Consider the following 288,358-nt stretch of genomic DNA (forward strand, 5'->3'; position numbering starts at 1 on the left):
AAGGATATGGAGACTTATTAGTGTTACTAGTCTTGTTTTTTGCTAGTTTGATTTTGTACTAACTACCTGTGTAGTATTCATTCAATTATGAACAAAAGATCAGAGGATGAAATAAATGTCCTGGGCAAACGACTCATAGTATTACCATGATAGCATTATTGACTATTATAACTCGTGTTTTTTCCTCAAGAATTCATATAATTTAACATTCATCTATTCATTCAGCAGATATTTTGGAATGCCACTCTGTAACAGGCACTGAATTATGTCCTGGGAATATAATGATGAACAATACAGGCACTGTCTTTGTCTATGTAGAGTATACCTTCTAGCACAATGAAACATATGATTACATAAGTAATTGGATATTTCCAATGGGAGGTTCAACAAAGGAGATCTATAAGGTGGTAGGATAATTAAACTAGAATGGGAACTCAACAAAGACTCTCACCATACATGACATTTAAAAGTAACAGTAAAGGATGAGCAGGATTAAACTAGGAGAAAGGGGTGGAGAAGGATAAAGGTGCACTTCAGGCACATGTAAGGGAATGTGGGAAAGTCTTAAAACAGGAAGAAGTACAGGCTTTTAGAAGAAATGAAGAGTTAATATGGCTGGAGTTTACAGAGTGAAGGGGAAGAGATATGGGATGAAACTGGACAGTTAAGCAGGGTCTTTTAGATCATGTTTAAGATTTTTGGAAAGTATATTAGGAGCAATGGGAAGTTACAAAGGGTTTAAGGGTAGCAAAGGACATGATCAGATTTTAATTTTAAGACATTTACTCCACTTGGAGTGTGGAGAGTGGACTGGAGACAAGCAAGCATGAATGAGAGGTCCAGCTAGGACCTACTGTAGTAGTCCTTCAAAGATACTATGGGGCCGTCTAAATTGAGAGAAGCAGGATGTATTTACAATTCTTTTTCAGTCAAATCTGGCATGAGTTGCTGAGTGAAAGCAAGTGATTTATTAAGGACTACTCGGGTTTTTTTTTTTAAACTTCAGTGAGTACAGAGTGTTACCATTTCTAAGGCAGAGAGCACTGGATAAAGAGAAAGATTGGGAATGGGATTGAAATGTTCAAGAGTTCAATATTGAATATTCATAGAAGAGTTGTTGAGTAAGGGGCTAGATAGTTGATTCTGGAGCTCAATAGAAAGGCCCCAGGGATAGAGACCACTTAAATTACTGGTTGTAAACAAAAGACTAGTCATCTCACAGTTAAGTAAACTACTTTTTTATTATTATTATTATTTTTATTTAGCTTTTAATGTTTTACAGACTGCATTTTGATTCATTGTACACAAATGGGGTACATCATTTCGTTTCTATGGTTGTACATGATGTAGATTCATACCATTCGTGTAATCATACATGTACTTAGGGTATTGATGTCTGTCTCCTTCCATCATTTTTCATACCCCCTCCCTCTCATTTCCTTCTACATATTCTAAAGTTCCCCCATTATTCTCTCATTCCCCACCCCCACCCCCATTATATATCATTCTCCACTTATCAGGGAAATCATTTGACCTTTGGTTTTCTGGGCTTGGCTTATTTCACTTAGCATGATATTCTTCAATTACATTCATTTATTTGCAAATGCCATAATATTATTCTACTTCATGGCAGAGTAGTATTCCATTGTGTATATATATCAGAGTTTCTTTATCCATTCATCTGTTGAAGGGCATCTAGGTTGGTTGCACAATCTAGCTATTGTGAACTGAGCTGCTACAAAAAAATAGGAAAAGAACAATTAAAGCTGTCACTGTTTGCTGATGATATGATCCTATATTTAGAAGATCCAAAAAACTCCACTAGAAAAATTCTAGAACTAATAAATGAATTCAGCAAAGTAGCAGGATATAAAATCAATACATGTAAATCCAATGCATTTCTATTCATAAGTGATGAATACTCTGAAAGAGAAATTAGGAAAACCACTCCATTCACAGTAGCCTCAAAAAAAAAATTTGGGAATTAATCTAACAAAAGAGGTGAAAGACCTCTACAGTGAAAACTACAGAACATTAAAGAAAGAAATCGAAGAAAACCTTCAAAAATGGAAAGATCTTCCATGTTCTTGGATAGGCAGAATTATCATTGTCAAAATGGCCATACTACCAAAAGTGCTATACAGATTCAATGCAATTCCAATTAAAATCCAAATGACATTCCTCATAGAAATAGAGAAAGCAATCATGAACTTCATCTGGAAGAACAAGAGACCTCGAATAGCCCAAACAATCCTGAGTAGAAAAACTGAAACAGGAGGTATCACAATACCAGACATTAAACTATACTACAGAGCAATATTAACAAAAACAGCATGGTATTGGCACCAAAAGAGACAGGCAGACCAATGGTACAGAATAGAAGACACAGAGACAAAGCCACATAAATACAGTCACCTCATACTAGACAAAGGAGAGAAAAACATACAACGGAGAAAAGATAGTCTGTTCAACAAATGGTGCTGGCAAAACTGGAAATCCATTTGCAGTAAATTGAAATTGAGTAAACTTCTGAATACAAAATAAATATTCAGGAAATGTTATTATTTCAACTCAGGAAAACATGAAGTACAAAATTAGTGTCACCGTGATTTAATAGGGTGGTCATGTTTTTGGTTTTCTATTATCTTATTGTACTGTGCTTATCCAAATAAAGTATTTCAGTTCTCAAAAATAGAAGTTCTTAGAATAATAGAAAATAATTCAGTTGTTTTGTTTCATATCTTTCTTACTGACAGTATCAACTCCTATTTTCCTCTAAGAAAGTATATTTAAAAAAAGTATTTTGGACTTTTTCCCCATGCAGAAGGTTTAAATTTTTTTAATGTGATAATTGTTTATATGCCCAGTGAGGGTGTGAATGAGTCATATAACTTTGGAGAAAGGATATCTAAATTTGGGTTGGTAATATTATCTTTCTGAGGAGTGAACTTTCTAGCATTGGGGAAAAATGGTTTTCAAATTTGGGGCAGGCCATAATGGAAAGTTAGCTCCACAGAATAATTATTTATTTATTTTATTTTATTCCACTAGATGCAAACTTCATGAAGACAGGAGTTTAACTCTATTGTTGTTCATTGTTATAGTCCCAACTTCTAAACTAGTGCTTTGTACAAATTAGGTGCTTAATGAATATTTGAGGTATAAATTATAATGAGTTCTATGTTCATTGTGTAATTGTTAGAAAAATTTATGTAAATTAGAAGGTTAGATACCCATATTGAAAAGGATGTGTATGGTACATATCACATATACATGCATTTATATACATAAATCTCCAAAGTAAGATACTTTCATTTGTCATGTTTTTAACCATCCATTTGTGGCATCTCACTTTTTCTCCTGGTACTAGGGATCTAACTCAGAGCCTCACACATGCAAGGCAAGCACTCTACCATTGACTTACAGTCCCAGTCATGGTTTCTCAGTGTTAGAGATGATTTTGGGAATTTTTCTGTATTTACTCTAGGAAATGCATTAATTTTCCTTTCCATTGGTATATCAAGAGTCTCACAGATAAGATGTTTCATATCTGATGATACTCAAACTTTCTTTTCATTCCAAGGCAGATAGCACAGTGATTTACTGAACAATACATTATACTCCTCTGGGTAATCTATTTTTTTCATGAAATATTCATCAGATGACCATATTGCAAGAGAATTAACACAACAGGATAATCTATAAAGGAAATTAATAAACTTCTACAATATTGCTAATGATTCTGGGAAAATGTGACAGAAATGCAGCCAAAGAAACCCACAGAAAAATATATTTTAAAGGGTTTTCATGGAACATTTCAAAATTAACAAATGTTTGGAGCATCTAAAAATACAAGACAATTGTGTTGAGCAGGTGTAAAGGAGAAGATGGCTAAGTCCATGTTCTCATTGGGTTTATCATTTGTTATGATAGCTAAGTTCAGTTCAGCCAACATTATTTAAATTCCTAGTACAAATACAGGGGATTATACTTTAAAATGTCACAGGTCAGGGTTTGTGAATTTGTATATATGGGGATGTGTATACCTCATAGGAATCTAAATGAAAATAATTTCAGCTTAATATGGTAGGTTATGAAAAATAGTAGCACATGTAAGGAAACTGGGCCCAGTATAGGGTGGAAATGAACGGAGGAGGAGCCAGAAGCTGTGTCAAACTTTAAAAAAAAATTATCCCACAAATTTTGTTGTTCTCCAATAATCTTCTTTGCTTTTTAAAAATTTTATTATTTTTAACTGACAAAAATTGAACGTATTTATGGGGCATGTTGTGATCTTTTGAGATTGTATACATTGTGTTACGCTCAATCAGGTTAAATATATCTCCTTCATCATCTTAAGGAGAGAGGTTCTCAGCTATTCTATGCTAAAGGAACAGTCGTTTGAACTTGATCACAAAGACCTGCAAGTAAACAATGTGACTTGGGGGTACTACTAACAGCTCAGAGAACAGGTGATGTAGGGGAAGGTCCCACTACTGAAAATTCTTGTGGGCTTATTTTGAAAGTTGTCTAAAATAATTTCAGAAGTAATCACCCTCACTTCAATGCACCCTCCCACGATTTTTTTTTTTTTTTTTTTTTTTTGCTTTGGGGTTTGTCAGATAGGAAAGGAATTTAAACAATGGTGAGTAGAAGTGACAGAACTTGAGAATACTCAAGAAAGCCATCTTAGCTGCTTGGTATAGAAAACCTAAAGCCTCTCATCAAATACAATCCTTTTAAGATAAAGGTAATTTTACCTTTATCGTTTTTGCAGTAGTTTAGTGGGAAAATCTTGCATGGACTTGTCTTATTTGGGCGGAAAATCAGATTCTATTAAATGCTTAACAAACATCTACTATGCTTTCACATGTCTTTCCTCCACTCTTGTATAGCAAGACTAATTTTGCAAATATATATTGCTAGAGCACCTGCTTGTATTAACTAGAACACATGGGCACCTTTAGAGTTCCATCCTGGCTAAACTAGGGCAAGGTGTTTTGTGGATTTTCATTGGAGAGACAAAGATGAAAAAGACACTGACTGTAGTTAGAAAGTTATTGATGTGAAAAACAATAACTCAGGGGCCCGAATGAAAAGTACGGACACGCTGGGGAAGTATTTTGGGTTGGAATGTAAATCTCCTTTGTTAACAGAGTATGTTAACAAAGCATGTTCAACCCGCCATCCGTGTCTCCTAATGATTCTTGTTGTTATCTTTGTCGAGAAGTACCCAAATATTCCCACACTCATCCTAGTCAGTCAGTAAAAATTCTACACTTATAACTCAAACCTTCATGTTAAATGAGCTACTGCACTCAGCCTGGAAAATGAATGGAGCTTTTAACATTCGCGTAAACACTTCAAATAGAATGCTGTAGTTGTCTACATGGAGCCTACAACCAAGAACTACAATACCCAGAAGGCACTACTTTCCCTTCCGCCTCCTACCGAGGGAATACCTAACTTGATCTCATTTCCACAAGCAATAGTCACATGACACGTTTCCTGTCAAGATGGCGGATAATCTCCCTTCGGAGTTTGATGTGATCGTAATAGGGACGGGTATGTGTGGCCATGGTACTCCCCAGGCAAAGTGTACGAAGTCTGTCTTGTTTCTACCTTCTCTGTCAGTGACAGGGGTTGGCGAGAAATGCCGGGGGTCGCGCATGAGAGGGAGGACGAAAAGGAAGTGAGGTAGTCTGGAGTCAGCGCGGGACTTGGAAGCTCCAGGGAGGGGCTTGGATCCGCGGTGTTTAACGCCATTTGAGTAGGGGTCGATCTGGTCGATGCCGATTGCTGAGGTTGGTTGCTGTGGTGATTCCTGTTCATTTCTTTAGAGGGAGGTGGATTTGCAGTTTCATGAGAACAGACGGTCGGGATTTTATCAATGGAGATGCCTCATGCATGACATGGTTCCTTCCTTGTCGATTTCAAGGTGATAGTCCTCATCATTTTGTCTCGCCATTTCATAAGACGTTTTCATAAATTCGTATGATCCTGTGGTACAGAGCAGCTCAAATACAACTTAATCTGCAGTTTTACAAGAACGATGATCAGTTGTGACCTGTGTGCATATTTACTAAGGGAAAGAAAACGGATTCTTTTCTATTTTTGTTGAGAAGCCTAGAGAATTGTATTTTGTTTAAGTAGCCATTATTCGTGCTTTATGATGCTGGAAGAAAGCATCTTGCTTTCCTCTACTCAACTATCCACCAACAACTAAAATGTGCTGAGAACAAGCTCCAGAGTTGTGTGACCTTATTTTCCCCTTATTTTTCCATCATTTGTTCTCCATGTTTTGGGTGGAGCCAATATCCCACCCCCCCCCCCCAATTTCTAGTTGACAAATTAAACAGACAACATGTAGCAGAAGACATTTTTCACAATTAGTGTTTTTTTCTTAATAGCATAAGGGATACATTTTGATGGGATGAAATTGTTGGGTGGGGTTTTCTACTGTAAGTATAATGTGGTAGGCCTGAATGTGGAGAAACTCTGGTGGATGGAAATCTGTCCATTGTGTTAGTGAATTCAATTTGTTCTCCAAAACAGTAAGAGTAGCCATGTTTCCAGGATCAGAGTAAAAATCATAGCCAGATGTTTTCAAATGCTTAATATTTCCTAATAACTGGACTAAACAGATTACAAGTCAGATGTAATCCTCACAAGAGTCTTACTAGAATAAGTATTCTCTACATTTTGCAGAGTGAGAAAAAAAGGGGCTTGGAAATACAACTTGATCACACAGCTGGTAAATTTTCAAAGGCCCTTTCTTTCCTATAAAGAGAAGCAGTTGTTCTGACTCTCAGAGTTTACCTATATTAGTAGAAATAATTGGGAAATCTTGGTTCTAGATCTTGCTTGTCCATTAGCTATGTGAATTGGAAGGGCCAGACACTTAATTTCTCAGAGCTGTGGCTTCCTCCTTTTGCAAGTAGGGAGGACACATTAGGTAGCTTTTAAGGTGTTGCCCAACCAGTAATTCTCTTATGCTACTTGTACCTGGGTAACTGTTCTCAGAACAGCAAGGACATGTTTATTTCCAGCCAAAAAATAATTACATGGCTCCAGATCACCTGGCTGTATCTGCTATAAGGAAATGTTGGATAAGGGCTGGAAAGATCCAATAGATTATTCATTTTTTTCTTTCCAGTCTGCCATAAAACTAAAAACAACATCTATTCTACAGTAGTTCTTTTAAAAACTGTACTTGAGCTCTATATTCTTGCTTTTTGTTACCTAGAAACATGGGTGTTTTTTAAATTTCAAATCAAGATAATTTTTTCTTACTTGCTGCAAATTCTGATTGCTGCATGCTAATTTGTATTGTTAAATGCTGTTAATTCTTCTGACAAATTTTTGCCTTCTGGTACAGTTAAAAATATGGAACGTGCCTATCCTTTTGGAGTCAGTTCTGGTAGAGAGAGGAAGATACTATGAGCGATCCAGAAAACTGCATCAGGAGGCTTCTTTTGTATTTGGAAAAAAAGATTTATTTTGGCTCGTTCTACTGAGTATAATATTAATTCTCAGTGTACAAGAACAACTTAAGGGAAACTAACCTTAAAAGTTAAGTTTTTCATATCACCCAGTAATGACTCATATCTGTTTTTTTCCCAAGTATATTGCTTAAATTTATGATATAGGGCAGGCATGGTGGTGCATTCCTGTATTCCAAGAAGCTCCAGAGGCTGAGGCAAGAGGATCAAAAGTTCAGAGTCAGCCTCAGCAATTTAATGAGGCCAAGCAACTTAGGGAGACCCTGCCTCAAAATAAAAAAGGACTGTGGATATGACTCAGTGGGAGAGTGCCCCTGGGTTCAATCCCTGATGCATCCCCAACCCCTGAAAAGAAAAACCTATGGTACAAAACTTTGTTTTTAGGTACATCAAAAGAGAAATACTGGATAAAAGTCATTTCCCAAGTAAAATGATTTCAATAATTCCTATCATTACTTTTAATGGGAATTATTTGTAGTACATTTAGACTGTTTCTTTTCTAAAATAGTTTCCTAAAGTAACCTTGTTGCTTTTTGTTTGCTTTATTAAATGTACTATTAGTGGAAATCATAGGAAAGTAGTGTATTGTTATTTCAGTTCTATTAACAAAGGGAGATATACCATACATGTATCAGAAACATGAAGAAATAGGCTATGAGATAATTTTTCTATTTAAACTTCTTCTTAAAATACTGTCAAGAGAAAATTCCTTCAAGTAGAATTATCTGAGGATATTTTTTAAAATCCCTTTAACCTTGACTAATTTGTATTCTTATTTTCTTTAAGACAAGGTGAAAGTTTTCCTTAAGATCACATTTTTAAGAGATCATGGGAAAAATCAAATGTTATGTGTACTTTCTTAGTTAAGCCCATTTCCTTCTAATCAGAAAATACAGAAAATATCTCTGGAGTATCCAAAGACAGAAGAATAAGATAAATTATCTGAACTGTGATAAAATAGAAAAAATAGAATAAAGAAGGAGATTAAAAATAGTCATTGTAATATAACATCTCATTGGAGGTGATTTATCTGTATAATCTAGGAGAGAGCCCATTTAATCTAGCAGAGAGCAAAACTGAAGAGTAGTCAGGATCTAAGTTATAAGAGCTATGTGATAATATTGACATGCTTCATATATAGGGAAATCCTTCAGGTCTTAGAACTTATTCCTATTTTAGAAATACTTCTAGTATGCTCAGCATATTAGAACTATCCTCTTTGAAGATATAGTGTTATCAATTTCTGCAAAAACTGTTTTGGGGGTATTATTAGATGTGTAAGTGACAGTTGTTATCTGTATAGAAAAGGGAAGATGTAGACATACGAAATAGCACAATGGTTTTTCCCCATTTAGTGTAGCAACAAGCACTCATTGTTTAGGGTGTTCAACCCATATTTATTGACGCCTTGCCCTTGTGAAGTTTACCTATTGATTTTTCTTAGAAGCTTTTTAGACTTCTAGACAGTCACATCCCCGATTCTTAAGACAACATGGGCTTTTCATTTTATCATTCCTTTCTGAAGACCTTACAGAGGTTTAGTCTGCATCACTTTCTTTTCTTTCTTTTTTTTTTTTTTTGTGGTGGTGGGATTTGAACCCAAGCCTTGTGTATGCAAGGCAAGCACTCTACCAACTGAGTTATATCCCTAGCCCTGCTTCACTTTTTTTTTTTAAAGTATACCACATTATCTTACAGAGTTTTTCCTCTAAGATGGTGTGTGGAGTGAGCTGGCTTATCATTGTCTTGCAGAATATAAAAATATAGGTACGTTTAAAGAACCTTATTGCTGAAGGTTATGGAAAAAGGCATAACAAAAATAACAGACATAAGGGAAATTACAATGGAAACTGTGCCCCTGAATCCTGATTTTCATGCAAGTTAGTGTTCAGAATAGTACAATAATAGATGTGGCAGCCTGGCATGTGATAATCACATGACCTTCCTATCCTATGACTTCGTGCTGTATGATTTGGGGAAATTGCATAACCTTGGGCATCTGTTTGCTCATCTGTAAAATGAGAAATTTGAGTTACATTGTATGTGCTTATTCATAACCCTGTGTCCTTGAGAAAAGCTAAATTCTGTTCTGTATAGACCTTTTAAGAAGTCAAGTCAGGGGGTTGGGGAGATAGCTCAGTTGGTAGAGTGCTTGCCTTGCAAGTATAAGGTCCTGAGTTCAATCCCCAGCGCTGAAAAAAAAAAAAAAAAAAAAAAAGTCAGTGTTTAATATACCTGAGAAATTTTTCCATCAAAAACCGTTTTCTCGATATGATAAGCTGTTTTCTCAGGAGAGTTCATGTATGTAATGCAGTTCCATTCCTTGATGTTTTTCAATTGAAATGTTAAACTAGTTAACCTTGACTGGCAGCTCATTCATTGACCATTAGGTGTCCCCCAAAATCTCATATGTGAGATATTAGGGGTGAAATGATTGGTTATGAGAGCCTTAACCCAACCAGTGAATTAATCCCCTGATAGGAATTCAATGGTTGGTTTCTGAGAGCAGGTAGGGTGTTGCTGGAGTAGATGGGCATTGGGGGAGTGCCTTTGGAATATGTATTTTGTATCTGACAAGTGGAGTCTCTTTCTCTTTGCTTCCTGATATGACTTCTTGAGCCACTTCCCTCCACTACACTCTTCCACCATGATGTCCTGTTTCACTCAAGCCTGGAGGAATGGAGCCAGGTGTCTGTGGACTGAGACCTCTGAAACTGTGAGACCCCAAATAAACTTTTCCTCCTCTAAATTTGTTCTCGTCAGATATTTTAGTTAGAGAAGTGAAAAAGCTAAGACAACCATAATTGTTTTAATGGTATTTGAGTAGCTTTATTTCTCTAAACCTTGGGAAGTAGTAATGTTGTACTAAGTGCTTTGAAAACTGATATTTGCCAAATATCAATTTGTGCCAGACTTAACATATGTGATTTCCCATATTTATATCTCATTTAATCCTCTCTCAGGATGCCTGTATGTGGTTCTAACATCCCATGATGTATATGCTCTTCCTCATATATTTCCAAATATCTGTATCCCTGTTGTCTAGAGCAGGGTTTTGTTTTTTAAATTCTAAGATCCCACCTACTTGTTGGTCATGAAATGGATTACAGCTTCAAAAAAGGCATGTAATATCAGCATACTTATAATAAGGATGATTTTTTAATTCATATACAGTTTTTTTTGTAGGGCACTAGGGCAAAAACTTCAAAGACTATAGAATATCAGAATAACAGATGGTATGAGGGAGAATAGTATATCAGAAGTCATTTAGTTTTACAAATGTTATGCCATACATTTTACTTGCTTTGGCATGCATATAATCTCATGAGCAGTAGTATAATGTAGCAACTTACAGTGTGGCTCTGGAATCATACAAACTAAGTTTGAATCCTAGCTATGTCTCCTGTACCATTTTAGACATGTACCTCTTTCAGCTTTATCTTATTTTTCAATACAATACATTTTATGGAGCAGTGTTAAGGATTGAATGAAATAATTCATATAAAATGCTTAGTGCTCAGAAAATGTAGTTGATTTTTATTGCCCCTTAAGCCATACTGAGGTGCTTTTAGTACTATTACTATTGCCTGGATGCTTTTCAGGAAGGACTTATTATTTCCATGGACAGTAGTGAAAGTATTCAAGTGTCTGATTCATCTTCTTCGTCTTCCCATTGGCTGCTTGGTGGAAAAGAACTTTCTGTATTCATTATCACTATTTCAATCAGATTTCTTACCTGGTATTTCATAGATTTTCTTTCCTTCCTTTTTTACTCATCTCCTTGCATTACTTATTTTTTTATTTAAATTTTTTACTTATCATTTGCTTTGAACAGACTTAGTGTTCATTTTATTTGGGGCATAGTATGAAACACTTCCTTTTTGGTGTAAGAAATGTTGAAGGAGCTAAAGAAAGCCTATAGATTTTGCTGTTCTGAAAAATGCTTAGCATTTCTCCAGGCATTTATTGATGGAAGAGTATATCTTTTCTGCTCTCAATACCTCGAAAAGTAAAGGGAGTTATCTAACTCTGGAGAAGACTCTCTCAGTACAGATTACACTTCTCTGTGAATCATAAATTCGAGGCAGTTCTTTAGAGAGAGCCACATCTGTTACCAGTTCCCTCAGCAGCATCATTTTCATCTCCCATGCCTCTTGTCATTTTCTCATTTTCTCCTGTGTTCTCATGATGTTTTGGATAACTCAGGCTGCAGCAATTAAAATCAAATGTGGCTGCTCACCCTCAGATTCTCATGTTTTACATAAAATCCCAATGCACAGAAACAATTATAATTCCATATAATTGACCTGTTACTCATGCTAAATCATCTGTTACTCCATTTTAGTGTGAAGACCTTGAACTGAAAAGTTAGCCTTTGCCTGTTATATATGCAAATGGATTTAAATGTAAAGTAGACTAAAAATCACTCAGTGCCCAGTTTATGATATATTGTGTAGAGAGATGGGAGATAATTTGGAAACATTTAGTTGTGACCAAGAAGTTAGAGATACTTATTGAAAGGTTGATTTATGGTCTTTTTGCTTTTCTAATAATTTCTTTAAAGGGAAATGTAAAAAGAAGACAATAACTCATCACAGATGTTGATTAATCAGAGCATGATTATGGAGGTTAGCATATTATCATACTGAGGCTGTCAAAAAAAGTTTTCAAATAGAAGTGACCAAGGGATCATGGCCAGTGTAATGCTTAATGTGTTTCATCTTGTATTAGGTTTTACCAAGAGCTTTAAGTTGAAAATGTTGTACTACTGACTTATTTGGGTTTTATCACGTTTAGAAAGGTACTAGCATACTTACTTATTTTCTTAATAATGTTCTCATATACTTTGCATTGTCCCTTTTGAGTCTCACAGTAATTCTGTTGGTGGTTAATGCTATATCATCTCCTTGTTACAAATGTGGAGTCTGAGGCCTAGCTAAATTTGGCCTGTATCAAGACAGTTAAGACTTAAGTTGCTTTGACTAAAGCTGAGATATTAGATTGAGCTTGTTGGATTCTTCCAACTGAAAAAAAAAAAATAACACTATCAAGATCAGAATAGTTTCCCCTAGGTTTGTGGTTGCTCATTTCGTTTTGGAGTGTTAAGATTGTTGTAATTAAAATCATGACAGAACAATAGCCTCATGTCAACCCTTTTTTGAAAACATTTTAACATCTGTGTCAGCTTTCAAATCTTTTAATGAAAATGAACAGAATTCCCAGGTTGTGTTTAACCCTTAAAACGGGAAAAAAAATCAGCCACTAAATCAATGAAAATACATGGGATCAGAGACTACATTAACATTTTAAGATATAATTTGTAAGAATTCTTCATTGATTCCAAGGTATATAATCTCCCGCTGAAATACTTTGTGAACATGCTAGGGTTTGCCTTTTTTTTTGTTTGTTTTGGAGATCTGCACTTGCAAATTCAGTTTTTAAGGTCAAGTATGGAATTCATTGTTCAGTTTTTAAAGAAGTTTCTTTTTCTTTGTACTGGGAATTGAAGCCTGGGCCACTATACCGCTGAACTACATCCCCAGCCCTTTATGTTTGGTTTTTTGAGACAGGGTCTCATTAAGTTGTTTAGAGCGTCTCAGAATTGCTGAGGCTACCTCTAACCTGTGGTCCTGCCTCAGCCTGTTGAGTTGCTGAGATTACAGGCATGTTCCTGCACACCTTGCTGGAAGTTTTTTACTTTTTCTTTTTTTTTTTTAATTCGATCTGTTTGGGATCAAATCCAGCCCTTGCACATACTATGCGAGCACTGTACCACAGAGCAAGATCCCCAGCCCTGACTTTCTTTTATTGTTCTTTGGTTCTTACAGTTTCTAATAGCTGTTAGTATTTATAATGGGTACATATGTTTTAATTGACAGCACATATATGGTAATATCTGTTTTCCTCCAACAGCCCTGTCCTTAAAAAAATTAAAGAGTAATAACTGACACTTATATGCATCAACTTTCAGACCTTTTCTTTATGTTTGTGTACTTTTTTAAATAAAAATATATGTTATTGTAGAGTCTATTTTTAAACCTGTTTTTTTCTTCACAGTATGTCATGAACATCATTCCAGATCAACCAAATGTTCTTCCGCAGTGCTCATTTAAGAAACTTTTCATTTGGAGCCAGGCATGGCTTGTAATCTGAGTTGGGGCACACTCGTAATCTTAGTGGCTCAGGAGTCTGAGGCAGGAGGATCACAAGTTCAAAGCCAGCCTCAGCAATTTTAGTGTCTCAAAATAAAAATATAAAAAAGTCTCAGCATGTGGCTCAGTGGTTGAGTGCCCCTAAGCTCAATCCTTGATACTTACCCTCCCAAAACAAAAAGTAAAAGAGCCTTTCCATTTGGAAATAATGGTCAACTCACATACATTTGTAAAAAATAATGTAGAAAGACCCTATATAATGTTTCTCTCCAATGGTAAGATTTTTGTGTAACTGTGTCACAACAAGGAAATTCTTGTACACTGATCTTATTAAGATTTTACCAGTTTTACATGTGCTCCTGTATGTATTTGGTTCTTTGTGTTTTTATCAAATGTGTAGATTTAATGTAATTATCACCACAGTCCAGATACAGAATGCAAAAGGATCTTTCTTTAAAAATTATTTTTTTAGTTGTAGATGGACAAAATAACTGCATTTTTTTTATTTATTTATTTATTTATTTATTTATTTATTTATTTATTTATTTATTTATTTATTTAATGTGGTGCTGAGGATTGAACCCAGTGCCTCACACATGCTGGGCAAGTGCTCTACTACTGAGCCACAAACCCAGCCTGCAAAATGATCTTTAATGGTACACTTTTGTACCTATGGACTTCTTCCTCCTTAGTTTATCCCTAATCCTTGACAAATTCTTATCCGTTTTTCTTCTGTGGAATTATGCCATTTCAAAAATCTTACTAATACCATCTAAAATAGTTGCTTATTAAATAATCTTTTTATGGATATAATGTCATTTATTTGAATAGTCAACTTTTGTTGGAAATTTAAGCTTTGCATTTTATCACTTGTACAAACTACTGATGTATCTATTGTTTTGTACATATTCTTTCCTTAGGAAACGTATCAGTAGTCACAATTTTTGGATTGAGGTTTTGAAGGTGGTTCAGTAATGCTTCTGATTTATATTGATGAGTTGCCTTAAAAGTTCCTCAATCTATTATCTCACTAGCTGAGTACTAGAATGCTTGTTTCCATAGTCTTTCAATATTGGGTATGATTGTTGTATTTTTAATTTTGTCATCTTGATAGACAAACAATGTTATTTTCTTGTTTGAATTTAATTTTAATGTAATAAGTGAGGCTGAATATTTAATGTGTGTCTTGGTTACCTATCATTCCTTTTTAAATTGCTTTAACCCATATTCCATTCGATCATTAATTTTTTCCTATCAATGTATAATACTTTGTTACACACTAAAGACTTCAGTTCTTTGTTATATGTAGTTTCCTTTGTTGATGTTTTGTAGTTTTTTAAAAAGATTTTACCTCCTTGGTTAAATTTATTCTGAGGATTTGTTGTTGTTGTAAATGGAATTTTTTCCCTAATTTGTTTTCCAGATAGTTCACTGTTAGCATAATGAAATATTGCTGATTTTTTTGTCTTGATTTTGTGTCTTGTAACTTTGCTGAATTCCTTTATTATTTCCAACAGATTTTTGGTGGAGGCCTAAAGGTTTTGTTATATATAAGAGCATATGGTCTTCACACAAGGGCAGTTTGTCTTCTTCCTTTCCAATTTTGATGCCTTTATTTTTTTTCCCTTGAGCATTTGCTCTGGCTGACACTTCCAATAATATATTAAATAAAAGTGTTGAAAGTGGACATAGTTATCTTTTCCAAATATTAGTGGAATAGCTTTCCATTTTTCCCTGTTCAGTATTCTACTATGATTTTGTCATATATCACTTTTATTGTTTTGAGGTACATTCCTTCTATAACTAATTTGTTGAGCTTTTATCATGAAGGGATGTTATGTTTTTTCTGCATATATTGAAATGATCATATGATTTTTGTGCTTTATTCTTTTAATTTGGCATATTGCATTTATTGATTTTTGTATATTGAACCATGCTTGTTTTTCTAGAATAAATCCTACTTGATTGTGGTAAATGTTCTTTTTAATGTGCTGTTGAATTTGGTTTCTAGTATATTTTTGCAGACTTTTGAATATCTGTACATCAAGTATATTCAATTGTTGAATTGTAGTTTTCTCTTTTGTTTTTGTCCTTATTGTCAAATATATATATATGCATATATATATAAAATCAAATTTTCTTTCTGATTCTATGATACTTTCTAGTATGAAAACTTGTAATTTTTATATTGTTAAGTGTATTAAAGATTTTTAAATGGTTTCTGCATTTGGAGATATGCATGGAAAGCCTTTCCCTCCAAGATGGAGGTAAAGTATATATTATAACTTATTTTCTTTTTTCAATATTTCTTTTTTTCTTTTTTCCCCCTGTACTGGGAATCATATCCAGAGCCTCACACATGCTCAGTATTTCAATTTTTAGATTTAAACATTAATTCTTCTGATTCATTTTATTGTAGAGTATGAGTTTTTTCCCCATAAAACATTAGCAAACTTGGGGTTGGGGTTGTAGCTCAGTGGTAGAATACACGCCTAGCTTGTGTGAGGCACTGGATTCGATTCTCAGCACCACATGAAAATAAAATAAAAATAAAGGTCCATCAACAACTAAAAAAATTTAGCAAACAGTTCCAGCATCATTAAGCTAATAATCTATTCTTATGCCACCAAATTGAAATAGCTACCTTATTTTGTCCTATATGATCCACGTTTGGACTTTCTCTTAGTCACTAATCTAGGTGTCTCTTTCAGTGTTGTGTGTATTAAAGTGGGAAGTATGAAGAAGGAAGAGTAGAGTAGGTCATCAGATCTGTTGGGAAATGGTAAGTTTCCCTCTTTGAAGCTACAGAAATTTTAAAAAAGGAAACATCTGAATGTGTAAAACATTATAGCATCTACTCTAAAAATAGCAAACTAAAAGTAAAATGAGGTCAGAGTGAAATTATCTGAAGTTTATAACAAAGGACTAATAACACATATGAAGTGTACTTTCAAAATTTCTGTGGAAACATTTAGATATGTATATCTGTAGATCACACTGTTATCATACAGTATTCTAGGCTTGCAAACCTTCAGCTTCACTAGGTTATGCTGGTTTACCAAAGTTTATGTATTTGTTTGCCTGTTATTTCTCAGTTTTTTAAGCTTCTCTCACAGGAAATATATATTGTCAGGAACATACACATTTCTGCTAAAATAAGAGAATACCATGCATGCAACTATGCAAGTTATTCAGTTGATAATCCTTGTCTTATGGTCCATTCCAGTACAATTTTTTCTCATCTATCACAGAGACCATGTTTAATTTTCTTCAGCACCACCCTCATACCCTTTTTAAATGGTATATGTAATGGAGTTCAATTCAGCATTTTGCATTGCTTCTTAATTATTGTCCTGTAAAATGTTTTAGTCTAAGGTTGTCCATCCTTTCTTTTAAACGTGATAAATGTTTAAGTATAGCAGGTCAGTGGCCTTACAGAGTGTCCTGTATTTGGTACTTGGATGCTGCCTTCCTTGTAGTATCATTTACCTTATTCCTCTGTCTTGTGTTTTCCCTCTAAACTGGAAGTTATATCTAAAGGTTAACATTTTTGATTAGACTGTATCTCAGGGGGTATGAATATCATGTTGGAGCATACCAGAAGAAATATAATATCTTGTTGATCCACCATGAGTGTTGTTAAGATTGACCCTAGAATGGAATGGTGATGGTCTAGTACTTCTATGGTATGAATGTCTCCCCCCCCAGTATTGAAAATAATCTGTAAATTGTAAATTTGTTACTGTACAAATGTTCAATTTGATGCCAGGGATTCATATAATTATTTTAACATTAATTGCTAACCCTTGTATGAGTATTTTTTTTAACTTTTGAAGTACATCTTTATTAAGGTGAATAAAAATCTTATTTGGAAAAGCTAAAAGGTAAAACCACAGCATGTGGTTCCTTTTCAATATAAGTAAATATATAAACACCCTGTTGAAATGCAGACCCCTGCCAGGTGGACAGTTTTGCTTTTCTTAGGAGTTTAGCTAGAATCTTCATTGATGTACTTCATAAGATAGGTTCCCATTGAAGTTAGACTTTCTTGTTCGTTTTTATTTTATTGATATTTAAGGTTTTGAAAACATGAAAATGTACTTCTAAAATATGTTCTTTAAAATTTAATAAGAAGGCTGAGTAGGTTCAGATGTGGGTATTTTAACTCATGAGTATAAACTTTTTAAAAAATTTGTTCTATTTAGTTATACATGGCAGCAGAATGCATTTTGATTCATTGTACACAAATGGAGTACAACTTTCAGTTTCCGTGGTTGTACAGGATGTAGAATCACACCATTTGTGCAATCATACATGTATAAAGGGTGATGATGTCCATCTCATTCCACCATCTTTTCCACTCCCCTGCCTCCTCCCCTCTCTTCATTCCCTGTGCCCAATCGAAAGTTCCTCCAATCTTTCCTTACTCCCTTGCCCTCCATTATATATCAGCATCCACTTATCAGAGAAAAGAGAGAAAAGATTGGGCCTTTGGTTTATTGGGATTGACTTATTTTACTTAGCATGATAGTACCCTATTCCATCCATTTACTGGCAAATGCCAGAAAGTCATTATTCTTTATGGCTGAGTAACATTCCATTCCTTATCCATTCATGTGTCGAAGGGCCCCTAGGTTGGCTCCATAGCTAAGCTATTGTGAATTGTGCTGCTATAAATATTGATATGACTGTGTCAGTGTAATATGCTTATTTTAAATCCTTTGGATATATATACTGAGGAGTGGGATAACTGGGTCAAATGGTTGTTCCATTTCTGGTTTTTTGTTTTAATATTTTTTTGCCACAATACCTTTATTTTATTTGTTTATTTTTATATGATGCTGAGGCTCGAACATACTGCTTCATTACATGCTAGGTATGTACTCTACCATTGAGCTACAACCCAGCCCCCATATCTAGTTTTTTGAGAAATCTCCATACTACTTTCCAGAGTGATTCTTATTATGGAAAATTTCAAACATAAAAAAATATAGTAAGATAATCTCCCATGCACCAGTCTTGTATTTTCAGCATTTATCAGTTTTATAGCTACTCTTCTGTATATTCTTTACCTTCTCTCTCATTTCCCACCCTGGATTATTTTGAAGAATTCCAGTTATCATTCTATCTGTAAATATTTCAACATCTATCTGGAAGATAAAGTCTCTCTCTGTTTTAAGCATAATCACAGTACCTCCATCACCTGCCCTTCATTCATGTCCAGTTTTTTATTGTTTCTTTGCTCTTTTGGAGTCTGTAGCTTAGTTTTCATTACTGAATTCATTTTACAAAAGCAATTTCTTAACCCATTTCATTCTTTTTCAAATGGCTGGTCTCTAATCACCTCACTTTTGAGCTTTTCTAATTGTGATTTATGATGTTCTGTCAGAGCTGCTGCCATTTTCTTAATTTCTTTTAGTTCATATTACCACAATTACATTAAAAGTTTTCATCCAATTTGTGAGGATATCTTTCTGACATTCTTTCATTGTCTGTGGAATGTTATCTTTCTCTGTATTCCCTTTTCTCTTATAGTACCTTGAATGGAATTTGAGCAAAATCTTTTTGTGTTGCTTTTTTTTTTAAGTGAAATGAGCTTTCCCTATGTTTTTTTTTTTTTTTTTTTTTTTTTTTTTTTGGTACTGGAAATTGAACTCAGGGGCACTTGACCACCGGGCCACATCCCCAGCCTTATTTTGTATTTTACTTAGAGACAGGGCCTCACTGAGTTGCTTAGTGCCTTGCTTTTGCTGAGGCTGGCTTTGAAATCACCATCCTCCTGCCTCAGCCTCCCTAGCTGCTGGGATTACAGGTATTTGCCACCAGGCCTGGCTCATGCAGTCTTTTAACATTTCAGTGAGTACCTGATAACAATTTTGGAGATTTTCTGGCTCTCAAGGCTATCAAAAATTTGTCTTCATTTCCTTTTGCTCGCTTTGTGATACAATGTGGGCCTTATAGTTATTGGTGGTTTGTATTTTGGGGTTCATTATGATATTTTATCACCTAGTTGTGTTATAGATGTTGTCCCTAGGTGTGTGGATTTGGTATTCTGGTTGCACTGTTTGCTTTTCAAAAGTGTTTTTCATGTATATCCAGACTACACTAATAAAAAATATAAGTACATACCAGAAATTAGAGGGAAGATGACTGGCGGAGATAGGAGGGGAGGAAAAGGCAAAGGACTGGGGACTAAATTAGAACAAACTGTATTCCATGCTTTTATGATTGTGTTAGAATGAACCCTATCATCATGTATAACTAAAAAGAACCAATAAAAATAATCGAAAGTGTTTTCATTTGTGTATTATACATAATAGTGGAGTTCATATTGATATATTCATAAATGCATATAACATACTTTTCTCCATTTCTATCCCCAGCACTTTCTCTTTCCCTCCTTTCCTTTTTTCCTGTGATCCCCTTCCTCTACTCTGTTCAACTTCCTTCTATTTATTTATTTATTTATTTATTTTTAATTGATAGGTTATAGTTATATGTAACAGTGGGATGCATTGTGTTATATTCATATGTGCATATAGCATAATTTGGTAACTTCATCCCCCAGTTCTTCCCCTTCCTCTCCCTTCCTCCTTCTCCCTTGGCCCCCTGCCTTTATTCTACTGATCTCCCTTCTATTTTCCAGGTTCTTTATTAATTCCTTTTTTTCTCTCTACCTTCCACATATGAGAGAATGAGGGACCTTGGGGGAGATTCAGCAACTCTTTATTCCTAGAATCCTGATTTTATTTTTTAGTTCATGTCATTTGCCCAAAAATAGAGGTCAATTTGTTGTTGATGCAATATTAATATTCACCTTTCAGAACCTATAATAATCTTTTGGGTTACTTATGCCAAGTCCCTCATTTTATCTTATAAGTAGATCTATAAGAAGCTGAATTCCAGAGAGGATAAGTATTATGATTTGTATATGAGGCATCCCCCAAAAGCTCCTATGTTAATGCAGGAGTATTTGGAAGTAAAATGATTAGGTTGTGAGAGTTGGAACTGAAATCAGTCCATCTTAATTGAATGGACTCAGTGGTAACTGCACACAGGTGTGGTGTAGCTGGAGGAGATGAGTCACTGGGAGTATGCCCTGAAAGGGTTTGTCTTGCCCGTAGTCCCTTCCGCCTATCCCGTTTCCTGGCTGCCATGATGGAGTAGCACTCCTCCACCACATACTCCTGCCATGTTGTTGTACTTTACCTTGGGCCCAAATAAATGGACTTGGCCGGCTGACCTTTGACTGAACTAGTAGAACCTTGAGCTACAATAAATTTTCCCTCCTCTAAGTTATTCTTGTCACCTATTTTGGTCAGAGCAGCACAAATCTGACTAACACAGTATGTTACTTTCCTGATGTCATAGCTATTTAGTGTAAACCTGGAAACGAGAAACCAGTCCTTCTGACTTAGTACTTAGAATACTGAAACAATATTCTTCTTATTCCTAAGAGCTTATGTTATATTGAAATTTTAAAAAGTAACAAATTCTACATTAATATTAATATTTATTGGTAGTACATTTTTCTAAAACTAAAAATTTCATCAATTTGAAAGTTACTACATTTATTAATATGTTTGATATTTTGTGAGGTGTCAAAGTGAATTGAAATGATTGTTAATTTAAAAACAATGCTTTTCTTTATTCTTGGTGGTTCCCAAGTTTACTTTCCTGGTAATTTTCTTTTTCTTTTTAATAAGGCAGCTACTAAGATGTAGATTTAAGATATAAGCTTTGAATTTAAAATTCAGGATGGGAATCAGCAAAACTATTGAACCTGACTTGAAACTCATTTTTTGCCTTATTTTGTGATGTCATATTTTTTCAGTGTTCTTCAACATGACTGAAGTATGCAGTATTATATTTGCAATTGCTCTCTAGTCATTTCTGTCTCTAATGTTGTTTATATTTTGTTTACAATAGTGCAGAGGATCTTTACCTAGGTTTCAGTAGTAAAATAAAGGACGTGGTTCACTAAAAGCTTTTTGTATTCACAAGTTTTTCCTTACTGGTAATTCTGAGGTATTTTCCCCTAAGAAAGCGAAGTTATTCTTTATAAAAGCAGTCACAGTAAATTTTCTAGTTCTATGTAATTTTCTTTCCATTCGGTTCTTCACTAGTTATAAATAACACATGAAATGACTTTCAAGGTAGAAAGCAAGAATCCATTTTGAAATGTTCTATAAAATAAAGAGTGATTTATGGTTTCATATGATTTGGGCTGAAAGCACTTGGGCTTTGCCAGGTCATCAAAGTCCTGTCAGGGGAATCTATTATTTATTGTTGGATGTAATGGGAGTGGTGTAAGTACTTTATTTTATGTTTATCTTATGTAATGTAGTGTTAGGAAAAGTCAATTCCAAATACTAATACAATTTTAATAGTATATCATGGAGAATTAATCTGAATATTATAGCTGCAAATGATGAGGTACAACATTAAGGATGTGGATTAAAGGGAAATTTTGAAAAATGACTGGACAACGTTCTTATTCCTAGAAAATTTTTTAGGTAAGATTCTTGACAGTGTTAATTTCATTTCTTTTTGGCCTTGATTTTAGCCTAGTCCTTTATTTGATATTGAAATATCTTTAATTTATCTAGATATGTTTTAGAAAATGGCAGAAAATTAAGACCACACATGATGGTGTATGGTCATTCAACATTCCATAAACTTCAAATATGTATATTTTGCTAGCTGCCAACTTTAAAATAGAACCTCATCTGAGCAGGATGTGATAAAACAAATCTCAATTTCCTCCAATGCAATTCTTATGAAATGCTTTTTTCATATCTTATATTTACCTGTGCTTAATAAAATGACTTACCCAAGTCATTGGTATTATATCAGAATTATGTGTGTTTTCTTTGATCCTGTTGCAAGACCAAGTTCTTTGGTACAGCTTTGCCAATGTACTTAATAATACAAAATATTTAAATGATAACATGTTTGATTATTTTGGACAGTGTATGTTAGAGCTTTAAAAGAATAAGTTGTTAGATTTTTGAAGATAAGTAAATGATAAGCAAGTGATAACCTTTTTTCTTCTTCAAATAATTACTCTTCCTGAAGGAGTAGGAGGAAGAGGAAAGAGACTCAACATTTATTAAATTTTAGCAACATGCCAAGATGTACTGTGTAAGGGATTTCGTGTAATTTTGGACCTATTCCTCCCATTTTACAGTTGAAAACATTGCACTTGTATATTTGTACTCTCATATTTTATGGAGTGTTTCCAGTGGAATGCTGTGATTTCACTCTGATCTGAGTTATTTGTTTATACTCATGTTTGACCTTTCTTTGTGGGAGAGACTGTATAATTCATTATAAGCCTATGTATGTTCTATATAAGTTCCTCACAAGAACTTTGTGTGAATTTGAGTAGTGATTCAGCCATTGTTTACTTTTTAAGCATTAAAAGTTGTTTTATTTTTAAATCAGTCAGGGGTTTAAGTGCTATTTAAGCTTACAAATATTTAAATAAAACATGCAGTCACTTACTTATTTTACTAAATTAATGATACAACCAAAGGTTTGTGTTACTTTTCCCTAAATAAAAATTTATTTTAAACTTAAAGCTCCAATTTTGTGCACGTTATTCTCCATACTGTGAATAGGGTTTTGTTTTTCCCCTGATATATTGATTTGACTATGCCATTCTGGTTAAAATCCTTTTCAAGACGGTCATGTGCTTAGAGGATCAAGTGACTTCAGCCACTTTAAAAAAATTTTAAAAATATTTTAATGTAGTAAGAACATTTAACATGATCTCTACACTCTTAAAATTTTAAATGTATAGTATACCGTTAACTATAAGTACAATGTTGTACAACATATCACTAGAACTTATACCTCTTGGATAACTGTAACTTTTTATACTCATTTATTAACAGCTCCCCATTTCCTTCTCTCATGGCAACTCCCATTCTATTCTTTGATTCTATAAGTTTGCTGTTTTAGATACCTCATATAGGTAGACTCAAGCATTATTTGTCCTTCTTTGACTCACTTTATATTTGCTGTAGTAATGTTCTCAATAACTAAGAAGTAAGAATGATGCAAATGTTCAACATTGGAAGAATTGATAAAGTGAACGTGATGTAGCCATATAATGGAATAATACTCATTAATTAAAAAATACAGAAGCTCCAACACAGATGACCCTTGAAAACATTGTGCTAGGTGAAACAGACCAGTCCAACCACTCTTCTTCTTTTATTTTTTTTAAGCATCACCTTTCGGTTCTTCCTTCCTTTACTCTTTGCCAAGAATTCTGCTTTGCACTTACCTTTTTCCTTCTACACCCTTCAATTTAGGTGGTTACAGATCCTGAAAGATCCAGCTAGCATCTGTTCTTTGGAGCTTTCCTTCGCTCCCCTCTACAGTGGGAATGTTTCCTTCCATTGTGTTTCTGTAACAGTTTGAAATAGACGCAATATTTTAATCTCTTAAATTATTGGTCTTCAGACTCAGAGCTTTTCCAGGTTAGGAATTAAAGTTTTTTTTTTTCCTTCACCACCTATGAGTCTGCTGTAGCCTTCCTGTCCTCTCCCTTTCCCCAATTTTCTTTTTTTCCTTTTCTTTAGCAAGTAGCTGAAGAGAATCTACTGCATGCCTTCTTCCTGTGTTCAAGTAACTTTGTTTATTGAATGGGTGGGAAGATATATGAGAATTTGGCTAGAAAGACCTTGCTATCTGTATTCTTAGTTCTTATTTTAATTATTCTTATCATGGAGATAATATACCCTTGCCATTTAACATTGGGACTGTTTATTGATTTGACAAACTTGTGGGAATGTCTAGATGGAAGTACTATAGAAAAAAAGCAAATGATAATTGTTTTGGTTTTATATAATCTGGACTCAGATTGTATTCAGAATTGAAATCCATGTTTGGCATTGCCTCATCAGCAGAGACTTGACCTGACAGTGTTGATTATAGGCATGAATATAATCACATACATATCTGCCTACCCAAAGTCATAGGTATTTTGGGCCAAATAGAGAAGAGTAATGTAATATTATTGTCTGACACTGGAGCTGGCATCTCATGAAAATGTGTATGTTTGGAGTAATGTTAGATGAAAGTAGCACTTCCAAATATTTTCTGAAAAATAAGAGTAGATGGTATTCATTTTGCAACTACCATTGCCAACAACTAAACAGTGCTATAAGGGATACTCCCATTGATGAAGAAACAGTGACTCAGAGAAGTCAAGTGACTTGTCCAAGGTTGCATAGCATGTTGATTAACAAATCTAAGATTCAAAGCAAGGTCTGTCAGATTGAGACCAGGCCCATTTTATTGTGTTGCCAGTACTGCCCTTATATACTTAGTCTCAAACTTCTTTCCAAGTCTGAGATAGTAAATGAACATGGTTTTTGAATTGGCAATACTGAATTAGTTGGTATTTGGCAACATGTCCAAACCGATTTCCTCACATGGCTATTACTTCCTGCCTCAAATGATTATGAGAAATATATGAGCTGTTATACACTAAAATGTGATGTGAAGAGTAAAACCCTATAATGTTAAGTAGATATGTTAATGCGATTATTGCATGTAAAAATATTGATCTTTAACTTGCTAATTCTTCCGAAGTATTTTTCTGCTTTTGTCCCTTTAACTAAACCATGTATTGCTTTTTAAAGGTTCATAGTGATTACATTTCATTAACAAGGAAAGTTATTTCTTTAAGCGGAATAAAAAGTTCAGATAACTTAACATGAACTATATTAGTTTTAGCTGATTAAACTTTCTCTCTCTCATTTATTTCTGCTCAGAATTCTCAGTTTTTAATAAAAATTATATCCAAAGTTACTGTTGGAACTTTATGATGGTTTTTTCTGATAATTTATATTTAATGGTCATATTCAGTACATTTGGTCAGAACTCCTTTTTTTGAACTAAATATTATATGCCCACAAAGTGTTCAACACTGGGAAACTAGTTCTGGAAGATAGATTGACCTTTTGTTTAATGTGGTTTCTAAATAGAGATTGTGGCAATTCCTTCCATGTGCCTGTTACTTTTTACATAAAGAAGATAGCCTTTCTCTTTTCCTAAAATCCTTGACCCTTAGTATGTAGTTTATACTCAAGCCAAAAGAATGATGGTGTCTTTTCTACTACCTAAAATTGCAAGAGAGGATGCATCATGGTAGTGGTAGCTCTATAGAGTTGCACTAAACTTTAAAAACATGCTGTATTTGTATGACTGATATAAAGGATTTAATAGCCTCTATTAAATCCAGATCTTATGATAAAAAGTTATGGAAGGGTCTTGTAGCATAGAACATTAACTATCTAATGTAGTAGAAAATCTGAATTTCTTTTATTAGAAAAGCATTAACTTTGGTAGTTTTAAAATTTTTTGTTCATACTGGTAGTACTAATATATATTTCATTGTATGTTAATTAGCTTTATGGCATGAGTACATTTGACTCCAGAACAGTAATGCTTTCTTTTCAAACTGATGTCCTGGCCAAACAGGAAAATAATACATATTTTAAGTGGCCTCTTTAAAAACCAGCATATTTCTGTAACTAAAACTTGTGGGCCATACTGCATCAAAAGCATTGTGGCTTTGGATTTAGATCTAAGTTCAGATTTCAACTCTAGAGTCTTTTATTTTTAAGTTGTAACAAAGTTAACATATTTGAATCCCAGGTTCTTTTTCCTTTCTAGACTGCATCAGATTCTTATCTTTCAGTGCAGTTGTATCAGATTAATTAGTGTGTTGACATGGTTTCTAAATAACAAAGCTCTATATGAGCAGTATGCTTCTAGTTGCTCATGATAATTTTCAGATAAAAAGAATTTAAGTTCTTCTTTTTATAGAATATTTCTTCCACATAATAATTTCATTATTAATCGTATCTGTTTAAGAAATATCTAGCAGTGTAATTGATACAGATTTTACAATTTCAAGTGTAAGGATGGGCCTCTTGTTAAGCTGTTCTGTATAATGATAGCATGAATTGAACGTTTTATGTAAAATATATATATATATTTCTACATTCTAAATGATATAGGTATGTGTTTTTATAGGTTTGCCTGAATCCATCATTGCGGCTGCATGTTCAAGGAGTGGCCAGAGGGTTCTGCATGTTGATTCGTAAGTTTTATCAATGGTAGCATTTAATACTTCCTAAATTTCTCTATACAAGATTGAAATTCAGTAAGACACACACACTTATATATGCCTGTAGATGTGTGTGTATGTCTTTATGTAATGTGTGAATTTCTTAAAAGTTAGAAAATGGGTCAGAATTAGTTAATTTTTACCAATAATATGTAAAATATAAAGCACATATTAATATAATATTAATATATATTAAGTGTATATTATGTCTTTAACTTTTAATATAAATTTAATGTAAAATTTAGCATGATTATATTCTTTAAAAGAGGGATCTTTTGTTTTTGAGAGCAAGCCTAATATATCATTTTATTTTCTTTAAATGTGATTTTGTTTTTTAAATAATAAATAATTCTCCAAGAGGCTTGTAAACCCCACATCTGTCCTTTTTCATATATGTGTGTGTGTGTGTGTGTGTGTGTGTGTGTGTGTGTGTGTGTGCGCGCGCGCGCACGCGCGCGCATGGGTGCATACAACCCGTATATTTATTATTTTTTTTCTTGGTACCAGGGATTGAACCCGAGGGTATTTAAACACTGAACTACATCCCCAGCCCTTTTTCTTTTTTACATTTTGAGACAGGGTCTTGCTAATTTGCTTAGGGCCTCATTAAATTACTGAGGCTTGCTTTGAACTCAAAATCCTCTTGTCTCAGTCTCCTTATCTGCTGGGATTACAGGTGTACGCCACCACATGTGGCTGTGTACACTTGTGTTTATGCTTCATAATTGATTGCTCTAGAGTTTGGCCAAGAGATTTGAGTATGTAGTTTTCTTCATCAAAATTTAAACTTAGAGAAATCTTAACCAGGAAAAAAATGTCTAAGCTGAGTGTCATGGCACACAATTCTGAAGTCTTAGTATTTCAGAAGGCTGAGGCAAGAGGATTGTAGTTTGAAGCCAGTGTCAGCAATGCCGGTAGGCCTTAAGCAACTTAGCAAGACCCTGTCTCAAAATTTAAGGGAAAAGGGTTGGTGGTGTAACTCAGTGATTAAATGCCCCTGGATTCAATCCTCAGTTAAAAAGAAAAAGAAAAAATGTTCCGAATTATGTTTTCCTTTAAATGTGATGATAAAAAGGATATTAATGAAAAATTGAGGTTTAAGATAAAGCATTGTTTAAATCTCTGTATTCATACATTCCCCCACAGCAAACCCCTAATCTTCTACTTTTCTACATTGATTGTTTTGACTGTGTATCTTGACACTTTAATTATTCATTGACTAGCAATAGAACAGAAAGAAATTGAAGTATATATTTCTCTTGGATATTAATTGCATTATTTTCCAGAATTCCAGAAAACAGAGTATCAATAGATTTGTATACTGACTTCCCATATATTATCCCATTGTAAAATATCTAGAAATCCAAAAGGGAGCATTAGTTAATTTACATTTAACCCATTCTAAATTTATTTTGAAAGCATAGTAACATCTTGGTTATTGGGTGGAATTTCTAAATTGCATTCACTTTTCTTCTTCGTTTTTTTTAAATTCAGTTTTCATATGATGCCTGCTTTGAAATTCTCTTCTCATTATTGTATGCACAACTGATTGTGTTAACCTTTCATTTGAGTCTTTTTAAAATTATTATGAATTCACATACCAAAATATCTGCCATCTTAAAAGCTCAGGTACAGGATCAGTATGCTTTAAATTAACATACACACACACACGCACACACACACACACACACACACACATGCACACGAATGTGTGTATATACACACATACATACACACATATATACACAAATCTATTGATGAGAACCTTAGTTATTTTAAAATTCAAAACAAAATGGTTCCTGTTAATTTCTTGAAGATAAGAGAGGTAGTAAAAGTTATTAATTGTTGAGCTCATTATATGCCAGTTACTGTATTAATTTCTTTACATATGTAATTTAATTGCCATCATCATCAAGTGAAAGTAGATGGTATTATCCAAATTTAAAAAGTGGGAAATATGAGGCAAGAATAGGTGAAGTAATTTGTTGAATTTTACCAAGAAAGTATCTGTTTAACTTTAGTTTTAAATTTATTTTGTTTTCTTTTTTCAAAACCCGAAGTTTTCTCTGAATGAAAAATATTTTGGAAAACACATTGGGTTTATTCATATTCTAAAAATAGAGTTTGATTTGGGGTATAAGAAACTAGATCTTTTACTGTGAGAAACAGTGACTCAATTAAAAAAGCTCCATACTGTGGTTGGCTTAAAACCTTAGAACTTAATAAAAATAAAATTTCAAACTGACAAAACTCTTTTTTTCTTCTCTTATAAATCCTCAAGTTTGTTGATTTTTAGGAGTTTAGATACATGTAAATACGATTCTCCTAGATCTTTTATTTAACATTTTAAAACTTAAATTACATTTATTTTAACTGATACATAAAACACAAAAATTATACACTTCTGTGGGATACCATGTGATCATGTGTTTTGGGGTGCTAGAGATGGAATCCAGGGCCTCACACACGTGACAGGTGATCTTCCACTGAGCTCTACACCTAGCCCTCCATCTGATGTTTTGATACATGTGTACATTGATTAATATTTTAATCAGGTTAAACATATCTGTCTTCTCAAACATTCATCATTTCTTTATGTTAAAAACACTATTCCTTTCTTCTAGCTTTTTGAATTATACCATATTTACTATTATAATAATTAATAAAGCATAATTACTATTTTCTGTTACCACATCAGAATTTTTTAGCTGCCATTTAAGTATCCTGTGGTCAACTTCTCTTCCTTCCATCGACTCTCCCAGGTCTCAGAGCTATCATTTTATTCTGCACTTCATTTTTTTTTTTTAATTCCACATGAAGGAGATCATATAGTAGTTTTCTTTCTGTGTCTGGCTTATTTCACTTAACATAATTGATCTTCACTTCCATCCATGTTGTTGCAAATGGGGATTTCATTATGTTTCTTGCCAAAAAATACTTTATTGTTTCTGTGTATCACATTTTATTCATCCATTCATTAGTTGACCACAGTTAGGTTGTTTTCATTTCTTAGCTGCAATGAACATGGAAGTGCAGCTATCCCTTTGACATCCTGATTTCCATTGGATATACACTCTGTAGTAGGAGTGCTAGATCACATGGTAGTTCTATTTTCAAAAATTTGAGGAATCTCTATAGTTTTCCATTATTTCTTTACCCGTTTACATTCACACTAAGAACGTACAGGATTCTTTTTTCTTTACATCCTTGTCAGCATTCATTTATCTTTAATCTTTTTGAAAAAAGCCATTCTTACTAGAGTGAAGGGATACCTCAATATGGTTTCAATTTTTATTTTTCCTGAGCATTGGTGATTTTAAACTTATTTTTTCATATACCTGTTGGCCATTTATGTCTTCTTTTGAGACATGTGTATTTAGGTCAATTGCCCATTCTTAATCGGTTTATTTTTATTTATTTTTTGCTAGTGAGCTTTAGGAGTTCCATATATATTATAGATATTAACCCCTTTTCATATGTATTGTTTGCAGTTATTTTCTCCTATCCAGTAGAGTTGCTTTGCACTCTGTTGATTGTCTTCTTTGCTGTGCAGAAACCTTTCATTTGTTCTAATCCATTTCATCTATATTTGCTTTTGTTTCCCGTGCTTTTAGAGTCTTACCCAGAAAATTATTGCATATTCTAATGTCCTAAATGATTTCCCCTATATTTTCTTCTAGTAGTTTCATAGTTTTAGATATTACATGTAAGTATTTAAACCATTTTAGTTGATTTTTGTAACTAGTGGGACATAGGGGGTCTATGATTCTCTTAGAACAAAGTTTAGATTGAGTTGCCCAAATGGGCACCATTATTTGAGGTTAATGGTTGCTTTCTACATTATTGATATCTCCTGATCTGAATTTTTCCTCAGCTCCAGGTCCATACATCCTGCTGTCTTACATCTTCATCTAGCTATTCCACTGTACCTTAAACTTACCATGGTTAATACTGATTTTATGTTTCTCATAAATAATGCACAGTATCCACCAAAAGAGCATTCTGTTCCTAATCTTTTGGATGGCAATATTATCTACCAGACACTTGGAAACTTCTGTTGATTTTCTCTTCTTTACCCTCCACATTTATTCAGCCACCAGGTTCTATAGATGATGATGATGATGATGATGATGATGATGATAGCTAACATTTATTGAGCTATCCCAGGCACTGTGCTCTATAGTTTGAAAACAAAATTTCACTGGCCTCCCTTAAATTTAGTATCTTTCTACCATATGCACTTCTCTTCTTCTCTGTCACTTCCTTAGTTCAGTCCCTCCCTTGTCATTTCTCCACTAGCTAAGCTTAAAACCTCCTAATATCCAGCCCTCCACTGTCATTTACCATGTTGTAGCCAGTCATATATTTCTGCTGTATGTAATCTATCAGTGTCTCTCTGCTGTTTTAGTGATTTTTCCAACATAAAAGTCTTATATGGAAATATAAGAAACTGAAATAGATGAAAGCAGAGCTACTGTAGTTGAGATGAGTTTGTCTGGGTCAGTTTAGACATAACTGGCCTAAAGGAGAAAGTCTAAATTTTTGGTATGTCATACCATACCCTCTATGATCTGGCAAGAGCCCTTTCTCCCTTCAACTGTACACACCAGTGATTCTGAAATTTGCAATAACCAAACATGTCATAGTCCTTTCCATGTTCCTGCTTTCTATCTGAGGTTCATGTAAGCTTCTCTCTGCCTGGATTGCTCTTCTCTACTTCTTAGCCTGGCTAACTTCTATTTTTTTTTTTTTTACCATTCAGCTAACATGCCACCTCCTTAGGGAAGTCCTCCTTCCTTAAAGGGCCCTTGATATGTGTCACAGATACGTATGGGTTTTCATAACATTATATGAGTATGATAGCACTTATCACATTCTTAATCATTCACTTCCCTTTCTCCTGGAGCCTAAATGCTTCTAAATCATAGAATTTACTCATTTTTGTATCTTCAGCACTTAGCTTTGTTGCTGGTATATAATTAGATACTTGACGAATGGATGGATAAATGTTAGTATGTATAATTGTATGTGTAAATTTTTTTCTGGTAATGGTAAGTTTGGTTATGAATAACTTTTATCAATTACACAGAAATTTTGGACAATTGGCTGTTGTTAAGAGATATAATTCATGGATAAAATTTAGAGGATACAGTTAGTAATCTTGGACTTTATTCTTATCTGGCTTTTATATTATCTCTAGTCATGTGTTTTTATTGAGTATTTACTTTGTCCAAGGACTTGTGCTAAATGTTAAGGATGCAGAGGTGAATTCTATTACTCAAAAGACTGTGAGTCTTGTAAGGGAAATGAACAAGTATACAGACAATGATGTGTGCTGTGTAAATTATATATGTGTGTACCTGTGCATGTATATGTATATATTATATATATTATATATGTGTGTGTGCATGTGTGTGTATGTGTACATAATATAGCTATGGAGGACACCTGGCTCATGGAGAGGGCTTCCCATTAGAGTCAGTACCATAGCTAAGTCTAGACAGACAAGTTGCATAGGATGAAATGGTTTGGATTGGAGCTGGGAAGGGTATTTTACACAAGTGGAGCAACAAGTGCAAAAATTTAGATAAAAGAGAACATGGTTTGTTTGGAAGAGTATAGGTAGTTGATTATGAATGGCACAGAGACTATATGACTAAGTGGATGGGCTGGGAGTGAATTATAAAGATGAGGCTGCAAAGTGTGCAAGTCAAGGAATTACTTAATCTTATAGCCATTAGGGAACTATTGAATGGCCTTAAGCATAGAAATGAAATCATCAGATGTATGTTTTCAGACTACACAGTGGAGAGTGGGTTAGAGAAGTTGAGGCAGAGATTAGCTAGGTGGCTGTTTGCAGTGATATAGTTGAGACATAATTACCTGAACTAAGATGGATAAAAGGTAAAAATATTTGAGTTTATATCAAGAATTTTGGTAGTCAATCATATATAGTAGGTGAGGAAATGGGAAAAATTAAGATGGGGCATTTTGGTGGATGGTGATGTCACCAAATTGCCAATTCATTTACTAATGTTAAGAATTTAGGCTTAGGGATCAAGCTGGGGAAGGTAAGGTAAATGTGTTCAAAATTGGAAGTGTTGAGTTTGAAGTGCCAATACCATATATAAGTGAGGAGATTCTGTCAGATATGTTAGGAACCTGAGTCAGAGATCTAGAGCTGGAGATAAGATATTTGGGCACTACCTGTAAACAGGTAGTAGTTTGGACCAAAGAAGTAAATATAATCACCCTGAATATGTATGTAATGTAACACAAAACAGATAAGAATAGAAACCTGGCAAGGGCAACTTTTAAGGCATGGGCAAATGAAGAGAGCCTATCAAAGAAGATTGAGAGGAAACACTCAGAGATTTAGAAGGAAAGCAGGAGAGTGGGAAATTTTATAAAGCTGGTAAATTTACTCCTGGAAAGCCTTAATATCTATATATAATGTAGAAGAGGAGTTCTGATGTTATATTGTGGTCTGGTCATTCTCAGGATCTTAGGTTGATATGATCTCCATTATCTGATCAATAAATATTGCTGGAAAGTCACCTTAATTATAGGTTTCTGAAAATACCATATCTGTCTTCGCTTATCTATTAGTTGCCTGGACTAATTAATAGTGTACAAAGTAATTTTCATAGGTGAGTGAGTTTTTGGTAATTTTAAGATTTACCGATTTTCCAGAAATTTTTGATTGATGGACCTGGAAGAAGAACTAACCTGGGGAGTTACAGTCCTAGAAAGATATTTTTGGATTAAAATTATGTTTCCTTGTCCTTCTTTTTATTTCCTTTCTACCTATCTTTTATTTCTTCTACCTCAAAATTAGAATTTGACTGGAGCTGCATTGTGAAAAATTTGTTTACTAAGGTAGGAAGTATGGACATTTATTATTATTGTTTGCATCTTTAGGGATTGAGCCCAGTATCTCATGCATGCTGTGCAAGTGCTTTATTAAGAATTATCTTTAATGTCTTTGTCTTTCCCTCAAACCCCTATTTAGTCCTTCAGCATATCCTGTCAGCTCAACTTCTAAGACAACCCAAATCTAACTAGTTTATGCCTTCTTTACTCTTCCTTCCAGTTCATTCCTCCATCATTTACCATTGGGCTACTCAAATAATCTCCTTATTGTCCTGTTTCCACTATGGCCCCCAGTAATTGACCTTTCCCTGCTTCCTAAGTTCATCATATATGACTGTCTTCTTTGTTCACTGTACTCTACTATACTTATCATTATATATGGTTGTTTATTATTTATAATATTGTTTGTGCCTTTTGGTTTTTTTTTTTGTCCTTTGTCTTTCTTGCCAGAGATTTGTAATTTTATTAGTCTTATCAGAGAACCGGGTTTTGCTTTGTTAACTCCGTCAGTAGTGTTTTGGTTTTCTGTCTAATTTATCTTTATTATTTCCTTCCATATACTTTCTTTGGCTTTGAATCACTCTTGTTCTTTTTCTAACTTCTTGAATTAAATTCTTAACACTTGATTTTTAAGCATTTTTTTTTCATTTTTTGTAATCATTTACAACCATATGGAACCCTCTCAGGACCCTCACAATAACTATCTTCCATAAATTCTAAGTATTTTCTGATAACCATCAGAACTTGGAGTTTTTGCTATGATTTTTTTAAGAAGTATGTTTTTAAGTTCTCAAAATCTTTTTTCAAATCTTTATTGAGATTTTAATTCCAACAAACATGACAAAATGTACAAATGATACAAAATAGAGAAAGTAAATAGTTCTAATGTGCCTTCTTTCTTCCAATCTGTACCCTACGCTCTTTACCCCCAGTCCACCTTAGAGAAGCATTAACTATACTTTTTATATATTCCATAATATACTATTCAGATATGTAAGTTGCAGAAAAATGTGTAAGTATTTATAATGTGTGCATTAGATTCAATGTAGGACAATTTATAAGATATGGAACAGTTTAACCCCAAGGATCCCTTATTTTGCCTTTTTATAACCACATCTACCTCCTTTGTTGTGCCCATATCATTGTTTCTGATTCTGGTGAACACTACTAATCTGTTCATAATTGATGTAATTTTATCATTTCAAGTGTGGAACTGTACATTATGTAAACTTTTGGCATTGTTTTTTTTTTTCACGCAATATATGATTACTTGGAGATTCATCCAGGTTGTTGCATGTATCGTTAGTTGTGTTGGTTTTTACTGCTGAGTAATATTCCATATCACTTACATAGCGTACTTTTGTTTAAACATTCAGCTATTGAAGAGCATCTGAGCTGATTTCAGTTTTTGTCTATTACAAATAAAATTGTTGTATGAATGTTCATATATAGGTTGTATGTGTGTGTGTGTGTGTGTGTGTGTGTGTGTGTGTGTGTGTGTGAGTGAATGTAAGTTTTTATTACTCTGGGATAAATTCCCAGGAGTCCAATGACTGAGTCAAACAGTTATGAGTGTGTTTAGCTTTTTAGGAAATTGCCAAATTATTTCCCACCATGCTTACACCATTTGTATTTGCACTAGTATTATATGAGAGATCCAGTTTCTCTGCATAGAATTTAGGTATTGCCAGTATTTTTTCTGATAATTTTTTACAGGTGTGCAGTGATCTCTCATTTCAGTTTTAATTTGCATTTTGTTAGTGACTATTGATGTAGGTCATTTTTTCATGTGCTTATTTGCCATCTGTATATCCTCTTCCATAAAATGTATTCATGTTTTTCACCCATTTTCTAATTGGATTATTTTACTGTTGAAGTTTTATTTTAGAGTTCTTTATATATTCTAACCAAATATATTTAACTTTATATTTTTGGTAAATGATTTCTAATTTAATTACATTATTGTCACAGAATGAGCTCTGCATGATATTAACTGTTTGGTATTTTTGGAAATTACTTAATGGTTTGGAGCAATATGGTCCCCTGTGTCTTAGTAAGAAAGTTTTTTTCCTCTAATTCTTGGATATGGTGTTCTATATGTTTGTTTAGTTGATCAATCTTGTAATTTTATTATACAAAACTAATGTTATTTAATTGATCTCTTAATCATAGAGGGGTTAATTAAAATCTCTTTTATCCTGATTATTGAATTCTTATTTTCTTTCCATTTCTAATTTTTGCTTCATATATTCTGAGTGTTTATTACTAAGGACATATAAGTTTGGAATTGTAATATCCTTGTGTGGTTACACTTTTTCCCCAATAATGCTTTTTTGCTTTAAAGATGATTTTTCAAGACATTAACACAATATTAGGTTTCCTTGTTTTCTCCCTGATAACCTTTCTGCCCTTTTATTTCTAGTCTTTCTATATTTTCATTTTATAGGTCTACCTCTTGGAAAGAGCATATATGTGACCATTATTTTTCCCCATGGTGCTAGGGATCAAACCCAGGGCTTCATGAATGCTAGACAAGTGCTCTACCACTGAGCTATACATCCAAACCTGAATTTTTTTATTTTAATTCTATCTGGCAATTTGTTTTTAACTGAATTTAATTGTTTGTATTTATTGCTATTCACCGATATTTGTATATATTTCACCCCTCTTATTTTCTGCTTTATCTTTAGCCTCTTTGCATTGCTTTTCTTCCCTTTCCTTTTGGCCTTTTTTCTTCTTTGTTTTTTTTTTTTTTTTTTTTGAATATACAGAAGAATGCTTATACCCTTTTTTCTCCCTGCACATAGATTTGGAGTTAGTATATGAAATTTCTATCCTAGATTAGAAAGTCCTTAATATTTTCACTTATATTTTCAAAGTAAACTCCTAAGCTAATTATTCTCTCTTTACAAGCAATACAAATATCACACCTCTATCACACTTATTGTTGTCTGTTATTTTATTGACACTTTGATTTCAAACCCCTTTGGTCATTGTTGTTTTATTTTTTATCCGTTAATGCTTATTTAGATCTGCCTTCATGTTAACCAGTTTCTTTGCTTGCTCTTCATTTTGTGGCTATCACCTGCTTCTTGAAGTTCTTTCTACCAGAGCTCATTAGTGAAAAACTCTGTTGATGCTTTTATTTTACTGTCAGTCTCAACTTATAATTTAGTAGGTTCTGTTATTACACATTAATAGTGATTTTCTCTCAGTACATTGTCCTCTGGCTTCTTTTGTGGCTTTTAATAAGTTGCTATTAGTCTAATGCTATTCTGTTACAGGGAATTCTCTTTTCTTTGTGATTGTTTTAACATTTTTCTGTTTGCATTTGTAGGTATGCAGTCTCATTCTTGTCTAACTGTGGACTTTGTTTCCATTTATCTTGCTCTGGAATTGTTTGGCTTCTTGATAACAGATATTTATACCTATTGTCATGAAAATTTCCAGATTTCTTCAAACATTACCCCTCATTCTTCCTTTTGGAAATTCTCTTACATATGTATGGAATCTTTTTCTTCCTCTTCTTTTTCTTCTTTTGCTGGCTACTTTGAGTGTGTTTTTTTCTTGGTGCAAGGCAAATAATCGTGAGTGTTACAAACTTTGCATGATACTTGCGTAGTAAAATATGAGCTCTTTCAACTTCTTTGGTGTTTGCTGGTTTGATATGGAAAAAAATTCTCTATGTTTGCTGTAGACTGCCTGGTTTACAGGGTGGGATGGAGAGGGCCTAGGACTTCTAGAAGCCTGAGAATGGTGATAACCACTCAGGTCAAGATGGGGCCTGGCTTTTTCTGTGGTGGGCTGGCAGCCTGGTCACCCATTGTTGTGATAGTGTTTCAAATGGAGGCCTGGGGTCCAGGTATCCATGTGCTCTGGGGATTTGAACACTGTGGATATGAGGGAAAAGTGGATTTCCCCAGAAAGAAATTTGCCTACCAGTGTTCCTGGTGGGCCTTTTGGAGACTCAGCTGGTAGAGACAGCTTGCCCATAGGACTTGACACTTATGTAGGAGTTACTGGAAGTAAAAAAAAAAAAAAACAAAAAAAACAAAAAAAAAAACAGGTGAACTTGTACTTGTGTGTCCATGATTGAGCTCCTGGAGGGGGTAGCTGCTATGATCTTGCCTGCAGCTTGTGGAAACCTTTGTGGCAATGGGTGATGGGGTGCAACAAGCCCATTTACAGAGATCAAAGTACTGGGGCCACTTTGTGACCTAGATATGTGTGCAGGCTCATTCTCCTCTTAACACCTCTTTCTCATTTCTTGTCATTTTTCTTTTGATACTGCATTCTGTGAAATGTCTTCAACTTTATCTTCTAGTTTTATGGTTGCAAACTCTAGTCTACAGGCAAACGACTTGTTTTTATAAATTAAGTCTTATTGTACCATGGCCATGCTTGTGACATATACATAAAACACATATTTACATACTCACCATGGCTGCTTTCATACTATGAAGGCCAAGTTAAGTAGCTGCAATAGTGTGTGGCCTGCAAAGGCCAAAATACTCACTAGCTCTTTAGAAAAAAGTTTGCAGACCTCCTTTCAAGTTCATTAATTCTCTTCAGAGGTGTTTGATTTTCTATTTAATCTAGCTTTCTAGATTAATCTAGCTTTCTAGATTAATCTAGTTTTTACTTCAATGACTTTCACTTGGAGAAGTTCCGTTTGTCCTGATTTTAAAAGCTGTCATGTTCTTTCCCTGTGCTTCATTAATTTTTTAAAAGCAAACAATTATGTGAAGTTGTTGAAGGCTTTAATACTGTTTGTTATTGTCTTTCCTGTTTCAGGGTCATTATTTTTCCTTCTTTTTAACACCTGAAATGTTTAATTTTGGATTTTCTAAGGTGAGATGTTATCTGTAGGGATCCTTTGTTTCTGGTGAATGTTTTTGCATTTCCTTTTGCCCTGTCACCTAGTGCTATTACTGGTGATATTGGTTTCCTGTCACTGACATAACCAAGTATCACAAATATAGTATTTTAAAACATTTATTCTTTTACAGTTCTTATAGGTTATAAGTATGAAGTGAGTCTTATGGGGCTGGAGTGAAAATGAAAGTAATACTGTATTACTTTTGGAGGTTCCTGGAGAAAATGTTTCCTTATATCTGTGTCCCTACCCTCCACCCCCGCCTCTGCTTCTAGAGGACTTTTGCAGCCCCTTCCTCCACCTTCAAAATACATCACATCAACCTCTGCTTCAGTCATCCCATCTCTGCCTTCTGCCTTTGACTTGCCTTCCTTTTAGAAGGAACTTTGTGATTACACTGGGTTGGGCATGGATAATCCAGGATAATTTTTGCATCTCAGGATTCTTAATCTCATTAGCAAAGTCACTTTGCCACCTAAAATAACACATTACAGTTTCTGGGGATTAGAACTTGAACATCTTTGGTGAGCTATTGTTCTGTGAACTACATTAGCCAAAGCAATTTTTATGTTAATTTCCAGACTTGGGTGTTCCTGGTTTATGGAAACGCTATGTTCACCTGTGGTACAAAATTGCAGTTACACATTCTCAGAAAAAAAAAATTCTCCTTTTGCCTACAGTCATGCTTCAGCAATATCCCCATTATGCATTCTCTTTGAACATACAATATTCTCTTATGTCTTTATGCCTTTTTTCATGCTGATCTCTGTTCCATGTGAATAATTTTTACTATTTCTGGACACACTGCTTCTTAATGGAGCCTTCCTTGATAATCCAAGTAATATCAGTTTTTCTATTTGTAATTTCAGGTATTATGTACAGTTTGTAATATAATATTTTTCACATTGTATTAGTGTTTATTAGATCTGCATGGGCCATGATTTATTCATTTGTATATATATCACCATTGCCGAAGAGTACATGGAATATAACAGTTTCTTGATAAACATTTGATAATAAATAAAGTTTAATAATATTTGTATGTGCCAAGCCACTACACTCTTGATGGGAATTTACAGTTGCCTAACATGCTCAATGTAGCCTTGATCCCATGTTGATAATATGTAAGTTTATAAATTCATGGTAGCTTAGAAGGGAGTCATCTGTTGATGAGAACGTGGATGTGTCCCAGGTCAAGCAAACAAATAATGATAGGATTGGGGCCAACACTGAGGACTTCTTATTCCTTTCCAGCATTCTTTGAAATAAACGACACTAACTTTTCTGTCAACCATGATTAGTGTTACTCTAATTTTAGACATAGAATAAAATCAGTACCTTCTATTTTTGGTTATTCCTTAATAAATTTCTGCTGTTACATGGGTTAGATACCTGTTTCTCAAATTGTATTGGTGTTCTGACACTTGGCAGAGTGGTGGTGGTTGATTTTGAAGGTATAGGATAAATACTGGGACATATTAGCACTGGTGTATAAATTTTATTATGTTAAAACATGAAGACTATCTTTGAAGTAATGTTAGACTCTTGGAAAAGTTGCAAAGTCAATAGTTTCCTATATATACTTCATTGAGCATCCCCTAATGTTAATATTTAAGTGAGTACTATAGTTTGATTGAAAGCATTCCCTAGTGTCTCATTTGTTAAAGGTTTGGCCACTAGCCTGTAGTGCTATTGGGAGGTGGTACAACATTAGGAGGGGGTGTCTAGTGGAAGGAAATTATGTCATTGGGGGCATGCCCTTGAAGGGCAGATTGGAAACTCAACCCTTTCTACCCTCTCTTTGTTTCCTGACCAACATAAGGTAAGTAGATTTGCTGCACCATGTACTCCCCACTGTAATGTTCTGCCATACCATAGGCCCAAAGTGACTGTGACTGTGGACTGAAACATCTGAATCTCTGAGCCATAGTAAATGTTTCAAGTTGTTCATCTTAGGTATTCTATGACAGTGATGGAAAACTGACTAACTTTGATCCATAGAAAATTATTAAAACTCAGAAATTTATTTATTTTTTATTTATTTATTAATTTTTATTTTATTTTTTTATTGTAAACAAATGGGATACATGTTGTTTCACTGTTTGTACATGGAGTAAAGGCACTCCATTTGTGTAATCATAAATTTACATAGGGCAATGTTGTTTGATTCATTCTGTTATTTTTTCCCTTCCCCTCACCCCTCCCACCCCTCTTTTCCCTCTATACAGTCCTTCCTTCCTCCATTCTTGCCCCCCTCCCTAACCCTAACTTAAACCCTAACACTAACCCCTCCACTCCCCCCATTATGTGTCATCATCCACTTATTAGCGATATCATTCGTCCTTTGGTTTTTTGAGATTGGCTTATCTCACTTAGCATGCTATTCTCCAATTTCATCCATTTGCCTGCAAATGCCATAATTTTATCATTCTTTATGGCCGAGTAATATTCCATTGTGTGTGTGTGTGTATATATATATACAATTCAGTCCAATATGCTTTTGAAATGCTCCATTTTTATTTGAGTACTTTCTTTGTGACCCCACAAGCACCTTGGGCTCATCTTGTATTTTCCTTCCTCTAGGTCTAGAGTCAGCCATTTATCTAGGAGTCCTACCTCTATGCATTTAAAAACCAAGATCTGAGCACTACATGAGCTCATTTCATCTGGGCTGTTATTACTTCTAGGCTCTCAGGGCTGATTAGTATATATATATTAGATATATATATATATATATATATATATATATATATATCTCACAGTTTCTTTATCCATTCATCAATTGAAGGACATCTAGGTTGGTTCCACAATCTGGCTATTGTGAATTGAGCAGCTGTGAACATTGATGTGGCTGTATCTCTGTAGTATGCTGATTTTAAGTCCTTTGGGTATAGGCCAAGGAGTGGGATAGCTGGGTCAAATGGTGGTTCCATTCCAAGTTTTCAGAGGAATCTCCACACTGCTTTCCAGAATGGCTGCACTAATTTGCAACCCCACCAGCAATGTATGAGTGTACCTTTTTCCCCACATCCTTGCCAACACCTATTGTTGCTTGTGTTCTTGATAATACCCTTTCTAATTGGGGTGAGATGGAATCTTAGGATAGTTCTGATTTGCATTTCTCTTATTACTAGAGATGTGGAACATTTTTTGATATGTTTGTTGATTGCTTGTAGATCTTCTTCTGTGAAGTGTCTGTTCAATTTATATTGGTGAAATACTATTAATTAAACTGTGGACCTTGTTTTAATTCCACCAGTTTTTCCAAAAGTGTTATATTTTATTCCAGGATCCAGTCCAGGATTCCATATTACCTTTACGTGTTAACAATCTTAAATTATCTCCCCCATGATACATTGTGTTCTTTGCCTAATGGTGATTTTCTCTTTTCCTTTACCTGTCTTCATATATTTGTTGTAATTCTTCTGTAAATAAAAGCTGTCTGTTCCCTCCTATTTTTTTATTTATTCAATCATTTACATCAGTATGGGCTCATGGATATTTATTTGTTCTCTGGGTTATAATCCAATATTACCATTGAATATTTGGTTGATCATATTGTCCAGCTTTGGCCACTGTGAGTTCCTGCCAATTCAGTCCAATATGCTTTTGAAATGCTCCATTTTTATTTGAGTACTTTCTTTGTGACCCCACAAGCACCTTGGGCTCATCTTGTATTTTCCTTCCTCTAGGTCTAGAGTCAGCCATTTATCTAGGAGTCCTACCTCTATGCATTTAAAAACCAAGATCTGAGCACTGCATGAGCTCATTTCATCTGGGCTGTTATTACTTCTAGGCTCTCAGGGCTGATTAGTATATTTATGTATATTGATCTGTTGACACATATACATCTATATTTCTGTGTCTGTATGTATACGTGTGTGTGTTTTAAAAACCATATATCCATGCTGTTACTTTAAATTTTATACATTTAAAATATTATTTAAAAATGAGCATATAATCAAATAAGTTCCAAAATTTACCCATTTTAAGATGACCCTTGAAAATTCAACAATATTTTGTGTTTATGTAGGACTACTGTAAACTGTTTCCTGGTTTTTCCTAATCTCTTAAAGCATGAGAGCAGCTTTGAAGGAAATGCTGAGAAGTCTTGTATTAGTATATACTTTATTTGCTCCAAGATGCTTGGCACATAGTAGATGCTCAGTAAATAGTCTTTGGATATATGACTCAGTATGGAAGTATAAGAATGTGGAGGGGCCAGGAATTTACATGGATCTATGATCATGGTCAGAATTTGTAAATTTAGCTATCTTGTCAGGTGTATATCATTTACCATATTGGACATTAGATAAAGGCTGTGCATAAGTACTCATAAATGCCATTTGGTGATAGTGTAGGGCTTAGAGCTTACTTTTAGTTTCTTGAAAGTTTAGGTGATAAAGTCTCTAGAACACATGTGGTTTGCTTTTCAATTTTAAGATTTTTTATATGTTTCAGATTTTTCCAGTCATGGAGAATGAACACTACTATTTTCTTGAATGTCTTAAACTCTAAATTCTGTAACATGCGACAGTTAAGATGATATTCTAGGTAGCCAAACTATGGTCCATGGGCCAGATACCTGTTTTTATGAGTACATTGGAACACATATAAGGCTCTTCATTTTTGCATCATCTGTGCCTGTTTTTGGTATATAATGACATCATTGTGTTGTTGCATGAGAGACTGTGCTACCTACAAAACCTAAACTATTTACTGTCTGATGCTTTACAGGAAATGTATGCTAATTTCTGCTCTAGAGAATAATTTTTACATATATATATATATGTATACACACACACATCTTTAACTCTGTACAATAGTTGTCTTGTGTAAGATAGCAAAGGGTAGGTCACAGAATTAAATAATGATTTATATTTAAAATGTATTAAAATTCTGATTAAGTTTTCTATATTGCTAAGTAATATATGCCAAATCATGAAAGTAAAAATAAAAAGGCATACTGTTATCAATTTTTATAAATGCAGAGATGTTATGATCATTAATTCTGGCATTTTCTTGTGCCATAAAATATTAAGATTGAAAGAATGAGGGGATTTAATAAAAAGATGCAAAACACAGTATCTTGAAGAACAGTTACTAAAAATATTTTGTGATTCAAACAAGCTCAAGACTTTAGAGCTAAACAGGGAATAGCTCTGTTCCTTAAGCACTCAAATTCCTTCGATTTTGGCTCTATAGCATTTCCTAGGGTTTGCTTTGCACAGTCTAAACTGGGTCACAGGTTAGCCTAGGTTCCAACTTACAAGGAGGAGATAAATGTGTGGACATACATTTGTTCTTTTAAGACCTGATCCCGGAGTGAAATATTTCATTTCCTCTTATATTCCCTGTGGCGGGCAAGACCTGGGGCCCAGAGTTACGCTACATGCATCCAAGATGGCGACTAGCAGAGAGCCAAAGGGCGTGCTGAATGCGCCTTAAGAAAAACAGGAAGCGTTTACCATTGGCTGTATGATAATTAGTTCAGTCGCCTAGCACGTGGACAGATATATCTTACATTTATGCTTGAGCAAGTGATCACTTGACCTTTAATAGGATTTATTTAATAGGACATATCTGGTTACAATTGCTTATGCCTGAGACTGCTTATATATTGAGGGTGTTATCCGAATAAAGGGGAAGCTGCTTCATGAACTTCTGAAGTGTATGTGTCCTTTGTCCCACTGGTCAGCGGCAAGTAGCACTTCCCTAGACAAAACTTTATTTATTACATAATAGTTGTATAGAGGGATAAAACAAATCCCTATCTTGTGGCCTTCCTGTGGGAGGAGGAAAGAAAGAGAGATTTTACTAGACAGGTAGTAGACTTGGCATTCTCTAGGTCCATACCATTTTTTGCAAAAGATGTACTTTTCGTAAACAACATTTTAACACATAAAAAATAGGATTTTTCTTTTTTTATTAATTTTTTTATTGTGAATAAATGGAGTACAACTTGTTTCTCTGTATATGAAGTAGAGGCATACCATTTGTGTAATCATACATTTACATAGGGTAATGGTGTTTGATTCATTCTGTTATTTTTATTCCTAACCCCCACCCCTCCCACCCCTCTTTTTCCTCTATACAGTCCCTCCTTCCTCCCTTCTTGCCTCCCTCCAACCCCCCATTATGTGTCATGATCCGCTTACCCCCCATTATGTGTCCTTATCCGCTTATCAGCGAGCTCATTCGTCCTTTGGTTTTTTTAGTTTGGCTTATCTCACTTAGCATGATATTCTCCAGTTTCATCCATTTACCTGCAAATGCCATAATTTTATTATTCTTTATGGCTGAGTAATATTCCATTGTCTATATATACCATAGTTTCTTTATCCATTCATCAATTGAAGGGCATCTAGGTTGGTTCCACAGTCTGACTATTGTGAATTGAGTAGCTATGAACATTGATGTGGCTGTGTCACTGTACTATGCTGATTTTAAGTCCTGTGGGTATAGGCCAAGTAGTGGGATAGCTGTGTCAAATGGTGGTTCCATTCCAAGTTTTCTAAGGAATCTCCACACTGCTTTCCAGAGTGGCTGCACTAATTTGCAACCCCACCAGCAATGTATGAGTGTACCTTTTTCCCCACATCCTCACCAACACCTATTGTTGCTTGTATTCTTGATAATCGCCATTCTAATTGTGGTGAGATGGAGTCTTAGGATAGTTCTGATTTGCATTTCTCTTATTAATAGAGATGTTGAACATTTTTTCGTGTATCTGTTGATTGCTTGTTAATCTTCTTTTGTGAATTGTCTGTTCCTTTCCTTAGCCCATTTGTTGATTGGGTTATTTGTATTCTTGGTGTAGAGTATTTTGAGTTCCTTGTATATTCTGGAAATTAGTGCTCTATCTGAAGTATGAGTGGCAAAGATTTTCTCCCACTCTGTGAGCTCTCTTCACATTGCTGATAGTTTCCTTTGCTGAGAGAAAGCTTTTTAGTTTGAATCTATCCCAGTGGTTGATTCTTGCTTTTATTTCTTGTGCTATGGGAGTCCTGTTAAGGAAGTCTGATCCTAAGCCAACATGTTGAATATTTGTACCTACTTTTTCTTCTATAAGATGAAGGGTCTCTGGTCTGATTCCAAGGTCCTTGATCCATTTTGAGTTGAGTTTTGTGCATGGTGAGAGATAGGGGTTTAGTTTCATTCTGTTGCATATGGATTTCCAGTTTTCCTAGCACCATTTGTTGAAGAAGCTATCTTTTCTCCATTGCATGTTTTTGGCATCTTTGTCTAGCTAAGCAATCCTTAGTAGAAAGAGTGAAGCAGGGGGTATTGCAATACCAGAACTTCAACTATACTACGAAGCAATGGTAACAAAAACAGCATGGTACTGGCACCAAAATAGACAGGTAGATCAATGGTACAGAATAGAGGACACAGACACAAACCCTAAGAAGTACAGTTTTCTCATACTAGACAAAGGATTTTTCAATTAATTATAATGGACTCTGTAGTATTTTTTATGTTGCAAATGCTGTGATTCATTTAACATGTTCTCTATTGTTGTGTATCAAGCTATTTTGAATTTTTCTAGTATTAAAAATTGGGAACATCTGTGCATATGGTTTCTACTCATAAATTTGTAATATTTTGAAAGAAGGCATTGTTCTAAATTTTTATCATGTTTGTAAAATAGTTATATGATCTTTTTTCTTTTACTCTAAACAAGTGTCATATAGTCAGTTTGACATTTTGGGCTGGTACCAAAAACTCTATTACCTCAGTAAAATTCAATATGATGGTTATGAATTAAGTGAAATATATGTTTTTTACCGGAAGATTTATTTAGGTAGCCAGTAGAATAGTAGTCTGAACTGACAAAATGTAATTTCATTTTGATGAACTGCTGAGTAGTATTGTTTTTCTTAATTTGAATAAAGTGTTTTGTATTTTATTTATTCAATTATTATTATTATTTTGGGGGGACTGGGAGTTGACACCAGGGCCACTCTACACTGAGCTACACCCCTAGCCCTTTATTTATTTTTATTTTGAGACAGGGTCTAATTAAGTTGCAGAGAGAACCTTGAATTTGCTATTCTCCTGTCTCTCCCTCCTGAGTTGCTGGGCAACTGTGCTCAGTTTGATAATATTTTTTAATTTGTAAAACTGAATATTAAACAAGACAAAAGCTATAACAGCAAGCAGAAATGCACTCTGACTTTTTTGTGTGTATTACATTTATGACTTCCTGAGGATCAACTTAGTACTTTTAGTCTTCTGCCATGGTTGGCATTTTATTTCATTCAAGTGATGGTGGTTGATGGTTCTGAAGTGGCCCGTTGTAACATATTAATTATAGCTTATATTGATTTATAAACTGTCCAAGTGTCATTACCAACAATAGCCAATCTTATTCAAAATAGTCACTTAATTGTTATATTGCCATAAATTTCTGCAGATTTTAAACTAGACTTCTGCCAAATTGAGATTGAAAGAGCTCTATTTTTATGTGTGAAGTCTCAAAATTGTAAAATCTGGTTCTTTTCAGAGAGCTACATTTACTGTAGGTATTAATGAGCTGTTGACATGTGAAAGTTCAAGAATAGATGTTAAGATTTAGAGGAGCAATTTGCAATTCAAAATATAGAGATTGGCATTTACTTTAAACTCAAAGTTGCTAAAGGGAGATGGAAAAAGACCTGAATTTATACTTGAACAAAATCTACCTCTACCAATAATTGTTAATGTACATTGCCTGGCCAGGTTTTTTTTCTGGTCATATATATTATTGGTTAGTTTTATTTTGTTTTCTGTCATTCTTTTACCGTATAGCATGTTAGAGAAAAAAGAAAGTAAATCAGTTGAAAACAATGATGTTACCTCCATGAATTTATTTAAATTCAGTTTTTCGTAGAGTCTTAGAGTGTGCTCAGTATTTGGAATCTTTTTGGTTTTAATTATACTGGGGATTGAACTCAGGGGTGCCTTCCCACTGAACTACATTCCCTACCCCTTGTATTTTTCTCTAGGGTAGGGTAAAATGAGTAGTAGTGGTAGGTGGGAGAGCTTTTGTGCTCCCTGTTTCTCCATCATTAAGTTGACATTGTATTAACTTCCCATTTTTTCAATCTCATTTTTTATTATATTCTGGAACTAAGACAAGAGACCCTAAAATTTGTCTGGAATTGTAACCTTTCAAGAAATTATTTCATATTGACATTCTAATTATAAATTAGAAACTAGTTTTAAAACTAAATGATGTGGTTTGCTTGTTGCTGGGTATCCATAGGTTAACAACTAAACAGACTCTGACCCTTGTCCTCATGGTGGGCCTTGAACCCTAATCCTGGTTATAGATATTAAAGATGCTTAAATTTAAATTGTAAATTGTATTATGAAGAAAAAAGGGAGTACCATAAGAGAATAAAAGGAGTGTCATTTAGAGTTGGTGGTAGGAGTGGAGTGAGTGGGAGTGGTCATAATAATTCCTATTTACTTCTCACCTTGGATATGAGAGTCTATAAAACTCTTTGAGAGCTAGCATCATTTCCTCCCTTAATCCTTTTATAGAAAATCAATTGATTTCTTGATATAGGCAGATTTTTGTGGCTTAATAAACCTTTAACTCATTGAATCGCCTCAGAAATAACATATGCAATTGTACATCAAATTAATTTTAAGGTATTTTCTGCTCTGTAAATTAACTGTACATATGTAGAATGAAGTGAAAATTTTATTTCTGATGTCCTGATTATGTAACCAAAGAACAGAAATACTCTGTCCAATGATTATTAGCTCTTACACAAAGAAACCAGTATTGATTTAAGTTATTCCCACTGTGAAGTTTCTTTTTAGTGACTTTTAGTTTGTGGAAATTGAGGTTTTCTTGTTTGGTTTTTATAAGGCAAAAATGAAGGAACATTCTTTTTCCTCTTCTATCACAATATTCACATGTGTATGTAACTTAGATAGCTCAGAAATACTTTTAAAGCATTTTAAAGATTGAAGACTACCATAAAGGGATTGGGAAATAAAGAAAATCTCATGTAGAAGAAAATTATTTTGTATGGTGTTATTTTCCCATTTTGAAACTGGATTTCATAATGTCTGTCAAACTATTTTGTGAATGAAGTGGATTTTCAATAGTTTATATTAATCTAATGTTCAAGATGTTATATATATTTTAGAAGCAATGTGATGTAATAATAGCTACCATTAGCTATTTTCTTGGTTCTGTGCTACATACTTTATAAATGGTAAGCTGTTGAATTTCTACACTAAAAATTATAATTTCCCACCTTCGGCAGATGAGGAAGCAAACTCAGATAATTAAAATAACTTGTCCAATGTCATAACTATTAAGGGAAAGAGGTTTTTTAAAACTGAGATTCTTTTTTTTTTTTTTTTTAACAAAGCTTCTGCTCTTTTCACTAAGATAATCTGTAGTGTTCGGAAAAAGTCAGTTATTGGGTTTGATGGTCAAGAGACTTGGTACAAGTCAGAACTCTGTTATTGATTACTTAAAGTGACTAATGTTGTTTTCCTTGACTGTAAAATGAACATAGTATACAACCTACTAAGTACCTGTCTCCTGTGAGGGACCAGCAAGGTTTTACAACAAAATGTGGAAGGTTCATCAAAAACTTTTTTTATGGAATAATAAGGAACATGTCCAGCTTTCAATTTGGAGAATGGAGCAAGGAAAAATACTTGGAAACAATTATGAATTTGTATGTTCTCCAAAGAGAAATGTCATTTTATCTTTTGTACATGAAAATTTGTAGGGTAGGAGCTTCATTTGCAAATGACCTTTCTTGCATAAGCAGGATTTTTCCCCTGTAGAGCCCAAACAGGAGCTAGATTGATTGAGATAATAACTCTTTGCAGAAATTATGAATTATCACCTTTTCTGTAGATATTACTAACTTAAAAAATTTTTTTTGTGTTACTGGCCATTGAATCCAGGGGTTTTCTACCAATGAGCTATATCTATAACTCTTTTTAAAAATGTTTGTATTAGTACGTTATAGTTACATATAATTTTGGGATTCATTTTAACCTAATCATAGATGCATGAAATATAATTTGTTCCACTTCAGTGCTTACTACTTTCTCTTTCCCTCCCCTTCTCCCTCTCCTATTGCTCCTCCTGTACTTTACTGATTTTCTTTCTATTTATGCTTTTTAAAATTGGTTCTTTATAGATTCACATAAAGGTGAAGTTCACTGTGGTATATTTGTGTATGTACACAGCATAATTTGGTCAATTTCATTTCTGCAGTTCCTTCCTTTTCCTAGCCCTTTTTTATTTCTTATGTTGAGATAGGGTCTTGCTAAGTTGCCCATGTTTGCTTTGAATTTGTGATTTTCCTGTTGTAGCCTCCTTTGTCACTGGAGTTTCAGTCCTCAGCCATCAGGCCTGGCTAAATATTCTTAATTTTGACTTGCTTTATTCAATGTGTTTGAATCCTCCTTTCACATAAACCAGAAAACTGCAAGTAAAGATATTTGAATGTTCATATGCATTTTTCCTTTTCCATCTTCTTCTTCTTGAACTGTTTAAAAGGATCATCCTCTTTTGAAAACAAAGAGAATGTTTTTCTTAATTTTTCTTGTTCCTTATTTTTGTTTTGTTGATTTTCTTTTACTTTGAAATGATGAATATCTCTACAGCTTCTTGTGAGTTTGTGGAATATTAATGAGCATCATAGCTGAAAGCAGAGTGATCCACAGCAGTAAAGCTTTAAACTTTTTCTTGTTGATCTAATTTCTCTTTTTCCCTCCTAAATGAAAATGACTTTAGTTTGCCTTTCCCTTACAAGGAAGGGTTAATTGGTGGAGCCTTGAAGACTCTGAAGTAAATAATCAGGGAGAGGAAATCAGTGGTACTCAATCCTTTAATCTGTCAGCTCTGTGCTCTGAGCTGTGTTCCTATTGTTGTCTGTTTCTCTTCTTTCTTCCTAGGGTTGTCAGTGAACCTAACAATGCATGGCTGGCACTGGACTGTATTAATTGCCAGCAAAAGTGCACTGGAGACACCTGTGAGTATGTTCTCCTGTGCCCACACTTTGCAAGGAGAAAAGTTAGTGATGATGATGCTGATAACTTAACATGTACTGTAAGTGCTTTTGTATTTTACAGATGTGGAAATTGAGGTTTTAAAGAGTAACGACTCTAAGGTGATTGACTGAGGTCATGCAGCGCATAAGAGGCACAGCTGCTATTTGAACCCAGCTCTGTCAGGTTCCAAAGCCTTGACTAATAGCAGTGCACTAGTGGGAATAATTCCCTCAGTTAGCATTTATTAATTATCATTCATTAAGGATTTAAAGATGACCAAATTACTGTCCTTACCCTTAAGCTGCTCTTGGTTTAGTCAGAGGAAGCATTCATACAATCCAATGACTAGATATTGTGACAGAACTCTTGTAAATGTATGTGCAAAGCTATGGAACCACAGTTCTTTAGGTTACACATTAGAGAATTGATGGCTTCACAGAGAAGGTTTTCCTGGACTTAAGGATTCTGACTGGTTTGTCTAGTTTATTCATTAGTTTTGTGATGAAATAACATTTGGGGCATAGGCAGTGTCACTAATAAAAACAGATAACACAAATTATTCACTCAGGCATTGTAGAGTGTATGGTTGTGACTGATGCATGGTAGTGAAGGTAAGTGTCTAGAATAAGGCTGAAGGGTTGTGTTGGAACTAATTTTGCAGGTTTTTATGATGATGCTAAGGATGTTGAACTTGATTCCAGAATTTTTTTTTGGTACTGAGAATTGAATACAATGACATCAAAGTAAGCTATGTTGCCAGCTCCTTTATTTTTTCATTTTGAGATAGATTCTTGCTAAGTTTCTGAGGCTGGCCTCAAATTTGCAGTCCTCCTGCCCCAGCCTCCTGAGTCACTGGGATTACAGGTATGTGCCCTAGTGCCTGGCTGATTCTAGAAGTATTAATGAGTGATTAGATACCTTTAAGCCAGGTAATGGCATATTGTGTTCTGAGTTAGTGTGGAAGTTGAAGGGGTAAAACTTAATGGTAGGAAAACCTTTGGTAAATGTAATGTAGTAGACAAAATACTAGATAGTATCTGAAATATGGCAACATTAGTAGGGATGGCAGGATGGGAGAAGTTTGAGAATTTAACTGTAATTATACTTGAAGAAAAAATGAGGGAGTTCATTTTTTTCATAGGTAGCTATAAGCATAGTGTTGCCATTTTGGAGACCAAGAGAAAGACCAGGTTGGGGTTTGTGGACAGGTAATAATATTGTCCTTTGGCTATGTAGAAATTGAATTGTTTCTGGAACATATAGTGAAGGGAGATGTCTAATAAACTGATGACTCTCATCTGCATTTTCAGCCTACTAGATCTTGATCTGAATCTGGAGCTAACCGGAAGGGTCCAGATCAGAGATACCAGTTAGTGAGTCACCAGCAAAGAAGTGAAAATTAAATCAGTGTAAATAGATCATAAAGAGAAACAAGAATCAAGGGCAGCTTTTCTGTATTACTACTCATCTGCCTGCCTTGGTTGTCTTAAATGAATTTGAATGAGTGGATTTGTGTGGAATTACTGACAAATCCAAACAAAGGAACATCTCTTTCCAGGCCTAATGAGTGGAAATATAGCTTGGTATTTCTCACCAGTGAACTGGTCTAATTGCCAACTCAAATTCCTATAGCTTCTATTAAAGCCAGGTAACATTTTAAAACAACATGTTATACATGATAAATATGTACAGTTTTTATTGTCTAATAAAAATGCCCACCAAGAGCCTGGTCATTGTCTTTGACGTTAGAAATTACATCTATATTCTCTATCATGGAGACACACCTTCCTTTGTTTTGGAGTGAGGGGATAGTAAAAGGAGCTTAGTTTTCTTTTGTATCAGGTATGTGGAGCTTTTACTAAATGAAAATTTATGTAGGGCCAAGTCTGAAAATTTTTGTAACCTGTCCTATTTGTCACCAGGAAGTAGTGGCTATTCATGACTCATGGTATTGCAACAAAATTTAAATGGAATAGAGCCTTTTTAAATGTGCACAGTATATACTACTGAAAAACAGCCAGCAAACCAATATTAGTAGATATGCCTGACTTCTGTTTTCTCATTCTACCATATGCATAAAGATATTTTACACATTGAATGTGAGACATGCAGTAATATTGGTTGTATTCTAGGTTCTAGACATGAATAGCCCTCCCAGCTAAGACATTGCAGTGCACATAGTCATGAAATTATTATCCCATTATACAAATGAATTGGGTCAGCAAATCAAAACTTAAACTTTATATAAATATGTAGTATTTATAAACAGATTCTACTGCCTTTACTTACAATAATTTAGATTCAAGGGTTTGTGTATGTTTATAATTTAATATTCTAACCATATGGGGTATAGTATATAATGTTATATTGTAGGAAGAGTATAGACTTTGGAGACTGATATGCCCTGAGCTTTTTACCATTTCCTATCTGAGTGAATTAGACATGATACTCAACTTCAGTTTTTTTTCCCTTCTTGTGTAATGGGGATAATTATAGCACCTGTCTTTGAGGATCTGCATGAAGCCTAAGTTAAATAGTGAATGTAAAATGCAAAACTCAGTGTGTGCATGTGTGTGTATATATATAATTCTCTATGTATAAATATATTTCTACATATATTTATAGAGAGAAATATATCTAGATATTCATATATTTATATGTATATATATATATTTATATATAGAAATGTATTTAGTATATATTTTATATATGTGTACATTTAGTATATATATATTTATTTTTCCTTCCCCTTTACATGAATTAAGCCAACATTTCACAAAATATGTTCCATTAAGAGCTAATGCTTCAAAATAGTTTTTCAAAAAAAAGTGCTCATTTGTCCACTGAATTTTTGAAATGGTACATACTGCTGTATTCCCTCTTGAAGAGCTACAACAAATATTACTGTATTTAACGGTGCTGAGAAGAAGCCAAGTCACAAATAAACCATTTTTTTGTTATTTAACTTAGGGTTTCCCTAATCTATTTTGTCATTGTGCTTTATTTTATTTTTATTCTTTGAACACAATAACAGTCCCTGTTATTGATGGGGAATGCATTTTGAAAAAGGGGTATTTAGTTTATCGGGGCCAGGTTCTATTCAACATCTGAGTGTTTGACTTCATTGAACCACAGCTACTATTATCTTGTGTCTATGTGGGCAAGTCTCAGTGTCCTCACTTATAAAATTGCATTCTTTCTATTTACCCCACCTAATTTCTGGAAAAATCCATGAGAAAATATTTTTGCAAACAACTTCAAAGATTAAAAATATCATTAGTGGAATGTGGTCTTTGCTTCTACTCTAGCTAAAGGAATTGTAGGAGCAGTGAATGTAAAATATGGCCATCTAGATAATGAGCTGTGCTGCTTCCCTTTCTCAGTGAGCAAGCTTGGACCCCATTGACTACTTGCCTGAAAACATTTTCAATTCTTGAGTTTCTTAATAATTAAAATGATTCCCAGATGAATGTGCCTGAATGTCAATAACTCCACCTTTTGTCAATGTTCTTAGACTTGCTTACAGAAATCATTTTGCAACCCAGTATTTAATTTTAGAATCATTTAACTGTGCCTGCTGCTGAATATTTAGTAATGAATTGAAATTATGATATACAATGAAAATAATATTGTTAAGGTTTAATTAATAGGCTCTAGTTAATATATTTAATGTTCAACCTTCTCATACAGTTCAAATTTTTACGCCTACCTGTGGTATATTTCTTTTCTGGTAGGAAACATTAAGCACAGTGATTTTGCTTTAAGAATAAACACTATGTAAAGGATGAGAAATATCTTTAATAACTCTTTCACTACAGTATTTTCTGTTGTTTTATTGATTGGTGTTAATGGAGACAGTTGGGTAACACATTTCCTTATTGTGCCCAGAAAAACTTGGTGGTACTATGAGTAAGTTATGGGAAGGAAAACTTAGAAAGATTAAAATTCTGTTTTCTACAGTTATAAGATCAACATTTCACATAATGGAGAACTGTACCTTAGTATTATAATTATTAAGTCTGTATTTAAAATATAACTACTACATTCATGATTTTTACTATTTTAACTGAAAATTTTAGGTCACTTTCCCATTCTAAAACATTAGGGGGCTTTAGATGTTAGTTTCGTATTTGCTATTTAAATACTGTGAATTCTTGTTTTCTAGTTCTACAATGAGACAGTAGTTTTGAGGAAGTCTTTTTCATCCTTTATCAAAAGTACTTATTCCTTTACTTGATATACAGAGGCAGTTGTGACACAGAATTGGCAGAAAACATGCCAAATATTTTTTCTTATTTTTTCTCATTCAGGAAGTTCTCATTTTGTCCTTAAAATAAATCATATCTTTGAGATTTGAAAAACAAAACCAACAACCTATCCTTATTTTTCTTTACAGATGTAGTTTTAAAGACAGTAGAAATAATATTTTATAAATTGAATTTAAATGTCAGAGTTCAAAAGTCATATCTTTATAGATAAAATTGAGAAAAATATTTCGTGGGCTTTAATTTTTATTATTTCTGTTATAGTATTGCTCCAGAGAGCATATTAAAATGTCATATTGATTTTTCCTTTTTCTTTTCATCATATTGATTTTGATATGTCAAGTCTTTGTCTTTGTCTTGAAGGGATGTTTTAAACCATATTTAGAACTATACAAATATTAAAATGAATTTCGTCAAAATCTGTGCTGGTGTCATAGTGAGTTTACTAATAATTGTGTTACCATTTTTGTCAGAAAGACCACAGTAATGAAAACCATGTTTCACCTTTTATATACATAATTGGATGAGATCACCAGATGCTGATGTTAAGAGCACATCAATAGGAAAAGTTGAAAATGGGAGCTGCATGGAAAAATACCAGAACCAATTAGCTTTGTCAAAAACCATATGACCGAGCATAGGAGAGAAAAATAGATTTTGACCATGAACTGACCTCAGGTAACTTAATCATGGAAAGAAACAGCAAGATGGCCCTTCTTAGAGTTTTATTAGGCTTTTGATAATAAGTGAAAATACCTTGGATACATCATATTCAGTGCTTGAAAACTCATATTAACTTACTTTTGTTTTTCTAATATTTCATGCTAATTTTCAAACAGAAAAGTTGAAAAATTCTATTATGAACACCTGTGTATCTACTACCTAGGTTGTACAATTAACACTTTGGTGTATTTGCTTCACTACATAATTATCCCTGTATTCATTCTGTTATCCATCCAGCTCTCCATCTTATTATTTTATGCATTTCAAAGTAAGTGGTACACACCAATAATTTTAGTTCTGAATACTTCAACATATATATCAACAATAGTTCAATATTTGTTTATGGTTTTTTTAGGTTAAATTTAGATAGTGTACCATTTAATAAGTTTGACAATTACATATACTTAAAAACCTTATTAATTCAGTTAATTAATTAAAATCTTAACTAGATAAAGAATATTACTGTCATTCTGCAAAGTTTCTTTCTGCCTCTTCATACTCTAGTCCTGCCCTCATTCCCACACTTAGAGGTTACCATTCTCATGATATTTTCATCATAGATTAATTAATTTAACTTGTTCTGGAACTTCATATAAATGGAAACATACAGTTATTCTCTTTTGGCCAAGGCTTTCTCAACAATTTTGATATTCATCTGTTATTGTCTATATAAGTAGTTTATTTCTTTATGTTGGTGAATAGTAACTATCCTATAAATATATGCTGCAGGTTGTTTATCCATTCTGCTGATAGATACTTGGATTATTATTACCATGGGCTATTAAAGAATAGAGCTGTTGTGAAAAGACTTCTGTTAAGTATTTTTGTGCACATATACTTTTGTGTAATCCTAGGAATAGAATTACTGATCATTACTGATCATAGGATAGATGTATGTTAGTTTTGTAAGAAACTGCCAGGTATTTTCTTCAAGTGTTTATACCATTTTATCCTTCCACCAAAAAAAAAAAAAAAAAACCCAAGAATCCATCCTGAGCATCCCACCAATGCCCAATATTATGAATCTTGTTCTGGTGGATGTGTACTGGATCTTATTATATGTGCCACCCTCCCTTTTCTTGGGAGAGTGGATATTTTTGTGTTGCCCAAGCTGGCCTTGAATTCCTGAGCTTAAGTAATCCTCTTTCCTCAGTAGCTGAGAGTAGCTGGGACTATAAGTGTGTGCTACTGCACCTGGCTCTCATTATGTTCATTTTAATGTGTACATACCTAAAGATACTGAGCAATTTTTCATATACTCAGTAATCATTTTCTTTGTGAAATGTTTGTTCAAACCCTTTGCCCATTTTTAAGTTAATATATCATTAAATTTACAACAGTCTTGAAACTTGCACCCATTAGATAAAAAGTGAAACATATGACCTTATAGGTAGTTCAAGGGAAGTCTAAATATATTTCAACAAGAAATAAAATGGTAGTGGACCTAGGATCTTTTGTGATTTTGTTGAATGTTACATTTGGAGGATAGAAAGAGGTAGCAGAAATGTATTCTTCTCAGGTAAGGGAGAAAAGAGTGTGAATTGGTATGGGAAGACATTGCTAACATTACTCTCTTCCTTTCTCTTCCCCGTGCTTGCCATTTCCCACCTTCTCCTTCCAACAGGCTCTCTGATTCAGGGTCAACTTATAGGTTTCCTCACTCCAATATTTTAGCAAGGTTTGGTCATTTAGAATTGTTTGTATAGTTGAAATCCTATCTAAATTAAAGCCTATTGGAGATTCTGGGTAAGGTATGAATTTACATACCTGTGAGAACCATATGATATGACTAAAGTGATGATCTATATTAATAGAATTTCTTTCACAAGTATTTGATTTAACCCTCTGTTAGAACAAAGCAGTGATTATTTGTTAAAATATTCTTCAGGCCCATGTTAACAGTTGATCAAGGAGAATATATCGGAATTTTGAGATAACATTCAGTAGCCTTGTGGAGGATTAATTTTGTATATAATATTACTGGTTTAATTTTTTAATAGTTTAAATTTCAATACAGCTTTTATAGATTTTTATTTTATTAGAGAAAGATACAGAGGATCAAATATGTAATTGGAAACAAGGGCAAGAATCCCTCCCACCCAGAACTGGCATGCTTATTGTAGGTTGGATTTAGTGTACTTTGTAGTTCATCATACAGAGTGACTAAATGTGAATAGCTTTGCAAGGACTGCAAGACCATTCATTATTCAATGCAGAATTAGAGGTGTGGTTGCTAAAAATCTCTACTTACATTCATTGTGTACAAAATTTACCTGATCTTAGGAGACCTCTGTGTTCTCTAAACCAGTGATCCTTTCATAGGAGTTTGGCCTAAAGAATAATAACTCACCCAGATCTCTGTGGAAATTTTGTTTCTGTTTAATTTGTCACACATCTTGGTGTGAATAACTGTGTTTCAGGATCTACTTTTATTTTATCTAAAGTAACTACTTTAACCAGGATTGATGGTACTTGCTTGTAATCCCAGCAACTCTGGAGGCTAAGGCAGAAGGATCTAAAGTTTGAGGACAGTCTCAGCAACTTAGTAAGATCCTGTCTCAAAATAAAAAAAGGGCTAGGGATATAGCTCAGTGGTAAAGTGCTCCTGGGTTCCATCCCTAGTACTACCCCCCCCCCCAAAAAAGGGAAGAAAATAATAAAGTAACCACTTCATCTGCTTTATACCTTTCCTCTCTCATTTTATCTCTCTCATTTCTCTCTCTCTCTGTTTGGTATAGGAGATAGGGTTGTTGGTGGTGGCAGAGAGATAATTGCTCACAGAAAACTTAGCAGTTTTTCTGTGGCTTTCTTGGAAATCTATCCAGGTTTCCTTCCTAGCCATTTGTTAAGCTGGGAGTCATATACATATATCTTACCTGCTTAATTTCCATGTCACAGTGTTTAAGTGATCAGGGAAGAAAACTCTATGGAGGTCAAATATATATATTTATTTCTTATATAATAGGAAGTTTCTTTTGGTATCGGAGTGCTCCAAATTTATTTCAGCCTATTACTTCTTCTTATTGCAACATCCTGATACGAATGCTTTTGATTTCTTGAGGCAGCAATATTAAAAAACGAATTAAGTTTAAGGATCAGGAAGTTTGGTTGATGAAGATCAGTGACTTGATTTTTGACCCCCTTCTTTACTTTTCTTATTGCTACAGAAGAAGCTACTATGGAGGAAACTGGGCCAGTTTCAGTTTTTCAGGGCTGTTGTCCTGGCTAAAGGAATATCAGGTAAAATTCTTATTTGATCTTTTTTTTATTTGCTAGACTATATTTTGTGCCACATCCAGCCCTAGATGTCATCTGTAATATATAATTGATTCTTTATTATTATTTACTTATTTGTCAAGTATATGCTGACATTTTCCCAAGTACCCTGTATACAAATATTGGGAAAAATCAGATAAATTTCATAAAATTTCTTCACTAAATACAATTAGGAATTGTTGAAAATCTTGAAGGACCACTTTTAATCCTTAGTAGTTTACATGCTTTTATAATATAATATATTCTGAATATAAAATACTAAGGGATTAGGTATTGTAAAGCTTTTAGTTATATTGTGCTGAGCATCTTTCAGAAGTACTTTACATACAATCAAAATTGAAAGTACTAGTGGGCAGTCTTCAAAGATCTGAAAGTAAATAGAGTAAGGAAGTCATTCTGACCCTGGTGTTTTGATAGCTAAACATAAAACAAGCAGACAAAAAACCCAGTACTATTAACAAGTAATTCGAACAGCGTATGTTTGATTCTCAGCAGGTAGGTTACTTGTTCTAATTCTTAAGCAATATCAAAACAACCATTTCCAAATGAGTACCAAAATGTTACATACTCTGATAGAAACTATGTACCAAAGCTAGTTTTTGGTAGTATAACTTTTACATGGTGTTTTCTTCTCCTTCCTTTGAATTTGGCACAGTTTTTTGGAGTAATTTCAATGATTCTGAAGTGATGATATCCTTGGAGTTTCAATGTGATGAAAGGGAATGAATTTGGAAAAGATATACATTTTTTTCAGAAAACTACAGGTTCCAATTTCTCAATTTAATTAAAACTTCTCGTGTTTTGTTTAGGAAAACAATGACATTGTGATTGATAGTTCACTGTGGCAAGAGCAGATCCTTGAAAATGAAGAAGCCATTGTACTCATCAGGAAGGACAAAACTATTCAACATGTGGAAGTTTTTTGTTATGCCAGGTATGGGAAATATTTATTTCAAATAACTAAGTATAATGACTTATATTTCAAACTTTTTCATATAAAGCCAACAATAAAGTTTTAGATGACATTGGTTGCTACAGGTCAAGTTCATGTGTTGGTTTTGCCTGTTCTTAAGTGTAATTGTTAGTTTTCTCTATTTAGATACTAATACCATCTTTCTGTATTGGATTAAAATTTACTAAACTCTTTTAAATATATTCCTCCTTGGATCTTTACAGCAGTATAGTAGTCTTGCAGTAGAGTAAGGCAGATAGTATTAGTTTCATTTTAAAAGAGAATCCTCAAAGGAACTTAGTGATTAGGTAACTTGCCAACAGGTCATATGGCTTGGCAAATGGCAGAGCCACACATCTAAACTAGAAGAGTTGATAGAGCGTAAGATCAAACTGCTCCATTGTTTGTCCAACTAAACCATTCTTCTAGGATAATATTTTGTATAGCAAAGTTGGAAGATTATAATTTTGAATTAGTTAAATTGAGTGGTCATAGCATTTGGATACATATTTTTGTAAATTACAGTAAAACAGAATTATAAATGTTCTAAGTGTCTCCCTTCAAGTGAAAGATTCATTGTTTTAAAACAGTTAGAATAGATTCTTTTTTCTTTTCTTTTTCTTTTAGTACTGGGGATTGAACCCAGTGGGGCTTTACCACTGACCTACATCCCCAGCCCTTTTTACTTACTTTATTTTTATTTTGAGACAGGATCTTACTAAGTTACATAGGGCCTTGCTAAGTTGCTGAGGCTGCTCTCAAACTTGTAATCCTCCTGCCTCAGCCTTCTGAGTCCCTGGCCTTACATTGTGTACCACCCAGCTTATTTTTTCAAATGATATGTGGTCAACAAGTTGAAAGGTTTAGAGCATCAGCTGTCAGGCACTTTAATAGTAATTTAAATTTATAATCCATTTCACCAGAGATTTTTCAGGATATGCATTGTCATGTTGCTCATTCTTTTTATGCCAGAGTAGTATTTGAGCCTGTGAAACGTTTGGGAGCTGGTGCTTAATTTTTTTAACCTATTTTCATGTCTTTCAGGTAATTAGACATTTCCTCAAATACACAGTTAGCATTCTATGATTTTCTGCAAAAGATCTTCCTTTGGAATATCAGATACAGATTATAATTACATAAGCTTAAATGTCATTTAGTATTAAAAGGTACAGCTTATGGACTTTGTTCAAAACCAGTATAGGAAGATTTATAGTGGAAGGTGATTTCAATAGAAAGATTATATACTTATAAGAACCAGGAGTAAATATTTGGTAATTTTATTGTGTGATATTGTATGCCCATGAATATTACTTGACTATTACTTAGAATCACACTATAGCCATCTGAAAGGTACTTTTACATACTTCAAGGACTTTGATTTCTCTACTCTTCCTGACAGTTGAGGTTAATAGTTTTTAATGACTGAAAAGTTACATTTTGAGCACAGAGGAAATCATCTCATTTTCTGTTCCTGATACGTTCAATTTTATTTTCAGAACTTCTCAAAGTGAGAAATAGATTAGGGGTGAAGAATTTGTTATAACATAGCCAGTAGTACTCTGTTTTGTGCTCCTCTGATTACTAATTAAAGTACAGAGCAAGACAAAACATGAATGATGTTCCATGTCTTCATTCACTTGGAGCAGGAAGAGCCTTGAGACAGCCAGGGCAGTGGAGGACTATACAGAAAATCCAGTTGTATTTAGATAAGTGCTAATGACATGAGCAAATAGGAATTAAAGTGCCTCATTCAGCCCCAAACTTCTAGGCGAAAGGGGCTAGGGCCAAAACAACTGTCAGAAAGATTTATTTTATATGAGAAGTTATCATCTCTGAACCATTGACTTATATCTAAACCTTTATTTAATATATATTTCTGACAACCTTGTTTTCTCTTTTTTTCCTCTACTGTAGTAATTTAAATTTTCTAATAGGAGAAAGACTGTCTGCTAGAGGCAAGCACACTGAGACCAGGGATATAGTCCTGTCTTTTGCATTCAACTTGTTATGTGATACTGAGCAAGAAATTCTTCTACTTTGGGTCTAAACCAGGAAGGATTTGGAAAAAGTGATCTCAAAAATATCTTTGAACTCGTAACATGCTGCTGTTTCAGGTGATAGGTGATAGACTAACATAAGAGAAGATGACATCATCAATCTGAGAGCAGACTTTGAGCCATTTTGTATAAGGATAAATGGATTTTCGTACCAGAAGATCCCTTAAAGGCCATCACTATATTATAACGCAATATAACAATCCATGATCATAATTCTATCCCAGTGTCTTCAGGCAAAGGTTAAAGAGGATATTCTCAGTCTGCCACTTGTAAAAGCATGCAAATTTGAAGTATTTTTTAGAAAGAGTATTAAAAATGGTTAGAAAAAAAATTATCTTTTTATGGGACATACTATAGTTATCTAGAAAATTTTCTTATTTCCCCTTTAGCAAGTATCAATAAGTAGTAGATCTTTGACATTTTTGAGGGACACATCATAAAATCTTTATGAATACCATTTTGTAAACAGTGAAAAGTATTGCACAAATTCCTGTTTTTGTTGCTCTTTTACACATCTGTTATATTGATGTTCATCAATATGTAATGAACAGGGTTTGTGTGTATTTAGTTCTGCACTATTTTGTCACCTGTAGTCATGTAGCCACCACCACAGCCACTACAGAATAGAATTGGTTCCATTACCAAAAGGATTCTTCCTATTGCTTTTTTTTAAGCATACCTCATCTTTTCCTCCTTACTGCCCCCACCAAATCCCTAACCCATGATATTCACTAATCTGTTTTCTAAATCTATAATCTTGTCATTTTGAGAATATTATATAAATGTAACTGAATGGTATATAACCTTTTGGCATTGGCTTTGTTTACTCAGCATAACACTCCAGAGATTCATCCAGATTATTGTGTACATAAATCATTTGTTCAGTTTTTTTTTTTTGTGGAGTCGTATTCCATGGTATGGAGTTATGGATATAAGTTGTTTAATGATTCACCCATTAAAAAATATCTGGGGTGTTTGCAAGTTTTGACTGTTAAAAAAAAGAACTGCAATACAATTTCATATACAGGAATTTTCTCTCACATAAATGTTTCCTTGAGTTCAAAGTTTTCATTTCTCTGTTACAAATATCCAACTGTACAATTGCTGGGTCATATGATAATTGCATGTTTAGTTTTAAAACAATGTTGCCAAACTTTTTCAGAAGAATTGTAACATTTTATGTTCCCATGAGAAATGTATGAATAATCCAGTTTCTCCACATCTTTGCCTAAATTTATTGTTGTTTCTTTCTTATTTTAACCATTCTGATTGATGTGCAGAGATACCTGTTTGTGGTTTTAATATGCATTTCTCTTATGACTAATTTTGAATAGTTTTTCTTATGCTATTTGCCATTGTTTCTTTTTGTGAAATGTCTATTCATATATTTTGTTTTTTTAAAAATTGGACTTGTTTTTTGCTTTTGTGTTCAAAGTTCTTTACTCTAGATATGTATCCTTTTGTCAGATATATTTAACACCCCTGCCCCAGTCTGCAGCTCGTCTTTTTATGCTCTTCAAATAGTATAGATTGCAGAGCAAATATTTTTAATTTCGAAGGGGTCCAACTTACAGGTTGTTTTTTGTGAATTATGCTTTTTTGTGTAAAGTCTGTAAATCTAGAAGGTTTTCCCTATTTATAAAAAAAAGGTTTATATTTTTATATTGTATATTTAAATCCATGATTCCCTTCAAGTTAATTTTGTACAATGTGTCAAGTTTAGGTTGAGGTTTTTTCCCCTCCTAACCTAAGGACATTCAATTGCTTCATCTGTATTTGTTGAATGACTGTACTTCAACCATTGAATTATTTTTACCTGTCAAAAATTAGACTACTTGAATGCATGTATTTCTGGGATCTGTATGTCTTCCCCTACTAATATCACACTGTCATCATTACTGCAGCTATGTAATAGACCTTAATACTGGATAGAGTGATTTCTCCCAATTTATTTTTCTTTGAAAAAGATTGTTTGAACTACAGTTTATGCCTTTCCATATTAATGTTTTGACAATGTCTTAAAAATCATTGTTAGAAATTTGGTAGAAATTGCATTAAATGCACAGATCACATTAAGGAGAATTGATATCTTTATTATTGTGAGTCTTCCATTCCGTGAACAGCGGTATTCATTTTGTAAAATATATTTTTAGTTGTAAGTGGACACGATACCTTTATTTTTTTTTTTAATGTGGTGCTGAGGATCAAACCCAGTGCCTTGCACATGCTAACCGAGCGCTCTACTACTGAGCTACAACCCTAGTCCCTGGTGGCCATTTTTTTTTCTTCCAACAAAACATTCTAATTTTCAGCCTACCTATCTTGGACATGCTTTGGTAATTGTATACTTAAGTATTTAATTTTCTTTGGAACAATCGTAAATAGTATTAACATTTTAATTTTGGTTTTTACCTGATCATTGTTGTTAGTATCTAGAAATGCAGTTGATCTTCATACGTTGATCTAGAATGTATCCTCAGATTTTGCTGAATGTACTTATTAGAGAATTATTTTGTTTTTTTTTCCCCAAGCATCTGTTTTCTGTTGAGAGTCATGTATTTTCTATCTATAACCACATATTACAGGTTAATTTTTTTTCTACTTAATACTCAAGCTCACTCAATGAGCTTTTCTTTTTTCCCCAGAAGGCAGTTATTTTCAGTTCTTGGGGACTTTGTAATTATTCACTAATGATGGCCAATCTTTCAGGTCTCTCATTTGCTTAGTATATTTTTTCAATGTTCCTTTATAGGAAAAAAACCCAAATCAGAAAGACTTATTGTCTCAAGCATTTCAGATAAGGGATATTCAACTTATAGAGAGAAGTCAAACTTGAATTCTTATTGTACTATAAATATGGAATATTACTTTAAATATTTTTTAAAATTTCCAAAATGTTATCTAAAGGCAAATTTATAATGATAAAAAGGCTGAAATACTGTGACTTTTCTTTGCTGTCTGGATCAGATGATTTAGACTATTTCTAGAATTGGTGTTCATTAAACCCAAATCTATGGTTTGATTCACATATAGGCCACTTAGTTATTTAACATCAAGGAAGAATACAGTGTATGTTTCTTGGCCATAAACAATATTGTAGTCATACTAGAAGCCCCTCTAGTTTTATATTTGATTGCATGGAGGACAGGGCAAGAATGCAAATGAACTAGTGCAAACCCATTCCTACTGGTTTTGGAAAATACCTCAAAGTATAAGTCAATAAAATTGTATATTCATGTACGTATATGACATAAAAATTTTAATTGCTTTTGGTATTTTCAAAAAATATTTTGAAATGTTCAGGTCATTGGTTTTAGTCATAATTTGAACATTAAATTCAATGGTTTGGGTTATTGCACAATTGATCTAAGCACTAAATTGTAAATTGTGATTATTATCATAGGTTAAGTTGAAGTACCATAAATCCTGACTATCCACATTGTGTTTTCAGAATTGTATTTTCCTGAGCGCTGCTTCAAATAAGTAGACTTAATTTCTAGTTTGAACCCGTAAATAGTTTTCTGATATGAAAATTGGTTTTCACTGACATGACCTCACCTTTTTTTTGGCAGTACTGGGAATTGAACCCAGGGGTACTCTACCACTGAGATACTGCCAAAACACTCTTTATATTTTGAGACAGAGTTCTGATTAGGTGCTCAGGGTAGGATTGAACTTGCAATCCTCCTGCATTGGCCTACTGAGTGGTTGGAAATATAGGTGTGCTCCCCTGGGCCTGGCTGAAATGATCTTTTGTGATTACATGATTGACTTATGAAATTGAAGTGAAAAAGTGTCAGCACTTATTATATATTATCTTTATAGCAACTGTTGTAACCTAGCACTTTACATATTTTATTACATTTAATTTCATTCTGTGCAGTAGTCATGTACATGAATTATTGGTATATCTTACTGGTAAATAAACTGAATTGCTGGGATAACCAGCAATAGCAGAACCAGGATTTGAACCCATACTTATCTAACTCAAAAGGCTGTCTTGTTTCCACAGGATCATGTTAGTATTAATTAATTTATTTTTTTGATACTGGGCATTGAACCCAGGTTTCTCTACCACTGAGTTATATTCCCAGCTCTTGTTATTTTGAGTCAGACTCTTGTTAAGTTGCCCTGACTGGCCTTGCCTTGAATTTGGCCATCCTCCTGCCTCAGGCTCAAGAGTAGCTGAGATTAAAGGCCTGTACCAATATATCCAGGTGTGTGTGTGTGTGTGTGTGTGTGTGTGTGTGTGTGTGTGTTTAATTTGAGATAGGGTTTGCTATGTTGCCCAGGCTGGCCTCAAACTTGTCAGCTCAAGTGATCTTTCCACCTCAGCTTCCCTCCCACCTCAGCCTTCGGAGCAGCTGGGACTATAGCCATACCACCACACCCGTTGAATATAACACGTTGTATTTTAGTCAGCAGACGAACACACGATTACACATTGAAGGAGCCATCCCACCAAGTGAATAAAGTTGTTTCCTTTTTGAATATGAGCTCCTAAGAAAATGTACTCACTTCTTTCATTTGCTAGAATGGTATATGGCATTATAAAGCCATATACCATATCTGTAATGGGAAAGTAAAATGCTTAACTCCTTCTCTTAGGTTTCCATTCTGGATTACAAGGTGCTTGCCACAATTCCAGTTTCTCACACACAGAAATCTTTAACCATGAAAGGAAGGGAGATTTTTTTCCTAATTCATGCATGCTTCATTTTATTATACTAGAAAATTTTTACCAAGAGTTTCCCAGCAGACTCTGTTAACTTGTCAGCTAAAACTGGATTAGGCTTACTCCTAAATCTTATCACTAGTGGAGGCTTGTAAAGTTATCATAATTGGATTCGATCCTGCATGTTTCATCTAGGACTGTACCTTCTGCCTTATATTGGAACAAAATTGGAGCTCTCATAGCAAGGAGAAAGGGGGTAATAGTTATTGAGTAGGCTACTATTGTAGCTACTGTATAACACCTGATGATATTTTGTTCTTGGAGAAATGTACCAAAAGGTTGATATTTTCAACTACATTCTTTTTTAAAATATTACTTTAGTTGTAGATGGACACAATACCTTTATTTTATTTATTTACTTGTATGTGGTACTGAGGATGAAACCTAGTGCCTTACACATACCAGGCAAGTACTCTACCACTGAGCTACAACCCCAGACCATCAACTGTATTCTTATTTTTAAGTAGGGAACACATAGTGGTATATGTATACCAATATATGATATTTCAGCAATCTAAGATAGATGTTTCTTTCTAGAACAATATTTTTTGTGTAGTCTGGTTTTGTAATTCTTATGAGTAACCATTAACCATTTATTTTAGCAATCAACAGCTGGGTAATAGTATAACATATACTGTGCAAATAAAAAAAAATGAATGGCCTTAGGACAAAGTGCATACATCAGAGCAAAAGAATACAATTTCTGTAACAAGCTACATTGGGGAAAATGTTGCAAATTGCTAAAAAAATAAATAGCAACTGTTCTGAATAAATTAACCAGCTTGTTGGTAGTCTTTCATTTGACTCATCTAAAAGGGTGACTTACAAGGTATTAATAAGACATTTTCACTTGGAGATGTTTCTTTGTTAGTACCATTAATTGATTAGAAGTACTAGATAATATCTGATTTTATATCTGAATTCACAGTTATATATAGATTTTGGAAATTTATTAAAAAATTATTTGACACAAATGGTATTCAGCAATTGTAGTTAGGAAAATTATCTCAAAAATATCATTGTACTGCATTTTATAAATGGCCTCTGGAATTCAAATTAGCATTATAAATGACATTTAATTTGTGAAATCTAGTTTGTTAGTGAAAAATATTATAAGAGCTTGTTGAGAGCAGTGACAGAGAATGGGAGAGTAATTACTGAGATCAGGGGTCTCTGATGCCCTCCTGGCTGTGGCATGCCTGGTTCCTTGGAAGGTTTCTGTCCAAGGGCACAGAATGCCTAGCCACTGTAGCAATGCCCTGCATGAGGAGGCTCTGTGCAAGAGCCCTATCAGTTCTAACCTTGATCTCAGGCACACAGCTCCTGGGAAGAAAGGAATTCTTACGCTAGACAATCACAATATTTCATCAGCTCCACTTCTCTGGTTCCTGCCCACCTTATAGCAACTTTTAACAGTGGACTTTTTTGAGAGCTACACAAAGCTACTAACATTGCACTTTGCAACTATGGATTGCAACTATGGAAAAGCTACATAGGATGTCCCAGTTACTGTAATTTTTCTGAATACAAATAATGGTTGCATAATCATTAACCTGATAATGAGACATATATAAATAAAGATTGCTGGCACAACTCTTTAGATCTGCATCTCCATCAGAGAGCAGAGCTCCACCTGATCCCAGCTTAATCTTCAAGAATTATGTCTGTGAATCTTTATTTACCAAACCCCCTTCACCCCTCACCGAACCTGAGAGTTTGGTCGTACTGGTCACAACAAGACCTAATGATACAGATTGTTTTATCTTTTAAGATCATTATAATATTCTAGAACTAAAGGGTTCTTTTAAGGCTTACAGTCCACTAACTTCATTTTATAATTGGCAAATGTGTTTTTATGGTTTTCAAATATATTTGAATTACTAAAATTGAAGTATTTTATTATGAAGTTTTCTTTGAAGGTGAAATGTTTTTTTGAGAAAACGTTTTTTACTACAATTTTAGGTTTTAAATTTAGAAGACATTCCTTTTGATGAACAGAATTTTGCTTAGTGCAGAATTGTGTGTGCTTTTAAGAGATTTTGGTGTCTTTATAACTTCTTGGTAGATACTGATCTCAGTCTTGGCAGAACTCCAAAAATACTGTTGGTTGTTTTTAATCAAAGGTGAGGACTATATTGCATTTCTAATGCTTGTGTTTTTTGCAGTGCTAAGAATTTTACCAAATTATAATGTTGAGATGAGTAAAACGTAAAATTTGGTGAATGTAAAATATTCTGAAAGAATATCTTTGTTTACACTTGCACCTTTAATTATTTCGACTTTGTCTTTCAGATTGTCTAGCACTGGTTAATGAATTTAATTTACTCTGTAAAACCCTGTTTCATGTAATGTAATAGAGCCACTGACTATGCTCAATTTCCATGGTGTCATCATAGTGGTCTGTAATAAGGGAACTTGCCATATTCTGCCTTATCTTTAAAGTGTGATTAATTATCCTGTCATTTCTTAGTTTAATCTTTAAATGTGGAACTTTTGCTGAAAGTTGTCTCCTTAGATCCCTCATGGAACCACTTAAGTTTTATTGGTTTTCAAAGTACTAAAAGTGAATACAGAGCATGAACTATTTTGTAGAAAATACACAAATCACATTTCATATAATCACTCTTGATTTTTAAAATTGTTAATGGCAATGGTGCTCTTGTATGTTTATTTGGTCAAAGAACTTCCATCATGTGATCACAGAAAACCTAAGTACACATGTTTTGTGTTTGAACTGAGGGAGTTTAACAATATCCTAAATCTTATTAGTATCTTATATTTGAATAACCATTCAGAGTTTATAAAATATTTTACATGTGAGATGGCTTATTTATCTCCCAGCTCTAATGAAAGCTAAGGAAGATGGACCCATTTTTTTATGTGGGGAATCTGACAGTTGACTTGTGTTTTATCTTCTAAATATAATGTATCTAGGACTAGAACTTGGGTTCTTCACTATAGATTTGAAAAGTATTGCTCTAAAAGTGATTTCAGTTAATTTTTAATTAGAGTTCATTAAAATTGCTAGATTGTGACAATAAGTTTATTTCTTGACATTTGAGTGTTATTTTATTCCTTCACTCTTCCCCTTTTGTTGTACTGTTTATTGTGTTAGTTTTAATACGGCACTAGAATTTTAAGTGCACACAGACTTTTGAATTTATAATAGTTTTATATTGGTCTAATTTTTGTGCTTTCTACAAATATGTTTGCTTCACATTTTTAGAAATGTATTTTCCATGCACAGCCTAGTTTTTCATCAAGCCTTTATTAGATAATGATATCAATAGCGCAGTAGGTAGTGTACAGAGCACCCAAGAAAAGTTTTCATAGTGTCCTCACACCAGAATTTAAAATCTAAGTCAGAAGAGAAAGCATGTACAGGGCTGGTATCCTTTATTTGAGATGCTTGGACCAGAAGTGTTTCCGATTTTTCTTTTTAATTTTGGAGTATTTGTATGGACTTTATAGAATGTTCTTAATCTGCACACCTGAAATCCAACATACTCCAAAATTCAAAGCCTTTTGAGCACTGACATGATGCTCAGAAAGTTTTGTACTTTGGAACACTTAAGAGTTTGGATTTTCAGATTAGAGATATTCAACCTGCGTTGGATAACCGAAGGACTAGTAAACAGGAATCGAGAAATAAATGCAAAAACTGCATGTATGTATTATGGGTACATGGAGTAATAGATTGATGAATGTGGTTGCATTAAGGAAGACTTCTTAAATCTGAGATTTAAACTCTTTTTTAGAATCAATAAATCGTTAAAGTATGTTTGACAATGGGGGATTTGTTAAATTATGGAATGGGAATAATAGCCCACAAGATTGGAGTTGACAAATTGGGTGTTAGAAATGCCACATTAGAAAATAATAGAGATAAAAACAGAAAAATAGTAAAGAAGGGAATTTGTTTTAGAGACAGAAAGAAGCTATTTGGGAGGTGGAGTTTACATTTGATGGAAGGGCTGCAGTTAGTCCTTGAGCAGTTAATTAGCAGATGTTTACTTGCCAAGACCCATCAAATAATAAGGCATTGGGGTAGATAATTGAGTAGTAAGGCAGCTTAATGAAAAGAGTGTTATTTGTGGAGGAGTTCCTGATGCAACCAGACTTCATTGGGAACCTGTTGTAGCCATCAAGACGATGATGGACTGAGAATATTAACTTTAGTAATAACTTTGGAAATGGAAATTCTAATAGTGTAATAGACATTACTGCTGAAACAGTATATGACAGGAAAGAATACAGAAAGGTCCTTTTAGATTTTGCATTGTGATAAGCCAACTTAAACTTTCCATGATGGACTTTTTCCCCATTTTACTCTCTTATCAATTCATCAGATCAAGAATTTCTCAGTAATGACCATATTTGATGATTACCACTATTGAGCATTTAATATATACCAGCACTGTGCTAAGTTCTTTGCATCCCCTATCTTATTTAATCTTCAGAACAACCTTGAAGGTATGTGGTATTATCCCCATGTTATAAATAAATAGTTTAGAGATAATAAATCACTAATTACACAGTTATAACTTGCCATAGGACCAGGGTTCAAACTCAAAATCATTAATTCTGAAGACTATGCTGTGTTGATTTGCTTTTAAAATACAATTCTTATATCTGCCTTAAATTCTCAAAAATTTGTGTCATGGCCTTCTTCACCCTGAAATTGTTATGTGTGTTTCAAGATTCTTAATTCTGCTTCGTATTGTATTGAAAATTTAACTAATGAATGTATAATGTCTGGCTCATTTATGTCCAAATACACACTGAACTCTATAATAAAAGAGTAAAAGATACCATGAGAAGTTCAAGTATCATAATAATGAGGCTGGTTAGAATTATCAAAAGCATGATACTGATTATTTTTATAATTTCTTATCAGTCAGGATTTGCATGAATATGTTGAAGAAGCTGGTGCACTGCAGAAAAATCATGCTTCTGTTACACCTGTGAACTCCTCAGAAGCTGCAGATTCTGCCTGCCTGCCTACAGAAGATGAGCCATTAAACACTGAGAACTGTGAAATGCCCGAAGAGCAAACTCCAAGCAGTGATCCTGAGAGTGCCCTAGAAGTGAATGATGCTGAAGAGACAGGGGAGAAAGAAAACCATAGTGATTGTAAAACTTCAGAAGAAAAACCAAATGAAAATGTGCCTACAGCAGAGGACACTGCAGAACAGCCAAAGAAAAATCGGATCACTTACTCACAGATTGTTAAAGAAGGCAGGAGATTTAATATTGACTTAGTATCAAAGGTATGTACCATTTACCCATTTTCTTATAGAACAAACTAGCATCTAAATGGTTAAAAATAGCATATGGGCCCATACATCTACTTTGCCTAATTTTAGTCTCTGAGATGTACATCATTTGTTTTATAAAAAGACTAGCCAAAAGTTTATAATTCAGGTAAACTACTCTTTAACTACAGGTTAGAAACATACTAAAATGCTCACATAAAGATACTTTAATGTGTTTTTAATTTTTACTTAAATAATACTTTTGTACTTGAAGAATGGCTTTGTACTAGGACACATAATTTATCCTGATATTCTCCTAATGCACGAACAGTATGAATCTATGAAGAATTCTAATGAAACTGCTTACAAACTTATGTTCTTACAGTTTACATCAACTTTTTTAGCTTTTATATATACTGTATTATTTTAACATCTTTGTGACAGTGAATATTCTGAATAAATCAATGCATTTTTGAAAGTCATGTGCAGGAACAAGGGATTTGGAGGATAATTTAATAGTGATAGTGACAGGGAAGCTGGGAAGAATGCTTTTGTCTTTAGTTGTGTTTCCATCCATAATTCTTTTTTTTTTTTCAGTTTATTTTTCATTCAATTTCATTTATTGGCTTTGATTTTTTTTACTAGTGCCTTATAGTTACACATAATAGCAGGGTACATCTTGACAGTTTCATAAATATGTATGACATAGTTTTCTCCATTTCATTCTCCAGTACTTCCTCTTTCCATTTTTAATTCTTAACGTTATTTCAGTGTGATTTCAGGAAAGGTCCCTCTATCATGGTAGGGTTCAATGTTCTATTGGGTTCATAGTAAGAAAGACTATTTTAGTTTAGTGTAAAATAATAGAAAACCAATAGGATAAAGGATCATGACCTTAAAGGGTTTGGGGAAAGTAGTGAAAAAACGGCAACCAAATCCTGTAAGTTGAGAGTACACAATGAAATATTGAAAAGAAATAGAAAGGGTAGTAAATTACATCAAATTACCTCAAAACTAGACTTTTTCAATTTATTTTGCTTTCTCTGGGTTCCAAGTGATAGGGAAGAGGGAAGGAACAACACATGGCCCTCACAGTTTACTGATATAAACATATATTCTCATACTCCTGTTACTTTTGAAATTGATGCTTAGAAATGTGTACATGTATTTACTGTTTTTTCTTTCTATCACAAAGCACTCTGTGTCTGATTCTGTCACAGTCTGTGTTGGCTACTACCTACTTCATATTTCTGTATCATGTATTCCACCTTCTCCATCAACTTTGACCCTGCCATGCACATAGACTAACATTCTTTTCCTGTTACCTTGGTTGTTTATCTCTGGATGGAAAATTCATCCTACCTCACTAAAATCTTCCTGTTTTTATGAATAATATTCTTGAAATCAGTTAAAAAAGAAAACAAAAACTAAGGTAGTCTAAGAAAATGTTGGCCTTGTTCTGAAAATTGCACTTTGAATTACTTCTTGAAATTTCGATTATCTTACTAAAGAAACAATGATATGAAAGTGGTCAAGAATCAAGACTAAAGCCAGGCGCTGTGTTGTATGTTTGCAGTTCTAGCTACTCAGGAAACTGATACAGGAGGATCCCTTGAACTCAGTCATTGAAAAATCATACTGGGCAACATAGCAAGATCCTGTCTTAAAAAGAAAAATGACTCTATCTCTTATGTTAGCTGAAATACAGTATGTATCTTGCAAAGGAAAATGGGAGAAGATTGTGCTGTTTCAAATGTAAGGATTTTTGTAGAGAATAATTTGAATGAGAAAATAAATGTTAGTTATAGGAATAAGTTTACCTAGAAACTGAGACAACTGAGGAGACACTGAGGAGATTTCTGAGTGTTTTCACTGGTTTGAGTGGTTAGTAATACTACTTCTCTGGATAATGAAAGACAAATGTATCCAGAGTCATTAGACTAAGCAGTTGTACTTTGCCTTGCATAGTTTTCATGTTTTTTTTTTAATTTTTCATAGTTGTGTATGGATAGAATACCTTTGTTTATTTTTATGTGGTACTAAGGATTGAACACATTGCCTTACACATTCTAGGCATGAAACCTGTCATTGAGCTCCAGCTCCAGCCCTTTTCATGGGATTTTCATATAAAAATAATTAGTAATCATTTCTTGTACTTATTCTATGAAAGTAGAAGTATCTAGAGAACATGTAAGCATAACAATACAGGAAGATTATAGACATTTTTTAAAATGATAGTCATTTACAAGCATTTATTCAGTGCCCACTGAATTGAAAATCAAAATCCATGTTATTGGGGCAGTGAAACACTCCTTGGAAATTTAATCTGTTCTAATAATTGCAGTTGTTACTACCAAGTTTAGAATAACTGCTTTATATCTACCTTTATCCTATCTCTTTCTTAAAGTCATTTGATAATTGCAAAATACTTGATGTTTCTATGCATATCTCAAAATCATCATGGTATTATTAAGAAATACAGTTGACTTTATTGTTTATAAAACATACCTAACTATATAATTATTTAAAAGTCATCTCAGGGTAAGTTAATTAATTTAAATACATACAGTTTTATACTGTTCAAACTATTAGAGAAATCAAAAATTGAATTCTTATGACTCATTTCTGAGTAAGTCCATAACTAATTATAGAGACAACATGCCAAGTACAGCAGAAATAATATTCAAGGTACTTCCCGTTTTCATTAAGTGTTCTTTAGTCTCTCATGACTGTGAAATTGCTGTGGTAGATGACTTAAAAAATCATGAAAAAGAGATTATGTTAAAATATGATACACATTTGTTGATTATCAGTTTCAGAAACAAAAGTCTATTCCAATTTTAATTGAAATTCATTTTCATTCTTCAATGGTATCTTAAATGCCTTCCTTTTAAAGCTGGCATTAAATAGTAAGCTTTAGCCAGACACAGGAGTACATGCCTGTACCAATCCCAGGGACTCAGGAGGCCGAGGCAAGCTGATCACAAGTTCAGCAACTTATAGAGGCCCTAAGCAAATCAGATCCTGTCTCAAACTAAAAAATAAAAAGGGATGGAGAGAGATTGAGATGTGGCACAGTGTTCAAGAGCCCCTGCGTTCAATCCCTGGTGGAAAAATTAAAAAAGCTTTATTAGATCTTATTTTTTATCTTATTTAATTTTATTTTTTGATTCATTGTACACAAATGGGGTACAACTTTTCATTTTTCTGGTTGTACACAATGTAGAATCACAACATTTTTGTTATCATACATGTACATAGGGTACTGATGTTTGTCTCATTCCATTATCTTCCTTCCCCTCGCCACTTCCCCACCCCTTATTTCCCTCTATACAATCCAGTGTTCCTGAATTATTCTCTTATCCTCTCCCATTATGTATCATCATTCACTTATCAGAGAAAACATTCGGCCTTTGGTTTTTTGGGATTGATTTATTTCACTTAATATGATGTTTTCCAACTCCATCTGTGAACCTGAAAATGCCATAATTTTATTATTCTTTATGACTGAGTAATATTCCATTGTGTATGTATACCACAATTTCTTTTTCCATTCATCTATTGAAGGGCATCTAGATTGGTTCCACAATCTAGCTATTGTGAATTGAGCTGTTACAAACATTGATGTGGCTATGTCACTGTGCTATGCTGATTTTAAGTCCTTTGGGTATAGGCCTAGAAATGGGGATAGCTGGGTCAAATGGTGGTTCCATTCCAAGTTTTCTAAGGAATCTGCATACTGCTTACCCGAGTGGCTGCATCAATTTGCAATCCCACCAGCAATGTATGAGTTTACCCATTTCCCTACATCCTTGTCAACACCTATGTTGCTTCTATTCTTGATAATCGCCATTCTAATTGGGGTGAGATGAAATCTTAGGGTAGTTTGGATTTTCATTTCTCTTATTACTAGAGATATTGAACATTTTTTTCGTGTATCTGTTGATTGCTTATATATCTTCTTCTGTAAAGTGTCTGCTCATTTCCTTAGACCATTTATTGATTGGGTTGTTTGTATTTTTGGTGTTTTTTGATTTCTTCGTAAATTCTGGAGATTAATGCTCTATCTGAAGTGTTTGTGGTAATGAATTTTTTTTCTCCCACTCTGTAGGCTCTCTCTTCACATTGTTCTTTGCTTCCTTTGCTGAGAAAAAGCTTTTCAGTTTGCATTCATCCCATTTATTAATTCCTGCTTTTATTTCTTGTGCTTTGGGAGTCTTGTTGAGGAAGTCTAGTCCTAAACGAACATGAAGAAGATTTGGGTCTACTTTTTCTTCTATTTGGTGCAGGGTCTCTGGTCTCATTCCTAGGTTCTTGATTCATTTTGAGTTGAGTTTTATGCAGGGTGAGCGATAGGGGTGTAATTTCATTTTGCTGTGTATGGATTTCCACTTTTCCCAGCACTATTTGTTAGAGGCTATCTTTTCTCCAATGTATGTTTTTGGCACTTTTGTCTCGTATGAGATAACTGTATTTATGTGGGTTTGTCTCTGTGTCTTCTATTTTGAACCATTGGTCTACATGACTATTTTGGTGCCAATACCATGCTGTTTCATTACTACTGTTGCTCTGTAGTATAATATAAGGTCTAGTGTTGTGATACCTCCTGCTTAACTCTTCTTGCTAAGGATTGCCTTGGCTATCATGGATCTCTCATTTTTCCAGATGAATTTCATGATTGCTTTTTCTATTTCTATGAAGAATGGCATTGGTATTTAAATAGGACTTGCTTTTTATAGTATGGCCATTTTGACAATATTAATTCTGCCTATCGAAGAGTATGGGAGATTTTTCCAGTTTCTAAGATCTTTAATTTCTTTCTTTAGAGTTCTGTAGTTTTCATTATAGAGGTCTTATTAAATGAAAGCACATGTCTATGTTTTATATATTAATATTTTAATATTTGTGACTGTATTATGGCTATTGAATATTTGAATCTCTAATGTTTTTAAACAAATACTATTTTTCAAGTACCCATTTATTATTATACAATTAATATATCTAAAAATAACCAATAATCATTTTTTTAGTTAGCTTTAAACAGTTTTTTTATTTATTTTAATTAAAAATCATAAATTTACATAGGGCAATATTGTTTGATTCATTCTGTTATTTTTTCCCTTCCCTCCCCCCCCTCCCACCCCTCTTTTCCCTCTATACAATCCTTCCTTCATCCATTCTTACCACCCTCCTTATCCCTAACCCTAACCCTAACCCTAACGCCAACCCCTCCTACTCCCCCTTATATGTCCTCATCTGCTTATCAGCGAGATCATTTGTCCTTTAGTTTTTTGAGATTGGCTTATCTCACTTAGCATGATATCCTTCAATTTCATCCATTTGTCTGCAAATGCCATAATTTTATCATTCTTCATGGCAGAGTAATATTCCATTGTATATATATGCCACGGTTTCTTTATCCATTCATCAACTGAAGGGCATCTAGGTTGGTTGCACAATCTGACTATGGTGAATTGAGCAGCTATGAACACTGATGTGGCTGTATCTCTTTAGTATGCTGATTTTAAGTCCTTTGGGTATAGGCCAAGGACTGGGATAGCTGGATCAGATGGTGGTTCCATTCCAAGCTTTCTGAGGAATCTCCATACTGCTTTCCAGAGTGGCTGCACTAATTTGCAACCCGACCAGCAATGTATGAGTGTACCTTTTCCCCCACATCCTCGCCAATACCTGTTGTTGCTTGTGTTCTTGATAATCGCCATTCTAATTGAGGTGAGATGAAATCTTAGTGTAGTTTTGATTTGCATTTCTCTTATTACTAGAGATGTTGAACATTTTTTCATGTATCTGTTGATTGCTTGTATATCTTCTTCTGTGAAGTATCTGTTCATTTCCTTAGCCCACTTGTTGATTGGATTATTTGTATTCTTGGTGTGGAGATTTTTGAGTTCTTTATAGATTCTGGAAATTAGCACTCTATCTGAAGTATGAGTGGCAAAGATATTCTCTCACTCTATAGGCTCTCTCTTCACATTATTGATAGTTTCCTTTGCTGAGAGAAAGCTTTTTAGTTTGAATCCCAGTGGTTGATTCTAGCTTTTATTTCTTGTGCTATGGGAGTCCTCTTAAGGAAATCCGATCCTAAGCCAACAAGTTGAAGGTTTGGACCTACTTTTTCTTCTATAAGATGCAGGATCTCTGGTCTGAATCCGAGGTCCTTGATCCATTTTGAGTTGAGTTTTGTGCAGGGTGAGAGATAGGGATTTAGTTTCATTCTGTTGCATATGGATTTCCAGTTTTCCTAGCACCATTTGTTGAAGAGGCTATCTTTTCTCCATTGCATATTTTTGGCACCTTTGTCTAGTATGAGAAAATTGTATTTATTTGGGATTGTGTCCATGTCCTCTCTTCTGTACCATTGATCTACCTGTCTATTTTGGTACCAATACCATGCCGTTTTTGTTACTATTGCTTTGTAATACAGTTGAAGATCTGGTATTGCGATCTTCAACTCTTTCTACTGAGGATTGCTTTAGCTATTCTGGGTTCCTTATTCTTCCAGATGAATTTCATAATTGCTTGCTCTATTTCTGTAAGGTACATCATTGGGATTTTAATTGGAATTGCACTGAATCTGGATAGCACTTTTGGTAGTATGGTCATTTTGACAATATTAATTCTGCCTATCCAAGAACATGGGAGATTTTTCTATCTTCTAAGGTTTTCTTTAATTTCTTTCTTTAGTGTTCTGTAGTTCTCATTGTAGAGATCTTTCACCTCTTTTGTGAGATTGATTCCCAAGTATTTTATTTTTTTCGAGGCTATTGTGAATGGGGTAGTTTTCCTAATTTCTCTTTCTGAAGATTCATCACTTATGTATAAAAATGCATTGGATTTATGAGAATTGATCTTGTAACCTGCTTTACTTTACTGAATTCACTTATGAGTTCTAAGAGTTTTCTGGTGTAATTTCCAGGTTCCTCTAAATATATAATCATGTCATCAGCGAACAGGGATAGTTTGAGTTCCTCTTTTCCTATTCGTATCCCTTTAATTTTTTGGTTTGTCTAATTGCTCTGGCTAGAGTCTCAAGAACGATGTTGAATAGAAGTGGTGAAAGAGGGCATCCCTGCCTTGTTCCAGTTTTTAGGGGGAATGCTTTCAGTTTTTCACCTTTTAGAATGATATTGGCCATGGGCTTGGCATAGATGGCCTTTACAATGTTAAGGAATGTTCCCTCTACCCCAGTTTTCTCTAGTGTTTTGAGCATGAAGGGATGCTGTATTTTATCAAATGCTTTTTCTGCATCTATTGAAATAATCATGTGATTCTTAACTTTTAGTCTGTTGATAGAGTGAAGACATTTATTGATTTCCGGATGTTGAACCAACCTTGCATCCCTGGGATAAAACCCACTTGATCCTGGTGCACTATCTTTTAATATATTTTTGTATGCGATTTGCTAAAATTTTGTTGAGAATTTTTGCATGGATGTTCATTAAGGATATTGATCTGAAATTTTCTTTCCTTGATGTGTGTCTGTCTGGTTTAGGTATCAGGGTGATATTGGCTTCATAGAATGCGTTTGGGAGGATTCCCTCCTCTTCTATTTTATGGAATACTTTGAGAAGTATTGGAATGAGCTCTTCTTTAAAGGTTTTGTAGAACTCGGCTGAGAACCCATCTGGTCCCGGACTTTTCTTTGTTGGTAGGCTTTTGATGACCTCTTCTATTTCATTACTTGAAATTGATTTATTTAACTTGTGTATGTCCTCCTCATACAGTTTAGGTAATTCATATGTCTCTAGTAACTTGCTGATGTCTTCGAGGTTTTCTGTTTTGTTGGAGTATAGGTTTTCAAAATAGCTTCTAATTATGTATTGTATTTCACTTGTTACTGTTGTGATGTTCTCTTGTTCATTCCGAATTTTAGTAATTTGAGTTTTCTCCCTCTTTCTCTTTGTTAGTGTGGCTAAGGGTTTATCAATTTTGTTTATTTTTTCAAAGAACCAACTATTTTGTTAATTTTTCCGATTGTTTCTTTTGTTTCAATTTCGTTGATTTTGGCTCTGATTTTAACTATTTCCTGTCTTCTACTACTTTTGGTGTTGGTCTGTTCTTCTTTTTCTAGGGCTTTGAGCTGTAGTGTTAAGTCGTTTATTTGTTGATTTCTACTTCTTCATGCGCCCCATGAAGTAAATCTTCCTCCAAGTACTGCTTTCATAGTTTCCCAGAGATTTTGATGTGTCTTTGTTTTCGTTTACTTCTAAAAATTTTTTTATTTCCCTCCTGATGTCTTCTGTTATCCATTCATCATATTATAGTGTATTATTTAATCTCCAGGTATTGGAGAAGTTTTTGTTTTTTATTCTGCCATTTATTTCTAATTTCAATCCATTATGATCTGATAGAGTACAAGGTAGTATCTCTATCTTCTTGTATTTGCTAACAGAAGCTTTGTGGCATAAGACATGGTCTATTTTAGAGAAGGATCCATGTGCTGCTGAGAAGAAAGTGTATTCGTTCTTTGTTGGATGGTATATTCTATATAAGTCGGTTAAGTCTAAATTGTTGATTGTGTTATTGAGATCTATGGTTTCTTTATTCAATTTTTGTTTGGACGATCTATCCACCGGTGAGAGAGGTGTGTTAAAATCGCCTAGTATTATTGTGTTGTGGTCTATTTGATTTCTGGAATTGAGAAGGATTTGTTTGAGGTACATGGATGAGCCAATGTTCAGGGCATAGATATTTATGATTGTTATGTCTTGCTGATTTATGCTTCCCTTAAGCAGTATGTAATGTGCTTCTTTATCGCTTCTGACTAGTTTTGGCTTGAAGTCCACGTTATCTGAAATGAGGATGGATACTCCAGCTTTTTTGCTGTGTCCGTGTGCATGATATGTTTTTTCCCATCCTTTCACCATTAGTCTATGGGTATCTCTTTCTATGAGATGAGTCTCTTGTAGGCAGCAAATTGTTGGATTTTTCTTTTTACTACATTCTGCCAGTCTATGTCTTTTGATTGATGAGTTCAGGCCATTAACATTCAAGGTTATTATTGTGGTGATATGATTTGTATTCCCAGTCATTTGACTTATTTTTTTTTTTTTTGACATGATTTGGTTTCCCCTTTGTTTGGCTATTCCTTTAGGCTGGTTCCTCCCATTGCTGATTTGCATCGTTGTTTTTCATCTCTTCCTCATGGAATATTTTGCTGAGAATATTCTGTAATGGCGGCTTTCTTTTTGTAAATTCCTTTAGCTTTTGTTTATCATGGAAGGATCTTATTTCATCGTCAAATCTGAAAGTAAGTTTTGCTGGGTATAAAATTCTTGGTTGGCATCCATTTTCTTTCAGGGCTTGGTAAATGTTGTTCCAGGCCCTTGTAGCTTTTAGGGTCTGGATTGAAAAATCTGCTGATATTCTTATTGGTTTCCCCCTGAATGTAATTTGCTTCTTTTCTCTCGCGGCCTTTAAAATTCTGTCTTTATTTTGTATGTTAGGTATTTTCATAATAATGTGTCTTGGTGTGGGTTTGTTGTAATTTTGTATATTTGGAGTCCTATAAGCCTCTTGTTCTTCGTTTTCCATTTCATTCTTTAGGTTTGGGAAATTTTCTGATATTATTTCATTGCATAGATTGTTCATTCCTTTGGTTTGTTTCTCTAAGCCTTCCTCAATCCCAATAATTCTTAAATTTGGCCTTTTCGTGATATCCCATAATTCTAGTAGATTCTGTTCATGATTTCTTAGCATCTTTTCTGTTTGGTCAACTTTGTTTTCAAGATTAAATATTTTGTCTTCAATATCTGAGGGTCTGTCTTCCATGTGTTCTATCCTCTTGGTTATGCTTTCTATGGAGTTTTTAACTTGGTTTATTGTTTCCTTCATTGCAAGGATTTCTGTTTGGTTTTTTTTCAATATCTCTAACTCTTTATTGAAATGATCTCTTGCTTCCTGTATTTGCTCCTTTAACTGTTGATTGGTGCGATCATTTAATGCCTGCATTTGCTCTTTCATCTCCTCCTTCAATGCCTGCATTTGCTCTTTCATCCCCTTGTTTGCTTCCCTGATTGTTTTAATTATGTACATTCTGAACTCCCTTTCTGACATTTCTTCTGCTGTGCTGTTATTGGGTATTATTGATTTGGTATCTAGGTTTGTTTGAGAAATTTTCTTCCGTTGTTTTCTCATATTGGTCAGATGTCAGTGGGACTTTGTGATATTGCAGAATTCTTCTGTTGGCTTATAGTGTCCCTGTAGATTTCCAGTGTATCACCTTCCTGCCTTCAGTAGTCTGAAGTCTTAGAGTAACTTGATAATGCATTGCTTCCAAGGAAAGCTGCCCCTAGCCGGCTACTGGTTCCAGGACTTGGAACCGGCTGTGTGGAAAGGCTCTCACTGGGCGGCCTGCTCTGAGAAGCTAGCCTGGAAAGGCGCTTCCCACCTGAGGGGGCCGGGCTGCGGGCTGCTTGGGGAAGTCCCTGGCTGCCCTGTCCTGGTCCCTGAAGCAACCCGTGGGCAGGAACTAGCCGCCCTGGTTCAGGTACTTGAAGCTTGGTTCTGTGCAGAAAGGCTCTCACTGGGGGCCTGCTCAGAGATGCTGGAGAATCTGGCCCTGTGGGAGGAGCCCACCGCCGGAGTGCGCAGGGCCGCCTGGGGAGGACTCTAGCTGCCCTGCCCTACTCTAATAAGCCACCTGAATCCAGGCCTGCTGCCCGGGCAGCGCTTCACCGGGTGGGGGAGACACACCCCGTGCCTCTATTTTAGTCCGAGTCTCTCAATGCCTCCCCTTCTTGAATCCTGGGTTCTGGAGCGACTGGAGATGCAGTCACCCTCTAGTCCGCCATCTTGGATCGCCCTGTGGAAAAAGCCTGTGGCCGGGGGGGGGGGGGGCCAATAATCATTTTTTGTGCTTGTTCTACAAAAGTAAAAGTATCTAAAGAATGTATCCTACTTTTGTGTATAATTATAATGAATCAATAAAACATTTAAAAAAGATAGTTTTATAATCACATTCCGTATCTTAGTTGTGAGGTGTGTTAGGAAGAAGGTAATGAAATAACCTGTCATATTTGGGGTAATTTAATTAGTGTTTTAAATGCGATGACAATTTTGTTGTGTATAATGCTGAACTATTAGTTCATAAAATTGGATGCTCAGATTTCAGATTGATTTTGAGATTTCCTTTTCCTTGTATGATAAAGAAAATTTTATTTTATTATCCTCATTTTGTATAGATGCATCATTTACATTTGTAGTGTTTATTGAGTTGTAGACATTATTTAAAGGTAGCATGATTAGAGGAAGTAGTCACATCTCTTGCTTTTAACCATATGTTTCAGTTTAAAAACATGCTGGATAATACCGTTAGTCTTTTTGTCTTTCTGATATTAGTTATGAAACGTGTTGAAAGATTGAAAGATTACATCCACCTGTCATGTACATGCTGGCAATTAACAATTCTTGCTTCTTGAGGAATATGTATTTCATGTAAACCTAGACTGCTGGAATTACAGAGGGCCCTTATAATTTCACTCCTTCCGTGGAATGCTCACAAATCTTTTTCTTTCTTTCTGTCTGTCTTTTTTTTTTTTGGTGAGGAGAGCAGGAACACCTAGCTCATCTCTTCATGTAACCACATGTTCAAATGTAGATGTATAGTTCTTTATCCAAACCTTGGTTTGTGGTATTTTCTGTAATTCAAATATATCTATATCTTTATCTATCTATCTATCTATCTATCTATATATATATTATATACACATAATATATGTAAGGGGATATATAAGTACATTATATATAAAGTGTAACATTCTTAGGTCTAAGAAGATACTCTAACTAAATACATTAACATTTCTACAGTGGTATGTGTACATATTCAAATATATTGCTACACAGAACAGCCTTATATCAGTTTGGGTAAGGTTTTGCTGCCAAATGAATTATGAAAATACTTTTTTGGGTAGTGGAGACTTTTGAATTTTGAATTTCAGATAACGAATTGTGAAACTAGTAAATTATGTTATATGTTATATGTATGTAATATTTATAGACTTTGTATGAATTAAAAATCTAAAAAAATGTATATTTAGTGTTTATCATGTTTCCATAATTTTGCCTTTTATACTCTAAAATATTTTCTATGTACAGCTCCTGTATTCTCGGGGAATGCTGATTGATCTTCTAATCAAATCTAATGTTAGTCGATACGCAGAGTTTAAAAATATCACCAGGATTCTTGCTTTTCGTGAAGGAAGAGTGGAACAGGTACTATGCTGATCAAGTTTTTTTGTTTTTTTTTTTTTTTTTTTGGTGATGCTGGGGATTGAACCCAGGGCCTTGTGCTTGCAAGGCATGCACTCTACCAGCTGAGCTATATCCCCAGCCCCTGATCAAGTATTGTAACTGAATATGTGCTTAAGTTATTGTGGTTCATTTTGGAAGGATAAGCAAATAAGGTTGCTGTCTTTCCTGTTAAGGTAGTGAATTCCTCTTGCATCAGGATTTACAAATATAAATGGTAAGATTTGTTCAATTAAATTTTCTAGTGTTAATTTCTGATGAGTTATTCTGCAGCTTGATTTTGATGTTGAGGAAGTATTAGTTTTAGGCAGTACTGCTAGATTTGAACTGTCATTTGTTCCCCATTAAGGGTGATTTGTCTTTAGACATTTAGTGGCATTAAGAATAGGATGGTGGAATGAAGTAAGAAAGCTCACAATTGAAGTAGCTCTGAAGTTAATAGAGATGCTGTTAGAACTAATATAAGGTAAGATGAAACAGCCATAGTAGAATGGAAATACTACTGGTATTATAATTAAAGGGCAAAAAGTGTAATTTGGAATATTTGTACCATTATAAAGCAGATTCTTAATTTTAAAAATCATAATATTCTTCAGGTCCCTTGTTCCAGAGCTGATGTCTTTAATAGCAAACAACTTACTATGGTAGAAAAGCGAATGCTAATGAAATTTCTTACCTTTTGTATGGAATATGAGGAACATCCTGATGAATATAAAGGTATTATTTTTTCATTCAATCATGTTTTCCACTTTGGGTTTTTTAATATACTTGGTGAGTGACTTATTGTTACTTATTACTGCAACTTATTACTGTACTTATTGTTTTAAAATGTATTTCATTTATGCAGTATCAAATAGGTGAGCCATTATTCACATATATCTATTTAAAATTTGATAAAATTAAATATTCAGTTCGTTAGTTTCACTAGTCATATTTCAGGTTGCCAGTAGCCATATGTGCAGATATTTTGAACATTTCAGAAATGCTATGCTAGATTTTAGGTTTATTTGCTGGAGAGGTATTGGGGGTTTGAACCCAGAGGTGCTTAATCACTGAGACACATTCCCAGCCCTATTTATGTATGTACATATGTATGTATGTATATATCTATCTGTTTTGAGACAGGTTCTCATCAAGTTGCTTAGGGCCTTGCTACGTTGCTAAGACTGGCCTCAAACTTGTGATCCCCCTGTTTCTGCCTTTTAAGTCTCTGGTATTAAAGGCATGCAGAACCATACCCAGCCTAGATTTTAATTTTTATTCTTGTTAATTAAGTTCTGCTTGTTGACTGGTTCTTATAGATGATACTCTCCTTTTGTTACTCCATTCTTTTTTCTCATCACCAATAAAATAATAAACTGTATTCTTGTCATTTTTCAGGACTTCTTTTTTATTCATTATAAATTTCTAAGAAGTGCAACATTTTTTTAGTGGAATAATAAAAGCTTGGTTTTGCTTTTTATTCTTCAAGTCCCCTAGGTACTGACAGATTGTTCTCCCCAGTGGCTATATAAACTTACATCCACTCAGTAAATTTTTATAATTTTTATTTATTTAAAATATTTCCATAGAGTTTGTCTTTGGTCATGGGATTGTATTTGTGCTATTAATTGTTCAATTAAAATGTTTTCTGCTCCTGGTCTAAAAAAGTATTTTTTAGGCATCCCTTATGTTTAGATATATGATTGTATGAAAGTGTGACTAATTATAGTCAGCCAAACAGAAAGTACCTTTGTTGCTTTATCGTCACAGTTCATTACTTAACAAAAGTTTCATGTTACTGTTATTTTAATCAATAGATTTCCATTTTTTTCATATTTAATATTTTCAAATGTTATTATTGCCATCATTGTTCAGTTGAAGTTTTAATAAGGTAAGACTATGCCAACAACAGCAACCCATTCTTATTTACTGTTTTTCTGGTTTTTTAAATCCATAAAACACTAAACAGATTTTACTATCAGTCCAATTAGGATAGTAAGAGTGTTCCTTTTTTTCTTTAGCTCAACAGTCACAGTCCAAAGTGTTGTATCCTTTATGAAGTCTTTTAAAGAGACTTGATCACATTTATGTGGGGTGACTTTAAATAGAAATGTAGTTCTGATTTTAATTGGTAAATTTTCATCTTTCTTTTCATAGCCTATGAGGACATTACATTTTCTGAGTATTTAAAAACTCAAAAATTAACTCCCAACCTCCAATATTTTGTCCTGCATTCAATTGCAATGACATCAGAAACAACCAGCAATACCATAGATGGTCTCAAAGCTACCAAAAACTTTCTTCACTGTCTTGGGCGGTATGGCAACACTCCGTTTTTGTTTCCTTTATATGGCCAAGGAGAACTGCCTCAGTGTTTCTGCAGGTAAGTTTGACACTGATTTTCTGGTCTCTTCTAAAGGTGATGCATGAATATCATAAAAATTACAACAAAAATGAGATTTATTTGAGATTTATTAGATGAAAATGTATACGTTGTTCTGCTTTTTTGTAATCTATTTACTTGATTACCTATCTACCTAAATGATAACAGGCCATTTGGACTACTTTTTTTGAGTTTTAAAAATACTGATCTTTTTTCACCTAGTGTTATGTTTCAAAGCATCATACTTATATATAATCATGATTTTTATTGTGCTTTAGAATTTCATTGTGGATGTACCCTCATCTGTTTGCATTTTTCTGCCAGTGGACACAGGATGTTTCCATGTTTTGTCGTTAACATTCTCATATATGTTTTAGGATATACGTATTCAAGAGTTTCTCTAGGATACATATGTAGGAGCAGAATTCCTGAGTTATGGAATATAAGAATGTTTAACATTTTATGACCTAGAACCCAATTGTTTTCTTAGAGGGTTGTACCAGTTACTTTCTACTAGTAGTATATAAGAGTTTCCATAACTACATGTTTGTCGACATTTAAAAATTTTGACCGAGTCAAATAAAATATCATTGCATTGTATTTTAATCTTGTGGTTCCCCATTTACCCATATGAATGAAAATCTTCTCATTCGTTTATTGGCTATTTGTGTTTCTTCTCTGGGAAATACTTGGTTTTGTATTTTACCCATGATTTATTGGGTAGTTGTCATTTTCCTATTAATCTGTAGGAGATTTTAAGTATTTTCTGAATACTGATCTTTTCTCAGTCATATGTATTGAATGTATTTTATGTTACTGTATTTATGATACATAGATGTCACTAAGATTAATATAATTAAATATGCAAGGTTTCCTTTTATCCTTATCTTCTGAGGGGAGAGTAGAGCATAGTAATTAAGAATTTGAACTATGGGGATAGACTGCATGGATTTAAATCATGGCTTTTCTGTTTATTAGCCATGTAATCTTGGGAAAGTTCTGTAGTGTATTATGTTTTCAAGGAATCGACTTTGGGTTTTTGCTTCTTTCTGTAATAGCTTTATGTCCTGGTTCATCCCTTATTCTGCTTTTTAAAATTATTACTATTATTTATTTAGCTCATCCCTCCCTTCCTCTATGCTTGTCAGTTCTTAGGCTGAAAGTCAAGAGTTTACCCTTGAATAATGCAGAGGTTAAGGGTACTGACCTTCCTATGCAGTTGAAAATCTTTGACCACCACCCAAACTTAACTGCTAGTAGTCTGCAGTTGACCCAAAATCTTAACCAATAACATAAACTGTTGATTAACTCATATTTTTAAATTATACATAATATGTATGATGAAAAGTATGCAAGAACTATGAAAGATCACTTTTTATTGCAGTACACAATTCACTGGAGAGAGAACTACTCACATGGAGATGATTAGTGTCACACAGTGTTTTAATTGGATGTATACTGGAAGCATTAGATTTCACCACAGTAGAAACAGGAAGTGGCTATGAAATTATTACTAATACTGTATGTACTAGAGTTAATTTTATACAGTTATGATACATTTATTACTATTGCTCTGCACTGTGAATAGTGCCATATATGGTTTATGTGTGCTCAAAGTTGATAGATATTAACATTTTATAGTCTTATAGATTTTTAAATATATAATATAGATTTATAAATATTTTAAAGTAGTAAATGATAGAATAAGCTAATATGTCATGTATATATGCCTTATGAATTCTGGACACATTTGACTTTTTCTTAATTTCTTGACCGTGTGGTTCATCTGTAACTTTTGTCAAATATTTGCAAATCTCAAAAAAAAAATCTGCATATAAGTAGACTCATGCAGGTCAAACCCATATTGTTCAGGAATTAGCTGTGTCAATCTTTTTTACTTTCCAATAATAAGCATTTAAAATTTTAAAGTTCATTCTAAGTATTGTTCTGCATCTTACCATTTTCTTATGTATTGTTTTCATTAACTTTTATTCTAAGTGATATTTTGTTGCTGTTGTTGTCGTCAGAATTCAAGTCAAGGGCATTTTTAACACTGAGCTCCATCCCCATCCCTTTATATGTTTTTATTTTGAGACAGGTTCTTGATAAGTTGCTGAGGCTGACCTCAAACTTGTGATCATCCTGCCTTAGCCTTCTGAGTTGCTGGGATTATAGCCACCATCCCTGGCTATTCAATGAGTTTTTTTCTGTTATGATTTCTTCGTTGACCCATGAGTTATAAAGTATTTGAGAATATCTTGGTTAATTCTTCTGTCCTTAGCATTGAATTTAATTACATTATGGCTAGAAAAATAGGCATTTATGCTACTTAATCTTGGAGCTTTGTTGGCATTTATTTCATGGTCTAGTATATCATCAATTTTATAATTTTTTCATATGTGCTCAAGAATATTTTTATGCAGTTGGTGGGTACATGAGTCTCTAATTATTGGTCTCAGAGTCCAACAAATCAAACTTCAAGTTGTAATTTTCAAACATTATTTTAATTGAATTTTTCTCTTAATCTAGCTTTTACGGAGAAATACATTTTAAATGTTTCACATTTTTGTCTTTATGATATTGAATTTGTCAGTTTCTTCCTACAAGCCTGTCAATTTGTAATTTATCTTTATTTTGGGGTTATTTATTAAGGTTAATAGGAATTTATATTTTTAACCTTCCCCATGAATTTAATATTTACATAACAATGTAAATGTCTTTCTTCATCCCTGATAATGCTTTTTTTTCTTAAAATCTTCTTTGCTGGATATTCATATAATCATTCCAACTTTTTAGTATTCCTTATAAGTTTCTCCATCTTTTTAAGTTCCAAGTTTTTGGAGTCTATATTTAGTGCTCTAGGTATCATAGTCTTGCATGTATTTAATCCCATCTGACAGTCTCTTGTCTTTTACTCAGCAGGATGATTGCTGTTAACTGGTGTGTGCTTCTTCTTTCTGAAATGTGTAATTTTAAAAGTTCCTTTAGTTTACATCTGTTTGCAGCAAATTCTTTACTTTGTATGTATATTAAAATAACTTTAAAATGTTCTATTAGTACATTAATTATATATAATAGTGGAGTTCATTTTGATGTAGTCATACATGACTTGTTATATAATTTGTTCCATTTCAATCCCTAATACTTTCACTTTCCCTCCCCTTCTCCCTCCCTCTGTACCTCTTCTTCTACTCCACTGGTCTTCCATCTATGTTATTTACAGGTATGACTTTATCACAGTGAATTTCACTTTCATGCATACCTATAAAGCACCAATTAAAAAATAACTGGGGAGTGATATTGGCTAAATTATATTGTGTGCATGTATGAATATGTAACAACAAATCCCATCATTATGTACAACTAATGCACCATTAAAAAGTGATAATAACAATAAATAAATAGAAAATGACTTTTTTATTTTATCTTGAATGAAATTTTACTAGGTAAATAGGTCTAAGGTGATAGATCTTTTCACTATTTTAAAGCTTTTCTCTATTTTAAAGTTTTATTCCATTATTAACTTTTTTGTTTTATTGTTGAAAGATTTGAAGTCATCCTAATTTGTCATTTCTTTATTTTATTTCTTTTCTTTCAGGCTGTTTTTAAGATAGTTTGTCTTTGATCTTCTGCATTTTTACTACACTGAACCTTGGGTGTTGGTTTCTTTTTATTTACTTGGCTTAATATAGGTATAGCCATATTAATTTAACAGTATTCAATATTTTTAACCTAACTTCCAGATGGGTCAACTAAATCAATTGTATTTCCTCCATGTGTAAATTTATGTAATTTAACATTTTGGGAAATTGTCAACCAATGTCTTTACTGGTATCTTTTGCATTGTCTTTCCTCTCACCTTTTGGAAATCAAATAAATAGAATTTAGCATTTTCTTTCCATATCTTCTAATCTGTCTTCATATTTCCTATCTCCTTGTCTTCTGGGTTATTTGTTAAGATCTAAGTTTCAGTTTATTAATTATTTTCACCTGTGACTAATCTGCATATTGATCCATTCATGCTTTGATTTCATATTTGTCTTTCATTTTAGGAATTCTGCTCCCTATTTTTTTTTCCAGTGCATGGGATTTAACCCAGGTCCTTGTGCATGCTCTCCAAATGCTATATCACTGAGCTATTCTCCCCAGCCCTTCCTTATAATTTTTGATATTTCCTTTTGTATATTCGTTTTATATTCATAATGTTCTGATATTGCCATTTTTTATTATTGCTGATTCAAATTAATGTTTACTTACTTTTGCAGTGCTTGAGAGTTTATATCTGATTCATACTAGTTTGAATCTCAAATTAAGAATGCTTTTCTTCTGGAATTATTTGTATTTGCTCATTCCCAAGGCACTATAAACATGGGAGCATTTTAACTCTTTTCAGGAGGTTCTCCCTTAATAATATAGCTGCCACCTGGTGATCCTTGTCCAGGGTTTTTTTAAACTTAATTTTTATTCTAGTCTTCATTTCTCAAAACATAGATTTCAGTTCAGGGTTTGTATTACAGGCATATGGGTATATTTGGTGATGGGGTGTTTATCATGGTGTCAGTTTTCCTTTGATCTCATCAGTATATTGAAAATTACGTTCATGTGGTACATAGTTTTTTTGGTATTAACAGGAAGTTTCATCACAGTACCCATTTTATCATACCATTGGGATTAGGTATTCTCAAATTTATGTTTCCTAAATATGTGATCTTCATGAATGGAAGTGAGAGTGTTGTAAATTTGAAAGTAACTAATTTCAGAATATGATCTGGGTATTTCCAAACAAACTCTTCCTCCCCCTATTTCAGGTCAAAGTAGGGATGAAGAGAGTGTCATGTCCCCCAGGACCAGCAGTCCTTCTATCAATTGAAACTAAGAAGAGAGTTCTATGGTTTTCTTAATCACTCTTTCCCTCTTCCTTTGTCATTGCCTGATTCAAAGAAACTACACTGTTTTCTTTCATGTTGCCATGTGCTACTCCTACAGAACTTAATGGTAAGGAACAGGGACAGAATGAAAAGATCACTGTGAATTGACCTGAAGTTCAGTAGCTTTCTCAGTACTTTATGAAAATGGAATACAGGTTAAGCATCCTTAATCTAAAAATTTGAAATCCTAAATGTGCCAAAATCTGAAACTTTTTGATCATCTCATGATGTCACAAGTGGAAAGTTCCACACCTGAATTCATGTTACAAATTGCAAAGTACACTTGCACTAAAAATATTGTATTATTGTATAAAATTACATTCAGGCTGTGTATATTAGGCTCATGAGTTTTGTGTTTTAATTTGGGCCTCATCCCTAAGATATCTTATTATACTTTGCAAATATTCTATAGTAGGAAAAAATCTGAAATCTGAAACATTTCTGATCCCAGGTATTTCAGAAAAGGTATACTTAATCTGTATTTAAACTCATTCCTCTTTTTCCATTAAATCCATGTATTTCTTTCCTACTAATACAGTTTATAAATATGTGTTTGGGTTTTGTTTATCTTAGAGAAAAACATTTAAATGTTTCATTTATCTGATACTGTTATAAAATTTCAGAATTAGATGCTAGACAAAAACATTTTTCCCCAAAGATGGTTTTAGCATTATTAAAACTGGTATTTTATCAGAACTTTCATATCTTTCTATGCTTTGTAGCACCTAGGTCTGTGTTGTGCATGTGGCTCAGATTTAAAGTTTGTTATAAAAATTAGATCTCATACTATCCATTTGAACTTTATTTTCAAGGAAAACAATGTAATTAAATGTGTATATAGTAAAAACAACAAAGACACTTTTTCTGCTATGTTTGAAGTATTATGTTAAACTTTTAAGTGTTGGTTAATTAAGGTAACAGATTTCTTCTTACATGTTATGTACATAAGACTGTGTGAATTATAATAAAATGCATTTATTTGACCTAAGGATATTAATTTTTAATTTTATAATGGAATCCCTACATAATGCTTTATAATTCCATATGAATATTGTTCTGTTTATATCCTGAAGTGGTAACACTACCACTATCTATACATCATAGCCTACACTTTTTATCACCAGGTTATCAGAATAAGGTGTCAGCTGTTCTGTGATTTCTAACCACCATTCTATATTCTGTTTTAATATAAGCTTCTTAAGCATTTCTCACAGCCAGTTACAGTGTGTTCTCATCAAGGCTACTGTTATAAATGGCATGCATGCATATTTATGTGAAGGATTCAAAGACATTTGTAAGTCATATCCTTGCATTCTAAATGAATTCTGCTTAAGCAGTATAACATTTTAACTACTAGAGATAACTTTCATGAATAAACGCCTTTTGAGGCTTTTATCATTTTAAATAGGTAGTTTTTTTAAGCAAAGAAAATGAAGCTTATTTATTGCATTACCTAGTACCCATTAATATGTCAAGATATATAAATTGGACCATATTGGAAGAAAAGTCATCAAAACCTGTGAGTTTTTCTAGTCTAGGAAGTCTTAGAATTTTCCTTACTAAACATTAGCTAGTTAATATTTTTTCTGGCACACTGGACAGGATATGTATGTAATATATAGGTTTTTAAACTCTCTTACAAAGAGAAGTCCTTTTTGAGCCCTGACCTGACTAATTTATTTTTGTTATCTGTGTGGTTGGTAACATAGGGCCCTTTAGAGCTAACTTTTAGTTCAGAATAGATTTTATATATTGTGTTGTGGTTTTATAATGGGAAAAATGGAGGAGTAGCAGTGGAAGCACACAAACTTTACCTTTTTTTTTTTTTTAAAGAAGACCTGGACTACTCAGAGGTTGTTACTTGTGTAAAAAAGAGGTCATTCCACTATTGACTGTAAAATTCATTCTTTCATAGCCTAAATTTGATCTGTTATTTTTTTTTCTTTAATGTGGTAAGATTGTTAAAAGATGAAGGAAGGGAATTTTAGCATGTAGCATAAATTTTATATACACATGCACTCATAAATAATCACTACCAAACAACTTTTACCAGTTGGTTAGGCTCAAATTACATTTCCCTGCTTAATATATGTGGAAAAGTAAATAGTTTCAATAAGAGTACCTAAAGAAAATTTCCCAATACCTCAGGAAGATGTGAAACACAAGCTGATCTCTAACTCAAAGCATTTCACCAAAGGAGGAAAAGAGACAAACAGTCCAAAGTACATAAATGGGTTTATGTGTCTTTAAATAGCTTACTCAAGATTATAAGAGCAGCATGGATGAAATGACAAGGAATCTTCCATTTGATGCGTTCTGTCAGGGATGATAGAAAGAGCTATGCCCAAACTGGGATATATAGATGCTACTCTGATTAGTTATGATGGGATTTGTGGGTCTTTTTATTTTAAAAATAGGTTAAGGTATTTTATATTGTGTTCTTTTCCTCTGCTTTTTAAAACCACCTTCTTCAGTTCAGAAAACCAGTACATTTTACTGAATGTTTTGTAATTCCATTTGGAGAAATCATAGTAGAAAACATCTTTTGGACCAAAGTAATCTGCTTATTTGATAATAACCAGTATTTTTTCCTCCAGGGATTTTTCAGAAACCTAAAAGGCATTTGTTAACCTGAATCAACCAATTAGAAAATCAAGGGAGGTTTAACACCTTGTTGAAAAAATTTAAAGTTTATGTGTTTAATTGTATGTGAAGTTGGAAAGCAAAATTGATGGATTTTTGGTATCTGTCCCAATGTCCTCAACCATCTACATCAACAAGTTAGTTAGATTTCCTTTTTTGCCCACCAATGGCATTCTCCCTAATCTTTTTTCTTGCAAAAATCAACCTACTATTCTGATAGTAATACAAATAAAATAAGTTGGAAGAACCCTTGTATGTTTTTTGACTTGTCTCATTTTACAGATGAAGTCAAAATAAAAAGAGGCTGAGGCTAGAAATCAGATTGACTGATATGCATTCTTCAAAACTCACTTACTAAACAATGTTTTAAAAACTTTATCTGAAAAAATTAAGGGAGATAATTAACAAAAATATTGTTATTGTTCTATATTTTATTATATTTATGATATTTGCCAGCTTTTAAGAATTTATAATTTGCTATGATTTCTTTTCTCGACATTGATACATGTTTACTCTAAAAAAATTGGAAAGAATAAGGGCTATTCCTACCGTGTTTTAGCAACATGTTCAAACTCTGTACCTGATAAGAAATACCAGTTTAGATAAATAATGAAATTTTTTTAACTTTCTACATTTTATATAATTAATAAGGGTGAAAGGAAAAACAGTCCATGAACAAATCAATCTCCTCACCACTATAGCTTGAATTTTTGAATTTAATAAGCATCAGTACTGATGAGTTCATGAGCAGTTAGATTTTATAGACTATGAAGACTAATGTATATTGATCTGTTTCTTGACTCCAAGTCCGCTGATTTTCTCCCATAGTGTCATAAAACCACATGATATAACTGGAAGTAGATGCAGAAACTGACCCTGTATCTAACTGATAGATCCAGATAGTCCAAACCTGAGTGTTTTTAAAGCTTGATTATTAAATCTCAGCAAGGTTGTTTTGTATCATTGCAGTTGAGAGTTGCATTGAAATATGCCAAAGGTTTTTAATCTAGGGTCCACTGGTCCTTGGAATTTATATGTAAAATGTTACATGTGACTTTATAAAAAGAGTCCAGATTTTCACAGGCATCCATGACTTAAGAATAACAGTCTAAAGTTACTATTATGAATTTCTATTATTTAAAAAAAACTGCTTCTTAAGACGTTATAAAAAGGAGAGCTCCAAAAGAATGAATATAAGAGTGCTTTTGAGATCTAAAGTTCTGGGATGGGTGGATAATACAGGCAAAACTTGGAAACCGTTGCCATTGAAACTATAATTTGTAGGTACCTCTTCAAATAGAATCTAAGTAGATATCTATGCCCATCTATGCCCAAGTCATAGGGAGAATACTAATAAATATACTATAGTGAAAAATAAGATATACTTTCGAACCAGACCCATGGGGTCAAATTGTGGATCTGATGTTTATTGACTCTGTATCCTTGGCAAATTATTTAACCACTCTCCACTTCCCATTTTTCATGATGACAATAATAATACCTACCTCAAAGGCTGTGAGAATTAAAATGAATTTATATTTCAAAGGAGCCTATAATAGTGCTTGCCTTACAAATACTACATAAGTGTCAGCTGTTATTATTATTATTTATGTTACTGTATTTATTTCAATTGTCACTCTTACTGCTTTTATAGAATGCCACCAGATCAAATATGAGACTGAGAGACAACTAGATTATCCAATTTAGGAGTCAATATTTTTTTTCCATTTAGGGCCAGATAATAAGTAATTTAGGCTTTATAGGCTGTATAGTCACCCTTGAATCTCTTTGTATCCATAGATAATATGTAATATGTGACTTTATTCCAAAATACTCTCTTTAAAAAACTAAATGGCAAGTTTTATGATCCTGGTTCCGTTGGTTGAACTTTTTTTTCCTGAACATATAACTAAAAAAAATAAAATAAAATATTAGGAGATTATACAGGAATGTCTCAATGCAATATCTAGTATATATTAATCATTTACTATGTATTTGATGGGTAAATCAAAGAGTAGCAGGTTGATTATGTGTAACTAAAAATCGCATGTTAAAGAAATGGTAAAGCAAAGTCTCTCAAACACTCATGGGTGTCAGAAATTAAAACATAAATTGCTGAGCTCTCCCCTCAGAATTTTACACTTGTAGATCTGGAGTGGGGCATGAAAATTTGCATTTCTAACAAGTGCCCATGTGTTGCTGATCTAGGGAACACTGCTATAGATAAAGAAACCAGGGGAATTGGTAAGCCCAATTCTACATAACAAGAAAAAACAGATTAAATTAAAATGACCAAAAACTTATGCATAAGCATCTGTGTTGGTATAAATATGATTTTTTTCGTTTCTTTTCATTTAATTCAACAGATATTTTTAAAAGAGTCTATTTTCTGCCTAAATTCTTCTAAGTTTATGTATATGAAAAACAATGTAGAATTTACTGCCATCATCATGAAGTGTTTAATTTAGTTGATGAAAGAAACATGAAGAGAATAAGAATACTTCATCAGATTAAAAAAATGTAATGATGGTATGAATGTCACCAGTACTCAGCAATGATTTGTAAGACCCCAAGCAGACATAACATGAAGTTAATTCAACCTCAGTAGATAGCTACATCTTGATGAAGTTGTATGAATCCCATATTGTTGTTAACACATCCATTTTTCAGAAAAGAACCAACAGTTTGGGCTGTACACTGAGCCGATAGCCATCAGTGATTTGTCCCTGCATGTCATTCAGCATGGCGTATTTATGTGAGGTGCACAGTTGTTCTAGTGTTTTTTTTTTTTCCTCTGTGTGTGTGTGTGTGTGTGTGTGTGTGTGTGTGTGTGGTTTTTTGTTTTGGTGATGCTGGGGATTGGAGTAAGGGCTTCATGCACTGAACTACATCCCCAGTTTTATCATCATCATCATCATCATTATTATTATTATTATTATTATTAACTATTTTGAGACAGGGTCTTGCTAAGTTTTCCAGGCTTTCCTTGAACTTGTGGTCCTTCTGCCTTAGCCGTCCTAGTTGCCGGGATTACAGGCCTGTACCACCACTTTGGTTGAGGCCAGAGATTCTCCATCTCATTGTTATTGACATTTTTGGCAGAATAATTCTTTCTGTGTTCAGAGAAGGGCTGTCTTGTGTTTTAAGAATGTTTAGCAGTATCATTGACCCACTACATACCACTACCTTCACCCACCCACTTTTGACAAAGATGTCTCCAGATGCTGTCAGATGTCCTGTTGAGGTAAAACCATCCCTGCTTAAGAAGTATTGATTTAGTCCAACTTAGTATATTGGATCCTTGTAGTCTCTACAGTAGTGTAACAAACATGGGTTATTTTTCTCCTTATCTAAAGCTCTCAAACAAGTTAAATGTTGAAAGGCAGGGAGAGTAAAATTTTTTTCAGTCCTTTCTTACAATATTTTCACTTTTTAAATTTTTTTTTTGCTACTCTGTTTTTGTATTCTTTGTTTCTTTGCAGTGCTGGGGATTGAACCCAGGGCCTTGTGCTTGCAAAGCAAACACTCTACCAACTGAGCTATCTCCCCAACCCTTTGTATTCTTGGTGTAGAGTTTTTTGAGTTCTTTATAGATTCTGGAAATTAGTGCTCTATCTGAAGTATGAGTGGCAAAGATTTTTCTCCCACTCTGTAGGCTCTCTCTTCACATTGCTGATAGTTTCCTTTGCTGAGAGAAGGCTTTTTAGTTTGAAGATATCCCAGTTATTGATTCTTGCTTTTATTTCTTGTGTTATGGAGGTCCTGTTAAGGAAATCTGATCCTAAGCCAACAAGGTGAAGATTTGGACCTACTTTTTCTTCTATAAGATGCAGGGTCTCCAGTCTAATTCTGAGGTCTTTGATCCATTTTGAGTTGTGTTTTGTGCAGGATATTCCCCTGCATATGGATTTCCACTTTTCCCAGCACCATTTGTTGAGGAGGCTATCTTTTCTCCATTGCATGTTTTTGGCACCTTTGTCTAGTATGAGAAAATTGTATTTATTTGGGTTTGTGTCCATGTCCTCTATTCTGTACCATTGATCTACCTGTCTATTTTGGTACCAATACCATGCCGTTTTTGTTACTTACTACTGCTTTGTAGTATAGTTGAAGTTCTGGTATTGCAATACCCCTTGCTTCACTCTTCCTGCTAAGGATTGCTTTAGCTATTCTGGGTTTCTTATTCTTCCAGATGAATTTCATGATTGCTTGCTCTATTTCTGTAAAGTATGTCATTGGAATTTTAATTGGAATTGCATTGACTCTGTATAGCACTTTTGGTAGTGTGGCCATTTTGACAATATTAATTCTGCCTATCCAAGAACATGGGAGATCTTTCCATATTCTAAGGTTTTCTTTAATTTCTTTCTTTAGTGTTCTGTAGTTCTCATTGTAGAGGTCTTTCACCTCTTTTGTTAGAATGATTCCCAAGTATTTTATTTTTTTCGAAGCTATTGTGAATGGGGTAGTTTTCCTAATTTCTCTTTCAGAGGATTATCACTTATGAATAAAAGTGCATGAGATTTATGAGCCTTAATTTTATATCCTGTTACTTTACTGAATTCCTTTATTTTAGAATTCTAGAAGTTTTCTGGTGAAATTTTTCAGCTCCTCCAAATATAGAATCATGGCATCGGCAAATAGGGATAGTTTGAGTTCTTCTTTTCCAATTCGTATCCCTTTAATTTCTTTGGTCTGTCTAATTGCTCTGGCTAGAGTTTCAAGGACTGTGTTGAATAGAAGTGGTGAGAGAGGACATCCCTGCCTTGTTCCAGTTTTTAGGGGGAATGCTTTCAGTTTTTCACCATTTAGAATGATATTGGCCATGGGCATAGCATAGATTGCCTAGGGATAGTGCTACTCTGTTTTTGATTCTGGAATCTGGAGCAACCTAAAAATTTGTTTAAGGGTCTGATCAATCTGAAATACCTTAGCATTTTAGTCAATGGAATAATTCATGAAGGTCATTTAGCAAAGCCCCTGGTATGTAGCAGATGGTAAATAGCCATTAAAAAGCAAATTACTGGGTAACATATTACGTTAATACTTAAGGATAAAAAATAAAATACTGAGAAAAAATATTCCTCACCCAGTTTTATAATGAAATATAAGCCTCATTCCCCAACCTTCAATTTCACTTAACTGTTGTTAAGTGAAAGTTAACAACACTGTTGTGAAATGTTTTTAACTGTTGTTATCACTCCTTTTCTATGTATATATAGAAGACATCTATGAATACATATATATATTTAAACATGCTTTAAAAATGTAAATGGCCAAACAGTCTAGCATATAGACATATATACTTGTACATACCATAATTTAACCATTTTCCTATATTGGTTCAAGATTTAAAATTAAAATTGCCTTTATTATGAAAGACATATAAGTTCACATGCAGCATTTTTAGAAAACAGTTATTTTGTTATTATAAGAATTAGCTTAGGGCTGGGGATATAGCTCAGTTGGTAGAGTGCTTGTCTTGCAAGCACAAGGCCCTGAGTTCAATCCCCAGCACCACAAAAAAAAAAAAAAAAAAAAAAAGAATTAGCTTAAATTCCATTACTTGTTAATATATTGAACATTTTGGTATATTTTATTCTACCTTTTTTCAATACAAATCTTATGTATATGCACATATATGTGCACCTATGTATGTATATGTATAATTATAATCCTCTTATTTTTTTTTCATATTTGACCACCATGAAATATAACATAAGCAGATTTATAAGCCATTTTTTCAGGTACTGGGGATTGAACCCACAGGCACTGTACCACTGAGCTCCAACCCTGGCCCTTTTTGTTTTTTATTTTGAGACAGGGTCTCACTATGTTGCCCAGGCTTTGCTTTAAATTGGGATCTTCCTCAGGCTCCCAAGATGCTTGGATTACAGGTGTCTGATACCAGGCCCATTTATTGCCATCATTTAACAAATACACCTTAGCTTAAAATAAAACAGCAGTAGAAAGCTGGGTATGGTAAGAGGAGTGCTTAAAATTCAAGCTTCTAAACCTGATATTCAGGGTCTATAGTCAGTCACTTGGATTTCAGGAATTTGGGGGTAAATGCCTTGAAATTGCATGCCAAATTTTGTGTGAATAATATAGAGTTACATTTTTATTGGGGTTCATAGTTTCAGTATCTCAAGTAGCTCAGTGACCCCTCACTACCCACACTCACAGCAAAAAAAAAAGGGGGGGGAAGCACTAAGATGTACTATCGCAATTGAAAACTGTACTTATTAAGTTAGAAGAGTAATGTGAAGTAGATTAATGAAAAGCTTGTGTCCCAAAAGCTGCGGGTTGTTATTTAAATAGAATTTGTATGAACTGTAGAATTCTGGAATATAAAATAAGGACTGCAGCATACCTCATTTTCTGAATAATTTGTATATGATTTTAAACAGTCTTCTCTCTAATAGTTGATATTGGCTTAGAGATGATACATAAAATATAGAGGGTAAGCATGATTATGTTTATATGATCATTTGTTTGTTTTCCCTTGAGGAAAGAGTGTTGTGTGGGATAAACAGCAGGGTGGTGAGACAATCCATCATTTTGAAACCTGTTCTGTGGTGATGGATGGATAGATTGGTAAAGTAACTCAATAATCTTCAATTTTTTCCAGGTTATTCACAGATCAGTGAGCATTGTCGTTAATAAAGCAGTGGAATGCTTTTGTGTCCTTGCCTGCATTATTATTCAGGTTTTGACAGGAAAAGACTTTTAATTTGGGAATAACCTTTTATTAAAACTTACATTTAAAGTGTATGGTGTTGAGGATTTATTGTGACTCTTAAGGGTATATGAGAATTACATTGGCTGCACAAATTATAGAGTTGCAGTTTCAATTTTAGCAATAGCCCCCTTCATTGCTAATTCAGGTATTAAGATATTCTGATAGGTAAGTAAGAAAACTCCCCTAGTCCAGTTTTCCTCCCATGTTATTTATATATACTACTCCATATCCTAAAATATTTCTAATAATTTGTATTAGAATGCAGGATAACTGGCTCCTTATGGAGCAAGGCTGATATTTGAAATAATGCCACTGTTTGGGGCTGAAATTTGTAAGTTTTATTAAACTGAAAGGTTATACTATATTATTGCACAGACTAACTTTTTACAGATCATTCAGAACAATTTTTGCCCATTATCTTTGGAAACAATATGTTATTGTGTAGCTTTAAGAGAAACAATATGTGAAATGTGTTTATTTTTAAGCTGAATTGAATATTGTCATTAAAAAAACCACAAAAACCAAATCAAAAAACAAAATCAGGCAGATAACAAAGATCCAAGGCTTTACTTGCCAGCAGTTTAAGGCTGTGTTAGACAGCTGGATTTCCACGTGTTCTTTAGTATTCCTCTGTTTACATTTGGTTTTGTTCTCAACTCATATAATTGTAACAAAGCTATTTTTTTGTAATTCTTCCTCAGTTTGCATTCTATTTTGGAAAGGAAAGACAAGTAAGTCTTTATAAAATCTGCTATGTTTTATGAACTTTAGAAAGTGTTTTTGTATTAAAAAAGTAGGAGTCTCAGAATTAGGCTCTAATTCTGGATTTTATGTTATTATTTCCATGGACTTGAATATGTCATTTAAATCATTACAGCCTTAGTGGTCTTATTTTTATTATGGAAAGTATAATCATTTAATCTTACCTCCCACCTTGGGATATTTCAGAACTCTAATTCGATGAAGTAGGGAAAGTGTCCAACACCAGGATCAAGTATTATTATATAAAAGTTACATGATTTCACATTGATGGTATTTAGAATGAATGTTTTGGTGATTTCTGAAACATTAATGTATACATTATACACAATTCATTCAGATTGTATTAACTTGATCTTGCATTAAGATCTAATTATGTAATTAAATTACATAATAATTTGTCCATTGATTCATATACTTGCTGTATAAAATTTAGTCCCCTTTGTCTCTCTGTTATACCTAGTGCATAACCATCTACAAAATAGTTGCCTCATAAGTTTATTATTAAATTCTATATAGTTTACTCATATACAGTTAATGGCTTAGAACATTGACCATCAAACTGTAGATGCGTAATGAAATTATTTAAATTGAATTAGGAATAGCCATGGGACATAATTAAATACTACAGGAGAGAAATTATAGTATTGTGTTTTAAAATATAGAATAAATTATAAAAGGGAGTTCTGTAGGGACTAAAATAATTCATGTAGCTTTTTACCATTCCTATTCCTCATTTATCCACTCCTTTAAGCCATGTCCTCTCCCTTCTCCCTAAATTAGGCAGTAGACTTGCATTTGCCTGATACAATGAAGTAGAATAAATCTTTCGCCAAATAACATCATTCTATGTTGACAATTTGATTTTAGTCTTACTAATTTGGAATTCCTAATAATTCAAATGCTTTGACATTGTGCTCTGTATGTAATCAGCTTGCTAATAAACAAATGAACAGCATGAGCAGGAAGGCATATTATCTTTTTATACCAACTCAAGAAACCAAACTAGTTTCAACTAGTTTTTAAAGTGACTCCTATAATATTAAATTAATGAATGTATATGTGGCAACCCTTGAAAGTTATAAACGTGCATTTTATGACACATACTTAGACTGATACTTTTTGGTTATTTCATATAAATAAGATTTTGCCAAACAGGTGCATATATCTTTGTAAATAGCCCTATCTTTCAAACTTGTTGCATTCCCAGCTGTAGTTTTTAAAAGAAAAATTTAACTCTCAGTGCAGCTGTTTTTTCTTAATTTTTATCTCATGGCACTATTAAAATCTTAAAATATTCTTTCTTAAATCCTCAATCTTAAATATTGGTCCTATATTCATAGACCCACATTTTTCTGGTGCATTCAAGAGGAAATTAACTCTCAAATAACCTCTTTAAATAGTGTAGAATAATCACATTTATTTAATGAATTATTATGTTTGACCCTAACTTCATATTTTAACTACATAGTTCATAGGTTTGTTATGAAGATTAAGTGAATTGATATTTGCAAAGTTCTTAGAACAGTACCTGGCACTTAGTACACACTGTATGAGCCATTGCTAATTAAAATAATTGGGTAACTATGTTAAATTTTGAAGGTGTGAATTCAGATTCTTAGGTAAGATAAGATGATCTTTAAGGCCTAATGAACTGGGGGCCAAACTTCTGATTGAAGTGTGGCCACCTTCTGTGATGTTTTCAAAACCAATACTTAACTCTAAGACTATAGTGGTCCTATGACAGAGGTGGATGTATCAAGATCAGAACTGCTGCTCTCAACACCTACTACATGCCTGGAATTAACTTTCTTGCCTATCCTTTTTTGTGAGGTTAGACCCCACTATTTTCCTTCATTGTATTGCTTCATTCCCAAGCAGATACAAATAAAAACAAGTATTAGTTTTCTTTGTACACCAAAAGTATAAATAAAACCACTATTTAATGTCTATTTGAACATGAATGCTTTAGTCTTTTTAAAACCAGCAAACAAAGGCAGTCCTTTAGTTACAGATAAACGAAGTGTGAATCAGAAACATTTCATCTTGACTTTCTTATTTTTAATATTTTGGCCAAAATGAGAATGTATTACTTATCTCTAATGCAGCATCTTCTTTAAAATAAAGATCTTAAAATGTCAGAACTTATGTAGAATGGAAATATTATGTCTAAATAATTACTGGGGTAGAAAATAATTTTCCTCAAACATGTGTACTTCAGAACTGTATTTTTGAGGCTTCAATAAACACACTGATGCTTATCAATATTTATAGCCAATTGAACACACCCAGTTTTTCTGAAATTCAATTTAGCCTTTCTTTATGGAGATGGTCTTAAAACATTATACTGATAAAATGTACTAATAAGATTGATCTGACCATTGCAGTCAGAAAATATTTTTAAATATCCATAATCGGTGAGATTAAGAGATATTAATGTGTCAATCTTACAGGTTATATTTGAACTTTTATGCAGTTTGTTCTCCCTGGAAGTTATCAAAGGTACCATGGGTTCTCTAAGTAGGGATATTTTCTCTAGTGGTACAAAATTAAGTTTGCAAATTTATGTGAGTTTAATTACATAATGTCAGTTTGGAACAGATAGTTTATGTGTTGAAATGACATGCAAAAAGCATCTTACATTTCAGAAATCAAGCTAGCAAAAAGGACATGAAGACAAAAGCATAAAACCTACTGAGGTTCTCTGTCTGGCAGAATACCAGTTTTTGCTATAAATCGAATATGTAAACAAGTAATTCTCTACCTCTTTTTATTCTAACACTTGTGTTGGATGTATTTGTATCTGAGTCATTCCTAGAGCAATACCCAGGGTTTTTACAGGCTTTAGCATAGAGAAGCTGTGGGCTCTGCACAGGTCCTACTGAAATGCCACTGTTTTTTTCCCCAGTAAGCTTGAGGTCCACAGTCTCTCAGACCATCAAAGTTGAGAACTACTATATTATTAAGTTAAGCATGAAATTTATAATAGATCTGTAAGTCATCTAGGGTGATGGCTTTTATTGATCTTACTAGATAGAAGTTGGTTTATTAATAGCCAGTATGTATGTTTCCTTGCATCCTAAGGAAAGACAAAAATATAATTTTAGATGCTTTCTTAGGGAGAAACATATACTAAGATACATAAACTATAGCTCTGCGGTTCTGTGTTTTTACTTATTTTTAGTTCTCAAAGGGAAATATAAAAGATACAGTTTTGGCCATGAATATTTTAGGTGAGAATAATATTTTAGTTACTCTTTTGTTATTTTCTTTCCTAACTTGCTGCTGCAAAATTTCTCATTTGTGACTTGAAGCAAGTTGACTTTTACATTTCCTCCAAAAAGAACATTTTTTTCCTTATAAAAATAATACATGCTTATGATAAAGGAATTTTTATAGTACAACATGTATGAGGAGCATAAGATTGAAAATTATTTTTATCAGAATTACCTTGATTCATTTTGTTTTTAATGTGGCTTGCATAAGAATCTTTCATCTTTGCATCATCTTTACTTACTATTCCAGCCTTATTTATACATAGTGCAACACCAATCTAATGCTTGAAAATGCAAACAATTCCTTAAGAAAGACAATATGGTAGTACCATTTTGTAATCAACTTTTTTAGTGTATAAGATTGAAATTCTAAAACTTTTTCCCCCTACAGTGGCTTCCAGTGTTGTAAGTACATTTTGCATTTTTAATATTTACATAGATATAGAAACTCTGATCCTTCTACAGATAACTTCATAATAATTTGAATTTTGTGTAAGAGGAAGACTTATACAGAGGTAATCAACTAAAGGCTGTTTATGGGGAAATTCAAGTCATGGGAAAGGATGGTTATACACTGTCCCTTTCTTACCTCACCTTCTCCCTCCTAGGTTCCAGTGAGGACTGGGGAATAGCAAAGTAGATTTCAGAAATCATACCATCAAAATTGAAACATTTTCCCTATGATGTAAGAATAGAAAACTGATGTTTATATTTTTATGTGTTGCTTTTTACAAGGTAAAGAATATTAGTGATTGTGACTATTCATTAGAAACTAGACATTTTGCCAAAATCAATCTTTTCTACATTTGATGTTTTTATAAACAAATCTGTAAAATACAAGAAGGAACTTAGCTTGGAGAGTAGTACTGGTTCAGATCTCACATTCTTCTACACATTGATCATATCTCTTTTGAATTATATCTCTTCCATAGTCATAGATTGAGCCCCTAATCCTGTCTTGCAAATATGTACTAAGGTCAGGAGGAGGGCCTTGTAAGACTGAGGATAGTTCATTTTGGGTTATAACCAATAAATTTGCAACTTTCTAACATTCTTTGGTATTCATATGACTTTTGTTTATCCAAGCACACACTCTCTTGAGGCATGTTAGGTAGGGATAACAGTTGCAGAGCTTTGCTTTTTTTTTTTTTTTTTTCCAACAAGGACCTCAACTTGGTGTTTTATTACACAAAAGGGAGAGCAACTGATGATAAACTCAGGCTTTTCATTTTGTCATATGCGAATTTAGAAGAAAAATTAGAATTCAATAAATAAGTACATACTGAATCTTCCCTAACTCTTTGGTAGATGGTAAGATACACTGTTGAAAAGAGTTTCATGAAGTCTCTTGTTGAGGAAGATGTTGAAGGTTATTGTACAGAGAGAAAGATGACAGATACATTTTAAGAGAGTTAATGTGCTGTGAAGAAAATAGGATGATAGGGCAGGGAGTTGTTGTTGGCCGGGGTAGAAGGGGATGCTTTTTTAAAGGGGGTAATGGGAAAATAAGCACTCAGGAGGGTGGCATTTGAGTGTGGAGAGCCAGAATATGATGACCAGGCAGGAGTTTTTAAAGATGTAATGGGGGGACTTTCTAGGCAGCAAGAACTATGAATGTCAGAACTCTTAACATAGAAAGGTTAAGGTGACCCAAAGCAGCCTGAAGTAGTTAGTCAGGAGTGTAATTTGTGACAATGCCCCAATTAAGGCCATTGGTACTATAGAAATTATTGCCACCTGCTGCTTTGTAGCATTGTTGTGAATCTGTAATTTCTTATATTCAAACTTTCTATTTGAAATATGATTTTCTGAGTTTGAGGATTATTTTTTGTTTCCATTTTAAAATATGTATCATATTTAATCTACTTTATTGGTTTGATGTAGTTGTATGATTCATCAGCTTTGATGATAGGACCTCAAGCTGAAGGGCTGGGAAACTTTAAAATAGTAATAAAACAAAGCATTAATCCAGGACACAAAATGTTCTGTGTGTAAAAATAAATTAAATGAGAATAATATGTTAATGTGACTACTTGCCATTTTTTTCTCTGATCTCCCTCCAAACTTTTAGGGCCTTGTGCCCAGTATTTATCTTATGGGGCAAAGATGGTCTCTTGCCACCTTTATGAAAAACTCTGGTTAAGGCAAAGACCTAGTGTTCCTTTTCCATATACACAATTCCACATATATAATTTTAGAAATGAAAACATTGTTTTTACATTTTATGTGCATACATTTGGAGAATATTTTCATTTATGCTTTTCTTTATGTTTTTTACTTCTAAACCATTAATAGCATCTAATTTTTATTTTTGTAAAGTTAAAATTGGTGCAAATGACTATGTGTAAAGAAGTTATTCTATTTTGAAATTGCAAGTATTTGATAAAGAGATACTTTGTTTTCAGTTGAATTTGTCTTGGATACTTTACATCCACACAGTACATTTCTCTTGTATCAACAGATGCTGTAACCCTGAAGCCTATCTTCTTTCTTGTTACATTAGTTTTTAATTAAAGAAAACAACTACTTGGAGGCAGTTACTTTCTGTGAAATGTAATGAAGATTTATTTTGGAAGTGACCTTCACTTTATTAGCTGGAGCAGTAATCAGCAGAATTAATAGAATAATCAAATTATATACAAACTCATAAATCATCTTGAATACTGCTGTCAAAAGTTCAGCTCTTAATGGGTCCTATTGTTTTGTAGCTGTATTAAAAAATACAACTACTGATTCCTACCTTGATAGGAACTGAAATTGCTTTTATAAAGGATGTGTAGGATTGGGGATACCAGCCAAAAATTTTCACAACTCTTAATTTATCTGTAATACAATTTGATGTCACCAGGGCAAAGTTGAAATTCAGTACAGTGTTGGTATGCGCTCTTTCAGTAAAATCTACCTCAGTGTTGGAAGCAGTACTCAATTAGAGTTATATGGGGTTTAAATGTCTGTTGTTTGGTGTTAATATCATCAAAGATTTAGGTTATACTGCAGATATACACAACTATTTGACTAATATATTGTGTGAATGTTATGTTGTTTTTGTGAATTTTCCTTGAGTTTATTATTAACATATATTTGAAGTGGCAGTTTAATAATAAGTGAAACAAACAGAAAAATATGTCTCATTAGACCCAGTACTTCATATTTCTCAGAAACTATTTACATGGATTCCCATGTTCTTTTTAACTTTAATTAAAATATGACAAGTGGGAAATTCCTTGTTGCTGAGCCTTAAATTTTTTACAGTTGCATGTTATGGGAATGTTAGGTATTAGCCATTCCTGTTATATAGTGTAGGGTACTTAAAAACAAGTTCTAGCCACAGCTTTGTGCAATCAAGCATTACATCTGTCAGAGTCTATTAAAGTGAATTTAGTTTTGAAAAAAGTCCAAAATTTTGTAATGTTAGAAAACAAGTTTTCATTTTCAAAGTTAATGTGAAGTATAATTATTTTATTGTGTATGCTTTAAAGTTATATTTTGATTTTCAGCTCTTAATTTTGACAAAAGAAGTGCATGCCCACAAATGAAGAAAATTATCTAAACCCTTAGTCAGATCTAGATATTAATGTCAGATGACCATTGTTTTTCTTAATAAAATTTGTATTTCCTTCATCTTAATTCCAAGAATTCTCCAAAACGTCTGAAAAAATATGAGGATTATTTCTGTATTAAATGGTGCAACACATATAAAATGCATGACCATTCTAATTAAGATGAATTTAGAATATGGTTTAAACTTTCATTTACCTCTAACTTTTAAGTAGATTTTTTAATCTAAACAGAAGCTGAGATAAGCTTAAATTCACAGGCTTTCCCAAGATACCTTTTTTTGTGTGTGGTGCTGGGGTTGAACCAAGGGCCTTGTGCTTGCAAGGCCAGCACTCTACCAACTGAGCTATATCACCAGCCCCCAAAATACCTTTATTATTTGTTATAGTAGATTAGAAATGGAAACACCCTGTTGGTTTTCAGAAAAATAATCTGTGCCCATCTCAGCATCAAACACCTTTTTCTCTTTCCCTGTCTTCTAAAGCTAGTGTATGTGAATGTACATTCTCAGAATTCTATCAACTCTGCTATTTTGCTGGCTTTGGCTGATTCCTTATTTTGGAAGAGCCATATTTTAAATTTTAAAGCACAACATCCTAAATATTATCCGACATGGAACATTCATGACAAGGTAAATAAAAAATAACAAAATAAAACTTAGTGGACTTAGGAGGCATATACAAATGGCTACATAAGCAAGGCAGGTCATATAAAGGAAGTTGAAGTAAGCTGGAAGAGAACAGTAAGGTAGTGGAGAAGGCCACAGTGAACTTTATAGAGCATGTGGCCTATCACAGGAAGCAGCTACTATGCAACTACAGGTCTTCAATATAGTTCCAGTTCCAGTGTTCCCAGAGCTAGATTTTCCTTTTCTTAAAATAAAAAAAAAAAAAAGCCAGAGATCCAGCTTTTTGTTTTGTTTTGTTTTTAAATCGGTGAGGTGGAATAATACTTATGGGGTGAATTTGTCCTCTATAATGTCATTGGGAATTTCTCGTTACAGGTAAATAGCTATTTTTATTTGTATAGTTAGGAAGATGGGGTCTTTCAGCAAACTGTGTTTTTTTGTTGTTGTTGTTTTTTTTTTGTTTTTTTGGTACTGGTATTGAATGAAGAGATACTTTACCACTGAGTGACAACCCTTGTCCTTTTTATTTTTTTTTTTTATTTTGAGACAGGGTTCCAGTAAGTTGCTTAGGGCCTTGCCAAGTTGCTGAGTCTGGTCTCAGGCTTGCAGTCTTCCTGCCACAGCCTCCCTAGTCTCTGGGATTATAGGCATGCACCACCACACCTGGCCAAACACAGTTTTTAAAAGAAATTTATCATGCCTATTCTAAAATACATATTTACCACATCAAACTCATAGTTAGCAACTATGTTAGGTAGTACATTTATACCATTAGCAAACTACCTCAAAAATCTAGTTTTGGATTTTGACTTGCTGTATATAAAATGAGTACCCCTTAAGGAAGCCACAGGCATTCCAGTAATACTTTTTGTCTTACTAGTTGATAGCGTAAAATCTACAGGGTTGACCTTGCCTCTTTCCTACTTACTGTGTCATTTCTTCTTAATGTCTTGGTGTTAGACTTTCCTTAGTTTCCACTCTTCTTCATTGTTTAGGACTTAATACTCCCAGATACCTTCTTTAGCCCTCAACTGCCCTCCTGCCTCCCTATCAAGGGAAAAAATAACTCTATCCACTATTTAACTCCCATATTATTCCATCATTCAACTGCTTCCTGTTATTCACCAATTTGTATATCCATCCAACCATTCATTCAGGTATCCATGCATATTCACACCTTCCTGCCCTTTCTTATGTTTCCATGCTTTCTAAAACCTGTCCTCCCTCCAAAACAATCTAACCCAATCCTCTTCAAGTCTTGATTTAGTACAGTTATGAGATCTACTTCCTCTTTCTATTAGAAGCGGTATTTTTTAGACCATTAGTTTAATATCTGATATTTCATAAGATTATTTTAAAGGTTTCCTTTAATTCTGAAATTCTGAACTTCTCTAATGCACGCTGACATCTTTAGTATCTCAATTCTACTATTATACTTCTACTACCTAGTTTAGTCTTTAAGTTTTCTCTTTGTTACACTTACATCATTTGTCTCATGTTTAACAGAGGGCTAAATCCAAAACTTGCACTTTTGCACCTACTGTAAAACTAATTCAGTGGAGCACCCTTAATAAATGAAGATTTGGTTGATTAGATTTCAGTCTTATACACAACTCTAGCTGAATCATGACTGACAGTCATGATTTTGAAATAAGAAGACTTGCAGGTCTTTCCTGGAATTTGCTAACACAACTGAATATCCTGTTTTTATTTGATTATGTAAGTTGTCACATGCCAACAAAGGAAAAAAATTGAAAATACCATATCCTCTTTATGATCATAGAAACCAGGGCCAGTTTTCATGTAAACCATCTCAGTTTAAAATGTAACAGTTGGTCTTAAAAAGGGTTTCAGTTTGGGAAGGGTCAGTTAAAGTAAATGAGTTGATCTGGGGAGTTGAAGAAGTATAGGTGGTATATAGTTTCACCATACAACTTGGAGACCACAGAACAGTATGGCCAACTGTTACTTTGACATGACAGTCAATTCTGTAATAAACAGCTAACAGGTGAAATTCTTGAACGTAGAACCCGTGGGAGGAAACAGCCTGTTTTTTTGTGAGGTAATTACACTTCAGCAATCTAACAGAGTTCTTTAAGAAGGGTAAATAGGTGTGAACAAGGGGGAACCAGTGGACATTTGGATTTTTAAAAAGACTTTGATAAGATTTTATACTGAAGACTACTTTAAAAAATAAATGGTCTCTCGCCATGGCATTGGGGATAATGTTTAGTCACGCAAAGAGATTTAACTGGAAGGAAGGGAAGAAGAGAAAGAGGGAGAGAAGGAGGATGGGTGGTGTTTAAATGAGCTCTTACTTGCATGAGATTTTTTTTTTTTTTTTGGGGTGCTGGGGATCGAACCCAGGGCCTTGTGCTTACAAGGCAAGCACTCTGCCGACTGAGCTACCTCCCCAGCCCCTGCATGAGATTTTTAGAGTAGACTCTCCCAAGGATCAATATGTAGGTTTTGGGGTTTTTTGTTTGTTTGTTTACGTATTTATAAATGATTATAGAGTCAGTATAGTAACTTCCCACCCTGTAACTAACCTGTTTTCCAGTTTGTGGTTGACAACTGAGAGCTTATATAGGTAGTAAATTTCTAAGCTGAAGAGTATTAGCTCTTGGATTGTTTCATAAGGGCCAGGTGAAAAAAAGTAGGAAAATAGCATGAGTGGCTGTGTCTCTAAGATAATGGTCTTTGTACATATTTTTCAACCATTAAATGGTTATAAGACTCATTACTTAGGGCTTTCTGATGATGTTTTATTTGGTTATTCTTGTTTCTACATTGAGAAATACCCACATAATATTAGACATAGCCATGAAGGGCATTAGAAATGAAAGAGAGGAGCATATTATCTGGATTCAATCTTGGTACCTCTTTATTATTTATGCAGTTTGGGTTTTCAAGAGTACACATCAACATTGAATGGGGATTTAAATAAGGATTATTCAAACCAGGAATATCATGGACAGACTCAGGCCAGAGAAAGAGGCTGAATAAGGAGATTGATTTAAGGAAATCTCAGAGTTTAATTAGGTTTACTATGGACTTGTTTTCTACATCCCAAAAGTTTAAGCCAAGGGATTCCTTTTGAATTTGAAAGAGCTCCTTTTATATGAATTTACTTAGGCAGATATGTGACAGATACTAAAGATGGGTCTGTTATCTTGAATGTTCAGACTGAAAAATTCAGCATTAAGAACTTAGTTGAAATTAAAATATTTTTAAAGAATAGCAGGAGACATGAGTTAGTGCTTTACATCAAAAGTCCTCTCAGTGTCGTTGTGATAACCATACTGAGATATTTATTGATTTTGTGTGGTGTTTGTGGCCCTTGTACAAACCAGGCATCCATTGTACATGTGAACTGTAGATATGGAGCCTAGGTTTTGACCCAAGCATGTAAATTGACCCCCAGTATTTTGAAAGACCTTATTTTTTAAAGACTGAATGATGACTTGTATTCTATAATTTATGTTAACTTATTCTGAACCCCTGGTGCACTTATTAATACAGATCTGTTTCTGTCATCCAATACATAAGTTTTATTGTGACTTTCCTATAGAAGGTTAAATTTAAGGACAGCTAGAAATGCTGGGGGGAAAATGAATATATCATCTACAGAATGTCACCAAGAACAGAGGAAGCTAGATATATGGCTAAGATCTGTAAAATAAAGGCAGTTTCTGGGAGAAGTTTTCCGAAGGCTATGTGTTGCTTTTTGACAGCTTTTTCTAAGTTCAGCATGGAGATTGTGCCTTTTAAGAGTGACAACAGTGCCTAAAAGTCAATCCATCTGCCCACAACATTTTCCTTGAGTGTGAAGTCTGCATCAAAAGCTCCACTGGACTCAGGTACCTGTACCAAATAATTTGTTGAATTGTCAACAGTGCCGTTCTTCCAAGTTCATGGTAGCACTTTGGAAGCACAGAAACTAATCTGTTCAGAGTGTCCTCCTATGTACAAATTAGTACCCAGAATATTAAGTACTAATCTTGATTAAAATTCAAGAGATAGTGGATGTTGAGGTTGGTATCAATTAGCTGTCTGTAATTACCTTCCAGGAGAAATATGAATGCTTCCAGGGCACCCCTTCAAAGCAACACCTGTACAGGAAGATAATCAGTCTTGAGAAGTTGCATTTGATTTTTATATATTACAATGGGAAGACTGTGCCTGTGATTATGGAAATTACCTTAAACTTGTTTTCAGGAGAATATTTCCCTTCTACATTCTGTCCATCAGTAATACTTATCAACTTTATGTCTTAAATGTGTATCCAGTCTCCATTTTGTTGTCTGTATTGTCACTACCTTGATTCAGTTTGCCCTCATCTCTCATTTGGTCTATGGCAGAATTTTCCACTCTTGCCCACTGACAGTTCACAGAACAGCCAGGCCCATCTTTTTAAAAATATGAATCTTGTCATATCACTGCCCTTCTCAAACCTTCTGGTTGTTTCTTATTGTACTTAGAATAAAATTCAAGTTCTTCATCATGGCCTTCAAAGCCTTGTCTGATCAGGCCCCTGACTTTCTCTGTAATGTCATTTTATACTGTATTTCTCCCTGCTCCCTGTGTTCCAATCTCTTCCTCAAACATACTAAGCTAGTTTATACTTCAAGTTTGGAAATTCACTGTTCATTCTGCTTAAAATGCTGTTCCTTCAAATCTTCAAGTGGTTAGTTTCTTGGGTTACTTAGGTCTTAGCTCAAACATTAGTTTCTGAAAAAAGAAGTCTCTGATTAGCTTGCCTAACATTCCATCCCCCACGTTACCTTCCCATTGTACTGTTTTCTTTTCTTTTGTTTTCAGAAAACTTCCTACTATCTATACTTATCTTATTTCTTCTTTATTGTCTCTCTCACACAAGATAAGTTGTATGGCAGCAAGGACAGCATTTGTGTTGTTTACTATTGTGTCTCCAGCGTACATCTGGTTCACAGTAGCCTTAATTACATAAATGTTTAAGAAGGAAGGAGTAAATCTCAATGTTTTTTGGTATCAGTACAAACAGTGCTCCTAGAACTGTCACAGATCTCTCTGTGGAAGGTCTTTGAATTGACCCTTTGCTTAAGTTGCTTAAAGTCTATTGCAAGAATAGACCTTGAATATCTGGAGGCAGATTCTCGCACAGAGCAATATAGACTACAAACCACACATGGTTGTTGAATATTCTGTACACCTTGTCCTCTTTGCTGTAGAAGGTGATAGCTCTAACCAAAGCTACAATGCCTTGAATATTAATGATGTGCCAGGTACACAGTAAGGACTTCACATTCATTAACTCAATCCATGAGCAGCCCTATGTAGTATTATTATTTCCATTTTATGGTCTAACAATCATACAATTAGTAAGTGGGATAATCACAAAAGGAATCTAGGGGTCTCATCCAGAGTTGTGATGTCCATGTTGTCGTCATAATCATTTCCAAGAACTGATCTCTGCAGTTTCCACATCATAAACCGAGAATGTGAGTCTGACTTCTGATGACCTGGGAGTTTTGATTTGAGTGATCACTGCTTACCAGACAAACTCCCCTCAGTTTATGTCACCAAGACTGTTATAAGGTGTGGCTAACTATTTTGACTGTATGCAATCACTGTGAATTAGGCCATGTTGTAGTGGAGCACTCAGTGGAGGGATTGATTGATTGATTGATTGATTGATTGATTGATTGATTGATTGATGGTCCTGCTGAACAGAGTCAAGCCTCATCTCCATTTTACTGGATAATGAATTCCAAGAGCTTATACCAGGGTGTGAGACCTGACATGGGATTGCTATGATCACAACACTGTTTTCTGCAGCTGCACAAACTGTGATCTCTTATTTATCTCTTGGAAATGTGTTTAGTTCTGAACTAATAGGAAGTCTAAGCTGAATCAAATAATACCTTAAGTCTTAGTATGGATCTTGGGGAGAGATGATGCTATTGTGACTTATATTCTGACCACTTTTGCCTTACCAGCAGGCAGACCCATTACAGCGAAAATTTTAGCATTCACTTCTGATACCCACCATACAAATACTCCTCTTCCCTCTACTTACTGTTCAAAGAAAGATACCAAATACAAAGAAGGAGAATTAAGGGTGGACGTATAATTAAACGTTCTGCTATGTAATAAAAACATGTAACCAGTAAACATAATATATTTATATAAATATGCAGTATATTATATAACCTATAAACATGCCATATGATGTATAGTAAGACTGTATTCATGGCATGTGTATGTGTTAAAAGCACTAAGACCCCCCCACCATGCATATGTGCACTTATATATAAAAATAAACAAACAAGGTGGCTGGAGCTGGAGCTCAGTGGCAGAGCTCTTGCCTGGCATGTGTGAGGCATTGGGTTCAGTCCTTAGCACCACATAAAAATAAATAAATAAGGGCATGTTGTCCATGTACAACTAAAAAAATTTTTTTAAATAAAATAAACACACGTAAACGCACATTTTCAGACCAGCAGGCACTGAATAAATGTGATAGAAAACTCAATGTGTTGTTTTAAATATAGTGCTATAATGAATATATATGCATGAATGTAGTTAAAAGTAACACAGTTGAACTTTGTATAGATAGTTGCAATCACCGAGGCCTTATTGTATTTCAGAACACTTAGACGTATCTTACAGTTGAATGGAACTGCTGATTTATTGGTTTACAGTTATAAACTGGGATGTCCCTAAAGCACAGTGATGATGATCATTGGTTACTCAGTTTTGTTTTGTTTTGTTTTTCTCTCTATAACACCCTTTTTTTGTTTGGTTTGTTTTTAATGACATTTGACAAAGTGTTCAAATGTATTTTTGTAGTGACTTTTTTGGGGGCAGTACTAGCTACTCAATTTAGAACACTTGCAGATTTCTTTTTGTAAGGTAAGTCTCATAATACATATTTATTTGCCTCTAGGTCTTATACTACCCTAGAGAAGATAGGTGTACAGAGCTGCCTGGTCAGGCATTCTGTTAGGTCCTAGGATGACTGCTATAAACTGAACCAAAATGGAGGAATGACCATCTCTGAGGTGTTTGCTATTTTGGATAGCTTAATTTTTCATTGGTAAAGCTCATTAACCCTTGGGTTGCTAGGCTGCCATTTGTGGCACTGAAAACCTATCAAGTGGAGCCTTATTACTTTCTTGTGTTTCTTCCATGTGGTGCATATCAACTGTTAATAGATCATATTGTTGAAAAACAGGTAATTTTGATAGATTATATAAATAGTTACAGATATCACATATTTTATATTAATATTTTCAGAGGCCCCATTTAGCTCAAAAAACAAAAAAATTCAGGATAATTGATGAAATAACTAAAGTAACAAAATGTTTCATAAATAATGTAATACATAATGAAAATTGGTCTTCATAGAAAATTACATAAATTTTAGTTAAATGTATTTCTGTCTTTTAATAATATGATTATAGTCTATGCCATAATGTTTTATAATTTAAACCTTATATAAATTCAGGTTGGTTCTGAATTTGATTTCTTTGTTTCTCATTGAATCTACAAAGACATTTAAAAATAGCTTTTCTTCAATGGGGAATTAACACAACAAGATTAAGTGTTCTCTAATGCTCTGTTTATGTTTGCATGTATGTATAAACCTGGACCAATCTGACTGAAATGAAAAATACAGTAGATGCATTTGTAACAGCTCATCTGAAGCTACTTATGTGGAACTTGGAAACATGGTGCTTACAACTCATATGACCTAAAGATATACCTGGGAAAATGAGAACATTGGTGTGGTCCATAGTTCTAATTTGTTCACTTTGGGGCCTTAATCTAATTCAGTCTATTGGTGTGGAATTAGCCAGTAATAGTTCATGTTCATATGGGCTCTTTCAGTATAAACAGGAAATTGACATTAAAAACAGGGCCAGTTTACATCAACTTTCTCTGTACCAATATTCCCCTATCAGCAACAGAAAACAGAATATCACCTGGTAAAATAGTTCAACCAAAAGATTTATTTTTTCTAACCTTCTTTAGAATCTGATAGTGTGTAATGTCTCAAATAATACCAGGTATACCAGCATTATTGATAAATATTGTTGTATAACTTTATATGTGATTGGTGAATAGTACTTAATAAAGAGGGAAAGCATCTTACAGCTGGTGTCCTTGGTAAAATTTATAGTCTTCACAGATCTTCTCAAGCACAGGGATTTTTACTTTCTGACTAATGTGCCCTTTGTTGTATTTTTCTAAATTTCTTATTGGAAAAAAAACTAATTCCTTTGTATCATTGATTATTTATATCATAAGGAATTATTACCTAACCTTGAATCTGCCATAACTATCTTTGTCATGTACACTAAAGTGATTAAATTTGGAAAGACAATAGAAACATTACCCCATACTTAGAGAATGTCACTTATTTCTACCTTTTATACTTAAAATCTTTGTAGATTATAAAATATTTTCAGAATGCATAAGATAGTACAAAGAATAACATAAAGAAAACCCGTGTATTCCTAGTTTTGTCAAATCTTAAAATTTGGCCATATTTGCTTTAATTCATTTTTGAAGAATTTGAGCAATTGAAATCTTCAGTTTAACTTTTATTCTTTCCAGGAAGTACTATGCTGAATTTGATGTTTATAATTCTTTTAAATTTTCCATATGTCATCTGTCTATCCATCTATCCATCCATCCATCCATCCATCCACCTACCCACCTATCTATATACCCTTAAGGGGGATATAGCATTATTTTGCATATAAAGTTGTTAAAATCTTTGTAACAGATATAACTGAAAGAATTCTTCCCTAACTTGCTACTATCCATCAGTTTTAATTTTTTTGAAATTTATCCATGTTTGTAAATGGGGCTGAAGTTAATTCATTTTAATTGTAAAGTATTCTATTGTATGATGTGCAGGGTTAGATAACCGTACAGTTAGAGGACGTAGTCTCCACATGACCACTCACACTTACAATACCAGCTGCTCGTTTGTGGGTTCTGAATTACTCTCAGGTTTGATCATTTGATAGATGGACTTGACAGAGCTCCTTGAAAGTTGTTATTGTTTTGGTTTATTAGAGGGAATACATGTAGATTGAAGTCTGTCAAGTAAAGAGGTGTATAGGACAGAGCACAAAAGGGTTCCAAATGTGGAGTTTTCAGTTGTCCTCTGACTGTGGAGTCCAAGCAGTGTTACTCTTTACATATGATATATGACAAGTATGAGGTGAAATTCTTTACTACAACATATGAATGTATATTTTCTTTTGTTCACTCTCCACTTGCTGGATATTTGGGTTGTCTATGATTCATAAAAAATACTACCTGTTTTATGTATTAATGAACACACATAATTCTGTAAGACATGTACTAACTTCTTCACAAATGTTAATTCCTTTATTGCCCAAAAGAACACTATATAAATAAGTGTTGTTATTCTAAACATGAGAAAACTGGGATAGATAGGCTAAATGTCTCATTCAAGGTCACACAACTAGTAGGTGGCATAGTTGGCATGTGAACTTAGGTAGTCAAAATTATTTTCCTTAACCTTACACTGTGCACATATATCTATAATTGTATGAGGGTTTATAAAAGCCTTATATCTGGCAGTAGGATTACTGCTCTGTAGATTTATGAATCTTGAACTTTCCTAGATTTGCCAGAATGTTATACAAAATATTTAAGCCATTAGTTTAAACTATTAGTAATATAAAATATATCTCTCTGCCAATCTGTGGTTTGTCTTTACTTCTTTTGTTCAGATGTTTAAATGTTTAAAATATTCCATTTCCATTCTTTTTCTTTATGATTTTTGAGTCATTTTGAAGAAATCTCTTCCTGATTTAAAAAACATGTCCTTCTATATTTTCTTTTAAAAGTATTACTTTTTACATGTATGCCTTCCATCTACCTGGGATTGATTTTGAATATGGTGTAAAGCAAGGATGTCTCCAAGCCATTTTTTAATGGTCCATTCTTTCCCCAGTTGTTTGTAATGCTACTCTGTCATAATCATTTCTGAATGTGCATAGTTCTTTCTATTAATTTCCTATTGCCACCACAACAAGCTTAATAACTTAAAACAACACAAGTTTATTATCTTACATTCTGGAGGTCAGAAGTCTAAAAGTGGTCAGCAGGGCTACATTCTTTCTTGGGGCACTAGGGAAGACTGTTCCTTTCCTTTTTATCAGCTTAAAAAGGCTGTCTCTGCAATTTTTGGCATGTGTCCCCCTTCAAGCAATGGCATCACTCTGATCTCTGCTCCCATCTTCACATCTTCTCTGACTTTCCTACCCCTTCTTTTAAGGAAATTGGTAGTTATATTGTACCCACCATGATAATATTCCCATCTCAAGTTCCTTAATATAATCATACCTAGAAAGTCCTTCTTTCCATGTAAGGTTACATATTCACATTCCCAGGGACTGGAATGTGGATACCTTGGGGCAGATGTTGGGGGTGAGCACATTCAACATACTGCAGCCTTCCTTCTGGACATTTCCTGAATCTTTTATTTCTGATTCATATGTTTTGGTCACACTAGTAATCTGATGGTTCTATCTGAATAAAGTTTTAAGAAGTTCGGTTCTGCTCTTTACTATGTATGCTGATTCTCACTTAGGGTTTGACACATTTCTTCATATGTTATTTTAGACTATAAATTAATCATCAGGGCTATCTAATCTTTGACAGTCTCATATGACCTTGTTTGAAGTCATATCTTGCCAGAAAACTTTAACAATTGCTTCCACCAGGTTTCCATGGTTATCACCTTTCCACAGCCATTTTTCATGATATTTAATTTGGTTATACTTGGTGTCTTGGATTGTATATGTGGTGTAATTACAAACCCCCAGCCTATGTTAGAGTAGATCACTTGCTGTAAATACAGAGGTATAATCTTCCTCTACCCAGGCTTAAAGCAAAACAATGATTCATTTTCCCTGTTAGTACGGGATTTCTTTCTGAGATCACCCTTTAATTGAGATGCAGGCCCCTAAATATCCAGATGTTATGAGAGATTATTTTTCTACTCCCTGCCTTGTTTTGATCTTAAGGCATCTCCTTATGTGGACATTAAAAGCCAAAAACTTAGGTTACTGAGCTAGGTAAGCTCCTTAGAGTTTCTGCTGCAATAACTCATACACTTGATATTCTAGTTTTTAATTCCCAGTTTAATTTTGGCTCTTGGTCATTTTCCCTACTTTTGTTGTAAGTAAAGTCTCTAGGGGTCTCTCAAAGACTTCCCTTTCTGATCCGTCCTTAACATTTCTCTATGGTGATTTCCACTGGGTGTCTTATATATCACCTCATCAGGATATTTATGGTTTATGCACCTTAAGTATGCAGGAGATGATTTTTAGGGGGTAATCATAACCTCCTTGGGGAACCTTCTGGCTTGGTCACAATTCCAGGTGTCAATATTGTATTATTGGCAGTAATGCCTCTGCTTCATCAAGATATTACTAATCTTACTTCTGATATTTAAAAGCAAGATGGAGAAAATTATAAATGATCATGTCTTTTTCTGTAATATCAGTTATTAAACGTAAGATACATAAAACATTCTTACCTTAATTTTCAACTCAAATATCCTAGTTCTTATTTTTCTATTTTCTTTCTAGGATGTGTGCTGTGTTTGGTGGGATCTATTGTCTTCGCCATTCTGTACAGTGCCTTGTAGTGGACAAAGAATCCAGAAAGTAAGGATGATATAAGTAACCTTCATGTATTTATACCCCAAACACAGGTGAAAAATGCTGAAGTCGATTTAAAAAAAAAGATTCTTGAAAGATTCTCCTTGGTATTAATAACATATCAACCTTGATTAAAAGTAATTTGTGTTTAGGTCCTCCAGAACAAGGAAAGTGAGTTCAGAATATAGAAACTAAATTAATTTCCCTGCAATATGACTATAGCACCTGATCATCCAAGCTTGGAAGACAAATCATTTCAGCTGCCGGGGGTGGGTGATGAGTGATGTTAGTTTTCCTTGTGGCCTTACCTCCTCTAATTGATTTTCATCAGATGACAACAAAGCCCTCTGTTATTGCATTTTTAAAAATGGAGCTCACCTAAAGACTCATCAGATTAATCTCTGCTGATAATGCATGTCACTCCAAGAGAAAAGGCTTTAATGAGGTTTTAGGTAGATTGTTGTCATAAACTATGCTGCCCTGTTATCTGAGGATAAATTTTTTTTACAACAGTAGCTAGCTTAGGATTGAAATAAGAATTTATCTGTGTTTAAAAAAAAAAGCTGAGCACCATCTATACCACCTATATACCTGTGTATATTTGAATTGTTTCTTAGGATTTTTTTTTTAGTTACTAAGATACGTACTTGTCTGAATTACATTAAATGAAATAGTATTCTACAATTTCTGTTTTTCACATTGAACCTAAAGTAGGTCAACTGGGTCAAGTTTTTGAAGCTGTTGAAATTGATGTATGCTTTTCTTATTTGTTACATGTTCTTAAGCATCTACTCACCTATACTTTTGGATGACTGTTTTTAGTACTTTAGTGTGTTGGTGATATTTATAGTATTTATTTATAGAAATAGTATTGTTGGTATCCTAAATGTCAAAATATTTTGATCTGGAAACTTACACAGTATAAATTTTAAGCTGTTTCATTCATTTTACAATAATTTTGTATAGTCTAAGTGGCATAAAATGGCTACTAACTTCTCACAGGTTACTTATAGTGTAATAGCTAGTATTTTGATGTATGTCAAAGGAAAAAAAAACTTAAAAAGTTCAATGCTTAGTGAATTTGCAGTTTGTAATGTAAGATAAAATTGATGCATGATTTAAAAGGCTTGTAAATTACCTTTAGCACTTGAACACAAAGGTATTACATAAATGAAATAATCTCAAATGAAAAATTTATCCACAAAGGCCCAAGGGTATTCGTATTTTGGCTCCTGAAGAGCTCTGTAGAAATGCATGAAGGAATGGTTGTCTTTATGACTTCCATAGACATTTCTCCTTATGAGTTCATTTTGACTCAAGAGTGTATTCCTGTGAAAGAAAGTCAGATAATGAATTGCTTGTTTTGGGCTTATTTGCTTAGATTGTTTTACCCTCTTGGGGCCCCTCTAGTCCCATGAGTTATTCTCAGTGACATGAACTATTTGCATGGCTCATTTTTTGGGAGTATTTGTTGAACTAAAGGCTACATTTACCTTACCTTTGACTTAGTTTTTATGATGTACTGTGAACAAAAGAACTCTTTTTTTTATGATCTGCAGAGATTACACTTGAAACCAGTAGCTGAGGTCTAAAGGTCTGGAGACCAAAAGAACCGCCAGATGGTAGTTTTCAAAGTGTAATGTGCCTAAGAATCACCAGGTATGCTTGTAAAAAAGAAGACAGTATTTCTTGTGATTCACCCTCAGAGAATGAAATTGGGTGATATACTTAGGGTAGAAGCAGGGAATTTACAGTTTTATGGAACATCCCAAGTGAATATAATACAGCTGATCCTTAGTTGACACTGAGATACAATTATCTGTATAAGGTAAAGTTGAAGATTTAGCCAAGCATACTGTGATCTATGATGGCCTGGGGGCTCTAGGTCTTAATTTGTTTCAAGACCTTTTCAAGAGAAACCTGCCAGATATACTGGCAATCAGATGTGAACTTTAGATAGTAGATAAGATGTTTGTAATTTAACGTTTTATATCTTCATAGAAAAATCTGAAATATAACATTTGTTGTTTAATAATTCCTGAGACATGTGTAAAGGTCTCTCAGCCCTGGAATGAGAGAAGACTTGGAATTCTTCTGTCGTGAATGGCTGTGGGCAATCCTTTTCTCTGGGCCAATTCCTTTTATCTGTAAGATAACTTAGAAACTGGTAATTTTCTTGTTTTCCTTCCAGATCTGACATGCTTTACTTGAGTCGTTTAAAGTTTTTAGAAAGAACTTAGTTTTCCTTAACATTTAGAAATAATGGCCTTAAAATATTTTATATGCCCAAATGTAAGCCATTCTTATACATGCCCCAGTGGCAACATAAAAAGAAAAAAAATGAACAACTTATATGTCTGCTTTTATGCATATAAATGAAATACAACTTCAACTTTGTGCTGTGTATTGTACTATTGTATTGCTATAACCCCAGTTTGCCAATGAATATCATTTTCTTACCTCTCTTGCTTATTATGATACAAAGATTTTGGATATTGCATGTGACTCTTTTACTGGAAAATTTACTTCATGCAATAACTATTTATTTCTATAGTAATAGGAGAGGTTTTAAATTTGGCTTGCATTTATAATATTCCTAATGTCTGCCATATTCTCAAGATATGAACTGCTTAAGTAATCTGTAAAGGTTTTGCTTAAGAAACAATATTTGAAAGTTATAAATTTATACCTCAAGTAATAATTACCAATTTCTATTAATTTTTTTCTTTAAAAATATCTATGAAGTCAAATAGTCTCTATAAATACCTAAAGTTAGCATTGATTCAAATTGGTTTCAGGCTAATATATCTTTCCCAAACACTACTTCCTCATACAAAATCAAATATTTGAGAGAAATACCAGTAAAAGGAGATATTTTGTGAGAAATTAAATATAATGTGAAGAATTAATAGTTAAGGGAAAACCCTTAATCTTATAGTTCAGTATATCCAGCATGTTTGTTTTAACAGAATCTTGATTGATTTCTTAATTGTTTTTCTAAGTATAATTATAATAATAAGTAAGGAATCTACAAAATTTAGCATTTGTCCCCTTATAGTTTTAGTTTGCTGCTCTTTACTATTTTTTTATTTGACAGGGATGGGGGTACTGGAGATTGAACCCAGGCGTGCTTTACTATTGAGCTACATCCCCAGCCCATTTTTTAAATTTTGAGTCAAGTTGCTGAGGGTCTTGCTGTATTGCTGATAGTGGCCTTGAACTTGTGATTCTCTTTTCTCATCCCTCACCCCCGTCATTGAGATTATAGGTGTACACCACCACACCTGGCTCTTTCCCTATTTTTCTGTGTGGAACACTTGATATTTCCCTTACACTTTAATGTGTAAGAGCTACTTGTGCTTCAGGTCAAAGTTCTAAGTTCATTTCCTGATCTCACAGATGAGGTCAGAATCCTATGTTACCCACCAGTCAGGTTCCCTTATGATTATTTGATAAGTTATTTGTACTAAAAGGCAGTATCTCACTATTGTAGTTCTATAATTTAGGCAGGTTTCTAGTATCCATTATACTCAGTAACTTTGAATTAAATGAGTGAATGAAGATTAAAGACTGATTATAGCCTTTTTTGTACTTTTCACCTTCCATTTAGGAAACCTGGCAGAAACATAAATGATAATAGCATTGAGTTTAATGAGGTAATTACACAAAGTACTATACAAACTTTGAGAGATGAAATAGGGCATTAAGGAGGCACAGGAAATAATAGTATATGGAATATATAACCAAATGCATACTTATTTTCATCTAGATCTGTTTTGAGTTTTGTTTAATTTGCTTTTCCTGAGATACATATTGACTGTGTTATCCACACCATAATATCCATTAGTGCGACTGTTGTGATTTAAATGGATATAAGTATGTATTAGTTGTTCTTTTCTAAATTCTAATACTGTACCCTCTGCTGGCTGTTTTTGGAAACAATGAATGTTCTCATGGAATAACTTCCTCCCCCCACTTCCCTTTACAGCTATGCTGACTAGGTAAAACTCCTGTAAATTGAATTTTGCCAATTCGGAGTACAGTATTTGACATTTGGGTAGACTAGGTAAGACCTTGGACCAGATATATTTATAATCAGTGTTCCTCATCTTAAGACTTCCAACTAGTGTTCCATGTGTACTTCAGCTTTCTCACTTACTAGCTTTTCTGCTATGGCTTTTTTTTTTTTTTTAATCATAACTTTTTCTGATGTCAGGAACAACTTTGCCTAACCTGGATTCTTGGAAGTTAGTAATAATAGTATGTTAGACTGAACATAATGTGGATCATCTCTGAAGCCGTGATTTCAAGTGTGTTGCATTAGCAAAGTGGTAGTGATTGTATTCTAGATATTTAACCTTTAACAAACCCCATGGTAGTTGCTACAAGGATAAACATGTGAGCAAAGGATAAACCAGTGAGTATGCAGAGACTGCAGTCAAGAGTACAGGATTTGAAGTCAGACTGGAATTTGATCCTGACTTTGCTACTTTCTGGCTCTGTGAACTTCAAAAGGTGTTTAACTTCCCTGTACCCCAGTTTTATTATTTAGAAAGAGGAGTAATTGGCAATACCCTACCTGATAGGGTTGCTATGAATATTAACTGAATAGGTGAAGCTTATAAAATCATTTTTACACATATAACCAACATATATTAGTAGCAATTATTAATGGAGACCTTGGCATCCTACAGAGGAAGACTGTTTTGAAGATCCTTCTGGGCTATGCTAAGTAGTTCGGACTACAATCTATTTATTTTTAAGCAAGACTTAGTTTGCTGCTATTAAGTTAGCAATGTTGGTAGTGATTTAGAAGAAGCACTGTGATGGAAAGATTTTTTTTTTGCCTCCTGAATAAGAGATTCTCTATGGGCTTTTTATGTCTATACTGTTCATGTGTGTAGAATATTTTCATCACCCATCCGTTCACCATCTATGCAACAAGTATTGGTTGTTTTCTGCGTCTCAGGCACTGGGGACTTAGCATACAATAAGACAATCAGGGTCTCTGTTCTCATGGAGCTTTCTGGGGACATGCAAAATTAATAAAAGAAGGTAATTACACATTGGGATTTGTTCAGTCTGCAGATCTGATTTTCCTTCCCTATTTAAAGAGCCTTGATAGTTTTATATTACCTGAAAATAAAGTCTAACATCTTTTTACACAACATCAGAGACTGAGCTCTGGCCCCTGCCTGCTTCTCTAGGCTCATCTCTCTACCTTCCTTGCTTCCCATTTTATTGTCAAATAATACTGAACCAGTGATATGTCTCTGTACTTGTTCTTCACTACATGACTCTGTACCCCTGCAAGTGTTGCCCTTTGCCTGAGGTATTCTTGACCTAATTTGTTTGCTTAACTGTAGAGTATTCTCTACTACTCTATCCCTCTATTCTAAGCTGAGTTAGATAGCTCCCCTTAGTACTCTGTGATGTACTGTCCTCATTTTATCAATGGACTTTGCTATTTTGTTAAAATAGCCTATGTCTAAATCTTCATTGTATTGGGAACTCCTTTAGGGCAACACTTTTTTTTTTTCTTACTTAGAATGATATTTGGTACATGGTTGTTATACTATATGTTGAACAAATGAGGTACCAACTTGCTAGCAGTCCATTGCCTTATTACATATAATAAGAATCTGAAGCAGTATCAGTAGGGATGGAGAGAAGACACTAACTACAAGAAATATTTATGAGGTAGAATCCAAATTTAGTAGCAGATTAGATGTAAGAAAGATTTGAGATGAGGAAATTTGTATTTGCTGGTTGTGCCATTATCTGATAGAGGGACCACTCCAAGGAAGGAAAGTAGGTGAGGAGCCATGATAAACTCAGGTTAGGGTGTGCTAGTTTAAAAAAAAGACATGGTTAATAATACTATATTATTTATGTGAAATTTGATAAAAGCAGATTATAAGGGTCCTCTCTCTGTCTCTCTCTCTCTCTCACACACACACAGACACAAATGCTAATTATGGGTGGTGTTGGATGTCTTAATTAATTTGACTGCGTTAATCATTACACAGTCTACACCTATTACATGCCATCACATTGTATTCCTTGAAAAATACTATGAAATTTTTATTTACCATTAGATATTTTTAAAGGACGATTAAAGTCTGTGAGGAAAGAAAGAAATAATAGTTAAAATATGAATACAGAGCTTGTGAGAAGTCAGAATAGAAAACCGTAGATTGGGAGTTATCTACCTGTTAATGGTTTGAAACTATTGCAATAAATTTTCCCTCAAGAAAAACGAGTGTGAAGCCTAGAGGATGGTTTCATGAATGAGGGGGCCTTTAAACAAAAGCATTTCAGAAAGCTCACAAGTGACTGTTGAGTAAGGAGATTTATATTTTCTCTTCAGTACTTGGGAATCTCCTACTCTCTCTAAAATTTCAATTATTTCACATGTGATTTCTGCTTTATTTATTATATAATTAGTCAGAATATTAATCCTGAAGATCAGAGGGATTGGGCACCTATTTTAATATTTTCTCTTCTGGGCCAGATTCCAGATATTGAGTTTTTATCTTACTGTTTTCTTCCTTATTATCATTTTGCTATTTCTGTCCTCATATCATTGAACCAAGAACAGAATAATTGTTGTGATTTGTTGATTAAGAAAGCTTATCCCTAGAAATGTTCTGTCTGGCTTCAGTGATTCTTATGATCAGCTTGGTCATTGTGTCCCTATAACTGGGAACTCCTATCATGTTCCTCCTCAATTTACTATTTATGAGGCTTAGCAAGCCTTCCTCTAAATCCTAAATGCTGTTAATCTTTAATGGCTTCCTCAGGTTTATGTGGGAAGATAGGACAGGAGGGTATTTTAATGTCTCTGGCAGCACTGTTTCACTTTGCAGTTTCCCATTACTTGAATGTCATCTAATTTTTGTATTAATCTTTATAACATGAAGATTAAGCATAGGTGCCAAATCAATATTCCTTTCTTCATTGTTCTCCTGATTGGACAGAATGTATGACAGTAAGTAAAGTATCTGAGGGGAAAACAAATCTTACCACTTGCTTAAACATGTCTTGGTTTGAACAGCATTGCTTAGGCCTAGAGACTTAGTCCTTCAGAGTAAGAACGAGACTAACAGGTGAGTCATGTTATTATCATCTACCAGAATGAGACTGGGCTTATATGACCATCACTTCAATTTCTACAGAAATAGATATTTTCTCTGTACCAGTAGCTGTTTACTTTTTTCCACCTAGTACATCATAAAGATGCAACAGTAACAGAGGCGAGCTTGGCTGTGATTCTTTCCTGGGATTTGGGAGCTTATCAGAATCTCCAGGGGTACTTATAATTCAAAAAAGTCCCCCAGGTGTGATTCTGATTTGCTTCCTTTTCCTCCTCCTCCTTGAGAGTCACTGTTTCATTAGAAGTTTTAGCATTAATTGGCACATTTATTAGTGTCTTCTCCTTGCAAAGTTGGGCTTCCTAATTCCCATATTTCCCCCTTGAGTTGTCCCCTTGATTCTTTTGAATACCATAGCTTCTGAAACCAATGCCTGCACGTCACCAGCGATGTAACTATCACCAGAGCAGCCCTCTTAGTGTTTGGAAATCTACAAAATAAGGTGGTTTACACAAGCTTGAGGGTGAGGTTTAGTTGTATTTTTTAGTTTTTTAAATAGGAACCCTTTGCAAAAGCAAACCTAGGATCTATGTTAACATCACGCCCCTCTCAGTTTTATTCCGGCATTTTATGATGAATTTAAAGCGAAGACCTGGATATCTACCGTCCAGTTTCTATAATTAACATTTTGAAATGCTTGCTCATTCACACAACTCCTCAAATACTCTTCCCTTTATTCATCTATTAATTCATCATCTTTATGCATTTCATAGTAAATTGCAGGTATCAATAAAATTCTCCCTTAATACTTCACTATGGTTATCATACAGTAGTATTTTTTTTCTAGTGTTTTTCTTTTGATGTAACATTTACAGTGAAATGTCCAAATCTTAAGTGTTCATTACCTGAGTTTTAACAAATATTAAATCTGTATAACCCAAATCCCTATAAAAATTTAACAATTTAGACCCTCTTTGTTTCTGCTCACATTATGTCCTTTTGAATTTCTGTGGTCTCTGAGTGAAAAGCAAGAAAAAGTTTTGTCAGTGCTTACAGGACAAATAGAGATCACTACATGTAATGACTTACTAGATTTCTCTTCTCCGTTGCCTGAAGTACTTTGTTTTTCAAATCCCTTATGAATGTTTCAGAACAAGAGACCAAATGATAAACTTATCTTTTCAGTTTTTAAACAATTATTTTGGAAAATACCTAAGTATAATATCTTGTATCTATTTATTTTGTAAGACTGGTTTAATGAAATGTGAGGAAGTATAGATGCAACCAGAAGAGGGAAAGAAAAAGGAATTAGAGACAAGATGGGACAACCATTTTAAGTATTAATATAATAAAACAAATGTTATTTTAATATGTACTTGTTTAAAACATATATATTATGCACATAAAACATTACTAGACATCATAGCCTATCCTGACAAAAGCGTTATGCCAGCAAAGCATTATCTGCCTTTGGGAAATACAAACAAAATTTCTCTCACTATTAATCTTGAGTGTTCTTCATTTTAATTTTAATGCCTTTATGCCAGGTAAATATCACTCATTTTGCCTATTTTAGAACAGTTGAGCATATTTTTATATTCACCAGTATATTTAAAATATGGTATGATTTTGAAATTGTTTTCTTGCCTTTTATGAGGAATATCATATATTTCAAATAAAATAGTTCTGGCCCCAAAAGGAAAAGCTATGACAAAAGTAAATTGATATTTCCATAAAAAAAGATATAGCAAACACATAGTCATTTGCATATAGTTCCTGAAATATTGCATACTGGCTTTGTCAGTGCTGGTAAGTCCATTTCAAGGATGTCACCCTTAGTCCATTAGTTTGGATAATGAGCCCTATAAAGTACATTTATAACTTGTGGCACTGCAAGGAGATGGATTCTAATTTTCATCCTTTTATCTAGACACATTGAAAGAAGGTCAATGGAGGGTTCTATATGATTCATTGTCCCAACACATACCAGATGACAGAGACCTGATAATGTCCATGCATAAGTGTTTTCCTTATTTGGAAACAGCACTTGAAAGAAATCTTTCTATGATCATCCTTTGAAGTAAAGTGGAAACAGTATTAAAAGAAGCTATATCCCCCTTTTTTCTGTTTTAAAACATTATCAAATGCATGACCAGATAGCTATTCTTGAACAAAAGAGAAAGCATCACTTAACAGAAAAATAAAAAGCCTTTAGTGGCTTTTACATACTGTGAGTGATATAACAAGATATTTAATCAACATTTCTCTTCTTCTTTTCTTAGAACTGTTAAAGGGGGGGGAAAGCCCATTTTCTAAACAAAGAAAAAGCTTCCTAACATATAGAAATCTTATAATTACACACTAATGGTTTTTCTAACTTGTTTACTGATGATAATTAAAATATATATTTAAGTTGTATTCCATGTACATCTTATAAAAGATGTCAAAATAGCCACAAAAATACATATTCTATAATTCATTGTCAGTTTTGTATCAGAAAATGTAGAATTATAGGCAATTATGTAATCTTCACAAGGTTTTATATTCAAAACCAGTAGATGATTTTTTTTCATTTTCTTAATAACTTAATGATTAATGTAAACATTTTTGGTATGCTTATTTTCTTTATAGATGTAAAGCAATTATAGATCAGTTTGGTCAGAGAATAATTTCTAAGCATTTCCTCGTGGAGGACAGTTACTTTTCTGAGAACACATGTTCACGTGTGCAATACAGGTAAGGCACCCCTCTACCCACAAGAAAAGGGAAGGTGAAACTGAAAGCTGTGTAATTACGTTGACATTTCTCTAGGATTCCATCCTTCAGGTAACATGCAAGGTGTAGCAAAGCTAAGTTATATTCAGTATCTTACCTTTCTTCTCTCATAGAGTCTGGTTTGGGTGATCTCAGCATAATTTCAACTCTTCATTTCAGCTGGGGTTTGTCTGTAGGTCATATACTTTTATTTCATGAGCCAAGAAAAGATTAAAGCAGAACTTGACTTGGTTTTGGGAGGCAACACTTTTATCCTGACTTGAATCTTTGAAACAAACCTTCTGGTGTTTATAGAACTATGAATGTTACTTTTTCATGAAATCTGAATCACTGCTTACTCTTTTTGCATTACAGGCAGATCTCCAGGGCAGTTCTGATTACAGATAGATCTGTACTAAAATCGGATTCAGATCAACAGGTAAATTCAGTCCTATATTTTCAAAATAAAAGTTGTGTATGTTAATATGGAAAACATAATTCTTTGATACACATGGTGAATTCTTGCTATAGTCAAACTAATGAACATCCACTTCTTCACAAAGTTTCCTCTTTTGTAGTGAGAACATTTAAGATCTACTCTTAGCATATTTTAAGTGTACAGTGTAGTATTATTAACTGTAGCTCCTATCATGTACATTAGATCTCTCAAACTTCTTCCTGCTTGATAGAAAGTCTTCTCTCCTTCAACCAAGTCTCCCATATCACCTACCCCCCAGCCTCTAGCAACTACCATTCTACTGTCTGCTTTTATGAATTTGACTTTTTTAGATTCCACATATGAGATAATATAGCATCTGTGCCTGGTTTATTTCACTTACCTTAATGTCCTGGCGATTCATCCATGTTGTAGTATACAACAGGATTTCTGTTTTAAAGAGAGAATGTATGGAATAAATGGATCATATGAATATATATTATATGAAATTATAATTATATAAGTATATTATATATACTTATATAACATAATATTTTATGTATATATATACTTCTGTACACTGTATTTTATTTATTCATTGACATACACTTAGGTCATTTCCATATATTGCCTGCTAGGAAGAATACTGGAATGAACATGGGAGTGCAGATATCTCTTTAAGATGCTGATTTCATTTCTTTACATATATACCCAGAGGCAGGATTGCTGGATCATATAAATTGTTTCATAACTTTTTGTGGAACCTCCATACTATTTTCCATAATGGCTATATTAACTTACATTTCCACCAGCAGTGTAAAAGCATTCCCTTTAGTCCATATTCTCATCAACACTTGATACCTATTGTCTCTTCTGTACAGCCTTCCTAACAAGTTTGAGGTGTTCTCTCACAGTCTAGTACTTTTTTATAACATTTTGTTAATTTAATCTACATGACAATATGTATATATCAATATTGGTAAAAATATATCAAGCCATGTATAATATTTTAATATATTTTTAAAATATATAATAACAATAATGTAATAACCTTGATTTCTTAAGTTATTCTACCAGAATAAATAATTTCTTCCTGTATAACAGAGTTATTCTAGGAAAATTCAACATGGTCTTCATTTTTACAACTTTCTATGAAATTGAAAATGTATTGTTAAGAGGAAGAAAAAGAAAACCCTTGGAGAATACATTTAAAAACTTTAGCGAAAAACACTTTACAGTAGACAACCCTGTAGTAATAATGGAAAGCCCATCATTGGATTTAATATGATTTAATTTCAGTACCCATTCTCAGTTACGATATTTCCTCACCAGTAGTGTTCATTTCAGTACTTTCTGCCTGTCATTTTTTGTCAGTCTGATTACTTAAATTCAAGGGGCGTATCCCCTTTTCCCTCTAACCATATTTTATGGTGACATAAAATCAGTTTATTCAGAAGGTATTACTGTCAGATCTAATGCTACTGCTAAAAATAGGCTCCTAAAGCTCCTTAAGTTGGAAGCATCCTATTATATAAAACAGTGCTTGAGTAGAGAAGTCAATTAATGGCCCCAGTTGTTATTGCTAATAAAATGAACATTATACGAACAGACATCAAATATGTTATACATATAAGCATAAGTACTACTTTTATTTAATCATTCAGCAAACAATAAGTACCTTTTACCTGTCAGCCAGTGTGCTGGGTTCTGAGGAGATAGTGGTCACCTGATAGCATCTCTCCCCTCAAATAGCATACAGTTTGGCGGATACAGATACAGACAAGTAAGTAGCAAGTACAGTTTGGTTTGACAAGTGTGAGCAAAAGTATATACAAAGAATGGTATCAGCAGCTATTATATCACTTACCACAGTGGACTTTCACTGGTGGTTGCTTGACTGTATCTCCCATTAAGCAGTGAGACATCAAACACTGTGGAATAACTAAATGATGACAAAAACATGACCATAATTGGAAAAGTATCTTTAGGACTCCACCAAGATGTAAGAACAACTTTTGGTTTCTGTAACTATCATATGTTTTCCTGAGATACAATCAGTAAACTTACTGAACTCTGAGAACTTGAGTCTTTCAAACCTCATAGAGATTATAAAAGCCATTTTAAGAGAACTCCCTCAGCCTTTTAATACCACTTCCATAAAATGTATGTTGACTCCAATCTATTCATTCTATCATGGATTGTAGCAAAGGGAGTGAAAAGAAACATAGAGATATCTTGAGCCCCAAATGCACATCAAGTAAAATGGACATGATTATTGAAATAATTTCTAGAATTAGAATTCATTGTAATTGTTTTCTCAGTGGGTTATCAATATGACATTTCCAGTCATAATATGAGCATAAAACTTTTATGGATAAGTACAAATGGGGCTTTCCCTTCTGGCAAGCATTTCCTACGTGGGAGGATATAATTTCCTTAGAGTGAGAATTAACATTGTATTTTCAGCTTTACAAAGAAACATTGATCCAATGGTCCTTTAAAGTCTTTTAAATATAAAACCATATAACATATCCCTAGTGCCTAGACAGCATACTACATATCAGTAACCAGTTCTTAATAATTTCACATTTTATTTTTGATTCTGAATTTCTGGTTTTATTAATGAAGTCCTACAATTAATTCGAAATCATTCATTTTGAAACATTTTCTTATATATTTACTTTCCATATTTCATTGTCCTTGGGACTAGTAATATATTTAATTATTGGTGCTCTGTAACTCCTATTTGAAGCCATTATTAATAATCAAAATCAAGTGACATGATCTGACTTCAAACACCAAAGTGCATATATTTCAAAAGTTAAAGTTACAGGCTGGGGATATAGCTCAGTTGGTAGAGTGCTTGTCTCGAAAGCACAAGGCCCTGGGTTCAATCCTCAGCACCAAAAAAAAAAAAAAAAAAAAGTAAAAGTTACAATTGCATCCTTGAAAATAACAGTTGAAGAATTTAATAAATATTAAAGATTTCAACAATTGTTCAAAATTATATGAACACAACATATGATAAAGTATAAATAATGCAGAAATTAAATATACAAATAATACACATTTCAAATTCTATTTGAAAATTAAATCCTTACAAGAAAATTTTTTTAAACATCAAGGGATATTTAGAAGTTTGGAAGTCAGCACTCTAATGATAGAAAAATGCAAATGAGGTCTAAGAGCTGTTTCTGATATTTTCTTTCTTCTCTTCAGATTTCCATTTTGATAGTTCCAGCAGAGGAACCAGGAAGTTCTGCTGTTCGGGTCATTGAGTTATGTTCTTCAACGATGACATGCATGAAAGGCACCTGTAAGCATATTAGTTGGGTTATTTGTGTTTCATGTTTGTTTAAGGAGTAAGGGCAGTAGGCACTGTTGCAGTTGCCTGATTTTATTTCTGGAGATTTTCTTCCTTTTTTATTCACAATACTTATTCACATAATATAAAGTCATATAGTAAGGCATTTCATACCTTACCCTTGTCTCAAAACATTTCAGTGACTAAATCTTCACAGGCATAATTGTCTAGTTCTCCAGAGAAGGGATTTCTGTGACTTTACAATTCCTTCTGTAATTTTTCTTAAGCCTATTGAATACTTTCACAAAATTTGTTTTCTGGGCTGCTTGGTTTCTTCTTTACTTCCTGCTTTAGCTGTTCAGGCTTCTGTAACAAACTACCTTAGACAGGGTAATTTACAAGCAACAAAAATTTTATTTCTCACAGTTCTGGAGACTGGGAAATACAAGATATCGGTACCAGCAACAGTGTGTCTGGTAAGAGCCTGTTTCTCACAGGTGGCACCTTTGTGTGTTCTCAAATGGTAGAAGGGGCCTAGGAGAACCTTTGGACCCCTTTTAAAAAGTTTTAGTACTTGTCAGATTTATTTTATATGATACATAAAAACAACTATTGAACATACCCATGAAATATATATTCTGTGATTTTTTTTTAATCAAGTTAATATCTACTTCTTAAAACATTTACCATTTCTTGTTGGTGAAAACTTTCAAAATAATTTTTTCTAGAATCTAAAATGTATAATACAGTATCGTTTTTTTATAGTCACCCTATTATGTATTCACATAGAAGAACTTCTTTTTCCTGTCTAGTTATTACATGGTACCCATTGATCAACCTTTCTTCATGCCTTCCTCCCTGCTATTTTCCCAGTATCTGGTAACCACCATTCTACTCTCAATTTCTATGAGATCAACATTTTTAGATTGCACATGAGTGAGGTCACATGGTATGCATCTTTCTGTGCATGGCTTATTTCACTTAACATAATGATCTCTGGTTCTTTCCATGTTGTTATAGATGACAGGATTTCATTCTCTTTATGGATGAATAGTATTCCAGTGTGTATTTGTACCACTTTTTTTAATCTGTTCATCAGTTGATATATACTTAGGTTGTTTCCATTTCTTGGCTATTGTGAATAGTGATGCAATCAGCATGGGAGTGCACATGTCTTTTCAGCATACTATTTCATGTGACAGTTCTATTTTTAGTTTTTTCAGTAATCTTCATACTGTTTTCCATAGTGATTGTACTAATTTACCTTTTCACCAACAGTGTTTGAGTTACCCTTTCTCTACATCATTGCCAGCATTTGCTAGAGTTTTTGTTTTTGTAAATTCTTCTTTGATAATAGCCATTTTGAGTGGACAGAGTTGATATTTCATGTGTTTTGACTGTTATTTCTGTGATGGCTAGTGATTTTTTTCATGTACTTGTTGTCCATTTGTATTCTCTTGAGAAAAAATTTATTCAGGTTATTTGTCCACTATTTAATCTGTATTTTTGTTTGTTGGTTTTGAAATTGAGTTTTTGGAATTCCTGACATATTCTGGATCTCAACCCCTTGTTAGATGAATAATTTGCAAAGATTTTCTCCCCTTTTTTGTAGATTCTCTCTTCATTCTGTTGATTGATTCTTTTGCTGTGTAAAACATTTTAGTTTGACGTAATCCTATTTGTCTCATTTTATTTTTGTTGCCTGTGCATTTGTTGTCTTATCCAAAAAATCCATGTGAATTCCAGTGTCTGGAAGTGTATCCCATATATTTTATTCCAATAATTTTGTACTTTCAGGTCTTTACATTTTTAATCCCTTTTGAGTTGTTTCTTATAACTGCTAAGAGAGCTCCAGTTCCATTCCTCTACATATTTTTTGTACTTCAGATTGAACCCACGTGCATTTAACCACAATATCCCCAGCACTTTGTTGTTGTTGTTGTTATTTTTTTATTTTAAGACAGGCTCTCTAAATTGCTGAGGCTACCCTGAAATTTGTGACCTTCCTGCCTCAACCTCCCAAGCTTCTGGGATTACAGTCATGTGCCACTGTGCCTGGCTCTTCTGCATCTTTATATTCAATTTTCCCAGCACCAATTATTGAAAGACTGCCTTCTGCAGTGTGTGTTCTTAGCACTATTGTCTAAAATCCAGTTGGCTGTAAATATTTTGGTTTATTTCTTGGATCTTTATTCTGTTCCATTAGTCTATGTGTCCATTTTTTATGCCAATACCATGTTGCTTTGATGACTACAGCTTTGTAGTATATTTTGAAGTCAGGTAAGGTAAAATGGTGTTCCTGCTTTGTTTGTTTGTTGTTGTTTGTTTGTTTGTTGGCTCAAATGGCTTTGTCTCTTTCGGATTTTTCATGGTTCCTTATTAATCAATTTCTAGGTCTCTAAAGAATGACATTGATAATTCAATAGAGTCTGCTTTGAATCTGTAGATTGCTTTGCATTGTATGAGCATTTTATCAATATTCTTTCAATTCATGAACACAAAATATCATCCATTCTTTAGTGTCCTCTTCCTCTTCATTTTCTTTCATATCAAGGTTCTATCATTTTTGTTGTACACGTATTTCAACTCTTTATTAAATTCATTCCTAGGTATTTTACTTTTGTAGCTATTGCAAATGGGATTGCTTTCTTGATTTCTATGTCTGATAACTAGCTATTGACATGTAACTTCACTACTGATATGTATCCTGCAACTCTGATGAATTTAGTATTACTTCTGATGGTTTGTTGATAGAGTTTGGGGGAAATATATACATATATATATATATATGAATGATTGTGTCATCTGCAAAAAGTGACAATTTGACTTCTTTTCCAATTCAGGTGCCTTTTACTTTTTTCTCTGCCTGATTTCTCTGGCAAGGCCTTGCAGAAATATGTTGAATGAAAGTAGCAAAAGTTGATATCCTTACCTTATTCCATATCTTAGGGAGGAAGCTTTCAGCTTTTCCTCTTTTAATATAATGCCATTGGCTTAGTATGAATATCCTTTTTTATGTTGAGGTGTGTTGTTTTTAAACTTCACTTGTGCTGTGTATTTATCAGGATGGGATATTAAATTTTATCAGATGCCTTTTCTGCATTATTGAGATGATCATGTAATTTTTGTCCTTCATTCTGTTAATGTGTGTATAAAACTATCCTTGTATCTGTGAAATTAATCCCACTTGATCATGGTGTATAAAAATATTTTTAATGTACTTTTAGATTCAGTTTGCTAATATTTTTTGGAGAAATTTTGCTTCTATGTTCATCGAACATATTGGCCTGTGGTTTTCTTTCCTTCTTTGTTGACCTTAGCTAGTTTTGTTTTCATAGTAATGCTGGCCATAATGAATGCATTTGGAAGAATTCCTTCATGGGTAAAAATTTTTAACTAATTTTGTATCGTGAGCGATTAATATGTTTGTTTTCATGTGTGTGTGTGTGTGCGTGTACATACATACGCACATGCACAAATATGTGCATTTACTAAACATCAGTTCATAGGAAATGAATTACAAAGAGATTAAACCAGAGTAGTAGCAGCAGTAGTTCTATCCAAATAGTTGCAATACAGGCAACCAAATTGTAGGGTTTTATTTTTATTGCCCTTAATATTCCGATTTCTCGGAAATACAATAGGAATTTTCCCCACCTTTTTTAATTGGTGCATTATAATTGTACATAATATTGGGATTTGTTGTTCACGTGCAAAATAAAACAATGTCATTTGGCCACTATCCCTCCCCTAATCTTTTCTGCTCCCTTCCATCTTCCCACCCCCTGGTCCCTTTCCTCTCTATTCTGCTGATCTCCCTTTGCTTTTCATGTGATCACCCCAACCTTTCTTTTCCTTTTTCCTCTCTATGTTTCACATATGAGAGAAATTGACCTTCTGTGTTTTGCTTATTTCACTTAGCATAATCAAGTCCTATCCATTTCCCTCGAAATGACAGAATTTTGTTTTTCTTAATGGTTGAATAAAACTCCTACAATAGAAATTTGAAACAGACATTATGCCATAAGTATAAGGAGTCATATCAGCAACATTTGTTATTGTGTGATCAAAATTTGATGAACCCTAAATTTCTTACTATTTTCATATTGATTATGTATAATCGAATCGACCATTTTGGTTGTTTACTTCTGTCTTCTACAATATATAAATATCTCAAGTGGTAATTAAATTTAACCATTTTGCTCTTTTTACTTCATTTCTATCAAATCTTCCCACCTTATTAAATATTTCCTGAAATTTAAAACATTTTCATAATTGCCTGTAACATACTAACTGATAAACCATCTTAAGTCAGTCCTTCCTCGGCCCCTTCCTTATTTGTCATTTGTATTCTGTTCCTGCTTAATTTATTTACTTAAGTGTATTTCTAAATTCTCCCACCCCAAACATTTTCTTCCACTCAGTGAATTTAGAAAGATTTAAGAAAAGTCTTGCTACTGGTTGAAAAGAACAAACCATACCCTCTTCTGTTCCAAAGTTATATGTAGCATATATGTGTTACCTTCACATTTTCTAAGCATTATTGTAATATTTTAAACATCCCGTGTAAATTGTTTAATTTCCATTATGGTCTCTAATTGACATTTATGTATTTATCTTAGTGACTTTCTCATGTGAGATATATTTATTCATGGAATCACTATAAAGTGGTCAAAGAACTTCCATCATATCATTAAATTCTTCAGGGTGAAATTTGTGACAAGAAATGGTGGAAGAGTATTTCTGCCCTGTCCAAATATAGGAGATCACCACTTTGAAGTGTATTCCTTGGCCACATCTGTTAAAGCAATTCGTGATGAGACAAACTCATTCAGCTGGGTAAGTGGAACCTAAAACTACTCTTTAGGTCATCTTTAGGCCTGATTCAAATAAAACTGAAAGAGGTAGCAAGATCCTTTACTGAAGTTCATAGGGTGATATGTATCTTTGAAATATATATAATAATAGCTATTATTGAGAATTTTCTGGTGGCCACTAATTATTTTATATGGTTCTTAATCGTATGAAGTAGGCACTATTAGTTCCATATTGACAGATTATCAAGCTGAAGCTCAGAGAGTTTAATTACATTGTCTAAGATCACACACCTTAGTAAGTGGCATATCTGAGATTCAAACAATTACTTCAGATTCAGGGCCCACACAGACCACCACTATGCTAGTGCTGAAAATTTTTAAAAGTAACAGTGTTTCCCAGCTTTAAATTTTTTTTAGTCATAAATCATAAACTTTGTGCCAACACTAGAATTATAAGATTCTTCTTGTCTAACAATAAAGAAAATATTCTGACATTCTGTGATGATAGTCATTCAGCAAATATTTTTTGAACTCCCACTAAATATTGTGCCAGTACTTATAAATGAATTAGAATGACTGCAAAGATTCAGTGTTTATAAAGCAATTTACAATGTCTGGCAAAGAGTAAGCGTATAATAAATGGCAGCTTCTATTTATAACAGGAAGAATAGTAAAAATGTACTACTAACATACTGGGTTACAGATATTAAATATAGCAAAATATTATTCATTTTAATATTACCATGTTTTTCCTTGCCTTCGGGTTTTTGCACATATTGTTCCTTTACCCAAGAGTGATCTTGCCAACCAGTTAAATGCTTGTTTATCCTTTAGATTCTAATTCACATGTTACCACCTTTCCAAGCCACTCCCTGAATCATTCATACAGTTTTTAGACTTTTGCTTCTTTGTTTAGATGGAACCCTGCAATTTCTTCTAGGTTAACATTTAGTCCATCTTAAAAATAATGATATATACCAGACATTAAGTACTTAAGCATGTACATGGTCAATTCAGTTTATTCTTCACAACTCTGAGGTAGGTCCATTTTCTTTTCTGTTATTCAAATTAGGAAACTGAGGCACAGAGAAGGTAAATAATTTCTCCAGGGCTTATGGATGAGAGACACAGAATTTGAATGCAGGCAATCAGGTCCTAAAGCCTCCACTTGTACTCATACTCTACTGCTTCTCAGAGCAATCACAGCATGATTATCTTTGCATTTCTAGTCTAGAAGTATTTAGAACATGGCTTGCCATTTCTATTCCTAGAACTTAAGCAAGTACTTTTTTAGCATTATTGTGTAAAAGAAAACAAACCACATTCGAAGTCTTGTTTCTTCTTTTTTCCTTCATGAGGATGAAGTTTTACTTATTTTTAATTGGCAAATAATAGTTGTATGTATTTATAGGAAATACTGATATTTTGATTTATGTTTACTCAAAATTGTTACAAGAAAAGGTTTCAAAAGTTTTTACAAAGAAACAGTGGTAAGTGTCTGTGGCAATGGATTTGTTAATTAGCTTGATTTAATCATTCCCACTATAAACACACATCTTGTTTTTAAAGTAACATTTTATAACTTTAATGTTAGAGACTGAAGTTTCTGGGAAACCTGTCCACTATCAAATGCAAAACAAAGAATTTTAAAACACACTTTCTTTATATGTCATAAAAATTGAAAAGAATAATTGTTTTCTTAATTCCCATACCTAATTTTTTGGTAATCAGTTTCTCGCTTGACTTTATAGTAAATTAAATGAGACTATGGGGTGGGGGTGGCTGGGGCTGTAGCTCAGTGGCAGAGCTCTTGCATAGCAAATGTGAGGCACTTACATTCGATCCTTAGCATCACATAAAAATAAATAAATAAATAAATAAATAAATAAAATAAAGTAATCATTTATAAAAACAAGAATATGGGTATTATACCTACACATAAGTCTACAGAATTACCTCATTAGGTATTTAACTTTTGATAAGTTTTTAATTTATTGTGTCTTGGTTTCTTTATTAGAAATTTCTAATTCTTCATTAGATATTAGCCTAAATTGTTTTGAAAGGTCCAGTAATGGTTGAAAACCCTCAGTGGTACACATTTTCCATGTGTGGAGAAAGTCACCAATCTTGCATACATGTTTGGTAGTGTATGACAGTATTGTAAGCAAAATAACCACGATACTTTTTCTTCTAAAGCCTTATTCTACTACAACTTTCTCACTTGCCTCTCCTGTGATTGTTATTTCCATGATCTTTATTATAGCCTAATGAATTTATTAATATAAAGCCAGTAGTACAGACAAATAGACTGGCTTTGTTTTTCTTTGTTTGTTTGTTTTTGTTTTTGTTATTGTTTTTAAATTTCACTAGGCTTATAACAAGAAGATTGACTGGAAGAGATAAATTTGAACTCATTAGTTATATTTTGCCTTGTTCCAGAGAAAAGAGAAGTTCATAATCATTTTAAGTCTTTTATGCATTCATTCTATAATAATGTGTTATTTTAAACTAGTTAATAATTATAATAGGGTTAGTGTTTGATGTAATATATAGCAAGATTTAAGAAAGACACTGAGATAGAAACTGACATTTTTATCATTCAGTTGCTTTTATAACTTAATTAATGTTTGGCTTCTTTTTGTCCTCCTTTACTTGTGTTCTGGGCCTGTTCACAGACATTCAGGAACAATTTGTAACTTGGACATCAAAGGTCTTTAATGGTTTATTTTCCTACTGCTGCCCTAATTGAGCATCATTGATGTCACAACTAGTTCCAAGTTGTTCTGTTCTTGGTCTGTTTTCTAAAACAAAATGATTCTGATAATATCACAGAGGCTTTAACCTATCTTTTCCCTTTCTCTTGATTTTTTTTTTGTTTTGAGTCAGAAAAAAGATTTAGAAGTTACTGTGATTATTTTATATATCCAAACCTGTTCCCAGCTCGTTTTTTTTCCTCTTTTGAAACTCCCCGATTACAGACAAATCACTTACTTTAGAATGTTATTCAATCATCCTTTTTGCAGACTACATCTACATTTCTTGTAAGGGTTTTGTTTTCCTCCGAAACCTTTTCAAATAAAGCATATTCTAAACTTAAGAGTACATGTTTTTAGAATTTACATAATTGTTACTTTACAGTAATTTAGAAACACATTTGCATTACTTTAAGGTCAAGCACCAAAAGTTGAAAATTCTGAATATGATTACTAGTGGTATAGGATCCCACCTTTTGAATCCCACCTTATGAATTTCCCATATTTACATAATTATGATGTTAAACTGTGAATGATCATCCATTTGCTCATGATTTGTAAAAATCAAAAAATAAAATAGTATTTAGGAAGAATATAATCTCAGTGTTGTACAAGTTTATGTTTTTAGATTATTAACTAAATGGGTTTTATTCTGGCTTATTTTCTCTGTGACTAATTAAGATTTGTAGGCAAATATATTTAGACTTTGTTCCCATTGTACACGTGATAGGGATATAATCAGTTTGCTTAGCTAAGTGGAACCAAGCATGTTCACTTATCCTAAAATTGAGACTATAATGATAAAATCATGAGCTTAACTCATCATTCTTCTTATTAGAAGAATCACTTGACAAATGTTGGCAACCACTGTAAATAATGCAGGTATACCTGAGTAAATCAAACATAATCAAAATATATACCCATGAGACTGTGTGACTCGTACCCATTCCACATAAGTAATAAAATTAAATTTATAGAAAGCAAATAGTATGAGCCTTAGTGATTTAAATTTCAGTTATTTAACAAAGAAATGTATTTTAAAGTACATTCATGACCATAATGCTTGTTTGTATAAGATGTACTTATTATAAAAGTATGGCATTTAGAGAAAGGAAGAGAATCCTTGAGTAAACACTTATGTCTTTTTGTACATTTTTTGGTAATCTTAATGTTATTTAAAAAATTTTTTTTTAGTTGTAGATGGACACAAGACCTTTGTTTTTTGATTTATTTATTTTTATGTGGTGCTGAGGATTGAATGCAGTGCCTCTTATGCACGAAGCAAGCAATCAACTCTAGTCCTTTGAGTTATTGTTTTTTTTAAATTGGTAAATAATATCCATTTATACTTATGGGGTACACTGTAATGTTCCAACCTAAGTATACATTATAGAAAATTTCTATCAATCAAACTTAATTAACATTTCCATCAACTTTATCAAATTTTTTGTGGTAAGGACATTGTAAATCTAGTCTTTTAGCAGTTCTAAAGTATATGTTATTATTAACTGTGTCCACCCTACAATGCAGTTAAAACGTATTCCTTGGGCTAGGGCTGTAGCTCAGTGGCAGAGATCTTGCCTACCATGTATGAGGAGCTGTTTTTGATCCTTAGCACCACATAAAATAAACAAATAGGGGCTGCAGATATAGCTCAGTTGGTAGGGTGCTTGCGTCATATGCATAAGGCCCTGAGTTCAGTCCCCAGCACCACAGAAAATAAAAATAAATAAAATAAAGGCATACTCTCCATCTTCAATGACAAAAATAATTATAAAAAGTATCCCTTCTGTCTGAGACATTTTACCTTTTAATCAACAAATCCTTTTTCTTGATCCTTCGACCTGCAACCAAAAACAACCAAAATGGGTTGGGCACCATTAGGGAAGCACAAATAACCGAGATGGAAGCAGATCTCAACAGATTCATCAATGTCATTTATTTATTCACAGATTCAGTCAGTCAGGTACTGGAGAGGCTAATTTTCTGGGTAGAAAATGGCCACCAGTTACAGAGGGGCTCTGAACTTTATAGGTTATAATAGTGAATCAATCATTGGAGACTGAAGTAGAATGTGCCAGTTTGGGCAGTCGGGGGAAAAAAGTTGTAAAAAGACTGAAACTTACTGTTACTGGGATGGGGAAGCTCAGAACTCAGCCCGAGTTCACTGGCTTCTTCCTCTTGGATCCATTGTTACCCAGAGCTTCACTATTTGCTTTTCTCCTTCCAGGACTCCTCTGGGAAAGGGTAAAAGTCTAGGGCCCAGCATTTTAGTATCCACCTCCTCCCTACAGGACCCATGGTTGTTGGGAAGGGATGAATATTTACTTTTGTTGGAGATTCAGGGGATGGAACCCAGGAAGGGATGAAAGTTTGCTTTTTTTTTTTTTCACTTGGAGCCCATTGTTACTGGGAAAGGATTTACTGGGAGAGGAGTAATGATTGCTTCCTCCAGGCCAGACCATTTTGGGGGGTTGTCATTTTCCATATCCTTTATTGCCTTCCCAACTTTCCTAGCCTTACCTCCTCTACCTTACCAGCCTCTAGTAATGAATTTTCTATTGTTCCTATAAGATTTCTTTTAATTTTTAAAATAATGTTATTGTACTCTTTATACTTTATTTTTATGTGATGCTGAAGCTCAAACTCAGTGCCTCACACTTGCTAGGCAAGCACTCTACCACTGAGCTACAACCCCAGCCTAGATTAAATGTGTTTTATATTCCACATATAAGTGAGATTATTCAGTATGTCTTTTTGTACGTGGACTATTTCATTTAGCCTAATATGTTCCAGTTCTATCCATACTTTTGTGAATGACAAAATGTCCGTCTTTTTAAGGCCGGATTATATTTGTGTGTTATCTGTACATTTTCTCCTAGACCACCAATCTTTGTTGTTCTTTTGAAGTGTTAGGAAATGAACCCAGGGCCTCAAACATATAGGCAATTGTTCTCTCTCAAAGAGCTACACCCCAAACCTGACCATATTTTCTTTATCCATTCATTCACTGATAAATGCTTAAGTTAATTCCATATATTGGCTATTGTGAATAGTGCCACAGTTGACAGGGTAAAGGTATCCCTTCCATGGAGTGATTTCAATTATTTTGGATACATATCCAAAAGTCGGATTGCTGATCATACTGGATTTCATTCATGTCTAAATTTAGCATTGCCCATTTTTATTAATTGTTGGGGTCATCTCTGCCACTTCCTGTGTGGAGGAGGAAAGGGTTGACTGCCAGAGTAGGATGTTGGTGATTTTTCTAACAATTACCCAAAAAATGTATCTACTCAGTAGACACACGAGAGCCAATACTCTTTTTTTATGAGAGGGACTGTGACTGGTCCAGCCATACCAGCTCTGGCCTCTTTACAACAGAGTTGCCCAGCTCTCCTTTATAATATGCAGGTAAAAGGGGGCAAGGACCAGGGAGTAGCTTCTTTTGTGATGGACAGGATAGGGTAGAGTTAGGGAAGCCATCCTCCTGAGGGGGAAAATTCCAGAAGGAGACAGGGAACCACTCCCACAAGGGTGGCACATACTTCCTGGCAATTCCTGGAAGCTAGGCCTCTGCTTCACATGGCTCAACATAGTCTGACTCTGCTAAATAAGGATGGCTTTTCACATCTCCCCCCTTTTAATATTTTAAGATGCAAATGATGGACAGTTATGTTGAGGCTCTGGATCTTGGTTCTGAGAGCAGCTCCGAGGTCCCAACAGTTGGTTGGGAGGTTTGCTCCAAGATCCTGGCTGTTGGTTCTGAAGGTGTGGTAACCTATTATCATGACACAAAATTAATTAGTAGCAAACATATTATTCCAATACCATTCAATTTAGGAAACACCTGATCAACCAGGAATACAGATCCATGAGATCAATTCTATTTTATAAATATCCTGGATGTAGTGATATGATTTTACAAAATTCAGGCTATTATTACTGCCATGTCAAATGTCCATTAGACAATACTTAATTATCTCTTAGTCCCATTGGGAAGTATGATATTTAGTTGTTAACAATATACATGTTTATAGTCATTATGTCATTTAAGCCTTTGTTTAAATCTGAGAGCAAAAGGCTCATCACTGATATTGAAAATAGTACTTATTAAAGCATTTAATTTAATCTCAATCATTCTATTAATACTTAACTTTCAGGGGCTATAGCATCTTAACAGAAGGAATCATGCCCCTTGATATAATGAACGTGTGAACAAATAGAAACCTAAAAGAATACATTAAAATATATATGAACCAAATTATCATCAAAGAAATAACTGTTTATATCTGATCTTATTGTTGTATTCTGAAAATAGTTTTAAACAACTTAATTATTTACCTAGTTCCTTAGATCTTTCTTAACATTCAAGATTTAGATTCAACATGGTTGCTTGTAAATTCTTTTCAAGCAGTAAAAGTGAAACAGTTAGTGGCAATGTTGCCATGTTAGGCCTTGCTGACTTTGAATCTTCTGGAGGAAAATATTTGTTATAACTGTCTTCTATAATTTTTTTAGGTCAATCCAAAAACATATCCACCACGTTTAGAGATAATATGTAGCATTGGCAAGACATTTGTATATTTTATCCATTTAGGAAAAGTGTCAAATTCTATCACAAAACAATTAAGGCAGTAAGATATTGGTGGATATTTCATAGAAATAACTAGCTTTATATGAGAAAGTCTCATTCTAATAATTGAATATGAAATCCTAAGTTCCAATGGCCAGTATAATTCACTGGCCTAGGTATTCCTTATGTTATCTTTTTCTCACAGGTTACATCTAGACAGCCAGAGTCTATCAAGGGACCAGCGTACAGATAAGTTACCATTGCAGACAGTATAGTCAAATCCAGTCACATGGATGGGTGTAATGCAACTATCTGCAAAACCTCTCATCATATGAATATCATCAGCAAACATTGGAATTGATTCTCCAGTCCACAGCGTTGAATGTATTAAAGGTGGATATGGGAAATGGGCCCAACAGATTTCCCATATATTTTACTTACCTGAGAGCTCAATAGAGCTAGCATATAAATATTATGATTGGAGATTTAAGATCTCCTTATTGTAAAATATGGTGCATTCTATGTCTCATGTGTCACTCTGCAGTGGTGAAATCCTAATGTCATAGTTTTTAGACAATATTTTTAGAAATTAAGTGGATTTACATGGTAATCTGTTTTTCCCTTTTAATTTTTTTATTTTGAAGAAAAAGATTGCTATAAACTGGAGCATTATTAATCCTGAATTGTAGACAATGGCCTAGAAGTGTACATATATTTAAACCATAAGCAGGGACTTAGTAAATATTTCTATTTGGCCAGGAAGATTAATAAAAGTTACCTGTTGTTAAAGTCAGTGTTATTAGGTTGAAAAGGGCATAACAATAAAAGAAAAAAGGTCCATTTTCTACCAAATATAGGATTTGATTTTGTCATAGTGGGCTGAGTGACAAAGCTATAAAATGTAGTCAGTACAGAAATTGAAAATTTGTCTCATGACCTGTGTTTATAGGTAATGACCTTATTATTCTAAATTAATTTAAACTATTATATTAGAACTGGTACTATCTGTCAGGATAGTGATTCAACAAACTATTTAAAAATCTTAAAATTTATGTCATTGATTTAACAATTGTTTTTTAAGGGATCTTATGGAAAGACAATCTCTATGTATAAAGATATGATTGTATGAATATCTTTAATAACCTAAAAAAACTAATCCAAATGTCCAACATCGGGTTTTGGATAAATGAACTATATGACAAAAAGCTGGCATTAAAAGTAATGTTGTAAAAGAATACTAATTATGTGTAATCTAAAACAATGTTATGAGCTTTAAAATGAACAATATAATTCTGTATGTACAAAATGTGTATATCTCTGAGCTTATGTATGGAAAGCAGTTTAGAAGATTTAGTAAATGTTAATAATAGTTGTAAGAATCCTCAAAAAATAATTTTTTTATGTATACTTAATTTTTCTTAAGTAGGTCTCTTGACAAAATCTAGGGAAAGTACCTTAATCTTGAAACCATCTTTAGCCTCTTTATCTGAAAATTATTTTATAAAACTTCATATATAATTCTTTGTATTAATATAAATTAATCAGCATAATCTAATATCACATCTGAAACATGAAACAGACAAGCCAAGAGCTTTCATCCCCTCTTAGGGGAAAATGTCAAAATACTCCTGTATCTCATATTGTTAGACTTTAAATAAGCCAGTATCTCTTGAATATCCTCTAAAAATATAGCTAAGTTTACTTCTTAGTGTAGAGAGTAATATTAGAAGTGTATAACTTACATTTATTTAATTTTGAAATATTAAATAATATAATTAATTTATTAATTAATTCGTTATTGTAATTTTGCAAGAGACCATTATTGAAAAAACTTTAGTTTGGGGAGCATCAGCTTAATAACATGTATCTGTAAATCTAATATTTTAAAGACTTCTCTATCTGGAAAACAAGAATATAATTAACATATAAGTACTAATTACCATGGTTAATTAAAATATAGCCATTTATGTTTTTTAATCAAATTTGGCTTTTAAAGAGAAATTTAAAATTTAGAATGCAAGGTGACCTTTTAAAATAACAGCTCTTATTTAACCAAATTGTAGAAACCATAATGTTTTTGAAATTAGCCTTTTTTTAATAATAGAAATTTAACAGGCATATGAAATTATTTTATTAGAATGCGAAATTAATGCTTTAAGTATATATATTTTTTCTTCTGTCCTTTAGTTAGAAGGTCCAACTAATAGGGGTTTCTGAAAAGATCTTACCTATATTTGCAAACAGTCTTTATATTAGAAACTTAATAGAATTTAAAGAATAAAAAAACTTAATAACCTTAGCTGATTGTGGTAATTATATATAGCCAATTTAATTAATATACATAGCCAATTATATATAGCCAATGTAATTCTATGTAAATCTTTTGAAAATTGTGTACAATTTTTGTTTTAATCTATTCAACATGTTATAGTCTTCCATTTATCAGGTGAAAAAAAATTTTTTTAGATACTTACATATCACACCTGATAAATTATCTTGGTTCTCAATGAGAACACAGAGAATAAAGGAATTTTAAACCTTCTTTATTATATTAACCAAATTACAAATACGTTTAATGTTTAAATATATTTTAGTTAAGAGTATCTGATGTTTTCATATTTAGTAGATGATGTTCCAGTCAATGATCTTTTAGCATCCCATCCTTATAAATCAATTAAGTGTTTCCTGTAATAAAAGCTTAATTAATTTTATTTACCTTACTTAAATTTATTCTTAATTGTAAATATCAAGATATCAAACAAATGTAAATAATATTAATAATTTTTCCTGTTAAAAAATCATTAGAGACAGAGATATAGATCTTAAATATTACAGAACTTAGCAATTTTATTATTTATTTGACTACCTAGAAAAATGTGAATTAAGAAGGCTTTTTACCTGGAAAAATATGAGTTAATAAGTATAAAGAAGCCTTTTTTTTATTTTTAGTTGTTTACCGAATATATATTAAAAGTCATTAATTCACATGAATTAAAATTATATGGATCCATCTTTATTTTAATTTTAAAATGTGAGCATGCTCCTTGAACTGTAAGTTTTGAAATCACGTAGTCATTTTGTACACATTTATAGATCAGTCAAAAAAGGAAATTTTTTTAACTTATTGTAAGTGAAGCCCCACAACAGTGAACAAACATGCATTAAACATTGATTTAATTTGTCTAAGAATTTAAGATATAAAAAGAAAAACTTCAGAAAAATTCAGGTTGCCGGCTTTTGTCCTGATGATTGTTATTTACATCTAAAATCATCCCTAAAAAGCAAAAGATTCATCCAGCAAAAAAGTACAATTAGAACATTTTCCATCAACTTCAGAAAAAAAAAAAAATCTTTTCTTTTCCTTGGGTCTGAGCAGTAGCTTAGTCAGCCGGCTAACTTCTCTATTTACATTTCAACCTATCTTCATTGAGACCTGTAAGGACAAAAGATTAGTGGTCCCAGTGAAAACTTGATGCTGAGGGCATTTTAACCATTTCTTATTTTTAGGACAGGTTTGGATGTCAGAGAAAATTATGAGACCTTATTTTCTATTACTTATGAGAATGAAGCTACTATGCTAAGCTCCTTACTGAGATATGCCATTGGTGATTGACCTGATATGTCCCTGGCTGTCTATCCAGTAGTTTTTGGGTGAATATTTTTAGGGTTATTTTTCTCTCAGTGACAAACAGGTTAAATCTTGTTCCTTAGGTAAGTTGATAACAGGGGCTTGAAGTAGTAAGGCCCCTTTTTATTATTTTAAAAACCTTTCCTTGAGACAGCTGCTAGCATTCTTTTTTGAGATCTTATAATCCCTATCAGCTAAGATGTTTAGGAGCTCTGTAATGGCCTTTTGATATTCCTCCTGGGTGGAGGCACATAAAGGATGTCCTTTACATATTGAAGAATAATTACAAACGTTTTATTTCTGAATTTTGTTAATTCCTTAGCTACGGTTTGTCTGAATAGGTGAGGACCATCTCCAAATCCTTGAGGCAACACTGTCCAGGTTAGCTGTTACAAAGTCTGAAAAATTTTCCTCTGGCCCCTGCCAAACTTGGCTGGGCTTTAGAGTTTTCTCTCTGGGCAGGTAATTGTCTCCATGTTATTTGTACATATGCCCTGATTTGAACATGAGTTTGCAAGTCATAAGTCAGTTTTTGCCCCAAATCAGCAAATTGTCCTGAGCCAGTAAACATTTCCAAAGTAATTTGAACTCTATTCATTTTATTAATTTCTCCCTGATCTGAACAGTGCTCTATCCAGTTGCATTTCCATGTTAAATATTTGTCTTCAGAAAGGCAGGAGGGAGCTGATAAGAGCCAATCCTTAGGTGGCAAAGCCTCATTACATATCCATTGCAAGAGACTTAATAAGAATGGCCTGTTCACTCCATACATAGACCATGCAGATTTTTAACTCCCTAAATGTCGTAAAAGGAATAGGCACATGAGTTCTTTTTGTCCCTTTAGAACATTGAAAATCATTTTGCTCAAAAATAGGGTATAACCTGAATTTTGTTAATTCCTTTTTTGCTGTGTTAACAGCAGTTGGAGTTCTTAGTCTCCTGACTTCTCCAGGGATAGGACCAGACACTGGAGGACCTTTTAAATGTAAATTACAAAAGTCCCAAAAGTCAACTCAACTTCCTCTACATCTGAATGACTTCCAGTCCTCTGAATTGAAACTTCACCCAGACTATCTGGTGACTCTTTCCATAGAAACAGGCTAGGGGCTGGTTTCTGAATCTTCCTTTTTTATCAACCAACAATTCCCCAGAAGACAAAGAGTCCTGGAGGACTAGCATTTCTGACTCTTAGATCTGAAACGCTTAACAGCATTTCTAAAACTCGTGCTCAAATCTTCCAAAAACCACAGATCAATATCTTGGTCCAAATAAAAGTAAATTCTAATACAGTCCAAACTAAATTTCCATAGTCTGCCATTGTGTTTTCAATTCCCATGCTAACTCTCCTCAACAAGAGGCTTGGCACTTAAGAGGCTCTACCTGAGCAGGGAACAGCCATGTTCTTTAGGCTTCCATCCTTCCCCTCAGGGAGCAGAAATCATGCTGTTTCTGGAGGGTAGAAGCTGTGGCGGGGACACACATATTTAAACGAGGAAACTTGCCGAGGAATTTCCCCTTCCAAGTTAGAAATTTTCTCTGATTTCTTGATTAGGATCTTTTCTTCCCAGTATTCTAAACTTTTGCGCCTATCTCAGCCAAGTTAGTTCTCAGTCTCATATAGTCAGAGATGTAGGCAGACCTGCCTGACCAAGTCTGCAGCATTCAAAGTGACCAGGTCTCCATTTACATTTCAAGGACTGTAGGAGTCGCATTCTTTCCACTGAATTTTCACTCTGGCTAAGTACTGAATATAGCTGAAGAGATTTATTTTATTTCACTGTGCAGAACAAATTCCCCAGGCTTAACATCACATGATTAAATTCCCTTTCCTATCTTACTATTAAACTTTTTCACATGCGTGCACTTCTCACTGGAAAGGGGCCAAACATCCTTACCCTCTTTTTTCCTTCTTTCTTTAATCCTCTTGAATAGTCCCGTTTCAGGCGCCAAATGTCGGGGTCCACTCTGCCACGTCCCTCATGGAGGAGGAGGATGTTGGTGATTTTTCTAACTATTACCCAAAAAACGTATCTACTCAGTAAACACACGAGAGCCATATGTGAGACGGACTGTGACGGGTCCATGCACACCAGCTAACAGAGTTGCCCAACTCTCCTTTATAATATACAGGTAAAGGGGGCAAGGACTGGGAGGAGCCTCTTCTGTGATGGACAGGATAGGGTGGAGTTAGGGAAGCCATCCTCCCGAGGGGGAAAATTCCAGAAGGAGACAGGGAACCACTCCCACAAGGGTTCCACATACTTCCTGGCAGTTCCTAGAAGCCAGGCCTCTGTGTCACATGGCTCAACCTAGTCTGATTCTTCTAAATAAGGATGGCTTCCCATAATTAACCATACCAATCTGTCTATAAAGATGTATTTTCCTTTGTAAATTTATTTTTCCACTTAAATATGAAAAGATGAGGACATTTAACTTTATAGGTCTTCTGCTCTTAGATAGTAAAGAGTTTTATGTGTTATTCTTTATGAGCACATACTAAGAACTCACATGTTGACTTATTCTGACACTCAATTTGACTTCATCTCTGGTGAGTGTTTATCAAATTAGCACATTCTTGAATCAGCATAATCTTTTATTGTCTTCCCATTGAGAACAGAGTAGAAATTTAAGACCTTTTACAGTAAAATTCAGGGTTCACCCGTACTGTGGTACTTTATATTAAATGATTCACTGACTGCGTCACATTCAGTAGTATAATACATAAAATTTATTTTGTAGTCTTTGTGAAAGAGGATCTTATATGTTAGGCATCATGCAATAAGATGGAATGTGTCATTCTCTTGGTATTTCCTACTTTTCAAAAATTGTAATTTTTCTTCTTACAAATCACCCCTTATATACATTTTTGGGGGCATTTTAATCAACTTTTTTGATGTTGTGAGTAAAGAATCTGACCAAAACAATTGTAGAAGAGAAAAGATTTATTAGAGGGCTCATGGTTTCAGACGTCTTAGTCTATATAAGGCCGGCTGCTTTCCTTGAGGTTCAAGGTGAGGCAGAACATCACAGTGGAAGAGTATGCCCAAGGGAAGCAGCTCACATCAAGATCAGGAAGCAGAGAGAGGGTTCTCCATTTGCCAGATAGAAATACATATACCCCAAAGCTACTTGCCAGTTTCCAACTCTTCTAGCCACTCCCTACCACTTCAGTTACCACTCAGTTAATCCCATCAGGGGATTAATTCACTGATTGGGTTAAGACTCACAACCCAATCATTTTTCCTCTGAACCTTCTTGCATTGTCTCACATGTGAGCTTTTGGGGGACATCTCACATCCAAACCATAATAGGAGGTACCAGGGATTGAATCCAGAGACGTTTACCCACTAAGCCACATCCTCGGCACTTTTTGTGTTTTTTTGGTTTTTTTTTTTTTTTTTTTTTTTTTTGAGAGGTTTTCACTAAGGTGCTTAGGCCCACGCAAAGTTTCTGAGGTTAACTTTGAATTTGCAGTCCTCTTGCCTCATCCTCCCAAGTCATTGGGTCCTTTCTATAGTTTTTTATTCTTTATCCCACGCTATGCAAATGCTGCTACATAGTGTTTAAGTGTGTGACCAAGAATATACTTAAGTTATAAAAATACCTTGTAATTCACTTTCACTGTTTGATCTCTGACAGTTTTTCACTGATGTTACATTGTTTTAACTTTAGCTTGATTTAGAATTTTCAAAACTCTAAAGTATGCAAGGAAAGCCTACCCTCATATAATAAGGGAATTGTGTATATGAAAGGAACTTGAAAGGCAAATAAATAGTTGTTAACAAGGGAAATATGTATTGATATGCTATTTTAGTGGTGAACAGGCCAGTTTCAAATTCCAGCTTTTACTTACTACTTGACTGACCTTATGCAAGTTACTTTTCTCTTTATGCCTCAGCATCCCTATGTATATAATAGGGATTATGATAGTATTTACCTCAGGATTGCTATCAGGGTCAAATTAATATAAACAGGTTATGGCACTTTATAAGTAGTTATTAAATGTTGATTTTTACATTAAAACTAAATGTGGAGTTAGAATTGTAAGAGTCATAGGAGTGTGTTGTAGCAAATGGGTGGAAGCCTCTAGAGACATGTCTTAGTGCACTGAGTGAAATGTCCTTCATTATTTAAAAAATAATATTCTAAAAGCAGACTTCAGGCCTGTGTAATGAGTGCCTCTAGCAGAAATTAATATCCAAAATATATAAGGAATTAAAAACCCACTAAAAAATTCAGTTTAAAAATGGGCAATCAGGGCTGGGGAGATAGCTCAGTTGGTAGAGTGCTTGCCTTGTAGGCACAAGGCCCTAGGTTTGACCCCAGCACCACAAAAATATAAAATAAAAATAAAAATAAAAAATAAAAATGGGCAATCAATATGAAAAGGTACTTCTCAAAAGAAGAAATTCACATTTTGGGTTGGTTTTGGGTTTTGTTTTTGTTTTTGATTGTAGTGCTAGAGATCAAACCCAGAGGCTCAGTCATGCTAGGCTAACACTCTACCACTGAGCTATCCTCTTAGCTCCCAAAAGAAGAAATTGACATGATCAAAAAATTTAAGACAAATTGTTCAACATCATTAGCCACCATGGAAATGTACATCAAAACCACAATAAGATACCATCTTATCCCTGTTTGAATGACTGTTATCAAAAAGACAAGAAATGCCAAATGCTTTCAAGCATGTAGAAAAATGGGATCTCTTATTTAGTGTTGCTGGAATTGTAAATTAGTATAGTCATTATAGAGAACAATATGAAGGTTTCTCAGAAAACTAACAGTAGATCTGTATGATTCAACTATTCTACTTCTAGGTATATACAAAAATGAAATTAGTATATCAGAGATATAACCTATACAACTCCATTTATTGCTGCACTATTTACAGTATCTAAGATATGAGATATACCTAGACATCCATTAGTGGATGAACGGATAAAGACATTGTACTACTCATACATAAAGGAATATTTTCAGCCATAAAAAGAATGATATCGTATAATTTGCAGAAAATGGATGGAACTTGAAAACAATATATTAAGTGCAATAAGTTAGACACAGAAAGACAAATACTACATGTTTCATAAGTGGAAGCTAAAAGAAAAAGTTGATCTGAAACTAGAATAGTGATTGCTAGAGGATGGGAAGGGTTGAACAAGAGGGGATATAGAGGGAGTTTGGATAGGGAGTACCAAAATACAGGTATTAAAAGTATTAAGTTCTAGTATTCTATTACACTGTGGGATGACTATAGTTCACAGTATCCTATTATATATTTTATAAGTGACTAAGAGGACAGGAGCTCAGAGACTCAAACATAAGCCAAACACAATGGCTTATAATCCCAGCTAATTGGGAGACTGAGTTACAAGAATCACAAATTTGAGGCCAGCCTGGCAAGTTAATGAAAACCTGTGTCAAAATAAAATAGAAAGGAATGGGAAAATACCAAAGTGGTAATATGCACCTGGTCTTAATTCCAAATACTGCAAAAGGGAAGGAAAGAATAAAAAAATAACACCAAACATAAAGTAAGCATAAAGAAATAGAAACCCTGACCTGGTCATTACATATGTTACATGTATTGAAATAGCACACCGTACCTCATAAATATGTTTAATTATTGTACATTAATCAAATATTTAATAATATGTAACTGTTAAATATCCTGATTGCATCATTACACATCATATACATGTATAAAATTATCACATTGTAACCCATAAATATATGCAATTTAAATTATTTTTAAAAGAATTCTGTAACACAGACACCTCCAAAGGGAACCAGAGATACCTTTTGTTGAAAATAAAAATGTTTTGTTTATTTTGTTAAATCAATTTTCATTATAGTGGAAATGAAGTTTGGAAAGGTTTGAAAGCTGTTTAGAATTTATTTGGTATAAACACCATTCAATTGCACATCAATTTTTTAGCACACTTTAATGTGCTATAATCTCCCCAGATATATTATTCAAATAGCTGAAATGAATATGAATACTTTAAGAACTAAAATTTTATTTGAACAATTTTTAAATAATTACCTATCTGGTATATATCACACATTTCCTTGGCATCCCACATTCTTTATAATTTAGAGATATCATGAATATTATTTATTTTAGTCCATTATACTCCACTGATATCCTTAAGGAATATTGAGGTGTTTAGACTTATTTTCTACTATGCTAAATGTCCCTTTATTGAGCCTTTGTCATTTCTTACATCTAAAATTTATATATTTTCTTCATTTCCCTCTTTCAGACTATTTTCCTCCATCTGGCAGGATGCTCTTTCTAGCAGCACACTCTGCTGACCTCCCTTCCCCTTTATTTGCCACTCATAATCTACAGAGGGCCTAGAAAACAAGATAACTGAACTTACTAAAATTGCTTTTAATTTTAACAAACTTATGTGTAAGGGAAGGTGCACTTCCTGGGTTTTGGCTGTGTGCAGAAAAATATCTGAATAAATGAGATGTTACTATAATTATTTAAAATTATTTGTTGTGTTTCCCAAAGCTAACCAAGTCATGTTTTTCATAGTTTATCTTTTAGGACATATTTTACATATGTATGTTATATTCATTTACATCCTGAGTGAATTTAATATGTGGCTTATTGTTTAATTCTTTCTAGTTATGGCAAAACACCAGGATACACATTGACATAATCATAAAAACATGGACCCCAACCTTCTCTGATTCAGTCCTTGCCACTTGCCCCATGCCACCCACACACACTCTGCTGTTCCCTTTTCAATCCATTTACACTTTACTTTTTCTTTCTTTTTTAATTAGTGTCTTTGGGATACACCTGATGCTGGAACCCACCATGCAACATCCATGCATGTACCTTTAAAAGTTGGTCATATTCATTCCACTTTTCATCCTTTTTCCCAATCTCTTCTTCTCCCTCAATCACCTTTGTTTACTCTACTGATCTTTTCTCTATTCTCATGAAATTCCATCTTCTGTCTTTTTTCCTTCTCTTTCTTTTTTTTTTTTTTTTGCCCTTCCCACCCTTATATTGGGAATATTCAAGAAAACATTTGAACTTCGGCTTTGTGGTACTGGCATATTTCACTTAACATGATAGTCTCCAGTTCCATCCATTTACTGGCAAATGCCATCATTTCATTCTTCTTTTTTGCCTCAATAATACTCCATTGTGCATATATACCACATTTTGTTTATCCATTCATTGAATTGAAGGGCACTTAGGTTTGTTCCATAGCTTGGCTATTGTGAATTGTGCAGCTGTAAACATTGACCTGACTGCATTACTGTAGTATGCTGACTTTAAAGTCTTTTGGGTATATACGAAAGTATGGGACATCTGGGTAATATGGTGTTTCTTTTCCTAGATTTTTGAGGAATATCCATACTGCTTTCATGGGTGGCTTCACTAATTTGCAGTCCCACCAACAATGTATGAGTGCATCTTTTTCCCCACATCCTTACCAACATTTATTATAATTTGTATTTTTGATAATTGCCATTCTGACTGGAGTGAGATGATAGTTCAATGTAGTTTAATTTACATTTCTCTAATTACTAGAGTTGTTGAATATTTTTTCATATATTTGTTGACAATTTGTATTTCTTCTTTTGAGAAGTGCCTGTTTAATTCATTGGCCCATTTGCTCATTGGGGTTTGTTTTCTTTTTTTTGGTGTTAAGTTTCTTGAGTTTTGTTTATTCTGCATATCAATGTTCTATCTTATAAGCAGGTAAGCAGGTGGCAAAGATCGCCTCCCATTCTCAAAGCCCTCTATTCACATTCTTTTTTCCTTTACTGTGCAGAAGCTTTGAAATTTGACTCCATCCCAATTATTGATTTTATTTTATTTCTTGTGCTTTATAAGTCTTGTTAAGGAAATCAGTTCCTGTGCTGACATGTTGGAGTGTTGGGCCTACAGTTTTTTCTAGCAGTTACCGGGTTTCTAGTCTAATTCGTAGGCCTTTGATCCACTTGGAGTTGACCTCTATGTAGGGTGAGAGGGATTAAATTTCATTCTGCTGTGTATGGATTTCCAGTTTTCCCAGCACCATTTGTTAAAGAGCTATCTTTTCTCCAACATGTTTTCGGCACCTTTGGCTAAAATAACTGTATTTATATGATTTTGTCTCTGTCTTCTATTCCTTTCATCTTTAGGCCTGTTTTAGTGACATTACTATGCTGTTTTTGTTACTGTAGCTCTGTGGTATAATTTTGGGTCTGGTATTATGATGGCTCCTGCTTTGTTTTTCTGTCTAAGCATTGCTCTGGCTATTTTGGGTCTCCTATTTTTTCTAAATGAATTTTATAACTGCTTTTCCTAGTTCTGAGAAGAATGTCATTGGAATTTTGACGGGAATTGCATTGAATCTATATAGTGCTTTTGGTAGAATGGCCATTTTGACAATACTAATTTTTCCTGTCCAAGAACATGGTAGGTCTTTCTGTCTTCTAAGGTCATCTTCATTTTTATTATTTAGTGTTCTGTAAGTCCTTTACCTCTTTTCTTATATTGATTCCCAAATTTTTTTGAGGATATTGTGAATGAGACAGTTTTCCTAATTTCTTTTTCGGCGGATTCGCCATTAGAGTATAGGAACATGATTGATATATGAGTGTTGATTTGTATCCTACTACTTTGCTGAATTCATTTATGAGCTCTAGAAGTCTTCTCGTGGAGTTGAGTCTTCTAAATATAGGATCATGTCATCATTAAGTAAATAACATGAGTTCTCCTTTTCCTATTCATACCCCTTTGATTTCCTTCTCTTCCCTAATTGCTCTCTATAGAGTTCTATGTTGAATAGGAGTGGTAAAAGTGAGCATCCTTGTCTTGGTTCTGTTTTTAGAGAAAATACTTTCAGGTTTTCCTTCCATTCAGTACAATATTGGCCTTGGGTTTGTCATATATAGCCTTTATAATTTTGAGGTGAATTCTTTCTATATTTTTTTCTAATCATGAATGGAGCTGGACTTTGTCAAATGATTCTTCTGCATCTGTTGAGATAATCATGTGATTCTTGTACTTAAGTCTACTATTTTTTAAAAAACCAGGGATTGAACCCAGAGGTTCTTAACCACTGAGCCACATCCCCAGGCCTTTTTTAATATTTTATTTGGAGACAGGGTCATTCTGAGTTGATTAGGGTCTCAGCTTCCTGATCTACTGGGATTACAAAGCGAGAGCTACTGGGGTTACAGGCAAGTACCACTGTACCCAGCACATTTATTAATTTGCATATGTTGAACCAACCTTGCATCCCTGGGATGAAATCCACTTGATTATGGCACACTATCTTTTTAATGTATTTTTGTATGTAGTTTTCCAGTATTTCATTAAGAATTTTTTTATCTATGTTCATCAGGGATATTGGTCTGAAGTTTTCTTGATGTGTCTTTATCTGGTTTTGCTTTTGATATGGTACTGGCTTTATAGAATGAGTTTGGTAGAGTTCCTTCCTTTCCAGTTTCATGGAATAATTTGAGGAAGGATTGGTATTAGTTCTTCTTTAAATGTCTGGTAGAACTCAAATGAGAATACATGCAGTCCTGGACTTTTATTTATTGGAAGACTGTTGATAGCTGCTTCAATATCATTATATAATATTGTTCTGTTTAAGCTTTTTTTTATCTTCATAGTTCAATTTGTATAGGTCAGATGTCTTTAAGAATTTTCCATGCTTTTTTAATCAGAGATTGAACCCAGAGGCACTTTACCACTGAACCACATCCCCAGCCCTTTTTGATATTTTTATTTAGAGGCAGGGTCTCCTTGAGTAGCCTAGGCCCTTGCTAAGATGCTGAGGCTGGTTCTGAACTCAAGATCCTCCTGCCTCAGCCTCCCAAGCTGCTTGGATTACAAGCATGTACCACCATGCCCTGTGAATATCTTCATGTCTTGAATATTTTCTAGCTTACCGGATTGTAAATTTTCAAAATACTTTCTGATGATTCTCCAGATTGCAGTATTGTCACTGGTGATACTGTTTTTCATCTCAAAGTTTGTTAATTTGAGGTTTTTTTTTCTTTGTTTCGGTTAGTTTGCCTCAGGGTTATTTTCTTTTAAAAACATTTGCACATAAACAAAACATCTCTGTAGTCCTTGTACTTGACATTCAGGTTGGTATACTTTATACTTCATATTCTAGACATTTTGGAATATTTTAGTACATAATCAGGAAGTAACAGCTGTTTTATTTAATTTCAGTCTTATGTGAGAGGAAGTTATTTATGTGGTATGATTATATATTTTAATATATAATATGAATATTATATGTAAAATAGTAAATATTATAGAATTCTTTGGGGGACTGATTTATATACTCTCCAGCTTTTACTGCTGTAAAATTGATTTAAGATAATGATTTAAAGTAATTTTCTGTGCCTTTTTTTCTTTTACTTGGTGTTTAAAAATGTATTTTAAATTTCTTAGTATTATCGTGAGTTATAGATTTTATTTTATAAGTAGACTGATTTTTCCTCATGATCTTAAGTTGGTATTCTAGAGATAATTTTTCTTAAATTCTGCTGTGAAAGTACAACTTGTCTCTGGAATTTTTCCATGGCTAGATGAGAAAAACAAATTATATGTCATTTGCCATTCAGTTTCTCATTTGGTACCTTAAAGAAAATGTGTTTCTGATCTCTTCTATCTTATTGATTCTATCATATTCTTACTTGTGCTTTATTACATGACTTATATTTTGCTTTTATGCATATATAAAAGGTAACTTATGAGCCACACCAATATACATAAATTATGTTTATGTATATAAACACACTTGTTAACTACCTGTACATCAAGATTCTTTAAAAGCATTTGGAACAATTTTCCCTGTTGTGAAGAGTGAATGACTGCTGTTTGTGATAACTTCAGAAGCTTGAGGAACAGATTTCTTACCTTCCTCAGTGATCATTTATTTCAGTTTTATAGCCATTGGTTACACCCTTAGTTTTTGGTCAAAATTTGTCATCACTGAAAGAATCATGGGTATAATAAGAAGTTGGCTTCATAAAATTTTAAACTATTAGAGGCCTTTGATTCCATACTTTTTATTTAGTCATAAGGACACTGAGGTGAGAGAGATAAACTTACTTAACCAAGTGTTTATAGAGAGCAGAAGTAAAACCAGACCCACATAATCATCCTATAGTATGTGACTCTGCTACTGTACATTAGGCTTGTTAGTTTTAAATATGCTCAACTAATCATATTAGACAAAGGGGAATGTAGGAAAGGGAGGGGGATGTGAATAGAAAAGACAGTAGAATGAATAGGATATAACTTTTCTATGTTCATATTTGAATACATGACCAGTGAAACTCCATATCATGTACAGCTGCAAGAATGGAATCCTATTTAGAATGTTATACTCCATGTATGTATAATATGTCAAAATGCACTCTATTATCTTGTGTACCTCAAATTTTTTAAAAATATGCTCGTCTGTATGATTCTGAGTAGAAATCTCATTTATCATATGTTACAAAACAATAACCTAAGAGATAGGTCAGTATTCCAAACTAGGTTTTGGAGATCTTGAAAGTAGATTGTTATTTCTAGCTTTGGGTCAAGTGATTTCTGGCTTCTCAATTTCAGATGCTTTTTTTCCCTATGAGGCTGATTATAATTGACACTCCATTCATCAAAATTTTTCAAGGATTACCCTTACGTTTGGGGAATAAGCTTTTTTTGAACTAATGTTAATTTAATGCCTATACAAATCTGAGTGCATTACCAGTGCAGGAATTGTGACAGAGAATGTATTGTGCTGTATTTTTAATCCAGTAAGCCTTTAAGCAGTTTCTAAATGAAGTAAAAGGAACATAGTTTATAAAAGGTTCTCTGGGTTTAGTTTTGAGTTTACCTTGGGCCTAAGGTCTTCAGAATTTTTGCTCATGTACCTCTTGAATACTTCTAAGTTCACATATACAGTTTCCCTTGAATACAGTTTTTTTCAGAAGGCTCAAGTAATTGCAGAGTATAAATTCTCACATTATAAATTGTAGTAAAACAATAGTAATAATAATGTTCTTTTAAATGTATTCATGGAATCTGAGTAGCAGGGATATTTGATACCCAACATAATCCATTTTCAAAAAAGAATGAGAGTAGGATTTTTAGAATCTTCGTGGTACAGTAAACTTTTAAATATTAAAAAAATTGGATCAAATAATTATTATTTGTGAAAATAATCCATATCATAAGGTATTACATTTTTATAAATATTAAACACCAAAAGTAAAATTTGTTCAGATGACCTTCTTAATGAATTGAAAAGAGATAAAGTTCAACATCTGGAAAATGGTTCCCATGTAGTTATTATACCTTGCAAAAAGTCCTCGTGTATTCTTGTGTACAGGCCAGTTTGAAGACCGTTGACTTAAATGATTCTCTTGCCTTCTGTAGGCAATTATGACAATCACAAAAGGACTTTTAGTGTTCAAGGACAGGCACTCTGCAGACTGACCACCTGGGCTGGAATTCCATCTCTTACTCCCAGTTCTTCCTTTTATTAATTTCATGTCTTTGGGAAATCTCCTTCACCTCATTTTCCATCTGTTTTCTCACCTATAGAATAATGATAATTGCTGTTGCTTAGGTGAAATGAAATCATACTTATAACATGCTTAAATAGTATAGAATAGTTAAACACATCTGTTAGCTATGTGGTCAATTCTTTTAAATTCTTTTGAGCATTTTATATTTCTTATTAATCTATGAATATTTCTCAGGCATATTTAATTTGTGATTGATCTCTTGGTACTTTTCTTGTGTCTATCCTGGTAGATAATTTTCTGTATTTCATGTAAGAAAGTATTCAAATTTTCCTCATATGTGTATAGGCATAGATGATTTATGTGTGCATGCATGTCTGTTTAAGCATGTGAGTACATAATGCTTTTCATGAGAAGGAACCAAATTATCATTAGTACCAAACACTTACTGAACACACACTATAAATAGAAGTTGTATTTCAGAAAAAGAAAATTGGTCCTTATAGCTTGCCCCCGAAAAGGATTTACGAAGATTAATAATCCAGTTTTGAAAATAATCTGAATTTTAAAAGTAACACAATCTACAATAACCAAAATGGATTCAGAGCAACCTATGTAAGGACATGACACAAGTAATAGGAAAAGCAGAAAGTATATTGAGAAAATATAGTTGTTCATACCTTAAATTTTATGGATCAACTGGTAATGTAGCATCTAAGTAGAGTAAAAACAAAGGTCAATCGACAACAAAAACATAAAAAAAAAAGAGTTGCAAAATCCACTCAGCATAAACCTCTTCACACAAGCTACTACTGTAAATAATTACTCACTCTGTTTTCTTCTTTGTAAGTAGGTTAACAGATAACTCTTTAGGAAAGTCATATATATATATGCTGATGTGGTGAGAGTCCTGTTGTATACCAAGTTGTTGTCCCAGTAAAAATTGTAATTAGAAAACAAAAGTAAAGACATTAAAATCCAGGTTATGAATGTCTTTGTCTTTTTAAGAATTGCTATGAAATTAATTAAGTACAAGATATTAATCTGAGTTCTAGAAATTTTTGCTAGCATTTACTTGAACTGTTAACATTGTTGGGAAAAAAAGGATATACTTAACATTATTGTACTTCTTTAAAATTCGTATCTTGTTTAATGGAACCAATAATTGAGCCATTAAGTTATTTTTCAAAATATATTATCTTGTTTGTATTCGTGTGCATCTGCTTTTTCCCTAGTTAATATTAATTGAATAGGAAAGAATGGGAAAATTGAGAACTTTGACATGAGCATTGATCTTTTGTGAGACTATATGATGAGAGGGACAGAACAGTCATTCTCATATATTATCAGGAATTTCTTATATTTGTAATTGCATACCCTGTTAATCCCACGATTATCAATGAAATTTAAGCCCCATACCCACCAACATTAAACCACATTCAAAAAATTTAAAATGATCCCCCCGCCCCCGTCTGAGTGTTCGAGGTTTAGAACACCATGGCCCTTGTGCGTGCTAGGCGAGCGCTCTCCGAAACGAGCTATTTCTTCAGCTCCAATAATTTGTAATAATATTGTTGTGAAGTGTATTTTGCTTTTGAAATATCATACCTCTTAAAATATTCGAGAACCTATGAGAATCATTATTAAATTCTTATAAAAACATTCCTTAATTAAGGTAAATCTTTTATTAAACCATAAAGTAATTCAGCAACTATGCAGGAATATCACTTTGTTTGATGAGCTGGGTGGGAGGGGGATTACAAAAATGTATTTTAGCTCATATAGTTGTTAAGAATCCCTCTATTTATTATTAGGTATTTTAGAATAGTTAAATATGAAATGAATTTTGATAATGAGACTCCTATTCTGACAAAGGCTTCCATGATAAAATTTGAACTATCTTTACCAGGAATAAAAATTTTCTAATAGTCTGAAATAGTGTTGAAGAAGAGTTGGGTATACCTTTCTACTGGTGAATAGGAGGAGGAATTTCTTAGCATTGTCTTCTATAATATATTCTTTCTGCCATTTTTTAATCCTACCCCAAGGAAAACCTTTCCAAAACTGTAAGATTGTCTCTTATTTAGGGATGTCTTTAGTCAGTCCTTTCTTCCAATGTATAGGAATTTTATCCAAGTTTGTGCATATATCTTTAGAAGTTCTAACTGAATTGAACTACAATATTTTGTTCCTATGAAGGACCTTTTTTGTACATGATATTCTCTCACCTGATCAAAGGTCCAGGTTCCATGAACTTGTAAATGCAAAAGAAAAGTAATTTGGGATTCCTGAAAATATTAGGCTGTTTTCATCTATGCCATTTTATGTATGACAAATATGTGTGTCTGTGTGTGTGTGTGTGTATATATACATATGATTCAAAGCCAGTAGTGTTATCCCTGAAAGTTTTTAGAGAACACTGTAATAAACATGGTTTGTTTTTAATTATCAGTAAACTGTGTATAAATGGGTTCCTTTGTCTTAAGGATAGAAAGTATGTTTTCTTAGGTAAATAAATATTCCACTTTTGGTCTTTTACAATTATTTTCTTTCCTTATCTATCCTTTTTAAAAAAGGAATTTCATAAGGATAATTTAGGCACTTTTCTGTGAATAAGTTATTTTCTAAGCTTTTGTACTGTTTTACATAATTAACCTCAACTTCTACTTCTCTTTAAATCTTAGTGTGATTTCCTTTATCTATTAGTTAATACATATTTTACCTATTTTAATATGTGTAGCATGATATTATGCATTTTACATGTTTCCTTATCACTAGATTATAAACTCTTTGAAGGTAGGAGCCATAACTTTTATTCAGCTACCTCTTACCCATGAGACCAGCTTGGTGCCTTAAATATGAGTGCAACAGAGTGTGATAAGCAATATGTCAAAGTATTGTTTTTCTTTACAGATTTGGTTCATTTGACTTGTACATCTTCCAAAACAGCAAGAGAAGATTTAGAAGCAGTTGTGGAGAAATTGTTTATTCCATATACAGAAACAGGAATAGGTAAGAAAAATAAACCATGATTCATGGTAAAGTAACTGTAATACTCCTCTTACATATCTCATGAAGGCTTTTACAACCTGAAGTGAAATATGATGTATTCAGCAACAACTCTCATATGCTTTTTTTTTTTTTTTATTGTAAACAAATGGGATACATGTTGTTTCTCTGTTTGTACATGGCGTAAAGGCATACCATTTGTGTAATCATAAATTTACATAGAGCAATGTTGTTTGGTTCATTCTGTTATTTTTTCCCTTCCCCCCACCCCTCCCACCCCTCTTTACCCTCTATACTTTACTAAGATGTTTGAAAACGGTATCTGCTTAAACATGGGGGATATATTCTCTAATAGTAATGGAAAAATATACATTACACATAGAAATAAAAACATAATTATATAATTAAGTGCCAATGTATACTTTACATGCATATATTCTCGCATGCATGAAAAAGACTATCAGAAAATTTCTCAAGTAATTTTGGTTGCATTTTGGGCAGTTTTTCTTATGACTTTATATTAGTTTTTATTAAACAGCGTATATTCCTTTTTCTTATAGGAAAAGTCACCTTCTTTAAGGATAAAGTGTTGATTCGACTGACAAGAGTCAAATATTAATTGGCACATGTAGAGTTCCTTCCTAATAATTTTCTTTTACTGCATAGTATGCTAGTGATGTGATGAATATTTAGCTCTCAAATGTATACATACTTCTTATTTATTGTGAAAAAATGTTTTTCCACCAGGAATTTTTAAAGATTTTCCTCCATATAATAGGGTAACTTTTGTAGTGTGAGTGGAGGAAATGTGGCATATTTCCTGTGTAAGTGATCAAAAGTAGCCTAATGGATGTTCTTCATTTATGTAAAAGGAAGGTGAATTTCATTATAGGGTTTGCATACCCACTTGAATCTTGCTCACTTTCTTCCATTAGTTCATATATCATTATCTTTGAATATTACTTTTGTTCACACAACCATTTTTTACTCCTACATGTTCTTTTTTCTTTTAGCTTATCTCCTTTGTATGTTGCTTTTCTTAATGCAGACATGGTGTCACAAGGGGAGTTTATATTTACATAAGAAGACAAACTTTTCCATTTTCAGGAACTGGCATCAATACAAATTAAATTCTTTATGTGCTGCTTGAATAAATTCCTCCCATCTAAATACTTTAGAATTCAATTTATTTCTTATTTATATTTTCATTTGAGAGTATCATATAAATATTTGGTTCATTTTTAAATATTTGATTTTAGAGTTATGATACATCATAATATTCCTAAACCTAATATGGAATCGAAGTTTTATCTTTTAACTTTAATTACATTGTGCCTTCCTTATAAAAACCCTGACTTTCTTTGTCATTTCTAAAATTTATCATTTGTTTTAATTTCATTCTGTGATAGTGTCAAATAAAACAGTAAATTTGAATCTTTTTCTATCATTTCTCCTTTTAAATGTTATTTATTTTTTGTTTTAAAAAATCAGGCTGGGGAACATTACTTGTTCATTATGTAGCATCCTCTGGCCATTTTCGATTTTTGAACATTAATCTCAATGGTTAACATGATCCCATTTTGAAATGATGTATTGTTTAGAAGCTGAGTGAAATTCTTTAGTAAGAACTATGTGTGCAGAGGGGTCCTCAGGTGCACCGAGGCACTGAAAAGCTAGTTTTCACTGACACATGGCCCTTTTTATCATCAGGATGAGGTAGTGGTCATATTTTAATTAAAATGTCAGAACAAATACTGTTGGAGTTATTGAAAATGAATCACCAGATAAGGTGAGCACTGGGCCATGGCAGGTCAAAGAGGCAAAGTCACCTGCAGAAGAGAACTCAATTCATTTTCCTGCCTAAATGAGGAAGAATGAACTTTATGAGCAATATGAACTTTTAATACATTAAAGCACATTCTTCCCTGTAGAAAAAGCCCATTTTTTCATAGATTGATAGCTTTTATTATATTTTGATTATTTGACAATGATGTGAAACCTTATGCTTTAGAGTATTGTAAATATTTTATGTTAAAATGTGTACCAAAACAATATCATTATTTGGCTTTATTTTCATTTCATTTTTCTTTGAGTTCTACATTCTTTATGATGCTGTGCATCATAAGCCTTTGTGAAAGTCCGCTTGGTCACCTTGCAGGGAGGCTCATTTCTTGGAAAATATGATATTCTCTTTTCAACTGCAGGACTTTTTGACAATGTTTCTGAAAGATTCCAGTAGGGTACTGAAAGTTTTCCCTCTATTTCTTACCTTTCACTTTATATCTCAAGGGCCCTTAAGATAAACTCTAGCTCAATAAGTCTTACTAATACTTTCAAGAGCTCTACTTGCCAGCCTTCTATAATGACATCAGAGATCTCTAAATGCATTTCTGCTTATTTTTGTTTTCTTTTCCATATTTTTATTGGTTTATTATAGTTGTACATAATAGTGGGATACACTGTTACATATTTCTAAAGGCACTCACCCTTCTCTAATTCTTAGTCCAAAGAAACACCAGATGTTTTTTGCTTGATGAACCTGACTGCAAGTGAGATAATGGGGTGATTACTCACCATTCCTTATATGTTAATTCTTCCATACTAGAATTTCATGCAAAGAACTAAGAAAGAATTGGATAGTGATCAGTATGTACCAGTCTCACTGGTAAAACTATCACGAGAGATTTCATTTTTTTACCAGGAAAATCGATACTTTCAATACGCATGGAAGCAAGACTTTAAGTAGTAAATCTTGAAATGTCTGAAATATAGTGTCATCACTGCACCATCTTTCTCTTTTTTCTCTCCACCATACATGGCTTATGAACTTAGCACATTTCATTTCATTCATTTCTATCTCAAGGAGCAGCACTTCCTATGAATTCCCCTTATAGGTGTAGTTTGAAGTTGGTGACTGATAAGAGGATTAAATACTTGTTGGACTGTGAAAGCAAATGTCCTAATTCCATTTTTCTGTGTATTCCATTCAGACTCAATCAAGGGCTACTTGTCAGTGGATGAAAACAACTTATCTTAAGAGGTTGACTCACTCCTTACACTAGGCATGCAACTGTAGATCATTTCTTGTTTTTATTCAGTTTACCAAAGTCATTTTTGTTCTTCCTGCTTTTATTCAGTATTCATTCAAGTTTAATTTGTCCAAGATCTTATTCTCACTTTCCTATTACTTCTTTAGTCCTTCACACTATTTAAATGAATGAAGTGAGCTATTGGAGAAAAACAGTTATACTACTGGCAATTTGTGATGCATTTCTCAGCCAAAGTGTAGCTACTTTAATATTTTCTGATAATTGTATACTTCACAGCTGCATGTTATTTTTCCAGCTACCTTTCTGCCTTCCAGCTGATCTCAAAGAAAGATGAAGCAATTATATTTATCTTTGAAGGTTTTCAGGTCAAAGATTGATAGTTCCCTTGTATCTAGAGCATTTTTCTTCAGTCTGTATCAACTCTTCACCTTCCACATGGTTTCTTTTCAAAGCCTTAACCTGTTAAATTTCTTTTCTATAATCCATTGGATTATTCATTTCCCCCTACTTATACTCAGTGAAAACCCTGACCTGAGCTGGAAATTTCATGAAATACAAGATAAGCTCTCCTAGCATATGCTTAGAAATGTACTGGGCAATATTAAAGAGCTTCAATACCGTAGCCCAATTCTCTCTAATGCTCCCCAAGTCTGGTGTCACAAATCATAAGCAGTATGTTTAAGTATCTTCTTATATGATTTAGTGAAACTAAACTCACCAGTTTATGAAAAGCTCTGTTTTAGCTCCTAAATACCAGTCCTTTATGTTCTTTTGTTTTGTCAATAAATAGGTTTTGACATCTAATGTGTGCCTACCTGAAGTTAGTCATACCTTAGACTTATAGGTGTTTACATTTAAAAGTGACACCTAAGATCACTTCTCAGTTTATTTATTCTGTCATACTCATAATTGTAGATTATTCAGGATGAACTAGAAAAACAACATATTTAATGTTTTTACAGTGCAGATATATTAAATATAATCAAATCCTACTTATCCTGGATTAGGAAATAGGGCATTCTCGTTAATTGAATACTGCAGTTAGCTGAAAATTTCTCTGCATTGATTACCATTTTAACAATGGCAGTAATTATACCTTTAACATTTTCTTTATGATTCACAAGTTGCCTCAAAACTTGAGTAATCTTTATAAACATCCATTATTATCATCATATAGAATTTGAATTTTTATTCAAACTCAGGCTAGAGAAAACTGTATAGTCAATAAATAGATTAACAACAATATTTTTTCTCCAACCATGGAAAATTTAATTATAACATTTTTAAAGAAGAAAGGCTGAGAAGTGATCATCAAAATAGTAACAAATAGGCTTTAGAAATTGAGGTTAATAAAGTTGGACTTTTAATAAGGACATTATACTTTAATTATACTAGCAAACAAGGTCAAAATCAATTCAAATTATTTATTGTCTGTTGTGTGCTAGGCCCTGTGTTAGGGGAGGAGGGTAAGGACTAATTCTACCTCATCTATGTATACCCAGCTCCTGTGTCAACGCCTAACATGCATAACAGACACTCAATATTAAATTGGAGAATGTGTGCTCAAAATAATATTGTTTCATGACCTCATTTTTGTTACTTGTTGGTTGTTAATTTTGTGATCCTATATGGCAAGTATTAGAATGTGAGTTATCAAAATTTTAATCCTATGCATACCATTGTTAATAATAGCTTTATTGTGATATATGCCATATGATTTACCCATTTAAAGTTGTAAAATTCAAGTTTTAAAAATATATTTACAAAATTGCCCAAACATCTACTTTCAAATTCAGGACATTTGTATTGTCCCCAAAAGAAACTCCATACCCATCAGCATTTGTTCTCCATTTACTCCCACGTCCTGCAGCCCTAAATAACTTCTGAATCCTATTTCTATAGATTTATTATTCTGGATATCTCATATGTATTTACTGTTGAGTTACTGTATAATTTATAGTTAGATTATATAGGTTATATTTGTATATATTCATATGTATATTTACATATTTATTATATATTTAGATTTATATAGGTAAGATTGTCTATTTAGAACACAAGCAAGTCAATTTATATCATATTTTCACTTTATAGGGATAAACATTAATGTTAATGAGGAGGTGTAATAGAAATCCACAGGAGCACAGAACTAAATCAAGTTAACTTACTAATCAAAATAATTTTAAAAATCTAACTTGCCTTATGTTGAAAAGCCATCATTGCTTGAAATACACACTTACATTAGAGTTTGTTAGTATACATTTACTAATTGTTTATATGCAAAAGTCTGATTTACTACCATGTCTAGTCATGGCTTTCTTGGTAATTGCTATATAGTGTAGTAACTGATAGGTACAGTGTGTTTTAGGATATAAGTAAAATTCATTTTTACATTTAGAAAATGAAGAAGTTGAAAAGCCAAGAATTCTATGGGCTCTCTATTTCAATATGAGAGATTCTTCCAACATCAGCAGGAACTCTTATAATGATTTGCCATCCAACGTTTATGTCTGCTCTGGCCCAGATGGTGGTTTAGGAAATGATAATGCAGTCAAGCAGGTAAGAATGTTGCTATTTCTCAATTTTTTATGAAGTGAGTTTTCCCCTCTGAGAAGAGGGAAGAGTCTAGAGAAAGAGCTCTCTCATTTAGTACCATCTCTGCATTTGAACCTGATACATTGTTTTTTGTTTGTTTCTTTGTTTTATTTTTGTTTTCTAACTAGGGACTGAAACCAGGGGCAGTTAACCACTGAAAAACATCTCCAGTCCCACTTTATTTTTAATTTTAGGACATGTTCTCAGTAAGTTGCTGAGGGTCTTGCTAAATTACTAAGGCTGGCCTCTGGCCTCCAACTGTACCAAGTTATAAACTAATTTTTAAAAACAAAATGTCAATGTGATCTAAATTACATGCTACAAGATTATAGTTAAGTGATAATTTTATTATGAGATAATTTGCTTTCCAAGAAGATAATATTCAGGGGGTAAGTATTATCAAATTAGAAAATACTGTAACACCAGTTTTGGTTCTAATCATTATATGCTATTAAATGTAAGTAGTTTTAAATTTGTTACATAGCTTTTGCACTCAAATGTCAGTTTGGGGAGAAATATCATAGTGCCTAATTTAAAGAACATCAATAATATTTATAATGAGCCTGTTTATTCTGATAAACTACCTTCTGATTCCAGTATATCTCCCATGCTTATCTCAGTCACTAATTGTGATTTCTATTTTCTAAATGAAGAATGTTATTTCTAAAAATTCTCGGAACATCACCTAGGTTTTGCCCATGTAAAAACAAACCCCTGCCAGTTTTTTTTTTTTCTTTTTCCCTTTTTCTTTGTAATAAAATGCTTATTTTAGCTATTGAAAAGTTTGTAAATGTATAGAGGTTGAATATGTAGACATGACTCCCTTGTGTTCCTATTTACCAGCATATGACTTGAAGATACACTGATAATATAAAATGAACTGTGTTTTAAAACCACAAGTTAAAAGTGTATGTAGGAGGGGGCTGTGCATGCAACTCAGTGGTAGAGCACTACCTTAGCTTGTATAAGGCCCTAGGTTCAATCCCTAGTACTAGCAAGAGGGGGTGGGTATTAGGAGTGATGAGAGCCTAACAAAGAGGTATTCAGTAAATGCGTAGCAATTCCGCCTCACAATCAAAGACGAACAGATATGAAATAGTCTGGGTGGAAAGCATAGCGTCTGCACCAGCCCAAGATATTTGAGGAAGTACAGGTTAAGTTATAAGTAAAGCAAAACATGTGAGAGGTAGAGGTTGGAAGAAGTGGTTAGATAAGACCAGAGAAAGTAGGCCTGAAGAGTTTTATATGCCATACTAAGGATCTTGTATTTTACCATTAGTAATGGGGAGTCATTGAAGGTCAAAAATGGAAAAACTATTTCATTTTCCATAGACCCTTCTGAAGGTGGCATAAGATTACATGGGAAAACTCTAGCAGCAAGAAGACTAGCTCAGTTCAGAAACTGTTAGAATTGTATTCTCTATGTAAGATGTGCATGCCTAAATTATCAGTGGAGAAAGAGCAAATAGAATCAAGAAATAGAAAATGAAATTGCCCAGATTTAGTGATTGTTTGCATGTAGGGAGTAAAGGAGAGAGAGAACATCTACAGACAGATAAGATAGGGATATGAGACAAAAAGGCTATCAGTTCTTACTGAAATGTGAAGGAGGAATTTGACCTAGGTCTTCCTTCTGCAGTAGGGGCTAAATGTCTCCAGCAGAGGCATATGGTGAGTTCCTGGGGTGGAGAACAAAACACAAGTCTCTAATATTTAATTTTAAGATCCACAGTAAACAGTATAGTATTACTAATTAAAATCATCATGCTGGACATTAGATACACATAACTTACTCATTTTGTAACTGAAAATCTGTACCCTTTTACCACCATCTCCCCCATTTTCCCCACCCCCAGACCCTGACAACAGCCCTTTTATGTTGTTTTTATGAGTATAATTTTCTTTGATTTCATGTGTAAGTGAGACCATGCAGTATTTCAGGTGCCTGGCTTATTTCACTTAGCATAATATTCTCCAGGTTCATCCTTGTTGCCTCAAGTGACATGATATTTTATTTGAAATTTGATAAGAGAGCAGATATGTTAAGTAACCTCATTTCATGCACCCACACACTATGGTAGCTATATTAATTGATTTGATGATGGTAATCATCATGCAGTATATATAATCACACTGTATACCTTGAATATATACAGTGTTAACTAAATATTTAAAATATCCAGAGTAAATGTCTTATCTAGAAATATACCCTTGAAGCAAATCCAAGAGGGAAAGATAATTTTCCTATCTTTGTCCCTTCTTTCAGGTCCACTTCAAAACTCAAATGCTCTTGTTTATTATCCCTCCACTCATCCATAAAAAAATCATGTGATACAGGATTCCAGATGTTAATTAAGTTAGATTTTGCAGCAAATACAGTCTATATTGTACCTTCCCAGCTCTGCCATTATTAATGCAAAAGCAGACATACACAATAGATAAATGAATGAATGTGACTATGTTCCAATAAAACTTTACTTATGAAACCAAACAGCGGTCTGGATTTGACTTGTGGGCCATATTTTGTCAACTCTTGGTCTAACCAGTCATCTTGTATGTACATCAGGAATAAAAGTGAAGTCCAGAAAAACCTTGAAGTTTTAAAAATCAGCATATATCTTAAGAACCTTTAATGATTCCCTTTTACCAATGGAATAGAGTACAAGATCCCAAGCATGACAGGCATCCTTATCTGATAGTGAAGTAATGAATTGTATTTCCGTTGATATATAGAATGAATGTTGTTGTATTCTCAATGCTTTGAACACCTGATAATGAACTTGGTCAAATAATGCCATCTTCAGAAGGTGGACTGGAATGCATGTATAAAATAGAGGGAGAGGGGCTGAGGATGTAGCTCAGTGGTATAGTGCATGCTTGCCCTGTGTGAAGCCTTGGGATCAATCCCCAGCAATGCCAGAAAAGAGAGGGGAAAGCCATAGAATTGTGAGAAAGTCACTTTTTGGAAGGTCATACATATTTATACAGGTAAAGTACTATAAATAGATGAAAGAAAAATTTAAGGGTGGCACTTAATTTTTTTACATAGTGCCTGAAACGCACACGTATTTTAAGCTGATGAGTAAACTATTTTGTCTTTCCATTCTTGGCCAGGCTGAAACAATTTTCCAGAATATATGCCCCAATGAAGACTTCTGTCCACCACCACCAAATCCTGAAGATATTGTCCTTGATGGAGACAGTTCACAACCAGAGTCTTCAGAACCCAGTGCCATTCTAGAAGCCAACTCAGAGACTCCTGCTGGAAGCACAACCCAGGGAAACCTAGAGGAGTCCTCTGAATAAAGGATATATACCAAACTCAATACCCCACTTTGGAAATTCCCATGGACCTCAGAATCTTCTTGATGTAAAAAAATTTTAGAAGTCAGCAGCCAGTTGACATGCAGAATTAGAAGAAGAAACAGGTCAAAGAAATCCATCAGGGAATTTTCCTTAAAGAGGACATTCCAGTAACACATAGCACTTATAAAGCACATTGACTTACCTGCCTATTTTAAATACCAAACCTATGAAATTAGCAGATAAAAATTATAAATGAACTGATTCCTGATAATATAGCTATGGATATGAAAGTAATCCTATGCATTGTTAATAATTCTGTGGTGTTAGAACAACTTCTTCTTGCCACTTTGGATCCTTATTTGAAAGTTACATCTTCAGAATCAGCTCACATATTTATTTCCTTTGATTATTTATTAAAATTACAGATACGAGCATATGACAAAAGATAAAATAATATGTAAATTCAATAGAGAAAACTAAAGCATCAAGATCCAGGCCAAAGTATGTGTTTGGAATAAAAGTTTGTTTTGTTTTTTTTTTGTGTTGATAAGAATAGAAAATGCCAATATTAAGATATTTAGGCACTTTTACAGACAAATCTTAAGTCCGTTACTCAGTAGTGTTTTAAAATAGTAGTAGTAATATTTGTATGTGAATCATTTACACACTGGAAAAAGCTCTATAAGTAATAAAAGAATGAAAGGAAGGTTTAGGTAGGATCCCTGATATTTGGAAATTCTATGTCATCAAGTAACTGGAATACTAACCTAATTGTCTACAGACCTAATTTAGTCATGTGTGTGCTACTAATGTTAGGCAAATAGTTTGTCTTCTGAGCCTGTTTCTCTATATGTAAAGAAGAAACAGTAATCTGCCTACTGTGTGACAGTGATTATGAAGATGAAAGCAATGCCATCCTTAGAATGTTTTTTCAGGAAAATTTTGTTTCAGAGTTTCTCATTGACTTGGGAATGAATATCATAAACCTTGTGCAGAAAATAATTACTTGTCATAAAAATAGATCATGTTTTTATTAAGCTTTTTAAATGAATATTTGTCTCTGAAATTAGTATTTAGTAGTCTTTATAGACCAGTAAACATAGTAACAAATGGATTTCTAGGTTTGAAATATTACTAAGGCAAATACTCTATAAAGCCCTCATATTCCTTTTCTGACTGGTAGGCCTAAAACCATTAATGTGTCTGAATAGAGTGTAACATTTGGTAAACCCTAATACGTACTCCAAATAAAACTATGAGAGTGTGTGTGTATGTATGTATGTATGTATGTGTGTGGGTATATGTATATATACACACATACACACGCACATAGGCGTCAAATCTACTTATAGCAACAGTGCCTGTATTAAATTTTCCCAATGCCAAGCTCTGATGATTTACTTCTTTTGAGCAATAGTTTGAAGTTAGAAGTGTATGTAAATAGACTTGAAGCCTCTTGTCACATAGTTTGGCTTTTATTGCCTCTCAGGGAGCCATGGCTCCAGTGGAAAGCACATAGTTCTTACATACTTCAACTGCAAATGGTCCTGACTTTCCCTGGTTCTGGAGAACGTCTTGAAGCTAGTTGTGACTGTCATACGTTCATGGGAAATGGAAAGAACCAAGGAATGTAGCTCTTGTTTCACTTTTCCAACCCCCACAGATAGAGCTGAATCCAGAAGAAAGGAAAACTTTCCAACCTCTCATTATACAGCTCCTTCCCTGTCTTACTAGCCCTCTCTTTCCCTCTCTTCCCCTTTTATAATGTCACACACAAATCAGGGACAGTAGAATAACATTATAACCTAGTTTGTTATAAGGATTCAGATCTTTTTTTAACTGAAATCATGTTTCCTGAAGCCCAGTTAGGGCAATGCACTGAATGCCTAGAACATACCCATAAGTATAGCAGGTATTGGTCCTGCCCTTCAATACCAGCAATATAAAAGGTAACACTATGAGAGTATTAAATATGAACATAATTGCAGTAAGTTGTACCAATCAAGATATTACACTTTTTTATAATTTTAGAGTTAAAGGCCTTCTGAATGCAGCATGCACATTAATGTAAACAGACAATCAGGGTAGGCCTAATATAACTAAACATTTTCAGACAGCCCAGACAGCCTTACTGCAGCTGTCTATATGTAGAACAAGACGCTAATTTGTACTCATGGCCCAGCCTACATGGCACCCTTGTCCATTCAACAATATCAGACATTCTCTTCCATGTCATTTATTAAATACTGTTGAAATATTTAAAAGCTCCTGAGTATGATTTGTGATGATTACAATACTACAGTTGCTAAGAACCTTGTTACAGAATTCTACTTCCAGTTGCCTCAGAATGTAAGATATTAATTCTAAAAGCTTTCTCTTCAGTTATCTTAATAATTAAAATAGTTGTATTTTGTAGATTTTAAATCAAAGTAAGAAAAAAACCTTTGATTTTATTGCAAAACTTTAAACATGAAGATGTAAGAATAAAATTATGTACATTGCAAACATTTCAGTAGCTAATTAAAAATTCTGAAAATGTTATTAAAGACTATGTATTTAAATATTTAGTTATGCATGCTTATTAACCAAAAATGTTAATATTCAGTTTATTGATTCATAAGAGAATTAATAACTAATCCTATGATGCTTCTATATTTTATTTCTAGTTGTTGTACCTGCCCAGGAAAACATATACAATGAAGGTCAATTTATATATTTTCTATAGTGAAATGGCCACATCGATGGGTAACTTCTAGAACAATGGTAGTTTCTTAGATTGGCAGTCCTTTGTCCAAAATAATAGCCATGATTTTTAAACTTGATTATTGATAATAATTATTTATTCTGTCAAGGCCATACTTCCCTGGATGAGTTGTTTACTGCTACTGGTATTGAATAATTTGTCTTATTCTCAGTAAATTTTCTCAAATTCCAAAAAGCATGAATATATATATATATATATATAAATTTATAATTGGCATACTGTAGCAGGTTTCAGAGGAAATAAAGACTTTTCAATGCCTTTCAGGTGTGATGTTCTATTTTTCATATAAAATTTTATATGTATCAATGAATTAAAGATTGTCTTGAACCTGATTTTTTTTTTATAATTAGCCAATTATTTGAATATTCAGTTATTTTTGGTTTTGTTTCCAGGCATCTGCCAACAGTGTTGTTTTAGTCAGCTTTTTGCTGTTATAACCAAAAGACCTGACCAGAACAATTAGAGAAGGGAAAGTTTCTTTGAGGGCTCATGGTTTCAGAGCTCTTAGTAAATAGATAGCCAGCTCCATTCCTCGGAGACTGAGGTGAAGCAGAGAGAGCATCATGACAGAAATTTGTGGCAAGGGAAAGCAGCTCAGGAAATGGTACCAGGAAGCACAGAGACTCCACTTGCCAGGGACGAAATATACCCCAAAGGCATGCTCCAAATGACCCACCTCCTCCCATCACACCCTACCTGTCCACAGTCACCACCCAGTTAATCCCTGTTAGGGGATTAGTACAGTGATTAGGGTAAGAATCTCATAATCCAATCATTTCTCCTCTAAACTTTCTCACATTGTCTCACACAGGAGCTTTGGGGGATACTTCATACCTAAACTATAACAAATGTTAAGTTTGTGAGAAAGACTAGGATAGTACATGGATTTGATTCACTTAGCAAACTGTTCTAGATGCCAGCATTAAAATCTATATCAAACAAAGATGGATGGTACTTTAATCCATTTGAAATCAGTGCTGTAGAGGCTGTGAGGCATTGGCTATGACATATAGAGTACATAGATTGTCTACAAACTTTTTACATATCTCAGAGGAAGAGAATCTGAAATGTTTCTCATATTTATTTGATGATGTGAACTGAAATGTTTTTCTCTGAAGTGTTTGAGTCTCCAACAGATTACTTGGAATATTCAAGAGAATGTTGATGATCTTTTTAAGCATTCATTGATGATTTGTTCTTAAATCAAATAATTAAGCAGTCATTTTCTGTCAATTCCAAGCTTATAATGCCCTTTAGATAGGATGAGTTCTAAGGATAACAGGACTCTTTCAAAACTGGCAATTTATCTGGTATTATTAATAAATCATGTTTGAGAAAGATAAGGTTAATTGAATTTTTAAACAAGTAGCTATATTATCCTTCAAGCACCTTGGAGCTCATACAATATCCACACTTTTATAAAATAAGTACTTTGATATGTTTGAATTCTCCTTTAATGATAGCTTTTTAAAACACCAATTAAGTGGTTTAACTCTTAGCATCCCAAGACACATTTTGAAGGCCACTTTCCATTAATGCACAGTTTTAGCTGTGGGGCTGCATTTGAGATGCCCTTGCCATATAAGTCACCACGTCTGCTCTTTCTGGTGATGATGACTCTTAGGACCATTTGACAGGTAATCATTAGAACTTGGATCCTAGTAGACTGTGGAGTCTTTTTGCCAATCACTGCAGGAGGATTTATGCTGGTTACTCCTATTAATGTTATTAGGACTTGCATGTGTAAATCCTCCTGCTGTCAGTGAAACAGTTGACCCCAAAAGAAACACTAATTAGAGATGGACACTAGCTGATAGAGAAGCATCAGTGAATTCTCCTATTTTGTCACTTTCATGTGTGGGGAACAAATAGCAAGAATGTATCAATTCAGCAGAGAATTTGTAGAGTTTGAAATAATGAAAAACTAGATCTTAATGTTCTATCCCCACTTCTAATAAGTATTAGAAATTATTGGTCTTTTAAGTGTTATCAACATTTCTTCTTGTTTTTAAAGAATAATTTTGTCTTTGATTAAAATAATATTTTTGTACATATACACAAAATATAAGATTCCACACTATAACATAGTTTGTTGTTAATTTTGAAAAATTCATTAAAAGGGGACAGACTTCAATTGTTAATAAATGTATTTAATAGTACAGAATACTGTGCAGCTGCTAAAGAGTGCACTGCACATAGATCTATATCTATAAACATGTGTCTCCAACATATATTTAAAAAGCGAGTCAGAATAATATTGATTTATATAAAAACTCAAACTTTGTACATCACATACATATATGCATATCATAGGAAATGTTTTTGAAGTATACATACCAAATATATATGTAGTTATGTCGGGGAAAGAGAGGAGGTTCAATAGGGAGAGAATAAAAGAGTACTTAGAATTTTACATAATTTTTTAATTTTAGAAACTTGCATAAGTAGCAAATATTCCTGTATTTTTTAAATTTAATTTGTTTCATAATGCAACACCAAATCTCTAGGTGATATGTGGTACCTCAAGAAATAATGAATGTACTTTGGATTATATTAATATTCTTATAAGTACAATACACGCATGACAAAATTAGCAGTTTAGTTAGGTAAACTATAATACATTCCATTATAATGGAATACTATGTAGCTGCAAAACAGAATTAGAAAAAATGCTGTAGTGAGATCTCCAGGACATATTAATTGACACTAGAACTCTGTATACAAACATATAAATATATGTTTATATGTAAAATGTAAATATAAATTTACACTTTAGGTAAGAAGGTAAGATATACTCAAGATTTTTTAAATGGTTACCCCTTGGAAAAGGAAAGAAGCAGGTCACAGCAATGGAAGTTTGATCTCCTTTGTTTTGACTTTGACACCAAAAGCAATCCTTAAAACGTTAAACTGAAATCACTGAGTATGGCCATTATGTGGGATTATTGGCATTAACTGTGTGGAAAAGAATTAAGGATTTTAAAGGGCATATGAAGTATGTAGCCTAGGGGATAGAGATGAAGTACAGAACACAAATATCAGTGTGCTTGGAAATAGTAGTAATATATTGTGATAGGTGCAATAATAGTTTATGTTGCTATGTTTATTGAACAATATTCAAAATAAGATTAAAAAACTGGTCTTTAAATTAGAAGTATCAATGTATGCATATACTCAAGCTCATCAAGTTGTACACAGTATGTACAGTTATTATGTCAGTTATACCTTGCTCATGTTTTTTAAATAGATGCAACCCTATCAGTCAATATAAGTTCAATGTGTTTCTCATTTCAATAAATGTACATTTCTATCTAGGAAACTAGTAAAACCTACATGGTGTCATGTCAAAAGGGCAAAGGAACCAACTGGAAGAGGCTCCCATTGGTCACAGATATGACCAATTGAATATCAAAAGTACATTATGGTAGTCCAAACTTGGAAATGAACCTCACCAAACAGCCATACGGATTGCTATTTGGATATTCTGAAATAGTCTCAAAAGGAAAGAGAGAATAATTGCTTCCTTCTGTTTAATAGTTTCTAGAATAAAGCAAGGGAACTCCATACTACTTTCCATAGTGGTCATATTGAAATAAGACTCTCGAAATATTTGCACTTAGATTCAAATATGATTTAGGGTTTTGAAGAAATTCATCTTTGTTAGTATGGAGGCCATTAGCATAACATGCAAACATTTGAAATAGTTTTGCAGATACTTAAGTGTATTAAGCAGAAAATATTCCCTAAGTTCTGTACCCTAAGAAATTTAGGTTTCTTAAGTCAGAAATGGGTAATGTACCAGAAAGTGGTTTCCTTTGGTTAAGTTTATGCAACAGCAACAAAAAATATTTTTACAGAAGTTAAAACAGCTCTCTATTAATCTTTATTAAAACTGGAAAAATTGGGCTGGGGTTGTGGCTCAGTGGTAGAGTGCTTGCCTAGCATGCGGGAGGCAATGGGTTCATTCCCCAGCACCACATAAATTAAATAAAAACAAAATAAAGGTTTAAAAAAAAACTGGAAAAATTGCCTATACGAAGTGTCATTCAGTTTCTAAATCTGAAATTGAAAATTATAGTGACAAGTCATCTGACCCTTGGATAACATTATTTGTCATTCAGATCTTTTGAATACAATTTATGCCTGTTATACTTGAGATACTAACATTTTAGGTATAACCATATCTTAAGAGAACACATTCTGTAAGTAGATCTAAATTTTCGAAGTACAATAACTTGGAGGATGACTGTGCCTATTACAAAGTGGTTCTCTTCTTTACTAAGGAATTCAGACTTTTTAAAAGAGCAATTCCTAGGATTTCCCAGGTGGTATATGTTAGCACTATCACACTATTAACTTCTAGATGGAGAGGGGTAGGTGTGGTATAGTTCAAACACTATCAAATGAAGATCAAATTGAAAAGAAAGCCATTCTGAAAATATTGATTCCCCTTTAGGGGAATCTGTGGATTGCCAAGTCCAATTTGAACACAACTTTGCAGGAATACATTTTTGGAATAAAATGTGTTGTACTTAAAGTGAAGATTACTTGGGGACTACAGTGGCCTCCTTGTAGTAGATCTCATTTATTCATCAGATTTCCCCAACAATGCTATGTGAAATTTTCATTCAAATATAGCTCTGTACACTTGTTTCATATTTTCTATTAATGTTATATGGTCACAATCTTTTTGACCAAAATATTATATAGTGAGTAGTTCCTTTTTTTTCTTACCTTTATAAAAGTAAGCTTTAAAACTATGGATTTTAAGATGTGACGTAGACCTGATACATTTAAAAAATTTGTAAGTAACACCTGGGAAAGATGCCCAAGTAAGGCCAAAGTCAGAAACATAAAAGGGAAGAATATCTTCTTGAAATGTGAAATAAACATGAGTGTTCAATACGTACTTGAGGGGGCTAAGTAGAACCAGGTATGGGATCCAGGCATGTGTTCTAGATATAGGATCCTGAATAACCTCTCCTGATGGAATATTGGGGTGATTTCTATGGCTCCTGCAGCATCCTTACCTTCATCTCTTTCACTTTCTGGGTAGTTGGTAGTATGGAAATGTAGCATCAAGATGGACAACTGCACAACCTGCTCATAACCCCATTTTAGCTCTGTATAGTGTCACAGTAGGGGAATTTATAGTCTTTCTATTAATTATTTGTATAGAAAAAAACATGTCATAGAAACAGTTGCAAACATATTCAGAAAACAGATTTTTGAGCATCTCTACCATATAAGGCTGAAGACATGGGATGAAGCCTACTGTTTGAAAAGAAGAAAAATGGAGAAAATAAAAGAGCTGGAGTAAATTTTAAGTCCATTTACTTCCAGACCAATATTCTGACTTTGTGTATGGGGAAACTGAAATTGAGGACTAAAGTGATGAAATTTGTCTGAAAGTCTTAAAACTACAGAGATAGGACAATGTAGTATTTAGTAACATGGAGTTATAGAGATTTGGAATTGAACCTACATCTCTCTACTTGTAAGCTATAATTTTTGGCAAGTTACTTCAGCCACTCTACTTCTCAGTTTCCTTGTTTGTTTGATGGGAATAATGATGGAGCCTACTGCATTGAATTTTTGTAAAAGTGAATACGAGAAAATCCCCAATTAAGCACTCAGGAAAGTTCTTGACATAGAAAAGCACTCAATAAGTTAGTATTAGTGTTGCATGACTGACAGAGCCAAACTTAGGACCCAAGTTTCTTAATTTTCAGTCCACTGTTCTCTCAACAAGGACTGGAAACAGCAGATGTATTAGAAAATATTTAGTAAACTAGAACCTGTAATTTTCAGTTTAATCAGACCACAGCCATTCTCATTATTTAGTGATTTGGTTATTTTAACCTACATGTTGAAAAATGGCATTGATAAAGTTCCATTAAAAGAGACAATTAAACTTACAAATTCAAGTTCAAATCCCCAAGATGTAGAATGGCATAATCACCAAGTTATACTTAATCAAAGAGACTGTTTCAATATATATAAAATTTCATCATGAAACACAGGAAATTCAGGAGACATATGAAATTCATGTTCTTATAAAAAGCAGTTGTTATATATCCCATCACTATGTTTACTTGAAATATTTTGTGATTATTCTAATAGTGATTGCTGCTATTCAGACATAAATGGAAACTTCAGGGAAATAGTATAAATTTCCGTGACAATTGGAACTTAAGACTTGACAAAGACGATTCAAGCATATGGGAGTGGCTGCCTTCTTGGGAGGTCTTTCTGAACTTGAATGGGAAGTGCTCATAGGGGACAGAAAGAAAGATGCAAATGGTGGGAACACAAGGTTAAGGGGATAATTCTATAAAATGGGCCCACTGTGCTGGCCCCCACATGCTTTCTTTTCCAGGAAACAATTTACCTGAAGCCTTACTGGCTTAAAAGGACAGGGTGTGTTACATTCCTCAGCAAACTACCTGTTATCTGTAGGACAAATGCAGGTACGAATTAATGTTGATAAGAGGAATGCAAGTTACCCTGAAGTGCTAGACTTTTGTGACCCTTTTCATAGAACAGATCCCAGAATTCAGGGAGACAAGGATAATTCTTCCTAACCAAAAATCTGGAAGAATTTATGGTTGATAATTCAATTAGAACTTGTCAGCATGGGCCAAGGTGACATAGAGTCACACCCTTCCACCATGATGTGCTGCCTCTCCTTGGGCCCACAGTTATGAAGTCAGCAGTGTATGGAATGAGAAATCTGAAACTATGAGCCTACTTGTACTTTCCCTCCTCTAACTTGTTCTTGTGAATATTGTGGTCTCAGTAATGACAAAGCTGACTACAACAGGAGGCTCCCATTTTATGTAAAAAGGAAGCTATAGACATTTCTGCATATGTGAATGAATGTGGATACCGAAGTATAAATATAACTACTTCGAAATTGTGGGATTTTATGAATAACCTTTTTCCTTTTATACTATTTTGATATTCTTTTCTTTCACCATCACTTCTAGTATCACTCCTCTCAGGATGTGAAACTGTTGCTTGGTGCGATTCTTTAGATATTTTTCTGCACGTACACACACATGCATGTATGCATACACATACACTCTCATGCTTAGTATAAGGGTAGAGAGGGTTTTAAAAATGTGTTTGTTTTTTAAGCATAAATTGGATCAATGTTTAAAGCAACCCAATTCACAATAGCTAATCTTTGGAACCGACCTGGATGCCCTTCAGTAGAGGAATGGATAATGAAAATTTGGTGTATATACAGAATGGAATATTACTCAGCCAGGAGGAAGAATGAAATTCTGACATTTGCCAGTAAATGGATGGATCCGGAGACTATTATGCTAAATGAAATAAGCCAATCTCCCAAATCCAAAGACCAACTGTTTCCTGTGATATATCAATGCTAACACAATGCAGGGGTAAAAATAGAAGTTCATTGGATTAGAGAAAGGGAAATGCAGGAAAGGGAGGGGAAGGGAATAGGAAAGACAAAAGAATGAATTGAACATGGCTTTCCTGTGTTCATATATGAATACACAACCCGTGAAATTCAACATCATGTACCACTTCAAGAACAGAATGCTAATTAGAATAAGTTATATGCCATATGTAAATACATTCAAATATGCTGTACTGTCATGTATACATATAAATAACAAATACAAAATAAAAAAACATAAATTGGCTCATATCAGTTCTATAACTGACTTATTTTGTGCATCTTAGATATCATAAAACACCATACATAAAATTTCCTCTCCTCTTTTTAATTACTGCATAGTATTTCATAGTTTGATATCCATTAAACCAATAATTATTAATGAATATTTGGGTTATTTCCAGTTTTATTGCTATTGAAGACAATGATTCAATAAAATTTTCATATGTATACCTCTGTGTGTATATATATATATATATATATATATGTACATATATATTTGTGTGTGTGTGTGTCTGATAGATTCTTAGAGGTTTAATTTCTAGGTTAAAGGGCATGTATAATTTAAACTTGGATTGACTGCCAAATAGCACTTAAAAATCTTTTCTCACTCTTATTAACACTAGATATTCTTTTATTGTTTACCTATATGATTGGGCAAAAATGTTATCCACATTTCCTTTGATACCTATGGAGAAGGACATATGTTTATTGAAATTTTGAATTACCTCTTTGGTAGTTTCTTATCTTATACCCTTGCAACTACTGTGATTTGTCAGAGCTTTTTTTTTGTTCTGCATATTAATAAGTTTTTATATGTGTTATAAATATCTGTTCTCCCTCTGACACTTATAGTGTTGTTTGTTATCCAGAAATTTAAAATGTTGATATGGTCAGTTCAATCATTATTATCTTTATAACTTCTGAACTTTGCATCTTGGTTAGAAAACCCTTCCCTGGTTCCAATATATATTTGTTTCATATATGTTTTTTTTTTTTTAACCTTACCTCTTTACCTGAAATTTATTTGTGGGAATTATGTGATAGGGAAATCTATCATAACATTTTGCATATGAACATCCAATTTTCTTTTTCTTTCTTTCTTTCTTTTTTTTTTTTTTTGGTACCAGGGATTGAATCCAGGGGCACTCAAGTACTGAGCCCATCCCCAGCCCTTTTTTATATTTTATTTAGAGACCAGGTCTCACTGAGTTACTTAGAGCCTCGCTAAGTTGCCAAGGCTGGCTTGAACTCATGATCCTCCTGCCTCAGATTTCCAAGCCACTAGGATTACAGGCATGTGCCACCATGCCCAATTTTCTTGATATTATTTATAGTCTAATTCATGCTTTCCACACTAATCTGAAGTAATGTCATTATTAAATATTTAATTCCTATATATGCAACAATCTATTTCTGGGTTCTTTATCCAATGTCATTGCTACTTTTACCTATTCCAATATAAATATTATATTATTTTAAGTTCATACCTTTTGTAGTAAGTTTTGATACCTGCTAAAGTCAAATCTCTTCGTCTCATTTTTTCCCTTTGTTTTAGTTATTTTTGGCTCTATGCTGTTTCACATTACACTTAGAATCAAATTACCCAATTCCATACTCACACATGCACAAAATTCCTTGCGATTTTGATTGGAATTTCATACAATTATATCCCATTTTCTTATCCCTGAACTCCTTTCATTTAAACTTTTATAGTGCTTTGCAATAACATTTTCTCTCAGAGACTGACAGTGTCCACCCAATGTCCATGCTCAGTGCTACATTGACCATTTCCATTTTTTAGAGGGATTGCTTTCAGTTTTTCTCCATTTAGAATGATGTTGGCCCTGGGCTTAGCATAGATAGCTTTTACAATATTGAGGTATGTTCCTACTATCCTTAGTTTTTCTACGGTTGTGAACATGAAGAGGTGCTGTGTTTTGTCAAGTGCTTTTTCTGCATCTATTGAGATAGTCATATGATTCTTGTCTTTAAGTCTATTGATGTGATGTATTATGTTCATTGATTTCTGCATGTTGAACCAACTTTGCATCCCTGGGGTGAAGCCCACTTGATCCTGGTGCACTATCTTTTTAATGTTTTTGTATGTGATTTGCCAGAATTTTATTGAGAATTTATGCATCTATGTTCATCAAGGATATTGGTCTGAAGTTTTCTTTCCTTGATGTGTCGTTGTCTGGTTTTGATATCAGGGAGCAATTAGCCTCAGAGAATGAGTTTGGAAGGGCTCCCTCCTTTTATATTTCATGGAATAATTTTAGAAGTATTGGTGTTAATTCTTTGAAGGTCTTATAGGACTTGACTGAGAATCGTCTGGTTTTGGGATTTTCTTGGTTGGTAGTTTTTTGATGGAGACTTCTATTTCATGGCTTGAAATTGATCTGTTTAAATTGTGTATGTCCTCCTGCATCAGTTTAGGTAGATCATATGTCTCTAGAAATTTGTTGATATCCTCAAGCTTTTCTATTTTATTGGAGCATAAATTTTCAAAATAGTTCCTAATTACCTTCTGTGTTTTGGTAGTGTCCATCATGATATTTCCTTTTTCATCACAAATTTTAGTAATTTGAGTTTTGTCTCTCTTTCTCTTCATTAGTGTAGCTAAGAGTTTATCAATTTTATTTATTTTTTGAAAGAAACAACTTTGTTGTCAATTTTTTCAGTTTTTTCTTTTGTTTCAATTTCATTGATTTAGGCTCTGATTTTAAATATTCCCTGTCTTCTACTTCTTTTGGTGTTGATTTGTTCTTCTTTTTCTAGGACTTTGAAAAATAATGTTAGGTCATTTATTTGTTGATATTTTATTCTTTTAATGAATGACCTCAATGCAATGAACTTTTCTCTTAGCACTGCCTCTGGTGTCCCAGAGATTGTGATATGTTGTATCAGTGTTCTCATTTACCTTTAAGTATTTTTTTATTTCTTCCTTGATTTCTTCTTTAATCCATTCATCATTCAGTAACATGCTATTTAGTCTCCAGGTATTGGAGTAGCATCTATTTTTTATTTTATCATTGATTTCTAGTTTCATTCTTTTATAATCTGATAGAATGCAGGGTAGTATTTCTATTTTTTTTTTTTTTTGTATTTGCTGAGAGTTGCTTTATGGCATAACATATGGTCTACTTTGGAGAAGGATCCACACGCTGCTGAGAAGAAAGTGTATTCACCTGATGATGGATGAAATATTCTATATATGTCTTTTAAGTCTAAATCATTGATTGTATTATTTAGTTCTAAAATTTCTTTGTTTAGTTCTTGTTTGGAAGATCTATCCAGTGGTGAGGGAGGTCTGTTAATGCCACCCATTATTATTGTGTTGTGATCTATTTGATTTTTGAAATTGAGAAGGACTTGTTTGATGTACATAAATGCTCCATTGTTTGGGACATATGTATTTATGATCATTATGTCTTGTTGATGTATACTTCCCTTAAGCAGTATGAAATGTCCTCCTTTATCCCTTCTGACTAATTTTGGCTTGAAGTCCACATTATCTGATATGAGGAGGGAGACCCCTGCCTTTTTATTGTGTCCTTGTGCACGGTATATTTTTTTCCCATCCTTTCACCTTCAGTCTATGAATGTCTTTTACTATGAGATGAGTCTCTTGAAGATGGCATATTGCTGGGTCTTTTTTTTTAATCCAATCTGCCAGTCTATGTCTTTTGATTGATGAATTTAAGCTGTTAACATTCAGCATTATTATTGAGATATGATTTGTATTCCTGGCCATTTTGGTTTATTTTTTGTTTTTAACTTGACTCATTTCCTCCTTTTATTGAGCTTTCCTTTAGTGTAGTTCTTCCCTTTGCTGGTTTTCACCAGTTTTTAAAATTTCCTCCTCATGGAATATTTTGCTGAGAATGTCGGCAGTGCAGGCTTTCTAATTGTGAATTCTTTTAACTTTTGTTTATCATGAAAATTTTTAATTTCATCTTCAAATCTGAAGCTTAGGGCTGGGGATATACCTCAGTTGGTAGCGTGCTTGCCCTCACAAGCACAAGGTCCTTGATTCAATCCCTAGCACCGGAAAAAGAAAAATCTGAAGCTTAATTTTGCTGGAAACAAAATTCTTGACTGGCATCCATTTTCTTTCAGAGCCGCTATTTTTTATTCCAGGAACTCCTGGCATTGAGGGTCTGGGTTGAGAAATCAGCTGAAATCCAAACTGTTTTTCCCCTATATGTAATTTGAATTTTTCTTTCACAGCCTTTCAAATTCTATCCTTATGTTAGTCATTCTCCTTATATTGTACCTTAGTGTGAGTCTGCTGTAATTTTGTACATTTGGGGTTCTTGTAAGCCTCTTGTAGCTGATCTTCCATTTCATTCTTTAGATTTGGGAAATTTTCTGATCTTATGTCATTGAAAAGATTGAGGATAAGGTAAGGTGGATGCAAAGTAAAGAACCAGTTTGTCTCCTTTATTCTTTTCATTCCCTTCCATAACTACCTAATTGAATACATATTCCAGAAGGCCATGCCAAAAGCTGGAAGTTTTCAGGAATTCCAAGTCATGTCTTGAAGGAAAATTGTGCCAGAGCTCCACTTTACACACATTAACTGGAGTAAAAAATAATTATATGTTATTTTACAACGTGGAGATGCCAGGGTTTATGTGTCACCATAGCAAAACCTTGAATTATACTGAATAATTCAAAGGTCTTGCCCATATTTCATTTATCCCAGGGTGTCTTAATTATTTATTACATACTAACTTGCTTCTGATATATAGAAACAAAATTAGTTTTATATATTGATCTTGCAGCTAACAACCTAAACTTTCTTGTTAAAAATGTATCCATAAATTCTTGTTTTCTCTGTAGATGATTATATAATCCATGAGTGATGACATTTGAATTTCTTCCTTTTCAATTCTATACCTTTTATTCCTTCTTATTGTCTTACTGAACTACCTACTTCCAATAAGGCTGAAGAGAAGCAGTGATAGAAGATATACATCTATTTTTCCTGACTGTAAAAAGGAAAGATGGAAACATTTGACCAATGTGTTTGATTTTTATTGTTTTTTGTAGACATCCTTTATTAGGGTAGGGATGTTAAATTCTAGTTCTAGTTTTTGAAAAGGGCTCATCTTGAATAGGTATGACTCTTGACCAAAGCCTTTTTTGCATTTATTTATTGATCACCTATTATAGAATAGGCACCCATCATTTTTCATTTCTTTCATCTATTGATATGGTGAACCATGTTAACATTTTTTAATGTTAAAACATCCTTACATGTCTTCTGGTGATTCTCCCACCTCTCGGTTCTTTGAAAGCCCAAAGTATTGCCAGTGCCTAGCATACCTGCTAGCACAATACCTACTATCCAATAAGAATTGGTTGATTGAATGCATAATAATAACCAATGCCTTATTTATATTCCTTATTTTTGCACAGTGAATGGTATATTTATTTCCATATTTGGAAGATTTTTAGAGCAGAATTATATAAAGCATGCATCTGAAATAAATTTACGAATAAGGCAAATATGCTCAACCAATTCCCCAAATCATGTGGTATGTCTTTACACAAGAAGAGCTAAGACAAATTATGTAGTGATTATAAAATGATGTTAGGATCTCATAGTACACTCACCATAGGCAAATTTCTTGAGTCTATCCTCAAATAATTTCAAAAAGAAGTAATAAACTAAAGTGGTCACTGAAAGGTAACTGATTCTGAAGGTAAGGGAAATATTGATTGAAAGTTTTCCCAAGTGAAAAAAAACAAAGACATTAAAAGCATAATTTAGAAACTCTGGCATAACTAAGAAACAATCTCTGCTCTCAAAGAGCTCATGAGATTATTAGAGACCTATAAAACTAAACAATGACAATGTTAGTGTTACAGTGTATAAGTAAAGATAATAATGTGATGGTCTAGGATTTCAAACTTACTCAAACATTTTTCAGTGAAAGTCTAATTTGACAGATATTAAAGGTTCACTACTCAGGAAACATTCACAATCCTTCTTCCCTTTGCCTACTAGAGAAACTATCTCACATACAGATAAGAGTGGCCATGTGACATGTAAGTAGTCAATGCTAGTACTCTTTGCAATCAGTTACAGTTTCCTTTGCTGATAAGTGAACACGTTTTAGATTCAGTTTAATATATTAGCAAAAAGCCTTTGTCTTACTTTTCCCTGGAAACAGTCTATAGTCCATAAGTATTATTTTCCATAATAGTCCTTGGAAACAGGCCAAAAGAAGCCAATGAAAATATATCGATGGATATACTTTAATGTTAAATGGAAAAAATCAAAAGCAAAATATATCTCTATATCTCTAATTTTATACTGAGACACATAAGCAAAGAAAAAAAAAAAGACCTGAAGAAATGAGGCTTATAGGAAATATGTTAAATTAGTGAACGCTTGGTGGTGATTTGGAGTGATTTTTTTGTTAACATTTTTGTTTTGTTTTGGGTACTGGGGATTAAATTTAGGGCTTTGTACATGCTAAACACACAACTGAGTTAGAGCCCCAACAAGCATTTTGTTAACTTTTTAAAAATTGTATTGATAAACAATAATTATATATATTTATGGGATACAAATTAATGTTTTAATGTGTGTGTAAATTATGCAAGGCTTAAATCAAGCTAATAATTATATCATCACCTCACATACTTATTATTTTGTGAGGACAACATTTAAAATCTACTCTCAGCAATTTGAAATATTATTTACATTATTAGTAACTATAATTTCCATGCTGTGCAATAGATCTCAAAAACTTATTACTCCTGTCTAACTGGAAATTTGTACTCTTTCACCAACATCTCCCCATTCCCCCTGCTACCTCTCCTGGTAACCACCATTCTATTCTATTCTCCTATGGGTTCAATATTTGTACATCCATATGTAAGCAAAATCATACAGTATTTGTCTTTCTGTATCTGACTTATTTGATTTAGCATAATGTTCCCCAGGTACATACATGTTGTTGCAAATGATGTGATTTCCTTCTTTGTTAAGGCATTTGCCTATTAATGAATATAATTTGTTAATATTTTAGTTATTTAACATATATGGGCCTTATTTGTCATTATAAATATATGTATTACTTTTGCATTATAATGAGTCAATACATATGTTAAAATTAGGTTTTATTTGGACTTTGATGTGGAGAGTTATAACTTTAAGATTTCATAAACCATTCTCTATTAATAGAAAATAGAAAACCATGTGTGAAAGTCTTCCAAAATCCCCACATATGAAGTCGTTGCGTAAGTTAAAGTCCTACCCCAAAACAAGTATTTGAAAAGCCACATTTTACAAACATAATATTATGAGAGAGTTTTAAATTATAAAATAAATAAATCAGTCCTTTCCACAAAAAAGGAGGAACTGGGGAGATGACAATGACACATTCATTCCTAGGCACTCCTCTCAATCTGAATACTTTCCCAGGTAATTTTGTCATCCCCTGAGACTTCAGTTTTCTTTTGTTTGCTGTAAGCTCCTATCCTCATATCACTCAAATGTCTATGTGTGTGTGTATGTGTGTGCATAACATCATCTATTGAACAACTCCACTTAAATACCAGTCCCAGTACCTCTCGCACTCAACTCATTCAAAATCAAAATCATTATCTCACATCTTTCTACTCCTAGACTTTTTCTTTCTGTTATTCTTTATTTCTTGAGGAGTGGCACCCATATGAAGACAACTTGTTGACCAGATCCAGAAACCTAGAATCATTCTCTTTCTTTGTCTCCTTCACTATTCCTTATCATTTCCTGTTATCAAAGCCTTTTCATTCTTGAGAATCTTTGAGAACAAGCCCAAATTAATATCTCTATATATGAACCTGTGACAAAGTGAAGATGTTACTTATGGACAATGAATTATTATTACTTGAAAAGCTCTAGAGAGAGTCCAAGTTTGTCTTTTTTCTTTGCCTAAAGTATGTCAAAACTCTATAGTTTTCTGATTTACAAAACACATTTGGTAATAATTTAAATGTACGTTCTGAATTCAGTTCAAAATTGATTAATTATAATAAGATAAAGATGTTTTGTTAAATAAAAAGATAAAAATGGAAATAGAATGTTTATTTAGGCCATATAGTACAGGGTTTGAAACAGCTTCTAGCTTAGCACTATTTGATTAGATCATCATACAATTACATGACAAATTAAAAAAATCCCCTTTTCAGATCAGGAACCATTTCAGCATTGGTATAATTATGATTATTATGCACAATTACTATTTAGGAAAATGCAGAATTCTATACATTTTCCAGCTAGGAAATATCTCCTTATTCTGCTTCCTGTTTCTGACAAACAGTTTAGACTGATAGGCTTTTAGGAAAAGATAGCCTCTTAAAATTGATCTTCTGCAAAAGTGCTTCCAAATTTCAATTGAAGCTTTCAACATGAACCTAAGTTAAATTGGGTTAATGGGTCAAGGGGAGTATGTTACAAATGCTACTCTCATTCTGTTTTAGCATGTTTAGCAATAGATAAGTTATGCATGCTGAAGTGGGAGTTTTCTGCACAATCTCAATCTGAGAGTAGGGTAGAGGTCATGTATAACTATTAAATAAGTGAAGTCAATAGGAAAAGCACAGCAAGCAAAGCAACATTTTTAGAATGGAAAGTAAGTGTGTGTGTGTTGTTCAAAAATCACACTAATTAGATTTCATGATTTACTAATAATTAGTTTATAGCTAACACAGCAAATATGCTTTAACAGGCATTATTTTTGGAGCTTTATATACATAATTAAACCAAAGGTGCAGGCACTATTATTGTCCCCAAACTTAGAGATGGGGAATCTGAGTCACAGAGAAGTTAAATAACTTTTCCAATATCAGAAAATAAGTTGCAAAACCAAGATTTGAACCAAAGAAATCTGGTTTCAAAAATCAGGACAGTTAAAAATGGGTTTTGCTTAGAATTTGTAAAAGTAATTAAAAAATCTAAATGCATAGTAAATGAAATCTCTCCATTTCTTCAACCAGCCTTGAGTTGCCTCCTTCATTTGGTGGTAGTTTAGGAGCTTAAATTAAAAACAGCAACAGTCAAATGTTTGATTTTGATGTTATTCTCTCTGTTATTTAATGTACAACATACTAGACAAATTTAAGACTCAATTTCTGTAGAATTTTTTACCCAATAACTTTAGAGTAGAAATGCCATGATAAACCATCTATAATGTCACTGTGGCAGAGTTTTCTTATTTGACCTCCATTAAGAGAAAGTAACATTTCATATTTAGAAGCTTCCAGTCTAATAATGTAGACTACTGAAAATAAAAGTTTATAGGCATATTTTCACCAGCACAGAGAAGTGAGGAGTATAATACACTATCAGATAAATGAATGCCTAGTGTAATATTTCAAGAAAATTAAATGAGTCCCATTTTAAGTGGGCCATCTTGCCCATGAAAACTGGGCCCTAACAGGAAAACTGATCAATCAGTTGTTTGCTAAGGAGACTGGATTATATCCAGGAGGTGAGAGCCAGATGACTTTCTTCTTCACCTAATGCAAGAGATATGACCCTATTCAATTCTTGAAGGATACAAGGAAGTGAGCAAAATATTGAAATTTGAGCTAAGTGGCACTATTCAAGCCTTACTGATGGTATCAAAACAAGTTTATGAAGAGCATATTTTCCAAATGGCCCTAAATTTAATTGGATATAATGTGGCAATAGAATGTAAGTGATGTATACTTGAAAGTGTATAATCTCAGTATATAACTCAAATTTTTTATTCTGCATGATTTCATTATACAGACTGGTTGACAACACTCAGTGCAAACAGTTCATTCTAATGTCTTCTAAGGAGAATACCTGAGTCCAGGTATCTAAATGTTACCAGAACAGTGATAAATGGCTAAATCACATTCTTCTGACATGTATAACAGCACTGATTCAATAGTATGAAATGTTGTTTAGCTGAGGAAACAGTGAGTATTAATGATATGCTGTAAATATGTGCTGGAAAAAAATGCTAAGGACAGGTGTGAACAATTTTCTGTATGGAAAACCAAATATAGCTGTAATGATATGTGATAGAACAACAGATGTTTCCCAGACCAAGTACCACTTCCATCACTAATGTTTTCCTTATTTTTTTAAGTCACTTTCACTGAGCCACAGAAAGATTGCTTTGTTTGGGGTTTAATAAACAACAAAGGTAAAGTGTAACACAAAATGACATTTCATTTCATTGAAATACGTTTTACAAGATTTTACAAGATTTGCTAGCAGAATAAAAATTGCTTCCTTGTTTAATTTGGTCCAAATGCTAATGTTATTGTATTCTTGCTTGATAGGGCTATAAGCTTTCCTATTTATGAACAGGTGATGAAAAACATTATTCTCATATTAAAATTGTACAAAATACACATTTTAAGGTTTTCCAAAATATTATTTTATGTCACTTTAAAATGAACTAAAATTCTTGTGGGAATGAATACAATTGAATCTAATATATTTTTCTATTGATGGAAACATACAAAAGATCTAAGTTCATAGACATAAATATCCTTAATATAGACCATTGTGTCTATAAGGGGGTAGGAGGAATTAAGGAAAATGAAATGAAACATGTATTATGTAAAAGTTTAACTGCAAAGAAGCAAGTTATCACCAAGAGGTGCTTCCATGGATGAAAGGAGGAAGACTTTCTAGATTACTGGGACTAGGGACACTTGGGTAGAGTCTTACCTTTTAAAATTGGAAGTAATACAAAGAGAAGAATTATAATTTGTTTCTTTTTCCTCTTCCATAGTCAGGACATTCTGAGCAGGGTACTGTAGAATAATATATTACATGAATATAGATGAGGGTGTACTAGAATACAGGAATAAATTCTCAGGTTTTCAAATGGTTGAGGGAGACAAAAACTACTGAAACTATAAGAAAAATAAGAGCATAGGATGGTGGGGAAACTGAAACACGTCTTCCTTAACTTTTTGGTTATGAAAGGTGAAATAATGAGCATTAAAAAATTTAGGGTTTGGGCTAAAGTGAGTAATTTAGGTCTTTGAAACATCATCATCATCTACAGATGATATCTTAGCTTATTATTGTGAAATTTGTATTTTTGCAAATTTGTATTAAGCTCTAAGTTATAGAGATTCAGTATGCCTTTTAGTGTAGAAACTACTCTACCCGAACTGCTAAAAGGGGCATGTTCCTGTGTGTGCATGTGTGTGTGTGTGTGTATGTGTCTCTAGGAGCAGGGTATGGAGATGTAAGTGGAGCAGAGGGATATGCTAGTTCAAAGTCAAGATACTTTATTTTAATTGTAGTTTAAAGTGAAGGATAGTCCAACTCAAACTAGTTTAAATAAGAGATACTTGTTTGTGTAATTGGAAGTTTCAGAGCTTGAACCAGAGTTGGTTCAACATCTTCAAACCATTACTTTATCTCCTTGACTGATTTCATCTGTGTATTCTTTAACCTCTAGAAAATCTCCTATCATGGCAGTAGCAGATCTAGGCTTACACTGTCTTTATATTACTTAGTTGCAGATAAACAAAACTTTCTTACTGGAGTTCCAACAAGAGTCCTGGGAATTTCCCCTGCTAACTGGCTATGTCACTTGCTCATTCCTGAGCTAAACATCTTGGCCAAAACGATGGGCTGGATACATTTATTGTAGAGGCCAAATACATCTTATCACTTTTGTGGGCAAACAAAGGAGTCAAGCTGACAATAAAGTTCCAATTATCAGAGGAGGGAAGCATGTTGAACAGACAAAACCATGACTAACACAATAGACTATTAGCAATATTTCCAAACTGATGATGTCAGAAGTGTACCTATGAGTGTGAAAAACACAAAATAAATAACTTCAATTCCAATTATCTGGATGTTCTATATAAGAATATAGTTGGACTTTTTTCAGATAATTACCTGCATTTGTTTCTCCACAGTACAATTTTTGGACCAATCACATCAAAATTATTTGGGGATGTTTGTTAAAAAATGTAGTTTCCAGGGCTCTGCACTAGAAATTTTCAATCAGAATCTGATGTACTGGCTAGGAATCCACATATTATTAAGTGCCTTGGATGATTCTTAGACACACTAAAGTTCCAGAACCCTAGTCATTTTTTACTTAGACACATTGAATTTAATGCTGGGAGAAGTGATTGTGTTTGTCTTTGTAATTAAGGATGTAGGCCCAGTGAAGCCTATAGTTGGCGCTCAAAAACATTGGTATATTGATTAATAATGATTTACTAGATGCCTTTAAGCTTTTTATAATGCTTTTAAGACTAACTAGGTAAGAGTCCCAGGAAAAATTAAAAATTCAAAGCTACAAGTTATTTTGAAAAACAAAGGTGGTCTAGGCACTGTAGTGCATGCCTGTAATCTGAGTTACTCAGGAAGCTGAGGCAATAGGATCAAAAGTTCCAGGCTAGCCAAGGCAACTTAGCGATAATAAAAACTAAAAAATTGGGGGCGGGAGTGCAGTTTAGCAGTACAGCAGTTTCCTAGCATGGGTTCAACCCTCGGTACTGCCAAAAAATAAAAATCAAAAGAAGAAATGTGTCGACTGCTGGATATGGCATAGTGAAATGGATAGCAAAAATCCTCTGTCCCTTAATAACCATAAAATGGCACAATATTGTTTTTTAAAAAAGCCCCATCATCACCATTTTAGGGCTCCAGCAATAAACATAGGCAAATAAAAAGTAGAAAGGTATTACTTATGAAAAATTGAGTTTCAGGAAATAATAAAATTTGTCATGTTCTCAACTGGTACTCTTTCAAACTTATCACTTTATTAGTAGTTGAGGCAGTTTTACCACAGTGAAGCTGGGAATGAAAATCAGCAACTTCACTGGCAGGAGTTAACTTGATTTGAAATAGAGAATTAAAGCCTTACTCCCCTGGCATTTTCAGTAAAAGCTGCAAAACAACAGGGGAAACCAGCAGCAATGCTAACATGAGGGATGCTAGCCCCAGTGCTAGCCTTGGTTTGAATCAAGAGCAAACCAACAAATCAGCTGATATTTAATAGGAAAATTCTGGATATCAGACAATAATGGAAGAGCTATTTTTGAGTGATCAGGAGACTTCATGCATGCACAGGGAAACCTTAAAAAGTCTGGTGGTAATCAGGCAGGAGGGTACTTGATAATGTCCTAAATTCATATCATACATACAATTAACATAAAATGTGTTATAGACCTAAATTTAATAGCTAAAATTTTAAAACATTTGAAGAAAACACTGGGACAAATTTTATGTTATATAAATTATATTTCAATAAGGTAGTTAAAAGAAATTCCATTTTATGGTCATTTCAGTTAAGATGATTGCACATCGAATTACCACAAAATGCAGGTTGTGCAACTCATTATTCTCATTCAGTGTGTTTGGATATATAACACAAAGAGGTGATAGTTTGCTTCTACTTCATAATGTCTGGAGCATCAGATGAAATACTATAAGCCTGGAGCTGGAATCATCTCAAGGCTTACTCTCCTGTCTGGTGAATAATGCTGTCAGCACTTCAACTGGGACTTTCAGCTTAAATACTCACATGTGGTCCCCTCTTGTGCTGTGGGAATCCTTACAGACATCCTTGATGTCTGTTTTTCTCATGGTTAGATTGATCTTATGATTTGGGAGAGGGTAACCACAGAGGTACAATCATATTTTCATCACATTACATCATATCACATAAAAGCACATGCTATTAATATGACTTATCATGATGATGTCAAGCCCCATCATCTGCCCAAGGTAGTATTGTCATTTCTCCACTATAAAGTTACTTTTTCTCTTTTCCATTTTCATCCTACACTGCTTGGAAGCACTTAGGAATGAAGAAGTGTGCTTCATTTCCTTGAAGGCAGTGTCTATGTAAATCTGGAATTCTTATACAAGGAAGATTTGTCTATTACCCATTTATTATTTACTCAATAATTTATTCATATCCCTATGGAATCATAGATATTTGTTTTACACTTTGAGTTATAATCCAATACTTATCATTGTATAAGTGTGTGTGTGTGTGTGTGTGTGTGTGTGTGTGTGTGTGTTAGGAAGTGGAAGAAGGAGAGGAGAGGAGAGGAGGGAGAAAGAGGCACTTTCTTACTTTCTGCACTACAAAATACTCTGCACTTATCTGACATATTTCCTACTCAAACCCAATCAAAGAATTAACTATTTCTTCAGGCAGAGCTGATTCCTTTTATGAAGAAAGGTATTAGAAACACACTTCTGGGCATTAAATGTGCTCCTTGCTGCTGATGTGTCATTACTTCTAGGTTCTCAGCTATCAAAGCAAGAAAATCTATGTGTATATACTAATCTATATATGCATAGCTATCTGAAAATACACACTAAATCTCAGTTCATAGTGAGATCTCATCCTTAATACAGTATCCCATGGATCACTCTAATCTCCCACATATCCTCATCTGGCTCTCACCATTCATTATCCATTTAGTTACATGTTCAATTACATTGTGTATGTATAGCAGTTTCAAAATTGTTATGTTTTACATTTTACTATTTACTTTTCTTTTTAATTTTCAACTCATCGATGGGACTAAATCCACAAATTCCAAGGTATGAAGAATTATATTCACTTATAAATCATAATTTCTAAGGTCTTAACTTTTATATTATATAGTTTTAAGATCAAAGATTTTTTTAAGAGAAAAAGAAGATATGTAATTCTATTAACTAATTCCATTTCCCTTTTCAGATTTTTTTTTGCACTGTTTAAGGTTGTGGCAAATTATTCACAACATAAAATTTACCTTTCAAACTATCTTAGGTATATATAAAATTTAGTGGCATTAAGTACATTCATGATGCTGTGTGATAATCACTCTCTCCATTTCTAGGACTTTTCATAATCTCTAAATGAAATTCTATGCCCATTGAACAATTAGTCTCCATTTTCCAGCCCCCCTATCTCCTGGTAATCTCTATTCTACTTTCTATCTTTATGCATTTGCCTATGCTAAGTACCTCCTATAAGTGAGATAATACAATATTTGTCCTTCTCTGTCTGGCTTTATTTCCCTTAGCACACTGTCTTCAAGGTTCATCCATGTTGAGAAATATACCAGAATTTCATTCCATTTTGAGACTGAAAAATATTCAACTAAATTAATATACCACATTTTATTTATACATTCCTTTGTTGATAGACATTTGGTTGTTACTGCCTTTTATGTATAGTGAATGATAAACATGGGTGTACAGGTATCTGTTTAAATCCTAGCTGTCAATTCTTCGGATGTATACCTAGGTGGATAATTTTGTGTTTAACTTTTTGAGGAATCACCAAACCGTTTTTCACAGTGACCCTTTAATTTTACATTCTCACCAGCAATGCACAAGGGCTCCAATTTCCCCACTTTCTCATGAACATTTGTTATTTTTTTTTTCATACTAACTATCTTAATGGATAAAGTATTATGTTTTTTATTAGTATTTCGTTAATGTTTACTAATGTTGAACATGTTTCCATGTGCTTGTTGACCATATACATATCTTTTTTGGAAGTATGTCTATTCAAATCCTTTGTCTATTTCAGAATTGAATTGCTTTTGTTGTTGCTGTTGTGTTGTGACTGTTTGTAACATATGCTGGATATTAACCCTTTATCAGATGTATAATTTGCAAATACTTTCTTCCATTTTGTAGTTATTTTTTCAAACTCTTCATAGTATATGTTGATGAACAATTTTTTATTAGTTCATTAGTTATAAATGATATTGAGGTTCGTTTTGACATAATTATAAAATAATGGAATGTAATTTTCTCCAATTTAGTACCCAGTACTTCCTTTTTATCTCCCCTCCCCCCTCTTTCTGTTCCCTTCACTCTAGTTTATTGATTTTTCTTCTAATTTATTTATAGTTTTTTTAAAATTAGTGTCTTGTGAATATACAGGATGTTGAGATTCACTTGGTATATTCACATATGTACATAGGAGATTTGGGTCAGATCATTCCACTGTTTTTCCCTTTCCCCATCCTTCCTTCTCCTCAATTCCCTTCCTCTATTCATAAAATTTCCCCCTGCCTCCTGCCACTTTAACATCCCCCCTTATTTATACTTCTATATTATGTTTTTTTTAATTGAATTTCTCTTATTCTAAATAAAGTTACAGCTCATTTGTACCATTCCAACATTTAACTTCCAAATACAAATATGTTACTATTGTTAATTTAAATTAATTTGATGAGATATGTTCTTGTTATGTTTCCCAGGCTAGACTTGGTCTCATGATTCTCCTGCCTCAAACTCTTGAGCAGCTAGAATTACAGGTGTGCACTACGATGACCAGTTATTGTTAAGTTTTGGAGAGATACTAAATTTAAAATTATTTGATTTGTTAAAGACTTCAATACAGTTATGGAGTCTTTAGTCTTGAATGTATGAGAAAAGGGAAATGGGATTTATCCTTTTTATGTTTTGACAAAAATCATATAAATATTTATACCTGTTGGGAATATTAAGATTGTAATTTAAATACTTTTATTGTGACATAAAGTATGAAGAAATGCATTGAACACTTTCCAGGAAAATTTACTTGTTGGCAGCTTCCTGTTTGTGTTTAGCTTATCCTAGTTCTGCTAATATTTCTTTAACTAGATCCCAAAAATTTTCTTCATGTATTTGAATTTTGCTAAAAACAAGATTCATGTTTCTATATTCCAAGTAAGAGTGCCTTTCCATTTTAAGAGTCAAGTTGTTAAAGAATGGGATGTAAGTGAAAATGATTTTACTATTTATATAGTATCAAATCATCCACAGTATATCAGTGTATTGATTAAGTACTAGTGACCAGGGAGTCAGATAGATGTAGCTTAAAATCCTGGATCAAACACTGCCTAGTAAGTTATATAATTGGTCTGTACCTCATTTTCCTCAACTGGAAAATGAAGCTAAGAGAATCTATTTCATAAGGTTGTTGCGGTGTTTAAAAAATTAGTTTCACCCAATTCTTGGCACATAAAACAGTCAATTTATTATCACTGTAAAATAACACATGGGAATAATTAGGGTGCATAATTTCTATCCACTATGCCACTGTAATCTCAACAGAGTGACAATGTTCTTCCACTTATTATATTGAAAAAGAAAATTAGTTACTCAAATACCCAATATATTTAACTCAAAACCAACTGTAATCTTTATGGCAGTGAGATATAGTTATTGACAAACAAGAACTGGCTCACTTAAACAGATGTCATAAAACCTACAGAGGCTAGGCAGGTGGCATAATGAAAAGAGAGTCTGTCATAAACTTGGGTAGACTGGAGATTACAGGCCTGGTCTAAAATAAGCAGCATCTATTACACTATTGCCACTTGAGACAGTATGGTTTTTACCATGCAGGAATGCAGGTCCATGTTGCTAGATCCTCTGGTTTTGCAGAAACTGCTAGATATCCAAAATTTAAAATACACAAAACACCGTCTGGGCCAAACACAACACACCTATGGTCAGAAGGTAGCTTATGGGACTCCACTTTGCCACCTCTGTAAAAGAAAAACTCCTCATATATCACAGAATACAGTTAGCTTCAATGTACAAAATTCATAAAAGCATAAACTTAATCAACTGACTAAGCAGCAAAATAAATCAGTATCCCATTTTAGCTAAAAATGTGATAACTTTTATTTTCCATCTTAGATTGAACGTGCTTCTTTTCTGAGTATTATATATCTTTATGCAACTATAATTTTAGAAGCAATTTTATTGGATTTCATTAGAAATGTTTTAAAGAAGACATTCTATGTTATTCTTTTTTGTTGGTCCTCTAGCAAATACAATAATGATCTTATAATGTATTAATATTTAATCCTAAAATGTAGTGTAAATTCCAATATATCAGTCTGCTTATTTATGAGTGTGGAAGGGTGAGAGGTAGGGTTGTGAGAGAAACAAGTCAATTAACTTTTTGTCTTAAACAGCTTTTTTATTAAAGATATGAAAGATATGTTTTCTATTATTTTTTCAAATAAATATGAATTTTGAAGAAAATATAAATCATTGTTTTAGTATATATTTTACATATAATTCTTAGGAATACTCATTTGAACATATTTTATATTGTCTAGATAAGCATTGAATAATTTTTTTTCTTGAAAAATAGAAGTTTCCTCTTTTGTAATTACAAATTGACTTAGAATGTCATGATTCAGAATATTATTCATGCCAAGGAGCTTATAAATTTATTCACCAACACATTTTAACCATTTATGCCCATGTTTGATACATCACTACGTAGATGTCATACCTCCTTTTTAATAATTGATTATGTTGCTCTCATTATTTTCTTGAATACAACAAGGACTTGTTTATCCTATAGATTTATCACAGGAGAATTACTTGGATTTTTCATAGGGTTAAAAATTATTGCATTATAAACATATACTCTTTCTTATCTTAAAATACATTTTAAATTTGTATTTTCTTTTTTGTAGATGACAATATTAAGTCAGGCACATGGAAGGCTATGTCAGGAGGACTATGAGTTCATAGGCCAGCCTAGGCAATAGGGATATCCCCTCTCAAAAGAAAAAGTAAATTAAACGAAATAATTATGCTAATTCATTTCTAGTCATAGATCTTAGAATCTGTCTGTCATACAGCAAACTTGGAGAAGCAGAGAGGTGGTCATTACTCAAAATAAATACCACCAATATTTTTTTCACATGGTATATGGCTTGTGCTGCATGACTGATCATTGAAATTATAGTACTTTTATTATAATCCTTCTTTACATATTCTTAGTTATGTGACCGTTGGTCCTGTATTAATGAGTCAAAGGTTGTGTCTTGTCATTTGTAAGCAAGTCCAGTGTTTTTTGAAAGAACACATGAGTATTTTCAGCCCAGAATCCACTGTTAAGGATGGGCATTTCAGTCAGTTCATTTCACTGCATGTGTCATGATTTTAACTCTAGAGTTTGTCATTGAACTTCAACCTTAATATCTGAAAATACACCATGTCTATTAGCTTGATAGATTTTTCAAGATCTACAAGTAGTTCAATGTTTCTTTGAGCTCTCTTCACAGCCAGTTTTAGACGTTCAAGGCTACTCACCTAGCAGGGGAATGAGCATCAATTTCTTACTTTCTTTCCTTTGTGATTTCTCACTTTGTAATATTGATTCTACACGCTGAACTCTTAACTTTTCTTTTATGATTCCCTTTTCAATAAAGGCATTTTTTTTCTTCATTCACCATGTCTTTATCTTCTTAGACACTATATATCTTGAATATTTAGGAAAAGCAGTTTTCCTGCCTCAAGAAGTTTCCTACTGCTGGACAACTCTCTTTTCTTTTTGACATTTGAGATGAGGTTTTTAAACAAAGGACAATTTTCATTCCTTGTACTGCTTTGGGATTATATGACATACAAACAACAGATACACATCTGCCTTAATGAACCAAGGATGTGAATATGGAAATTTACATCTTTCTTTGTTTGCTCCAAATAAATAAGCCAATATAAAGGTTGCTCTCTCATTCCTAACCATCCAACAGCTGCTCCAGCAGTAGTTGGCACGGATTGGCATCCTTGCTGACATTTTTAGAGGCATAGCCAAAGGGTAAACGTACTACAATTTAGCCTAGACTATTTTCATGACAGGTGTGCCTACAAAAGAAGTTCAGGATCATTTTAAAGGATTTGTGAAGGGAACACAACACAGCTGCCGAGACCTGTTAGTCCTGTGTAAGGCTCTGCTCTTTCCAAAACAGTCAATTTGATAATTTTTGAGACATAATGTACATTGAATGAACAATAGGTTTCTTTTTTACTAAGAGAATGCAAAATATAAAATAAAATAAAACAAAGTTGGTATTGCTACTACAAAATGGAGAAATCATTCTTTGCAGCAAGGTGAATTGCCATGCTATACCTGCACCAGGCATATGAATGGAGTGATTCATGTATAAAGATAGCTTTAAAACATGAGACTTTCTTGTGAAAGGAAGTTCATTTTTAAAGTATAAGCAGGAAGGATTTTTCAATGATGAGTCTTTTTCTCAGAGTAATGTTGCATACAAACTGAAGATTGCCTCTTCTATTGAATTGTATAATGAAAAATCAATCAGTTTAATGGTTGACAAACTTTGACATTCAAATAAAAATGTTGCTGGTATTTTCATAAAGAACTGTAGGCAAAACGAGATTCCATGACTTTAATTTATGCAACAGTAAATGTCTGCCAAAACATTGTACAAATGACTGTATAATGAGGCAAAAATAACAGAAGAAATCAAGGAAATGAAAGCAGAGGGCAATTTTCCCCACTTTTTGAAGACTACAGAAATGTGTTGACAAAACTGAACAAGGTTTTTAATAAAGTTCCTCTGCTCTCACATTACATCAGTAGGTTTTGTTTGGGGACAAATACTTTTAAATCATTTGCTATGTTGTATTGACTCTTTACCACATTTCCCTCTTCCCCAAGAATTTAAGAATTCCTCCCTTATTTTTTCATTCATTATTTCTATCTTATATCTTAGATAAGTTTATATGTGATCTTTATAAATCAAAACTTAAGACAACAAAAGAAAACATAAGTGGTCTTAATTTGTAAGACTGACAATGTTACAGTCTTATACAAAACCGGTTGCTTTGATACTAACAGTGTAATCAAACTCAGTATATGCTTTATGTAATACTAGGCTATATGAAACTTTTCCTATTTTATCCCAGTGCCACATGTAAGTTAAGAATATTTGCAAGGCAGAGACTATAGAGATGTCAACGAATCTAAGCCAGGTTAGTAGGAACAAGTACACATGGGGAGTGATGGAGAGTGAAAAAATTATAAGGCACATAAACTAGAGACCTTAATTAGCTTGAAGAATTAATGGTATATGAATATGTATGTAATTGAAATAGAAAAAGAGCAATTAGGATGCAGAGTAGAATGCTGGAATTCAAGTTTGTGAGGCAATATAATGAATGTTGATGGGTAGATATAACCATGAGAATGAATGACTGAGGTGGAAGAGAAGAGGAAATCTTCAAGGGAAAAACACACTAATAATGACTAGCAAGGGACTTGTATAGATTATCTAAATGGATGTTGGATTCATGTTTATAGTATTCATGATAGAAGACGATGAACCATGTACTAACAATTGAAATGAATGAGGAGAATCAAAAAGTATTTTGTAGTTAACAAGAACAAGGAGGTGCACTACATGACACAGCTTTAGCATGAAATACATAAGATTGTCAAAGGAATAAGGAAGATATATAGTTTTGAAGCAACAATGAGGAGCAAGAAAGATATCTGTTTTGCCCCCAGGCTCTTGGTTACATAGATCCGAAAGTGCAAATAATCACCACTTGAGAGGACTGCAGAGAAAATAATATCCTCTTTGGATATCTAGTTTTAAGTTAAAGTAAGAAGATGAAAGGAAAATTAGGAATTTTAAAACATTGGCAAGAGTAATGTCAGCAAAATGGCACATCAGGAAACTATAGGTCATTGTTTCCCCACAGAAACATTAAAAAAAGAAACTAGCTAAAATAACTTATAGCAACTTTGGAAAATAAAGGTCTACAGCAACCAAGTGAGTGACCAATCAAGAAAAACCCACATCCATTTATGTATGATTTATCAAAATGCACAAATGCATTCTAGGGTCAGGTATATCTAAGCAGAACAAATAAAAACTTTTTTAAAAAAGAAAGAAAAACCCACATTCAAAATAGTAAGAGATTTTGTGACATATTCCCACACATTTGACCATCTCATCCCTGGCATGGCATAATTTTGATTTAGCGCAAAATGCCTTCCAATTCTAAATTTCATCCCTTGACTGAAGAGGAACATGTATTTTCTACAGCATCTAAAAGACAAATGCATAAAAATAGTTATAAATTTATTATCAAGGGTACACAATATATTAAGTTATAATTTGTGACATTAATAACATAAAGTGTGTAGAAGCAGACCTTTACTAGTATGTAGATTTTTGAGTGAATGAGGAATAGTTGATATTAATTCAAAATAAAAATGTTATAGCTTGAATATTTTATATAACTCCCATGGTAATTAAAAATATCTCTAAGATCATACATAAAAAGAAATGAAAAAGGTATAAAAGCATATCACTATAGAAAATGAACTATATGAAATCAATAATAAAAATGATACAAGTAATAAAATAAAAGTAATAATGGAGGAAACAAAGGATAAAAAAAAGCCAAGAGGCATATAGAAAGGAAGAAGAAAGTCCTTCTTTCTCATTAATTACTGTAAATATTAGTGTATTAACAATCCAATCAAATAATAAATTGTCGGAATTAAGAAAACATGTTTCACCAACAGCTGTCTACAGGAGATGCACATTAGGTTCAAGGAAACAATAGATTGAATGTGCAATGAAGTGAAAAATATTCCAACCAAATAATAAAAGGAGAGCTAGGGTGACTAAATGAAGATCAGGCAAATTAGACTTTGAGTCAAAACCTGTTACACATGGCAAAGAATGCCATTATACATTCATGAGAAGGTCAATTAATCAAGAAAATATAAACATTATAAACATATGCACTAATCACCAGAACTCCTAAATATATGAGGCAAAATTTGATGTAAGTGAAGAGAGAAACACCAACTCTATGATAACAGTTGGACACTTCAATGTCCCACTTTCAATAATGGATAGAAGAACCATATCAATGCTCAATAATTAAAGAGAGGACTTGAATCAATTCAGGAGATGACTATAAACCATTTAGATCTAACAGACATCCGCAGAACAATTCCATTCAAAAACAGCAGAATACATGTTTTTCTCAAGTGCACATAGTACTGTTTCCATGACAGATCTTACATTAGGCCAAAAAATGTCTTAATAAATCTGAAAGCATTGAAATCATACAAAGTGACTTTTCTGATCACTATGAAGTGAAATGAGATATTGATATTAGAAAGTAATCTGGGAAAATCACAAATATATAGCAATTAAATAACACACTATTAGACAACCAGTAGGCCATAAAAGTCACAAAGGAAATTAGAAATCACCTTGAGATAAATGAAAGTGAAAATGCAATGTACCAAAAGTTATGGGACACAGGAAAACAGTTCTAAGAATGAAATTTTATATCTGCAAACACATTAAAAAAGAACGATCTCAAATTAACTAACTTTACAAAATAAAGAAATAAAAGAGAAGAATAAACTTAAAGGTATCAGAAGCAAGGAAATAACAAAGATTAGAGAATAAATAAGTAAAATTGAGAAGAAAAAAATCAATTCATAAAATCAGGAAAATCAAAAATTATTTCTTCAAAAACATCAACAAACTTCACTATGCTCATATGTGACTACACCACCAGTGAATCTCCACATCATGTACAAACACAGAAATGGGATCCTAACTGGAATAAGTTATACTCCATGTATGTATAATATGTCAAAATATACTCTATTGTCATGTATATCTAAAAAGAACACATAAAAATTATCATAAAAATAAAAAAGATAAAAATTTGACAAAACTTTGGATAGATTAAGGAAAAGGAAAAATTGAGTTACTAAAATTAGAAATTCAGTGGAGATATTACTGTCAATTTTATAAAAATGAAAAGGAAAATAGAGTACTGAAAGCAATTATAAACCAACAAATTTGTTAAACTGGATAAAATTAACAAACTTATAGAAACATAATCTATCAAAATTAAACTTATAGAAACATAATCTATAAAAATTGAATAATGAATAAATAGAAAATATGAATAAATTTATAAATAGTAAGGAGATTACAAACAGTAATCACTAATCTCATAATGAAAAAAATCCCTGGATCAAATGGCTTCAATGGTGAATTCCACCAAACATTTAAAGAATTGACACCAGTCAATTTTGACCACTTCCAAAAATGGAAGAAGGGTCACTTCCTAACTCATTCTGAGGCCAGCATTAAATTGATATCAAAGGCAGACAAAGACAATATGAGAAAAGAAAATTATAAAGTCCCTTATGAATATTGATGCAAAAATCCTCAAGAAAATGTAAATAAATGTAATTCAGCAGTACATATAAATAATTACACTAAATGTCCAAGTAGGACTTAAGCCTGGAATGCAAGCATTGTCCATCACATGAACATTAATATAATATGGAAAGAGAAAAAATAAAATCATCTCATTTGATGTAGAATAAAATGAAAAATTCAACACCCTGTCATGATAAAAGCATTCAACAAACACGGAGAAAAAAAATACAAGAGAGAGAAAAATATAGAATCATCTCATTTAATGCAGAAAAAAAAGGTAAACATTCCACACCACGTCATGATAAAAACATTCAACAAACTAAGAATAGAAGAAGAAACTTCTTTAATAACAAAAACTGTGTGTGAAAAACTCACAGCTAACATCATGTACAATCATCATGGTCAAAAACTAAGAACTTCTTCTCTAAGATCATGAACAAGACAAGTTTGCATATTTTCTCCACTTATATTTGACATACCTTTAGAAATTCTGGCCAGAGCTTTAGGCAAGATAAAGAAATAAAAAGCATCCACATTGGGAAGGTAGAGTACAATTAGGTCTAGAAGATGATCTTAAATATGGCAAGATAAAGATATCTCATACATACACATGCATACACACACACACACACACACACACACACAAAAAACTAGTATTCAAATAAATTGCAAATACAAAATCAACACACCAAAATCAGAGATGTTGGTCAAAGGATACTAAATTTCAATTATAGAGGAGGAGTAAGTTCCAGAGGTATTATTCACAATTATTATAGGTAATAACAATGTGTTATAGTCTCAGAAAAAAATATACATATAATGTATATATTATATATTATATATGTATTATAGTCTCAGTGTATATACATGTTACATATTTTATATAGGTATTCTCAGTGTATATTTATTATACACACATGCACACCCACACATATACATTCTCAGTATATAAACAGTGAATATTTTTGGTAATTGGTACTGGGGATTGAACACATAGGTGCTTAACCACTGAGCCATATTCCCAGAACTTTTTTTTTTTTGACACAGGGTCTTTCAAAGTTGCTTCAGGCCTCATTAAGTTGCTGATACTGGACTCAAACTTGCAATTCTCTTTCCTCAGCTCCCCAAGTCACTGGGATTACAGGCGTGTGCCAACATTCTTGACTTAAGAAAATAAATTTAAGTGTTCCATAAAAAAAAAAAAATAATCAGTTATATGATCATAGGCTGACAATGAACAATTAGAAATTAGAAACTAATTCTACACATTAGCATAAAAAGAATAAAATATCTAGAAATAAACTTTACCAAGGAGTGGTGTGATGGCTAATTTTATGTATCAACCTAAAGTTTGATTTTGAATGAGATTAACATTTAATTGGTGAACTTTGAGTCAGCAAATTATCCTCTGTAATATTGGTGGGCTTCACCTGATCAGTTGAAGACAATAAATAAAAATACCAGCCTCTCCAACAGGATGGAATTCTCTAGAAGACTGCTTTCAGAATTCATCTGCACCATTAGGTGTCTTGAGTCTCCATTTGCTGACCTTCAAACTGGAACTGCACCTTGAAAATTCCTGAGTCTCCAGCATGCTGCTCCACACTACATTTTGGACTCATTAATCTCTGTAATCACCTAATTCAGTTTTTAAAAATAATTTTAAAATTACAATTATTATTGCCTATTAGTTGTTCTCTGGAGAACCTCAAAAAAGAATTATACAAGGAAAATTCTGAAATATTACTGGGGAAAATTAAAGAAGTTATAAATAAATATATCATGTGCTCATGGATTGGAAGAAGTAAATACTATTAATAATGATAACAGTACTCCAAGAATACCTAGATTCATTGCAATCCCTATCAAAATCTCATTCTTTCCAGAAATGAAAAACTCCATTCTAAAATTGATATGAAATTTTAAGGAAATAAAAATAGCTGAAACGATTTATTTTTTATTAGTACTTTTTAGATATATATGACAATAGAGTATATTTTGATATATCATGCATGCATGAAGTATAACTTATTCTAATTAAGATCCCATTCTTGTGGTTGTACATGATGTGCAGATTCACTGTGGTGTATTCATATATGCACATGGGAAATTTATGTCAGAATCATTTTTACTGTCCCGTCCCCTCTTCCTTCCTTTCACCCCCCTTTGTCTAATCCAACAAGCTTCTATTCTTCCCTCACCCCTTCTCCTTGTTGTGTGTTAGCATCCACATATCAGAGAATATTCAGCCTTTGATTCTATGGGATTGGCTTATTTCACTTAGCATGATAGTCTCCAGTTCCATCCATTTAACAGTGAATGCCATAATTTCTTTCTTCTTTATGACTGAGTAATATTCCATTATGTATATATACCACATTTTCTTTATCCATCCATCTGTTGACGGGCATCTACTTTGGTTCCATAGCTTAATTCTTGTGAGTTGATCTGCTATAAATATTGATGTGGCTGTGCCACTATAGTATGCTGATTTTAAGTCCTTTGGGTATATACTTAGGAGTGGAATAACTGGGTCAAATAATGGTTCCATTCCAAGTTGCTAAAATAATCTTGAAAAATAAAAAAACAAAGTTGGAAGACTCACGTTTTTAACTTAAAAAAGTTATTCTAAATCTACAGTAATCAAAACAATATGGTATTGTAATATGTATAAATGATTTTTAATAATGGAGCCAAGACCACTCAATGGGGAAAAAGATAGTGTACACAATGCTTTCTGGGAAACTGGATATCTATATCCAAGAGAATGAACTTGGATGTTTACCTTACACCACATAAAATATTAACTCAAAATTGGTAGAAGACCTACACAAAATAGTTAAATTATAAAACCCTTAAAAGAAAACAAAAGGGAAATTATATTTAGTAATTATTTATTGTATATGACACCAAAGGCACAAACAACAAAATTTTAAAATAATTAACTTAGACTTTAACAAAGTTCAAAATCCTGAGCAGCAAAGGTAAATGTCAAGAGAGTGAAAAGGCAAGTCAAAAAATGGGAGTAAATATTGCAAATCATTTACCTAATAAGAGATTCATATACAGGATATATAAATAGCACCTAAAACTCAACTAAAATGTAAAACAGGTCAATTACAAATGGATAAATAATTTGAATAACATTTTTTTTAAAAGACATTAAAAAGGGCAAAAAGAATATGAAAAAATCCTAACATCACATCACTAGGAAAATACAAATCAAACCACAATGTTTTGCTAACTCACAAGCATTAAAGTGGCTATATGAAAAACAATGAAAACAAAAGAAAATAAGTGTTTTCAAGGGTTGTAGAAAATGGAACCATTTGCATTGCTGGTAAGGATGTAAAATGGTTCAGCAACTATGGAAAATAGTAAGGCAGTTATTTAAAAACTTAAACTAAGAAATACCATATGATCCAGCAATTCCATTTCTAGGTATATATTCCAAATTTTTGACAGTTGTACACCAATGTTCCTATAAGCATTTGTTGTGCCCAGATCGCGAATCCCCAAAGACCACCAGGGAGCCGTCTCCAATGCAAAAGCAAAAGGGTCTTTATTGCAAGCTTGAGCTTGGACCCACAGTGTTCACTGACACAGCAGGTACTGGCTGAGAGTCCCGAGTCTCGATTCTGTGGGATTTTTATGAGCTTCACAGTAGAGCGGGAAATTTGAACAAAGCAAAGTACACAGTTGGCTGATCTTCCAACATGTGTGGTTTGGCGTGTTTCCATTGGCTTAGGGTACCCAGGTCTTAACATATTGACATATATGGTTTGGAATGCTAGGCATTAGCTTGTTAGCTCCCAATTGGTTGTTTGCCAAAGGCCAGTCCTAATCTAGTAGCCTTCCTGGAATGGGCTATCTAGGCCTGAAATCTTTCATGCCCTAAATGCAGCCTGTCATGGCCACGGGTTAGCTCCCTATTCACATTATTCACAATAGTCCAAATGTAGGTTATACCCTGAATGTTCATCACTAATGAATGTATAAAAACATTTGATAAATGTATATAAAATGAAGTGTTATTCAGCCTTGAACATGAATGCTCTAACATAAGTGAACCCTGAAAGCTATGTAAATGAGATCAGCCACATCCAAAAGGAAAAATATTGTATAATTCTGGTTATATGAGGTACCCAGAATGAGCGTGAAAATAAAATGGTTGTTTCCAAGGAAAGAGTGGACGGGAGTAAGGGGAATTATTGTCTGATTAGTAATGTAATTCCAATTAGGGATGGTAAAAAATTCTGGGAATGAATAGCAGTGATGATTGCCAACCATTAGAAATATACACAAAGCCGCTGAACTGTATATCTAAAAATGGTTTTAAAATGGCCGGAATGGTGGTACCTGAGTATAAGTTCAGTCACTTGGGAGGCAGAAGCAGGAGGATCGAAAATTCAAGTCCAGCCTCGGCAACTTAACTAGACCCTATCTCAAGAAGAATACAAAAAAGGGCTGGGGATGTAGCTCAGCTTAAAGCATAACTGGGTTCAAAAAAAAAAAAAAAAAAAACAGAAAAGAAAGAAGAAAGGTTAAAATGTTATCTTTTGGGTTCTGTGTATTTACCATAAAATTAAAAATTTGAAGGCAAAATTTAAAAAACAAAATTAGGGGGAGGATCAAGACGGCAGAGTAGAAGCTGTCTCCAGATTAGAACCCAGTTTCTGCATACTTTGGAATCAAAACAATTAGAGAACAGCTACTCATCAAGGTGGATGACAGAAGAAATGCTGTGAGGCACAAAATTAGACTTTCAGAGACTTGAAGAGACTAAGAAAACTCTACTTTCTGAAACAGAAAGTGACAAAGAATATATCAATCCTGAACTTGCAACTATAGTGTCTGGACAGGACTCTGGGGAGGGGTGACAGAAAGGAAGGAAGGAAGGAAGGAAGGAAGAAGAAAGGAAGAAAAGAAGGAAAGAAGAAAGGAAAGGAAAGAAGCAAAGAAAGAAGGAAGGAAGGAAAGAAGGAAAAAAAGAAGGAAGGAAGAAAAGCAGGCACAGGTGATAATGAAAGAATGGACATTTTTTTAAGCTGTCTGTTTTATCTCAACTCCCTAAGGTCTCCCTCCCAGTGATGGAACAAAGCCCTTAAAGCTGTTCCAGGAAACAGCCCCAAACAGAGAGTAAAAGAGTAATTGGAGCAAGATAGTATTCAGGCAGTTCAGACACCAGAATCTACGCCCTGTTGTAAAACATTGTGAAACATGTTGTATGTTATCAGCAAACCCAGACCCCCTTTGAAACTTCCTGGCAGCTTGTCCCCCTTTTCCCTTTCATGTGTGACCCCTCCCGATGTGTGGTCTCTGCCTTTATAAACCTGCAAGATTTTCTGCTAGGGACTCGACTCCTCGAGTTGGGTCCCAGCGCGCTGGAATAAACACCTCTTGCGGTTGCATCAAGTGACGCCTCCTGCGGTTGATTGGGGTTGCCGTCGATCCATGGGACAGAGTTGGGGTTTCCTTTTTGGGGGCCTTACAATAAGTTTGCCTCAGAAACAGTGGTAGAAAAGAAAGACTTGATTAAACTGGGAGAAGAGCTCCAAAGCAGGCTCAGGCTGATCCATTTCTCAATGAATTTCTCAAAATCAGTGCTCTGTTTTTCTCAATTTAATGATGGAAGTCTATGGCAGGCAATCCTTTTATATATTAGCTTGTAGCTATGGATATCTGCATCTATATTCACCAAGGGTACTGGTCTCTAGTTTTGTGTCCTTTTGCAGTTTTGGTATTACAGTGATAGAGCATCATAGAATGAAGCATTCCCTTATTTCCTATTTCATGAATAATTTGGGGAGCATTAACCTTGGCATTATATCTTCTTAAAGATCTGGTGAAATTCAGCTATAAATTCCTCTGGATGTTTGTCAACAGATGAATATGTAAAGAAAATGTGATACACACACACACACACACACACACACCACATACACACACACACACACAAAACCGGAGTTTTTTAAGGCATAGACACAGGTTTATTTAGGAAGGTAGGTACATATTCAAGGGAGAATGCAGACTTTCACAAGAATGAGAAGCGCTGTATCAGGGGTTTTACTGAAGGTGGATCCAGGATTTTCGTGTCAGTTTTCCTGGATTGTGTATTTCCCTCATTTTACAAAGGCATGGGCTAAGGGCGTGGGCCAAAGTTTGCAACTGTGTTTTCTGCATCTCAATGGCTTGATTCTGCATTTCAATGGCATGAGAGTGTTTCCCTTAAGATTGGGTGTATTTCTCTCTCCTTATAATAATTCCCTATCTCATTCCCCACCCCCAGACTTTGATCACTTCATCTTAAGGGTTGGTGAGGGGTGAAACTCCATCTTCTATGGCTTTCTCAGGTTGGCAAGAGGCTATGACCCTGCCTAACTAGGGATCAAAAGACTCATCCTGAATATTCTAAAGGAGATAGACACTGGCCTCAGTTGCAGGGATGGATTGATATTCTTGTGTTGCCATTCTCTTAACATGGGATTGTTGTAATCTGGAAGATACAAGCTTTATTAAAGACCCAGATTGAGCATAAATATAGTTACCAGAGGCCCTAACAATGGACAGCCAAGTGAAGTTACGTAAATTAGTGTTAATAGTATTTGCCTGTACATATCTGAGGATTGGATTTTTTAAAAACATGTTTGTCAGATCAGAAAAATTTACTTAGGGCAAACATCATTTAGCAGTCTCTTCTGATAGTTATTATCAGACATTCATGCATAAGACTTCTTTTCTATATTCTTTACTTTTGGTAAGGTTGACACAAATGTACATCAAGTTACATTTAAAAGGACAAGTCTTTTTAAATATCTATTTGTGATAGTTCTTTAGTTATACTCTCCTGCCAGATTTTTAAGACCATGATGGTCAAAAATTGACCTTCTTTCTATCTACTGTTAGGATCAGCTGAGACCCCTCGGGAGTCACCTTTGTGAGCTTGTGAGAAGCCTCTTGGCTCTTTCTGTCTTCCTCTATCAGTTGTACCGCTTTCCAGGATATGTCAGGGTCTTGCTGACCACATGGGGCTTCCCTTGGAAGCATCAGGGACTTTTCCCTCTTCAGTGATCTTCCTTGTTTCAGAATGTGCACTGGTTGACTTCCAGTTCTCTAGAGTCCTCTTGATTGGGAGGTCAAGATTACACCAAGAGTTGCAGGACACTTAAGGCAGCCCCTTTGTTCCCTGGGTCCTTCTCTGACCTTAGAGGTCGAGGACCAAAATATTAGTTACATTTACCATGGTCCTTTTACTTCCTTATCTTTGATTTCTGAGTTTTGGTTTTAAACATCCAGCAGATCAGTTTCACTACTAACTTTAACTTCTATAATTTTATAGTTGTCCCTTCCACTTAACTTGAGTTAGTATTAGAACTGAAAGTTAGCCTTATATCCTATTCTGTCCTATAGGTCAAGTCTAATTATCTCAAATTAACTCAGGCTATTCTGTTGGAAGCAATATGTCTTCAAAACAAACATGCAGAAATTATAAAGGTCAGTGAGGAAAATACAAAGTGAAATTAATAAAAACAAAAACATATCCAGTTTATATAATTGATTTTAACCAAAAACCAATTTCTATAATACATTAATTCATGTCTTTGGTATCTATTTTGCCTCCACAGACACATAAAATTATCAACTCAATCACATAAGACCCTTTACAAAAACTCTCTTACAATCTTCCATATCCTTCATAATTTTCTCGAATCTTTACTTAGTGTTGTATTATATCCCTTGGTTATTTTGAGATCATAGTAATCTTTAAAAATCTATCTGTTGAACACAACTTTAAATAAACTTAGGTCTAGTAAACTTTGGAAGCATCCTAACATGGGGTAAGGTGAGAGGCAGTCTTAACTCAAGTGAGGCAGGGCTCTTGACAAATCTTAGGTAAAGTGTTTTTATTTCTGAAGTTGATTTTTGCCTCTTTCTTAAATATCCTTTTACAGAGTTCTCATATATTTTTTCCTGACTTTACATGAATATTAACAGCATACAACATTACATCTGAAATATGAATCAAACAAGCCAAGAAAGTTCCTGACTCCTTTTGTGGAAATGTGGCAAAACAATTACATGTTTCACATTGTCACCTTTTAAACAAATCAGGATATCCTTATTACCTTCAAAAAATACATTTAAATTTCCATTCCAAATGTAAAAAGTAACACAAATTTTCATATATAATTTATTAATTGTATATTATTTTGTCCATTTACAAAATATTAAATGATTTAAATAAGTCCCTAACTAAATTTGTTATTTCTATAAAATTCTGAAAGAGACTATTGCTACAACTTTATTTGGAAATCACCAGCTTGGCAAAGTGCTCTCCTAAACTTTATATTTTAAAGACTTGTACACATGGGGGGCATGAATACATCTAATGTACAAAGAAGCCAGTAATGACATCACAATTACACTGATGTCCTTACATTTACCAAGTTAACTTTCAAAGAAAAATTTAGAATCCAAAGTGTAGGGGAAGTATACACTGACAAAAATCAAAGTATACATTTAAATATCTTGTATGCTTAATAAAGTGTCCATGATTAGACTTTCCTGATGTAGAAATGAATCTTATTTTTATAATACAAGCTTTTACATAGCACTTAGACAAAGTGTGAACAAACATTTAGTTCCAAGCCTAGAACTTTCATCTCTTTCCTGGTTGCTGACTCTTTCTTAAATTTACATTCTGAAACAATCCTTATGAAATTTCTGAATTTTCCCCAATTACTCTACTTAATAAGATGAAATACTTTATGCTATTTACATTGCTTTAGTTGAAACATAGCTGAAACTGTTCATACATTTCGCATATAGAATTACACCTGTTAGAATTAACTCTTAGTAACTTTGCTTTCAGTATAGACAGAGAAATAAAGTAAGCTTAAAGTCTCTTTTCTTATAAAAACACATTTATTAGACTCAAATATATATTACCTTTTGGAATTCAAGAAGTCAAGAGTACTTAAATTTAGTATTTAAATTTTGGAAATTAATCATATATCTCCAAACACATTTATGAAGATTAATTCTATTTATGTTAAATCTAATTTATGCCTTTTTTTAAAATTCTTAACTTTAGGTTACCCATGAAAACCAAGATATCAGAAAAGTATAGTTAATGGTATAAACCATCTTTCTCCTCTGAAGAAAAATTTTGAAGCAATGGACATTACACTTTACACATTTCATAGAAATCAATACTCTATTGAATGCCTGACTACCTGTGTGGGTTAGTAATTTTAAATACATTTTTACTCTTATCTGTTTAACTAACTTAAATTAAATCTTTTCTTAAAGGTTCAAGTCATGTGAACTAAAAGATATTTGGATCCATTTCTGTTTTCTTAATTTTTGAGTGTTTATCTATATGCCAATTTTGGTACCATGTAAACAATATAAAAGCAAAAACATGTATACAAAGCATACAATACAGAGATGCACACTAAAATATATATAAAAATTGACAGAAAATATTTTTGACTTATATTAGGTGCAGGGTCCCTGGTCTAATTCCTATGTCTTTGATGCATTTTGAGTTGAGTTTGTGCAGGGTGAGAGATAGAGGTTTAATTTTGTTTTACTGCATATGGATTTCCAGTTTTGCCAGCACCATTTGTTGAAGAGGCTATCTTTTCTCCATTGTATGTTTTTGGCTTCTTTGTCTAGTATGAGGTGACTGTATTTATGTGGTTTTGTCTCTGTGTCTTCTATTCTGTACCATTGGTTTGCCTGTCCATTTTGGTGTCAATACCATGCTGTTTTTGTTACTATTGCTCTGTAGTATAGTTGAAGTTCTGGTATTGTGATACCTCCTGTTTCGCTTTTTCTACTCAGGTTTGTTTTGGCTATTTGAGGTCTCTTGTCCTTCTACATGAAGTTCATGATTGCTTTCTCTATTTCTATGAGGAATGTCACTGAGATTTTAATTGGAATTGCATTGGATCTGTATAGCACCTTTGGTAGAATGGCCATTTTGACAATGTTAATTCTGCCTATCTAAGAACATGGAAGATTGTTCCATCTTCTAAGGTTTTCTTCAATTACTTTCTTTAATGTTCTATAGTTTTCATTGTAGAGGTCTTTCACCTCTTTTGTTAGATTAATTCCCAAGTATTTTTTTTTTTTTGAGGCTATTGTGAATGGAGTGGTTTTCCTATTTCTATTTCAGAGGATTCATCACTTATGAATAGAAATGCATTAGATTTACGGGTATTGATTTTATATCCTGCACTTTGCTGAATTCATTTATTACTTCTAGAAAGTTTTCTAGTGGAGTTTTTTGGATCTTCTAAATATAGGATCATGTCATCAGCAAATAGTGACAGCTTTAGTTCTTCTTTACCTATTTGTATCCCTTTAATTTCCTGAATCTTCCTCATGTTGGCTTAGGACCAGACTTCCTCAACAAGACTCCCAAAGCACAAGAAATCAAGGCAAGAATCAATAAATGGGTTGAACTCAAACTAAAAAGCTTTTTCTCAGCAAAGGATACAATCAAGAATGTGAAGACAGAGCCTACAGAGTGGGCGAAAAATCTTTTCCACATGCGCACATCAGATAGAGCACTTGTCTCCACAATTTACAAAGACCTTACAAAACTTTACACCAAAAATACAAAGAACCCAATCAATAAATGGGCCAAGGAACTGGACAGACACTTTACAGAAGAATACATACAGGCAATTAATAAATATGTAAAAAAAGTGTTCAACATCTCTAGTAATTAGAGAAATGCAAATTGAAACAACTCTATGTTTTCATCTTAATCCAATTAGAATGGCTATTATCAAGAACACAAACAATAATAGTTGTTGGCATGGATGTGGGGAAAAAAGCACACTTTTACATTGCTGGTGGAGCTGCAAATTGGTGCAGCCACTCTGGAAAGCAGTGTGGAGGATCCTCAGAAAATTTGGAATGGACCCCCATTTTGACCCACTTATCCCACTCCTCGGTTTATACCCAAGGACTTAAGATCAGCATACTACAGTAACACAGCCACATCAATGTTTATAGCAGCTCAGTTCAAATAGCTAGATTGTGGAACCAACCCAGATGCCCTTCAAAAGATGAATGGATGAAGAAACTGTGGTATATATACACAATGAATATTATTCAGCCATAAAGAAGAATAATATTATGATGCTTGCAAATAAATGGATGGTATTGGAGAATATTATGCTAAATGAGATAAGCCAATCCCAAAAAACCAAAGGTTGAATGTTTTCCCTGATAAGTGGAGAATGACATATAACGGGGGTGGCGAGTGAGAGAAGAATGGGAGAACTTTAGATTTTGTAGAAGGAAATGAGAGGGAGGGGGGTATGAAAAATGGTGGAATGAGACAGACATCATTACTCTATGTACATGTATGATTACATGAATGGTATGAATCTACATTGTGTACAACCATAGGAATGAAATGATGTACCCCATTTGTGTACAATGAATCAAAATGCAGTCTGTAAAAAATTAAAAGATAAATAAAAAAAGACTTTTGAATTTCTCCTTAAGTAATTTACCTCCAAATAAATAAATAAAATCAGGATAAACAGAAGGCTAAAAAATTCTAGTTAGATAAAACAAGACTGATCAGAACAAATTTAGGCATTACAGGATCAAACATGAATTCACCGTAAAAACCATGAACTCAAAAATATATACAATGGGCTGGGGAGATAGTTCAGCATATATATATATATATATATATATATATATATACACACACACACACACACACATACATGTTCTAGGGGAAAATGACAGGGCCATAATTACTCTAGTAAAGGAGCATGCAAAACATATCTATTAGACCAAAAAATAGTGCACTTTTGGACATTTTTAAATCCCTTTGTAAAACCAGTCTTTTAAGGTGTGGTCTTAGTTTATGGTTTCCTTGGAGACCATTTTTTAAAAAATTTCATCATCTGCTAATCAGTTCAGATTTGTACATAGAAAATTATCAGGCGTCTCCTTTTTCACAAATATGATTATGTTGTCACCTGGTATCACTTATGAGAATAAAACACAGGTGCCAGAATCAAGGAAACTGTCTCTTTGGCTAGGGGATGTCTCCCTGATCCTGGATCCTCTAGCTGTCAGCAGTTCCTGCCTCTCCTTCCACGACCTCTGAACTTAACTGTTGCCTTACCAGCATGGTTATAACTTCTCTCCTCCTTCATGAGTGATCATGAAAAGGTGCTAACCTCTGGTCTATCCATCCTTACTGGGTCACTTGTTTCCTTAGGAGGCAATGAAACCCTTAGATGTCTTCCTTGTAATGAATCCTAGTCTGTCTATGCTAAGCCTATCATAAACTTTGGTGGTGTTTGGGGGAAAATTGGGCCTCACTCAGAATAGAGTATACTAGCATCTTGATGACTATTTTAATTTAAGGGAGGACTTTGGCAGCTAGCTGTGCCTTTCAAATTTGGCTTACATGTTCTTTTTGCACTTTTGGGTCTTCATACTCTCAGAACATGATTTCATATTATATTTCTCAGTTTGAAGTGGGAGGTAAGCATTTTAGTGCTCTGGGTGATATCCCCAATAGAGAAAGTAAATTGGCTCACTGAACTAGGAGAGATAAGGGATAGTTTACTCTAAGTAAAACAGAACTTTGGTCTTTTTTCCTGCCAGATGTGGGGAATACAGAAGAAAAGATGTCTTCCAAGAGTCTAAAAGGCTGCCTAATTCAAAGCCGGGGAAGCTCTATCTTGAGAATCTCTTATAATGAGTCCCTGTTTAAAAGATAGACAACAGGAACAGCTTTGGGATAGAAGCATTTCTGAAGAGGGATAGACTGCTCAGCTCAAGCTCGGGATTAATGAGTCACCTTTACCCCAAAACCTCAAATTGGACTAAGAATTCATCTCAGGATCCTAAATATACTTGGTAAGGGTACCCTCCACCATTGGGCCACAATCAGAAACAAAAGACAGACAGTGGTTAACAACTGGTATCCCTGAAGGCTGTCAGTGTCAGATTCGGGACATGAGAACTTCATGCAGCACTGAGCAGTGGCCTGGTCAACTTGCTTTAATTTTCTGAAACTTCCATCTGTCCCTATGAATCAACTTTCTCTCACAGAAAGGAAACTGAAGCATGTCAGGACCAACATCTCCAATGCCTGGGTAGGGAGAGATCTGTACAGTTGAAAATGGTTGGGACAAGGTCTATCAATCATTTCTGGACACTGAATCAATGATTCAGGTGATCACTTGTGTAAGAATCCAGAAACCACTCTGGACACGGGAACTCACATAAGAGGGTTTATTAAGCAAACAGAGTGTCTCACTGCAGGGTAAGAGAGAAAATGAGAAGAAAAGAGAAAGGGCGCACGCAAGAGAGAGTGTGAAAAGCGAGGAGAGAGAAAGAATGAATGTGAGGAGGAGAGAGAAAGCATGATGTGAGGAGAAGAAGAGAGAAAATGGCAGGGTAGCTATCCTTAAGCAGTCGAATTCCCCGGGCTAACAGGACCAATAACGGAGAAGATACTTGTAAGCTGACTGATGAACCAATAGCTAGCTAGGATGTTCAAAGACTGACAAGAAGTTGGGAGGTGGGAAAATGACTGCTGTGTAAAGGGCAGAGGAGCAGCTTTGTATTATATTACAACTTGTCCATCTATGAGATAGAGCCAGAGGTAGATCAGGCATCATCACTGTTTATTCTGTTTTCTTAGAATGTTTTAAAAGGGAAGATCTCTTTCTCTTTGCTTCAATCCCCAGTGAGTTAGCCTTTGAATAGTTGTTTAAGATAACAACTTTGAATAATTTAGCACCTCCTCTCCTTTTAAGACAGTATGAGGGAAATGGGAGACCTAGATAGCCAAATTGTAACAGTGGTCCACTTTATGCTTTGAATATAGCCCTTGCTGTTCTGCCACTGCAACTTAATTTTAAATGGACATGTTTCTTTCTCTTCCTCTCCCTTGGCTCTTCCCTAATCAGCCAGGCCAAGAACAAGACAGGTCAGTTTTAGCTAAAACTTAAGAGCTTAGAGATCAGCAGAAACTTAGAGTTGAAAGATTGGCCACTAAATGTATTGGGTCTGAATGTGATGCTTAATGGAGGTAGCTTCCTCGATCATCACATCAAGGCCAGGTCCCTCCAACAATGTGTCTTGAGTGAGCACAAAACTTGGCAATATGAGGGGGTTCTCAAGAAGTTGGGAGACCAATCCCTTATGTGCATGATTTAGTTGAGCATCTTATGTTCCCTCTGACTCAGGAACAGGGTATGTCAGCCTAAGGGACACTCATATCTTCAGTGATTTTATAAACAAACACTCATCTTCTAAAGGGGAAAAGCGCTTTTGGCCAAGGAGAGGAGGAAGAGCAAGAGTAATACGTCACATGTTTAAGTCCCACAGAGGCTGAGAAACCTATGATTCTTATTATGCAGGATAGAAAAAGCAAGAGCTTTAAAAAGGACCACAGATCTTTAGGAAAGTCACAACCTACTTGCCACTTGAATCTACATGGCCTGGGGATTTCCCAACTACCCAAGAAGGGAGCCATAGCAAATGAGGCAGATTGAGATTATGCTCTCTTTTATTTGAAAGTGGAGGAAGCAAGAGAAAGAGAGAGAGGGAGAGAGAGAGAGAGACAGAGAGAGAGAGAGAGGCTATGGCTACGGAGCTAATAGAATAAGACATTGTCAAGACAGAAAGAAAATATTTTAAAACACCAAGTTGATGCCTCTGAAGCACCACTTTGGATGCCAAAATATGACATGGGTGAAAAGATGTCTCCATGTAACAGTGGTCGACTTTATGCTTTGAATATTGCTCTTGCTGCTCTGCCACTGCAACTTATTTTTAAACGGACATGTTTCTTTCTCTTCCTCTCTTGCTGCTCATCCCTAGTCTCTCCCTCTCCATAATCTCAAGAGAAACAGGATTACCTTTCCTCTCCATCCTTGGCAGAGTTATCTATCCTTGAGAACACACCCACCATAGGAATGAAGTAATCCAGACTTTGGGGATGGTACCAGAGGATCTCAGAAATGACCATCTCCTAATTAACAAGTGAATTACAACTCCAAAGAACATGTGGAATGTAGCCTTTGAGTCACCTCTTTAAAAGCTCCCTGTTCCTGCTGATGGTCAGAATCACAGCCTTTGGGACAGGAGTCCCTTGTGTTTCTCATTTTCTAGCAAAGCAATAAACCATTTATTTCCCTTTTTCTCAAAATCAAGTCCTTGTTATTGGATTGGCATCGTGGACAAGGTTTGAGCTTTCAGCAACATCAAAAGACGGGGTCCAAGGAATCCCAGAAGAGAAGGGGAACTCAACTCAGGACACTCAGGGGTTCTTGGCATACACAACAGACAAGAATTTCAGCATGATCTAGGCAAAGACATAGACCGAAGTTTATTTAGGAAGGTAGATACACATTCAAGGAGAATGCAGGCTGTCTTAAGAGTGAGAAGCCCACAATGGAGTTTTATTTAGCTGTAGAAAAGAATGAAGTTATGTAACTTGTAGGAATATAGATGGAACTAGAGAACATCATATTAAGCAGAATAAGCCAGACTCAGAAAATCAAGAAAGTCATGTTTTCTCTCATATGTGGAAGCTAGTTTATTTTAAAAAGACTTCATAAAAGTAGAAAGAAGATAAATAAGGTAGAACAAAGGGAGCAGGGGAAGAAAAGAGGGAAGGGGTAGGGTAGGTATTTGGAAGTGACATTGATCAAATGTTATATGCATGTACCAATACACTACAAAGAACCTCACCATTGTGTATGATTATATGCACCAAAAAACTTTCAGATAGAAAGAAATTAATTAAAGTATCTAGTAATTGTAGATTGCAAATTACCAGAGGATGTGATGAATGAATTTGGGATAGGGAACGTATATGAGTCTGGCACAGATTAGGAGTAATATGGAGGCCAGTGGTAAGTGGCTGCAAGGTGGTCTGGGAACCTAGATTTACTGTGGTACCTGAGGTAAATGAACATGTAGACAGCTCAAAGTTTTCAGTTGATTTAGGAGGTCTGATGTTGTGCAGAGAAGGTACTGCAAAGCTTGAGATATCTGCTTTTTATTTTTTATTAGATAATAATTGTTTAATAAAGACAATATAAAAATTATATTGACTCATGTGTATGCTACTTAGCAGCTGTGTAATACCTTGGGTAAGCCTTTGAAACTTAGTTTCTCAACTTTAACATCTCAATAAGACCTACATGAAGGAATTATGTAGGCCTGAAGCAATTACCTAGTTAAGTGCTTAATGCATTATTGTTGCTTAATAAATTGTTAAATTTGCTTTGATTGTTGATATAATTATCTGGCATCCATCATCATCATTATCCTTTTCTTTTCAGTAAAACTTTTAATAGCGTGAAAGGCCTGAGAATCTGAAGGAGAAAGAGGAGAGCATAAGAAACAAATTGCTGGAAGCTAAATTAAACCCACTTCTCCTTGTTGATTTGGATTGGCTCTATTCATGTAATTGACATAGCAAGAATGTCGTGGAGAAGGTTTAGAAAATATTAAGGCAAGAATTATGAAAGATAAAGGCTGGTGGCTCTGTGCAATTGAAGGTTCTATTATGGTATTTTATTATTAAAATTAGTTGCAATGCATCTGAGTTCATTATAAATAAATTTTTTTTCTTATTTCATAAGAACTGAATTTTCACTGAAACAAACATAAAGTACAAAAAATAAAAATGACATATGGGTTGGTGTTATAGCTCAGGGGTAGAGCACTTGTCTAGCATGTATGAGACCTGGGAGTTGATCCCTAGCACTGAAAAAAAAAAAGAAAGAAATAGAAAATAAAGAAGACTTGCTCCAGTTTTAAGAGCTATATGTCTTGTGATGCACAGTCTTCTAGCTTCTTTGAAGTCTCTTACTAAAAATAAAATCCAACTTCATATGCTGATTTAAATTTGAATTTCTCACAACAATATTTTGAAGTTATTCCCAAATTAATAAATACAGGACTACTCTATTACTTTTAAGTGATATCGTACTCAGTTGAATGAAAGCAGTATTTTTTTTATCTCATTGTTATACTTTTAGTTTATTTTCAAGTTTAATGATTAAAATGATATTGTGGTGAACATCTAAGTAAATATTGTTAGTATCTTTAACAGTTCCTTAGATCAATTATTAGAGAAAGATTACTAAATCAATGTTATGCAACACTTTAGGGTGTGCATACATATGTGGGAATGAAAGAGAAGTGTCACTGTGGTGTTTGAAGTAAAGAAGGGACAATTTAGAATTCCAGCACCTATGTTTACCAGTAGTGAGATCTTGGGGAATTTTATTGACTTGCTGTACTTGTATTTCCTCATCTATAATAATTGGAATAAATAACTGCCTGCCACATAGGTTGATATGTGAAATTCAAACTGCTCAGTACAGTGCCAGGCTAAAGAAAGTGCTCGTTGAAACACACTAATATATTTAAACTGTGTATATTCTTAGGTATAACCCACGATATTTATATATATATGCATGCAGTGCTTTTAGAAGTTTCAGTGAGGTCCCTTTCTTACTATGAGTTATGTTCACAATGGCAACACAGAGGAGGGTAAGTCCTTGAGTGAGCACACTCCTCAGGACAATAAGGCCTGTTTTGATGGCTTAGAAACTTCTGTGACTCCTCTGTCCTTGAGCCATGGAGACAGTTTATTCTTATAAAAAACATTTGGTACTAGTGGACTCTGAGAAGCAAGCAAGTTATATGATCTGCCCATGCACAAGCTAACTGAACTAATGTAACCTTATATGACCCTGGAGTAGATAATAAAACTGAAATGATTTTCCCATGGAAGCCACTTCTTGCTGTATGCCATTCTGTGTGCTTGCCTTTTTATTTGCTCGCCCCTTAACCTTTACAGTTGAACACTTTAACCTTTACATATTGGTTAATTTTGAAACTAAATGTGAGAAGGTTGTTACAGTAGTATGATCTAAGACAAAAAGTGCCAGTGACCTGGCAAGAATGTTTGCTTAATAGTTCTATCCACTGTAGTGGAGAGAGGTGGATTAGTATTGTAGCTGATGACAATAGTCATGATAACAGTCCAGTGCACTCCCTTACTCTATTCCCATATTTATTTGATCACTTTCTAATTATAATGCGGTTTCTCATGTACAGTTTCTTATAGGAATAGTATGTACTGACTAAATGAAGTATTACAGCTCATGGTCATTAAGGGTGAATTACTAACCCAATATTCTGTTTTGTATCTCTGTTTTTGTGAATGAGTGAAAAGTGAAAAGCGCCCAGACAAACCACTCCAGAATGTGGGAACTCATGCAGAGATTAGAGAGAGAGAGAGAGAGAGAGGGGGGGGGGGGGGGTGGGGGGGGGGGGGGGAGAGGGGTGGGGGGGGGTGGAGGGGGGGAGGGGGGGGGGGGTGGGAGGGGGAGGGGGGGGGGGGGGGGGAGAGAGAGAGAGAGAGAGAGAGGAGAGAGAGAGAGGAGGAGAGAGAGAGGGAGGGAGGGAGGGAGGGAGGGAGGAGAGAGAGAGAGAGAGAGAGAGAGAGAGAGAGAGAGAGAGAGAGAGAGAGAGAGAGAGAGAGAGAGAGGAGAGAGGGAGGGACGCGCACATGGTGGAGATTGAATTTCGCTGGCTAAAGATGATCGGGCCAATTACGGAGTAGTTAAAATTCCAGGCTAGGGATTAGGCCAATGGCTGCAGAGCACAGATTGACGAGTGGACCAATGACTGACTAGAATCGCAGACTGACAGATGAGGGTGCTGTCATCCCCCTTGCTTTCCTTCCCTTCCCACCGCAGGCTGTCCTGCGCCCACCCAGGAGGGAGCCTTGTGAGATTGTACGGTGGTGCACTGGTTGTAGGCAGCCTGAGGCCTGAGGTGAGGGCTGGACTGCAGGCAAACCTAGCGCCCGCCTGTTGCCTGCCTCCGCCAGTGACATCCTGCGGGGTACAAGCAGACAGAACGCTGTGCCTGCTGGCTGTGGACTTGCCGGGTGCTGAGTCCGCCCACTGGGCAGCCAAGTATTATAGTGAGCGAGATCTATTCCCCCAAAACCTGGTTATCTTGGAGGCAATGTCTGACCCCTGCAAATCAAGATCAATTCAGCAAACCCCATCTCCCTCTGTTCTCCGCTGCTCCCAAAGCTGCATTCAGCCAGAGGATGATTTTCTCAGAGATGAGAACTATCAACAGTATTAAAATAGTTTGTACTTCTAAATTATCATATATGGCATAAAATATATGCCCTGAGTTCTAGGCTTCCAAAACTCCAAATTCTATTTTTTCTTAAACTATCTGAGTCTGCCATGAGATTTAAAAGTCTACATTGAAACATAAAACACAACTGTCTTTTCCTTCTAGTTCTATAGTAATAGCGCTTCTTGTAAGACCTGTAATTTCAGAATCTTTAGAAGGACCCCTGTATCCTAGGGATGGTATTTCATACTATTTAAGAGGCTGGGAGTAGCTCAGATAAAACGAGAAGTGCTTTCTACTGAGCTCCAATATTGCCCCAGATCACTAGAGAAATTCCTATTTTTCATACAGTACATGATGACTTTGGTGACTTTTGTATGACACCCTTATAATTCATACACTCTGCTTCCTATATTCTGTCCTCCCTTGTATTTTATTTGACTCCTTTTTGACTGCACATTACTGCCTTTATATTAAAATAAGATAAACACTAACTTCATATGGAGTATGCGGGCTTGTTTGAAAGTACTACCAACAAAAGTACAACTGTATTGATACCTTTGATATTTCTTCTCTTGGAAAAGTCATCCTCTTTGATCGAAAACAGCTTTGAGGGAAGAGAGGGCAGAGGGAGATGGGTTTGCTAAATTGATCATGCTCATAAATTGGATGAAAAATGTGACAAATTCATCATATTCAAGTACATGTCACTAATGGAAAAAAATGGTTGAAATGCAGACCCTACAGACAGAGAATCAATAATATATTCTTCTCACTCAGAATGCCACAGCCCATCCAGAAATACATTTTAAAAATTTATTTTCATTGTAAACAAATGGGATACATGTTGTTTCTCTGTTTGTACATGGAGTAAAGGCATACTATTTGTGTATTTTAAAAACTAAATTCTATTTATTTTTGAAGTAGGTAATGTGTACATTATGGAAAAATCCAAATGAACCAATGGACATACTGTGAAATTAAGACATTATTATCTAGACACCCACTTTCACTCTCAGAAGAAAACTGTTAATAATTTTTTGAATACATTTTTTATTTTTTAGTTTTTAAAATTTTTATTTGTTCTACTTAGTTGTACATGACAGTAGAATTCATTTATACATTTTGATAGATCATACATCAATGGAGTGCAATTTCTCATTTTACTGATTATACATATTGCAGGATCACATCGGTCATGCAGTCATATAGCACATGAGGTAATAATGTCTGTTTCACTCTACTATTATTCCTTTCCCCATACCACCTCCCCTCACTTCACTCCCCTCTACCTAATATAAAGTAACTCTAACCTTTCCTATCCCCCCATATATTGTGAATAAGTATCCACATATCAGAGAAAACATTCGACCTTTGGTTTTTTTGGGTTTGGCTTATTTCTTTTAGCATGATATTCTCTAACTCCAACCATTACAGCAAATGCCATAATTTCATTCTTTAAAGCTGAGTAATATGCCAAATAAGAATTTTATATCCAGCAAAATTAAGTTTCTTGAACATATTTCCTGACATATTCTGGGCATATTTAAATGATTTTCATAAAAATACTAAGATAATGTAATGACTTGCTTCTTAAAACTATCATGGGAATTGTTGAATCTCAGTTGGGAGCAACATCGCTTTTCATGACTACATGCTATTCCATTATATAAATATATCACAGTTCATTTAACCATTTTCTCCAAAGGTGGATATTAAACTTCATTCAGAGCACTCATAATGTATCATTGGGGACTTCTTTTCTGATTTTTTTCTTGCTGGCTCAAAAGGCATTCAGTGTCTGCTTGCTGTTCTCTGGGTATTTGAAATTCTGCATTTCCTGCTACAAATTAGCTCATCTTCAGTAGGAGTGTCCTTCCTTGCCTAATTTTGCAATTACCATTCACAGCACAGCATCTGTCATAAAGTGCACTGTAAATATTGAATTTATTTCCTCAGAGTGGTTATAGTAGTAGCTATGTGCCAAAAGGAAAATAATCTGATCAACCAAATCACACTAATGAAAAATAGTCCATTTTCTTGTAAGCCTGCTAGATGTATTTGAATTAAAAAAATTTTTTTTGAAAAAATCAAAGATGAATCTCCAAGAATCTATTGTAAATTAACATGAAAAATCAGACAATGTAAAATAGATAAAAGTTTCCTGAGGATAGCCTTCTCAGAATCTCTTAAATCCCATTAAGCAATATTTTATTCAGTTTATTGGCAACCCTTGGTCTTAAATGCTGGCTCTGGATTAGATGATCTCTAAGGCACTATCCAATACTATTTGAGTCCCAACTTCATTATAGAGAAACCACATATGTAAATGAGATTTTAATATAAAAGATTAAGCCAATCACAATTTTAGTTGTTTGACTTTTGCCATTTCTGTGCCAGTTTGATCATATTTCATATAAGATCGCCTTTAATAATTTGACAATAATTAAGTTAAAATGAACTTACACTTTGGTAAGTTAGATAATTGTATGTACTCATTCAACAAGTAGAAATACTGGAGTATTTGAGCAAACATCAGAATGACTACTTCTTTAATTTTGTAGACAAGACACTACACTTCAACATAGTCCCAGCCCTGGTCTTGGCATAAATTAAGCTTAACTCTAAAGACTGTCAGGAATTATTCCTTTCCCTAAGTCCTATAGCAGTGATTCTCCACTTACACGTGCATCAGAATTAGTGGAGGTCCTGTTGAAACAGGTTGCTGAACACTAGTTGCAGAATTTATGATTGATAGTTCGGGAGTGGGGCCTGAGAATTATTATTCTAACAAGTTCCCTGGTGATGCCGATGATGATTGTGTTCACTGGTGGAGAGGTATATTTTGCAAACCAATGTCTTAAGAGCAAATGTCTAAGAGTGTCCTGTCATGTGATTTCACACTCCAAAATTAACAGGTGGTAATTCTACCTATGATGGAGGTTATATGCCTTACTTTATTATCGTTGGTGACTGCGTTGCTTATTTTATTTCTAGGGTGAGAATTAGGAATCTCTCTTATCCACTGATATTCAATATGCTACAATATCAGCTTTATCAGTAGTACAGATAGTGTTTTAGAAACCATCTACTGACTCTTACGTCTTTTTGATTCAGAACTCCTGTGGAAAAGAGAAGTTATTTTTTTCTGTGCTTTCCCACCAAACCCTAACATGCACAAAACAAATCAAACACATGAATCTCTTCTGGAATATCCCTATTTATACATAAATGTATGTTTGCCCAAGTATTGAAGCACAGTCAAAGATATGTGGCTCAGAAAATCTTGTGGGTGTAGAGGTACAATTACTCAGTTAGCAAAAACAATATTTGGTGTATAAAGTTCATATATGTCCTTAGAGTTAGTCAACCAGCATTTTACCAACAAAAAACTTGTATATATTATACATGACAAACAGTGGTATGCAAGAGAAAAAGTCTTGAGAAAATAGACAATTCCGAGCTCTTGTGAAACTTACATTTAAAATAAACACTTATACAAAAAAAATGACAAAATATTAGGTAAGTGTTATGAACTAAAACTAGAATTGATGACTAAGATATATCAAATCAAGAAAACACTTACATTTGAAGATGAGCTCTGAATAATGGATGAGAAAGAAACAACCAAGTAAATCTATGGAAAATTAAAGGCAGAAAGACCATTCAGAAGATTTTTGAGGTAGTCCAGTGAGAAACACTGTTACCTACGACTGCAGGGGGGGACAGAGGATAAAGGAAGGGGAATGGCTTTAAGAAATATTTAGGAAGCAAAACCTATTATGCATAAAGAGAGTAAACTACATGCATATGCCAATCATGAAACCCAGTTTCTGATTTTGATGACAAGGTCATTGGTGGTGTCATGTTCTAAGACAATAAACAGTGAAGCAGAAGCAACTTAGAGGAAAAGATGAGATCAGTGTTTTGGAGATTGACTATATGGAAGATGATAGATAGATAGATTGATCTACAGATCTGACATTCAGGAGAAAGTTTAAGTTAGATTTGGTAGCATGGTAGGTGATCATTTAAATCATTGGGGTGAATTGAATAGTTTAGTAAGTGTGTAGAGAAAGAGAAAGGACCCAAACCAGAACCTGCTCACCATTTGACTATGTAGATATTCATATTCTTCAGTAATAAGATTGTCTTTTTTTAGAACACATTTTTAAAACTACAAGGTAAAACACAAATATTTTAAGTGTGAAAACACACACACACAAATACATAACTCAATATGACCACTCTTATATATCAATACCAGATAAGAAATGGAATCTTTTTTCTGTAGCATATTTTTATTTGTTCTTTTTATTTTTTAAAATATTTCAATGAACCTTTATTTTATTTCTTTATATGCAGTGCTGAGAATTTAACTCAGTACCTCACTCATGCTAGGCAAGTGCTCTACCACTGAGACACAACCCCAGCCCTCTTTGTTCTTTTTAGGTATACATGACACTAGAGTGTATTTTGACATATTATACATACGTCTAGCATCTAGTATAACTTATTCTAATTAGAGCCCTATTCTTTGACTATCTTAAAGAAATGTTAAACAAATAAAAAAGTAGAAAAATACTGTTATTAAACATTTCACAAATCTTTTCAAAGCAATTCAAGTTGGGAAGTAAGTGTGTATTTATGTGTATGTATGTGTTTATAGTTCAGCTATTTGGCTATATGATTTATACATGTTTTAAATCATGCTAGTAATTCTTTGTCTGAAAATTCTCTTTCTCCTCCAAATAATTCACTTGCTAGTTCCTTCAAGGTGTGATCAAGTATCTTGGCACCATAATTTGCCTCATGTGGAGTTCTGATATACTGGAAAGCTGGCACCGAGTTAGGATTGGGTATACAAGAGATTTATTGGGGTAAAAAATCAGTATGAATCAATGTTTCTTAGATTATGATAGATGTATATTATATCAATATCAGGTTCAACTATAGTTGATGAAAGATGAAGGACATTAGGCTTTGTTGATATTTTAAAACTTGTACCAAATATTTTTTGAAAAATATGTATAAATGGTTGATTGTTTAAATAGAGATAACCTTTCTATGAAAAACAATGAGAGTGAATAAGAAATGTCTCTCAGTCCAATGAGTTTAAAGCTTACTGTGCTTTACAGCTTTAACTTTCGTGGTCTTTATCTAATGGTAGTAATACACCTACATTACAAACATATTTAACAAAAGGAAATAATTCATTTTTAGATTCTTAAATTATAAAACCTAATGAAATGAAGTAATAAATATTTCACATTAATCAAAAACATTCCACCATAAATTATTGTTGGTAGATTTTACAATGAGAAATCCAATCTGATTTCTCAAATTAACAAGAAACATATAAACACCATTCTTTAAAACGTGACTCCACTTATGTTTTTTAATATTTTTTAGTTGTAGATGGACATAATACCTTTATTTTATTAATTTATTTTTATGTGGTGCTGAGGATCAAACCCAGTGCTTCACACATGCTAGGTGAACACTCTACCACTGAGCCACAACCCCAGCCTGTGACTACCATTTATAAAAGCTGAAACTGTGTATTTTTGTAATGTGTACATATTTTATCCAGTGCAGTAAGATGACCTCTACTTAACAAATTCAGAATTCTTGAACTGAAAAATGTGTTTGCTGTACAAATTTAATGCAAAATATTACAGAACTGTTAAAATGAGCTGCAAACAAAGAAGAAATATTTGTTGGAATTTTGCACTTCATTTCTTGAGGAATAGAGGACTTCCATGAAAGGGTGAATATCACAGTCCAGTTTGGGTGTGTGGTATGAGAACTCTCTATGCTATATTTGCAAATATTTGGTAAATATAAAACTATTCTGAATATTATTTTTTTAAAAAATGGCTTATGTTCTTTCACACATAGTAGGCATGAAACAAGTAGATTAGGAAGGCATATTTTTAGATATATTTTTAAATAATTTGTTTATTTTTTCATCAGCTTCATAGAGATATAATCATATACCATAAATATATCCATATACACAATTTGGCCATTTTATTGTATTTACAATGTTGGGTAACTAGCATCACAACCTAACTTTACAAATTTCATCATATTCCCCCAAATCAATAGTCTTCATTCATTCCTTATTTCCTCCCCAAACCTTAGAAAACCATTACAGTCTGTAGATCTTCCTGGTCTAGACATTTAAAAGGATAATATCTTATAATATGTGACCTTTTGTGACTGGTTTCTATAATTTAGCATGATGTTTTAAATCCCCATCCACATTGTAGCATATATCAGTATGTTTATACCTTTTATTGCTAAATTTGTACCCATTCATTAGTTGATGGGCATTTAATTTGCATTCACATTTTGCCTGTTATAAAAAATGCTGCAATTAGGAGGCATAACAATACCAGACCTTAAATTATACAGGTCATAGCAAGAAAAACAGCATGGTATTGGCACCAAAACAGATACATAGACCAATGGTACAGAATAGAAGACACAGAGATAAACTCACATAAATACATACTAGACAAAGACCTCAAAAACATACATTAGAGAAAAGACAGCCTCTTCAACAAGTGATTCTGGGGAAACTGGAAATCCACATGTAGCAAAATGAAATTAAACCCCTATTTCTCACTTGGCACAGAATTCAACTCAACATGGATCTAGGACTTAGGCATAGACCAGAGATTTCACTTCTTGTGCTTTAGGAGTCTTGTTAAGGAAGTCAGTTCCTAAGCCAACATAACATGGTGGAGATTTGTGCCTATTTTTTCTTCTGTTAGGCATAGGGTCTCTGTTCTAGTACCTAAGTCCTTGATTTACTCCCAAAGGACTTAAAGTCAGCCTACTACAGTGATGCAGCCACATCAGTGCTTATAGCAGCTTAATTCACAATAGCTAAACTATAGAACCAACCTAGGTGCCCTTCAACAGATGAATGTATAAAGAAATTGTGGTATATATATATATATATATATACACACAATGGACTATTACTCAGCCTTAAAGAAGAATGAAATTATGGCATTTGCAGGTAAAAGCATGGAACTGGAGAATAGCATGCTAAGCAAAATAAGCCAATACCAAAGAACTAAAGGCCAAATGTTTCCTCTGATATGCAGATGCTAATTCACAATAAGGGGGGTGGATAGAGGTATTTTGGACTACACAGAAGGGGAGTGAAGGGAGGGAAGTGGGTATGAGGGTAGGAATCAGAGTAGAATAAATCAGATATTTACTCTATATATGTATATGATTACATGACAGGTGTAACTGTACATCATGTACAATTAGAAGAATGAGAAGTTATACTCCATTTAAAATAAATAAATAAGAAAAAATGCTACAATTAATATTCATGTATATTTTCACTTCTCCTGGGTACATTCTATGAGTGGAATTTCTGGGTTGTATGGGAAGTCTAAGTTTAACAGTTTGAGGAACTACTAAACTATATTTTGAAAGTAACTGCACAATTTTACATTCTCATCACCATTCTTTTTGGGCTACAGTTTGCCCAAATTCTCTCCAAAATTTTGGTCTTTCTTTGATTATAGCCAGCCTAGTTGGTGTGAAGTGGTATCTCATTATGAGTTGGCTTTGCATTTCCCTAGTGACTAGTGATGTTGCTTATTATCTAGCTGTGTATCTTCTTTGGAGCAATGTCTTTTAAAATAATTGCCCTTTTTAAATTGGGCTATTTATCATTTTATTATTGAATTGGAAGAGTTCGTTATATATTCCAGATACAAAGCCTATATCATACATGTGACTAGCAAATATTCTTTCCCATTCTGTGGGATGCATTTTGTTTTCTTAATAACAGCATTTCAGCAAGAAATTTAAGTTTTATCAAGACCAATTTATCTATATTTTCCTTTTGTCAATTGTGCTTTTATTTCCCTGTGTAAGAAACCTTGCCTAACTCAAGGTCCTGAAGATATATTACTATGTTTTATTCTAAGAATGTTAAGTTTAGCTCTTATATTTAGGAGTGCAATTCTTTGAAAAGTTTATTCTTTCCCTAGCAAATTGTTAACAATTTGTCTTTCCCTGACACTTGTTAAACGTGAACTCACCATAGATATATGGATTTATTTCTAGATTATTAATTATATTCCATTGTTCTAAATGTATATCTTCCAATATCACACTGCCTAGATTACTGTCACATTAGTTTATTTATTTATTTATTTATTTATTTATTTATTTATTTATTTATTTTTGGTCTTTTTAGATATATATGATAATCAAGTATATTTTGACATATATGGATTATAACTTATTCTAATTAGGATCCCATTCTTGTGGTCATGTATGATGTACAGTTTCACTGGTGGCATGTTATATATGAACATAGAAACATTATGTCTGATTCAATTTACTGTCTTTCCTTTTCCTATCCCTCTCCATTCCCTTCATTCCCCTTTGGCTAACCCACTTAATTTCTATTCCCCAACCCCCTTATTGTCTGTTATCATCCATATATCAGAGAGAATATTCAACCTTTGTTTTTTGGGGATTGACTTATTTCACTTAGCATGGTAGTCTCACATTCATCCATTTACTGGCACATGTCATAGGCATTCTTTTATATGACTGAGTAACATTCCATTGTGTGTGTATACCACATTAGCTTTGTCCATTTGTCTGTTGAAGGGCACCTAGTGAGTTGAACTGCTATAAACATTGATGTGGCTGTGTCACTGTAGTATGCTGATTTTAAGTCCTTTGGTTATATAATGAGGAGTAGTATAACCAGATCAAATGATCATTCCATTCCTAGTTTTTTGAGGAATCTCCATACTGATTTCCAAAGTGGTTGTACTAATTTGCAGTATGATTTTTGTTTTAAATTTGTGCTTTATAGATATACATAAAAGTGTAATTCACTGTGGTATATTCATATATGTACATAGCATATTTGGTCAATTTTATTAGCAGTTCCTGCTTTTACCCATCCCTCCTTCTTCCTCCTCAATACCCTTCCTTTACTCCATCAATCTCCCTCCTATTTTAATGGGATTCCCCTTTTTATTTCCTTATTTCTCTCTAGCTTCCATATATGAGAGAATACATTTGACCTTTGACTTACTGAGTCTGGCTTATCTCCCTTTGCATGGTTATCTCCACTTCCATCCATTTGCCAGCAAATGGATAATTTCTTTTATGCTGAGTAAAACTCCATTGTGTATACACACCAAATTTTCAATTCATATGTTCACAATCACCTAGGCTGGTTTCCATAAGTTGACTGTTGTGACCTGTGCTGCTATAAATATTGATATGCCTGTATTATTATAGAATACTGATTTAATTCCTTTGGATAAATGACAAAGAATGGGATAACTGGATCATGTGGTACTTCCATTCCTACTCTTTTAAGAAATCTCCATAGACTTTTCCAAACCAGTTGTACTAATATGCAGCCACCAACACAATGTGCAAGTGCTCATTTTTCTTCACATCTTCACCAGCATTTATTTTTATTTGTATACTTGATTGCCATTCTAACTGAAATGAGACCAATGCTTTTTGTTGTTGTGTTGTTGTAGGTGGACAGTATGTCTTTATTTTATTTGTTTATTTTTATGTGGTGCTAAGGATCAAACCCAGTGCCTCACACATGCTAGGCAAGGGCTCTGCCACTGAGTTACAGCCCCAGCCCTCAATGTTGTTTTCACTTGCATTTTGTTGATTGCTATGTATAATGAACATTTTTCATATATTTAGTAGTTATTTATATCTGTTCTTTTGAGAAATGTTGTTCAGTTCTTTTACTCACTTATAGATTGGTTTATTTGTTTCATCATCAAATTTTTTGAGTCCTTTTTATATTCTGGATATTAATACCCTCTTGGAAGAGTAACTGGAAAAGGGCTTCTTCCATTCTGTCATATCTCCATTTTCTTAACTGTTTGCTTTCCTTTGCAGAATTTTTAATTTGATGTCACCCTATGTATTGATTTTTTGGTTTTATTTCTTGAGTTTTAGGGGTCTAATTAAGAAGTTGGTGCCTGTGACAATGTTTTAGAGTGTTGGCCCTACATATTCTTCTAGCATTTCCAAATTTTCTTCTCTAAATCCTAGCTCTTTCATGAACTTTTAGCTCACTTTTTTACAGGTTAAGGATAAGGGACACATTTTCTTTTACATATGGATATACAGCACCGTTTGCTAAAAGTCTATCTTTTCTCCAACGTATGTTTTTGCTACTTTTGTCAAATATCAGATGATTGAGTCTATATGGGTTTGTCTTAGTCTTCTGTTCTATTGCATTGGTCTTCAGGTATGTTTCGATGTCAGTGTCTTGCTATTTTTATTTCTACAGCCCTGTAGTATAATTTGAGATCTGGTATCATGATGCCTCAACTGTTATTGCTCAGGATTGCTTAGGCTGTTCCACATCTTTTATTCTTCCAAATGAATTTTAGGACTCCATTTTCTAGTTCTGTGAAGAAAAATTTCATTGGTATTTTGATGGGGATAGCATTGAATCTTCAGTTCACTTTTAGTAATATGGTGATTTTGACAATGTTAAATCTGCCTATCTATGATCATGAGAAGTCTTTCCATTTTCTAATGTCTTCTTTAATTTCTTTATTCAGTGTTCTATAGTTTTCATTGTAGACGTCTTTCACCTCCTTGGTTAGATTTACTCCCAAATATATTATTATTTATGTCCTTTGTGAGAGGAATTATTTTATCTAATTTCTTTCTCAGCAGATACATTATTGGAAAATAAGAAGGAGTTCTGTATCTTGTTTATAAAACCTGCTAATTTGTTGAATTTGTTTGTTAGCTCTATAAGTCTTTTGGTGGAGTTTTTAGGTCTTCCAGGTATAGGATCATGTCATCAGCAAATAAAGATAATTTGACTTCTTTTCCTACTTCTATTCCTTTAATTTCCTTTTCTTGTCTGATTGTTCTGATTAGAGTTTCAAACTATGTTCAATATGGGTGGTGAGAGTGGAAATCCTTATCTTGTTCCAGATTTTAGCGGAAATTCTTTCAGTTGTTATTCATTCAGTATGAAGTTGGCTTTGAGTTTGTTGTATATAGCATCTATAATGTTGAGGTTAGTTCCTTCTATCCTTAATTTCATGACCATTTTTAATATGAATAGGTGCTGAATTTTGTCAAAGGCTTTTTACTGCATCTGTGGAGATGATCATATGGTTCTTGTTCTTAATTCTATATATGTCGTGAATTGCATTTATTGATTTGCCTATATTGAAACAAACTTGCATCCCTGGAATGAAACCAACTTGATCCTGGTTCATAATCTTATTATAATAATGCTTTATTAAGAACTTTTGCATCTATTTGCATCAGAGATGTTGGTCTGTAGTTTTCTTTCCTGGTTGTGTCTTTATCTAGTTTTGGTGGCATGGTGACACTAGCTTCATAGAATGAATTTGGAAGTGCGCCCTCCCTTTTTATTTCAAGAAATATTTTGAGGAAGATTGACATCAGTTCTTTTAAGGCCTGGTAGAATGTAGTTAAGGACTTTTCTTTGTTGGAAGACTTTTAATTGCCACTCAATCTCTTTGATATTGGTTTATTTAGGTTTTCTGCATCCTCTGGTTCAATTAGGGTATGTCACTTGTGTAACCACCTGGTTGCACAAATGATGGAGGTGGGAGATGGGAAGCAAACCTAGGATCAGCAATCTTTCCTTTATTCTGCAGTAGAGTCAATTCATCAGGCATGGGGGGGGTGCTCTTTTTCTGGGTATGGAAATGGTCCCTGGGTTACAGAAGGTATCTGAGTTTTATAATTTACGATGAGGGTGAATTAATCATTGCAGACTGTGGAAGTGCTATTTGGACAGACTGGGACCTAGTTGTGCAGGTTAAAATTTTAACACAGGAAGATAGTTGCGAAAAGTTTGAAACTCTTTGTCAGTGGGAAGAGCTCACAACTCAGTGTTCACTACTATCTTCCTTCCTCTGGGACCCATTGTTACCCAGAGCTTCATCGTTCACTTTTCTGCTTTCAGGACTCAACTGCAATGGGAAAGGGTAAAAGTCCAGGGCCTAGTGTTTCAGTATTTGCCTCCTCCTTTCAGGACCCATTGTGGTTGGGAAGGGGTGAAGGTTTGATTTTGGTGAAGATGCTGAGGATGAACCCAGGAAGGGATGAAAGTTTGCTTTTTTCCCTCAGGATCCATTGTTAATGGGAAAAGATGTACTTAAAGAGATTTAATGTTTGGCTAATCTCCCCTCCTTCCTCCTGAGCCACACTGTCCCTCCATTTTTCCTGGGGGACTGTCTTGTAGGAATATTATTTTCCATAACCCTTCAAGTTGTGTCTGGAAGTTTGTCAATATCTTCTGGATTTTCTAGTATAAAATTTCAAAAAAAATGATCCTCTGGAATTCAGAAACATCTGTGATAAAATCTCATTTTTATCTCTAATTTTGTTGATTTGGGTTTTCTCTGTCTTTCTTTTAGTTAGTGTGGCTAACAATTTGTCAGTCATGTTTGTTTTTTCAAAGAAGCAACTCTATTGCAATGATCCTTTGCATTTTTTTCTGTTATTAATTTCATTAATTTTGTCTGTGATATTAATTTCTTAATTTTATTTTCTGATTGTTTATTTCAATTGTATGAATATAAAATAGATTTTATATTGATCCTTTGTCCTGAAAAACTTTATTTTTATATTTGATTTTTATTATATTTTACAGTAATAAAATATTATTGATTTTAGTGGATATCTCAGGATTATCTCTATAAATATCATGCCATCTATGAAATGAAATTGATTTATTTCTTCTTTTCTAGTATATATGCATTTATTTCTTGTTCTTACTTAAAATTTACCTAGTTAGGACTTTTAGTACAGTGTGAAATAGAAGTGATAAGAATGGACGTTTTCTTCTTCCACTGATATGTTACATTTTAAACATTTTTTTTCTGAATGGTTGGTAAATTTTTTCTTTTACTCTAGAAAATACTAATGTGAATTTTCTATGTATTTCATAACCAGTCTAGTACATCGATATTTTTATTCTGTTCAGTGAGTCAGGTTTTTTGTTGATTTTATCCAACTGTTTTCTAAATCATCTTTACCTTGTTCCTATTCTAACTTTTATAATTTCCTTACTTCTGCTTGCTTCGAATTTAGTTCTTTTTTTCCTAGTTAACTATGGTAGAATGTGCATAACTAGTTTGAGGTATATCTTCGTTACTATATGCAATTACAACTATACATTTCCCTTTAAATTCTATTTTAAATGTAGTGCATGAGTCTAGTATATTTTTTTTCATCAGTGTAAAAGTATTTTCTAGTTTCCATTGTGATTTCTGCATTGATTAACTGGTTATTTAGTAGTGTGCTCATTAATTTCCACATATTTGTCAGTTCTCCAAATTTCTGTGTGTTATTGATTTCTAATTTAATTTATTTGGGATCAGAAAATATATTGTGCATGAATTCAGTGCTTTGCATATTATAAAGCCTCATTTTATGGCCTAGCATATCCCCTATCCTGGAGAATTTTCCATATGTACTTCAGAAAAGATGTGTCTATTCTGGTGTTGTTAAGGGTGTCATGGTTTATTAAGGTCTGTTAAGTTTGCTATTAGTATTCAAATCTTCTATATCCTTGTTGATTTTTTGCTTAGTTTTTATGTCTGTATTTGAAAATAGGTGTCGAAGATGTACTGTTGAAAATAAGTCTATGGTTGAAATAGTGACCTCCCCAAATTCTTCTACAGCAGGAGTCTATAAATGTGAACTTATTTGGAAATAACATCTTTGCAGATTAAGATGAGATCGTAGTTGATTAGGGTGGACACTAAATCCAATATGACTGACATCATTATAACAGGAGGGACATTTGGGCAAATAAAAAGAGGATATAATAATGTGTAGATGGATGCAGTGATTGGAGTGATGTATCTACAAGTTAATACCAAGGATTGCTGGCAGTCAGAAGAAGCTAAGAAAGAGTCATAGGAGAGATTCTGCATTAGAGAGTTTTTATGGTTTAGATATTAGGTGTCCCTCAAAAGCTCTTGTGTGAGACAATGTAAGAAGGTGTAGAGGTGAAATGATTGAGTTATGAGGGCCTTAATCCAATCAGTACATTAATACCCTGTTAGGTATTAACTGAGTGGTGGTCATAGGTTGGTACGGTGTGGCTGGAGGATATGGATCATTGGGGGTTTGCCTTTGGAGTATACATTTTGTCCTTGTTGTGCAGAGCTAGCTTTCTGCTTCTTGGTGGCCATGTCCCCAGCTTCTGCCACACCTGGAACCCTGAGAAATGGAGCTGGCCTTTTATGGGCAGAGAGCTCCAAAACTATGAGCCCCCCAAATAAACTTTTCTTCCTCTAATTGTTCTTGTCAGTTTTTTTGGTCATAGTGGTGAAAAAGCTGACCAAAGAAGACTCCAGGGAAATGAAGGAAAGGGAGGAGGGTGGGGAAAAGAAAGACAGTGGAATTACTTGACATAATTTTACTGTGTACATATATGAACATGCCACAGTGAATCTCACAATCATGTTCATCCAAAATAAATTAATTAAAAAATAACTATGAGTAAGTTGCAGAATGATCAGTAGAGTGAAGGGAACTAGGTGTAGGGGAGGCCAAGAAGAAGTCCTGATGACTGAATTACAGCAAGATATGTTCCCTGCTTTTATAATTATATCAAAATGGATTCTACTGTCTTGTTTAACTAAAATGAACCAATAAATAATAAAAAAGAAGAATCCATAAGGAATGGACTCTGACAGCACCTTGATTTCAGACTTGTAGCCTTCAGAACTGTAAGAGAATAGACTATTGCTTTTAAGTCATTCAGTTTGTAGTATTTTGTTATAGCAGCCCTTGGAAACTAACTCAATAGCTAATAAAATCTTCAAGTATCATTTTTAATTGTCTATTTCTCCCTTCAATTCTGTCAGATTTTTCTTTTTGCATTTGGAGTTCTGTTATATATGCATAAACATTCATATTGATTAAATCATTATTAAAGTCTTCTCTTTGTCTCTAGTAATAATACTACCATTAAGGTTTATTTTATCTAATGTTATTATTGCCTTATCAACTTACAGTTTCTGTATGGTATATACTTATCCATCTTTTGATTTGTAACCTATTTTTGTCTTCAAATATAAGATCTCCTGTTGACCCTGTGTAGTTGGATTTTGTGTGTGTGTGTGTGTGTGTGTGTGTGTGTGTGTGTGTTATACTGTGTATTGAACTCAGGTCCTCATGCATGCTAGGCAAAGTTCTTACCTCTGAGGTACATACCCAGCCCTTTTCATTTTATTTTGAGATAGGTTCTCACTAAGTTGCCCAAGCTTGCCTTGAACTTGTGATCCACCTGCCTCAACCTTCCAAATAGCTTGGAATATAAATGTATGACACCATGCCCAGCTATGGCCTGGCTTTTTCATTCAATGCTACAATAAATATCTTTTCATTAAAATTTTCAGTTTATTCACATTGAACATTATTATTGTTATGTTTTTATTCACTTCTGCCATTTTGAGTTTTGTTTTCTGTATGTTTTATGTTTTTGAATTTTGAATATATCCTACTGCCTTCCGGCCTCTATTGTTTCTCTTGAGAAGTCAACTGTTAATCTTTTAGTGTTCTCTTGTATGTTGTACATCATTAGTCCCTTGTTTTTTCAAGATTTTCACTTTGTCTTTCAGTTTTTACTATAATGTGTCTGGGCAAATATCTCCTTGGATTTATCTTAGTTGAGTTCATACAATTTTAAACATGTGTAGATTATTTTTGTTTGTTTGTTTTTCATTTGTTTATCAAATTCAGGAAATTTTCAGTCATTATTTCCTTAAAGTTTTTTTGCTTCTTTTTCTCTCCTTTTGCTAGTATAATATTATGTTTATGTCCATTTTAATGTGTGTTATATTTCCTCTGTTCATTTTTTCTCTCTGTTCATCTTGCATAAATTAATTCATTTTTCTGCTACTTCACATCTACAGTTGAGGTCCCTTAGTGCTTAATTATTATGGTTATTTTCCATTTCAATTCCAAAATTTCCAATTTATTCTTTTTATTTTTATGTATTGATATTCTATATTTGAAGAATCATCATTAAAATGTTTTTCTTTAACTATTGAATCAGTTTCCTTTAGTTCTTTGAAGTTACTTATAACAAGCATTTGAATTCTTTTTCTGCTTACTTTAGTATTTGGGCCCTCTCATAGACAGTTAAAGAAGTTGCTTTTGTGTGTGCATTTAAGTCACGCATTCCTATTTTTAATTCTGCAGAGCCTGTGGTACATCATTGCTGCTACATAGCTTAAAAACTAACAGCTGTCCTATAATATAGAGTTGTGTGGACATACAGAATTTTCACTTGACCAGATGCCACACTGAGTTCCCTCCTACATAGTGAGAGGGATAAGACAAATGGGTCATGTCTGGCTGCAACATCTTTTGAATATTGATTTTTTGCATCAAAAATGTTGGGAAACGGTGTCTTCTGATGTTCTCCAGCAGAGAAAACTCCTAATAATATCTTCAAAATACCATTGATTTGAGAAAGATAGGAATTTCCAATCTGTCATCAAGCCCTCTTAAATAGCTCATCCTAAGTTTCAGCTGGGGAAGGATGAGTGAAGAACTTAGTTCAAATGCCATGTTTTACCACTCTCCTTGCCAACTTTCTATAGTTTTTTTTTTGCATAAAAGCTCCTCAATTTATTACAAGTTGTTTCCTTAATATACAGAGATTATGAATGATTCTCTTTATTTATTTTAGCTTGCCTAAGAGATGACTCTTCAGAATGAATTTTCCTCTCAACCTCTCATGACAACATTCCTTTAAAAGTTTTTAATTCACAATGGTGCATATTTATTGGATATAATGTGATATTTTTATTTACATATGCATTACAAAATGATTCATTTGAGCTAATTAACAAGTCACCTCATCAACTTATTATATATTTTTGGCTCTAGTTATACATAACATTAGAATTAATTTTGACATAATTATAAAAATATGGAAAATACTTTGCTCTAATTCAATCCCCAGTAATTCTCCTTTCCTGCTCCTCCTCCCTAACACTGTTTCTTTCCCTGTACTCTCCTGATCTTTCTGCTATTTATTTACAGCTTTTTTAAACAAATTAGTGTTTTGTTGATATACATAATGGTGAGAGTCACTGTGGTGTATTCATATATGTATAGGAAAGTTAGGTAGATTCATTGCAGTGTTCTTCCCTTTTACTATCCCTCCTTCCTCCTCCTAATCCCCTTCTTCTACTCCACTGATCTTTCTTTTCTTTTGATGGAATTACCTCCATTTCCTTTTTTTCCCCTTAGTTTTGCTTAGCTTCTGCATATCAGAGAAAACATTCAATCTTTAACTTTCTAGGTCCAGCTTTTCTCACTTAGCATCTGTTGGGGTCTTAAGCCCCCTTGCTCTTCTCGACCAGTGGCAAGGGAAGGGGACACTCCCCAACAAGGTCAGACCAGGATAGGTAAGGCCGACTGACCACCCGCTCCCAGCCCTCCAGGCGGAGGACAATCAGACGCGTCAGGGAGACCAGTCACAGCAGGAACTCATTTATTGAGTAAGTCACACAGCTTTTATGTAGGGTGGGGGCTAGGTGGGAACCAATCAGCTTAAAGGTCAGCAAGGCAGGGGGGTTCATGCAGGTGAGAGTCCCATAGGACTATATGGCAAGCACCAGCTGATCACGTTCGCGGAACTGTTGTTAACCAATCCCTGACGGTGGTCCGGTTCATCGTCATTAACTATTGAAACCGCCTTTGAGGCCTTGATCTTGCTCTCTCACCAGGGAGTAAGGAGTCAGCCTGAGTTAGCTAACATGTCATTAGTCCCAACAAGCATCATAGTCTCCAGTTCCATCCATTAACTAGCAAATGCTGTAATTTCATTTTTATTTATGACTGAGTAAATCTATTATGTCTATATACACCAGTTTTTCTTTATACATTCATCTGTTGAGGAAACATAGATTTGTTCCATTGCTGGGCTATTGTGAATTGTGCTGCATTCCCATAGTATTCTCATTTTAGATCTTTTGGACATATACTGAGAAATGTGATAGGTGGGCCAAATTGTGGTTCCTAGTTTTTTGAAGAATTTCTATACTACTTTTGAGAGTGATTGCATTAATTTGTAGTCCCAGCAAAAATGTACGAGTTTACATTTTTTTCCACATCCTTACCAACACTAATTATTATTTATACTCTTGATAATTGCCAATAATTGATAATTGATAATTGGAATGGAGTGAGATGAAATCTCAATGTAGTTTTGCTTTGCATTTCCCTGATTGCAAAAGATGTTGAATATCTTTTTCATATATTTGTTGGCCTTTTGTATTTCATTTTTATTTGTTTTTTTTATTTTGAAAAGCATCTGTTAGAGCCGGGCATAGTGTTGCATGCCTCTAATCCCAGAGGCTTGGGAGGTTGAGGCAGGAGGATCACAGATTCAAAGCCAGCTTCAGCAACCAGGCAAGGCCATAAACAACTCAGGGATATATATATATATGGGCTGGGAATGTGGCTCGGGGTTAAACACCCCTGGATTCAATCCCTGGTACCAAAAATAAAATTGTCTGTTAGTTCTTTTGCCTGTTTATTGATTGGTATGTTTTGTGTGTGTGTGTGTGTGTGTGTGTGTGTGTGTGTGTGTGTGTGTGTGCGCACGTGTGTGCATGCGTATGGTAAGATTTAAAAAAATTTTCATGTTCTGGGTATTAATACCCTGAGGAGCAGATAACAAATATCTTCTCATAATCAGTTTCTCTTTTCATGTTCTTAATCATTTCTTTTCCTGTGCAGAAGCTTCTTAATTTTATGTCATCCCTCTTACTGGGTTTGGTTTATTTATTATTTTTTATTTTTGATACCAGGGATGAGGTATGCTTAACCACTGATCCATATCTCCAGCCATCCCCCTTTTGTTTTGAGAGTCTTCCTAAGTTCCTTAGGGCCTTGCTAAATTGCCAAGGCTGCCTTTGAACTTATGATCCTCCAGCTTTGGCCTCCAGAGCTGCTGGGATCATAGGCATATGCCACTGTTCACTACCTGATTTTGGTTTTATATGTTGCATTTTAGGAGTATTATTAAGGAAGTTGGACTTCCCCAAGCAGTCCTGCTCCCTCTGGCAGCAGGCTCCTTTCACGGCCAGCTTCTCGAAGCAGACTGCCCAGTGAGAGCCTTTCTATACAGAGCCAGCCACAAGTCCAAGAGCCAGCAGCGAGCTCTGGCACGCAGGCAGCCTCTGGGACCAGGGCAGGGCAGCCAGAGACTTCTTCAAGCAGCCCTGCTTCCTCCGGTGGCAGGCTCTTTCACAGGGCTATCCAAGATGGCAGACTAGAGGGTGACTGCATCTCCTGTTGCTGCAGAACCCAAGATTCAAGAAGGGGAGGCATTGAGAGACTCGGACTAACATAGAGCCACGGGGTGATTCTCCCCCACCAGGTGAAGCTCGGCCCACGGGGCAGGCCCGGATAGGGGTGGCTACTCAGAGCAGGGCAAGGCAGCTAGAGTCTTCCACAGGTAGCCCTGCTCCCTCCGGTGGCAGGCTCCTTCCACATGGCCAGCTTCTTGGAGCAGGCCCCCCAGTGAGAGCCTTTCTGCACAGATCCAGCACCAAGTCCTGGAGCCAGTGGTGAGCTACGGCCCGCAGGCAGCTTCAGGGACCAGAACAGGGCAGCCAGGGACTTCCCCAAGCAGCCCTGTTCCCTCCAGCGGCAGGCTCCTTTCATGGCCAGCTTCTCGGAGCAGACCGCCAGTGAGAGCCTTTCTGCACAGAGCCAGCTCCAAGCCCTGGAACCAGTAGCGGGATAGGGGCAGCTTTCCTTGGAAGCACTGCATTATCAAGTTCCTCCAAGACTTCAGGCTACTGAAGGCTGGGAGGTGATATACTGGAAATATACAGGGACACTATAAGCCAATAGAGGAAATCTGCAGTATCTCAGAGTACCACTGATATCTGACCAATAGGAGAAAACAAGGGAAGAAAATGTTCCAAACAAACCTAGATACTATATCAATAAAACCCAATGACAGCACAGCAGAAGAAATGTCAGAAAGGGAGTTCAGAATGTACATGACTAAAACAATCAGGGAAGCAAATGAGGAGGTGAAAGAGCAAAGGCAGGCATTGAAGGAGGAGATGAAAGAGCAAATGCAGGCATTAAATGATGGCACCAATCAACAGATAAAAGAGCAAATATGGGAAGCAAGAGATCATTTCAATAAAGAGTTAGAGATACTGAAAAAAAAAAAACAAAAAGAAATCCTTGAAATGAATGAAACAATAAACCAAGTTAAAAACTTCATAGAAAGCATAATCAATAGGATAGAACACCTAGAAGACAGAACCTCAAACATTGAAGACAAAATATTTAATCTTGAAAACAAAATTGATCAAGCAGAGAAGATGGTATGAAATCATGAACAGAATCTACAAAAATTAGGGGATATCATGAAAAGGCCAAATTTAAGAATTATTGAGATTGAGGAAAGCTTAGAGAAACAAACCAAAGGAATGAACAATCTATTCAATGAAATAATACCAGAAAATTTCCCAAATCTGAAGAATGAAATGGGAAACCAAGTACAAGAGACTTATAGGACTCCAAATATACAAAATTACAACAGACCCACACCAAGGCACATTATTATGAAAATACCTAACATACAAAATAAAGACAGAATTTTAAAGGCCATGAGAGAAAAGAATCAAATTACATTCAGGGGGAAACCAATAAGAATATCAGCAGATTTTTCAATCCAGACCCTAAAAGCTACAAGGGCCTGGAACAACGTTTACTGAGCCCTGAAAGAAAATGGATGTCAACAAAGAATCTTATACCCATCAAAACTTACTTTCAGATTTGACGACGAAATAAGATCCTTCCATGATAAACAAAAGCTAAAGGAATTTACAAAAAGAAAGCCAGCATTACAGAACATTCTCAGAAAAATATTCCATGAGGAAGAGATGAAAAACAACAATGCAAATCAGCAACGGGAGGAACTAGCCTAAAGGAATAGCCAAATAAAGGAGAAACCAAATCATGTAAAAAAAACAAAAATGAGTCAAATGACTGGGAATACAAATCATATCACAATAATAACCCTGAATGTTAATGGCCTGAACTCATCAATCAAAAGACATAGACTGGCAGATTGGATTAAAAAGTAAAATCCAACAATATGCTGCCTGTAAGACACTCATCTCATAGAAAGAAATACCCATAGACTAAAGGTAAAAGGATGGGAAAAACATACCATGCACATGGACACAGCAAAAAAGCTTGAGTATCCATCCTCATTTCAGATAATGTGGACTTCAAGCCAAAACTAGTCAGAAGGGATAAAGAAGGACATTACATACTGCTTAAGGGAAGCATAAATCAGCGAGAAATAACAATCATAAATATCTATGCCCCAAAAATTGGCTCATCCATGTATGTCAAACAAATCCTTCTTAATTCCAGAAATCAAATAGACCACAACACAATAATACTAGACGATTTTAATACACCTCTCTCACCACTGGATAGATACCCCAAACAAAAATTGAATAAAGAAACCATAGATCTCAATAACACAATCAACAATTTAGACTTAATAGACATATATAGAATATACCATCCAACAAAGAACGAATACACTTTCTTCTCAGCAGCACATGGATCCTTCTCTAAAATAGACCATATTTTATGCCCCAAAGGTGCTGTCAGCAAATACAAGAAGATAGAGATACTACCTTGATTCTATCAGATCATAATGGATTGAAATTACAAATAAATGACAGAATAAAAAACAGAAACTTCTCCAATACCTGGAGATTAAATAATATGCTATTATATGATGAGTGGATAACAGAAGATATCAGGAGGGACATAAAAAAAATTCTTAGATGTAAATGAGAACAAAGACACATCATATCAAAATCTCTGGGACACTATGAAAGCAGTACTTAGAGGAGGATTTATTTCATGAGGCACATTCAACAAAAGAAGTAGAAATCAACAAATAAATGACTTAACACTACAGCTTAAAGCCCTAGAAAAAGAAGAGCAGACCAACACCAAAAGTAGTAGAAGACAGGAAATAGTTAAAATCAGAGCCGAAATCAAGGAAATTGAAACAAAAGAAACAATCAGAAAAATCAACAAAATAAATAGTTGGTTCTTTGAAAAAATAAACAAAATTGATAAACCCTTAGCCACACTAACAAAGAGAAAGAGGGAGAAAACTCATATTACTAAAATTCGAAATGAACAAGGAAATATCACAACAGATACTAGTGAAATACAAAACATAATTAGAAGGTATTTCGAAAATCTATACTCCAACAAAACAGAAAACCTCAAAGACATCAACAAGTTTCTAGAGACATATGAATTACCTAAACTGAACGGCGAGCATATACACAATGTAAATAAATCAATTTCAAGCAATGAAATAGAAGAGGTCATCAAAAGCCTACCAACAAAGAAAAGTCCGGGACCAGATGGGTTCTCAGCCGTGTTCTATAAAACCTTTAATGAAGAGCTCATTCCAATACTCCTTAAAGTATTCCATGAAATAGAAGAGGAGGGAACCCTCCCAAACTCATTCTATGAAACCAATATCACCCCGATACCTAAACCAGACAGAGGCACATCAAGGAAAGAAAACTTCAGATCAATATCGTTAATGAACATCGACGCAAAAATTCTCAACAAAATTTCAGCAAATCGCATAAAAATATATTAAAAAGATAGTGCACCATGATCAAGTGGGTTTTATCCCAGGGATGCAAGGTTGGTTCAACATCCAGAAATCAATAAATGTCATTCACCATATCAACAGATGTAAAGTTAAGAATCACATGATTATTTCAATAGATGCAGAAAAAGCATTTGATAAAATACAGCATCCCTTCATGCTCAAAACAGTAGAAAAAATTGGGGTAGTGGGAACTTTCCTTAACATTGTAAAGGCCATCTATGCTAAGCCCATGGCCAATATCATTCTAAAAGGTGAAAAACTGAAAGCATTCCCCCTAAAAACTGGAACAAGGCAGGGATGCCCTCTTTCACCACTTCTATTCAATATCGTTCTTGAGACTCTAGACAGAGCAATTAGACAGACCAAAGAAATTAAAGGGATACGAATAGGAAAAGAAGAACTCAAACTATCCCTGTTCGCTGATGACGTGATTATATATTTAGAGGAACCTGGAAATTCCACCAGAAAACTCTTAGAACTCATAAGTGGATTCAGTAAAGTAGCAGGTTACAAGATCAATGATCATAAATCCAATGCATTTTTATACATAAGTGCTGTATCTTCAGAAAGAGAAGTTAGGAAAACATATTCATAATAGCATCAAGAAAATAAAATACTTGGGAATCAATCTCACAAAAGAGGTGAAAGACCTGTACAATGAGAAGTACAGAACACTAAAGAAAGAAATTAAAGAAAACCTTAGAAGATGGAAAGATCTCCCATGTTCTTGGATAGGCAGAATTAATATTGTCAAATTGTCATATTACCTAAAGTGCTATACAGATTCAATGCAATTCCAATTAAAATCCCAATGATGTACCTTACAGAAATAGAGCAATCAATTATGAAATTCATCTGGAAGAATAAGAAACCCAGAATAGCTAAAGCAATCCTTAGCAGGAAGAATGAAACAGGGGGTATCGCAATACCAGAACTTCAACTATACTACAAAGCAATAGTAACAAAAACATCATGGTATTGGCACCAAAATAGACAGGTCTATCAATGGTACAGAATAGAGGACACGGACACAAACCCAAATAAATACAATTTTCTCATACTAGACAAAGGTGCCAAAAATATGCAATGGAGAAATGATAGCCTCTTCAACAAATGGTGCTGGGAAAACTGGAAAACCATATGCAACAGAATGAAATTAAACCCCTATCTCTCACCCTGCACAAAACTCAACTCAAAATGGATCAAGGACTGCAGAATCAGACCAGAGACCCTGCATCTTATAGAAGAAAAAGTAGGTCCAAATCTTCAACTTGTTGACTTAGGATCAGACTTCCTTAACAGGACTCCCATAGCACAAGAAATAAAAGGAAGAATCAACAACTGGGATAGATTCAAAATAAAAAGCTTTCTCTCAGCAAAGGAAACTATCAGTAATGTGAAGAGAGAGCCTACAGAGTGGGAGAATATCTTTGGCACTCATCCTTCAGATTGAGCGCTAATTTCCAGAATATATAAAGAACTCAAAAAACTCTACGCCAAGAATACAAATAATCCAGTCAACAAATGGGCTAAGGAAATGAACAGACACTTCACAGAAGAAGATGCACAAGCAATCAACAAACATATGAAAAAATGTTCAACATCTCTAGTAATAAGAGAAATGCAAATCAAAACTACCCTAAGATTTCATCTCACCCCAATTTGAATGGCGATTATCAAGAACACAAGCAACAATAGGTGTTGGAGAGGATGTGGGGAAAAAGGTACACTCATACATTGCTGGTGGGGTTGCAAATTAGTGCAGCCACTCTGGAAAGCAGTGTGGAGATTCCTGAGAAAGCTTGGAATGGACCCACCATTTGATCCAGCTATCCCACTCCTTGGCCTATACCCAAAGGACTTAAAATCAGCATACTACAGAGATACAGCCACATCAATGTTCATAGCTGCTCAATTCAGAATAACCAGATTGTGGAACCAACCTAGATGTCCTTCAATTGATGAATGGATAAAGAAACTGTGGTATATATATACAATGGAATATTACTCTGCCATAAAGTATGATAAAATTATGGCATTTGCAGGCAAATGGATGAAATTGGAGAATATCATGTTAAGTGAGATACACCAATCTCAAAAAACCAAAGGACGAATGATCTCACTGATAAGCGGATGGGGACATATAATGGGGGGTGGGAGCGTTTAGCGTTAGGGTTAGGTTTTGGGTTAGGGTTAAGGAGGGTGACAAGAATGGAGGAAGGAAGCACTGTATAGAGGGGTGGGAGGGGTGGGAGTGCTGGCGGGGAAGGCAAAAAAATAACAGAATGAATCAAACAACATTACTGTATGTAAATTTATGATTACACAAATGGTATGCCTTGATGCCATGTACAAACAGGGAAACAACATGTATCCCATTTGTTTACAATAAAAAAAATAAAAAATAAAAAAAAATTTAAAAAAAGGAAGTTGTTTCCTGTGCCAACAGGAATGTTGGGACTACATTTTTTCTAGTCATTGCAGAATTTCTGATGTAATTCATAGTTCTTTGATCCTCTTTGAGGTGGTTTTTGTGCAAGGTGAGAAATAGCAGTCAAGTTTCATTCTTCTACATATGAATATCAAGTTTTCACAGCACCATTTGTTAAAAAGATTGTATCTTCTCCAATAAATGTTTTTGGCACCTTTGTCTAATATCAGATAACTGTATTTATGTGGGTTTTTCTCTGGTCAACATTTTTTTTTTTGTGGTGAGAATGTTTAGGCAACCAATACATGAAAAATTCTCAATACAGCTAATCGTCAGGAAAATGTAAATTCAAACCAAAATGAAATATCACCTCACCCCAGTAAGAATGGCTATTATCAACAAGACAAAATAATTGTTGACAAAGTTGTAAAGAAAAGGGAACCCTTATTTCACACCATCTTTCTTAAGATACATCTCTGCATATCACTTTTAAATATAAAAATTACTGATGCAACCACTGTATAAATCAGTATGGAGATTCCTCAGAAAACTTGGAATGGAACCACCATTTGACCCAGTTATTCTACTCCTCAGTATATGTTTAAAATCAGAATAGTACAGTGACACAACCATGTCAATGTTTATAGCAGCATAATTCACAATAGCTAAAATATGGAACCAACCTTGATGACGTTCACTAGGTGAATGGATAAAGAAAATATGGTATATATTCATATTGGAATATTATTGAGGCATAAAGAAGAAGGAAATTATGGCATTCACTGGTAAATGGATGGAACTGGAGACTTCAAGCTAAGTAAATAAGCCAATCCCAAGAAACCAAAGTTTGAATGTTCTCTCTGATATGTATACTCTAACACACAATTAGAAGTGGGGAGAATAGAAGTTCATTAGATTAGACAAAGGGGAATGAAGTGAAGTGAGGGGATAGGAATAAGAAAGACAATAGAATGAATGGGACATAACTTTTCTATGTTCATTATGAATACATGACCAGTGAAATTCCACATCATGTACAACTGAAAGAATGGAATCCTAATTAGAATAAATTATACTGCACGTATGTATAATGTATCAAAATACACTCTACTGTCATGTATACCTAAAAAGAACAAACAAATAAATACAATTAAAAAGAAAATAATTGAAGACAATGTCTAATATAGGTCATTTCAGAAGGTAATAGTGGTAAGTTGCATTATTTTTGGATATATGAAGGTGAATGTAATCTGAGTTAAAGGAAGTAGATACTTTCCTCTGAATTATTTTCTCATCTTAAGTTTTGAACAGTACAGATTTATTTAATAACATGTTACCTGCATTCTCCCAAACTATCCAACTTTAGGAGGTTACTATTTCTTTTATCAAACAACAGACTGATACTGGAATTCCTTATGATTATCTGTTTCTGCCTACAGATTCAAGAAATTTGTCTTTTTCCCCTTAGGATTGATAGCATTTTTATATTTTAAATTTATATGAACAGATAACAACTGTATGTTTTATGGGGGCACACTATGATATTTTGGTGTGTTTATAATTCTTTATTAATCAACTTAGAATATGCAGATTACATAGCATCTCTAACATTTGTCATTTCTTGTGATGAAGACATTCAAAATCCTCTATTGTAATTTTGAATTATACAATACATTATTGTCAACTATATTCACAATCTGCACAACAGAACACCAGAACGTATTTCTCCTCTCTCTGGATGTGACTTTTTAACTAATAAAAAATTTCTCCTCATTCCTCTATTTCATCTGCCCTCTCCAACCTCTAGCAACCACTATTCTATTCTCTATCTTAAATCTGTCTTAATAGTTCCTTATTATCTATTGTTTCAGATGGCTGCTTCAGTTTTCTTTATTGATAAATACTTCTTAACTGAGATGTTTCTCACCCAAATATGGGAAATCTTTTAATTTCCAATTCACAGGCCTGCAGCTTCTACTGTTACACAAAGCTTAGAGGTAACGGGAAATGTGATTATAGAAAAATATAAAACTGGATATTTGATATCAATCAATTTTTCATAGAAGTCCTGCATTGGTCATCTTTCCTTTACCTCCTTGTTAGGTGCTATATGCCCTCTTACAAATAGGCATCCCTTTTGACCAATCTGCCCTCTTCCATCTCCAAGCCTAAATTTCTGACTCCAGCAAAGGGAGGATATGTATGCCCAGTCTAAATTCAATCTCAATTCCTTCCCCAGGATGATTGACAGTGGTAATATCCACTTTCTTCAATTGCCCTGCCCCCTTAACCCAAGCAAAGCAATAAAAATAGTCATCTTAAATATTATTATATGAAAGATACAGACAGGCTAGATCTGGATGTGTAACACTAAATAATCCAATTCCTTTCTAACATTTTCTCCAATATTAGATGAAGAAAATATCAGTCCTGTTCTACCCTCACCCTTGGGTCAGGTCTGGTTTTCCTATATTTTATTAGCAATTAAATATATGTCTATACATATATCCAACCTTCTAAGGAAAAAATAATTTCCATATGCAGTCATGGCTAAATATATTTTTAGAAAGCAAATTAAAAAACTCTACAAGTGTATGGTCCCTTTAAAAATAAAACCAATTTACCTTATTAGAATAGCTGTCTGAAGTGTCCGCATTTGATTTTCTTTCAAAGCCCAGGACTTCCTGGAGAAAAACAAGACCATTATCTTATATATGACTAACTAAAAGGATTCATCATACAGATCCCCTCCAAGAATAAGGAATAATTCCAAGTTCCTCAAGGAGGTTTAAGTTTCCTTGAGTACACAGAAAACAGTTGTGTTCATTCAAATTAGATAGAATTCAACCGTGTGTTCATCAAAAGGCATTAATTCACCTCATACTCTATGATCACTATGAATTCATTAAATTTGTGAAATTGGAGTTTGAAATAAATAATTCTCCATCCATGATTGGGATGGAAGCTGTGCAAAGAGGACTACTACATGCAATAGACTTCAAGATCCACCAATATTTTTAGGCACATGCTTTAGGGAAGACTAGAAGTATTGCTATGTTAGATATTTAGTTTAGGTACTACTTTTGAAACTCCATATGTAAGGACAACACATTTGAATCTCAGTATCCCATATGCACTCTTAAATGTTGTGATGAAGGATGCTTCAAAATTTAGGATGTATTTGAATATGAAGAAACAGGTAAGTTAAGAAATATACAAAGCTTCAGCTTCCAATATAGCTGGGCTATTTAGGTTAGAACTAGTGACTTTTACTTTGGGAAATAAGATTATTATTAGGTATATATAGTTGAGAAAAATAAGGAGCAGACTTAGGACTTTTCCAGGTTAAGAGTATTCCTCAGAATCTCATCAAGGCCTCAGTCATCTTGAGGGGCTGATAGAAGAATTAAAATTATTTAGAGGTTCCCTCTAGTTAAATTTGAAAGATATTTGAATGATGATTATAATTGAAACTTTAAGAAGCTGATACCATTGTAAGGAGGCAGATTTGAAAATATTCCTTGATAAATGTCAGTTTTCCTTCAAGTCTTTAATGAGGATAAATCATCTCTCAATAAATGGTTAGCACAGACCCAGAGATACTCTGTGCAATCCAGACATCTTATAGTGCCATGTTCAGGAAATCAGATATTTTCATGTGTTCAAAAATATAGTTGGATATTTTTACAAGACTGGGCTCACAATTCTGAGTCTCTGACTGATTTGACTCAATGTTATTAGATCAAAGCTAGGATTTTGATTAGGGGGACAATGACCTAACGCATCTGTGGACACTAAGAGAGGTGTGGTGCTAGCTGTTTAGAATCCATATTGACACAATTCTACTAAGTATTTTATATTTCATTCTAACTCTTATTTGAAAGTTTAGAGGTGAAGGATACCGAATTTCAGAGAAAATAAACCAGATATTTCCTTTTCTGCTTCTATATCTGCTTCTTGCTTATTTTGGGATTTGCTTATTGGAGTTTATGAAACCATGTGAATATACTATTAAAAAATTAGATTTAAGCACTCAAGTGTCTATCATAAATACATGTTAGTACTATGTGTATGTAATAACAAAACAATGCTATAATAGTTCTCCCACCTACTCAGTATTCTCTTCTGGTGGAAAAATGATTATTCAAAATATTGGTTCTATTCTTATTTTTTCCATAGAGTAATACATATTTGGGTCTTTTTAATTTGTTCTAATTAGTTATAGATAATAGTGGAATGCATTTTGAATATCATATAAATGGAGCATAACTTCTCTTTCTTCTGGTTGTATATAATATAGAATCACACCAGTCATGTAATCATATATGCACATAGGGTAATAATGACTGATTTATTCTACTATCATTCCTATTCCCATGCCCCCTTCCCTCTCTTCACTCCCCTCTGTCCAGTTCAAAGTACCTCTATTCTTTCCTAGCCACCTGCCCCCCCACCACCTTATTGTGAATTAGTATCCACATATCAGAGAAAACTTTGGCCTTTGGTTCTTTGGGATTGGCTTATTTTGCTTAGCATGCTATTCTCCAGTTCCATCCATTTACCTGCAAATGCCATAATTTCATTCTTCTTTAAGGCTAATAGTCCATTGTATGCACATACCACAATTTCTTTATACATTCATCTGTTGAAGGGCACCTGGGTTGGTTCTGTAGTTTAGCTATTGTGAATTGAGCTGCTATGAACATTGATGTGGCTGCATCACTGTAGTATGCTGATTTTATATCCTTTGGGTATAAACCAAGGAGTGAATCAAGGACTTAGGCACTAGAATAGAGTCGTTGTGCCTAATAAAATAAAAAGTAGGACCAAATCTCCACCATGTCAGCTTAGGAACTGACTTCCTTAACAAGACTCCTAAAGCACAAGAAGTGAAATCGATAGTCAATAAATAGGGTAGAATCAAATTTAAATTTTATTTATTTATTTATTTTTAAATTTATTTTTATTGTAAACAAATGGGATACATGTTGTTTCTCTTTGTACATGGAGTAACAGCATACCATTTGCATATTCATACATTTCTATAGAGTAATGATGTTTGATTCGTTCCGTTATTTTTTTCCTTCCCCCTACCCCCCACCTCTCTTTTCACTCTATACAGTCCCCCCTTCCTCCATTCTTGCCCCCCTCCCACCCCCCATTACGTGTCATCATCCACATATCAGTGAGATCATTCGTCTTTTGGATTTTTGAGATTGGCTTATCTCACTTAACATGATATTCTCTAATTTCATCCATTTGCCTGCAAATGCCATAATTTTATCATTCTTTATAGCTGAGTAATATTCCATTGTATATATATACCACAGTTTCTTTATCCATTCATCAATTGAAGGGCATCTAGGTTGGTTCCACAATCTGGCTATGGTGAATTGAGCAGCAATGAACATTGATGTGGCTATATCTCTGTAGTGTGCTGATTTTAAGTCCTTTGGGTATAGGCCAAGGAGTGGGATAGCTGGATCAAATGGTGGGTCCATTCCAAGTTTTCTAAGGAATCTCCACACTGCTTTCCAGAGTGGCTGCTCTAATTTGCAGTCCCACCAGCAGTGTATGAGTGTACCTTTTTCCCCACATCCTCTCCAACACCTATTGTTGCTTGTGTTCTTGATAATCGCCATTCTAATTGGGGTGAGATGGAATTTTAGTGTAGTTTTGATTTGCATTTCTCTTATTACTAAAGATGGTGAACATTTTTTGATATGTTTGTTGATTGCTTGTGGATCTTCTTCTGTGAAGTGTCTGTTCATATCCTTAGCCCATTTGTTGATTGGGTTATTTGTATTCTTGGTGTAGAGTTTTTTGAGTTCTTTATATATTCTGGAAATTAGCGCTCTATCTGAAGTATGAGTGGCAAAGATTTTTCTCCCACTCTGTAGGCTCTCTCTTCACATTGCTGATAGTTTCCTTTGCTGAGAGAAAGCTATTTAGTTTGAATCTATTCCAGTTATTGATTTTTGCTTTTATTTCTTGTGCTATGGGAGTCCTGTTAAGGAAGTCTGATCCTAAGCCAACAAGGTGAAGATTTGGACCTACTTTTTCTTCTATAAGATGCAGAGTCTCTGGTCTGATTTCAAGGTCCTTGATGCATTGTGAGTTGAGTTTTGTGCAGGGTGAGAGATAGGGGTTTAGTTTCATTCTGTTGCATATGGATTTCCAGTTTTCCCAGCACCATTTGTTGAAGAGGTTATCTTTTCTCCCTTGCATATTTTTGGCACCTTTGTCTAGTATTAGAAAATTGTATTTATTTGGGTTTGTGTCCATGTCCTCTATTCTGTACCATTGATCTACCTTTCTATTTTGGTGCCAATACCATGATGTTTTTGTTACTATTGCTTGGTAGTATAGTTGAAGTTCTGGTATTGCGATACCCCCTGTTTGATTCTTCCTGCTAAGGATTGCTTTAGCTATTCTGGGTTTCTTATTCTTCCAGATGAATTTCATGATTGCTTGCTCTATTTCTATAAGGTACGTCGTTGGGATTTTAATTAGATAATTTTTTTTTTCCGTGAAGAAAACAATAATGTGAAGAGAGAGTTTACAGAATGGGAGAAAATCTTTACCACATGTACCTCAGAAAGAGCATTCATCTCCAAGATATATAAAGAACTAAAAAAACACTTAACACTGAAAAACCCCAAACAACCCAATAAATAAATGGACTAAGGAACCAAGCAGACATTTCACAAAAGAAATACAATCGATCAACAAATATATGAAAAAATGTTCAACATCCCAGCAATTAGAGAAATGAAAATCAAAACTACACTGAGATTCCAGTGTAGTTTTCTTGCTCCAGTCAGAATGGCAATTATGAAGAATTATCAAGCAACAATAAATGTTGGCGAGGATGTGGGGGAAAAGGTACATTCATACATTGTTGGTGGGACTGCAAATTGGTGCCACCACTCTGGAAAGCAGTATGGTTCTATTCTTTAGATTGTACTCACTGCAAATGTGAATTTTGTAAACTTTAAACCATCCCCAGGTAGGGCTTAAGTATTGGAGGAATTTTAGTGGAAAAATTCAGAGTTCCTAACGTTACTGGAAGAGAGAAAGTAGAAATTATCGGTCACAGATTGGAAGGTATGAATTTTTAAAGCTATGAGTGCTTGTCATATAAATGGAAGAAGTGATTAGTAGTTTATGCAGCATTTATAATATGCTACCTTGCTCTTCAGATGAATAGTCAAAATAGTATACTAATTATGAAATATTAATCCATGGTTCCCAATGGGAATGCTGTGGTAGAGGCTGGAATTCTATCAGTTCCCAAATATTTATGTACTTCTTTTAACTTCATATGGGTATTTGAAATTCCTTTTATTTTATGTAAAGTGTTATGAAAACCAAGATTGTCAGTGAGATTGCCTCCATGTGGTAGTCATTAGTGCTGTTTGCCAAATATGTCCCGCTCTACTGCTAGTATTAAAATATTTCTAGCTCAGCTCTATATGAATCCATGATAAGATTACACTTCTTGGCACCCTTGTACTTTGGTAGGTCCATGAACTGTTATTGTCAACGAATTTTAAACAAATGTGATATATGTCATTCATGAGATGGAGCATAGCCAGAGAGAGACCCCACAACCTTCTTAATCTCGCATTGGCCACTGGAAATGTAGAAAAGACATTACAATTGATGCCAAAGAAATATAAAGGCCAGTAAGAAACTACTATAATAAATTATATATCAGCAAATTGGATAATTTAGAAGAAATGGATAAATTCCTAGACACATATAACCTACCTAGACTGAATCATGAAGAGACAGAAAATCCAAACTGGCCAATAACAAGTAAAGATGTTGAATTTAAAAAAAGAAAAAAACTTCTTAACTAAGAGAATCCCAAATTCACGGGTTAATTTTATCAAATATTCAAAGAGAATTAACACCAATATTTCCTCAAACATTTCCTAAAAATTGAAGTGTAATTAACACTTTCAAACTCATTTTAAAGGCTAGCATTACTCTGATACCAAAGATAGACAAGACACTTGTAAAATTACATGTGAATATCTCTGATTAACATAGATTCAAAAATTTCGCCCAAAATACCAGCAAATTGAATTCCATAGCAATGTTAACAGGATCATACACTATGGCTAATTTGGATTTATCGCTTAGATATAAGGAGAGTTTAACATGCACAAGTCAATAAATGTGATACACTACATTAACAGAAAAATAACAATCATGTTATTATTTCAAAAGTTTTAGATAAAGCATTTAACAAAAGTCAATATCATCTCATGATCAAAATTCTCAACACATTTAGTATGGGAAAATGTACCTCACCACAATAAAGGTCATAAGTGACAAGTGCAATGTAATATGTTTAATGTCAAAAAGTTGAAAAAAAATTCCTCTAAAATCAGAAACAAACAAGGTTGCCCACTCTTGACTTTTGTTCAACACAGTACTGGAAGCCCTAATTTCCTTAATGCACTGTTGGTTTTCTATGTTATTTTGTAATTCACTGATTCTTTTGAATTCTTTGATATTTCATTCACTTCAATATCTTTGTAGTAAGGTTTTAGTGAACTATGAACTTGAGGAGGAATCATGTTACCTTGAATTTTTCATATTTCTTGTATTTCTGCATTGGGTTTTGTGCATCTGTTGGGATGGATTTCTCTTCCACTCATGTCTGGGCCTTCTTAGAGCACAGACTTCTCTTGGCAAAGTGTTCAGGAATATCAGGTCTTTGTGAATTTTTCAAATGGGTTTGTAGTATAGTTTTTCTACTAGTTATTTGGGAATGATTAGTGTATTTTGATACAATATGTATTGCATTAGAGCTTGAGGGTCCAACTCTCCCTGTAGGTCTCAAGACAGTGGGTATCATTCTTGCAGATGCAGCAACCCTCTGTGATTGCTCTTCTTCACTTAGCAACTCTGTATATTCTAAAGTGTTATTGGGGTGATTGACATTGTGACCTCTCATAGGTGGGGTTACCACAGTCTTTGTGTTAATTCTCTCTCTGTGTTTTTGGTATAGGAGTGAATGTCAGTGTATTGGACATGATGGTCCCACCTAGTCATTCTTCCTTGAGGCCTGGTCACTGATTTTGTCTTATGGTCTCCCCTATTCTTTGTATTAAAGTATAATTGATATTTGAACATGTTTATTTTATGTACAGGACAAGGAGAGTTGTCTCTTGGCTGTGTTTTGGGTAAAGGTCTGCAGCATAGACTTTGCCCTATGTGCATGTAATGCCACAGTAGATTCTTAGGACCACACAGAAAAGGGGGAAACAACAGCAACAACAGCAGTGAATAATGTACAGCATTAAAGTAAGTACCCAGTGCCTACTGTGACATGTACAACAATTACCACAAAAACAGGAATGGTGGGAATTAGCAATTGCTGTGAACTAGGTCTGGCATTAAAGTAAAACAACAGGTGTGAAATGCACCATCCAGAATACCTGTAACTGCAAGAATATGAATGGTGGTGGCTGGCAGGAATTAAATAAACCAAATATTTCGAAAAGATGGTAAAAATGCAATTCATTAAGATAAAAGACAATGTGATAGGAAGATAAAAGAAAATTTAGAATGTTCACAATATGAACAGAAAGAAAGCAGAAGACATATAGTATGTGATGGCAATAATGAAGGAGAAGGAAAATGAATAAATGAAAAAATAAAAAAGAGCAAGAAATGAAAAGAGAAATTAGCTATTATGGGGAGGGAAAAAAGGAAAGAGAAATAAGAAAAATCAACAAAACAAAAGTAAACAAAATCCCTAAAATTTTAAAAGACAATATCAAGAAAAGTAACAAACATAAAAAAGGATAAAAATGAGAAAAAAGGAAATAAATATGTATATTTACATGTATCCACACAGCCATCAGCACAGCAAATATAATAAATTAGTAAATTAAAAGTGAAAAGTTTTTAATGAAAAATGAAAGAATTGTACCTGCTGAAGTGGTGAAACTGTGGATAATGATGGATACTAGATTTCTCTTTCTATCTCTTCTTGGGCTGTGTACCTTTTTGAGGTAATAAGGGCGGGAGGTTATTAAACCCTTCCTCTTTTTATATTGCTCACCTAGCTGCCAGCTGGACTGGTCTGAAATTGAACCTACTTGAAATAGCTCTTCCCTTCTCACCAGAATAAGGTAGGATGGAATTTGAAAGAGTCAATTGGAGTTTTGTTCAGATAGACCAGATGTATGCATTCCAGTGTGGGGGCTGCTGCAGCAGTGTTCTAAACTAGACTTCCCAATGGCTGGGGCTTAGTTCTAATCAGGTCTTTAGGACTGTCAGGTGATATATGCTCTAGAGAGATTACATCAACACCCCCCTAGAGCTGGGCAGATGTCCATTTGTGCAGGTCATCAGAATCTCAGAGGCCTTCCAAGAATTCTACTCATAGAGTAGGGAGCCAACACTCCACAGGTCTTGCACACTCCACCACACATCCAGGGTGAATACAGCCCATCCAGGCTCAATCACTGAGTGCAATCATGCCTGTCTGTTTAGTATTCTAACACTCTTCAGCTGATCCTGTGAGCCACCAGACAAAAAGGGGAAGTGAGTTGTGCTCTCCTCTGACTTTATTTCCCCTGGGTACAATCTTCTCTGTGACCATTTCAATCACTTCTTGTTAGATACATTCTAGGCCATACAGGAGGTGCTTTCCAGGAAAGTATGATAATATTTGTGATCATCTCCAGGGCTCCCACAGAAGCAAGCTGCCATGGGGCTTCCTGAAGATGGCTCCCTGCATCAGTTCTCCACTTGCCAGTTGAGAAACACAACAATTTTCAAATATGAGCTCACTGTGCAGCCTCTGATTCAGCTAAGTTTAGGCTGCTTTTCTGTTTTCCAGGCTTTTCCATGCCAAATCCGTTTTTCTCTCTTGTATTATCTCTCCCCTCTGTAGTGGAATAGCACTGTTGTGACTGCCACCACCTGTTTGGCTCTAACGTACTCTTTCTTGTCCTTTTTTCAATGCACCCAATTATCTACATCTATAAGAATTTTTGATACTGGATTACAGTAAATTCCCTCTTTCACACACCTCCCTAGGAAGCAGTATTTATGCTACTTGAATCCTAAGCCACAGAGCAACTTGAAATTCAGCCTTCCTCTAAAGTGCCATCTTGAATCTCCTGGAGTTCAAATCTTGGTTTTATCACTTATTGTTAATGTGGTCTTAAGAAATTTACTTGATTCTCTAAAATTCAGTTTATTTATTTGATAAATGGAAATGAAATTTCTTGCCTTGCCAACTCTTAAGATGTCATAATAGTAAATGAGGAGATATTATAAGAGCCCTTAATAAACTAAAAATGGCTAGATCCATGCCAGGAATAATTTTTAAATTAACTTTGCCAGTCATGACTATGTAACAGTGAATAAGCTAATGGTGTTTGTTTTTGAAAACACTGGGGATGAATAGTTATATATCATGGTCAAATCACAGATTCTGAAATCAGATTTTGCCTGATTGAATCCTAGTTCCACACTCATACTGGATGTATGACCCAAGACAAGTCATTGATTTTCTTTAATTCTCTGTCATCTGTAAAAGTGGAGACAATAATGGCATATATGTCATAGGGTGATTATGAAAAGCAAATGAGAAAAATGCTTAGCACAATATTTGGTATATGATAAACACTCAATAGATGTTAGTTAATATACATATTAATGAAGTTTAGTAACCAGAGAGTTTCAAGCATTTTGTTTTCCCACCCTTACTCTCTACTTAGAGATCAAAATCAATATAAAGGAAAGAAAACTCAACAAATGAAAGGAAAAAAAAAACTTCACAGTACTTACATTGCACTTATTGTACTTCCATTCAGTTTTCATACCACCTTACCCTAGTTTGAGCATAAATTACAGATTGTATCTAAATAGGCAAATATTATATCCTTTCCTTTTCTCTGGAGAGTTGGTTACTTTCTCAGCAGCAAGACGGAAATGGTTTCTTGTGCTTCAGTATTTGTGTCAGCAGCAAAATTGAAAGTATTTTTGTCACCTACACTGCTGTCAGCAGAAAAAAAAAAAAAAAAGAAAGTAGAGGAACATAATTTCAGCACTAACACAAGTATCAGAATGATTTACCTGTCTGTTCTGCTTCACTTTCATCTCAGCTCTCAGAGCTTCATTCATCAATATTTTATTCACACACACATATCTCATTTTTACACTGTTTCTCTCCCTACTGCCAGATGGCTGTGTTGTGTGCATAGTGTTCATCAAGGAGAGTGAGAAAGATACACAGCTACGTAGTATTGGCATCTGGGTGGAGCTCCCATAACCACATTTTCTACTGTGAATCTCCCATGAATAATGTGTCAGACTAAAGCAAATATTTGTTCCCCTTTGAAGAAATACTGGGAAATGATTAAAATGGACAACTTGATTCAAAAGGGATCAAATATCAATGTACTCTATTTAAAATCAGAAACTGTAAAATCGATGAGGTCAATTTCCTTGCTTATATGGTGGCACATAGTCAAATGCTGTGTATACTGGTATTTTAGACCACTTAAATACTAAGTGCATTAAGTTTCTACCACTTCTAATGAAAGGTAATTTCACAGTCTAATAGATCTACTGACTGTAACATTCTTCCTAATATCCAGCTTACATGTGTCTTACAAAAGGAAAAGACACAGCAAAGTTGAATAAATATAGGTGTTTTCTTTCTAAGTCATAATGAACTTGCTGATAGATCAGCAGAAAGTTATCTAGCAGTGGTTAAGAGCTCAGAATGTAGTCAGGCAAGCCTGGGTTAAAATTTTAGCTCTGCCAATTATCATCATTAAATCCTTAGTTAAATCTCTTAGCTTTCCTAAGTCTCATTTTGCTCATCTGTAGCTAGGCACAACTACAACAAGAACAAAAATTTTACACATATTGAAGATGGTTTCTTTGAGAATCGTTTTTTTTTTTTTTTTTTTTTTTTTTTTTTTTTTTTTTTTTGCAGTGCTAGGGATTGAACCCAGAGCCTTGTGCTTGCAAGGCAAGCACTCTACCAGCTGAGCTATCTCCCCAGCCCTCTTTGAGAATTAAACAAGAAAATAGAAATAGCTACACAATACAGTGCCTGGCATAAACAACAAAAAATAGGAGTTATATTAATGGAAGAATTAAAACCTGAGATAGCTAAGGTTTTCCTTTCCTGTATTTCTCTGCTTCTGAGAGACACCCCACCTACTGAATCATTGGCATTCAAAGCATCTGCAGATATTTTTCACCTAAAAGAATGAGGGCACAAAGGTGCCCTACAAGAAAGAAATCATTTGAATTTCTAATGCATTTTAAAAATTCTTAGAAGAGATAGTTTAAAAAAGTCAAGGCACTCTTTAATAGAAAAAGTGAAGCTTTATAAGAAGACAGATTTTTGTTTGTTTATATGTTGATTTTTGGATCAAGAGCCTAAATATACTTGCAGTCAAATGCTGTGAAAGTTTATAATACTATACTATAGTATATAAACCAGTGATTCACAGAATGTGGTCCATGGACCACCAGCAGCAGCATCACCTGGGATCTTGTTAGAAATACAAAACTTTAAGTCCCATACAAGACTTATTGAACCAGAAACTCTGGCATATGGTTCAGCAATCTGTATTCTAATTAGCCCTCAGATTGTTCTACTCAAATATGAGATATACTGACATATAGTATTAGTATAAATAGGGATGTCCAAATGATGAAATTAGAGCTATCTTTTTTCACTTAGGATGAGTCAAAGCTGACTGGGAAGGGAAATAGAATTGGGAGAGGAGATGAATTGTTCTGCTGGGATTGTAGCTGCCATAACAAAGTACCAAAGACCATGTGACTGAAATAATAGAAATGTATTTTCTCACAATTCCAGAGGCTGGAAAAGTCTAAGAAGGTACTAGTTAAATTTGGTTTCTGGTGAGGTCTTGGTTCCTGGCTTGTAGACAGCCACTTTGTCCTCACATGGCCTTTCCTCAGAAAGTTCGCAGAGAAAGAGTAATCTCTCTGGTGTTTCCTCTTATAAGGACACTAACCTTGTCAGATTTGGTCCCTGTCCTTATGACCTCATTTAGCCTTAGTTATTTCCGTAAAGGCTTTTATCCAAATACAGTCATAGTAGAGGTTTAGTGCTTCAACATAGGAACTTTTGGAAGATATAAGCATTTAGTCCATAACGGAAGGTTTAACAAATTCATCATTGGTCTGGATCTTTGATAAATAATTCACTGTCATATTTTCCCCTGTGTTTCTGCAAGCAGTTTCAACAGCTATTTCCTGCCACTGAGCTCTCCAATACAGATATTGTCCTCCAGATAACACTGCTCTCCTTAGCTGTTTCCAATCAGTCATAACTGCCTCTTTAAAGTTTTTCTAATGGTTGATGGTATCTCTATTTTGGTCCATCATGCCCAAATTCTTCTTCCTCCCCACTGACTTCATCTTCATCATCTTCTCCTTCTACATCTTCATCTTCGTCTTCATCTTCTTCATCTTTGTATTAGATTCAGCTCTCTCCTACCTTTTTCCTTTGTTCTTAAGTTTTCACTACCACTCAGTTATTCCTTTTCGAGGTTATGTGACCCTTCACTGGGGTTACGTGACCCCTTCACCAGGGTTACATGACCCCTTTCCCGTGGTTATGTGACCCCTTCACCGGGGTTATGTGACCTCCCCCTTATACACTCTGGCCAGCGATTCCCAGGAGGTTATCCTAGAGTTTTCCTGTAGCTTTTCCTTTTTCCTTTGTTTTTCCTAAATTATTTAAGTAATTGCTTTCTAAGTCACTACCACTCAATTCTTCCTCACTTTGTTCTCTTTGTTGAACAGTTTCCTTCACCATCGTGTCATTATCTTTTAATACAACTTTTTTGACCTTAGTCATTTGGGTCTTTGAAATTTCCGACCCCATTTTTTCTTACTATTCCTCACCCTTAAACTGCTCTGGCCAGAGACTTCCTCGAGGTTCCTACTTTCCCTTGCCCTATTCCTGCGAGGTTCCTCAGTTTACCCGCCGTGCCAATTCCCGGAGGTGGACTGGGAATTTTCCCTCGCCCTCCTGAGAGGTTCCTCAGTTTCCCCACTGTGCCAATCACGGGCCACCATTTGTTGCCGCCGGCAGCAACAATCCCACGGGAAGAATTGGAGGTGGACTGGGAATGAACTACTTCTATTATCTTTTTCTGTAGTGGGCTGCTTTCTTGCTTGTTTGCTTGTTCGCTAGTTTATAGAGGAAAAGAGGCTTTGCTTAGACAAAGAGAGGCTTTACTTAGAGGAAAAGAGGCTTTGCTTAATTTTAGAGGTGCTACGCTTTCAGAGGTCTACTGCTTCTTAGAGGTGGGTCGCTTCTTGGAGGTGCGGGGTGTGGCATGCGGCCTGCAGCCTGCAGCCTGCAACCTGGGACCCAGAGGTGTGTTCTTAGTTCTCCGTCCTGCGATCTCCTCCCAGGTGAAGAGAATGTCTTATATAACACTAAGGCAGCCAATCAGATTAGGATTAGCACAATTGAAGCATGACCCACGGTACCAATCAAGAAAGAATGAGGAACATCTGTTGACCACTAGTGCAGAAGAGACATTAACTAATCAGGCAAAAGGTCATAAGAGATCACGCCATGTTAACACTAATTATGCGCCACCTCTTGGCCCAACGCCAGCCACCATCTTAGGGCTACTTAAACATGTCTCTATATTCCCCTTCTTGTTTGAAACCTGACTGGGGTGTATGTGTTGGTTATAGTAGGGGAGTAATGGAGCAGAATATTTTGGAGGGAGGGGAGGACTTGGATCAGAGGATACCCATATCTTACTTCACAAGATATAGCTCAAAAGGACTGCAAGTCTTGTAGAGAAGCCTCAGATCCAGCATGCCATAGAAACAGTAAAGTAATACCTCAGTGAAGTATCTTAGTAAATTGGCCTAAGGAAAGCCTTTTTTGCTCCAGCAACATGAAGACAGACTGAGAGTTCATGTGTCCTGCTCACCCAATACCCACACACAATGGAAATATGAGGCTCAAAAAAGGATTTGTGAACCTGAAAGAATCTCACACTTGGGAAGAGAAGGGTACAGAGTTAAGGGGCTTCACAGAAAAAGAAAAGGGTGGCATCACCAGACCATAGTAGTGTGTGTATGTGAATGTACCTGAGGACCAGACCCTCAGGTTTCTTAGTGAAAGATAGCATTATACAGATATCCACAGAAAACCAGACATCATCCTCCACCATGATATGTAAGTTTAACAACCCCTCAAACTTTTAACAACTCTCAGAGAAATATGGAGGAAAGAAGGGACAGAACCCTTAACCAACTGTATTTAAAATCTAAATCAAAAGAGCTTGGCAATGAGTAGATTAAGTGCTTTGGCCTTTAGAAGGAAGAAGTGTTCAGAGTCATTAAAATTAGTTGTAGCAAAAGAAAGAAGGTGTAATTTTTGTACATCTCAATTTATGGCAAAAAATCCTCAATTGCTTAATTTTTATTATTATTCCCTATAGTAGTCACAGCAATAACATGGTAGTATTCTGTACACAAAGTAAAGAAATGCTGGTCTTCACTTATAACTGAATAGATGCTACATGAATATACAGTAGCAAATGGCCATATCTTTTTTGTCAAGAGATTAATAGAACATGAGAATGAAGTTGTAGCAGTTTTCTTTCAGTTTTGCTTCTCATCTGAGATGTGATCAGCAATTTCATTTTTATAAAAATATGTAAAGTACTTTGAATATTTTGGTTGCTTGGTACTATCAGAAGATTAAAATGTTATGTATACATTTATAATTTGCTATTAATAAAAGTTTTCTTTTTGGTGATGCTTGGGATTGAACCCAGAGCCTCCTTCATATTAGTCAAATCCTCATTATGCATATATATACATATACATATATATATTTGTATATATACATATATGCACATATACAGACACATACAATTTATGTAGATTAATAAACAGTTATATACTGTTAATAATTTCTAAGTAATGCCTTATATGTACTGTTAATAATAATTTCCAAGTAATTATTATTATAACTATTAAGATTTGAGTTTTCAACTATATCATAAAACCCATCAACATTCCTTTGTCCGGTCATTTCTTAAGGTTAGCCAACCCTATGCAACTTTGGATGTGAAGTCACCTTTGGCTTAACTTGAGGTCACAATTACAAGCTATTATAAAATTGACTTGCCTCCATCTATTTACACATAACTGGCAAATCAACCACTAAAGTGGAAGGACAAAATATATTTGCTTACTGGATTTTCCTATTAAGGACCAATTTTTAAAAATTCATATTTCTTCTTCTTCTTCTTTTTTTAGTTTCCAGGGATTGAACACAGAGACACTTATAATTATCCACTGAGCCACATCCCCAGTCCATTTTTTATATTTTATTTAGAGACAGGGTCTTACTAAGTTGGTTAGGGCCTCACTAAGTTGCTGAGGCTGTCTTTGAACTTGCAATCCTCCTGCCTCAACCTCCCAAGCTGCTGGGATTTAAAATCCATATTTAAAAATAAATTCAAACAGAAATAAAAGTGAAAATAAAAATAGAACACCCGAATACCCTTTACTTTGATGTATCCATTGTTAATATTTTACCCCTTCTGCTTTATATTTGTTCTTTTCCTGTTTGTCTCTCTTTCTCTCTTTAGCTACACACAAAATTTCATATTTTTATAGAGAATTCAAAGGTAAGTTATAAGTATCATACTAATAGAACTATGATACAATATACTTACCTAATCTTTCATATTCAAATTTTGTTAGTTGACCCAGTAGTGTCCTTTATAGAATTATCCCCTTCCAATTAAAGGTCTAGTCTAGGACCTGTTATCACATACAGATGTCATATCTCATTAAGTTCCTTAAATCTGAGTCAGTTATACAGAATTTCTGTGCCTTTTGATCATCCAGTCAAGGTAATGCCCAAATTATCTGAGGTACGGTCACTGTTTTTTTTCTTCTTTGTAACTAATAAGCTGTCCCTGGATAATCACTTTGAGACTATGCAAATTTTATAGTCCTCATCATAATTTCCCTCTAGATGTAGCCTCCATTGATGATTTTTAATGATCCTTTCTTTACTATATTGATGGTAAACTGATGATTCTCCAGTTTATGAACATTTTATTGTAAGCAAGAGTCCTTCCCTCATGTTTATTTATGTATTCAACTATTATTATCAGAATGGATTCATGTATTCTTGTTTTTTTCAATGATTTATTTAATTGTTTTGGCACTCATATTGTCTCAGATTTGGTCAATGGAAGCCCTTTCAATCTGCTACCTGCACCCTTGTGACATGTTCACAATAAAATGAAAATATCATTTTTTGGCATAAATAGAGACACCTCTTGTGTCTGTCCTAACCTATCCCTGGAATTAAACATTTCTCAAAATATCCCTGAGAAGCAGTTTTTGTTATTGTCATTGCTGCTGTATTTGTTACATTACATGTGAGCATGTTAAGGTCTTAGGGTTTAGTCATTGTATTGTCATTGTCTTTTCTTACATTGTTTGATAATTTTATGACATTCAGGAAAGAATGAGTCTCTCTGAGTGGAAAGAGACTAATTTTGGATTTCCTTATCATATACTTCCTTCTCACTGCATTACATAGATCTGAATTAGCACTGTATCTAATTTGTATGTGTAAGACTGTGTGTCAAAATAGGGAAAGAATATTTTACTTTCAATTTGAGTACTTGTATAATATTGTGCGTGTTCATATTGAATAGAAGTTTATCTATACACACTAATATGCATATATACATATATGCACATATAGAATGCAATGTATATATGCAAAATACAGCAAACAAAAATTTAGGTATTTCTTGTTTCTTCCGATTGTATGGAATGAGTTTCAAATCCTTGGACAGGGAAACAGGACAAAAGCAAATGAATGAATGTAATTTTCAATGTTTAAAAATATTTTCAGTGGAACTCTTCCATAAAGAAATAAATGAACGATATAGTAGATACTTTGTGGTACTGCCTAGGGCTTGAGGTATATTGTGCATCACTATATTAGAAGAAAGACTTGTTACAAGCCAAAGCCCTAGACAAGTAAAGATTCTTTATGAAACTATTTAGTTATAGTGAACCCTTTTTCCTGGAGCAATCTAATAGGAGTTGAGGAAGGCAGCACATCACTTATGGGAAGGCAGAACAACTGTGATTTGGTTGATAAAGTGCCCAAACCATAGCATTTCTGGCTCCAAGAATAGTCCATGCTAACAATAACTATCTTTTCTGAAGGTATGAGAAGCTGAGAAAATGAATATGAACTCATTGCCGCATAGAGATGAGGAAGTTCCATTTCTAGGGAATCATTTTTCTCTGTCCTGGAAGAGAATAGCCAGGCTATTCAGAAAGCAATGAAAAAGGGGAGGTTTGAAAACTGCATACACACTGACGTGTGTACTGGCTGCAGCCAGCCCTCTAATCTTGAGGAGGAGTGCAATGTCATTCACAGGAAATTAAAATTTCAAAGGATGAATTTAACTATGTAGTAGAGAATGTGCTTCAATCAAAACAGACTATTGCCATCTGACTGAAAATATCTTCATTATTAATTCTCCCCCTGCCTTTTTTTTTTTCTTTTGGTTCAGAACTTCTTGTGGAAAACAATGCAAAATGAAATTCATAGGGAAAAAAAAAAAAACCACAACAGTTGATGGTGTTGTTTCTCCTGATACCAGTATCTGCCTTTGGCTTATGAAAGACAACAATATCTCTCAAAATAGTTCAAACTAGGAAGTTAGGTTGTATGAACCAAAACTAAGAAATAACTTCAGTATTAGCTGGGATATCAGATTGTGACATACATTTATTACAGAGGCCCTGAATAATCATGGAAAACTGGTAGCTGGTTCTCTGCAGCTCTGCATGAGAAATACACTCTATGTTCATTTCCAGAATAATTTTTCTTGTTGTTGCTAAGAACAAAAAATATTCACTCTTACTCTTTTCTTTCCTTGGAGGATTCATTAAGCCACTGTCCTCGCCAGAATTAGTGTTAGTATTCAATGTAGTAGAAAGCAAGTTCCTCATGGCAGGATTTATGGGACAACTATCACATTGAATTGATGGTTCTTAACTACAGATTGTGCATTCAAGTTCTATGGCATTTAGGACTCCTGGATATCTCCATTTGTATGTTGCTCAGATATCTAAACTTCGTAAATGTAAAAATAAACTTATATTCCTCCTGAAACCTGATTCTCATTCTAACTTACTTTTGGGATTGCAAGATTCAACATCTCTATGTCATTTATGATTTTTCTTTAAGCCCAAACTCAACCAGAATACACATTCTACAGAGTCTTTCTTGATAGTGTCTCAAACACTGAAGTCATAATTTCAGTCTCCATTGCTATCATCATGGAACAGAAGCTTATCACTTCATCAATGAATAACACCCCTTCCAAACATAGATTTCAAACACACTCCCTCCTGTGCCCCAGGGGAAAGCTCTTGCATTTGTACCTACTCTTTTCAACTCCTACCAAACTCACAAGAAAACAGAATATTAATGAAGCCCCCCTCCGCCAAAACATTGACAATGCTCACTATACTATATAGCAATATTGGAATGTTGCCACTGGAAAGAAAGTCTGGCAGGTTGTCTTCCCAGAAGTTCATACCATGGTTTTCTTGGTATGTCAGAATCCATTGTACGTTGAAAACACTGTATGCAAAGAATTGATTTAATACACATAACCTGCAAAATATTATATCTTGTCAACACAGTACACTGTAGAGTTTTGTCCATTTGTCCTCATGATCATGTGGCTGACTAGGAGCTGCAACTACTTAGTATCATGAGAGAATTTTGTGCTGTATATCACTGGAGGAGAAAAAGGTTAAAATTTTAAATTCAAAGTACAGTTTTTACTGAATGTGTATCATTTTTACACCATCATAAAGTTGAAAAATTGTAAGGTAAGCCATCATGTTGGAAAAATTTGTATATTTTTTAAAAATAGTAAATAGCAAGTGTTGAAGAGGAAGAGGAGAAATTGAAACCCTTGTGCACTGTTGGGAGGAATGTAAAATGGTTCAGCTGCTATGGGAAACAATACAGAGGTTTCTCAAAAATTGAAAATATAACAATATTAAGATCCAGCATCCCACTTTTTAGTATGTACTCCGAAGAATTGAGAGTATCAAAGATATTTGCAAACTGATGTTTATTGTATCAAAATTCACATTAGCCAAAAGATGGAGCAAAACAAATGTCCACTGATGGTCTAACATATAAAGAAAATGTGGTATGTACACAGAATGGAATATTATTAAAACTTAACAAAGAACAAAATTCTGTCATGCAGTATGACATGAATGAACTGTGAGGACAATATGCTGAATAAAATTAACCAGACACAAAACTACAAATACTATATGAGTATCTAAAATTCATTGTAGAATTCATTGAAAGAGAGACTAGTATGTTCATTGCCAGGAGGAATGAAAAGAGAGAAATGGGTCACTGTTTAAAGGTATATAGTTTTGGTTTTGCAAGATGAAAATGGTCTGGAGATTCATTGCACAGCAATGTGAATATGCATAACACTAATGAATTATATTTTAAAAATGTTTAAGTTGGTATATTTTATCTTGTGTTTTTACCATAATAACATTAAATAGAGCTGAGTGCAGTTATGCATCCTTGTATTACCAGCCACTCAGGAGTTTGAAGTACAAGGATCATTTGTACCCAGGAGTTCCAGATGCAAGCAACATAGACCCCTTCACGCAAAAAGATTAAAAATAAAATAAAAATGCATTTATACTGTTCTGTGTGGATTTATTCTGGAGGTGGAAGAAAAATTTTGACCACTCAGGAGCCCAGACGTAATTGGCATTTTATACTAGTTATATTGGGGAAAAATATACTTTAATGTAGAGAGGGGTGCTCAACTGTAATCCTGGTAGAACTTTAACCTTAGTTTTATTACTCATGGGTTTATTAGAATTAGTAGTTTTCCCAAATATATGCTTATTTGGGCATAAATTTAAGTTATCCTTTATCAGGGTAGAGGTATAATTGCTGAAAGGGGTAACATATCCTAGAAGTTAATAATTGAACATTTTTTTGAATACTTGTATGTCAATGGAGTGAGCAGAGATATCTTTGACAAAATTTGTGCATTGGCCAGGTATGCAGTAATTGGACAAGGAAGGGCCAATGGAACACCATGTAAATTCCAAGAAATGGATCAATGGTTGTGAGTTGAAAGTTTTCAGTGCAAGGGAAAAGGTGATATTTTTTTAAAAAGGAGAATTTGAAAATCTTTTTCTTTTTTTGGAAAGATTTGGCAGGGTAAGATTTTTGTAGGAAGACAGATAGAGGATTTAAGGTTGATATCTGTGGGAGAGCAAACAAAGGTGAAGGTGACATAGGAATCACCCTTGGAAATAAGTTCAATGATTGAGATGGATCTGACAGTTGAATTGCAGTCATCATCAGGGATGAATCTGGAAGCTGGGTGGAGGTCATTGGGGATGTGAGAGCTATCTTGCTGGCATTTAGAATATAATAATTTTGAGTCAAATATATCACCTTTAGAGACAGAAACATATTGGTTAGAGTGTCAAAAAGATATATGTATGCTACAGGATAATGGAGTACACAACTTGTAAACATTTTAACTGTGGCAATTATATTATATTGTAGATATATGAAAACCTGTGCTGCATTTTGTACGCAATCCCATGTTATATTTTTGTCCATCATTTCTAGTATTTTTAAAGCAACTGCAATAATATTAATGGATAGTGGAAACAAAGAATCCACATGCAGGGGAAGTCTGTAAAGTTTGGGAGTTTTGTTGAAAGGTGCAATTTCATATAAAATTTAAATTGTTAACTGAAGAATTTGAATAGAATTTAAATCATTATAATTTAGTAATTATTTTAAATTCTATAAACCTATAGCCCTCCTTCAAAATATTGAGTAAAGCAAATATTGCTGGATAACAATAGGACAAAAAGATGGCCCAGTGAACACTGAGGAATTATTTGAGATTCCTTTCAATGAATAACAGTGTCTCAGGTTCAATCCATAACTAAAAGTAAGCAGAGTCAAGCAACAGATAAGTCAAAGTCATAGTGGTATTTTTGCTGCAATGGCATGGATTTGAAGAACCTGAGAGCTTGGGAAGCCACCTATGGAATAAGTACTCTTTGGAGAACCTATTTAATATCTGCATACTCAGGAGGATTTGGATCATCTATCGGAGGGCACATTATGATGTGCCAATTTTTATTCTTAACTTTCCTCTTAAAATTTTCCACTAATGTTTTTAACTGTGCGTTTTATACTGGAGGTAAATCTTGAAGTAGGCAGGTCTATATTTTGGGGGTATCAAAATAAAGACCAACCATTTTTGCAATGGACGATCATTTTCAATGGTATTCACCTTTGCTCTTTTTTTTTTTTTTTTTTCAGTGCTGGGGACTTGAACCCAGGGCCTTGTGCTTGCAAGGCAAGCACTCAACCAACTGAGCTATATCCCCAGCCCTCACCTTTGCTCTTGATGTGATCTCCGTTGCTATTGGGATGGAGCAATATCAGAAATGTGTATATTTTATTGATTTCTTTATTGAACAGTTGAGCATTTTGAATTTTTGAGAAGAAAATGTCTTTTGTTGTTGAATTGGGGAAATTTGGCATGTGTTGAAGTATAAATCATTTTTCTTGTTTATTAGGATATTATGAGATGATTTGTTTTGTAATGTTCTTTTTATAGATAATCAACCCATTTGTTCAACTCAGGACTCAAATGTGTGACTAACACCTAAAGACAACCAGGGATCTTCTGGGGCTAAAACAATAGGCTCATTTAATTTGATTGACTTTGGGTCCATATTTAATCAGAATTTCTCCATGAAGGGGTGGAAAAATCTGCTCTCCAGCAGTTCCATTACTTGTGACAGTGACTACCATTTGCAAAATATACAAACTCCTTCTGTTATTCTCAGGTAACCATTTTATTGGTCCTTGGGGAGGGGTTGCCTTCAATAGCATCATTGTCCTGGTAAAAGGAGTGAAGATAGGAGTAAGCCACTTTCCTTTTTATGGCTTTATTGTGGAAAAATTGAGGTATAACAGAATGCACAAATTTGAGGTATGCAATTTGATCAGTTTTGATATGTTTTGACATGCATGTAACCAATACAATCAATATAAAAAAACATTTCCATTACTTATTTTTAAATTTGAAATAATACAGACTGTGTTTCCTGCATGATTTATTGCATTAGAAATCAACCACCTTAAGATATATAGGACCTCACTCCCACATGTCAAATACTTCAAAACCGAATGGTACACTTATAAATATCTCACAGGTCAAGGAAGAAAGCACAAGGAAAGTAAATAAAAAGTGCTTTAAACTAAGTGATAATAAAAGATTAAAATATCAGAATCTCTGGAATGAAACAATACTCAGATGAACATTTATAACTTAAAGTAATTTTATCAGAAAGAAGCTAGATTATCAATCAAATTATTTTCTCATTAGATAGCAGGAAGGAAAAAATAAGAGAGCAGAAATGTATGAAATAGAGAAGAAATGATACAGCTAAAAGTTGATAAAAATAAAACAAGTTTAATCAAGAAAAAGCAAGAACAAAAAAATTAATATCAATGGAAAAGGAACTATCAAAACAACCCTACAGATGCTAAAAATATATTAAGGTAATATTACAATTGCATGCCAACATTTGTGATAGTTTACATAACATGGTCTATATTAGAGAAGGATCCATGTGCTGCTGAGAAGAAAGTGTATTCTGTCACTGATTGATGAAATATTCTATATATGTCTGTAAAATCTAAGTTATCAGTTGTACATTTTAGTTCTATAGAGGAAACCATTTTCTTTTGCAAAAGAAAATATCAGATGATCCAGGTTTGGTTCTGTCTTAAAAGAAATTGTTTCTATTTTAGAAAACAGATTTTGTGTGTGTGTGTGTGTGTGTGTGTGTGTGTGTGCGCGCGCGCGCGTGCGCGCGCATGCAGCTGAGACAAGCTTGCAGAGTACTGTCTCCTAGACTCAGGGCATAATGAAAAACTAGGTGCAAAGGGCCACTGAATTAGAACCAATTGCCTTCAGTGTTCAATAAGGTCCACTATATGGTTTGGAAATTATTTTAAAACAGAATGTTTTGCACCAAAAACTCATTGACAAACCTTGGCCATCTTGAGTAGTTCAAAGGTTCCAGGAAGAATAATAAGTATGATAAGACCTCATTTAGAAAGGAGTGTGCCTGAATAGAATTAATGGAAGTGCTTGTTATATAGTTAATGGTCAACCTTGAGAGCTTGTTGGTGAGGAAATCCTTATTTATAATAAACAGACATACAAGCAATTAAATTTATAAATTGGAATGTCACCTTAAAATTCCAAATAGATCCAAGAATGTTATTAGAAAGCTCACTAATGAGTATTTGGATGTTCACACAGAAAGAATATCATAAATAAAATGTCATATCTCAATTCTGGGGGGAGCAACTGAATGTAACTGAGGTCTTCTCTGCATTGTCTATGTGTATCGCACATAAATAGCTGGCTATTTCATGTGTCATGAGGAGCTAAGTAAATATACATTGTGTCCATTGAAGAGGAATGTGAATTTAGGTTGGGATGGTGTTGAAAGAAATGCTAAATATATCAGTCACATATATAATAGTAATTTTTTGAAAAAAGCCTACTGAATAGAAATTGTTATTTAATCATATTTGGATTTGTACTTTTATAAGTACAAATATGATAAGTGGCATTATGATTCACAGGTGTCATTCATTTTTATTTTGCCTTTACATAGGTCAAATGGGAGAGGTAAAGGGGAAAAACATTGGAATAATCATCATTTCGTTCAAGAGGTTTTATAAACTGGTTTTTAATTTTGGAACCCTTATTTGTTGAAATCATGGGAAATAAATAGGGTCTCATTTAGTCAGATTCACCATTAAGGATAAAGATTTACTTGTACGTAATTGATTGTATCTGTTCATAACTTTTGACATAAAGTCAATCATTTGCCTTTTTCTTTATTGTGCAATCTTATAATAAACTCTGAATTTTAATGTAAAGACTTTCATTTGCCAAAAAATAAATTGTGTCATTATGATCACAATTTTAGTCAGCTGTTTTGTTTTGGAGGCTGAAATTCCAAGATTAATTTTGCTTGCAAATGACCTGAAAAGAACCATTTTAGAAGAAGAAAAGTTTATTTGGGGCTCACAGTTTCATAGGTCTCAGTACATAATTGACGCCATTGCTCTGGGTCCTAGGTGAGGCAGAATATTGTAGCAGAAAGGTGTGAAAAAGCAAAGTAGCTCAGGACATGGCACCATGAAGGAGAGAAAGAGAGAGAGAGAGAGAGAGAGAGAGAGAGAGAGAGAGAGAGAGAGAGAGAGAGAGAGAGAGAGAGAGAGAAAGAGAGAGAGAGAGAGAGAGAGAGAGAGAGAGAGAGAGAGAGAGTTCTTTCACCAAGGACAAAATATATACACCAAAGGCGTATCCCAATGACCCACCTTATGCATCCACATCCTACCTGCCTACAGTGAACACCCAGTTAATCCCTGTCATGGGATCAATGAACTAATTATTTCAAAACTCTCATAACCCATTCATTTCACCACTAAGCTTTCTTGGCATTATCTCACACATGAGCTTTTAGGGGACACCTAATACATAAACAAAATATATCATAACAAAAATTATTTCTTTTACCATATATAGTATTTTCTTCTTTATCTTCTGTAACTTCAAATATTTTGGGAGGATTTTTATTATAAATTTCCTTCTCTGGGGAATTCCAATGTAAATAAAAATATTACAATACAACCAAGACAGTTACAGATTAGTTAAATCTATTTGACCTTGAGAGTCACTAATTAACAATTTGATATTCAACACATGGAGCTCTGTAAGTCACATGGTAACTATTCCTCACAAGATAGACTACTTGGTAGATTCCCTCAGTGCCTAGCCAAGGCACCAGAATGTGGCCCTTTTCTCCTCAACACATGGGCCTGGAACCTCCTAGAGTGTAGTCAGGGTCAGGCTCCTTAGACTCTATTTCCATTTATACTTTCCTGTATCCTTTCTAGGGTTAGAATCCTCAGGATTGTTTCCCCAATTGTAATGTTAGGCTGGTTAAATCTGCTAAATTTGAGTCAAACACATCTTAGAATCCAGCAGATCCAACATAAAATGGTACAACCTAGAGCATGATCATACAAGCAAATTGATTGAGTCTGTTAAGCCTTCTGCATCTGCAATTAACCTGATTCATGAGCCTTCATCAAGAGAAGACTTGAACCATTGTCCCTTGGCTATTTTATTTGCCCAGAGTATAATGGAAATTGTTTTATTTGAGTGCCAAAGTTTCTCTGCTATACACTAGGAAGCCTTATCAAATGACTGCATTCTGTTTATTTCTGTTGCTATAAAAAATGTCTGAGGCTGAGTGCTTTATAAAGTTAATAGGTTTTTCTTTTTGTTTGAATGAACTTTTTATTGTTGCATGCACTTCTACTTTTGTTTAAAGAGCTATAGACTCAGTGTCAGTAAAATACCTTATTATGCAAATATTAGATGAATACATTCTAAGCTTTGCCTAGAACATATTGGGATTAGCTAAATATGCCTGTAGTTCCCAAGATGAGCAGTGTGTAAAACATGTACTCAACCACATCATCCATGCTTTTCTAAGATTTCTCCTTAGCATTTCAGTTATTTGCACTAAACTTAGACGGGTCCTTATTGATGTCCATATTCTCACTCTACTACCTTCTCTGATGCACATTAATTTGAGTGTTTGCTGGATGCTCAGAAACAAAGCAATGCAGTGACTCACAGTTTTAGAGGCTGAAATTCCAAGATTAGTTTGTGCCTCATGGAGGAAAACATCATAATTGATGGGAATATGTGCAAAAGATATCAATCATATGGCAAGACAAGAAGCAAGAGAAATTCAGGAGCCAGGTTTGGTCTTTTTATAGCAGCATGTTTTTCAGAAACTAATGATGTCCCTTAATAACTACATAAATCACTTCCAAGGGTGGGGTCCACAATGACCTAATTACCCTCCATAGCCCTGAACCCTTACAGGTTCTACCATCCCAATACTATCATATTGAGGACTAAGCTTCTAGCACATGTACTTGTGGGAACACAGCCAAAGTGTATCCAAATTGCTATAGTTTATATCTTAAAAATACACAAAGGTCTATATTTTAAAGGTTTAGTCCTCAGCTTGGTACTATTGGAGGTGGCAGAATCTTTAAAGATAAGACCTACTGGAAGGTCTTCCAGTTAATGGGGGTGTGCCCTTGAAAGGGATAGTGGAATCCTGGGCCCTCTCTGTTTCTCTCTTTCTTACTCCTGGAAATGAAGAGAACAGCTTTGTCTTCCAAGTACTCTGCCACGATGAGCCAACACAGCCCCAAAACAATGGCATCACTTGCTCATGTACTGAAACCTCTCAAACTGTTAACCAAAATAAAACTTATCTCTTTGTAAGTTGATTATCTTAGGTATTTTGTTATAGTGATGGAAAGACAACAAACACAAGAACAATAGCAATGACTAATAGAAAGTAATAGAAATCTACTCAAATACAAAACAGCAAAAAGACATTCCAAGGAGGATACAAGTTATATATAAAGACAAAGATTCTATTTTTGACTTTTGACAGTTTTTAAGACCCCAATCTTCCCCATAGTTCTTTGCCCTGTATGGGGGCAAAATATTAAAGTCTGGGAACACTCCCTTTCTCTTTCATTGCTGCCCAAAGTTTCCAAATAGGCAAGCTTCAGTTCAAACAAGCATAGCCCCACATCTTAGCCATGATAAATACCCAAAGCCCCCACCAGCTACACTCTACTCTTGAATTAAATTTCATCAATAAATCTAAACTATTTTACAAATAAATCAAAATTTTCCCTTGTTTCATTACAAATCAAACCTGAGTCTTTCTCACATTAAAAAGGAAAGTATAAGGGGCTGGGGATATTGCTCAGTTGGTAGAGTACTTGCCTAGCATGCACAAGACCCGGGTTCAATCCCCAATACCACCCAAAAAAAAAAATGCAACATATAAGGAAAAAAATTCATTTTTTCCCATTTCCTCTAAAATCAGGAAAAACACAAAGATAGCCACCCTCATCACTCCTATTCAAAATAGTTCTTGAAATTCTAACCAAAGCAATCAGGTAAGACAAGAAAAATTAAAGGGATAGAAACATGAAAAGAAGAAGTAAAATTATCTCTGCAGACAACATTATCCTATACGTAGAAGAGTCAAAAATTTCCACCAGACTCCTAGAGCTGATAAATAAATTTAGCAAAGTATCATGATCAACATGAAAATTAACAACTTTTCTACACTTAATAATGAATGTGGTGAGAAGGAATCAGAAAAACTATCCCATTCACAATAATCTCTAAAGAAAATACCTGAGTACAAATCTACCCAAGGAAGTTAATAACTTCTGCAATTAAAATTATAATGCACTGAAAAAATTAAGAAGATATTAGAAGATGGAAAGACCTCCCAGGTTCTTAAAAAAGCTTAATTAATACTGTCAGAATGGCCATATTACCAAAAACAATCTACAGATTCAATAAAATCCCCATCAAAATACCAATTACATTCTTCACAGAACTATAAAAAACTGTTCTAAAATTCATTTGGAAGACTAAAAGATCCAGAATAGCCAAAGCAATCCAGCACAATAAATGTAATACTGGAGGCATCAAAATACCTTATCTCAAAATATATTACAGAGCTATGGTAAAAAAATACATAAATAAATGGCATGGTACTAGCATAAAAACAGATATGAAGATGAATGGAATAGAAGACATAGAGACAAATCCCCATAAATTTAAGTCCTCTGATCCTTGACAAATTTGCCAAAAACATGTTGGAGAAAAGATAGCCACTTTAACAAATGGTGCTGAGAAAACTGGAAATTCATATGAATGAAATTTAACCCCTATTACTCACCCTGCACAAAACTCAACTCAAAGTAGACTACAGACCTAGGAGTTAGATCTGAAACACTGCAACATTTAGTAGCAAACAGAGTCAACACTTACTAAGAGTCTTTTTAAGGATTAACCAACATCCTAATAAAACCCTTAAATCTCAAGAAATAAAACTGAGAATTGACAAGTGGAATGGCATAAAATTAAATAGTTTCTACACATTAAAGGGAACAAATAAGAGTGTGAAAACAGGCTACAGAATGGGAGAAAATATTTTCCAGTTACTATTCTTACATGTGATTGGTATTCAGAATATAAAAAGAACTCAAAAACTTAACACCAACAAATAACCCTCTCAAGAAATGACAAAAGATCTAGGCAGATATTTCTCAAAGAAATACAAATGGCCAACAAATATATGAAAAAATGTTCAACTTCCTTAGCAATCAAGACAGTGCAAGTCAAAACTAATTGAGATTTTATTTTTCACCAGTTAGAATGACAATCATCAAGAATACTGGGTACAGTGGCGCTTACCTGTAATCCCAGTTGCTCCAGAGGCTGAGGCAGGAGGATCTTGAATTCAAAGCCAGCCTCAGCAAAAATGCAGCACTAAGCAACTCAGTGAGACCCTCTGTCTAAATAAAATTCAAAATAGGACTGGGCATGTGGCTCAGTGCTTGAATGCCCCTGAGTTTGAGCCCTAGTACCAAAAAAAAAAAAAAAAAAAAAAAAAGAAAGAAAAGAAAAAAGAAAAAGAACAAATAATAATTGCTGGTAGAAATGTGGGGAAAAGTGTACACTTGTATATTGCTAGTGGGACTGCAAATTGATACAACCACTTTGGAAAGCAGTATGGCAATTCCTCATATAACTAGGAATGGAAACACCATACAAACCAGTATTACACTCCTCAGTATTACTGAAAGAACTTAAATCAGTTATATTAGAGTATACATCCAAATCAATGTTTATAGCAGTGCAACTTCCAATAACCAAGTAATAGAACCAGCCCAAGTGCCCATCAACAGATGAATGGATAAACAGAATGCAGTATATATATACACTAGGGTTTTCTTAGACATAGAGAAGAATGAAATTATGTCTTATGTTGGTAAATGGATAGAACTTGAGAACATCATGATAACGAGTCTCAGAAAATCAAAGGTTGAATGTTTTCTCATATATGGAAGAGAGAAAGATAGTAAGGAATTAAAGAAAGGGATCCTATGAAAATAGAAGGAAGACCAATACAGTAGAGGAGAGGGATCAAGAGGGAGGGAGGAAGAGGGGGTATGGGGAAATATGGGAAAACACAATACACCAAATTATGCTTTGCCCATACGTCATTTAAGCACATATATTTATGAATCATATATATATATATAAAATTATAAAGCATTAACTAATTAATAATAATAGAAGTGAGATCAGTAGACTAGAACAATAAGATCAGGGATAGTGAGGAGGGGAAGGAAAGGGAAGGTAGTGGGGAATGAGATTGATCAAAATGTTACATGCATATATGAAAAAAAAGCATAATGAATCCCACTATCATGTATAGTTATAAGAAACCAATTATAAGAAAAATATTAGACAAGCCACATATTGGGGGAAATATTTGCAAATCATGTTCTTGACAAAACTTGTACACAGACTGTATATAATGAACTCTTAAAACTCAACAATAAGAAAATAGTCCATCACAAAAGAGCTGAACAAATAAAGAAGACATATTAGTTGGAAACAAGCCAATGAAAAGTTGATCAACAAAACTACCCATTAGAAAAACACAAACTAAAATATCAATAGGATACCAGTACACACCTATTATAAGGTCTAAAAATAAAGTAAGCAAATAAAACAAACAAAAGAAGAACCGGCCATATCAAAAGCTGGTCAAGATGTAGATAAACAGGAAAACAAACACAGCTGGGTGTAACTTGAAGTGTTATACCTTTCAAAGATATTCAGATAATTATCTAAAAAGATAAACACAAGCCTACATGCAATCCATTCAGCCAGTCCAATGCAAAGTTTTTAACCAAGAGGAATGAATGCATATGTCCAAAGTCTTGTACAGAAATGTCCATAGCTACTTTACTCATAGTAGTATCAAACCATACATGACCAAATCAAATAACCATCAAATAATTTGTTGCATATCTATACATAATGTGTTACTCAGCAAAAAAATAGAAATAATGATAAAAGCAAATAAAGGATAAATCTCAAAATAATTATACTGAATTAAAAGTCAAAAGAAACGTGTAAATATTTTATATTTCCATTTTTATAAAACTATAGGAAATGGAAACTAATCTGTATTAACAGAAAGCAAATCAGTGGTTGTATTGTGAGAGGAGAGGGGCAATTCATAAAGGTAGGATTACAATTCAGAAAGAAACAGGATAAATATGGGTGGTTCATTACCTTAGTTGTGGTTCTAACTTCATCAGTATATGGATATCTGAAAACTTACAAAATTTTATAATTTATGTACAGTTATTGTATGGCAAGTTTACTTTAAAAAATCTAGTAAAAAATTTTAAAAATTGATAGTACTAGGTTTTAGGGAGGATGGATGCAAGAAAAATGAAACTTCCTTGCCTTGCTATTGGAAATAAAAATTTTATAAAACAGTATGATGGTAACTTCCATTTTATAGAATTTTATAGAAAAGTATCATGGTAACAGTATTTGGGTGACATATCCACAGCAAATATGGAAAGAAATGAGTGCATATGTCCACACAAAAATATATACAGGACCATTCATCTTAGTATTATTTTTAATAGTCCAAACCTGTGTGTGACCCAAATGTCTTCTAACTGGTGAATAGACAAACATATTTTGATATATTTTTCCTGTGAAAGTTTACTCTGCAATGAAAATAATGCAGTACGGATACAACTCAAAATATTATGTTAAATGAAAGAAGTCAAATATCAAAGTCAATATAGTTTACAATTCCTTGGGGAAAGGAGAAATTAAATGCTAAGTGTCAGGATGGGATATTTTAGGTAAGGAGATTGTTTTACGTTGGTTTTAGTGATTTTATATGATTCTATACAATTTTAAAAATAAATTGGAGTACACATTCAAAATTGGTGAATTTTGTTGTACTTAAATAATATTTTTATAAACATAAAAGAAATAAGGAAGTAATTTAAATCCCAGAATATCATTTGTCTATTTTTGGTTTTGTTGCTTGAATTTTGGGAAAATTTCCAAAACATTGTTACTGAGAGAAATGTTGAGCTCTTCCCCTACCTATGTTTAATTCTAGTAGTTTTACAGTTTTGGGTTTTATGTTAAGTCTTCAATCCATTTGATTTGATTTTTTGGTAAACAGTGTGAGATAATGGTCTAATTTCATTCTGAATGTGGATATCCAGTTTTCTATGTAAGCTTTATGGAAGAAACTTTCCTTTCCCCACTGGGGGTTTTTGATACTTTTTTGTGTGTGTGCCAGGGATTGAAACCATGCACACTTAACCACTGAGCTTCTTCTCTGTACTTTATTTCAAGACAAGGTCTCCTGAGTTGCTTAGGACCTCACTAAGTTGCTGAGGTTGGGTTTGAACTCATGATCCTCCCTCATGAACCTCCTGAGTTGCTCAGATTACAGGTGTGTGTCACTGACTTTTGACACCTTTTTTGAAAAATATATTGATCTTAAAGGCCTGGGTTTGTTTCTGTGTTCTTCACTATGGTCCATTGGTTGATGTATCTATTTTTATGCCAGTACCATGCTGTTTTCATTGCTATGACTTTGTAATATAGTCAAAACCAAGTAGTGTGATGCTATAGGCTTATTCTTTTCCTTGTGATCACCTTGGCAATTCAGGAATTTTTTTGTGAATCTAAGTGTATTTTTTAAATTTATTTTTATTGTAAACAAATGGGATACATCTTGTTTCTCTGTACATGAAGTAGAGGCATACCATTTGTGTAATCATACATTTACCGAGGGTAATAGTTTCTGATTCATTCTGTTATTTTTTTCTCCCCCCCAAGCCTCCCACTCCTCTTTTCCCTCTATACAGTCCCTCCTTCCTCCATTCTTGCCCCACTCCCAACCCCCAATATGTGTCATCATCTGCTTATCAGCAACATGATTTGTCCTTTGGTTTTTTGAGAATGGCTTATCTCACTTAGCATGACATTCTCCAATTTAATCCATTTACCTGCAAATGCCATAATTTTACTATTTTTTAGGGCTGAGTAATATTCCATTGTGTGTGTATATATATATATATATATATATATATATACATATATATATACATATATATATATATATCACAGTTTCTTTATCCATTCATCAAATGAAAGACATCTAGGTTGGTTCCACAGTCTGGCTATTGTGAATTGAATAGCTGTGAACATGGATGTAGCTGTATCTCTGTAGTATGCTGATTTTAAGTCCTTTGGGTATAGGCGAAGAAGTGGGATAGCTGGGTCAAATGGTGGGTCCATTACAAATTTTCTAAGGAATCTCCACACTGCTCTCCAGAGTGGCTGCAGTAATTTGCAGCCCCACCAGCAATGTATGAGTGTACCTTTTTCCCCACATCCTCACAAACACATGTTGTTGCTCATATTCTTGATAATTGCCATTCTAATTGGATTGAGATGGAATCTTTTTTATTATTATTATCATAAAAACAAATGGGATACATGTTGTTTCTCTATTTGTACATGGAGTCAAGGAATACCAATTGTGTAATCATAAATTTACATAGGGCAATGTTGTTTGATTCATTCTGTTATTATTTTTCCCTTTCCCCCCACCACTCCCACCCCGCTTTTCCCTCTATACAGTCCTTCCTTCCCCCATTATTACCACCCTCCTTATCCCTAACCCTAAACCTAACCCTAACCCTAACGCTAACCCCTCCTACCCCCCCATTATATGTCCACATCAGCATATCAGCGAGATCATTCGTCCTTTGGTTTTTTGAAATTGGCTTATCTCACTTAGCATGATATTCTCCAATTTCATCCATTTGCCTGCAAATGCCATAACTTTATCATTCTTCATGGCGGAGTAATATTCCTTTGTATATATGTGTGTGTGTATATATATATATATATGCGCCACAGTTTCTTTATCCATTCATCAACTGAAGGGCATCTACTTTGGTTCCACAATCTGGCTATTGTGAATTGAGCAGCTATGAACATTGATGTGGCTGTATCTCTGTAGTATGCTGATTTTAAGTCTTTTGGGTATAGGCCAA

The 288,358-nt window shown here is 34.0% G+C and overlaps 1 protein-coding gene across 2 annotated transcripts; it reads left to right on the forward strand.

The window, feature by feature from the left end:
* Positions 1-5,497: 5,497 nt before the first annotated feature.
* CHM (CHM Rab escort protein) lies at positions 5,498-175,979 on the forward strand (the record flags this gene model as incomplete). Of its 2 annotated transcripts, none has more annotated exons than XM_079123030.1 (15): positions 5,498-5,565; positions 26,711-26,777; positions 58,727-58,799; positions 59,645-59,769; positions 71,477-71,849; positions 83,952-84,068; positions 84,701-84,821; positions 86,244-86,469; positions 120,624-120,701; positions 130,421-130,525; positions 130,919-130,982; positions 134,199-134,295; positions 165,469-165,567; positions 171,013-171,173; positions 174,324-175,979. In XM_079123030.1, 15 exons carry the CDS (start codon positions 5,517-5,519, stop codon positions 174,513-174,515), a joined length of 1,947 nt encoding a protein of 648 aa, XP_078979156.1. In that variant the 3' UTR covers positions 174,516-175,979. The 2 variants fall into 2 exon arrangements, with proteins under 2 accessions (XP_078979156.1, XP_078979155.1); XM_079123029.1 differs by having other exon boundaries at positions 5,517-5,598.
* Between the last annotated feature and the right edge of the window lie 112,379 nt (positions 175,980-288,358).

The sequence above is a fragment of the Sciurus vulgaris genome, assembly GCF_902686455.1.
Source record: "Sciurus vulgaris genome assembly, chromosome: X".
Lineage (NCBI taxonomy): Eukaryota > Metazoa > Chordata > Mammalia > Rodentia > Sciuridae > Sciurus > Sciurus vulgaris.